General features: G+C 41.1%; 14 protein-coding genes, 1 long non-coding RNA gene, 1 other non-coding gene and 1 pseudogene across 32 annotated transcripts; 7 read left to right on the top strand and 10 right to left on the bottom strand.

The window, feature by feature from the left end:
• Nucleotides 1–3,144: 3,144 nt before the first annotated feature.
• On the top strand, nt 3,145–31,248 carry LOC113034746 (semaphorin-4G-like). Of its 5 annotated transcripts, XR_003274232.1 has the most exons (17): nt 3,145–3,461; nt 8,769–9,088; nt 15,559–15,707; nt 18,613–18,675; nt 18,808–18,906; nt 19,112–19,205; nt 19,290–19,403; nt 20,700–20,854; nt 21,768–21,943; nt 22,548–22,692; nt 23,481–23,703; nt 24,932–25,047; nt 25,160–25,314; nt 25,641–25,699; nt 26,228–28,503; nt 30,339–30,353; nt 30,476–31,248. XR_003274232.1 is itself a non-coding variant. In XM_026189724.1 (15 exons), exons 2-15 carry the CDS (start codon nt 8,956–8,958, stop codon nt 27,223–27,225), a joined length of 2,679 nt encoding a protein of 892 aa, XP_026045509.1. In that variant the 5' UTR covers nt 3,145–3,461; nt 8,769–8,955; the 3' UTR covers nt 27,226–31,248. The 5 variants fall into 5 exon arrangements, 1 of the variants encoding a protein (XP_026045509.1); XR_003274229.1 differs by having other exon boundaries at nt 30,339–31,248; XR_003274231.1 differs by having other exon boundaries at nt 26,228–28,560; nt 30,339–31,248.
• A 24,181-nt stretch (nt 31,249–55,429) lies between these two features.
• Nucleotides 55,430–99,804, top strand: LOC113034767 (leucine zipper putative tumor suppressor 2 homolog). Its single transcript, XM_026189765.1, has 9 exons — nt 55,430–55,744; nt 75,642–75,758; nt 92,725–93,390; nt 94,564–95,220; nt 95,313–95,435; nt 95,680–95,826; nt 96,066–96,581; nt 96,808–96,912; nt 97,045–99,804. Exons 3-9 carry the CDS (start codon nt 92,758–92,760, stop codon nt 97,225–97,227), a joined length of 2,364 nt encoding a protein of 787 aa, XP_026045550.1. The 5' UTR covers nt 55,430–55,744; nt 75,642–75,758; nt 92,725–92,757; the 3' UTR covers nt 97,228–99,804.
• Nucleotides 99,805–100,642: 838 nt separating this feature from the next.
• Nucleotides 100,643–128,749, bottom strand: pdzd7a (PDZ domain containing 7a). Of its 2 annotated transcripts, XM_026189763.1 has the most exons (20): nt 128,693–128,749; nt 128,610–128,611; nt 127,900–128,066; nt 119,454–119,833; nt 119,185–119,339; nt 118,630–118,875; nt 117,679–117,816; nt 117,373–117,547; nt 116,824–117,000; nt 116,371–116,518; nt 113,653–113,713; nt 112,499–113,026; nt 110,241–110,396; nt 108,828–108,988; nt 107,782–107,873; nt 107,611–107,702; nt 107,383–107,451; nt 106,020–106,688; nt 105,580–105,680; nt 100,643–102,172 (listed from the first exon to the last, which is right to left on the bottom strand). In XM_026189763.1, the coding sequence occupies exons 6-20, from the start codon at nt 118,817–118,819 to the stop codon at nt 101,996–101,998; spliced, it is 2,934 nt and encodes a 977-aa protein (XP_026045548.1). In that variant the 5' UTR covers nt 118,820–118,875; nt 119,185–119,339; nt 119,454–119,833; nt 127,900–128,066; nt 128,610–128,611; nt 128,693–128,749; the 3' UTR covers nt 100,643–101,995. The 2 variants fall into 2 exon arrangements, with proteins under 2 accessions (XP_026045548.1, XP_026045549.1); XM_026189764.1 differs by lacking the exons at nt 127,900–128,066; nt 128,610–128,611; nt 128,693–128,749 and having other exon boundaries at nt 119,454–119,909.
• A 505-nt stretch (nt 128,750–129,254) lies between these two features.
• sfxn3 (sideroflexin 3) lies at nt 129,255–138,992 on the top strand. Of its 4 annotated transcripts, XM_026189836.1 has the most exons (12): nt 129,255–129,366; nt 129,677–129,831; nt 130,611–130,828; nt 135,125–135,295; nt 136,722–136,820; nt 137,384–137,459; nt 137,572–137,657; nt 137,756–137,883; nt 138,251–138,300; nt 138,506–138,555; nt 138,677–138,724; nt 138,814–138,992. In XM_026189836.1, exons 3-12 carry the CDS (start codon nt 130,665–130,667, stop codon nt 138,908–138,910), a joined length of 969 nt encoding a protein of 322 aa, XP_026045621.1. In that variant the 5' UTR covers nt 129,255–129,366; nt 129,677–129,831; nt 130,611–130,664; the 3' UTR covers nt 138,911–138,992. The 4 variants fall into 4 exon arrangements, with proteins under 4 accessions (XP_026045621.1, XP_026045620.1, XP_026045622.1 ...); XM_026189835.1 differs by lacking the exon at nt 129,677–129,831 and having other exon boundaries at nt 129,256–129,366; XM_026189837.1 differs by lacking the exons at nt 129,255–129,366; nt 129,677–129,831 and adding an exon at nt 129,396–129,529.
• Nucleotides 138,993–142,905: 3,913 nt separating this feature from the next.
• LOC113034797 (redox-regulatory protein FAM213A-like) lies at nt 142,906–149,188 on the bottom strand. 3 transcript variants are annotated; one of them, XM_026189840.1, is made up of 7 exons: nt 149,104–149,188; nt 147,046–147,288; nt 146,102–146,287; nt 145,586–145,677; nt 145,340–145,480; nt 143,845–144,009; nt 142,906–143,765 (listed from the first exon to the last, which is right to left on the bottom strand). In XM_026189840.1, exons 2-7 carry the CDS (start codon nt 147,239–147,241, stop codon nt 143,670–143,672), a joined length of 876 nt encoding a protein of 291 aa, XP_026045625.1. In that variant the 5' UTR covers nt 147,242–147,288; nt 149,104–149,188; the 3' UTR covers nt 142,906–143,669. The 3 variants fall into 3 exon arrangements, with proteins under 3 accessions (XP_026045625.1, XP_026045626.1, XP_026045627.1); XM_026189841.1 differs by lacking the exon at nt 149,104–149,188 and adding an exon at nt 147,763–147,996; XM_026189842.1 differs by lacking the exon at nt 147,046–147,288.
• A 77-nt stretch (nt 149,189–149,265) lies between these two features.
• LOC113034798 (redox-regulatory protein FAM213A-like) lies at nt 149,266–151,303 on the bottom strand (annotated as a pseudogene).
• An 8,117-nt stretch (nt 151,304–159,420) lies between these two features.
• mat1a (methionine adenosyltransferase 1A) lies at nt 159,421–166,360 on the top strand. The gene is made up of 10 exons (XM_026189522.1): nt 159,421–159,650; nt 161,165–161,242; nt 161,498–161,620; nt 161,713–161,825; nt 162,865–163,008; nt 163,205–163,330; nt 163,429–163,521; nt 163,611–163,793; nt 163,890–164,023; nt 165,817–166,360. Exons 1-10 carry the CDS (start codon nt 159,584–159,586, stop codon nt 165,917–165,919), a joined length of 1,164 nt encoding a protein of 387 aa, XP_026045307.1. The 5' UTR covers nt 159,421–159,583; the 3' UTR covers nt 165,920–166,360.
• An 857-nt stretch (nt 166,361–167,217) lies between these two features.
• LOC113034686 (transmembrane protein 150A) lies at nt 167,218–187,747 on the bottom strand. Of its 2 annotated transcripts, XR_003274210.1 has the most exons (9): nt 187,453–187,747; nt 186,885–187,110; nt 182,248–182,295; nt 181,253–181,339; nt 180,137–180,204; nt 175,102–175,229; nt 172,795–173,446; nt 172,554–172,672; nt 170,971–171,024 (listed from the first exon to the last, which is right to left on the bottom strand). XR_003274210.1 is itself a non-coding variant. In XM_026189523.1 (8 exons), exons 2-8 carry the CDS (start codon nt 186,947–186,949, stop codon nt 169,936–169,938), a joined length of 837 nt encoding a protein of 278 aa, XP_026045308.1. In that variant the 5' UTR covers nt 186,950–187,110; nt 187,453–187,729; the 3' UTR covers nt 167,218–169,935. The 2 variants fall into 2 exon arrangements, 1 of the variants encoding a protein (XP_026045308.1); XM_026189523.1 differs by lacking the exons at nt 172,554–172,672; nt 172,795–173,446 and adding an exon at nt 167,218–170,198 and having other exon boundaries at nt 170,847–171,024; nt 187,453–187,729.
• Nucleotides 187,748–187,855: 108 nt separating this feature from the next.
• Nucleotides 187,856–189,800, top strand: LOC113034687 (uncharacterized). The gene is made up of 3 exons (XR_003274211.1): nt 187,856–187,959; nt 189,474–189,553; nt 189,652–189,800. It is a non-coding gene; the product is annotated as an uncharacterized LOC113034687 (long non-coding RNA).
• Nucleotides 189,801–189,929: 129 nt separating this feature from the next.
• ftr14l (finTRIM family, member 14-like) lies at nt 189,930–194,029 on the bottom strand. The gene is made up of 7 exons (XM_026189520.1): nt 193,444–194,029; nt 193,252–193,347; nt 192,891–193,124; nt 192,593–192,752; nt 192,367–192,483; nt 191,458–191,594; nt 189,930–191,335 (listed from the first exon to the last, which is right to left on the bottom strand). Exons 1-7 carry the CDS (start codon nt 193,840–193,842, stop codon nt 190,952–190,954), a joined length of 1,527 nt encoding a protein of 508 aa, XP_026045305.1. The 5' UTR covers nt 193,843–194,029; the 3' UTR covers nt 189,930–190,951.
• Nucleotides 194,030–196,401: 2,372 nt separating this feature from the next.
• On the top strand, nt 196,402–203,140 carry LOC113034840 (zinc finger protein 883). 5 transcript variants are annotated; one of them, XM_026189927.1, is made up of 4 exons: nt 196,974–197,311; nt 199,130–199,190; nt 199,293–199,391; nt 199,550–203,140. In XM_026189927.1, exon 4 carries the CDS (start codon nt 199,671–199,673, stop codon nt 201,324–201,326), a length of 1,656 nt encoding a protein of 551 aa, XP_026045712.1. In that variant the 5' UTR covers nt 196,974–197,311; nt 199,130–199,190; nt 199,293–199,391; nt 199,550–199,670; the 3' UTR covers nt 201,327–203,140. The 5 variants fall into 5 exon arrangements, with proteins under 5 accessions (XP_026045709.1, XP_026045714.1, XP_026045712.1 ...); XM_026189924.1 differs by lacking the exons at nt 196,974–197,311; nt 199,130–199,190 and adding an exon at nt 196,402–196,622; XM_026189929.1 differs by lacking the exons at nt 196,974–197,311; nt 199,130–199,190 and adding an exon at nt 196,668–196,942.
• Nucleotides 203,141–203,210: 70 nt separating this feature from the next.
• Nucleotides 203,211–225,574, bottom strand: stox1 (storkhead box 1). Its single transcript, XM_026189923.1, has 4 exons — nt 224,876–225,574; nt 209,166–209,318; nt 205,370–208,004; nt 203,211–204,815 (listed from the first exon to the last, which is right to left on the bottom strand). The coding sequence occupies exons 1-4, from the start codon at nt 225,204–225,206 to the stop codon at nt 204,662–204,664; spliced, it is 3,273 nt and encodes a 1,090-aa protein (XP_026045708.1). The 5' UTR covers nt 225,207–225,574; the 3' UTR covers nt 203,211–204,661.
• Nucleotides 225,575–238,906: 13,332 nt separating this feature from the next.
• On the bottom strand, nt 238,907–256,433 carry ccar1 (cell division cycle and apoptosis regulator 1). The gene is made up of 26 exons (XM_026189607.1): nt 256,354–256,433; nt 255,059–255,219; nt 254,790–254,965; nt 254,552–254,677; nt 253,986–254,018; nt 253,328–253,524; nt 252,945–253,071; nt 252,282–252,401; nt 251,506–251,698; nt 251,202–251,346; nt 250,933–251,085; nt 250,584–250,809; nt 249,837–249,950; nt 248,646–248,812; nt 247,555–247,765; nt 246,240–246,323; nt 245,965–246,153; nt 245,671–245,862; nt 245,318–245,548; nt 245,109–245,238; nt 244,904–244,992; nt 244,673–244,813; nt 244,418–244,538; nt 244,118–244,300; nt 242,807–243,012; nt 238,907–239,932 (listed from the first exon to the last, which is right to left on the bottom strand). The coding sequence occupies exons 2-26, from the start codon at nt 255,168–255,170 to the stop codon at nt 239,855–239,857; spliced, it is 3,744 nt and encodes a 1,247-aa protein (XP_026045392.1). The 5' UTR covers nt 255,171–255,219; nt 256,354–256,433; the 3' UTR covers nt 238,907–239,854.
• LOC113035581 (small nucleolar RNA SNORD98) lies at nt 249,740–249,804 on the bottom strand. The gene has a single exon (XR_003274366.1). It is a non-coding gene; the product is annotated as a small nucleolar RNA SNORD98 (small nucleolar RNA).
• Nucleotides 256,434–257,274: 841 nt separating the features above from the next.
• Nucleotides 257,275–261,385, bottom strand: LOC113034708 (NFU1 iron-sulfur cluster scaffold homolog, mitochondrial). The gene is made up of 8 exons (XM_026189608.1): nt 261,131–261,385; nt 260,608–260,708; nt 260,383–260,518; nt 259,463–259,529; nt 259,267–259,378; nt 259,119–259,182; nt 258,721–258,895; nt 257,275–257,871 (listed from the first exon to the last, which is right to left on the bottom strand). Exons 1-8 carry the CDS (start codon nt 261,193–261,195, stop codon nt 257,776–257,778), a joined length of 816 nt encoding a protein of 271 aa, XP_026045393.1. The 5' UTR covers nt 261,196–261,385; the 3' UTR covers nt 257,275–257,775.
• A 447-nt stretch (nt 261,386–261,832) lies between these two features.
• LOC113035124 (transmembrane protein 150A) lies at nt 261,833–268,457 on the top strand. Of its 2 annotated transcripts, none has more exons than XM_026190443.1 (8): nt 261,833–261,908; nt 262,193–263,218; nt 263,867–263,914; nt 264,007–264,072; nt 264,165–264,232; nt 264,323–264,453; nt 265,749–265,926; nt 267,211–268,457. In XM_026190443.1, exons 2-8 carry the CDS (start codon nt 263,154–263,156, stop codon nt 267,402–267,404), a joined length of 750 nt encoding a protein of 249 aa, XP_026046228.1. In that variant the 5' UTR covers nt 261,833–261,908; nt 262,193–263,153; the 3' UTR covers nt 267,405–268,457. The 2 variants fall into 2 exon arrangements, with proteins under 2 accessions (XP_026046228.1, XP_026046229.1); XM_026190444.1 differs by having other exon boundaries at nt 261,837–261,908; nt 263,102–263,218.
• Nucleotides 268,458–268,997: 540 nt separating this feature from the next.
• Nucleotides 268,998–279,652, bottom strand: eif4e1c (eukaryotic translation initiation factor 4E family member 1c). Its single transcript, XM_026190445.1, has 7 exons — nt 279,529–279,652; nt 278,099–278,184; nt 271,086–271,181; nt 270,815–270,878; nt 270,586–270,699; nt 270,323–270,462; nt 268,998–270,205 (listed from the first exon to the last, which is right to left on the bottom strand). Exons 1-7 carry the CDS (start codon nt 279,544–279,546, stop codon nt 270,091–270,093), a joined length of 633 nt encoding a protein of 210 aa, XP_026046230.1. The 5' UTR covers nt 279,547–279,652; the 3' UTR covers nt 268,998–270,090.
• Nucleotides 279,653–281,610: the final 1,958 nt, after the last annotated feature.

Here is a 281,610-nt window from a genome sequence, read left to right as displayed (position 1 = left end):
GGCCAGCTCCCCCGCTGACCCCAGTAGGCACCCCCATACTCCGCGACCCGCCAGGGAAAGGGGGCCCAGGCCCATCCAGACCGGGGCCCAGTGCAGCAGCGCCGCCCGGCCCCACAGAGCCCGGGACAGTCCACCCAACCCCACCACAGAGAAAACTGCACCCACCCCACCATCCACTCATCTTCCAGACTACATAAGACAATAAACACCCAGGCTGAGATCTTCCGCCACCTCTCCTGTATCTCCCCCTCCTGCAGAGGGAGCTCCTGAGGAGAGGAAAGCTCCTGCAAGATGTGACAATCTCCCCCACCAGTTGAAGAGCCCCCCAGGTGGCTCGACGCACCGGCGGCACCCTGCTCCAGGGCTGGGCCCCCATGCACCCACCCGCCCACAACCCCGGCAACACACCAACCAGGACCCAAGCCCCCGAGGCCCGGTCCGGGTCCCAGCCCAGAGACGGAGCGCCCCCAGAACCTCACGCCCATCCCGGACCCACCCAGGGGCAGCCAGGCTACCAGGTCAGTAACCCACGTCCGTCAGCACAGACCCTCCCCTAGCCCCGCTGCACGCAGCCGCGAGGAAACAGTCACCTGAGAGCCAACAGAGCCCATAACCGGACATGACCGCTACCCCGGGTTGAGCCCCCCAAGGAAGATGCCTCCGGGGAACCCCCCGACGCCCTAAGCCTGTCCCTACCCCAAGGTAGGGGTTTTTTATATATCACTTTATATGTGGCGCACTTGATGGGGGACAGATGGGCTGATCTGCTGGGATTTTCCCACTCAACCATCTTTAGGGTTTTACAGAGTGGTTAGAAAAAGAGAAAATATCCACAGCAGCAGTTATCTGGGTGAAAAGGCCTTGTTGATGTCAGATGTCAGAGAAAGGCCAAACTGCTTCAAGCTGATGGGAAGGCAAGTGACTGAAACAACCACTCCTTACAACCAAGATATGTAAAAGAGGGCTTGGGCTAGAGCAGCAGAAGACCACACAGGGTGCCACTCCTTTGAACATTTTTCCAATGTCCTGATTGGAAAAACGTTGCCTGGTCTGATGATTCTCAATTTCTGCTGAAACATTCAGATGGTCAGACTTTGGCACTTATACAGCATGGATCCACCCTGCCCTTTTCTGTTTTTTTAATTTATTTCATTTGATTCTTGAATGAGGTAATCAGTCACGTTAACCTAATCACTTTTCAGTTGAACTAATCAGTGGTTTTGCATCTTTCTTCTTAGATTATATGTTAATGTATGCAGCACTGCGTTTCTTCTACCTAACCAGGTCCATCCTCCTCACTAAAAGTTGATGGGATTCAATTAGGGTCAGTGTTCCTCCTAGTTCTGCAGTCATTATTAGAGCACAGGTCGGACTACCTGCTGATGTTTCGCTTCTTTAACCCTGAAACATCTCAGGGTGGTGGAGCAGCAGTTGAGATGTCTCCTTTCTACGCCCTGTAGCTGGCCCTGGGATCCCAGAGGTGCTGCTCTGGTATAACCTCTGCAACCAACTTTTTCTAGGAATGTTAAAAGCTCGATTTAAAGGAAGGATAAGTGATGACCGTCTTGGTCAGAGAAGGTTCCCAGAGGCGATTTTCTCTGGGAACCTGAGAGCACGGTTGAGATCCACTCCCAAGATCAGCTTTCGCCTCCCGGGAACACTAGGGACTGTGTCTACTGTGAGCTGACGTGGGCCTGATCCTCCTTCCTGATGAAATGGATCTGCCTCTGGGATGTTACTGCACTGTTGCTATTTCCCTCCAGCCTTTTACCTCCAGTATTTCCGCCAGCTTATGCAGAACCTGGATGTGTTGCTGTCTATACCGGCAGCCTCAACAGAAAGGCCCACATGGTCGTTCTGTTGAGTATCACTTCCCAGGCTGTCCATCTCCCTTGATGCTGGCCAACAGCCTTGATTTTGTATGAGTCCTCTTCCACCTGCATCACCTCAGAGGTCACCAGATCTTTTCTCTTCTTCTTGGGAGCTTTGGACCAAACCTTGGGTGTGGGTCACCATCCAAGACCCATCCTGCCTGGTTGAGGCACACCTGCAATCTCCTGGTGCTTCAATAAGCCGATGGCTTAATCAACTATCTGCGTCTCAACATATGAATGAAAGTCTCGTCAGAACATTTACATTTTTTTTTGTAGTTTTATTAAACTCTTAAAGCTTTTATTTTTTATCAGTAAAATATTATTTTTAATGAACTTTTATGGGGTTTTTTGTAGTTTTTTTCTTTTATTTGTTTATTTATTAATTTTTTTTATTATTTTTGTTTTGCATTAGTATTGAAACTAAGGACAACCTTAGTAATTTGTGACCTTACCTTATTACAACCAGGATTATCATTATAAGACTAATGTAACAGACAGTGGTAGAGTCTGTGTAAAGCTGAACGGCATCATTTTGTATTACAGAGAGTGGTTTGTTTTTCACCAGACAGTCGGGAAAACAGGAGAAAATGTGCTGCAGGGAGCGGGACTGCTGCAGTCTCTCATGAACAAACTGAAGATCGACAGGCTGTGTGTGTGTGTGTGTGTGTGTGTGTGTGTGTGTGTGTGTGTGTGTGTGTGTGTGTGTGTGAGAGAGAGAGAGAGAGAGAGAGAGAGAGAGAGAGAGAGAGTGCGTGTCTACATCTTAGAGATGAGCTACTGAAGAAACTTTATCTTTCGTACTTGTAAGCATGACAAAATCTACTCATAAAGTGAGATATAATCTCTATTTTCTCATACGATGTATTCAAAATAGAGATTAATAGATATTGTTGAATTGGTTTTCCCTCGGACTATTTTAAAAGCATTTAAGGGAGTTAACTGTATACTGATTAAATTTACAAATAGCATTAAATGCTAAATAAATAGCTTAACATAATCTTTTTCTCTTTGTCAGAAAATACCAAAAATACAAATATCTAACAAAATAACTTAAATTTTATATTAATTTTATTTACTGTGCACATCAATTAACACCAACACTTGTAAAAGTCCCAGATTCTTTTTTAAAAATCTGCTTATAAAAGTAAACTTGTAAAACTTGTCAGCTCAGCTCTGTGTAATTTTATCCATGTCCGCTAGGTGTCAGTGTGGAGCCACGGCACAACTTTAAATGAACTCTGTTGCTTTTTGTTGCCCACCTTTTTAACCTCACACTTTACCTCTGCACCGCAACTCCAAGTGGAGGTGTTTGATGGGATAGTGAAGAAGTATAACAGCAGTATAACCGGTGATAAAAAGCCAAAGATATCTCTTGATTCAACGTAAATAAAAAAATAAGTAAGCGTTGCGGGAGGGCGTGCCACCTGTGACGGCAGCTGAGTGGACGAGCTGCGAGTCTGCGCCTCTGTCAGTGCTGCGTGTCTTTCAGCGGGTGTTTGCGAGAGTGCACAGGCAGGAGTGTAAAGTCCACTTGGATTATCTGAAGCTCGAAGAAACATACATATCTTTTTCTGCGCACGAATACAGGTAAGACAGCCGACACACTACCCGATCTCTGCAGGGATACGAGATACCTACCAAATATATGATTTAGGCTCCCGTGATAATACCTTTATATCTCTTTAGTGTCAACGGCGGTGCTATAGTAAGAGTGTCTACAGCGTGATTCTCTTTAAACAAATTACTCCTTTCAGTTATTGTTATACAGATTTCCTACATTATATTTCCTGCATGTTTAAGAATACTTACCTGTCTATTTTTCTTCTTTCTTTTTCTCATTTACATTAAAAATAAATCATTTCGGTTCATTTCTGTGTTAAAATTGAGCCTTAATTGAGAGCATACTGTGTTATAACTTAAGGAGCTGGAAGAGGTTGATTGATCTGATAAAGGTGGCCATCTCCTGTCCAGCCATGGTGATCTAATCATCATTAGGCCTGCATTTAAATCTGTGTGGATCCGGTGGACCCGCTTATCTACCTGTCTATTTAAATAAAAAAAAAATAAAAAAATAAAAAAATCATGACTTGAGAGGTAAGAGGAAGAAAACTGTTGGAAGACCTGTGCAAAGAAAGGTGTTGTTAGGTATTGTTATGCAGATAGTGTCCTCGATGGTCATTTCTTGTTTAACTCAAAGGATTGGTTAGCCGTTTTTTGTTTGTTTGTTTGTTTGTTCCTGCATTATTAAAATGTTGATTTTTAGTAATTTCTTACCATGTTTTCTGTAATGCCTTCAGAAGCGGCCTAACTCAATATTTTGCTGTTATTGAGGTTTAGCTCAGTCCAAAGGGACAAACTTGATAAAGCTGTGTGAAAACAGGAAGCCCAGAATGAAGTCACCACCCTTTATTAATGAAAATTAACAGATTAGCCTCCTGGTTCTTTCTGCATCAAGGATTTTGCGTGTTTTGTACAGAATTATGGTGTTTTTAAGTCTTGTTTTGCCTTTTTACTTGCATGCCTATATGCATCCTATTTTTTTAGGGTGTCTCCTCATCAAATTTAAGTGCTCAGCGATAGAAAAGGTTGCTGGCAGAAAGATTGTTGAAGCTTTCTGATGCAAATCTGGATATTTCCCCCCCTAAATACTAGATTAAAATTAATTGCAAGGCTGCTGCTGAGTTGAAAGATTCTGACAAATAGCACAAACAAGCTGCAGGATTATCAATGATGGCAAACAAAATCTTAATAATACAAAGCATTGCTTCTGTCAGAATGACTCCAGTGTGTTAAAGGTGGGTTTAAAGGGCTCATTGTACCCCGATTGTACAAAGTGTAAATACTACAGTCCTCTGAACAAATGGAGTTCAGTTCAGCTGGCGTCCTTTTGTCACTCTGTGAAACAAGACTGTTTTAAAGCAGTCTGACTGCCAGTTGAAGCAGAGCTCAGTGGCTTTGACTATAATCTTTTCACCACTCGCACACACATCCAACTCAACAACAGAGAGTTTGGAGTCCTTTGGGACCAGTGTTGTCTGTTGATGGAGCTGTCGCCACGGAGCTCCACTATTTTCTTTTCAAGCAGGTTTATGGACGCCTCAGTTGGCTGATAAAATCCATTTCCGTGAATGGATGTCATGGGACAGAAAGCCGGCAGCGAGATCAGGAGGAAGGCAGATTAGGAAGGTCGTGAGCGGTAGAGCCTCTGTGATTTCCCCTGGATTCGGCTCATTTCGTTTTCAGCATTTCATTCTCATTTCATTCTTTCAGCGTTTCCTCAAAGTTTTGATGGTGTGCTCTGTGGCCAATTAACAGCTGAAAGCTCCTGCATTCATGGGGTCTGAGGTACTCGGAGGAAATCAGGAATAATTGATTTTAGATGACAGAGAATTGGGAATGTGACAATTATGGGATTTTTCTCTGCACTGCTGAACTTTCTGACAGTATTTTACCTCCTTCCTGACTGCTTCCTCTCCTCTCTTTCATATTTTCTTTATCTTACTGTCACCTTACGGTTTCATTTCTGCGTGAACAAACCCCTGCTCCTCTGAAGATTATTAGACCACATCAGGACCGCTGTGGCTGACTGATTGAAAGGATTTGCACCATGACAGCCCATTTGAGGGATTTTGTGTGCATGAGTCAGATGAATGACTTATTACGATCCCCTCGGCGCACCTCCTTCACCACCTTTTAGAAGGAGCTCAGACAAAAGTGGAAGCCAAGTTGACGCACCTTCAGTGTTTGACAGTTCCCACGAGGGCTAGCACATGCTCAGAGGGGACGCAACAGAAATAATCAGCTCTTGCCAAAGTAAAATTGGCATTAAGGGAGCAAGATAGAGCTGTGAAACCCTATAAGAACTTTAAGGTTGGTGGAAGTGTCGTATATCTCAAATGGATTAACTCCAGGAAATAATAAAACATGGTTTATATTATTTATATAGATTTTCCCATTTATAGTTCTTTTCCACTGGCCATTCACTCAAGTTCAGCAGAAATACTTTGAAATCTGTTGCTTTTGAAGATTTAATCGATTTTTTTTTTGTCAAAAGAATGAAGCATAAAGGACTTTGTTTCTTCTTTTCTATCACGTTGAGGGAGTTTAGGAGTTTTCACATTTAGGAATCTTTTTTTAATGCAGCCAACTTAAAAAAAAAAAAAGCAGTTTTCATCAATCAAATATAATCTAGCAATATTTGTAACAGTTTGTTTTATGTTTGAATGTTATGCACCATTGAATGCTCGTCATTATGAGTTTTAGTTGTGTAAGTCACATGGTTTTTAGTCATGAGTCTTGAGTTCATCATTGTGCAAGTCTGAGAGGCACTAAAACATCTTGGTTAGGTTAGGGAAAAATATGTTTGGTTTACTATATACTACATGCGCCTACGTGCACTTTTTCATATGATTGCCAGAAATCTCCTATAGCAACAGGGTTCCTTTATATTTATCACCAATTACAGTGAATGATAACACATCTGCTGGACTATCATAGAGCTTCCAGAAGGGCTCCCACTGGATGTTCATATCTATGGAAGTGATTACAGTGCCATTCAATGGAATGACAACAAAGTACTGCATTTAGAATGATTAAAGAAACAAGCGTGAGCAATATATCCCCCACATATGAGAACATATTCCAGAACATTTTTCATGTTTATTTATTGCTGCACCTTCTACATGCTGGTCAAACTTGTGGCTACAAAACCTTTTGGCAGCTTTCCCAACACAGATTGTGTTTCAGAAACAATCCTGACTCAGAAGTGCATTAAACAAGTGCCGAGTTGTGTATTATCTGTTTCCCCATTATTTAAAGTGTCTGTGCTTTTGTTAACTTTCTACTGTGTTATTATAGACAATTACTTTTCTTTATTTGTATGTGTGTTATATGACTGTAATGTATGTTGTGTATGGTGTGTATATATAAGTTCACTCAGGCCCTATTTAGTAAAAAAAAAAAAAAAGAGAGAGTATTTTCAGTTATACTCATTTATATTTGGAGGTATTGCTTTTTTCTGGGAATGCCTTGGCAAGATTATTCTATAGAATCACAGGACTCTGTGCAGGACAAGTTCAATTCTGACACTGACCAAAGGCTGCAAAACAAGCCCAAATCATCATCACACCACCACCGTGCTTGACAGCTGAGGTGTTTATGCTGCTATGCCGTGTTTGGACATTGTTCCAGACGTCTTGTGGTTTGCTCAGATGCAACTTTGCAAACCTAAGTCATGCTGCTATGTTCATTTTAGAAAGAAGAGGCCTTCTTCTGGTAGCCCTTCCCAACAAGTCATACTTGTTCAGTCTGTTTATAATTGGACTGTCTTAACCTTAAAATGCTAAATGAGGCGGGCAGAGTCTCACACGTTGCTCTTGGGGTTTAGGTTTTTTCCCCTGAGTTCTGATCTAGGGGGGAATTTGCTGAGAAGTCTGCATCCACCTGAATGCTTTAGACCAGCAAACTGCCAAAATTTCTGTTTTTGTGATCACACTTGCTAATGTTAAAAAGGTCAAGTGCATTTGATTTGCAGCACCTGGCTGCTACTTGCCCCCTTAATAACTATGAAAGCAGTCATTTTTCACAGGATGGCATAAGGACCTGTGCAAACTTTGTTTTTCACATGACTACATGAAAATGGGGGAGCTGGGGTGGAGGTGGGTTGCAAAGCAGCTTGTAGAGACAGAGTTTAAGCCTAATTACACAAAGTCTAATTACCTGTCTGTGTGCGTGTAGGTGTACCTACTGTTAGCCTTGCATTTCATGTAGTTTCTCTTTTGTCCGCACCTGCATGCTGCTGTGTTCATCTCTAATGTTATGCAACACCGAAGCCAGCTGTTGTCATGGTGTCAGCCTTGAGGGACTGCTGGTACTTTCTGTGAGAGCACACACACGGTTTCTCGTGCTAATGGCTTCACCTTTCTGCCCGTTTCTTGCCGCAGCCTTGTATGTGTGTGTAAATAGATTTGTGTTGTGCATGCCTATGCTCATAATGTAAGGAACAAGCAGGCTCCCTGGAGAGTCACCTGTTTGCAGCACTGGAGGCAGGTTTTGATTGAAAAGAAAGCGCTAAAGAGTGTGACTGTTTACATTTGGAATCAGGAAAGCAGTTCAAAAGGTTTTATTCGTGTGATTCTTTTTTAATGAGAAGCGGAGAAAGGGTATAAGTGAAAGAATGGCATTACCATGAAATTGGATAATGCTAGTAATGAGTGTCTGTCAGTGTTTTCTCAGTGCCTGTGTGTGCACTGGCGCTTGGTATAGACACACACATATACACCACCTCCTTCTCCTCTGCTCACCGTCACTCCTTTCCCCCTCTGTAAGAGGGTCTGGCGGAACAACATTGGCATTCATATCACAACACACACATACATATCTTTGAAATGATCATATTTCACAATCTTTCCACTCATGCATTTGACTCCTGTCAGGTATGTCTGCTGTTTTGAACTGGCTTCACACCTCATCGATCTGGATTGCTTCACGTCGCAAGTGTTTGCTCGTTATATCGGCACGTAGCTCTTGTTTGACAGTCGTTGTTTGGTTAATGATATTTTCAGCCCTATGTTTGTATCCAACAGCTGCTGCTCTCACACATCGCACTCTTTGCAACATGTAAAGCCAGACCGGTCTCGCAGGGCAGCATTGATCTGCGAAAGCCTCCAATATTTTACTGAGCAAATCCACTTTGTATCTCTTTCATATCTCTGTCGTCATCCTTGTGAAATCCTTCCACATCAGCTCATCTAATGTGTTTGAACTCTGCTGTTTAACTTTACCGGCTTTTCTTCTTTCTCAACTTCTCTGACTTTTTAAAGGTGTCACATTTTTAATCACAGACCACTGACGCTGTTCGTTTTGTGTGTTTCCTTTCTTTCTCTTTTTTTTCAGGTTCCTTCAGCGTGGCGAACAAGAGGCTGCCTGTTTTCGTCCGAGTGCGTCGGTGTGCTGTTTTGTGCGTGTGTATTTGTGTGCAGGGGTGTATGTGAGTCACAGGGTGAATATGCCAGTGTGAATGCCTGTATATACATATACATCCTGAACGGAGAGTGTTTGTCCCGTGAGGTGCTCGGTGGAGATGCAGCGAGGTGTGTCCTCTGTGGTGCAGCTGCTGCTGTTGCTGGGCTGCTTGTGTGCCGTGGCAACCGGCTACCTGTTCAGGACACCCCTGGACCTGGATGTGACTCCACGTGTCACTGTGCTAAACAGCGGTAAGGACAGACACGAACACGTGTTGCACCTTGCTTTAAAATCATCAGTACCGAAGTTTATTCCAACATTCATTAGTGAACTGTTAGAAGCTGTTTTTTTTTTTAACAAATTCAATAATCATGCAGAGTACAGGTTGGAAAATTGAACTTTTGAACTTTGTAACGTGTGGCGCCTGTTTCAACCAGCTGCTGAGACTTGGACAGCCTTCAGGAGAATTCTGGGATGTCGTAATTGACCAGCCCTGTTCAGGTCTAAATGGGGTTGAGGGCAGGGCTCTGACTTTGCCATTATAACACATGACTTTTCTGTGTTTTAAAGCATTCTGTTGTTGTTGTACTTACAGATTTTGGGTCATCTCCTTGTAGCATCACCTCAGGCCTAAGAAATCGCTTGATTTAGTTTTGAATTTGTTGTCCCATAAATTATAGCAAAGCGTCCAGCTTCTGAAATGGCAAGGGAACCCCAAACTGTGACATAGTGATGAGGTATTGGTTCTGGTGTGCAGTGCATTTCTTTTTTCCTGGTTTATGTGCAACTTTTTTTTTCCTCATCATTATCTCAGAAATATTGCGAAGCAACATTTATCCCGGTTGTCTTTTGAAATCTTTAAGCGGTTTTTTTTTTTTTTTAAGCGTTCCTGCACAGCGTTATTGACACATAAACAAAGAAAGTAGCAAGTAAAGATTTCTGCCCTTTTTTTTTTGTTTTGTTTTTACCTCTTTCAGAAATGTACATTGTGTTCTTGGTGTAATCTTTGCAAGACGCCCACTCCCAGGGAGTGTAGCAACACTCCTGGAGTTTCTTCATTTATAGACAGTTTGTGTTATTGTGGACCAGTTTTTAGAAATGAAGAAGTAAGCTTTTAAGAAACTGCTAATCTCTCTAATGCTCCTTTAACTGTCCTGTAAAAAATGTTGTTTAAAGCTACCAGTTTTTCTTAATAAGTGCAGATTTAGTCAGAAATCAAACTTTGTGTGCCCTTATTAATAGGAAAAGTGTTTTCAACAACCCAGCATAGGCTGGATATATAAAATATCCAGTCTTAATAGTAAAGGTGTTTAAGGGCTTTAACTATCTGGTTGAAAAAAAGTTTGATCAGAATCAAAATGCTTTATTAATCCCTAAGGAAGATGTGTTTACAGTTGCTCTAAGACAATAAGAACAGTAACAGACTGAACTAAATTAAATAATACAATCTATTACAAAGTTTAAGAAAAAGGGTGTAACTACTGCTCTGTGTATGATAGAGGAGTCATGCAGGCAGGAATGATATAATAATGGAATTATAATATAAATATATATTTTTGTCTCACTGTGAACACACGTGTTTCCATTTAAAGTAACAAGTTGCTACCATATTGTCAGATTCACCCCCAGCTTATCACTTATCTAATCTCCAAAAATGGCTCGAATGCTCATCTCAAGGCTTTGACTAGGAATTCCTAAACCAATGGGTGATATTTATGGAAGCCTGTTTCCGCCACTACAAAAAAAAAAAAGGATCCATAACTCAAAATTTCAAGTTATTTTCTCGAAATTTCGAGTTACTTTCTCTAAATTTCGGCATATTAACTCGAAATTTCAATTTCTTAACTCAAAATTTTGAGAAAAGTAACTCAAAATTTCGAGTAAGCACTGCCAATCAGTAATCTACGTGAATGATGTCATTTCCTTGTTACCCGGAAGCTGAAGTCCTCAGCTACAAATGCTACAGCTAAGCTACTGGTATTACATCCAGTCGTGAATGCACAGATTGCTGAGTGTTTTCAGCGTGGCTTCACAAATGATGAAATCCCTGTGTTTTTAGCTGAATCACATGGCGTTACTATCAGCAAACGTACTCGCGAAAGCGCCAATTTGTTGGGATCCGTTTTTGAGTGCGCGTTCCTCTGCGCCAAATGCTTCCGGGTAACAAGAAAGCGACTTCATTCACGTAGATTTTTGATTGGCAGAGCTAACTCGAAATTTAGAGAACATAACTCGAAATTTTGATTTATGGATACTAGGTTTTTTGTTTTTATTTAGTGGCAGAAACGAGCTTCCATAGATATTGCCTTGGCACAGGGGTTCACTTTTGTTATTCATCCTGAACTGATCACCCGTTGTAAAGATGTGAAAATGTACCACTGACTGAGATGTAAATCAGACCACATTTTAATGACTAATTGCTGCAGAAATCCTTGGATTTCCAAGCATTGCACAAACGTTTGAACTGTAGATAAATAGCTGAAGATGACTCATAACTCCGTATTTATTTCGCTCTTTACGTGCAGTCATCAGTCATCTTTTTTTATTAGAAAGCTGCTGATTGTTTTCTAAAAGTAGACTTTTACAAAAAAACTCCTCACTTGTCCCTTTTTCTTTCTCTGCCCCTTTCTCCATCTAGTTTTCTTTCTTCTCTTTCATAGCATTTTATCCCTCATTATCTCCCGAAGCAATGCTTTTCTGTTTCTCTCCACTCGCTCCTCTATACCTCAATGTGTGCACACAGAGTTTAATATACCCTCACTTTCCTCTAACACCTGCTTCTTCTGTTAACCATGAGGATTTATTTTATCCGGCTGTGATTATTATTTACTTACCTCATGAGTGATGGCATGTAGCCTGAGGTGCTGCAGAGACAGAAGCAGATGAGTGTACGGTGTACGTTGGGCTCCCTGCGGAGCATCCAGGGCGCCCGACACCGCCATAGGTAGTTGAGAAGCACCGTAACCATGACAACTGTTGTGGTATTGCACAAGTTGACGGTATAGAGCATTTTTTTCCTTTAGTTCACGTATGGCAAAGCGTGCAGTGCCGTCTGATCCCGGACTTTATTTGTCGACGCACAGATGTGTGCAAGAAATTTTCTCACGTTTCCACTTTGAATGGCGCCCACATTTCCTTCTGCTAGAAATACTCATAAAGCAGTATCACTCTTCTTCTTTTTCTAAACAGTTGTACTTCACAAAGCACGTCACCTGCTTACACTCATCCCATGCCCATCTTTTTACAATTCTTGATACGTTTATATCTCACTTTCATCATCAGTTTAATCATCGGTTTGAGCTCACTCAAGCCCACAGGTCCTCCCACACAGCTCACCCCCTCACACTTCTATCCTCTTCCCCCACCTCTCCTCATCGCTCTGCCTTTACACTTAAGCTCTTTTGCCTGATTTTTCTTCATTAGTTTGTACTTTTTCTGGTTCACTGCCCTCTTTTTCCATTTCTTTATATTGCCTCCACCTCTTTTTTTTTTTTTTCTTCGGCGTCCCTCCTACAGATGGGAAGCCTTCGATATGCAAACTTACCTCTAATCCTTTTAATCGCTGTGTTCCCTGGCAACCTAAAGTCAAAGCTACAGAAACCACAAAAGGGGCAAGAGAAGTTACACATACATCTACAGTGACTCCCAGTCTCTCATGCTTGGGCTTAAACATTCCCTTTTTTCTCTTAAGCAAGGTTAAATCATTCAGGTGTGTTTAAAGATAATTAATTTGATGTCTTTCGGCACTCAGACAGTTTGGAGCAGCTGAAAGATTAAAAGCTGGCACCACAGTGAAGGGCCATGGTGCAGAAAACACTAATAAATTGGCAGTACATGTAAATGCACTTTTATTACACCCACTGAGTTAACCTGTTGGGTATTTCGGGAATTTGCCTCCTCTTAGACGCTCGTATTTAGGAATGTTGCACACATTTTTATTTGCCTTCTCTCAGCCATAAACACGCCTGAGACTCGGTGTAAGTTTGTATGCAATTCCGTTGCCACGTCACAGTCCAGCGCCTTGATGTTCATAGAGTATGCTGGCGTCCCTGAACACAACGTGCTGTACAATCAGCTGAGATCCCTCCAAGTGTTTGCTGAGTGAATAACAGTATCTGAGTTCGCACCTTTTCTTTCCCTGTAGACTAACTCAAATGTGCCTGTTCTCACCCGATCTTGTAAGCCGAGGCTAACCTGTGACTCGGGATGTTATTTCATTGTAATAAATCCCAGATAAACCCTCCCTCTGCTGCTCTGTTTCCAGTTACCTGGCACGCCTGTCGCACAAGCTTACACACACAGTTCATTGTGTGCCCTAATGCCGGGATTACACGCTTGAAACGTAGGCACTGTCTCTGCAATAACTCATTGTATTTAGTCACAATGAGGTACTAGTATCACATAGGAAAGGTTGTTACTCTGAAAAGACCGTACGGATGATAACCTTTCTCCTCCTGCTGAGAATAGGAGAGAAAAGCAGGCGCCTGATCACCAGCTTGGGATGGCATCTGACTTTTGCTGCTGCTGAAGTGAGCAGAGTGGATTGTGTTTCGCAGCAGCTGATAGGAATCTTAATGACGGCTTACTTTGAGCTAACCATGCAATCTTCAGGGGAAAGTGAATTGGCTGAGGATCCAGGAAGTCTGGCAATTTAAAATTTGTCTCTCGTAGTCAATAGCAGTCATAAAAAGTGGCTCACTTCTACATTTATATGGCTTAATTATTGTGCTGATTGTAAAACCTGCACAGGCACGTCAGATATCTTAATTAGATGTTAAATAAAAAAGGTGCATCACAATGGTAGTCATGTACTTGGGCTCTTTGTTTCCAAGAAGTGTAGGCATGTGCAAGGGTACTCACAGTGGTGTTAGACTACTGATCAACTGCACCATGCAGCAGCGTGAGCAAAACGTCTCCTCGTCAAGATCTAACTAACTGGTGAACTGTTCCTTTAAATACTTCAGAAAGTGAGGTCCCATTTATAAACAAACAAACAAATAAATTAAAAGAATACCTCAAGTATTTCATGAACAAGTCTGTGTGGTAGTTTATGAAAACTGTGACCATGTGTAATCATAATTTGTCTAACATTCATGCTTTAAAATTGATCAGAAAACATCAACGACTGAAAAACAGACAAGAAAAATCTGTTTTGCTTTAGGAAAGACTAATTTTCAACTTCATGCTTTTAATGACACCAAAATAAAATCTGGGACAACTGGGCTTAACCTGAGGATGGAAAGTGTTTAACAAATCATTTGAGTGTAACGCGGTGACTATCACAGCTCATCTGTTTGTGTGTATGAAAGTCACAACCGTCACCTTAAACCCTTTTCTACCTCAGAGTAAAGATACAATTTAGTATTCAACGAGTGCAAGAAAACCTGCGAATTCTTACATTGATAATACTGGAACCACCAGATTTTTGGGGGTATTTGTTTTAGCAGACCTGGTGATAGGATTGTGTAGTCTGTTGATCCATTGGTTTGCCGCAAGACTTATGAAGTATTCATGGTATTAAAGTGAAAGTATTTGATGTATTTTCTTAAAATTTGTTTTCTGTTCACGGCTATTTTAAGTGTCATTCTGTTTGTGTGTGCTCTAGTGGTTTTTCTTAGTCACAGCTTGGCATAAAACTTCCCGAATAGATAAAGAGTTAACGATCACTAGCTCTAAGATATATACCACAAAACGAATTTCTTTCCACAGGCTATCACTCGATCATTAGATCACTAGATCACTCGCATATTGTCTCTGCTTAAACATTCACCATACCTGCTACACAACCAAAGCCTGATGCATGTCTTGTTGGTTGTATATACCAATATACTGTCAAGTTTAAATCTATATACTGTATCTATAGCAACAAGTTATCCATCCTTCAATTATTCCATAATTTATTCCAACATCTTTGCAGTCTGGACTATGCTGTACATGTTGGTACTGTCTGTGAAGAAGGCAAAGAAGAACATGTAGCCCAATTCCTTGTATTTGTGCACATTCCTGGCTAATAAAGCCGATTCTGATTGCAAAGAAGTTTTTTTTTTTCAGCCACGACACCAGCAGATTGAAATTTAACAGTTGTCTCTACCTCACTTTAAAAAAAAAAAAAATCAACGTTTTTCAAAGAACTCTCTCAAAAATCAAAGAAGAAGGTCTTCTTACCACTTTGCCCCAGTGTATCTGTAACCGGAAGGTCGCCGGTTCGATCCCCGGGCTCTCTGTCCTGGTCGTTGTGTCCTTGGGTAAGACACTTTACCCTACCGCCTACTGGTGTTGGCCAGAGGGGCCGATGGCGCGATATGGCAGCCTCGCTTCTGTCAGTCTGCCCCAGGGCAGCTGTGGCTACAACCGTAGCTTGCCTCCACCAGTGAGTGAATGAATAGTGGCATTGTAAAGCGCTTTGGGTGCCTTGAAAAGTGCTATATAAATCCAATCCATTATTAATATGTAGGCATACATACACGGTTATGGTTGATATCACCCAGAAAAAAAGGTGGTTAAACCTACCAGTCCTCCAATGGATGGCAAATCCATTCCAAATCCATATTCTTTGTGCCAAACTGCTGTTCATATAATAAAGAGTATGTTTGACCAATTAATGTCTCTAAAGAGTTTTTAAGGTCATTAGGAGCCGTTATACATTTAGAAAAAAAAAAGTAGTGTTAAGGAGTTACAGAAGGCCACAATCATTAACGTCCTCTCTCCTCTACTCTCCTAGGTCTCCGAGGCTGCAGGCATTTCCAGTCGTCTGCAGTCAACTACAGCACCATGTTGCTGGAGGCTGACAGTGAGCGTCTGTACGTCGGGGCCCGTGGGGCCGTATTCGCTCTCAATGCCTCTGACATCTCAGCCAGCTCTGCTCTCACTGTGAGTTTGTTTGTTTGTTTTCCATCTTGCTGCATGTTGTGTGCCTCAGCTGCCACATCCTTACCTCTGCCACAGCCTCATTTGCATTCAACATCGCAGGAACCTTTTGAGGCAACAATATTTCAGTCTGAGGCAAAAACATTCCTCTGTCACTAGTTTTGGTTCTGTATGTGTGTGTCTGTGTGTGTGTGTACTTGTATTATTTTTAACACAATAACTCACAGGACTATCTTGCTGCATAAATTAATACATTAAATAGAAAACGGTGAAGAATCAGCTGCTGGATCATCTCACTTTAAATAGATCCAGAATTTATGGCGATACCACTAGTGTATGTTGACACAGAAATAGTTTCCTAATTCATGCAGTAATTAGCATAACTTATAGATCATTTCTGCGCTGCTTTTTACACTCACAGACTTTAAAACTGTTCCAAATGCAAAATTGTGAATATCAATCTCAACTCTGGGATCTTTCGTTAGACATAAATTGCTATTACAGCCCGAACAAATGGTCTTTTTTAGACAAAGAAGCAAATTCAGATGCTAATTAATATCATGGGCTAATATAACGGTAGGGTTGGTGACTGTAAGACATTTTCCTTTTATTATCAACATCAAATTTGTAATTTTCGTTCTGCTAACCCCATTTTTTGCACCATTAACGACTGAAGTTAATTCATCTGTGAAAAAATATATCTACAGCTTTGTTAAATGGCTATTCAGAATTTTACATGCTCAGCTATGGAGCACCCCGTTGCTTTGCTGCTTTCACAAAATAATGCAATTTTGTTCATATGTTAAGCAGTCTTGAAATATTTAAAAGCAGTAGGAAGCACATACGCTTTCACACAGGTACGGCGGCTGTTGTTCATAAAGAAGGCATCAAATTTTCATCATAGTCTGTTTTGTATTTCTGACAGGGAAGCTGCAGCGAGCGTATCTCCTGCCCTCTGTGAAATTTCGAACATAACTCCGAGACCTGTATTCAATCAAATATTCTTAGCATTACCCCACCAGGACCACTAGAGTTAAAATCAGCACTCTTAAATATTGCCTTCAGTTTGTGTCGACTTTCAGCACTGTGTGCTCTAGAATAAGGTAATTAGTGTTGACTGTCTTCAGTAAGAACTGAAAACCCTGCTCCATATGTCTTTTGCGCATCTAAAAAGGAGTTTACTGTTAATCATTTCATTAAATGTAAAACCTCATTCATCACTGTTGGACATTTGCAGGGTTGGTTAGCGGAGCACGAATATGCGAATATGCACAGGCAGTAGTAATTGCCCGTGGCTAGACACTACTTGGACTTCCTTCATAGGAACTCATCTACATTACAACTTTGGAATTGCTCTTTCCACACAAAGAGGTGACTGACTGGTACGCTATGGAAAAAAATTGAAAAAAGTCAAAATATCAAGGCAACATGATTTAATAGATTTTTCTGCACTGGTGTTGACTTTACTTTGAAAGTGTTCAGGAAACTTGACTCGTCCTCTTCAGCTACTTGTTACTAATACTCCTGTGAGGTCAACAGTAAAATTCAAGCTTCAGCGCCGTGTGTTATACCTTCACAAAACACATAAATTCTTGTTGAGTAAACAGACTCAACATGAAACCTTTTCCGTGTAATTTTCGACTCCTATTTGGACCATATTTATCTAGCAGGGGTTGTGACACCCTGCATAAACCTGTCTTTATGTTTAGTCCCAGTTGTGAAAGGTGGGAATTTTGCTTCTGAGGCGAATTCGGGAAGTTTTATGCCAACCTCTACACCAGTGCAAAACATAATGTTTCAGCTGACTTTCAGCAATGTCCTCTTCAGTTTATTTATTCATTTCTTACATATTTATAGAAAATTATAGCAACATAAATGTCTTTGGAAGGTTCATTTATTTTGACAGTGTAAGAGTTAGCATGCTTGTTAACATGTGAAAGGTTCCCTCTTTGCAGCTAAGAAGAAACACAAACTAAGCCTTGTGTGTGGGAGTCATAAAATAGTGTGCTCTCACTGCAGGTATCAAACCTGGATAAATGGGAAGGTTGCGTTGGGAAGGGTGTCTGCTGTAAAAAATGAGCCAATCCCTAAAATTTATTGTTAACTTCAGAGGTATAGTGTAATTAGCTGAACAAGAAAATCCATATTTTACAGTGTACAGGGTACTAAATACCCTGGCTTAAATGACTCACCTTTACTGCTGTTTTATAAACCTTGTTTGAGGTGTTATATTGTCTGTGATCTATGCTATTGTGTGTTGTTTTTGATGTATAAAATTGATGAATGTTGTGGCCTTTATGCGGCCCTGGTGGAATATTCCACTATCACCTCAGATGGAATTTTGCCATTGGTGTGAAACCACAAGTGGAAAGTTCCTACTGGTGGAACACCAGTGAAAAAGACTCCTCGATGAGGGCTTGTATGTTGTTTCAAAAGTTTTTTTCTTCAAGTTAAACACAACCATGTTATGAGAAAAAAGGCACTTGAAATTTCATTCAAGCAAAAGTGTGCTTTGGAGTTCTTTGATGTTTTAGCTGCCATGCTACTTTGTTTTCTAGCTTGTGACAACCTGGCATTAAACTGGTTTGCTAATTATCCTAATACAGCAAAAGTTTGTGCTGTAAGGAGTGGCTGCAGTCATGTGCGTGCCACTCCTCTGTCTTGCTGTAAGAATTTACTTTCATTGTTAAAAAACAAACAAACTCGCAGCTGTCTAAGTACACAACAAATTCAGATGATGATGATAACATTCTTAATGCATGCACTGACGAAGCAAAAGTAACGTTATCAGAGTTTATCTGCTGTCATGTCTGTGGCACAGTCCAAAGGGGTTTATGTAGGTTTGTGATATAAAGCCATCCGTTTTTGGGGATCTCTGTCTTACTGTATGTTATCTGGTGTGTTATAGATTGACTGGGAGGCCTCCCCGGAGCAAAAACATCAGTGCCGGCTCAAGGGAAAAGACAATAAGGTAGGCATTTACAGCACTCGTTCTTCCACCCTCAGCCCTTTATTGTTTTGTTTTTTTTGGATATGGGTCTATTTTATGTGTTGATATTAGCTCGCTCTTTGCAATATGTTTTTTTCCATCTTCTTCTTTCAGACCGAGTGTTTTAATCACATCCGCCTTCTCCAGAGGTTCAACTCAACTCATCTCTACACGTGTGGTACTAATGCCTACAGACCCCTCTGTGCATACATAGTATGTACATATATGCATTTTTTTTACAGCAGTGAAAATACAGCATATTTAGAAATTGCATTTTTTGCTTTATAGCCGTGACCTTTACTAAAAAAGAAAGCGTGTGCTTTCTGTTATTTTCCAGTGTTTTGTTTGTAAGTTTTCTGTGATTAAAAGATACCTTTGTGCATGGAGTTTCCATATTCAAATCTTTGTTCCTATACAGGACGTGGAGAGATTTGTGATTTCATCTCAGCCTGAAGAAGGCAGAGACAAATGCCCCTATGGCCCCACAACAGGTTACACTGCCCTCATTATAGGTAAGGCAGTTAAAATAAACCAGTCTCTTCTTGAGTTCCAATAAACAGCTGTATAAGCTGGTAAACTGTTTTTTTTCCTTCCAGACCAGCAGATATACACAGCTTCCCAGTATGAGTTTAGGAGCTTTCCAGATATCCGCCGAAACTCTCCGTCTCCCACGCTGAAGACAGAAGATGCTCCCACACGCTGGCTGAATGGTGAGTTCATTGCAGGATAAAAGCTCCTTTAGTGCGTTTGGGTGGCAGGATGGTGCAAGTGGACAGGGGTCTGAGCAAACAGCCAGCTAACGTCATGTTAAACCTCCACGTGACCTTCTCTGCTGGAATATCCTTGGTGACTCACATACTCCTTCGGCTTCAGTGGATTGGTTATGTAATGGTTAACGTTACGACTGCTACTGATTGAGGTTTGTAGTCCAAGTTTGTAAATCGAACACTTTGGTTCGGGCTCAAATATCTCAGCAATCATCATGAAGTTAGCCTTCATGTCCCTGTCAGGATTAATCATTATGATAATTTATTAAAATTCTTATTAAAATACTTTGTGACAGATGCTCAACATTGCAGTGGTCTTGGACAAGATACCGTACTCCAGTTTATCCCTGATTTGTCTATCAGATTATGCATGTATGATAGTTAAAGTAGAAAAGCACTATATAAGTACTAGTTGGCATTGTGTGCCTGTTAGCATTTAACTTGACACTACATTAGCCGCACAGAGTAATTAGCAAGACTTTAAGGTTTTAAGCTGATCTCACATGCACTGCAGCCCGGAACTTTTCTAGATATTTCCTTGCACAGAGCTGCCTGCTTCAATACAAATGCCACACTCAATTAATCTGACATTAAAAGGTATTTTAACCTGCCAGCTTCCTAGTAGAAAGTCCATGTGCTGTTCACTTGCTGTAATTGTGCCCATGTGAGAAGGTAGGGCAGGTATGTTGTGTGGGTGTTGTTGGTCCCGGCCCCTGCATGCCCTACCTAACTAGTTTTCAGTAGTGATAGCAGAGTTCATACAGTCTCCTTGTTGTGTGCTGCATATCTATGAGAACAATGTTGGTTCAATATCCTGACTTGATTATTCTGACATTGTTTGGAGTTCATAGGTGAAAACTGCCAGGACCAAGATAATCCCAGATGCAGGTCAGAGACCAGGACAGGATTACAGCTGTTACATAGTGTCTTATCGATCAGGGCAGATGTAAGGCAGTGTCTTATGGTGCTTATTCCTTTCAATAATCAATGGGAATCAATGGGTAGTTATAACCTGGTTGGACACACAGGGGAAGTGGGGAGCCGAAGCCAAGGGATCCATAGCAACAGGTTGTTTAGGGTGGCCTCCAGAAGAAGTAATCACCAAGAGACTAGAGTAGCAGAGCCTACAACATGGCGTCGTGGTGGAGTTGAGAACAGAGTTGTGTTCAGTGTTGTGTAATGTTCAAAAGACTTTTGTCACATTTACAATAAGTGCATCTCCTTTTTCCCCCGTTGCAGAGGCAGACTTTGTGGGTTCGGTTCTCGTGAGGGAGAGTGTGGGCAGCAGTACTGGCGATGACGACAAGATCTATTTCTTCTTCACTGAAATAAGCCAGCAACAGACACCAACCTACAGCCACAGCCGGGTGGCACGAGTTGCTCGGGTTTGTAAGGTGAGTGCAGATTGAAAGAGATGCGTGAGATATTTTTCATGTGGGAGTGAAAGATTGCGTCAGGCCAACTTGAGTGAAGGTTTAGCTTATGATAGAAGAGAGGGCTGTAATAGATGAGGGGCTGGATAAAGAATACATTTGGAACAAGGCCTCAGTGTAATTAGAAGAGCAGACTGTGTAGCTGATGAATTGGTTAGAGAGGCAGTGTAAGTCATAGTGAGACGGGTGGATGGCTACAGGTAAGACTATTTAGCATCGTCTGCTGCCTGTATCGATAAAGTTTTAGATTTCCTGCTGCCTGGTAAAGTATCAAGAATGACATGAGCCAGCTGTACTGTTCTAACCTTGTTTTCTCCTTTGGCGCCTTAAAATTGAGTCAGCTCGCAAGTTCTCTCCTTGAAAGCAGGGCAAAGTATTCATCCTAATAGCAGTGCCTTGTGGCTACATGTGTGACGCTAGCAATTTGCCCCAGGCTGAATACATTTTAAGGTTAAAATCAAAAAGCCAAATGGTGCCATTTTTTGGATTTTCCAAAAGACCCGCAGCCTCGAGTGAAGCTTTTTATATAATGAATGGGTGTTGAGATGTCTCTGTGTACGCGTGGCTGTCACATCCAATTAGAAGCTCACTCCACTGTGAGTGCTTTCAACCTGCTGAGGATAAACACACACGCATACACACAAATCTGTAAATTAGTCTTACCTATGGGAAGCTACAACCTTATTGAATATATCGTTATTGCTTTCCCTTACCATCTGTTGTGCTCATCAGGAGCTTCATATCCTTTCGTGTGCCACCTTGAGTGGTGTTCAGTCTATTTTTCTTTTATCTCACATCAACCCCCCCCCCCCCCCCCGTTCTCCCTCCTCCACCCTCTTGTTTTTCTCCTCCCTCCTCACCTGTCATCCTACAGGAAGACCGCGGAGGCCATTTAACTCTCCAGAAACGGTGGACGTCCTTCCTCAAGACTCGGTTGACTTGTTCTCTTCCCGAGTATGATTTCCACTTCAACATGCTGCGCAGCGTGTTCGCTCTGCCTGGCCAAACGCCGCAGGACATGCTTTTCTACGGCATCTTTGGCCCTGAGTGGTGAGTGCGAATTTGTATGTTGCCAAGATGGCTGATCGACAGGGTCTTTGAGGATGCAAATGCAAATGAGTGAGATGGAGATGAAAGGCAGCAATCGATGCGCTGAGACAATCAAAGACGACGTGAAGGGACAGGATGAAAGACAGAAGGAATTTCTTTATCCAGGCGGTGTGAAAAGAAGCTGATTGCAGAAGTTTAACAGCAGTTTAAGGGAAGAGTTGTACTCAAAATTTAACAAGTGACACTAAATCTATTTGTAATACTGCACATGGTTGGGATACTGCTCCTCACCGGCTCTCCTTTCTCTTACCTCAGGTCCGACTACACTTCTCTAAAACCACTTACTTCTCTCCTCCTTCTCTTTTATTCGTCCCAGACAGATATAACTTTTAATCAGCTTCATACCATCTCTTTCAGCGTTCGTCTCCCCCTCCCTCCCTGCCCCACGCTTTCATCCCATTTATCTTTTTCTATCATTTCATCGAGGTGACTCACTGATCTACTGTACTTCTACTGCTGTCACTATGGAAACCCTGGGTTTACTGCTGTTATTGTTCGCGGCTCGCGCTCTGGTCTTTCTCATTGTGTGAGTTGATGTCTTTAGGAAAAACGTGAAGGCGTCTGCAGTGTGTCGGTTCACTCTGTCTGAAGTCCAAGAAGCCTTTCAAGGACCTTACATGGAGAACCAGGACTCTGGTTCTAAGTGGAAGGAATACACTGGAAAGATCCCTGACCCGCGACCTGGAACGGTAAATGCACACACTGGCCAATGAATCCCTTAAACATACTATGCAGCACACAAATAACGTCTCCCTAAGAGAGAGCAGATGAAACCGATGCAAAGCGAAGATTCATAAAGAGAGGACAGGAATAGATGAAGGGAAAATAATTGAGAAAATGAGTGGCGGCCTCAAGGATGAAGCTCAAAACACAACCAGCTTATGTCACTGAAAACCATTTCCATGGCGATTAACTGAAGCTCGCAGCTTGGGTGACAATGGCTTAGTGCAGCAGCCAGGGCCGTGTCATCGTTAGCAGGAGCAGACATCATCCACTGCAGTGTCACTTCAACACTTTGTGGGACTTAATTTTAACTTTGCTATTAAATGGAAAGGAGAAACGGTCAAGCGTTTTAACTTGGGAGCGTGAAAGCCTCTTAGAAGAGTTGGCTGAAATGATTTGAAAGGAACAAAGAGAGGAGGAAAGTCGTTCCCTTAGTCAGGTACAGAGGAAGCTGATTCACCCGCATGTCAGCACAAGCCAGCTGCTGAACCCATGCAGGCTCATTGTAGTCAAAGTAAAAAAGTCAAATTTTCCCCAGACACAGTGTTTCACATTCTCACATTTTCGTCTTGATCCCGATTTTCCCACTAAACCATCGCTAAGCTCTCTGACACCCTCTCTGCCTTCCAGTGTTGGCCTCTATTACAAATAAGTCAAAAATACCGCTGTTCCCTACAGCCCACATCATGCCTTCCTACTTGCTCATCATCTCTTCTCTTGTTGTGCTCTTTGTCTGTCTCTTATTTTCCTGCAGTGTATAACTGATGCTCTGAGGGCCAGGAACATGAACTTCTCCACTTCCCTGCCTGATGATGTTCTGAATTTTGTCAGGAGGCATCCTCTGATGTCCAAGCAGGTCGAGCCTAAGGACCGACGCCCCCTTTTGTTTAGGAGGACCACAGACTACACACACATGGGTGTGCACACGGCCCAGGGATTAGATGGAAAAACTTACCATGTATTGTACATGGGCACAGGTGTGTATAAATTCAGATCAGGTATTAACTTTGCAGCCAGTTAATAATTGTTTTTTCTGAATTGTTGTTGTTTCTAAATGTGTGATAACTTAAGCTTAGCTTGGTGTAAAAGCTGAAAACACAAAGCTTGCCTTGTTCCAGAGGTGATGAGGTCCTTGTGGCTTACAGGGAGGTTCAAGACCCTTGCTGTCACTGGAACCAGTCCACCTACATATAATTTTAGACTTCCTGTAGTTCTTGTTCAACCAGCTTTTCATCTGTTTCACAAGAAACAAGCAAAAATAACAAGTCATCCTGTCAGTGGCTTTTCAAGCACTGAGCAAGCAGCTCATATGGGAAATATAAGCAACATTTGAGTGGAAGGGGAAAAAAAAGCACTTAGATCTGTACTCAGCGGCTTTAAGGTTGAGCAGTGATTCTTGAACACAGTCTTGTGTCATCCTGGTCCACTGCCAACTTGATGTTGCAATTCTACTTGCATGTAACTACATTGTTTCAGTTTGCGAAACATTCTGACGTGGTCAAAAGTCCTTCTCCTGCCTCTCCCTAGCACAATGCTAGCACACTACAGCAAATTAATTTTATCTGTTCATTTTTATTTTTTTTTAGCCTTTTAGACATTAAAAACCGTATTACAGCACATAATTTTTATGCTGATGTTAATGCCAGAAGATGTTTTGAATGCTGATGCTCTTGATTCAGCAGAGCACTGACAACTGTCACCAGCTGTGCATGGCCACACTGAGCGAACCAGCTCTGTAGCTTTACATGGTCTTCCATTTCTTCGCTGAGTTGCTTTGGTTTCTAAATTACTCCACTTTGTAATAACTACTTATAGCTGATCATGGAATATCTAGGGGTAAATACATTTCACACACTGATTGTAAAGACAGACTGCATGGCTAGCTGCTTAATTTTTAATACCTGCAGCAATGGGACTCAAAACACTTGAATTCAAAGATTAAGAGCCTGTGTGACCAAATATTTTTGTCCAAAATGATTTTATTTACCCGTAGTCTAGCACTTATTAATGTATGTAAAAGGAAAGAACAATCTTCAGTGTTTGCAATACCAAATGGTGAAATACATATTAATCAATGGATAAATAATAATTCAACCTATAACCCAGTGTCTGATAGGCATGCACGTTTCATTCAGCTTGTATTACAGTGTGTTTTGTGTTATGTATAGTGCTTTATTTCTAATGATTCCCCTTTGTGTCACCCAGATGAAGGCTGGTTACACAAAGCTGTAGACATCAAAGGTCAGCTGCACATTATTGAGGAGCTTCAGCTGTTTGAAGAGCCACAGCCTGTTAACAATCTACTGATATCTGACAAACAGGTAGTGACCGATGCACAGACAGCCACATTTATTAGATCCAATTTCTGCTTTAAACAAAGTCATCTGTGTCCTATGTGTCCTATACAATATATGACTCTTGTTTCTCCCTCAGTGGAGTGTGTACGTGGGCTCTCCATCAGGCGTGGTTCAGCTGCCACTCTCTAGCTGTGGTAGATACACTTCCTGCTATGATTGCATCTTTGCCAGGGACCCGCACTGTGCCTGGAACGGAGCAGAGTGTGTGGACGTCATGATGCAAGCAGACAGGTCAGTTTGAAAGGTTGTGTGTGTGTGGTTAGATCAGGTGATTAAAGTGCCCTTTTGTACGTTTGATTTGAGTAAAGTTAAAGTATCAGCGTGCCCTGTCACACTGTCACGCTGTTGTGTAATTCAGTGCTGGCAGACAGCAGATGGTTGTGATTGTAAACATAGCATAGCCTGTGTACTTTAGGTGTCCTGATTATTCAGGAAAGATACGCTTCCTCTCTAGAAAGCAGATATCGAAGCAATAAATAGCTGACATTCTTATGTTAAGGTGCCTGTTTATTCCTTGTACTGATGTACCTATTGTTATGATTTATCTCTCTTCACAGATCCACATTAATCCAGGATATCCAGCATGGCACCAAGGGATGTGAGAACACGCAAGGCGGTACGCAGAAATCTCATCTGCTCCTCAGTGCTGCTGTTCCAAAAAAAAAGAAAAAGAAAAAAAAAACGTAACGCTTAAAAGGGAGATTAAAAATAGAGAACGCATGGAAGGACTCGAAAGATGCATAGTTGTCATCAGATGGCATGAAGGCCTCTTTGAAAGTTGATTATGCGCACTGTGTTGGCAAAATCCTCTCCTCCCTTCTTTAATCACATTTTTGCCATCTCTGGAGAGAAATCTGTTTGATATTCAAGGCAGGCGAAGTCCTTCTCTCACTCCTCAATTTCAATCTGATAAAGTGTAGCTTCTTCTACCCCCCTCACTCCCTCGCTCATTGTAAGGTAATGTGAGGGCAGGAATTAAAAGATTTGTAATTGGAGTTCATGCCTCAATAACTTTGGATGGCCTTTGATAAATGCAGTAGATGTAAAACAATGAACATATATATAAAACGTGTCTGTGGCTGATTTGTGGGTTTTCTTATGAAATCTGTGTTTCAGCACATGTGGGCTTGCTTGTGTTTTTCAGATGTTGTTCACCGGAACCGCTCGGTGCGGGTCGGTGATGACGTGCTGCTGCAGTGCGAGCTCAGCTCCAATCTGGCGACGCCCCTCTGGATGCTGGACGGCAGACAGGTGCAGGGGTACGACCTCAACTCTGGTTTTAGAACCGGCACAGATGGCCTGCTGATCATCAATGCCCGGCAGGACCAAAGTGGCTTGTACACCTGCTACGGCGTTGAAAACAGTGTAAAGGTTGCAATAGTTACCTACAATGTCACCATCCAGTTGGACCTGCACCCTCTACCGCCTGTTGATCCAACTCATAGCTCTACCACCGTCAGAGGCCCCAGTGAGCATCCCCAGACAGAGAGGGGCAAGCCACCACTGCTGAGCCCTCTTCTCCCACACTCAGATCTGCTTTCCCCCAGGAACATGAAGGCCATCTACCTCTCCCTCATCACTATCCTCGGAGGCCTGTGCGTGGTTCTCACAGTGGTTCTTATCTATGTGGGCTTCTGTTTGCGAGTAGGCCAAAGAGGAAAGTACTCAATACGGGCTGCGGCTGCGGCCCACCAGAGTGGTAAGAAGCACCACAGGAACAGGAAACAGCACAGAAACTCCACCACCATGGAGCTGAAGACCATCTCGAGTCACTGTAATGGCAACGGCATTTGTAACGGAGGTTCAAATATGCATAACGGCAACATCCAGGACGGAGGCTTACTACAGATTGTCCCTGGCGAGGGTCACACTTCACCCAGTAATGAACCTCCTCCCCCAGCACCGCCTCTCCCCCCCACACCTCAACTTACCTCGCCGGGGTGTGACTTTTCCAACGGGCTGTCGGCAACACTGCCTAGTGTCCTGAGGAGGATACATGGGAACAGCTATGTGCTCCTGAGACAGAGCGACTCTGAAAATATGTCACCACCTGGTTATTCCTTTGCTGAGGAGCTCAACAAGATCTTAGAGAAGAGGAAACACACTCAGCTGCTGCCCAGGCCGGATGAGAGCTCTGTGTAGACAGATGTAGCTTCCCCTATAATGGGCGTACTGCTAAGTGTTCTTAGCTGGTGCCTGTCACGTGACTCATTATTGTTGTGGTCTAAAGCAGTGAAAGGGTCAGAAATGAGACATTCCTATTTTTGAACTGCTTGTCAAACTGAATTCCCCAATTTCCCAATGCGCGACAAATGAGAAGATAAATTCCAGTGAAGGGGCCGAGCATGAAACAACAAAAAAGAGCAATCTACCTCACCTCAAAACTGCCCATAAGAACAAGTGCAGTCAGTCCCCAGTCTGATCTGAGTGTCATGTCTGAGCCCTCTGATCCACAGAGCACAAAGCGGGATGCACAGGCTCCACCAACAAGTCAAATTGAGCCACACTGGAATATGAATACATGTGAAGAGTCGATTCAGACCGGAGGGCAGCTAGCCAGAGTTCGTTTGAGCACAGATGGCCTATGCATTTTTAAAAACATGAAGGGAGAGAGGGGAGGGAACGTGGTGCGCAATGTTTTTGCTTTTAACTAATTGCAATAACCAACACAATATTTTACAGTAATATAGGACTGGATGGCACATAACATTTACACCAGCCATCAATTGGTGAACTAATCATTATTTAATATTAACCCTGCTTAACTAAGTATTTCTTTATTTACTGATTTATATAATTACTAAACACGTAATGCACCACTTTTAGTAGATAATTATCATATTAATCATTTATATGTATTGTTTAAATTGCAGAAAAATTTATTTGTGTTAATTTGTTGATAATCCAGGTGATGCTGTTAATGCATCATAAATGGTTAAAACATGAAGCAGTGTGTTAGCCTTTAATACTCCAGTTTAATTAATATCTACTAATTCCTTCAAGTAGCCATTAGAGTCCACATTACATGCAAAATTCATGAGGGATTAAACTTATTAAACCCTTAGATGAAAATGTATTAAATAGTGATTATTTCACCAAGTACTGATGGACATCCCAAGATAATATGTGACAGTATTATAATTATTTTAGTGCACTTTAAATGCTAGTAATTTTAAAGTCATTGTTATTAACTCTGCAACCAGCCAGCCAGAGGAAGTTTTTTTTTCTTTCCCCCCCTTGTCAGTGTGATGAGTTGCAACTGTGCAGACCTCAGCTGTGTCTGCTGGACCTTCTCTGACACAGTGGGTCAGGAGAAAAACACTGACTGAGCCTGAATCCACCGCTGAGTGACACCCTGCATGAGACCGTCACACAGAATGACAGACTGCGGGAAACAGAGTTCGCCAAGAGCGTTCCAAGGTTAATCGTCTTTATATTGCACTGATACATCTTCTACACAGGCTGTTAGCCAAACAGGTACTTAAGGCTATGGACCAGAGAGATAAACACCCCTCATTCTTTATATTTTGTTTTCAAGGAGCCAGACTTTGTTGTAATTGTTTATAAGTGGTTTTTGAGGAATAGTTATGAAGGTCTTCAAAGTTTTTCTTTGGGCATTGGCTGCTTTTTTCACTCTTTCAGTCCAGTCCTTATACATTTTCAAAGGAATGCTTTTATGTTTGGTTCGTCCCTTGAATTTGGTGTCTCTTTATCATTTATAGGTCACTGTTGTCTACACATAACAGATAACTTAGTAAAAACACATTTGTCTCCATTTCTTTACTTGAATCTATGAAAAATGCCAAAACACACAGCTGACAGGTGTAAATAGTAATTTTACACCAGCAAGGTAATTCCCAAAGAGCTATTAGCCAAAAGCTTGGTGTGCAATGTGTGCCAGGAAGGGGCACAGTGAGGCTGAGGTATACCAAAGTACGCAAGATCTGGACTGGAAATCAGTACCAACAGATTTAAAATCTTTGGTTCAGATCATTGTCAATATGTATAGAGGAGGTCAGAACAGAGGCAGTGTCTACAGCCATCTGTAAAACACCGTGGAGTGGAGGCTATGTCATGGCTTGGGGTTGCATTTCAACCCTGGTGTTGGCAAGTTATGAAGGCAGAAAAGTGCCATCAGATTTTGACCCAAAATCCAACAAAAAGGTTTGAATTTTTTTCCAAAGACCTGGAAAACTATTCTTGAAGACAACTTAAGAAAATTACAGGAAAGTTTGGCTAAGATAGTTCAGGCTTGTCTGAGAATCATGGTGGTAACACCAAATATTGACCTTCAAGCTCACTCATTGTGCAAACTCTGTTTTTGCCCTATATACTTCATTTTCATGGATTTTTGAATGTTTCAATAAACCGCTGCACCCATTTCCCTAGCAAAGTTTAAAGAAATGAGGTCTGGCTCAGGACTTTTGCACAGTAGTGGACACACAGTTTCTACCCACCTGTATGCTCTAACAGCGTATCAATTAGATCAGCTTGGTTATTAATAATTTGTGCAGGAATGTAAACTCACAGATTTCCGATTGAAAACATATGCTGTAAACTCATTCACAGCTGCATTGTCTTATCTCGAACAAATTACACTCTGACAGAATAATTCATTTATGGGAATAACCCAGCCATGCAGGAAATTAAAACAAATTTCTCTTGCATCAATGATTAATGTTTAGGCTGATTTGGCCATTATGTTGCTCAGTCTCACTCTTAGTCCTTTTTATTTTCCTAATCCATCTTCTCTTGCTGCATCTTCAGCTCCCATGCCTGAGCACAGTATTAATTAAACAGTCTACTTATGACGAGGATGGAGAAACTGAGTGAGAAGTCTCCCCGGAAATTTACATTATGTAACACTCTCAGGTTTCTAATTATTTTTCTCATACCCGCGGGCATGGGGTGTGGTTTTCCATTTAATTGCTGTACGTCAAGAGTAGAAAAGCAAAAATAACTCGAGTGTAAACAACATCATGATAAACACGAGTGACGAACATGTAAAGTCGTACGTGGGATTGAACCTAACACGGCTGTGATGTCAGGACGCCAGCGTAGCTGTGGCTTGAGCTCGGCTTTCCAGTCAGCTTAGCTTGAACACTTCACACATTAAAAGCCTTCATTAAAACCATTTGACCTCGATTCAAAGCACAACACCAGGTGAACACAACTACAGGGGTTTGATGTGATTTGCAGTTTTATTCGCTGCAGTGGAAACGCTGAATGTTTTTTGCCTTCTCTCTCGTTTGTAGGTGTGATGAGCGCAGGTCAGTTTGAAGCCCACTTAATTTCATTCCCGAGGATACCATCTCTCAACCAGTGTCAGATGGCAAAACTGGCTGCAAAGATATTCTTTAATGAGCACTGAAATCAAATTTTCTGTCGTTAGTGGACAGTGGCGCCTGAAGCGAGGCTGGATAAGGGCTACAGCATAAGAGTCTCTGCCCCAGCAGCAACAACTGGAAAGGAAATTGTTGGCTCCCGTGTCTTACCGAGCAGCATTTCTTCTTCAGAAAGCAGCTGCGTGTGTGTTTATGTGTGCGCAGAGTGCCCTTCCCTCCGTTTCATGTAATAACCTTTTTTTCCCCTCACTTGCTGCATGAATTGTTTCAACACTGTTTCTCTTTAAGTAAAGGACAAAGAAAACTCATTTTACTATTAATCGAAAGTGCCAAGTTTGTTGTTTTGTGCGCCTATTTTATCCCTCAAAGAAGCTGCATATTTATTTTGTAATTTTGTACATTGTATGTTTTGGAATTTACTGTCGATGTTTTGTGTCAAAGTGCCACTTGTTAAACAAAAGCCTAACAAAAAGGAGGATCACACTTTGCCTGTGTTGCACAAAATGTAATAAATAGAAGCACGGTAGACAAACAAAAAGCATGCAGAAGCCGTACCAGCACCACAGAAGTGAGTATTTATAACCTACTAAGGGAAATGAAAATACACCAAATTATATATAAACCTCACAATATTCCTAATGTCTTAATGAGGGATCGTTAAGCTTTTTTTGTCACTGTAATTGTTTTGTTCTCTGTTTGCATGCTTGTGCACACAGCAAATCCAATTCTTTTATTAAGCTAACACAAAGAATTAAAAGGGAAGTGGGTTCCTTCACATTTCAGTCATGATGAATTTGAATAAAACTTTCTACTTCAAAGACTTCTTCATTTTTGATTTTGCAGATACAAAGGTAGATGAAAGAAATCCTATCCTTGTCAAAGCTTTTTTTTATATGTAAGAGGAGAGAGAGAGCGAACTATGTAAGCCTGCAAATATTGCCAGTGAAGCATCTGCTTTGTAACTGGAAGCAGGCCTGAGTTCCTGCAGCAAGCGCAGACTGGTACGGAAAATTTTGCTGTGAGGTTGATGCCCGAGGACTGGTTCGGAGCCAGCAGGAGAGTGCCGTTGATCAAAACCAACTGCATAATGTCCGTCCTGTGTCCTGCAAAGGCATTAAAAGACAACGTCCAATGTTGGAGCTTGTATTGACGAGCTGCAGGCCTTACATTCATGATGCACCTTTTGAATTTACTCAATCGGAAATGCCACAGTGCAGAACTACCCTCCTCCCCTCCCAAACAGATTTCTCCATCATCCATAAGACCTTTTCCTTCATTTCTGGGATTGAGAGGACAACACCCAGTTTTCACACAATGCATTTATTGTAACACATAACTAACAGCAAAACAAGACGCCCATAAATAGGACAGCCGTGTCGTACGCTCACACAAACACACCCATGGAGGATTTGTAAGAGTGCCAGGTACCTGCAGTGTGTACAGCTTGATGTGTGATTAACAAACTGTCATGGTTAGTGTGTTACTTGCGTAATGCTATCGTGGATAATCAGTGTCAACAGGAGGAGCCTGTTCTCTCAAGTGGCACATTGGAATGAGTAGTGTAAAATTTACAGGTTAATTTCAAAGGGCCCGCTCTGAAATGTGGATATCACAAAGCGGTTTTATGTTAAACGACAGAAGTGCAGGCTTAGTGCAGCTTTTTGTGTTTGACGGAATTTACACATTATCAAGACTCCCACATGGAGACATTTAGGATAAAGGGCTGCACCAAAAGGAGCAGGAAAAAATGTGGTAATTTCATCATACCTTTCTCGGTTTTATCTTCTCTACTAGCATCTAGAGAAGACTGCTTTGATAGACAGTGTGATGTGCGCAAGCCATTACTTTTCTAGACTACACACTTTGAAGCCTAAACATTAGTGTTTTGGCTGATGTCATGCCGTGTAAACTAAAAGTTACCTTTACTGGAAAAGAGTAGTACAAATTATAATGGTTATAATGACAGAAAATTCTCAGTTAGTCCAGTTAGCAGCATGTTACAATGTTTGGCACTTTAGAAGCCACCATTCTTGTCTTTTGAAATAAACAAATGTGTGTATATCTATCTATCTATCGGTAAAATGGTAAATGGCCTGTATTTATATAGCGCTTTACTAGTCACTAAGGACCCCAAAGCGCTTTACATATCCAGTCATCCACCCATTCACACACACATTCACACACTGGTGATGGCAAGCTACATTGTAGCCACAGCCACCCTGGGGCGCACTGACAGAGGCAAGGCTGCCGGACACTGGCGCCACCGGGCCCTCTGACCACCACCAGTAGGCAACGAGTGAAGTTGCCTATATTTGAAGGAGTGGCTTATCTACGGTGGCCCTGAGAGGCCAAACGGACTGCAACTTAAGAAAACACCAGCAATAAGAAAAACGCTGCAAAAGCACACAAAACACAACGGAAACAGGAAAAACGAAAACAGAAGTAGGAAAAAAACACAAGGGAAGTGTTTCTGGGGAGACAATAACCCGACGGACCAGTTGCAGGAACCTACAAGATGGTAGGCGTGTTTTATCATGATTCATATGCTACTGGTGACGGATTTTTAGGCTAATAGTTAGGCTAGCACATTTACCGCTCATCTTTTCTTTCCTCACAAAACCGACAGATCCTCCCCTTCTTTTAAGTGTCTCCCAGCGCAATTCTAAGCATATTTTGGTTCCTGCAACTGGTCCGCCTAGTTATTGTCTCCCCAGAAACACTTTTTTCCTTTTTCTGTTTTAGTTTTTCCTATTTCCGTTGTCGTTTTTCCTACTCTGTTTTGTTTTCCCCCCCCCTCTATTTCCGTTGTGTTTTGTGTGCTTTTGCAGCGTTTTTCTTATTGCTAGTGTTTTCTAAAGTTGCAGTCAGATTGGCCTCTCAGGGCGAACGTTAATATGTTGGTACTAGCTAGAAAAGTTGGTTATCAAGCCAACACAGAAGTGCCTTAAACCTGCATTAAAAAAAAAAATGTCCTTAATGTCATTATCATCTGTGCATTTTCAGAGAAACATGAAAATATACAAAAAACAAGTTTTTCTGTAGCAAACGGGGGTTTATCACATCCAATATGACGAACAAATTGCAAGGAACATATGTATGATGTCACGAGAAACCTTGAAAGATGACTTGAACTCTGTTTATAGTTTACTCTCAATTGCTTGTTTTGGATCACACCCTATGAAAGCTGGGATAAACTCCAGCGCCCCCCTCCCCAGAGAATCTGATAAGGATAATTGGAAGACGATGGATGGATCTTCTTCCATGTTTGAATGATGAAAATTATTTAAGCCTGTGAAGTCCGACTGCCTGGTAAGGTTACATTTTGGGGAGATCCTTTGGTCAGACTTAATCCACTCAGTCCTATATGCATGTGTATAGTCCTCTCTATTGCCCTCTGTCTGTGCTACTTTTGCTAGTTTGCTGCAGCATACTTTTGCATTCCCTCTCTTTATACACTTGACAGAAACACTGAAATCGCTTTATAAGCAACATAATTAAAACAAACAGCATGGTAGACATACAGACTATGACTGACATGGCCCTTGTTGGTTAGATTTGAACTGTGTTGTTGTTCATACTCACTCATCTGTTTGTGCTCTGTGTAAAGCACTTACTCCCCTAGAAATAACCTGACAGGTGACTTAATCTGAGATTAAAACAACGATTCTATTCATAGACTCGATTTGCTTCTCAGGGGAAAATGATTTCCACAGATCTTTCTCCTTTCTGGTGAATCAAAGCTGTACATATTTGATAAATATCATCCAAGCAGAGACAGATGAAAGGGATTTCAGTGACATATGAGGATAAAAAATAGATTTTAGCTTGCAGACATCAATCTTTCAGTATATCAAGGTAACCTTCAGAGCAGAATGTGTAGAGAGGTGCATGAATTGTCTAGGTGTGGTTGATGATTCCCTCTCCTCTTGTTCTTCTCTTTTGTTTCCGGTGGCTCTGCTATCTCTGCTCCCCTTTCTCCTGTTTATTCGTCGCTTTAGACACGAGCAGCCCTGCTTTGTCTTTCTCGAAGAAGTGTGTCACTGAGCCAAGTGAGGAAAGGACAAATAGCTTTACATGACTGTCTGCTGATTATTACTCACTGTTTTGTAATGACAGTACAATATAATGAGTATAGTGGCTGACACTTTCCCCTAACAATCAGAAAATCCCTGGTTTGATCCCAGGAGGAGACACAAATGCGTTTGAAGCTGTGCCAGAAAGGGCATCCAGTGTGAAATCTGCAAAATATGCAGAGCTACCCACTATGGTGACCTCTTGTGACTATAGGAGAAGCTAAAAGTAGCTTTGGTTGAGGTGACTTTAAAGTTTTTCGTCTAAAGGTTCCCCATCAATCCTCCTCATACCTGCTCGACTGTCCATTTGAAGCCTCAGACTGTGATATTGAAAATGTCAGTCACACAGACAGAGATATGAGAGTTTTGACGGTCAGGATAAATTTAGAGAATCTAGCCTCACACACACACGCACGCACGCACGCACGCACGCACGCACACACACACACACACACACACACACACACACACACACACACTAAAACAGTACAGACTATGCTGCTGAGATTGTCGCAGAGTCATCTTTGACTCCTTCACAGTAGTCAAGATTAAATGGCTAAAGAAAAGCGAACCAAACGTTAAGTCTCTTCATTGTGATGCCGCTCAGAGCATGCTGTTGTTTCTTTGTCCAGCCACTGTATAGCAAATAATGCTCTAAATATCCAGCCTCATAAAAATGTTTCCACTCTGAAGAGGCTGTTTGGATGTCACCATTATAGGAAGCCTGTGTATTAGACTGACAAAAGGAAAAGCGTGACACACTGCACTTTTCTTCCCCAAAACAAACAGATACTGTGCTTGTTCAGGCCAACAAGCAGATCCCTTGCCTCCTCCCGGACCGGTTTGACGCCAGAAAAGCCACGCGTCTCTGCTGTCACACACGTAACACTGGCATATCAATCAGCTCTTTATCTGCTTCCTCCACATGACAGAAACAGAAAGACATGTGCCTGTCAAAAGTCAGAGAGGTTATTTTGCTCTGACTACCCCTTGAGATCTTGATAGGAGATTAAATGATTGGTTGAAATATCCAACTGGCCTTTAAAGCCTATTGGTTATGTTGTAATGGGAGGTATGCTGAATAAACCACTGCCGGTGCAATTTTCTGATTTTTCTTGACAGCAGCCAACAAAATCAATGCAAAGGCAGCTTTTTTTTCCTTTTTTCTAACAACAAATTTATCAAAAGATCCCCCAGGGTTCTCTGTTCATGCAGTGGAAATGAAGGAAGTAACATGAGACTGAAATTTGAGTTGCAGCTGCTACCAGAGAGAGTGCTAAGACACGCCCAGGTGTCCTAGTGACACATCACAATGACGTCTGACACACACACACACACACACACACACACACACACACACACACACACACACACACACACACACACACACACACACACACACACACATATATGTTGAAATGTCTTCTTAAGCTACATTTCCACTGCAGAGAGATGTTTTGATTGCAGCTCGCTCAAGTTTCACCTGAAACTCAGTGAGTAATATGAGCAACACGTGATGCTGTTTATCTTGTTTTCATTATAACAGTTTCAGATTCAAACAAACACAGAGACTTCCTCTCAGGTGTTTATGTGTGATTGTGCTCATGTAAGAGGGGATTCATACACACAGGCAGCTGATATGTCCTGGACAAACGGAAACTAAATGTCTAATCTTTGACCTTTGGACTTTTTGGACTCTGTTGACACTTGGAATTGTTGACAGAGTGTAAACCAGCTCGGCACATGTAGTTAAGGCTATCTGTCTTTGATTTGATATGTAAAGTGCAACCAGCAGGAGTGAACACGTGTTTTAAACTGGAGATACATTTTATGGATCTGTAGTCATGATGCTTGGGTCAGTAATCAGTGAGATTTCAGCGTGTGTGTGTGTGTGTGTGTGTGTGTGTGTGTGTGTGTGTGTGTGTGTGTGTGTGTGTGTGTGTGTGTGGCTTAGAGCTATGAACCATGTCAGCCTTTGGACTGTGGGCTGGGCTCACGCCATGTGGTGTTTCATTCTCACTCATGTGGCGCCATCTAGTGTTTTTCTCCTCTGTCTTATGTCAAATGCACCGAGCGCTGTTTACCACTAGAGGTCGTTGACAGCCTGCTTATAGAGCATACACCTCTGCTAGCACAAACTCTGATATTGTCTACCTTTACAAGTTTAATTGTAGTTTCTGTTTGCAGAAGACACACCTCGTACTTGTAAATCTCTAAAGAAAATGTAACAATCGGTGACGCCTTTCATTTTACTGGTTTGTAAAGACTTATGCTACTGTAGGTATCACCTCTTTCTATTTGTTTAGTTCAGCATGTAGTGAAAGTTGTAAAAGTCTTTGTTTTAACCCGACTTTATTGCTGAAGTGTGGCAGTTATGTCTGAGGCGATTTCCTCCGATTGTGCCAGGCTGTCATCGTACCAACGCAACTCCGCTGGACAGAATGAAACAGGGCTGGCATAATGAATAACAGACTGACCTTGACCTGCCATCAATCCTTCATGTGTGCAAGCGTCCAAACTCATGAATGTGTCACTGAACCAAGGTGAAGCAGAACTCCTGTCAGCTTTGAAGGTGACCATGCCCTCCAACCTTCCTGTGCAAAAACACAATTAACCTTCCCCAGAAGCGGTAAAGAATCAACACAACGTGTTACTGTCCTAGTTTTGTCTCCTGAAACGTTTACTGTTCGTTTCACATTAGGAATTAGATGTTTTTACTGCAGACAAGCAATTTTCTTTACTTATGCAAGGCAGCAGCTAAAGTTTAAACGATATGTATGTGGGCTTTTGTGTGGCCACAAGTGACGACTAGGGTATGACATTGAACATTTTATGACATTAAAACGTAATGGTTCAAACAGGTACTCAGACTCTTTGTTTATTATATAACCATCTCAATGAGGTAATACAAAAAAGTTAGGACGCTGTGTAAGATATAAATAAAAACAGAATGCAATGATTTGATCAATTAAAATCATACTTTTGTTGACAACAGAACACAGAAAACACAAGATGCTCTTTTTATACTCAATCATGTTACTGACCTGTGGAAAATTAACCGAACTAGTTGCAAAATGTTCTTCCAGCTGTTTCTTTTTAGCACCACTTACTTTTCCAGCCTTTTGTTGCCTCTGTGTTGACTTTTTTTGTTCTATTGTAAATTAAAATATGAGATTTGCAAATCATTGTATTCTGTTTTTTTTTTAAAGCTTAAATAAAAGCGTCCCAACTTTTTCTGTGCATGACTATACAATATATTGTAAAAAAAACCAAAGAACAAACAAACAATGAATTTGAATTTGTAATGAACTACAGCTAAAACTACAGTTTTCCTTTGAAACATAGTGAATCAGAAAAAATACTCAAGGAGCTAAAAATGACACCACGTAAGTAAATGTACTTTCTGTGTTTTCTCCACAAAGTAAAATTAGTGAACTAAACTAAGAAAAAAGAGGCGAGGCTGTTTAGAAGGAAGCAGTGTTGTAGACAAATGAATGTGCAGTGTTGCACAGCCACACCATGCTAAGAGGGGGCAAGTTGGACTGGTGGCTGGTTAACTAACCAGATCGCTCTCTTGTTGAACAGTGGGCGCCCTCCATTCATAAAAACAGTCTTACTGCCTGAATATAAAATCTCTTTCACGCTAGTGTGAGTGCAGCCCTAATGAGTAAGACTAGATACAGACACACATTGACACTGAAGTTGTGTCGGGGTCCTGGCTCTTGTTTCACTGAGTGTGAAACACAATCAACAGCAGGAGGGAAAAGGCAATTTCAGGCTTCAGCGACAAGAACACTTGTCTGTATTTCAGTATCATTCTCATTTAGGGTGGATGGAGAAATCAGACGCAGTGTGTGTCTGCGTGCTCACGCGCGTGCGTGTGGGTCTCATTTCTGCTGACTTACACCATTTCTTCCCTCTTTCCATCATATTGTGCGGCCATTTATTGGAAGACACATGTTGCCAGCGCTGTCTAAACACTGTCAAATTATTTCCCTGGAGCAATCTTTGCCCCTGACAGTCACTGTCTCTCTGTATAACGCTGATGGTGGGTAGCAAGCACACTGACCTAATAGTCAGTGGGTAGTCTGATAGTCACATTAAATCACAAATATTCATTCGTTTACTTTTATTCTTTGCAGCAGCCTAAATTTTTTTTATGCTAACTTGAGAATGAACATGTATTGCACCATTTAACCGATAAACAGAAAAGCTATACAAATATTTTTCACAATGCATTTCTACAATAATAATTTTGTTTCATTATTTAAGTTTCTAACAGGACATTTTGTCCACTCAGCAAATTTCTGTTTCAGTCTTATTTACCCTGAATCAAAACTGAAGCCACTCTCTCACCTTACCCCATTTACATTCCCTTGTATTCACAAAGATCACATTTTGCCACTAGGAGGAGTGCTAAAAAGTCAAAACTATTAATTTCTTCCTAAGAGCTTTATATGAAGCTGCTAAGAGAAAATCTTGGTAAAAAAATCCAAAAACTTAGAGATGGCCAGGTTTGACTCCATCAGCTTTGAATGACATGTCTTCGGATGGTGGGAGGAAGCCGCAAACTCCACACCGAAAGACCCCAGCCTGATGGTGGAATTGAACTCAGGACCTTCTTGCTGTGCGGCAACAGTGCTAACCACCGTGCCGCCTCACTTGTTCAGGCTTGTTTTTTAATTGTACTGTCATAAACTTTAACGTTTAACATGCTGACTGAGACCTCTAAAGACTCTGAGTGTTGCACGGTCTGATCTCAGGGTGCAACGTTCACTCCCGGAAGAATAGTAGCGTTGTGTCAACTCACACCTGAATGCTCCAGATGGGCAAACTGCCAAAGCTTCAGCTTTTTAAGAGGTGCTCACATTTTCTTGATGTTTAATTAATCAAATGATTTCTATTATGAGCACCTGGCTGCTACTTACCCTTTTAATTCCTATTGCACAGTCTTGATAAACACTTGTCACAGTGTTTGAATACACCTACCACACTTAAACCTGCATGTTGGTTAAACAGTCTGTGTGGGAGTGAAATATTTTCAAAAATACAGAAAAACATATATTAACTCCAAATGCATAATGACATGAGATTCATATCCTCGTGGTGCTTTAAGAAAGGAAGGACAGAGTGCACGAGGAGCAGAGTACAACTAACTGCTGGTGTAACTCAACAGGAAAGGTGGCAGACCAGTCTTGTCGGCAGGCTGGCAGGGTCAAAAACACAGAAACCATTGCTTCCTGTGAAGTAAGACCCACTGCAGACTGAACCAAGTATGCAGAAAAGACTTTAAAAGGGTCTGTTGTAAAAGGCATCCAAAAATGCACATAGGATCCAAATACTATCTAACAAAGGAGTGAGGTCTGAAAACATAACTGTGTACATGGGAGTTAGTGGGAAATTGGAACCAGGTGAGTGTGGCAGGGAGGCGCCTAATGGAAGTCTGAGGACATCTGGTGGCAGGAAGGGGTGTTACAGCGTCATCCTGTTTGTTAATAGAGCAGAAATATACTTTGAATTCTGCTGTTTGAAGTTGACTTTAACTGATAGATTTTTAAAATGAAAATGTATTTGTGATACAGTCAGTGCAGGTCTGTGAATTGTGTATTTAAAATATAACATTGAACATTTGCTGGTAAAATTCAGGTGCTGTTAAAACTGAGAAACCGAAAAAATAATGAAATGTGATACAGTCAAGTACCACATTACGAACAAATAAGTTGAAATGGATTTGAGATGATTTTAACAAGTCAAAAATAAACATTTAAACATTTTAATTACATAGAAAAATCGACAAAAACACATGTCTTGCATCCCTTACCATCACACACAGACGCCAGAATAGAAACAGTAGAGGAAGGATGATGCAGAGATATCAGTTTTAAAACCCTCACTGACTCTGTGTACTCACCTGCACACACACAATTACCTATAGAACTTATGTTATAAGGACATAGTCAAGTGTTTGGACTTGCCTCTAATTTGGGAAATGCATAAATTCATGCATAAATCACCGTACATAAAATTTTTTTACCATGAAAACATGAAAATTTATTTCAAGTCATCTGCATGTAACAGGATAAGTTGGAGCGATGGTAGCGTTAGTTTAGGCGCACGTGTGTGTGTTTGTGTGTCCTATAAGACAGAGATGTTTAATTGAGTTAGAGGATCGTGCTTCAATCCTGCATTAATGTCCCAGTGGACTGTCTGAAAGGCAATGGAAGGGTTTGACCCAGTTAGACACACGCACGCACACGCATGCACGCACACACACGCACACACACACATACAAAGAAATACACACATGCAGCACAGCAGCGCACAGACAAAAGCCACACAAAACTGCAGCTTAAAATGATGAATAAATCTGGGTGGGAGTTACTGCTCTGGTGATTGATTATCAGAAACAACAGTACCAGGTGCCCAGTCAGCGGGGAACAATTAATGACTTTGTGTGTGTGTGTGTGTGTGTGTGTGTGTGTGTGTGGTTGAGAGCCAGTATTGGTGAATCCACTTGTTACCTTCACTTTAAGCTACAGTGACTGCATGTTCCTGTGAGATCTGCATTGCAGCAGTTGCAGCCGTCTCGTCACCATCTCAATACCTGGCTCAATAACCGACGATGCAGTTAGTCAACTGGCTAATGGGAACAAGCCCTGTGCTTCACTAGAGATCCATCGATTTTTATGAGGGAGCGAAAAGCCATCAACTTTAATCACCGAGATCTGTGGGGAGGTCTCACATTAAGCTGCTCTCATAAAAAAAAAGAAGAAGAATTTGGAGAAATGTGCACAACAGCAGAGAAACTGAAGGTGCCAGCAGTTCAAGTAGTTCTGAATCTTGTGCTTACTATGTTTTACTGTTTGCTGTTTTTCTGAAAGTGAAGGTCAGAGCATCCACAAGGTTAATATTAGTGCATTTCTGGGTTTTACAGCACCATAGAAACCTTTTTTTGTTTTTCCTTTATGAATTCTCTTCTTTCCTTGCTCTCTGATTAAGGTCTGTTATGAGCCCATGGCTGACCCTGAGGCTTCAGTAAAAACACGAGTATGTTCTTTTGTACTTTCCCAGTCCTTCTCTTGTGCTCCTTGGGTGAAATACGAAGCAGGATATGAAGATGAAATGATGTAGTCATCCAGAGGAGCCATTTGGAGGCTTCACCAGAGGAAAATAGTTGCAGGGTTCAGCGGAGGACATGGGAGGAGCATGACAAGCATGCTTTCAACAAATTCTTCTTTTCTGATGGAATTAGAGGAAACATGCAACTCCACATGAAGGGAGATTTCTTTCTTTTTTTTTTTTTTGAGAAAAGCAAAGAGCAAGTGGCTGGATTCCAAGAGCTATTAAATAATCCTCGGATTTATTGAATGAGATTCAGTGATTGAGGCTGATCGGCCTTTAATTATTTCCAGATTTCCTTTCTATTGGATGAAAATGAGAAATGAATGAGGACAGATGACTATAAAACCTCCCCTCAATTCTTTCCAGTCTTTGTTTCGGCATCCAAACCCACCCCACTCTTTCCTTTGCAAACACTTATGTAATAACGGCTCACACACATAAATGTGTACATGCTTTGAATTATTTCTCAGGCCTTGACTCTAATAACAATTCAATATTTTTATAGCCTTCTGTTATTGAATAGAATTGCCCGGACTGACCCTAAAATATCAAAATACAAAGGCAGACTCGCAGTCTCCACTCGCCGTTATCCAACTCCCACGAGAGAAGCTCCTGGTCTTTGCTTTCTGATGGTGAAAAGAGGGCTGTTTAGAGCTCAGTGTGGTGTGGACACAAACAGAGAGGAAAAAAAGAAAGTACAGGCTCTGGGAAAGAGATGTTGCTTAAAAAAAAGCAGAGGGGGTTTAGAAAAGGGGAGGGTGGATGGAGGGTTTATAGACTCTAAAAACAGATGCTCCCTTGACTGGCCCTGTCTCCCCACATTAGTGCAGTGTACCCTTTTTCCTCTCCTCCTGTGCCATCCCTCCATTCTCTTGTTTTTCTTCCCTACTTCACCCATGTACCTCTTACCTCCTTCCATAAAAGCTATCTCTATGTCTCTCCTCACCTCGCTTAAACCTTAAAACTCGTCGCAGCAATGTGTTACTGTTTTCTAGCTTGTAATTCACTCACACGGAGAGAATAATGGATGTGAGTAATGAAAGTCAACTTCCTGATTCAGGAGCCCAAGTCCATCGAGAAGGGGGGTTCCAGGGGAACGCCCTGGTTTTAAAAAATACAATTAAAAACTAGATGACATGATGAGCTCTCACATTAACTACAAAAGTGGCATAAGTGCAGCACAACAAGCACCCACGAGACTGCTGGGGTGGACTGAAAATTGTGTAAGAGTCCATTGAGCAATTACCCACAGGTCGCTGTTATGGTAGTCAGTCAATCAGCTGCCTCTCTTAGTCATTCATCCGGTCAGAGAAAGTGGGCAAAACTCACCAGTAGAGCACACCACATTGCCTTGACGTTTTTGTCAAAATAACAACATTATTTCAGAGGAGACAGAGGTAAATTGTTCCCTGGAGGAATATGAGCCACGCCTGCTAATTGCCTTCTTTCAAGAAAACGATAGCTGTTGGTGCCAAAAAAAAATATTGGACCTGCAAGATAAGTGCACTGCAGGTGGAGTACTTTACACGATTGCTCAAGTTTCTCGTTATTCGGATGGGTCATCCTCTATTTGCTTATTGCCTTTTGAACACACTTAATGACAAGTGTATCAGTCGCAATTGCAACAAATGTTTAGAGAGGTTGTTTTATTGTATTATCGGAGAGAGTTGTGACTTTCTCCATCAAACTTTTTTCAAAGCAGAAGCACAAAGACGAGCAGCTCAGCAGACTGAATGGAATGTGCTTCACAAGACATGGAGACATGCCAAAGAGGTCAGTATTGACTGCAATATCTACAGGATACAGAGCAGTCACTCGAATCAAAGCTGTTTCCCCCAGAGATATGGCTCTGCCTATGCCAGCCTCTGCTGTCAGTCAAGAACCCAGTGGGGATATAATTTGCCATCATTCATTTTTACATTAAATTCACAGATAATCATGAATTAGCAATCTCAGCTCTTGTATAGAACTCTATTGATCAAAAGCTGTGCAAAATCGCAAACCAAAAGATTAATTCAGATTTGAAAGCAGAACCAAGTCAATTCAGTCTAAAGATTTTACTAAATTTGTGCAGATTTAACAGGGAAAGAGCTCAAAAAGGAGATATCATTTGGAAGAACTGAATAGGATTTGAAATATATTGTTTAATTAAAAAGCCTTTTGGAAAATAGACTCTAGTAAATCTAGATTGGACTCTAGATACTGGTGATAGTGAAGATAAAGAGAAAGATAAAGATGGAGGCTTGGGGGTGTGGATGACTAAAGTGAGGCAGAGGTGGGAAGGATGTGGGTAGCATGAAGAAGAACCTGAAAGGCAGAATGACAGAGATTTTTGATTGGCTTGCAAAAGTAAATGGCTGGACTAGAATAATGGTGTCAATATTGCGTTTGAAAGGATAGGAAAGAGAGAGTGATGTAAAGAACAGACTAGCCGCCTGAACAGTCAGGAAAGCAAACAGATGAGTAATTACAGATCTTCCCTATTGAACTTACAGATAACCACCATTTCGGTGCAGGTACCTGTAACCTGTAAATTCGGTGCAGGTAACCTGTAAATTGTAAATATTGTAAAACGTTTCTTCTGTCATTTAATGGTCGGGCATTGTACAGCTACAAGCATTTCACCCCCATGTCATACTGTGTATGGTTGTGTGTGTGTGTGACAAATAAAATTTGAATTTGAATTTGAATTTGAAGGTACGTGATAACAGCTGGCTTCTCTCTTCCAGAAACTGGATGGGACACCTACTGGAGAGGTTAGGGTTTGGCATGAGGAAGACTTGGAATTTGTGCAGGAATTAGTCTTTCATACATAGTTGTTTGTGTTGTATTTACAAGTGGTGGGGGGCATGAACAGGTCAGTCATTTCCAGGTAGCAGAGTGGTGGGAAGTGGGCAGGCAGGTAGATAAGTGCAGGTAATGCTGTGTGTGTGTGTGTGTGTGAATGAAAACCTAAACGCAGACTCTCAGGCAGATATCAAATAAGAACAAACTTTTATTATAAGCGATGAAAGAGTCCAAAACACAAAGCCCATGAAAATCCCACTGTGAAGTATCCACAAGAAAGCTGAGAACCAACAAGGAGCACATGAGGATAATTACAGGGGGAAAAAACAAAGTCTTAAAAAGGCTGGGAACCTAACACAAAACTACAATATGATGCAACAAAGAACTAAGGCAAAAAGAGGCTTTAATACACAGAAACACAAAGGGCTAAAGGGCAATGAGACACAGCTGTGGAGCTTAACACATCTAAACTAAATCAGGGAAATGAGATAGGAGTGGAAACCAAAAATACACAAGAGGCAAATGGTGCCAAAATGAAACGGGAAATGATGCACAATAGCTAACAGGGAACCTGAGACAGAACTAAACATTGGGGGAATTGACAGAGAAGGAAACGGTGATAATGTAAAGAATAAGCAAATTAAGAATCTGTTACGATACGCTGAGTGGCAGGCAGGACCCAATATGCAGGACTCCTGACACAACATAAACTTAAAGGCAACTTCGCTGCTGGAGCATACAGGGACAAATTACAAAACAAAACTTCGCTGGGGCCAGAATTTAAAAAACATCAAACTCAAAAGGAAAACCAATGAGACAAATGGATGCAAAGCCGACGACAAAGAACACGACACGAAGAGCTGGCAAAATAAGAAAAAGTAGCAGACTACAAATAATCCAAAGCAGAGTGCTCACTGAGAATAGACATGAACAAAAGCTCCAAGATTCAATAATAACCAAAGACCTACAACTCCAGCACATAATCCAAACATAATTACAAGAGCCTTGGAAATTATAAATGAGAAAACTCTTGACTGAGGACAAAGAATAACAAACTCAAAACACTGAGTCAACGACCGAGGAACCATGATAGAATCAAACTGAAGATATTTAATAATAAACAGAACTCGATAGACTAAAAACACAAAACACTAAATCAAAGATTCAGGCATGACATTAAATCCTTTAGCAGGTTTGGCCAGGGAGTGAAGGAATGAGCTGATTCTTATATGCTGCAAGTAAATGAACTGATGAAGAATAGGTGTGCCAGCTGAAATGTAGGAATGACACACACAAACACACATAAACACACAGCTCTGTCTACAGTGACAAAGAAACCGTGTATGACTCACAAGATGCTCCTCAGAGTTCAAGGATCCTGCAACAACATTTATGGCTCCCATTCTGACATACTGTAGCATATGGGATGACACTAAAGATGGATATCTGTGTGTTCATCCACATCTCCAGAGTGTCTGGGAACTGTCACACTGTTTATATCACCACAGCCAACACAAACATTTCCACAGCTGCTGTTTGAATCTAAGGCGCCACATTCTGTTTTTCACCCAGACACACATCTGTTTGCACGGACAAATAGTCACGAGACAAAGTTTTGTTTTTTCTAGGCACATTTTGTGAAGGTGTGTAGATAATTTAAGAGTAAAGTGTTTCTACTGCAAAGTCCTTGACCCTCTTTGAAACATGCTGGAAGCTGTTCTCGGGTTAGTGGCAGGAAGCAATAAGTCACCCGCCATCAATGCATCATCAACCTTCAACACATCCACTTTTGTGAACAGGCACTCTTCCTGTAAAAGTCTGAAGATAAATGCTTTTGGTTCTTGCTCAGACATTTTAAAGGTCAGTAAACTTTGAATCCACTAAGGTCACTGAGGCAAGAAATGTAATTATTCATGAAGTGCTGATGGCAATGAGCAGAAACCTATTGCAAGGCTCGCAGGATCTAAAATCGCAACTGCTCGGCTGACCGTTACATAATTTTAGTTTTCTTCACCACTCTTCTCATTCATCATTTCCCCAAATGTGCAGCTATCTCATCATTAACCTGGAGGGATAGACCATTTTCCTGCCACCGGATTTACACAACATGACAGTGCGCGGCCTGCAGCCTTCGCCTGACTAAAATAACCATCTGCACTCTGTTTTCTGGGACACGTGCATCCTAATTCACTCGCAGCCTTACTACTAACTACTAATACAGACACACGTATGCATGCTCTAATCTGGGTCAGACCGCTTACTGTGTGAGCACAACATTTCACTACTATACACTAACTACAGTTATTGTGCATGAGCTGATTTCTGCAGCAAGCACTCATGGATGTCATTGTGGATGCATGCATCTACGCTTATGTTGGGGTACTCGTGACACCGGTGACATTTATGAAGACTCCATAAGGAAGGTTAGGGCTATGTGTCTGCCATGTATGTGATGTGTGAACAAAGAAGGCTGGATCTCCCTCAGCGATGGACTGCAGTTTAGATAATGCAGTTTTATGTATCTATGAAGATGAAATGCATGTATGCAAGTGTGGAAGGAGAATAAATTTTGCATTTCAGATTAGGAAGATGTTGTGTGAGACTCAAATATCTATTTGATTAACTCTTATCGAAGAATTTAAACCTCAAACCTAAAAGCACTTCTCCTTTGCTCACACTCTGCATGTTCTCACGTGTCTGTGGCACTTCTTTTTCTAGTTACTATGACATTTACTCACTGGTTTTCCCATATCAATAATGCAGGATTATAATTGCTCCCCTTTGAAGTGGCTGTTTAAATAATCCAGGGAGGATTGCTCTTGGCATCCCATGTTTGGCTCAGTGGGGGAAAATGAAATCCTGAATTTAGAGGTTGAGGCTGAGAAGAAGTGTTAGCTACTGGAGGTAGTTAGCTTTAATCTTTCTGAGTGGAAATCTGCTCCGCTGTGATTAGTGTCTACAGTGTGTTCACATCGCAAGGAGATGCAGAAAAGGGGAGAATTCTGATGGAGCATTACATCAAAAATGAAAAAGTTAGCTCATTGATCTGTGAGGCTGTGCACTCTCTGGGAGAACACTACTTTATTGCAGTCCGAGTCATGCACCATCTCTCAGTCTTAGATTGTGGCATTTAAACCACTGCTTAAATCAAACCTGCATCGCACTTCAGTCTAAAGATGTTACTGCTTACAAAGCAAATATTGTCGTGTTGATTCTTATGCACAACAATGACAGCCAGCCCTAAGATTCTCCTCTACTTCCAGACCCCTCTGTACCATAGCTGCCCTTGAACGTCAGCATTATTTCACATCATTTATGGTTAGTCGACCACAAAAATGCACCACTGAACTGAAAAACAGATCTTTAGAAATTCAAGCTACTCCAGAAATAGCCATTTATAAAACAGATGGAATTTGAGACTGGACTTTATTAATGTATATTTGTGATAATTATATCTTATTTGTATACACTGGAGGTTTGTTGAGGTCAGAGTTCAGTGCCAGTGCAGAGGGAGATGGATGAGCTTATGGGGCAGCAATTGAAATGCATGAAAGTGCATCAGGATGGTGAATAAAGGGAACATCTAAGTGGTTGCTGCTGAGTGAATAAATTATCAATGTGGGATTTTTTTGTTGCGCAGACATGCTTCTAATGAGCGTACTGAATAGCAGAATAGTGGTATTAAATAATCATCTTCAGAGCCTGGTCTGAGCGAGCTGGTCCTGCCAAAACCCTGACTGCAGCATTTCATAGAATTAGACAGAATTTGAGCTGTCATACTGGTTTACAACACCAACCTTGACAGCAAAGAGATGAGAGGCTCCGAACAGACAGCGGTATCAAAACAGAGATGAAGCTGTTTTCTGCCCCAGTTCTTTGCTTCCCAGCCACACTGATTCGTCTTGTAGACAAAGAGTTCAATATTGGATGAGCTTTCAGACTCAGACCAGAGCAGGAATTCGAGGGAGTGTTTCATGCTATACTGCACTCTCCTGATTTGACCATTATAGAAATATGTAAATAAACCTCAGCAGAGTGCCAGCCATGCAGGAGAGTCTAATTGGGAACGTGACAGAGATGTCATAGGTCTTGATGAATTCTTCAGTGGCCAAAAACAAAGATAATGGCATCATTCAAATTCCCACGCTGTCTCTCTTTTTGTTTGGCAGATTCATCTTGGATGCACTTTGAGCCTCATTGTTTATTGAACAGCTAAAATTCATCCACTTGGCAAATGAGGCATAAACTATTCATGAGTCATTAAACTCAAAGGTTGGACAAGTAAACGGCACTTTATGTTGAAATGGAAGCAAACAGAAATGCACGTGAGGAACGTTCCCAGGTTCATGGGAATAATTTTAGCTGGGAGCTCTTTCGTATCTCTGAGTCATCTTGCAGCTGAGGGTCGAGCTTTGGTCAGGTGTCTGGTGGTGGATGAAGACCCTGAAGGGACAGAGCATGTGAGTCATATGATCCAGGCTTCACACAGACAACTACAGACAGACTAAAGCACAGTAGAAACAAAGACCCGCAGTGTAGTATTTCTGCTTTGGCATGGCAGCGAGGAGTTCTCCATTAATCTGTTTTATGAAGCTGTTTTGCTAAATTGTGCCAGTAGAGTCGTTTGTCAGAGCCCCCCCTCTGGGAGCCCTGTGCCTGTTCTCACAGTATAAGGATGCTGTGGAGGCACATGTATACTTGAGTCACACAGCATGTACACAGCATATATTACAGAACACCTACAGCTGCAGAACAATTAGACGCAAACACATTTTTGGCAGTTTGTGTAGAAACTTGAGTTTGTGTGGATTACTTGCCTGTGACACCCAAAAAACCTCAAAAAATCCATAATATCATTTTCAGCATATTGTCATCAATCACTAGAAAGAAGGGATTTCAAGTGTACTGCCTCCTCTGTCTTTAGGCTTAAGAAAATCTAGCTTGTGCTGTGTGATGTTGGCCATTCTCTCATTTAAGTGCAGCCATTTCACCCGGGAGAGTGAGGTTCAAATCCTGCATCAAGTCAAAACTGATCACTGAATCTGTAGCCATATTAATCACACATATATAGCTATTAATATCTGATGTTCTTGTGACATTTCTACACACTGCAACATTAGCAGCTAAACATACAGTTAATCATTGTTTAAAAGTGCTTAATGTCCACTTAAGCATACAGTTAGTCTTAACAAGACATGATTTTGGAGTCTACAGTCATGCTTTTGGCTTAAGTCAAACGGCATGCCAGCAGCATGTTTCAGTCTAACTCCACTCCAGCTTTCTCTGCTCACAAAAACCCCACCAGGCTGCTACTTTTCTGGGTTTATGCTATGTGTTGATATTCGATGGGGCTTTCAGATTTTTCCTGTATGATTATCATGGCTGTTTTTACATTAATGCTGTTATTGAAACTGTGACAGTTCATCCTGTTTACCATCTTACTTTAGTGCATTAGGATGTAACATTTTCTAATTAGTACTGAGACTGACTCTTGACTTTTTCCTACACAGAAAGTTCAATGTTTTTTATGGGTTTTTTTTATTTCTTTTTTTTCTTCTCCTTTTAGCTGTTCCGATCATTTGTCGTGACAGCAGATCATTCACCTCCACCCAGGCCTCAACCAGTCCAGTATGGAATTATTTGGATCCACATATTGACTGGGCAGAAATTTTACTTGGAGCTTCCAATGCAAATCTCCCCTTAAATCTCGACTTTGGGCCAGCACAAGGAACACACTAGCTTGGTTGTTTGATCCATTTCAGTCCACAAGCTGAAGTATTCTTGGGAAAGTTACTGAACCTTGAGTTTCCCACAATGTATCCATTGGAGAGTGAGTGTGTGTATGGATGAAAACACACTTAGGCATTGATAAAAGCGGTGTATGCATGTGTGTAGGATTAGGTGAATAAGACTTCTAGTAGAAAGACTTTATGTGTTCATCTGAGTAGAAAGGGGCAATGTAATTACCAGTCAATTTACACTGGCTTGTGCCCCCTCCTTTCCTTTTTCAGAGGGCCAGATATAACAGGCCTGTGCTCTGTGGAAAGTGATTGACCTTACACTATGTGTAGCCACCGCCCAAAAGGCCCATTCTTAAAAAAAAAAAAAAAAAAGAATCAAGAACATCTGTTCTCCTTTGGTGGAGCTTCATTTAAACCTATTAGGATTTATCCTCTGGGGACCAAGCACAGCAACATTAATTTCAATTTGAAAAACAAAATGTGATGCTCTTCACAGTAAGGGTGTGGATCACTTCAGTCTTGACCAGTCAACAATCATCTGGAAAACATGAATATATGAGCCAAATCTGCTTGTATCTTTCAGTCTGGACACAAACATGGATGTGGTGGACCCACCAGATTCCCTACAAGCATGCTTAAAGCAGTTTTTGTCAAAAGCATGAGAACAATAGCACGAGCGGGACTTCTTTCTGTCTTTGCACAGGCAGCAACCTCCTCGCTGTTATTATGAAATAAACAGTCTTGTCATGTACAAACCTCGCTGCCTGCCGAGGGCAAGGACTTTTTTTTAGAAAACACTCTTGGGCACACAGAGATCTGCAGAAACACACTGCTGCAGCAGGACACACACACATACTCGCACTCACACTCACACATAGTCTTTGCATACTGCAAGAGACAATAAACTAACAGGGCTTTTTGGATGCTGGAAAAATAAGAGATACTCCACCCACAAACATCAAGCCTAGAAAAATGTCCACTGTAATCCTCCGCAGTTCAAAAAAAGAAAAAAGAATAAATACAATTTTAAAAACCCCTCCACCCACTCCAGTCAAATGAAGTGGACTTAAATGGGAACCCACTGGGGAAAAGGAGAGGCTACAGCACATTTGCACGATTCATTTCAGCTAGAAATCATATTAGCATTGCAGACTGCCGAAGCCTGAAGCTGAACTGAACCATGGCGATGATTTAAAGGAAAAAAGGGGTTGAGAAAAGGAGTGTTGTGGTAAATAGGGTATGTGTATAGGTTTGACATGATGGTGGGCAGTTGTAAGAAGTTGTATTGAGCAGATGAAAAGAAACAGACGTACCTGACAGTCTGAAGACAGATGAGCAGGAGAGGTGGGGGTTATGTACTTGGCATTGGAACAGAAAATAAATTGGTATGTTGTGCGCAGAGGAGAGAGGTTAGCGGGAGTTCAGCAGTGACGGGAGTCCTCAATATCTTTGTCTTCTGGCAGGAGAGCTGGCTGGACGTCAAAGAAACAGGTTGATGCTGTTGAAGATGCAATCTAATAAAGAACTTTATTTTTAAAGATTTTCTTCATAAACTACAAATTGAAGGCTCTTGTCTTTACTTTTTCATTCAGTAAAGTTCATTTTAACCACGATAGCATAAATGACAAAATACAATCATGAGAAATCCCATAAAAAATGGAAAATGTGTCGATAACACCTACCCCGATGCAACAATCAACGTGTAAGGAAAATTAATCCTAAAGTAGATCTGTAACCTAAGATTTAAATACACAATCACAACAAAACAAATAAATAATAAAACCATTCATGCCAAGTCCAGATACAGATAAAATCTCAGATTTTAAACCATCCTCACACTAAACCATCATCACAATACTGAATAAATATGTTGTTTCTGTGCCGTTTTTTTTAAACACTTTTAGTGTGCTTCAGAGTCCAAAAGTTAAACCTCTGTTTAACAGAAATACAGTGACATTTCATATCTCTTCTAACCTTGAGTTTTTCAAAAATATAATTTCCCCGTGATTTGTATTCGTTATCCCTCGTTTAAAAGAAGTTATGATGACTGGAGTGCAGTTCCTCATTTTGGCATCTGAGTAGTATAAGGTATTTAGGACCATGGCATTAAGGTTCCAGGAATTTTTCCAGGTCACACTTTTAGAGTGGAGAAGTAAACATCGGGAAGAATTACAGCCTCAAGCAGCAGTGGTTGGGGGTCCAAGTAAACCATGAGAGCATGGTAATTTGGTAGCACTGAATGCTGAAAATGTGACACGGGCACAATTTACAATAGAAAAGGTGACGTAGTGATTTTAGAGATGTGTTTTTTTTCCTCACACCTTCTCATAAGTGACACCAAACGTGCAAAACCAGATGCAAATCTGATTTCACATATTTCCAATACTTTGCTTAAGTTTGATCAAGCAAATGTTTTGCATACAGCACTAATTACTGGATGTCACTGCACACTTACTGACCCATCTTAACAGCATCTAAAACGTGTGATTTCCAGTATGCAAAGGAAGCCTGTGCTGGTTTTGGTTCCAGTGAAACAAAGACTTAAGGGGTTATTGATGTTCATAGGTTGCAGTGAAGACAATGTTTAGCACACACCAGTGCATGTGCTGATATCTCGAAGTGATAGTGAGTTAGTCCATAATATGAATGCTCTGCTGCTTGTCCTGAATCGCTGGCAACATTTAAATAAACTGACGTAAAGAAAACTACTGAGCAAGTTAAGACAAGCAAAAGTCTGTAGATAGTGCTCAATCATTTTTGGGGTGGTGAATGGTCTAAGAACTGACATTTCTAAAGGTGAAAAGAGTGGAGCAATGATGCAGATGAATTAAATTGATTAAAATAATAAATATATTAATATTAACTCCCTGCTAAGGAGTTTTCCTGCTTTTTTCCCCCAAGTTATTGCAAAAATATTAAGTTGCTTATTACAGTGCAACATATGGTTTTAGGGTCTGAGTATTGGTGGAAGTTTCAGGTTTGCAGGTCCTTGGTTTTTGCTGTACAAACACTTTTAGCGGCACTTTAATATAATCCTGCCCTGCAGATGGATGGATGCAGATGCACACACCTTAATGAGTTATTTAATCACACCGAGTAAAAAAAAAAAAAACAACTCAGGGAAGGAGCAAAAAAACAAAACAAAAAGAAAAATCACAGACAACCTCATATAACCAAATATTTTAATGCATTTTATAGGTTCATAAGTGAATCAGCTGTAAATGAGGGTTTAAGAGAGCCAGGGTCACACTTCAGGGTTGTTACATTAATGATTATAAGAGGCTCCTTATTTTCTTGACAACTGTGTGTGGGGAAAATGGATTATGCTTGCTTTCTTTAACCTTTAATGCTGTGGACCAGATGTCCCTACTAAAGTAAACTGACCCTGCTACCTGCAGTATATCACATAACATTACACCTTGACAGCTGCTCCTTTTGACTGGCACTGATTTCTGCATCTTAAGATCTGGTGGAAACCGACCCATATGTCGACGTCTAAGAAATTAGGACAGGCTTTCCTGCAGCTCCGGTTTCATTGATGAATTAAGCAGGTGGAAGTCTATTGTGATGAGAAGAGGAGACCCTATATTGTGTTCCCAGGACATAAGAGGGGACAGAAGTAAGTAAGTGGGGGGCTCAGTGCAGACAAGCTGGCTCAGAGGTAGTATTTCAACTGTTGATGACTTTTTATGGCTAATATTCTTTTGTTTCATATATTGCCCATCACATGCTGTAAATATTAGTTGTTTAGACTGTGAAGCAATATCTGCATGGTCACATGCTAAGAAGATGGGAAGATTTTCCAAAATAAAGCACATTTTCATATTTATCTAAGTATATCTTAGAAAAAACTCACCAAACAGTTTTAAACACGCTTTAAATCACAGGAGAATAGTTACAATACTTGCAAATTACTGTAGAGTATAACCTCAGTTACTTGGACACGAGGTTACAAGTGGGTTTGTAATCTGTTTTAATGTTAAAGCCATTCTTTAAGTTTATTTTTTGACTTTTTTGTTACTGCCTTACAGTAAGGTTTCAGGTTTCAACCTCTTGGCCCTCTTGGCAGGGGCCTTTGTGCGTGGAGTTGTATGGTCTCCCTGTGCCTGAGTGGTTTTCTGACCACAGTCCAAAGACATGCATGTTAGGTTAACTGTTTTTCCCTAAATTGGACCTATGTGTGGAGGTGGAAATATGAAGTTGTCTGTTTCTCTCTGTGTTAGCCTTGTCCAGGGCCTTGCCTCCACACAGCTCCACATAAGCCCACTGTGAGCCTAAGTTAAGAAGATACTGATGTATGTTCTTTTCTCATCAGACCAAGCAATGTTTTTCCCAATCTTCCGTTGTCAAATCTTGATGTTCCCATGCTAACTGTAGCTTCAGTTTCCTGTTCTTAGCTGGCATAAGTGGCACCAGATGTGGTCTTCTGCTGCAGTAGCCTATCTGCTTCAGTGTACATGTTTTGGGTTGAAAGATGCTCTTCTACATACCTTGGTTATAATCACTTCGAAACAGTCTGGTCATTCTCTGACTTCTGATTTCAGCAAAGCATTTTCTTCCAGCTGTCACTCATTGAATATTTTCTCAATTCAATTATATATAAACTCTGGAGACAAATGTATGAGAAATATCCCAGAAAACCATCAGTTTCTGAAATACCCACACACTTCCCTTAAATCACCTTCTTCCCCATTCTAATGCTTGGTTTGAACTTGTCTTGATATCACCTGCATACCTACATGCACTGGTGGCTGATTAGACCACTGACATCTTAAGCAGTGCAACTAACAGAGAGCAGGGAATTTAAAATAACAATTAACTGTCCAATAAAGACAAAATGTACACAGTCTTTTGGTCTTTGCAGAATTTTACATGCACATTTGCATGTTGGAAAAACTGCTAATAAAACTTTCTGTCTCAAATCAATGGCATAATAAGACACAAACATAAAACTCTATTAAGGAATGTCTTTTAAAGTGATTTATATAATTTAGAACAATATTCAAGTTAGCAAAACAACAAGCTCAGTAGTTACTTTCAAACACTAAAATAAAAATGTGCAGTTTTCTGAACTGTTGATTTTTCTTCCGTTGAGCTTGAAAAAACTAGTTCGCACGTGGATAGTGTTTACAAGTTTTAAATGAGGTTTTTATATCAGTATATCAACCCCACTGGCGCAAAGGCACGAGCGTCAAGGAATGGCTTCATCGGATGTCGCGGCCCCCCCTCTCACAGCCCCTGCCTTCCCCGTCCCTGTCCTGAACCTTGACTGTTGTGGATCGTTTCTCGAGCCCCCGCTGAAGCACAGAGTGAGCCCGCCTCGCAGAGCGCTACATCGGGCTGTGCCGGTGACAGTACCAAACACCTTCAACCTGAGCAGCAGCCGTGGATCAGCAGCAGATCACAGCCGCCGTGGACTGCGCGGCTTTGGGAAAAGAAGCGGACTGTAACTACGGGGAACGGACAGCAGAGTCGATTTTTTTCTGGCGTGTTGGTGCTCTCTGAAAAAGTTGCATCTGCTTGGGACGCACAAGATACCCACTGCTGAAGGAAATATCCCCGCACGGGTTGGTTGTAAATAACATCTTTAAAGGTGAGCAGATCACGCAGTGTGCAACAGTGATTGAGTGAGTGTTGTGTTTTTGTGCTGTATTTTAACAGAAGGGTTAAGGACTTCTTGACTTTTATCAAGCGCCCTCAAAATGCTTTGTCCACGCATGAAAAAATAGAAATAGAAGTAGTTGTTGAAGTTTAGTTGTAATTTTATCGTAAAATACGAATTTTGCTTAAACCTGCGTGGATATTTATGTGAAAGTGTGCTTTGATTGTGCTGAGTTGCGTGGTTAGAGTATGTATGGCTTACGGTGTAGCTGCATGATCATTTGATTTATTGATAGTTTAATCTGAGTACTTGTGCAGTTAATCCACTTGAATGCAGTGATTTGCTTTACACGAGTTTCCTCAGTTTTTCTTCCTCAGGAGCTGGTGTGTGTGTGTGTGTGTGTGTGTGTGTGTGTGTGTGTGTGTGTGTGTGTGTGTGTGTGTGTGTGTGTGTGTGTGTGTGTGTGAGTGAGAGAGAGAGAGAGAGAGAGAGAGAGAGAGAAACAAGAGAACAAGCTTTACTGTTATCTTCATCCCGCTGTGTCAGTGAATAGGGGGGCTGCCCCTTGGAAATGGCACACATGCACACTTATTCCTGCAAACCGCGTTTCCTGTTATGGCCGTTTTCCTCTCTGAAAATGCGCAGCCAGTTTTGTTTGTATTATAAAGACAGAAGTGGATGGGAGAGGATGAAGTGAAAATGATGAAAAGGAAAGGTCAGACAAAGAGAGAGGGAGAGCTCTCATGGCCATTTCTTTATGCTCTCAAGGCCTACTTTAATTTATGGATTGGGTTTGAGTTGAATTGGAAACACCCGGGGTCTGATTGGACCATAAATAATCCCCACAGGAGTAGATATAAATGCCGAAGAAGCAGCATGCCTGAGATTCTCTCCATCTCTTTCTCATCTGCGGTGAACCCTCACAGATGATTGATGCGTTGGGTGTCCTGTTGTCACAGCTGTACGACTTTAGCTGAATGCAAACACGAGTACAACCACGCATGAATGAATGCATGCACGCTGCAAATGTGAATTTGTGAATGCTCGGCACGCACATACTCCATCCTCTCCTGCACAGACTAGTAGCATCACAGCACCATGATGTGCTCAAGCATCATGCTCCCTCTTTGGGAGAACCTATATCATACTGCTCTGTCACTGCAACATAACACAGCTAAAGAGAAGGGGGAGAGGGGGATTCGGTAGCAGTGGGAGGTAATAACCAACCTGTCAGGCCATTAGGATTGAAGTAGCTAAAGAGGTGGATGGGGGACAGGTAGGGGAGGATGCTTGTGATCATTTAAATCACATGTCCCCTTCACAGCAAGTGAAACCCTGAGGGGGTGAAATGTGAGGCAGCTAAGTGATAACATTACCAAAGTCATGGTTGTTTTTACAGCATCTTGTCCTCAAATTGTTTTCCTTGTCTCCTTTCCTCCTCCCGTTTTCCCTTTTTAACAAGGTTATGAAAATCCTTCTGCCTCTGCGGTCGAATAACGCGACCTCCCATCTTTTTTTATTACATTAACAATTAAGTGTGAAAAAAACTAGATCACAGCTGGAGGCGCAATCACAGCTGATGCACATCTGCCAGCACTCGAGAACGATGAAACATTAAAGACGCAACCCACTGTTCAAAATGTCGCTCCGGCGTTGGCAGCTTAATTTGCCCATTAGATAATCTCAGCCGAAAGTGACACTTACATGAACGTGCTCACACACACACACACACACTTACATAACATGTAAAGGAGAATCCCTCGTGAAGCAGCAAACATCGTTATCCCACAACATTAAAACCACTCGCAGGTGAAGCGAAGTGTTTGGCTCCTGGCATTCATTAATCATTACCAATCTAAACGTGGTTGTTGACTCAGAATCCCTCACAAATACCTTGTTCAACAACAGTGAGCCCGAGAAACAGCCCCAGCCTTATAAACTGTGAAAAAGCCAGAATATAACTGAGCCACAAGATGCCACACCACAACCCTGAATGTACAACCTTGTACTGAATTTCCCAGAGGAACCCACCTGAGGGATTAATAAAGTTTCATCTAATCTAATCTAATCTAACACACAGGCCCTGCCAAACCTGAAGGTGCCAGACACCACAGGGGTCCCGATGGCCCCTGATCAGTCAGAAATACTGATCGATGCCTATTAAGTATTAGGTTGGTTTTATTGTTAAGGCTAATTTGGTGTATAAATACAGCACAATCTGATCCAGAAGACTATCGCTCTGCAGTGGTGATGATGATAATGATGGTGATGTTATTAAAAAGTGTGCAAACAGTGTGTCAGCACTGTTATCTATTTAGATGTAATGCAGACTGCAAACGCCTCGTGCAGCTCAAACTATCTCACGCTGCTCTTATTTAACAAACACTGCAAGTACATTTGAAAGAAAACAGGAAGTGTCTTTCTTTCTAACTTTCTAACATGTAAACTTCTCTGTGTGGAAGCACCACAGGAGCCTTGAATTCCTCAGACAGAGTCAAACGCACTCAGAGGAGCTCAACAGATACCTTTTCTCCATCTGATATTTTGTCTTCTCCTGTGCCTCCATTTCATGTCTTCAATTGCATGTCAGAGAGAAGCTCTGTTTGATTTTTATGGAGTAGTTCAGTGTTTAATATGCTTCTTTTTTTTTTTTGAGCATGTTGGTTCCAAGATTCAGTTTCCCCTCAGCTGTGATTTTTCTAGCAGTGCGTCACTAAGATTTCCGTCACAGTTCCTCGCTGTCAGCCTATTAGAACAGGACATGAGCAGGAGCACAACAGGGGAGAGACAAGCTGTCAGTCAGACACACGCACACACACACACACACACACATGTGCGCACAAAGACTGCCCTTGTGTGTGAGACTGTAATTAGTAGCTGCCTGGGTTTGCAGTGACCTTTCTTTTCCTTTTTTAAAAATCCCCATTCAGGACCATAAATGTTGCAGCACCACTAATGACTTTACTTTACAGCATCTTCATGGAGTTTTCATTTTTAAAGTCACTTGAGGTGTTATACTGTTGATCAGGTTAGTTATTTAGACAGACTCATTATGGATCTACATATGAATCGCTCAGCATAGGCCAGCAGACTCCTGAAGTATATTTAAATGAAACATTTATACGTGAAAGGTTTTAAAAAGCCTTTCCCCAGCTTGCAGTCCTGTGTCTTTTAGAAGAGAATGCTGGATGAGATCATTCCTCCTCTGTTTGCTATTGTAATTTCCAGTGATCGATCATCAGATAACTTTCAGAGTTTAGCAATTAAAAAAAATGTATGTACTAGTAATGTCCATACTGTTAAAGGCTGATTATAGACACTTCTAAGCTTCCTGCAGACGTATCATTGCTTTACACATTTCAGACACTAAGAAAGAAATGAAAGAAAGTCACATTCATTTTAACTTTGACATTCAGTATTTAACTTGCAGAATAAAATCAACATCACAAGTCATCATTTGAGGTAGTTCTGGTTCACATAATGATGACTACATTTTTCTGCTGCTACTGAAGTGAAGTTGTTGTAAGAAGCTTGACTACAGCAAATCTATATCATTTCCTTGTTAAATATTAAAGGAAATCAGGCTTTTCACAGTTAAGTTTAATTTTATTTCATGAAATCTTGAGTTGCTGATGGCTTTAGTAAAATAAAAGGATTCTTGCAGTAGCAGTGCACTGTGAAATGTTGTAATGGGCAAGCAGAATTCTTATCAACAAGTGGCACTGGATCAGAAATCGCGTGCTGAGTGTTTCCTGTAAACACTGTTGTGAGAAGGGCCTCGTCATTTTTTTCCGAATCCTTTCTGTTGCATACTTTCAAAGCTTTTTTTGAACCCATTAGAAAAATGAAAGCTGGGCCTTTTGACTTTCTGACCCTGTAATGCTGACAAGAAATCCAGGTGGTATTTTAGGTTTATGAAGCTCTTTACTAAATGAATCGAATCTTTGAATCTCGCACTGCTGCATCTCGTCAGAGGAAAGCAAAAGAAGGAAGGAAATGGGTACACAGGAGGCGCAGTTGGTCTGCATAATCAAGTCAGATTTGATTCTTCTGACTGTGACACTCGAAATAACCCACATTTATCAAGTCATGTATACGTGCAGCAGGCTTATCCATCAAGCTGCAGGAGATCAGGTCAGATCTGCAGAGAGAGGCAAGGGTAGATGGGGGTAAATGGTACTCCAGAGATTTAGTATTATATTTCTTTTTGTTAAAGAATACAAATCAAATGTCTCTAAAGCTTCCTTCCTCCTTGCCTCTTTGCAACTCTTTTTTCTTGTAGATACCAAAGTCTAAAACTAGTTCAAGATAACCTTGATGACATTACCCAGATTAGTTTTTGGAGGTTGGAGAGCTCACTTCACAAACACAGAAGACAACTGTTTTCTCAGCTGAAGTGGATGAGTAAAGCGACCTTTGGCTCCATTAGGTTTGAAGGTATGGCTACAGTATTCCCTCGATTATCGTGGGGGTTAAGTTCCACACAATAGGTGTAAAACCCACGCTCTTATAAACCCTTTTTACACTCGTAAACACACTTTTGAGACACATCCTTACGTATTCAGCAAGTCCACCAGGTAGTTTTGCATATTAAGCGCCTTAATTGTGCGAATAACACCATGAGCCATTGGCTGGATCAGCGATGGGGTGTAGTTATTAATTTTTTAGGCAGAAAATATTTATTTTACTGCAAAAATAATTGAGATCTAAAAAATTAAAATAGGTAGCAGAAACCCGCGATTTAATTAAATTCCCACAATATAAATTTACAGGTAAATTTGGGATGTCAGCGAAAGGTGAAGTGCAATATGGTGCAGGAGTTCTGTATGTGACGCTGTAAAAGCTCACAGGGACACATGTGGCCATACAGACTACTGGACCACTACTGCTCTCTCATTGTCAAACAGCCCATAGCCTCAGCTTGCCATTACCTCCTTTGAGTTTTGTTTTTTTTTTACAAAAGAAAAGCATATATTAGATGGCCCATGAACATGCATGCAGCAGGTCAATTATCATACTCTTACAGAACCTTTCCAGCGCCAAAGGATACTCATAATGTGTTCTTTTCCCCCCTTTTTTTCTTTGCGTAAGTAGATTGCAGTTCAATTAAATTGCCATTGCAATCTGATAACTGAGATGGCAGGCGGAGATGGGCTCTGAAAGCCCTCGCAGTCTGTAAGAAGAGCCGGAATCAATGCAGGGTGGAGTAAGTCATGGTATAATGGACATTAGTGAGCAGAGCTCTGGCACAGATCACATTAGAACCAGCAGTGCTGAAGTCTGCCAAGTGCTCCAAACATCCATTAGTAGGCCAATCAAACTGTGTTTGCTCAACATTTATGCATTTGTTCACAGCACCCCAAAGATCCCGTAGAGAAGCTTCTCAGAGTGATTTTTGTCTGGAGCAACAAAAATCTGTTATTACGTGCTCAACCTTCGCAGTGCACAAATCCGTTGGCCGTCCCGTTAGGAAAGTGTCGTCATTGCACATGGAAATGGTTTTCATCTATCTGGGAACAGCAAGGCCTTTCTCCAGCTCTTTCTCTCTTTTTCTGAAGAGAAGGTAAAGTGGCATCATATGTCACTAAGCATCACTTCACTGCTGTCGGGAGGGTGATGTATGAGGACCGAAATGGCCAGTGCTGAAACAGCAGACCACACACACGCACGCAGACACACACACAAACGCAAGATTGATGGATGACACGAGTATTAGGTCCAGAATTGAGGCTCGTTGCCTGGTGGCTGATAAAAGATTTTAAGAGGTGACGACCTGCAGCTGCAACAATTAGTTCTTAATGGTAGCAGTCTTTGTTTTTATGAGAAAACTCATTCAGGAGACTCTTTTTCCTTTTAGCTAGGCAAGAAATTGCCTGTTGGTTGCATAGTTCCTAACGTGACTAACAGAGGCCTGCTTCCACTTAAGCGTGAAAGTCATTGATTAAGCTGTTGGTTGATTTGTCTTTATTGGAAACCTGATTTGTGCCAGCAAGGGAAACAAAGCATGAGTTATTGATCCAGTATAAAAGCTCATCAGCGCCTGCCGGTGTGGAGTTTTAGATAGGAAAACACTGCATATTTGTTCTTAGCCCTGCCAAACCTCAGTCGAATTGAATCAGTGAGTTTTCCAGCTTACAACTTACAGTGCGACACCCCTGAGCTAATAACATAAGCAAAGATCTCCTGACACCCAGTTGTTTGGACATGTGCTGGATTTATAGATTAGATTTCCTCCACCCTCTTGGTCAGCGTTCTTCCCCATTGTGCGCTCGACGGAGTGAAGCCAGCCCAGAGGATGCATCTGCCAGATGACCCCTCTGCAGAATGCGTACCATGCAGCGCCCCACCCTCCTCCCCCTTTCCTGCATCAGCTGACTAGCTTGGGTAAACTGTGTTTGGCTTGTCTGTGGAAGCGGAGAGGGGAAGGAGGCTGGGGGCTGGGAATTATTAACCATGAGAAAAGTGTTTACATCGTGACTCTAGAGTATCGCTGCATACTGTATCTCTCTGGCGTAACCTTGGGATCAATCCCTCCTTTTTAATTGGTGACAGATGTCGCCTCTCTCATCATCTGTGCCTCAATCGCTTTCGTTCTCATACACACATGTAAGGCCCCGATGTTCCCAGAATTCTTCCGGGAACCTCTGGGATCCCATCCCAAATCTTGATAACATAACTCCCACCGCCCTCTCGTCCGAGCCAACACTTCATCCCTCAGTTTATGAAGCTGTCCTGTCACAAGTGGATTGCCAGGACTCAGCTGGCCTGGAAGCTGTCCTGCGCTTATGAAACATTTGGCATATTTTTAAACTTACTTGCAGTTTATGGAGTGATGCTGTTACTTGGTTTCTGCTTATTTTCCAGTGAGTCTTGGGCTCAGACTGACAGAGCTGAATCCTGGAGGTGCTGTCTGCTTCTTTGTCATGGTGTCTTTGTCTGCTTGGCATTATCCTGCAGAGGATTGTGTCCATCTGGTGGATGAGATTTCTTGGAAATGAAAGGCACGGATAGGATAAAACGAAGAAAGACAGGGCTTGTCTTGTGGCTGATCGGTGGAAAAGTAAAACCAAGTCCCTCAGCATGTGTCCGTGAGTGTGTGCCCAGCTAAAATTTAGAGGAACTGTATTAAACAATGAGTTCAGTCTTTCTTTGCTTATTTCACATGCACACATCCTCAAGCGTCCCCCAGCTTCACTCTGTGATTTGACCTTCAAAAGATGTATTGTCCAAATAAACCTTTGATATTCATATTATTATTATTATTATTATTATTATTAACAGGCTTGATCAGCGTGAAGCTCGCTGCGTTTGAGGCCTTGCTGCCCCCACCTCCTCCTCCTCCTTCCAAAGCCCAGACTGATGGCAGACAGAAGTAGGTCAAAGTTCAGTGGAGCGTCCTGTCTGGGGAGGAGGATTGGAGAGCTGGAGGGGGAGTTAAAGGGCATTGTTGGTGCCAAGGACCTCCTTCCTACATGGTGGGGGCTTCTGTTTTTTTATATTAAAACTTTTAAAAAGTTTAACAAAGTTCTATAACTGCTTAAAATAACAGCCTTGGTACTCATAAAGGAGTTAATTACCTGGTACTAATACTGAACGTTAAGAAACAGCTTATAAATACTCTACTGATCACAGACTGTATAAAAATAAATATAGATTTCTTCATCACCACATCTGTATATACACAGTCTGTGCTACAGATCAGTAATGATCCAGCTGATTGCATTAAAATGGGGTTTAGCCGGTGGTGATTTCATGCAGCACTCTCATGTGCATGTATGAAATTCTGCTGTTGTAAAGGAAAAAAAAGAAACTCATTTTAGGAGGTAATAGAATTTAATTTATAAAAAGTTGACTACGTATGAATGAATGAAAATGACTTAAAATTTAATATATGTTCTTACATTTGTTTTTGGGGAACCTGTAGTAATGGATTTGCTCACCTTGCGGTGGGGATGAAGAAAAGTACCCCATTATGTGTGGCTGTGACAGTGTTGGGTGGAGTTACAGGTCTAACGGACTCTGCTCATAAGTAATGGTGGGTGCAGGGTCTCTGTGTCACAGGTACACTGTAACCACAAACTCCCCTGAAACCCTGCACCATAACCTATGCAATAACCTGACGTGCACCCCCCTAAAAATGTAACCATACACTGGTTTATCTTCTGTCATCTACTGCCTTATTTTCTGTTTCAAGGTGTTTAGAAGAGAATTGATCACCTCGAGTGGAGAAAATTCCCAGCAAACGACTCTTTTAGTGGAAAATTGCAGAACACCTTACACGAGTGTAAATGTTCACAACGGTTGCCATTTCAGTGATAAAATGTGCTAAGCAGTGTGATAATTAGCCTTAAAATGTGCTCAACACTGAACTTTTAAACCAGAGACATTTAACCTTTGAAAAGTTACACGTCCTTTGTTCATTAAGCCTGGTTGTTTGATATAGCCCGCTTGTGTAAACTAGAACTACAACTAAGACTCTTTAGCTATGCTAGTGGCCATTTGCAACTATGCTATGTGTTAACGTGTCCATATGAACACAGTCTGTATATAAAAGATAGACGTAGCCACCAGGTCTGGAGCACAGGTTCAAAAGATGTTAGGTTATAAATTCCTATGACTTTCAGGTCTTTCTCTATACAGCATGGTGTTCATTTTGCAAACGGTAGTCCCATTCTAAGTAAAATGAATGATGCAGGCAGTTTTAGGGTGTGGCTGTCTTGTGATTAATAAATTGTTTGGTGTCTCTTGTGCTTGGTTGCACTAAGAGGCTCTAAGCAGGAGAGAAATTCAGGTTTTTTTGGTTAGACATTTTTATTTTAAGCCTTTTTTACTTTAGCCAAAATTAACGTATCCCTGAAGTGCACGATCGACTCGACCCTCTTGCCTAAATTTGAGGACCTCGGGTTTCAAAATGCCCAGATCTCGATTACCAAAATGTGAAACTTAAGCTTCAAAGCAGCAGATCGTAAATCAGTCGGCGGGATTAGGTTTCTGTGTCTGACACAGTCTGAAGCAACATGCTATTGTGCTACAGAGTCATGTGGTGTAATATTGATATGTGTCTCGGCATTAATAACATGTTTAAAATGGTCATGTTGACCCTTGTGAAGCATGCCTTTGCAGATTAGGATGTCTGGATTGAGGCAGGGTCAGACTGCTGGGTTTAAATTGAGAAGGGAAAGCTGCGGAGGACAGCACTTCAAAGGATTGTATCATAATCTTTGACATGTTATCATTGGTGCTCCAAAAACATCAGGGGATCTGATGGGTTTTTTTTTTTATTCTATTCTTGCTGTCCCGCATTGGCTTGTGTTATGCAAGAAGGCTTTCAAAAATCTGATGTTATCTTTGATATCGGGGGGAAAATAAAAGAGGAGGAACGGATGCCATTTTTCTTTTCTGGGAGCATTTTCCCAATTAAAACTTCAAATATCTTGTATAACTGCTGTTGAGCTATTATACAAGATATTTATACAAGATGCTTATACAATTATACAAGCTTTCAACATAGCAGGATTTGCTGGTGTGCGGAGTTCAAAATGAAGCCCTAGACTGCTGTCAAAGATCAAACAGACAGATTAAGGTGGAGACGGAACGGTTTGGAAGGCTAGTGGCGGCAGATGCAGGGATGAACGGATGAAATGAGGCCAGTGTCATCCCGTCTCATTTATTATGCAGGGTTGGGAGGGGATTAGCTTCACTTACATAACTCCATCTCTCCCACCCACCCCCCACCCCCCTAACTAGCATATCTCCCCCTTTTCCCCACCCTCCCCAAACTCTCTCCCTCTCTTCTGAGACCATTCGATTGGTGTTGGCCTCTTTGTTATTCCAGTATTTTGTTTCTCTGTTCTTTTTTTTTTCTTCTTCAAGAGAAAAATGCATAAAGACAGGAGGCAGCTGGAGACTGAAAATGGAGGGACAACAGGGAGAGATGTTGGAGAGACATAGCGAGAGAGACAACCATCAGGAATAGAAGGAAATGGAAGACACAATCTTTATTACCAGCGACGGTTATAAAGATCTGCAGATAAAGCAAAAGGAAAAGAGGAAACAGGAAGAAAAAGGGGGAATAGGGGAGCTTTGGGGGTGGATGAGAGAGTCTATTTATAGTTTATCCCTGCTGTTGGGTTAAACCGCATGGTCCAGTGCAGCACAGCTCAGTGTCCATGTCAGCCCTCATGTCAGTCTCCATTAGCTCCACGCACAAACACGCACTATATATATAAGTTATGTATATACCCCGAGGATGTAAACACAGGCTGTCACGAGAACATGGGTACGCTGACCTGCCACTGAAGTAAAGGAAAATTACACACCAGCAGATCTGAGTGTGTGTGTGTGTGAAGCACTGACGTGCTGGAGATATTCGTTAACCGGTGTGTGACAGAAAATAGGCAAAAACTGCACACTATTCAGCTCAGCTCTTCGACAAAGGCTGCACTTCTGAGAGGATTCAAAACACACACACAGACTTTTTTTTGTGTTCCTCTGACATTTCCTCCTGCCTTCACTTCTTAATCTTGGGAATAAGTTAATCACACCATCTCTTCAAGCTCCTTTTTGTTCCCAGATCACATTTGCATATGTGTTCACTTCCTCCCTCTCACGCTCTCCTTCGTACGTACAGCTATAGGTGCACGTGCAGGTAAATGCATGTGTTTCAGAGCGAGAAGCATGTTCACTTGACCCAGTCTAACTGTGGTCTGAGTCTGATGTCATTGCTGCTGCAGGCAAACACACACACACACACACACACACACACACACACACACACACACACACACACACAGGCAAAAATGCACATTCATTTAAATTGATTGAATGCAGGAGTGCAGTATATATCTGAAATACTGCAGCTCTGTTGCAAATATATAAATATATTTATTACATTTGGTCAGTAATATATATTTTGAGCACCTGCCATGTTGCATAGGAAGTCAGTTATTACTGGTGAGCTGAATGCTGTGAGAACAGGCCAGCTACTGTACACGTTTATGGATGATTCATGCAACAGTCTTGGGGTTGCACAGGACCTTGTTTGTTTCTTTTGTTCCTTCCCCCCGGCTAACCCCGCTCCAATAACACACTTACTGTGACAGAGGGTACACATTCACGAACGCACATAAAACCAGCATTCACTACGTGCACATGTGCAGGCGTCTGCAGGAAGAGTGATCAGGTGCTTTCACTCCTGCAAAGTACGCTAGCACGTACTGGAAGAAGTTTTCAAGAGAATAATCTCTTGATTTGAGAAAAATGACAACTTTTATTGTTTCTTAATAATGCATTTTCATTGTGCAGTCAATAAAAGACGCTTAAACATGATAGATAACCAGTGTGAAGCAGCAGCCCCCATACTGAATCTGTGTGAAAATTGTGTTTGAAATAATGTAAGAAAAGCTAAAGATAGGGAGGATGGAAATAATAAGAGAGGAGAAAAAGCGTGTGAATGAAGAGAGATGATCCATATCCTCCAGACAGACAAATTGTTACAACAACAGTGGTGGGGCTGATAGAGCTGGAAACAGACAAAGCAAGACAAAGCCTTTAGCGCCGGCTGTGATTTAAGCAGTGAAAAGGAAAAGGAAAATTTTTCCTGCAGTCATTGTTTCTCATTTGTTAATCTTCCTCTGTGTGGTCACCTTTTGCTCATCCTGCCCATGTTGCATTGTTTCTGCATAGAAGACCCTCATTAGTCATCAGCTGTCGTCAAACATGCAAACTCATCATTTGTTCTGCCAAGATTTTCATAAGAGGTTGACTGTGTGCAGCTGTGGCCACACATCAGCTGCTGCTCTTGAGCTCGGTTACAGAGATAAACTTTACCCACCGCTGCTGCTGCTGCTGCGGCCATCCCCTCCAATCTCTTGTCATCTCATGTAATCTGGCCACAGAGGAGGATGACTTATGATCCTTAGAAACATTATAGGAGTGGAGATAGGGGTCAAAGAGTTGGAGTGCATCAATTAGACCTTTCACTTTACGGTGGAGAGTACTGATGAGGTCACTCCCCTCTGACATAACTAAATACTTTCATTCAAATATTGTAAATTTGTTTTTTGTTTCTTTTTTCTACTCACAGATTTTATATTTTTGGTTACACAAAAAAGAGGAGTGCATGGTTATCGTGGTAACCAAACTGGATGTCTTGTCATACACTTACTGGCCACTTTATTAGGTACACGATAGAAACATTCCTCAGTGATTTCAGTTCATACAGACATGATAGCGTCACACAGCTGCTGCGGATTTGTCATGTGCACATCCGGACTATCAATCCCCTGTTCCAACACATCCCAAAGGTGCTCTACTGCTTTGAGATCTGGTGATAGTGGAGGCCATTTGAGCAGCCATCAGAAGATGGACATGTGGTGGTCATAAAGGGTTGAACATGATCAGCAATCATATTCATGTAGGCTGTGGTGTTTAACTAATGTTCATCTGGTTCTGAGGGGGCCAAGATGTTCCAAGAAAAGATCCCCTACACCAGGGGTGGCAAACTCCAGGCCTCGAGAGCCGGTGTCCTGCAGGTTTTAGATGTGTCCTTGATCCATCACAGCTGATTTAAATTGCTAAATTACCTCCCCAACATTTCTTGAAGTTCTCCAGAAGCCCGGTAATTAACTAATCATTTGATTCAGGTGTGTTGACCCAGGGTGTTATCTAAAACCTGCAGGACATTGGCTCTCGAGGCCTGGAGTTTGCCACCCCTGCCCTACACCATTGCACCACTACCACCCTACCCATTCATACAAAGCAGGATGGATCCATGCTTTCAGGCTGTTTACATTAAGTTTAGACTCTAAGATGTGAATTTCACAGCAGAAATCAAAACCCATCAGTGAACTAGAAAAGACCCAAAATATCTGAATAAGTAGCCAAATAAAGTAAAATAACTGAATTAATTCCAGCCAGAAAAACAAATTCCCCTTTGGGTTGCATTAGGAAGGAAATCCTGCATAAGGCTCCCAAGTGGAGCTACCAACTGTGGCAACTCCTTGTGACAAGTCTCAATAATGTGGCCGTATGTACTTTTTTAAAGCAGTGTACATAGTGTACTGAATATAGAAAAGGAATCAATCTGAATGAAGGTTAAAATAATCATTTAAATAGCTAGTGCAATAGTTTTGCACAGCAGATATTAAAATAACTTTATACTATATTATCTGTTCCTTCTGTTATTTGTTGCTACGAACAAGTTTCACTCAGGACTGAACAGCCATCATTGCAGCTGCCAGATTTCACATCATTGCAGGCTGCCCTCTAGTGAACAATGCTGGATCTGCAGTGATCCTGATCTGAGCTCCTTGGACTCACACGTGAAGTGCAAACTAACAGGACTGAAGCTCGAGAGCATCACGGGCACACACAGTCCCTGCTGGGGTTTTTTTTTTTCTTAACCTGTAAGATGAATGGGCCTCATTAATCATGGCCATTTGTCTTTAGTTGTAAGTCTAGAGGTCAGTGATTAAACCTTGTTCTTTGTATCGTAGCCAGCTCTCTGTCTCCACCTCTCTCTCTCTCTCTTTTCTTCCTCACTCAGAGGATCAGAGGGAGAGCTGCATTTCGTCGCTGCTCCGCTCTGCTTTTCATGGCTCTGATGTTGTCTGCCACCAAATCCCAGCTGAATAAAAGTCAGAAATTGAAGCAGCAAATCATGTTTTATGTATGTGTGCTTACACAATGAAAGCAAGATGGAAAGTGGGCCAAGCATCACACAGGGCATATTATGGCAACAAAGCAGCTTTCCACTTTCTTGGGAAAACGGCAGCCGCAACAGCCAGAGTGCCAGACACCGAGTACAATATGGCTAATGACAGAGAAAATAGAAAGAAAGATACATAGAAACTGCATTACCCGACTGCTCTTTTCCTGGGAAGTGCTTTACGATTCTCATTGATTCTATTCTATTCTTACTCAATACGAGCATCCGAGGATGAGCAATGTGACAATGGATGCTACGAGACGCTCGACACCTGTCCCGATTTTTCACATTATGCAGAAGTAGTTTAACTTACATGTTTTCAGGTGTTTCGGGACACTTAAGTAGCAGCAGTTGTTCACTTTCATGATCAGCCAGTATTTATTTTCCTGGATATTGATGAATTAAAAATTACAGAAAATGGTGCAAAGATGAAATTTTAAAAATGTTTTTATAATAGAAATGATGATGATGATTTTTTTTTTTTTTTTAAACTCAGATTCACAACAGTCCAAACCAAGATGAAATAGTTTACAAAGACAGTGGGAGTATTATTTGGAAAGAGTTGCTGTGGTGTATCTTGATTAAAACCCTTCTGTGTGCGTGGTTGATATGAGCAGTGGCTCAAACTGATAAAATTCACTTTGTGTTATTGAACTAATGTGTAATCTGCTTGTTTAAACAAAATAGCTGGTTGCTTTTCCCCTATTCCATTAATATATGTGCGTGATATTTGTGAGTTTTGGGCATAGAAGTTGGATGCTGACATGATGAATATCACCCACTGGTTTCTTGACTCCCATTTTAAAGCCAGGAGTTCAGTATTTTTGACATCACCGTCAAGGTATTTTGAAACGTCAGTGAGGTAACTGTGAAACTGAGAACACTGAGTGCTAATAGATTAGCAAACTGTTCATCACAAGCTAATTCTAGCCTAAATTGTACCCTCATTTACTGTGTATTTTGCTCTAAATGGGAGGATAATTAACATAATTGTTATTATTATGCTGTAAAAAATAAATAGATACATATAATGGGGAGCATGGTGGTGTAGCGATTAGCACTTTTCACATCAACAAGGTCTTAGGTATGAAGTAATCAGTCTGCTGAGGACTTTCTGTATGGGCAAACTGAACATGCATGTTCTCCTGCACAGTGTAAAGACATGTTTGTTAGGTTACTCAGTGATTGTAAATTAGTGTGAATGTGAGTTATATCTGTTAGGTCTATAATAGATAGGTGATCTGTACAGTCTGTACCCTGCCTCTCACCTGATAGCTTGCATAGGCTCCAACCCACCCTGCAACCTAGAGTTGGATAAGCAGAAGAAACAGGATAAAAATAGCAACTGAAACTCACCAGGAAAGTATTTACTGCGCTATCAAGTCAGGTGAGAAGTTGGGTTATTTTCTCCTAGGCTGTGTTCACACCAGAATGAATAAGAATCTGGTCTTTGTCTGAGGTTATGCTTTCACACAAGCAGAACACAGTTGGTCACGCTGATGCTTGGTTTAGGTGAGGATGGTTTCTGAGTAGACTGTGCAGGAGGCGGGTGAGCCACTGAGTAGCTGTGAATTCAGCCGGTTATTACTTGAGATATGCAAATCAGCATGTTTGGAAAAAGGTATAAAGCACCTACAGTGGGGCAAAAAAAGTATATAGTCAGCCACCGATTGTGCAAGTTCCCCCACTTAAAATGATGACAGAGGTCAGTAATTTGCACCAGAGGTACACTTCAACTGTGAGAGACAGAATGTGAAAAAAAAAAAAGTGGAGGCTAGGCCACTCCAGGACTTTCAAATGCTTCTTACGGAGCCACTCCTTTGTTGCCCGGGCGGTGTGTTTTGGATCATTGTCGTGTTGGAAGACCCAGCCTCGTTTCATCTTCAAAGTTCTCACTGATGGAAGGAGGTTTTGGCTCAAAATCTCACGATACATGGCCCCATTCATTCTGTCCTTAACACGGATCAGTCGTCCTGTCCCCTTGGCAGAAAAACAGCCCCATAGCATGATGTTTCCACCCCCATGCTTCACAGTAGGTATGGTGTTCTTGGGATGCAACTCAGTATTCTTCTTCCTCCAAACACGACGAGTTGAGTTTATACCAAAAAGTTCTACTTTGGTTTCATCTGACCACATGACATTCTCCCAATCCTCTGCTGTATCATCCATGTGCTCTCTGGCAAACTTCAGACGAGCCTGGACATGCACTGGCTTCAGCAGCGGAACACGTCTGGCACTGCGGGATTTGATTCCCTGCCGTTGTAGTGTGTTACTGATGGTGACCTTTGTTACTTTGGTCCCAGCTCTCTGCAGGTCATTCACCAGGTCCCCCCGTGTGGTTCTGGGATCTTTGCTCACCGTTCTCATGATCATTTTGACCCCACGGGATGAGATCTTGCGTGGAGCCTCAGATCGAGGGAGATTATCAGTGGTCTTGTATGTCTTCCATTTTCTGATGATTGCTCCCACAGTTGGTTTTTCACACCAAGCTGCTTGCCTATTGTAGATTCACTCTTCCCAGTCTGGTGTAGGTCTACAATACTTTTCCTGGTGTCCTTCAAAAGCTCTTTGGTCTTGGCCATGGCGGAGTTTGGAGTCTGACTGTTTGAGGCTGTGGACAGGTGTCTTTTATACAGATGATGAGTTCAAACAGGTGCCATTCATACAGGTAACGAGTGGGGGACAGAAAAGCTTCTTACAGAAGACGTTACAGGTCTGTGAGAGCCAGAGATTTTCCTTGTTTGAGGTGACCAAATACTTATTTTCCACCCTAATTTACGAATAAATTCTTTACAAATCCTACCATGTGAATTCATGGATTTTTTTTTCACATTCTGTCTCTCACAGTTGAAGTGTACCTCTGGTGCAAATTACTGACCTCTGTCATCATTTTAAGTGGGGGAACTTGCACAATCGGTGGCTGACTAAATACTTTTTTGCCCCACTGTATAATGCTGCTTTCCATTTACCTCAGAAGTCGGATGACTGAGGTGGAAGTGATGTCACTCCTGAGTTGTGTGTGTTTCAGTAGTGAAGTCAGAAAAACAAGGAATAACAGCATTTGTTTTGCTCTTTAGCAAGATAGAGTCAGTCATGCATCATTATCATATTAGTGCAAAGCGTATTGTTTGTTTGTTTGTTTATTTTTTTAGCACTTAAAACCATCATTGCCACACGTTCGTGGATAGACCCTGACTTACTTAGCTGGTTACATGTCTTATGGTTTTACTGCTTTTTACATGCCCTGAAGCAATCTTGGATTGTCTTAGGGTTGGTGGGGCTGCTCTGACTGTCTGATTTTGGAAGTCTGGCTTGGGGGGGCGTTCCAGTTAAAAATTCTGTCCTCCAGTGAAATGCACCATAAGTTCCTTCTTTTTTTCCATCTTTTTAAAATTTTCAGATTTCCCATTTAACGCGCGAATCTGATAACGGTCAACTTTTCATGATTACCTGACTTTTTTTTTTACATTAACCAATCAAGAGAATAATTGCTGATATTGTATTATACAGTGATGTGTACAGTGACAAATTTCTCCCATTAATACACTTAGATACATCCAGTACGTGTATTAATGGACTGAACTGAACACTTCTCTGTCTCTCTTGCTTCATTGTGCAAGAGTCACCTTGGCACAAATTTAGCCACGCCTTCTGGGTGACGGCAGCGACTTTCGCCTTCACCCTCCTTCGCTCCTCCCTCAACAGCACACCATACTGCATCTCTCCAGTAACCGAAGACTACTACTAACATAAGGATTGCTTTGATTTACAAAGTGAACCTAAGGCAGCCAAGCGCACACACAAGCTGCATGACCTTAGCGCTACCCTCAGCTGAAGTTAATACTGCAGCACCGTGCAGGAGCCTCAGTCACAGTGTCATTGTCCTGACATACAGTGTCATCCCTGCAGTGAGGACATATGCTGCTATTGCGATGTAATCTATCTAGCAGTGATCTAAAGGATGAATAATCTCTATCTAATCTGCACCCATGGGTTTACATCAGCCCATCATACTGGGTGAGATCTCATCGCCTGATTAGACAGAGAGCATCGAAGCGAGATTTTATGCCTGTGCGTGTATGTGTGTGTTGAAGCCTTTAAACCACTGCGGAGATCATTATAGCATCACAGGTCATGTTTTATTGCCTTGCAGTGGGTTTTATGACAATTAAAAGACAGGCAGACCAGGGTTAGATCTATAAATCTGTGTGTATATTGATGTATTTGCACATTAGTGTTTCTAAAAAAATAAAATATTCTTGTATTTGGCTGTGAGCTGGCCTTATGGGACACTACTCTTCATTTATCTGTGAAGCTTAAAGAGGGTGAATAAATTTAACCACTCTCATGTTATCTCAACAAATCTTCCCCCGTGTCTCTGTGGAAAGGCTTTGACCCTCCTGCCACCCCACCTCCGTGTTAGAACATGCTAGATGCCCTTGACCCACCCCGTTTCTCGCACCTTCTCCCTCACAACGTTTTCTTTACTATTTGTTTCGTGGTGTTAGCGGCTACAAATCACGTGTCCATCAAATCAGGCCTGAAACACAATAATCATCTAATGGCAGAAATCCCAGACCCTGATTGCCACTTTAATCAGTCATACCTTGGCTTAAAGCCTTACTGACCTCTGTATTTCATTCAAATCTGGTTCTAAATTTGTGAGCTTTCCTGTTAACAGACACAGATGGACACCCGGTTTTGTTTCATTGTTGTTCCATGCTGATGATATTTGGGCTTCAGCTGGATGGAAGCCATATGGGAACCAAGTTAGTCAATAATTGTGTTTTATGTGGTCTTTTGATTGAATTAAATGGATCGTATTGATTTATATGAAACGTAATGCATTTGCATTTTTAAGCCAATGATGATCGCTGTTCTTTTCTGATTGTGTTTTGTTGGACACAAAATTACACAAACAATTAAGGACAAATGTTTAAAAAAAAGTGACATATATGGTTTAGATTGATGTGTAAGCTGTGTGATGCTCCGGTCCTTTTTGTTGTTTAAAGTTTGACAAGAAAAAACACCAAACTCCGGCTGGTCTCAGCAATTCTAGGAAAATCTGTCAATGTGATGGTCTGTGGTTTTACAGTCTATCTGCTGGTGGCACTGGCTGTCAGTGCCCAGTCAGCACTGGTCTGTGATTCCTGAAAGCCGCTCTATATCCTGGCCTGGAGGTCGGGTGATGTGGCATTACTGACCCCCTGGTGCACTGGGACATGGGGGCCAAAATCAATAGTCGTATCATATCGCTTCAGACTGTAACAAGCTGACTGATTACCTCATCGGCTTCCAGTGAAGATAGTGGAAAAGAAGAAAGAGGAAAAAAGGGTGCAATCAAAAGATTAGGAAAAAATTACAAATAAAAAACCCCAGCAAAGTAGCATTTTTTGGTGGGGGTGGAAATAAAATCCTCCCATGTGCATGTACTGCAAACCACAAGAAAAATGCTATAGTTAATATTATTGGACACCAGAGGGTGGTAGTACTAATGGAACTACATTTACACTTTGAAGTTATGATAAGGTATTTACACACAAGTGTATTCGGAGGAAGCAGTGTTGATATTATGGGCAAACACATATTCTTTATCTGCTCATAGATACGTTTTCTTTCTCTTTTTCATTTCATTTTTTTGCCTTAATGAGGATTTTTCCATTTCTCTTCCAAAGATTGGAACCACATTTAGTTTTAGGAAACTTGTGCAAAACTCCAGCTGTAAGAGCCGCAGTACAAGATGACAGTTTAATTTAAAATTTGTACAAATTTCATGATTCTTTTTTAGCTCTTGCACAAGAAAAGCGTGATGTATAAAGATAAATATTTGTGTATCTGCAGAAAAAACATCTACTGTCATACATGTGAGACTTAAGTTACTATGCAAGCAGCTCAAAAGTGGCTTGTTTAAAGACAGAAGGAGAAAGGAAGAGATCAAGGATTGTAGATTTTATTGATCAAAAAGTGCATTTTCAGCTTCATGTTTGGACTGTGGTCACTGTGAGGTCATCACATTTGCTATATCTGACTGTGTTTTTGTTTTCCTATGCTAACCATTTTAGATAAATTCAAATCCACACTGTAGAGTTTAGATGTTTGGCCCTTACTGTTTCAGTTCACTCGTACCTGACGGACACAACTGGTCAGATTAGTTCATCTTAACTCTTTGTTTTTCCTCAGGTCACGGTCCACCTGAAGAGAATCCCAGAAAGAAGCAAAGTCCTGGGATGAAAGCACTCTGCCATTTTCCTCTCTCCCCCAGACCACCAGGAGGAGGACGCTGGGTGACACACTGAGGTAAAGAACCACGCTAAAAAACAAAAAATAAAACACCCTCTGCAGACAAAACCCTTCTCTGATAACGCTGACCTTCAGTATTTGCTGACTCAAGCATCCCCCACTCCTCCTACTACCCACTCTTGTTCTTTCTTGCCCTCCCTTTTGTGTTCTTTCTCTCTTCTGTTTTTTTTCTTCTTCTTTCTTTTCATGAGAGCCGTCAATGCTGATCAGTGGACTGACAATGTGTGGGCTCATATTAGAGTGTCCTCATTTTGTCACACAGATGCAAGAACATTTATGGAAATAGGGGTCTTGGCCTCTTTGATGCTTCTGTTTAGGGACTAGATTTGGAGAAGGATAGCAGTTGGAGAATGTGACACAGGGGTTAGAGGGAGTAGAAGAAGAGATGAGGAGGTCAAGAGGTTAGAAATTTGCGGCTGAGCTCATGTTGTTCCATACTGTAGTCGAGTGCCTCACATGAGGCACCGAAGGTGCTGCTAATCAAATTGTCTCATTCAGAAAACACAATTTTCTTCGACTTCACTTTTTCTTTTTACACACCTAATATAGCTAATGCAGAGAATATTATGCACTTTTTTGTGTCTGTTGTTCTTCAAAAGCAGTCACACAACACTCAATCTTGACATTAAGCCCTTATCATTTCTATCAGCTAAAGAACAGTAAACGGCAGCACTTGTAAGATATTTGGGGTGATAATACTATGTTGTCAAGGCAGCAGCAGCTGTCTTCCTCTCTTCTTTCCACTGTATCCATTACAGATCTGCTATCTCTGCTGCATTTTTGTCCTCCAGTCCTCCCTGTCTCAGCCCAGCTGTCTCCTTCCTTCATTATCTGTCCCAAAACACAACTCACCACCTGTGTTAGAAGGTCGTTTTCAGAATACAAAGTCCTACTTAACATTTCATTTTTTGGTTGATACCTGTTTAGTAAATGCTAACGCTTCACTGAACTGTATTTGGCTGGGTAAAATGAGATTTAATGTGATAAACCAAAGCATACTTTGTCCTCATCTCTATAGAGTTTCAGCATCTTTAGAAATGTTTTCTGGGTTTTAAGGTACAAGTTCACAGTAAAATTGGCCAGAGTGTATTCAAGTAATCCCTGTGGTCCAAAAGCTCTGGTTTCAGACTGCTCTAAACACTTAGTTTCAAACATTTTTTCTACTCTTGGACCTGTATGATGTCACTGACAGCAGATATCCCAGGCACTCAGCTGCTCCTCCCAAGTGCTGTTCAAAGTTTCTGTTTGAGAAGGGCAGCCAATTAGAAGAAAGGAAAGAAAGTCAAACTGCTTGTTTCAGAAAGTGGATGAACTCAGGGGCTGCAAAAAGTATATTGTGTATCATTTTGTACTGTGAAAACTACATTAGTAGAGTTCAACAATGAAATATGGAGTTGAAAATGAGCATAATATGTCCACTTAAATGATTTATATTAGTTTTAGATACAAAGTCTCTCACTTTTCTTTAATACGTCACAAGTCCTGTTTTTCACTGACTCAAACTGAGCTGATGCACTGGTTTTGTGGATTTTTATTACCTATTCAAAGGCTGAAATAGAAACTCTTGCTGACTCACACACACTCGCACAGTGTCACACACATATAAAAGACTCAAAAGCTTTCTGGTGTTGTATTTTAAGCCCAGAGAGGTGGGCTGTGTTAGTGGTAGCAAAGTGCCAAGTCAGGGAGCAAAAGTGAACTCTTTCTTTTTTTCCCCCTTCTCTCACTTTACCACCGTGGGACTCAGAGGGAGGAATGGGGGAGTTCCAGTAAGGAGAGAGAAAGTGATGACACACACACACCATTATTCAGTCCTCTTATTGGTTTTCCACCACGGCAGCACACAACAACCAACCAAGAGTGCTAAGTGCTGCGTGCCACACAAGAGCCAAGTGTGTGATCTGAAAGTAAATTAGGGCTGAAACAGTCAGTGACTTAATTATTGATTAAATGATGAATTTATTTGTAAAAAAAAAAAATTACTCAACAATTGAGCTGTCCTGATCAATTAATTGCCTGTACCCACTTAACAGCTGTATGAGGCTGGACTTAGCAATAGTGATGCTAACAATGATAGTGCTTTGATAACATTAGCACTTTAGCTTAATATCATAAAACTTGAAGTAAATTTATGAGGAAAGGAGAGACTTGCATCTCTGACTCTACAGTTGGTATGTTAAATGTTAAAGGTAATGACAGTAGTACTGGCTTGGAAGGGTTGCCAGGTTTGTAAAGTTGCATCTGAACAAACCACAAGATTTCTGGAACAACCTTGAAACCAAAGTAGATGTTTGGCCATAATACCCGCCGCCATGTCTGGAGAAAACCAAACACAGTATATCAGCTCAAAGACCTTCTATCAGCTGTCAGTGTAGTAGTGAAGGGGTGATGAACTGGGCTGGTTTTGCAGCCACTGGACCTGGGCATCTTCCTAATACCTGGTGAACAATACCCACACTCACTTTCATGTGCACTGGAGAACATGAGGTGCACGCTGCCAGAAAGATGTTATATAATATACTGAGATAAATGACTCGCCCTCTTTCTTCCTCTGTAGCGACTGCTGCTCTTCATGTGGTGGATGTTGTTTGTTAATTGGGTGTAACTAGGCCTAGTATTTAGCCAAAGGGGATAGGTGCTGCAAACCGTGTTGAAAGGGGTATTCCCCCGATGCCTGGGGCCATTGTGCTCGAACACAAATCCACTAAACACAAAAAGTGGATAAGATTTCCCAAAATGTCATATCCGATGCAGCACTGTGCTGATGCAGAGAGTAAATGTGAAAGAGGAGGGGGATGATTCTAAGGCTAAAAAGAGAAGGGGGAGGAGAAAAAGGGAGTCAGAAGAGAGTAGTGTGTGTGCTAAAAGAGGGGAACTAGAGGCAGACAAAAGTGGGAGAGGGGAGGGAGGAATGAGGAGGAGGAGGAGGCGGTGGGGGAGGCGGTGCTAAGGCAGACAGCAGGGAAGGAAAGCTGAGAAGAGAAACAGTGGAGTGAAGTGAGAAGACCAAGAAGGAGGTGGTGAGGGGACAGGAAAATAAAAGGGCTTCCATTTGAAAGTCCTTGTGTCAGGATATGAAGTCTGGGAGCGGCGCAGAGGCAACGGCAGGAAGCTGGAATGCTGTAGGGGAGAGATAGTCGACAGAAGAAGGAAGGGGAGACGCGGAGAATCTGAGCCATCAGAGCACCGGACTGATTTTTTTTTTTAAACTTTTTTTTCCAAGAGAGACAAGTGAAGGCAGCGATGCAGGGCTCTCACTGGAGTGAGTATGGAGGGAAGGAGAGAGTGTGTGTGCTCTTACATGTGTCTGTATGAGAAACGTCAGTGCATATGCCTCAGATTCTCCAAACTCAGGCTCTCCTCACCCTGCTTTCCATTGCTGTTTGGCTTCGTTTAAATTTATGCAAATTTGCCTGAGAATAAACTTTGTATTCATGAGCACCTTGACTCTCTGTGTGAAGCCCCTTATGAGGGTGAGTTACATTTAACGAAAGGCGCAAGGGAGATGGACAGCGAGGCGCGTGCAACAAGGATTTTGCAACTAGAATGGAAACTAGTTTAGTAAAGAAAAAATGCTGGTGACTTCTAAAAACTGAGTAATGAATAGTTAAATGATGATTCACAAACTTCAGTCAGCTGACAGACTCAGAAGCTTGAAGTTACTGCTCTTAAGTTGTCACTTTTGTGGCTGGTCTAAATGACCCTGAAGAGTTTTTGTGCAGGGACAAACAAAACTGGTTGCCTGGATTTGTTGAGGTGGGATGATGAGGGTTTTTTGTGGTGTCTGAGCCCAGGTTTTCTAATCCTGACCCTGGCTAATCTACTCATTACACACTGTTGGGAGTATTGATTTGAAATTTCAGCCTTAAGAAAAGCTGCCCCCCTTTTTGGACAGTTGGCCTGGAGGAAGAAGGAGAAGAAGGAGGAGGGTGTTATTCAATCTGTCTTAACACACACTCACAGTGAAGATAAGAAAAGCATGAGGCAGCATGTACACTTGCACCAAAGCAGACAATTAGGCCACATCTCAAAAGTGTGACCTGCAAAAAAACATGTTTTCATCCAGAAGACTCAAAGGGAATCTTTGTGTTTCTTTTGATGACAAAGCACTGGGGGTAGAGCCCGCTGCTATTCCTCTCATGTCTTCCCTATGTGTGTAATTACAAGACTCCTCGTGTGCCTCGGGCCACATATTGTAGTTTCTCATCAAGTTTGTTTTGGCCCGAGAATGGTGCGTCAGCAGATATGTTTATAGACAGCTCGCAGTGCTGTCCATTCACTCAACTCTTTGTAGTATCTGTGTTTGATTGTATCATGTTAAGGCTTCATTTGAGGGCTTGCTAGGAGAAGACTGTAATTACCCAGAATGGGATTTGGCAGAGTTCGCAGGAGTGACGTTTTACTCTATAAATGCACAAACGCTGACGTGACGTTAACGGTAAGGTGAAGGGGAGTGAGAATGGGGGCAGAGATGGAAAAGAAGGGTTACCTCATCTTCTCTGGACAAAATAAATGAGGTAACGTGTCACATGTTGCAGCCGTGTTGACTAATGCTTCCTGTGTGCTGTGGGTGTGTATGCACAGTACTAAAAGGTAGTTAAGCAGCTTCAAAAAAAGGTATTGAGACCTTTTGTGGCTCTCTTTGTCTTTTGAAAGTCTTTTACCTTTTATCCTCTCTCTGTTTAGGCTGAGCTTAGGTGGGCTGGATTCATTTAAGATCACGTTCCAGTTTGTTAAAGTCACGTTCTCACACAGAATGCCAGCAAAAACTTTAGATCATTTGTCATTTGCCCTAAAGAAAGGATAGCCATAGCCACCATGATGTCACCCAACTGCTTCACAGTCACCATCTTCATATTTTGAAATTGGATGTGATGAGAAGACAGTGGATCTACCTGAAAAACCAAGGGACACTCATGATAGATGCTAGTCAGTCAAACTGTAAAAGATACCCTGCTTTATCCTTCTTTGTGACTGAATCAAACCAAATTCACAAAATAAATCTCACATTGTATTAAGTAAGACTTAAAAATAGTGATTGAGGCCATCATTAAACTGTGTTACTGAGGTCACAGTCAAGAGCGCCAAAAGGGTCGTTTTCTCCATGACTTCTATACCAGCGGTGCCCAACCCCTGGGCCACGTACCGGTACCGGTCCGTGACTTGTTTGGTACCAGGCCACAAGAGTTGAGGCTCGGGTGTGAAATTTATGGCTTTCAGGGTTTTTATCGTTAACTCGGTTTCCCTGGGTCTTTTCCCGTGTTGTAGTTGTAGAAATATTTACACGTTACCATAGCAACCAGAGAGCATTAAGGGCCAGAGTGGAGGATGTTGCTCTTGATGTTGTTGGCGGATTTCAGGAGGGCGCTGCTAATAAAGTTACACAATTACACAGTAAATTCGCATTTATTATTATATTTACAAAATACCACAGTTTTTGTCTTGGTTGTATCATTTTATTTTGTTGTATTTATCCGCGACATATTGTCTGACATTAAACCAGTCCGTGGCGCAAAAAAGGTTGGGGACCATGGTTCTATACAACTAGACTTCATTCCAAATTCAGTGTAGTCGCCCCCTGCTGGTCGATAAGAACGAATAGCTTTTTAATGCTCGCTGCAGTTTCTTTACTCATCAGACGTGCCTATGCTGTAGGTATGTCATAATTTCAAACCGTTTCTGAAAGACTATACCGTAACCTGACACCTCTCTATAAATGTGCACGTGGCCATTGATGCACCCACACAGGGATAAATGCTAGGAACAATCAACATCTGAGAGGTACATGACCGGCCGAAATAACACCAAAGCCCCGTGTGCGAGAGGGTTAATATAAATAAAGGGGTCCTACAACAGCATTAGCCAGTTTGACTTCAGCTGTCACACCAAAGGAAATAAATGAGCTTGTTTCTGTTTACTTGGTGGAGGATATGCTATCAGTATCAACTTGCTGTGCAAGCATTTAAAGGTAAATGTATGGTAGGCTGCACATAACCTCTGAATATAACCAACATGTGCAACAATGACTTTTTAATGGCAGTAGCCTTAAAAAAAACAAGATACACTTAAGAAAAAAAGTGTTATTCAAAACTATTCAGTCTTTCTCAGATAAAGGTTTTTATTGCTTTTCATACTGGTTTTTGACAGCACTCGCCCATGCAAAGAAACAAACTGTAGTGATTTACAATCTATGTGCTAATCGTGCACTAACATGACTTACTGAGAACGGCAAATGTTCCAAAGTCAATAAAACAACAGCAGAATGCTTTTAAAACGCTGAACTGTCATTGTTCTTGTCTCATATTAGTTTAGGAACTTGTGTTTTTGGTTACAGTAGTGTTACATCTTAGGCTTCCTAACCTTAGGGGGTTACATTGTCATGGTTCAGGTGATGATGAGTGCATCGTACCTGGAGAAAAATCTGTTATTTATATACCTTAGAATTACAGCTCTTTCCCATGTGTCATTTATTACTTTTTCATCTCCAGCAGAGCAACAAAATGCTGTTTTTGTTAAAGCAATAGGACAAATTACGTTTTGAAATACATGTACCCATTCAGCAGCGGTAGTCTCTTTGGTGTTGGGGCACCAAGTTCATCAAAAAGACCGAATTATAAGGATGGATTCAGATTCCATAAAATTTTACTAGCCCCTTTCACACTTTCTGTGCTCGGCTCCATTCTTTTGCAATGATCCCATTTAGCTACATCTCATGCCAGGTGTTTATGTAAAGCCTCTAGTTGAAGAGCAGGGTGGACGAATCCAGAAAGAGACAGACAGATATGCAGGAAGACAGAGAGACGGCAAGAGATTCGAAGTCGGCCTGGCTTGTGCTCAGTTTGCTGAATGAGTATTTTCCAAGCCAGCCTGTCCCCACTCTGTCTTTCTCGAGTTTGCAGCGGCACGGACAGTATGTCTGAATACGTCTGCACATGTGCTCCTTCGCCATGTCAGATATTTTCCCACATGAGTGGAGTTGAATTTATGCAGTGAGGCTGGCACAGTTAAAGTGAGGCGTTGTTGCTTATGTAATAGCTGCTGTGGAACTCATTTGCCTGGCTGTATTTAGTAGCACTCTGTGTTTTTTGTGTATGCGTGTGGGCGGCATTGTCTTTGTTATCTTCTGCTTCAGCTATGATTGCTGATTTCACTCTCGAGCTGTGACACTTTCTGAGAAACATAAGAAAAATTTGAGACTTTTCAGATATCGAGTCCTACTTTTCCTCATTGAAGGATGCCAGTAAAGAGAAAGTCATATCGCTCGCTACCCCGTCTTTGTTCTGCGTCGCATTATAGGTCACATTGTGTGCCAAAGTGTGGTTGCTTTCAGTGTAAGATAACAGGCCTTTTCTCTCTGCTTTCTACCCTCTTGTTAAACTGAAACAATGGCCCTCCACTGTCGTACAGCCAAAGCAGCAGGGGGGGAAGGAAGGGAAGTTTAAGAGGGAAAACTTGCTCTTCTCACTACTGTTGGGACAATGAGGCTTCAAACAGAGTTTGGATTAGCCATGTTGTTAAAGACCAGATGACATGCTTTTCCACTGATAAGATTTCATAAATTAAGTGAAATAGTTTAGTTTGAACTGGTCATTGATCCTGACAAACGGTAGTCCACTGGCCAGACTAATCCATGTGTCTCTACCACCGGCATTCTTGGTATTTCCAGTGTCTGTGGGTCTGACCGCTGACCACTGCTGGATAACTTTCAGTGGCTGGAAAACCTCCTGGAAAATCCAACATTTGGAGCAGACCAGGAATGTCAGCCATCTTCCCCTTTTTACACATACTGCTACCTCAGTTTCCTCCAGCGTCAGCTGACTGAAGCACTGTTAAAGGCTGGGTATTGAGTTCTCTGTCATTTCTAATACAAATTTAAATATGTCAGACCTAAAATTTAATGCCATGTTAAATTCATATTCATACTCATGCTGCTATTTCTGTCAGCATGTGAGATCATCAATGAGTGCTGATGACCTGGCTCCACTGGCAGGCATGCATGCCCATGACATAACATTACCTCCGCCGTGTTCGACAGATAACGTGGTATGCATTATCTGTCATGAGCTGTTTGATTCCTTATCCATGCTTTTTCTTTTTTTTAAACTATCTATCCTTTATCTTTCATCTTGGTCTCACCTTTCCAAAGAATTTTTTTTGGATCAGAACAGGTTTTTTTTTTTTAATGTTTTCTGGCAAAGTCTAACTAGTGCTTTGCTCCTTACTGTAAGCTCCCTGTGTTTTCATTCATGAGGGCATCTCTTGATTATGGACTACCTCCCAGAGAGTGGTTTTGACTTGGTTAGATTTAGTTTTTCTGAACCATGGAAATAAATCTGCGATCATGCACATTAGTTGTCTTCTTTGGGTTTTCAGACCTGTTAGTCTTTTTCACCGGGCCAGTTCATTCGATTGCTGACTTGATCACTTTTGAACTTTTTGCTGTCTCTCTGAAGCTTATTTTAGTTTTAAGCCTAATAAAGGACTGTTAACTTTCATTGACATCTCTGAGCCTAATTGAGACTTCCAGTGAACAGCTACCAAATGCAAGTTAGGTACTTGCAATCCACTCTAGATCTTTTATGCCTTTTACCCTCTTCTTACAGTGGAATAATGAAGGAACAGCTCTCACTTGGCAGTGAATCTGCTTGTCAGTCAATTGTCCAGTTACTTTTGAGCCCAAATGGCGAACTATGAATCAAAATGTCTGTAATTCCTAAACAGTTAAGTCGCTACTTTTGTAAAACTCTCTTCACATCATGTATATCATTGTATGATAAAACAAAAAATCCACTGTGTTGGTGTAACAGTGGTACACCACCACAGCCATAAACCCATCAAGGTTGAAGTGTATAAAAGGAGTAGCTGAGTAAACAAAACATGTGCATATACACACTAAAACTAGACTAGACTTGGTAATGGTAATGTAACTATTCTTCTAACTGCTCATCCATGTTGTTTGCAGCTGTCCACGTGTGCATCTGTAAGTAAGTATAATCCATTTATTAGTGACATACTGGCTGTGGAAGCTTGGTGTGTGTGTGACCACATGTATTGTCTGGTGCATCTTGACAAAATGTATGAGAAGATTCAGTTCTTAAGTCAGCTGTGGGTGTTTGTGGGGAACCTAACAGGCAGTGTGTTCCAAACTGAACTTAGAAATAATCTTCCCAAGGTCTATTCGTGGCTATATGTCAACTTAAATGTCTTTCCATTTTCCATTTTCAGTAGTTTCAACCCCCACAAGAATTTTATGATTTGCCCCTGCAGCTATATGTATGTGTGAGCGTCCCTGTGCGTGATAGGACAACAAGAGAGTCTGGGCTTCGGTAAGCCCGCTCTCAAGTTCAAATTGAGGCCAGATGCTTTGAGATGCTAAAGAACCAAACCTGTCTGCTGTCAAACTGTCACAAATGCACAAAACACACTCCTTCACTCACCTATTCACCTATTCTATCACTCTTTCCCTTCCTTTCTTTTTTTCACCACGCTTCCTGACTCTATCTCATTTCGCCATGCACATGAAAAATGTGGGCCTCAAATGCCATGGCAACGCTTCCAAACAGAGGGAGAGGCTTAGGTCTGCAACAGCAACAAGTTGGTTGTAAAAGCACAAAAGGAAAAAAATGGAGCAAAGGAGAACCTGTTGCCAGTTACTCCTGCACAGACTTGCACTTTGCTAGAAAACGTATTTCTCCAGTTTTTTGTTTGTTTGGGGTTTTTTTGACAAAGAAAATGAAAAAATGAAGTCAGAGCTCAACACGAAAAAAGTTAGCGTCAAACAAAGAGGACAATATCTCTCCTGAGTGAAAAGAGATTTGGCTCTAAGGTGATGAGTTAATGAGGACTAAGAAAGTATGCATGCATTCAGCAAAACACACACACTGAGACTGTAAAGCCTAGCCATGTGGGGGTAGGTGACAGTGAGCGCCCACTCAGACAGACAGTCATTGTGCAGGAATGATGGAATAATATAACCTCAAGTCTTCTGGCAAAACTTTAAAAGACATGTCTCATTTTACAGTGGTGTCGGCTTACTTCATTATAATACCATTTCTTGCCCGTTTGAAGTTTTATTGCGGCGTTTCAGCGAGTAGATGCGTGACAAATAAAGAGGTGAGCAGATTAGGGCTGAACTGATTGCCTTATTGTGTGCTTGTGTGTCGCTGCCTTGCCTGTACTTGTGGATCCTCTTTTGTTAGCAGCCATCGAGGATTATTGTGACTCACCTAGCCTGTTGATTTTCACTCTACCTCTGTCTCTCTCTCTGTTTCCATCCACTGCGATCACTTGTCTCAAGATTAATCAAGGCCACCCAGGATCTGTATACCAGAGTGGCATTTTTCTGCTGCGAGCATTCAATTTCATGTTATGCACTCTCTCTGTCCTGCTGGGGAAGTACTTGAGTGCCACTGATCAAAAATATACAGCTCGGCGGCCACCCCATCATAATGTGTGGTTCTTATTACCACTTGCATACTGATATTTTTGCAGCACCGACTCTGATCTGGTGATTTTTATTCTTTCCACTTGTTGCTCTGATCTATACACTGGCTTTACCTTTGGTTAGTCACACTGTGGTGCTGCAGTTAAAGAATGGGCAGTTGAAAATCTAGCTGCATAGACCAGCGAGCAGGGAGTGGTATGAAACGGTGAGGATGGAAAAGAAAGAGTGACAGGAGAGAGATGGCTCCATACTGTAGTGGTTTACACATTTTCTTGGAAAGCGCTAGGGTTAGGGTTGCTAGTTCATAGGGGACACAAATCCACCTTTGAGGTAGCATCAGGAAGGGTATCAGTGTAAAATGCCGCCAAATCAAACATGCAAACTCCTTGTGAAAAAGGGAGGAGACATAAGTACCTTTGGTAACAATGTGAAATACATAAATATTCACTTGCAACACATTCTTATATGATTAAACACAGCGATGTTTACAATCCATGCAGCATTGTCACCACAGGTGGAAAAGTCTGCAGCATCATTAAAGGGGCAAACTTTGCTGGCTGGGTGGCCAAGTCACACTAACAGGTGTTTTGAGGGTGTTCCACTTGCCTCGGAAGTCGGAGCTAGGAGTGACGTTGCTCATGAGTTGAGCTTGTTCCAGTAGTAAATTTGAAAAAGCAAGGAAAAATCGTTTTGCTCCTTAACGAGGTGGAACAATGCACTTTAAACACTGCTGCAGCAGGTTTATGCATAAAGCCTGGTCAATGCTCTGTGTATGGCTTATTTAGCCAGCTTTAACTCACAACAGTGGAAGTGGAAACAGTGGAAGTTTTTATTTCTGTTTATGTGCGATGCCACCATCTTGGATTGTGAAGTCAGGGTTGGTGGGGCTCCTCCAACTTTCTGAGGAGGCATTTCAGCTGAAAATGCAGACTGAGAACTCAGAAATTCTGACTTCCACTTTCAAATGAAATGCACATTTTTATCCTCATGCCTGAGACGTCTGCTGAGTGAAGATTTGGGGCCAAAAATAATGTGTTATTTTCAGTTTATTCATCAGAAACTGTTCAATAAATTACATTTTTCTGACATACAGATATCAGAAATGTAGAAGATATTTAGATATTTAGAAACAAGAAGATATTTGGTGGAGAATAGACCTGAGATAAAAGCAGAATGAATACTGGATGTGCTTTAATTGGTCTGATCTAATGCAGGTGTAAATAAACAGAAAGCACCCTGCAGTTTATGCATTTCCTTGTTCTACCTGCTCCAGTGTGAACATTTGCTGTTTTGCTCTATTGAAATTAGTCTAAAACAGGGACTTTTGTGTCTTTTGTCAAAACATCTTCAAATTTTAAAGGATTAATTAAGCAAATTTAGCCCTGTGTGTCAGTAATGGATACGTTTATCATGATTACGGCATACACTAGTTTTTTTTACAATGTCATCAAGCTGCATGTCCTGGATTACAAAGGAAAGCACTTTTTGCTAGTTACATTTGAGTTTAAACAGAATGCCACACTCTGCTGCTTGACCGCATGTACTCATAAACCCTCGGGTTTTACAGGACCGAAGATGCTTCAGCATGACTTGTTTTCACAGCCATAACACAGCTGTGGCCTGCCGTGCAGATTTCACTGCATGTCGTTGTCGTCTTCGGCTTGTTGGGTTGAAGGAAAATTCCTGCAAGCCGACATGAGTAACAGCATTTTTGCTCGGTCAGCAGGAGGTGGTTCAGCAAAGACAAGTTGTCTCGGTTCACATTTGATTTGAGACGTTAAGGTGCTCAGACCTCTGTGTCTCTGCACTGGCAAAATAATGATAAACAGGATTATGGATGCACGGTTCTCCCTGAAGCTCATTTCTGTTTGGCTCCTCTTTTTGGGCAACCTGATATTAGAAAATCCCCTAAAACCCCAGGCAACACTCACAGCTAGCCTTCCTTTGTGTGTTTACCCCTTATCCCCTTTCTTTTCCTTCCTTCGTGTTCTCACTTTTCTGAGTTTGTCCTGAGCCCAGCAGAGTCTCCGGAACAGCTCTGAGGTTGCGTGGGATTGCAAGGGGCGATCTACTGCTGCTCAATAATGGGGTTTCCTCTCCTGGGAAGGACTGGCATTATTAACAGACTTATCATAACGGGATTATTTCCCCGTCACAGAAATGACTTCTGGATCTTGTTAGAGAGCTACCTGGGAACTTCTTTCTTCTATCAGCCCTGCTCTTGTTCATCCTGGGCCAGTTGGTACCATGTGGACGCTAAACTCTCACATCCACTTGAAGTATTTCCAGTTCCTGTCAGAAGCAGTAATGCTGCCTTTAAGCGGTTCAGCATCATTTAATAGTTTTAGAGTGTCAGGATGTGGTGTAAAGTGCCCCTGGGTTGACCCCATCACAGCTAGCTGTAACACTATTGGAGTTTATTTTTGAACACCGAATCAAATGCCTCATGAAAGACTATCAGAATGATTTCAGGCACTTGAGATGTTTTCTATATTTAGTGGTGATGGCTGTTTTTTCTCTGCCTGTCTTGTGCTGCTGACAGCAGAGGAGGATGCGTGTAATGAGGAAGGTGGAGGAAGCAGTGAGGGCGGATGGAGCGGATTATGAAAATATTTTCACTTTCTCAGAAGAACCAAGGAGGAGAGGAGGCCTTCAATAACTTTTAAGAACCAACCAGTGAGCAACATCAGAGGGGGAAATTAGCTTTTGAGATTTGTTGCCCGAGTAGCCAGAACAAAGCCCTGCCCTCGGAGGTCACAGGGGTGGGAGGGGAGGGCAGAATCAGACCAGCCGCCCCCCACCCCATTCCTCAGGAGGAGGGGGTCACGGTTGACGGTCGCAGAGGCTTGTTAATTCTATTATCCCTGCCTGAGAGGTCCTTGTCAGGGCTGGGAGTGTAGAGGAGAAGGGTGGGGGTTAGTGGTGGCTGGATCAAAGGGGAAAGGAGGTTGTGTGAGGCGTGATTATTTTGGCATTGGAAATGATCACATACCACGCATATCTTTATCTCCTTGACTCACGAGTACTCACGAAGCCTGTCTCGTCTCTTTAACTCCCCGTCACTCTCTGCCATGTACTCACAGACGGTTTTAGTCAGTATGGAGTGAACTGGCAGGAATCGAATCGTCCTGCTTACTGATCACGAATGAATAGTTTGAGCCGTTACATATGCTTTCCTCAAACTCCTATCCAGTGAGTTGTATTTTTTCAGTGATAAAATCAAAGCAGGATATTGTAAACTTGATTGCTTGATCAGGATTCAATCATTAATGACAAATAAAATCCATTATGTCAACATACTTTCACGAACAATCAAAATATTTCAGCTTTTCTTACCCAACAGAGCTGCATGTGAAACAGCAAATGCCCAGTTAACCTCCCAGCTTCCAAGTACAAAGTCCATGTGATGTCCAATTGCACCAGTATTCAAATAGCACAGTTAATATCTGTTGCATTCACCACTAGCGAGCGGGTGTGATGTGTGAGTTGCTGCACGCTCTGCCCGTAAGGCTCTCTCATCTAAATCACACAGTATTTTCAATAATACAAACATGTCGGAGCTTGACTGTTTCCTGCTGTGTGTCATGTGTGAGGCGACCTCGAGCACACAAAATGAGGCCAACACTGAAGTGCCAAAAACCTCAGTTCCTCTAGTGACCCCTTGAAAATTTCATGCCACCATGATATAAACCTTTAATTTGTAGAGTCCCATCTTTAAGCCTTGAGATGAGCATTTTCACCATTGCCATCCTTTTGAAGCTAGATGTGACGAGAAAGGGGTGGAGGAGATAGTTTAGCTTTTCTTAATTCAGCTGTGTAGTCATTGCAGATGGTTAGCAGCTAAAAGACCGCTTTTCTTCCAAATTAAAATGAGTCGTTTGATGACCGACTTTTGTTGGAGAGTGAAATACTGAGTGTAAGAAAAAACCCACTCCAGTAGTGGTCTGTGATGGATGGAATCAATGTCACTCACCCATTTGGGCCAATCATCTAAAAATCCAATACCACTAGTCAATATCCGATATATTGGCCAGTATTTTCAATAAGATACATGAAAGAAACATTTGCCAAACAGTTTTCATATACAGTTATGTATATGTCCTTACTAAGACAAGATGATCATGCATTTTAAAAAGTAAGTTGTGTAACTCATTTACATGCTGCTGACTCTCCTCGGATCAGCTGGTTCTGGTGTTTGTTGTGTCCCAAACACCTTTTGACAACATGGAAAAGTTTCAGGGTAATCTCTGGCAGACAAACAATCCACCATCAACACTCTTAACATGGCTGATGCGTGTTTCTCCTGTGTCGTCTTTACTTGACTGTTACGAACGCTGATACCGATATACCGGCAAATGGCTACAATCGGCTGATTATATATGAACCCTGCTGGTATACTGCTCGAGCGGGTGTATGTAAGCTTAGAATAAAAAGCAAGGAAGTTTATGTTTGGTTGATAATTTCTTTGTTGTAACACTGCTTCTTGGCAATAAATCTTATACTATTGGAAAACCTGTTTACTTCCCCTTAAATGCTGCCACATTTGTACAGAAAAGCGAGCCAGTGTGGTTTTGTTCTCACTCTGCCATGAACAGCATGCCCGAGCCAATCTCACAAGTGTTCGATAGGGTTGACATCCATCCGCTCCACTCCCAAATTCTCGAGGTAGTCTCTGATAATACCAATACCATGAACGCCTTCAGTGAGACACTGTTCAAGAGTTTGCACTGTTGGCTCAATTTGTGAGATCTGAAACATGAGTTAACACACTTGCTTTAGAACAGCCAACCAAAACTGTTCTCATTCCTTTTTATTTTAATCCACAGCTGGTGTTTGTATTTATTGTATTTCCGAGAATATAGACTTCTCTTAGGGGGTGATTATTGTCACCATTTTTCAGAATGGACATGTACATAACCGTGTGCAGCCATGGCACAAAGGATTATTCCACTTGGCCAGACGGGTTTCAGATTGGCACAGCAGGCTAGGATGCGAGTCCCGTCTATGCCCCTCTGGGCAATACTGATAATGCTATCTGCAAATTGAAGACTTAATCTGCTTCCATTTATTGTGTTAATAATATCTATCCATGTTTCACTGCCTAAAAATAGTACAGCAACCGACTGAAGCTAATATTCATTTCCTTCAAAGATGTTCTTTGATGGGTGTGAGCCTTGTCATCATAAAACGGTAAAGTGAATAAATTTCAAACCACTTTAGGAATAATACCCAGATGACTGCTCGCAGGTTCAGACGAGGACACGCAGGAATATCACAGAGCAGCTGGAGCTGGAGATGATTGTGACTCACCCCCCTCACCCTTTACTAAATCCATCCTCTTTTTTTTTTTTCCCCTCCTGCCTCGTTAATGACACTGGCAATTAGCAGTAGATACAGTATGTTTAATGAGGGATGAGCCGTGACTGTGGAGGTCACGGGGGAGGGGGTTTGAAATATTTCAAACAGCTGTAAAGTGGGTGTAGTGAATCAGAAAAAATAAGTTTGCTTCATTGCTCATTGGGGCGATCGTGGCTCAAGAGTTGGGAGTTCGTCTTTTAATCGGAAGGTTGCCGGTTCGAGCCCTGGCTTGGACAATCTCGGTCGTTGTGTCCTTGGGCAAGACACTTCACCCGTTGCCTACTGGTGGTGGTCAGAGGGCCCGGTGGCGCCAGTGTCCGGCAGCCTCGCCTCTGTCAGTGCGCCCCAGGGTGGCTGTGGCTACAATGTAGCTTGCCATGACCAGTGTGTGAATGTGTGGATGACTGGATGTGTAAAGCGCTTTGGGGTCCTTAAGGACTAGTAAAGCGCTTTACTAATACAGGCCATTGATTCTTCAAGTCTCTGGAACTCTACTGTAAGAACGAAACACAATTTCTTCCAAAACATATGTCTGCATTTAAAGTTTTGTTAATAATGGCAACACATTGAAGAGAGTTCAGAGGTGATTTGTAATATGAAGATTTTTTTCATTAAGTTTTATCTCCTCCCACCCATGATGTGTGAGACAGCTGTGGACACAGGAGCCAAAGCTGCTACATGAGAAAGTGTTTCCTTCCAAAGCGTCTTACATGCTCCAAATTTTTACACCTGTCAAATCAGCTGAAATGCATGTCCACAGAATTTGATCTCTTGCAGGGCTTTAAAATAAAATAGATTGGTTTAGATTTGTTAAATTGATTGACTTACTTTATCATTAGTGGAGCGAAGCGTCAGTTCAGAGTTAAGCCCAACCCATCCGATACCCTTCTTTGCGTCCTTCTTGGCAAGTCTCATTTTAGTGTTTTACCTTCCACACGGCTACTGCTACTTTTGCTCTGCAGCTACAGCCCACGCTGATGTAGTTTGACTGATCCACCGCAGTGCAGCTTTCTGCAGTGATCTTTTCTCGTGCCTAGTGTTGTGTTTTTGAATAAAATAAAAATACAACACTAGGATAAACACCATTGAATAAAAAACCTGTGTAATAGTTGCATCTGGAGTATAAATGTAACATTTTGTGTCTGTTTTCTCTCTTATCAGAGTGTGTGGTGCGTCTGACGCCGTCGGGCTACCATGGCTCTGGTTCAGGCACTACCCCTGACCGTGAGTGACCACCCGAATCCAGGCCTCGACATCCAGCAGTGCCGGCCGCTATCATCCCATTCCCCCTCAGGTCCCTGCTCTGGCCCCTGTGGGCACTGCACCTCTGACACAGCCATGGGGTCAGTGAGTAGTCTCATATCAGGCCGGACGTACCAAGAGAGACACTGCAGGGCTGCCAGCGAATTCAACACCAAGCCACGCCGCTCCACGCCAGCTACCAGCTGCTTCCGGCTCCAGGATAATACCCTCCGCAGTGGGAGCTCCCTGGAGCAGCTGCTGGTTATCAGCAACAGAACAGAGCCTCAGGCCCAGGTTCTGCCTCCACCGCTTCCCACAAAGAAGCAGCCACGGCCTGGAAACTCTGCTGGGACAGGAGGGGGTGTAACGGTTGCTGGAACAGTAGGCGGTGTCGGTGGCAGCACTAATGGGAACTTTGGGTATGTGAGCAAGGAGGTGGTGGTTGGAGACTGGAACGACAACCTGGTGCTGACTGCTGCAAGCCCCTGCAGCGACTCAGAGGACCAAAAAGACAACAGGACTCTAAATGGGAACATTGGTGGACCTCCTCCCAAACTCATCCCAGTGTCTGGACAGCTGGAGAAGGTGAGGAGAAGTACAGGGATAATCTGGGAAGATGATGCTGATTTAATACTCTGATTTCATTTTGCTGATATTAACAAGAGGATGCAAGAATAAAAATATTCTTGCCTCTGACATTTGCAATAAATACAATAATATTGACAAAAGTCTAAAACTAACACTGAAACTAATAAAAACTAAACTGAAACTAGCAAACCCAATCTTGTGGCTAAAAGAAACTAAACAGAATTTTTAAAAAATCAAAACGAAATAAAAAATAAAAAAGTATAATAACTGTCCAAATCAATTGGCCATGCCTTTGAGTCCATATCAATCTTCAGCTTCATCTGCTAAAGAAATCTATTAAATGTAGTTGAAAGATCTTAAACCGTGTATTAATCGTTTACCATACCGTACTGTTTCGCATATCTCACATCCTTTGGGGCTGTAGGGTGGTGCAGAAAGTGGAAAGTGCCTTTCAGCATGACACTGAAACCCCAGCACCTCTGTCAGTGCCCCTGACCTCTAATCTGAAGATATTTATAGGTCAGTTTCTTCTTAAATTACATCTCAATATCACCCACCAGGACATCAAATATCATACTGAGGACTTTTTTTTAATCTGTTATCTCTGCTGCCTGCGTGAACACGTTTTACAGCAGATTACCTCAGCTGTCTAATTGGCTATTTATTCCTATCGATCCGGAGGGAAGCTTAATAACCGGCCTGACAGGCTCAGATGGATCATTTGACAGCTGCTCACCTTGCAGACACATCATGATGAGTGTCAGAGCTCGCTCGCATCCAGTGACGTCTTTAGTGAACTCTGAGAAAGATCATTAAGAAAATGCTTACAGAGGAGAGGATGCTTTCACGCTCTCAGTCTTTGTCACGACTCTCCCTTCGCTCTCGTCTGTGCCCTTTGTTTCTGTGCCCTTTAATCAGATTTTTTCCTCTCCTCCACTCTTCTCCATCTTACGTCTGTCTATCCATCTTATACGATAGGAATATCATTAAGGAAATTGCTTAATGAACCCTTTAAATATCAATTAAACCAAACCAAACTAATCAGAGCCTTGTGGGGTGGCCTGCCAGCACATCGCTCAGCCTTTACTAATGAGTTTTACTCAGTCATTACTAATTAACACAACAGTCATTAATGCTAGTTGGGGTTTTTTTAATAATCTACACTTTCAGAACATGGAGAAAGTGCTGATCCGTCCTACAGCGTTCAAGCCTGTCGTTCCCAAGAATCGGCACTCCGTACAGTATCTTTCGCCACGGCCAGGTGCCAGCACTCTGTCGGAGGCCAGCCTCAACCTTCTGCTGCCCCATGGAGGATCCAGCAGTGCCAGCGGTACAAGCGGGAATGGTGGAAGCAGCAGTTCCAACTCTGAAGGGAAGTGCAACTCCTACACCGGTGGTCGCAATGCTCGGAGCAGTCAGTCCTGCTCCATGTCAGATTCAGGGAGGAACTCGCTCTCCAGCCTCCCTACTCACAGCAGCACAGGTTACAGTTTGGCTCCCAGTGAGGGCTCCAGTGCTGGTTCTGGGTCAGGAGGCCAGCTGGAGCCTGTGTCGGGCATCAGCCGAAATACTTCTGGTGGAGGCGGGAGTCACGGTCACAGTAACTCAGACAGTGGACGTTCCTCGTCCAGCAAGAGCACAGGCTCGGGGTCACTTAGTGGGCGCGGGCAGCCCCTGTCAGACAGTGGGTCCTGTGGCCACTCTCCACCCCCCGTGGAGGGTTACGAGGCCGTGGTGCGGGAGCTCGAGGAGAAGCTGAGGGAACGGGACCTGGAGCTCCAGCAGCTCAGAGAAAATCTGGACGAGAATGAAGCTGCCATCTGCCAGGTGAGACACGGTCGCCTCAAGACACCGATCATAAACTTGATACGCTGAGGAGCTGATGTTTGACCTCTCAGCTGCGTCTTTTACTGTGACAGGTGTATGAAGAGAAGCAGCGCCGCTGTGAAAGAGAGATGGAGGAGCTGAGACAGAGCTGTGCCACGAAGATGAAGCAGGCCTCTCAGAAGGCACAGAGAGCACAGCAGGTGCTTCAATTACAGGTATGCCAAGTATTTAAAAATATTAAATGAAGAAATGTAAGCGTTAAATTAGAAAGCTCGATTAATCCATTACACAGTGAACCCAAACTCTGCCACAAATGTGTTTGTTTTTGTTCCAGTTATTTTTAATGTTGTCTTATGCTTTAGTAGTTTTCTCTCTCCACACTTGCATGTCTTATTTTAGATTAGCACATCTGTGTTTTTGTAAGAAAGCATGATCACGTGCATCTTTGTGTGTTGTCAGGTATTTCAGCTACAGCAGGAGAAAAAGAAGCTACAGGAGGACTTCTCCTCTCTGCTGCAGGACAGAGAGACACTGGAAAGGAGGTGCGCCACAATCCAGAGGGAGCAGACCCAACTAGGGCCACGTCTGGAGGAGACAAAGTGGGAGGTAGGTGAAAGCGAGATACCAGACAGTCAGTCATGAATCTGTCAGAAGCAGCGCGGTGATTAAATGTCTCAGCTGTGAATTTGTGTGATCCTATTTTTGTTTGTCAGTTGCTCTTTTCATTTTCTGTTCATCTCTTACTTTTTAGCAACTAATAAAAACATAAAATCCTGAAACGAACTTGTAAGCTTGGAAGAAATTGAGGTTTGCCTCTCTCTCACTTTCTTTCTGTTGTTCACCAGGTATGTCAAAAGTCAGGAGAGATCTCTCTCCTGAAGCAGCAGCTTAAGGAGATCCAGTCGGAGCTCAGCCAGAAGGCAGGAGACATTGTGGTCTTGAAGGCCCAGCTTAGAGAAGCTCGCTCTGAGCTGCAAGCCAGCCAGATTCGATCCCAGGAGGCCCAGACTGCTCTGCGGACGCGGTCACTGGAGCTGGAGGTCTGCGAAAATGAACTCCAGAGGCGCAAGAGTGAAGCTGAGCTGCTCCGGGAGAAAGTGAGCCGTTTGGAAGAGGAGACAGCCCGGCTACGTGACGCTCTGACCGGTCACAGCGGACCTGCTCTGCCTGGAAATGTAGCCATGAAGGGGCAATGCATGAGTCTGACGCTGCAACAGGGTAGAGCTGTGGCAGGAAGGGGAGGTCCCAGTCCCTCTGTGTACCGCAACGGAGAGGAGACTCATCTGGTCTGGGGTGGAGAGAGCGATGAAGCCAAGGCTCAGAGGCAGAATGCAGAAACAGTGTTGGGACTCAGGCAACAGGTATGTGTTTTTCGGTAACTTTTACAAGCATATGTGATGAAAGTGAATTGATGCAATTGAGGTTTTGTGTCAGCTCAGTTTTGTGGCCTTTTGATAGGAATACTTTGCATTCTGTGCTGTCATTTATTTATTATGTAGCTTATGGGCCCATGTAGAGACGAGCATTACAAATTTTTTGCTTTAAATTTCTGTAAGAAAAGGAACTAAACATGATACATCGAAACAGGTTGATAGGCTGAAGGCTGAGCTCATGTATGAGAGGAGGACTGGTGAGGAGCAGCTGTCACGTTTCGACGAAGAGAGGCGGGTGTGGCAGGAGGAAAAGGAGAAGGTAAACATTTCGTGGCGACTGACTTTAAATCTTTTTCCTTCAGCGTGACACGTGTCAAACTAGATTTTAAAGCTTATGCTAATCCTCCTTACCTATGTACTTAACTCAAATGCTGTTTTCCCATCAACTCAGGTAATCCACTACCAGAAACAGCTGCAGCAGAACTACATCCAGATGTACCGTCGCAACCGTGATCTGGAGAGAGTGATGAGGGAGCTGAGTCTGGAGCTGGAGAACAGGGATATGGAGGACTATGAAGTGCGCAGCGGCAGCAATGACATCCACTTTGAGGAAATCACTGCCACAGAGATATAAACACACACGCGCTGCGAGCAATATGTCCAAATAAAAACCATGGCAACACTCTGAAGGTGTAAACCAAACAATCAACTCTGGGCCAAATACTGCACTATCTTCAACGTGGCTTTGCCCGGATCATCGAGCAAGCACTCACCACCTGTCACTGTTAAAAGGGAGCTCTCCCAAAAGGTGCATTCTCACTTCCTGCTAACACAAATGTACTCCCAGTAAATCCTTTTAAGGTGTCTCCCACTACGCTTTTAATGGGTTTTTATTCCACTACAAAGCCAGCACAAAGACCTGTTTCCATCTGTGGGAGCGAGAGGAGGGAAAGAAGTGTTTTATTTCTCAGACCACGTTCAAATCAGGGTATTGAAAATCGATGGGAACCTTAAAGCAAAAAAACATTACTACACACAGAGAAATCTGGTTACAACTTTGTTGGTAGCACACGACGTGAAACACCCAGACACCAGCGTGCACGTACTCATGCACCACGAGAGATGACCAATCAATCACCTGGTTATTAAAGCCGACGTCATCACCCGCCCGAACCGTGCTCATCGGCGACGCAAACCCCCGCTGCACCAGTCCTCCAAATCCCAAATATTACTGTTAACTGCTGTTTGTATTTCATGGAGTTGATAGCATCAAAGTTCATTTTACCAAGTCTAAAAAAAATACCAATATTTTGTTCTTTGGCTTGTGCGTATTTGATGAGGAATGTATTGTCACTTCTGAGAAATGCAGTAACGAGAGCATCTGAGAAGCACGCTGTTATTTTGCACAACTTCCCTGCCCTCTTTTTGTTCAGGACTCAACTGTTTTCAATTCAAACAAACCAATACTGACGTGCGCCTCCTTGCTTACATGTGAACATCCTATTCAGCCGTTTCCGAAAACCTACCGGGAACGCCAAACCAAACGCTCAAAGGAAATGCTTTATTTGAACTCTGCTCAAGTTTTCAAGACCACCAACTGTTGCACACGTGTCAATTCTTTAGACAATGCACCGATCTCACATAAACGTTTTAGTATAAGTGATATTTCCAGGATGCTGCCGATTCCCCTCTTTCTCTGTTTTTTTCTTCTCTCTGTTTGCTTCTTACTCAGCTATTTTTATAACAGTGAAAGGCACCTCTGTGGTTGGTATCAGGAAACTAAAAATAGAGCATATTTACAGAATTACAGAGATTTAAGCCAGTGTTTGAACTGTTTGCATTCTTATTCAGAGTTTCCATTTATCTCCCTTCACTCCCATTAGTTCCCTTTATGTACCTCTTGGCAAAGCAAAGCCAAATAACTGTTATGAAGTCTTCCTACCCTTCCCGTTTTTCCTGCCCACTAGATTATACTCTTCACTGACTGCTATACAGGAAGTGAGACTGGCATGTCTGCATGTCTTTGTTGTATGAGATTTCAGAAGAAACTGGTTCACGCAGCAGTCAAGTGAGAGTTTGCAGATGCAGTAGCTCCAGCACTGAATGTCCTCAAGGCAGGTCAGTTTTTGAGGGGCTAAATATAAACCGGCGAGGAGCATGTTACATATAAAAACTGTGGGTTGCGCTGCTGTTTTCTCACGGTATTATGCAGGGCTGTGCATACGACTGAGCATGGCGGTAGTGGGCTGCTGAGAGCTTTTATTTTGCAGAGTCTATATCGAGGATTAATAGTTAAATGAAAATCTATATAATGGAGGAGATGTTGTATATTTTTTATATATATATAGCACCCGAAGATATTTTGTTGTAGTACTGGTATAAGTGTGTGGATTAATGTATATCTCATACCAATATTTCAAATGATGGATCAATTGCAAATGGAGGTGGCGACAAAGGAAGAGTGCACCTAATACTGTAATGCATGAAAATTTAATGTTTACATTATATAATCTGTGTGGAAAACCTTCTAATGACCAAACCTTGCAGGTGATAGAGCAGCGGGGAGCTCTTATTTTAGGCTACTTTTTGGTCTGTTGTCTCTCCGTTTTGATTGATCTTTCACTTGACTGTCTGCATCGTAATCTCACGCTCATTCACGCTGTCGTCTTCAGGTTTTCCCACGTCATTTGTTTAGAACTGCACAAGTCGTTTTTGAGGGATTCGTTATTAAGTTATGGCCAGAGAGAAGGAATGCTCATGGCTATATTTGGCTATATTTTGCATAACCACATAACTGTGGCTGAGGAGGTATTGTGGAGCATTAAAGGTCTGTGCATAAATTGTGATTGCAAAGTAAAGCCATTGGAAGTAACTTTGAACGGAAAAAGCGTAGTTTATCCAACCACTTTCACGTTGTTAACCAAGCCTAGACTGTTATTACTCACCACAGGTTCATATTAACAGCAAGCACAGGTGTTCGAAAGCAGACTCCCTCACTCCAAAGCACTGTGTGCATATCGAATTCTCATTTCCTCCCCCTCATCGTTGCATGACCATTTTTCTGTGTAAATATGTAAAACACTAAATAGTATAACTGAGTGACATTGTCTTTTATTTAGACAAAATATCTATTTCAAATGTAGCCACTGTGACTAGACCAAAGCAACGTAACACACTTTTTTTTTGTGGCGCTTTTCCCCCATCGTTTTATGTGCTTTTTTTTTTTTTTTTTTTTGAAACATTTGCTTACTGTGTGTCTTCATTCATTCATAGAGTATGTAGTTGTCCATGTATATTTTTATGTGTACATTTCTTGTACAAATGACTGTTTTTAATTAAAGAACAAGTTGTCACATCTTGAAGTGATTGCAGATTTAATTGCTTCTGAAATTTTTTTTGCTTATCTTTAGGTTGAATGAACCAACTTTGCATTACAGTGTAAAATACACTCATCTGACACTTTATTAGGTACACTTGCAGGCACTGGGCTGGACCTCCTTTGGCCTTAAGAGCGGTATTAATTCTTCGTGGTGCTAGAGAAAATTCTCAATACTGGCATGATGCATCACAAGGCTGCTGTAGATATGTCGGCTGCACATTCATAAAACAAATCTCCCATTGCACCACATCCCAAAGTGGTCAGCTGGATTGAGATTTGATGACTGTGGAGCCCATTTGAGTACGTTGAACTCATGTACAAGAAACCTGTTTGAGATTATTGGAACTTTGTGACATCAAAAAGCAGCAAGTGGCCCAAAGTCCATTTATCCATTCATTCTCTTCTGCTTATCCTTATCAGGATCGCAGGGGGGCTGGAGCCCATCCCAGCTACTATAGGACGAGAGCAAGGACAAGGTGTGCCAAGAAAATATCCTCACACCATTACACCACCCCAGCATGAGTCCTTGATGCCAGACAGGTTGGGTCCTGTCATGTTGTATCCACCTGATTCTGACCCTAACACCCGAATGTCACAGCACAAATAAAGATTCATCAACTCAGGAAATGTTTTTCCAATCTTTGAATGCTTTTTATATGAGTTACTGTTGCCTTCCTATCAGCTCAAAGCAGGCTGGCCCTTCTCCTCTGACCTTTGACGTGAACAAGGCATTTTCAGAATTTCATCTCAGAAAACTGCAGATCACTGTATGTTTTCTCTTTGTCAGGCCCTAGAGATAGTTCCTCGAGAAAATTCGAATATATCAGCAGTTTCTGAAATACTCCACCAGGCATGCCGCACTCAGTTTGAACTTCAGCAGTTCGTCTTGACCACGTTTATGTGCTTAAACACACGGATGCACCGGCATCTGATTGGATGATTAGATAGGTCCGTTAAAGAGCAGGTGAACAAGTTCATCTAACAAAGTAGCCAGTGAGTAACTCAAAGGCACAGACATGCTCACTTTCATCTTAAGAATTTAATTCCATGCAGGCATATAAACAATTCAGCTTTTCTATCACTTATTAAAATCAAGCTTGAGTAACATTTTCTCAGCGTTTTTCTGACTGCCCATCTATAGAATTAAGGCACTAAGCACACTGCTTTCTCCCATCCATATTTCTTTAACCCGACTTTTATTTGTGCCACTGGACCTGCATTTCTCATTGACATGTTTTTCCAACTCTTCCACATGTCTCCATAAGCTCCATCCACAGCATGGTGTAATTAAGCCTCTAAAGTGGCGGATGGCTCCAGAATACAGGCACCTCTGCCAGAGAAATACAACACAAAAAAAATACTGAGCAGCAATTTGCAATAATCTCCCCAGACATCCTCTAAACCCAAACTATCAGTTTTGACATAATACAGGGATTTAATCTGAGTATAAATCTATAAATCTCATAATGCTGGCTGAGGTAATCTCCCTCTGGCATGCCTGCAGGGCTGCTGGGCTGAGATGCTTCAAGTAAAAAGTGCAGACCACTGGCTCCACTATCAGACAGTGCTCAGAGGTCACGGCAAAGTTGCCACGTGTTGAATAGTGGCACTATTCTAACCAAAGATCATGAATTACACGATCCTATCACAAAAGCGTCTTTTAGAAAACGTGCAACATATGCATTTAGTAAAAGTTTTTCTAAAAACTAAGAATCATATAAAATTCATACAATTGCAACATTTGGTTTTCATCTCGCATTACATTATAGCAAAAGTGACCTTTATCTTGACAAATATGCAGCTGTATTAGTCTTCAAAACCAGCTGCAACCTTTATGCAAGACATACTTTATGGTATATTTTGTCATAACTTTGCCTTTGATTGTCTCCGCTGTGACCGGAGCGCTACCTATCCCATATTTCTTCTTCTGGGGTGAATCCTGTATTTATTAAGTCCCAGAGGAGCAGCAGGTTTTGTTGTCCTTCATGCCCGAGCAGCAACCTGGCTGTGAGGCACACAGAGTTTAGTCAGCAAGTCTGTTGGGGCTGCTGGGGTCGGTAGAGACCTTAGGGACCTTGACCACAAAAACCATCGGCTCTTTGGCCTTGTTGCTGAATGCACGCCGAATTACATCCACGGCGTGCTGATGAGTCACTCCCTCCAGACTCTCTCCATCTACGGACAACAGCTCATACCCTGCCTGCAGATTCAAACACATGCAAAAGGGTAAAAGAACATTGAAAAGCCACAGAAAAAGATTGAGTATCCTTTGTAAGCATGTTTTCCTCCATTTGTGTACCTCTTTTTTGTGTCTATTTTTTTTTTCAGAGCAACATTAAAGACAGTTTCCATAACACTGCAGAGATTGTGCCCCTCTGTGAAGAAATGTAATTTATGCCAAAGAGAGTTGGAGCTCTCCCACTTCTTTAATGCATTCACACTGAAAGCTGTCACTAGTGCACGTATAAAGTTTCCCCTTCAGCACAAGGTCTTTGGAAAAAGAATATACACTGAGACAGCCGCACAGTTAGGACTATGCTTGCTGTTTCCTGCAGGATGCGAGCAGAGAGTAGCAAATCTTTGCAGCCTCGAGGAGAGGAACTTCCTCTGATGTCATCAGCGTTTGCCAAGGATGCACCTGCCTAATGTGCTCAATCTCAGCGAAGGTTAGAAACACAGAAGCACACAAGGCCGACGGCCATTGTTGTACCTTCTTTTTTTTTCCTTTCCCTTTTCCTTTCGAGTCATTAGACACAAATAGATTATTTTCCCTTCATTCTCTAACACCCTGTTCCATCTGTTACAGCTCTAACCTATTTGGCCTGTATGGATGAGGTTAGATCCGGGCTGCTGATTTTTTTATTCTTTTTTCCAGAGAGTCCGGTGTTCACCAACAACCCTATAGCCCTCCGTGCAAACAGTATCAAAAGATTTAGCTCCATTTAACCAAAGAGGAGATTAAAAAGTGCTTTTTCATTTTTGAAAAGTAATTTATCTGAATTAAATAGATCACAACCTAATCTGCCCCATCCTCTTTACAGCCATTTATACTGAGCATTTACGAGGTTCTCTATTTTCCAGCCAACAAATAACATGGCATGTAATAATAACTACAGCTTGCATGGGAGGATCTGAGGCCAAATAGCTCATGTACTGGGCTGAGAGAAGCATAGCTCAGAGTGTTGGTTATCATAAATGTAACACCACTCATGCTCTAATTGTAGTTCGGGACAGTGGTTCGTGGCTGCTCAAATTTTGAGATAACTTTCTCTAAAATACTAAAAAAAACATTTTCTTTTTGCCTTGTGTTTAGAGAATCACTGCATTAGGATTGCATGTAAACATGCCTGCTTCTGCTAAGCAGCACTAATCAGCAGGTCCAGCTGTTGGGAATGTCATTTTGCAGGTATTAACTCAGCTGTCACGTTGACGTGACTCGCTTACGACCACGTTCCTGCCGGTGAAGGCAGATGGCAGCGTCTAATGAACAGGACAGCACGTGTCTCATGACTAATACACACACAATACAATATTCTTCACTGGTGTGATTATCATGTGGGTCTAAGGAAACAGGATGCGTGTTAACACTGAGCCCGCCTGATCTCACTTCCCTCTGCAGAATACCGGGAGATAACACTGAGCCGTGGAGCTGATATGAGCCAGCTGACATGCCTGGTTGTTAGGTGTGAGGAAGAGACCACAGATAGCACAGGAGTGCTAGGGAGTAGCCATATATCTGTGTCTAAGCCTCATAGCCAACAACCTGTCTGTTTTTAGTCATGCTGGTGAGATGGCTAAGAAAAGATCATAGTGTCATTAGGATGCAATGTTGCTTAAATCCCTTACTTTTAACCAGACTGAAACGTCGCTTTAAATATTTGATGAATTACATTTGGTATATTCTTTTATTGAGTCCTAGAGCGAAAACCTTTAATGATTCCTTGTTTTTTTTTTTTCTATCAGTGCTTGGTTTTGAGTAAATTTTATGCAGAGCATTATGTTCCTCATTAGGATAACTGGTGATCCTCAAACATTTACCACCTCAGTCATCTGTAATGTGTCGAAAACCTTACTTGAGTACTAAAATCAAAACTATTATGTAACGTGTAACCCTGTGGCTAGATGCTATGTCCTGCTGGAAAAGGAAGTCTGCATAAAGTTTTTCAGCCGGTGGAACCGTGAAGAGCTCTAAAATGTTTTGGTAGATGGCGGTGTTGACTTTGGAGTTTGATTAAAACACAGGGGACCAACCACTGCCAACATCAGCAGATGACACCTGGTGGCACCTCAGATCATCACAACCTGCAGAAACTTTACACTGGACTTGGATTCTGTATCCCTCCACTCTTCCTCCAGACTTGAAAGAGGACTTTGGACCACTGAGCAACAGTCCAGTTCTTTCCTACTTAGCTGAGCTAAGGCACTTCTCTTGTCTGTGGTTCAGAAGTGGTTTGATATTAGGACTACTACAGCTCTGGACGTAGTGAAAGATGGAAACAGCCTCAGTCAACGCCTTGTGAAGCTCTCCAAAGTTCTTGAAACAACTTTTCTTGACAATCCTCTCAAGGCTGCAGTCACCCCTGTCGCTTGTGCTCCTTTATCTACCAATCAACTTTCCATCAATATGCTTTGATACAGCTGTCTGTGAACCACCAGCCTTTTCAGCAATGACCTGTGGCTTACCCTCTTTGTGGAGGCTGTCCATGAGTTTCATGTGGACACAATGTACTAAACTAGCCTGAGAGATACACAGTATTTATACTCTTTGAAATTCAAAAAAATCAACATTTGTATTATTTTGAGATATTTTTTCTATTATTTTTTTCTGTAAGCCATAACTGTCAAAAGTAAAACGGAGTTTAATTGCACAGTAAGTCCAGGATATCCTAAATGTTCATTTTTATTAAACTGATGGAAAATATTGAATTTTTTCCACAATATTCAAATGTCTTGAGATGCACCTACAGAGATGTGGAGTTTGTATGAATGTGAATGTAGGTATCTGTACACAGAGGGCCAGGTAAAGTTAGTTAGATATGGGATTGCCCACATGTTTGACACTGATCAGGAATAACACTCAGATAGCAGTTTTCAACTGATAACTTGCAGCTAGGAAACATACGAATTTGTCAGCAAACACGAGTACATAATGTCAGCCTCCTACTGCTGGAATAAGTATGTTTCAACTTTGCACACAAACATTTCTTCCCAAGCATCTCTAATTCCACTGAGCTTTAACAATAAGTCTGTGATTAACTTTAGTGAATGAGCGCATGTGTAGCATATGTGTTTCAGTGAACCAGGCCAAGAAGACTGTTAAGTTACTTTACAGGCAATATATTACCAATACATTAGCAGACCAGCATCCATGTACCTCATTCATAATGAAAGTGATGGGCCACTTGAGATGGCTCTCATCTACTCTCCACTCCTCATTGCACACGTCTCTGTCATAGACACAATTACTTCATAGCAACAACTCATAACCTCAGGACTGAGGGCTGGCACATCTCTCTCACAATCTGCTACAGACAAGCGCTATATAAATCCAATCAATTATTATTATTATTATTATTATTATTATATGTGTTCATGCTAGACGCTGACCTTCAAAGCCTGATTTGTAGATGCAGCTCCACCTGGAAAGATTTTCTCAACCTTTATCATGGGCTGGATTCTAGACTCTACACCTCCAGAGATACTAATACCTGTAAACACACAGAAAAAGAACAATAATAAACTGAGGGCATGTTTGGCAGTACCACATGTTTTGTAACTAGTCTTACACTGTATCGATTGGTCGTTTGGTCTTTTTTTGTGTGTGAACTCTTATAAATGCATTTTAGTTTAGCAGTTAGTGATGGCCTGACCTCTACTGGTCATGTAAGAGACAGCTTAGGATGAGTCACTAAGCAGTTTGTATTGTGCTTACAAGCGCATATACGGTCACAGATTAAAAACGATTTTAGAAGCTGGCATTAAAGCAAACCCTGAAATTTCAGTTTAAAGTTAAATGAAAGTCACAACAAGTGCTGTTTTTTATTTACCCAGTGAGTGCTTGGCCTTGGAAATAGTCAAAGTGGCGATTTCACACTCCTTGGGTGGTAGAGTTTGTCTTCCTTTCACTTTTTGAACATCTTGTGAGTGTCCATTCACTTGCTGAGTACTCCCACTGGCATTGGACGGGCTCTTCTCCCTCTGGGGATCAAATACCTCAGCCAGAGGGGTTCTGCCTCTCCGCTGTGAGGGAACGTGTACGCTGACCTCCGTGTAGCCCTCTTGCCTACTCTGTCTGCCATATATACTGTCAGGACTGCCCTCTCTCCTCACTCTCCCATGGCCATTCCTCACAGGTGACCGCCCTCGTTCATAAGCCCCGTCCCCTCGGTCAGACACGGACAACAAGGAGACCTCATCGTACCACGACGCCCCATTCTCTCTTCTGATTGGGGATCGATGGGGTTGGTGGCCACGTTTAGTGCTGTGTGGGGATTCTTTGAGGAGGAAGCTGTGAGTGGGCAAGGGGCTTGGGGAACGGGAGCGCACAGAGGATACATAGTTGTCCACAGGTACATCCAGCAGAGGGGTGAAGGCACGGGATGGCGAGAGATGGCCAGACCGTTGACCTGTCACACGCAGTCTCTCCAACTCCTCGATCAACCGGCGCTCATGCAGTCTGTCGTGGACCGGCTGCAGATAAAATCCACCCTTGTAGTCTGTACAAACATATAAACAGTGAGTGACTGAGTCAGTGCATATTATAAAGCTTATGATGGAGCAGAATCAGTGCTGTGAGTTTCATCCGTGCTTTCTACTTCCATGTTAAAACTTAGCTATGCTGGCAGAAGACAGAACAACGACAGCTCAGAGACGTTTTGACAGATATCTGCTGTTTTCATAATACTGACCCTTTGACCCGGGCCTATGACCTCAGAGGCGGCTGCAATCAGTCTGAAGATGGGACTGATTGTGTCTCGCTTGCTTTTAAATGAAGTAAATGCTCAAAGCATCTTTGCATTGTTGAAGTGTCACACAGCACGTCTCTGTCTTTTCTGTATGCACCGAGATGTAAAACAACCCTCTTCAGCACGAGCACGGGAAACCTGATCTGTTCGGGGTGTGTGTGTGTGTGTGTGTGTGTGTGTGTGTGTGTGTCCTTTTTATATGAGGGTGGGGAATGTGTGCCAGGGACAGGATATGGTCTGCGTGTGAAGGTGTTTGGCTTTGACTATGAATATAAGATGAGGCAGGAATAAAGTGGCAGAAAACTAGAGACAGACAGAGAGAGGTTTGAGCCTCTGTATAAGTTATAATCCTACAGGAGCCATCAAGCAGATAGAGAGAAAGGTTGAAGAAAGGACCGAGGCCTAGATAAGGAGAGTGCGAGAGCAAGAGATACAGCCCATGTACCTGGGATTGGGGTGATGAGGTGACGACGAGGAGTTCCACTACGAGGAGAACGCAGAGCTGGGGAACGCGCTAAAAAGAAAGATTTCATTTTTTTTAATCTCACTTGAAAAATTCTTTTCTGTTTTTTATTCTGTCACAGCTTAGAATTTAATCTTGTAAAACTGGATAAATAAACAACAACAACAATAAAATATCAGGGCAGTGATGTCAGGTGCATCCTATGCTTACTTGAGCGACTCTTGAGAATATCGTACGCTTCCAGCTCAAAAGGCATGACCATGCTGTCAAAGCGACCCAACTCAGTCATTGGTATCAGCATTCTGCAGTGGATATAAAGCGGACATGTAGTTCATACAGCATGTAAACACATAAAGCAGTATTATGCCTTGTGTATCTCACCTTATTTCCCTGAGAAGCAGCAGTTTCTCTGGCCTGTCCAAGATTGCCAGAAGAGGACGCACCAAGTCCTCGATTACAGAGTCGGACAGAAACTGTAGGAAGGATTTGATTGGTGCACAAATTAAAGTAGGCAAACAAAAAGAACCAGCTGGACATGTACACTGAGGATCTGACTGAGCTCAAAAAATATTTATACCCAGACAACTGACTTTAAGTAAATTTGAGTACATGTATAACATGCTTGTAATTTTGTTACATAAGTGCACTAAAAAACATTAATTTAATGGAAATTGAAGAACAGAAATGTACTTGATTAGTGTACATTCAGTTTACATAAAGCATATTTTGCTTAATCGACAATTATTTGAATCAATAAACATTTGATTTTAAATATTTCAGTATGATTTTGCTCAAAATTATTGCTTCATCTTTATGAGAGCGAAGAATCATTTTTTGAGTGTGTGATTATAAAATTAGTTTTACAATGTCATCTCTGCGAGAAGTTTTTACACCTCTGGATACATCTCAGCTTGTCCAAGAAAAGTTTGCTTCACACACCGAGGCTCCAGTATCTCAAGATACACATTTACAGCACGAGACAAATTTGTGATAAAACATATTATAGATTAGAGATAATGGGAAGTATAGTTTTTAGAGCTCTGCACTTGCTGTGACTAAAAGCTCAGCGTGCAGAAACACTTTATGTGATGAACTGAGCACATGTTTATACCTCTGCAGCAAGTCCTAACTTTCTTGTCTTCGACCTCCCTTTTGTTTTGTCCCGTCTCTCTAAGCTCTCTTGTCAATACCCTCTGAGGTCAGACAACGGGCTAGCCAAGGAGCTGAATATTTTAGGATTAAGGTGGACTGAGAATGAATCAAATGACAGCTTATGTTCGATCCCGATCATAAAGACAGGCCAAATCCATCTTTTGTCACAGCTGTTACACGACACATCTGTGACTAAAGAACACTCGATGACTCACTGCACTCTCACAGCAGCGTGCCTCTGAGGTGGCGATGGTAATTTCAGTTTAGAAACTCACTCGCCGACAGTGTCTCATCACAGCAGCCACCTCATCCTGACTGAGCAGTTTCTTTGCCATGTCCTCCACGTGCTGCAGGACCTCGAGTCGGGGCAGTGGGCTGCCAGCTCGGGATTCCCTCGGGGAGGTCAAGAGGTGGAATGGGCGTCCCCGTTCCTTATCTAAAGAATAATGTAGATAAAAGAAATGATGTGCAAAGAAGAAACTGTCCTGATGGCATTTAAAACTCTTCCAGTTAGATGTTTGACTTCTCAACATCTATAAATAAATTGTGCAGGCTTTTTTTTACCATCAGGAGAACTTACACTAACTTTAAATTAAGATATTAAATTAAGAAATCAAGCTTATCAAGGCATCTTAACTTATGCTCTTCACCATTACATTTTTGCTTCTAACACATCTGAATAGTATTTCTGTTTGTAACTAAGTTTTCTACAACACATCAGCCGAGACCCTATTTTTATGCAATTAACTGGATATTGTCATCATGAATGTTACACTCTTACAGGACTTTACAACATTAGAGATGAATAAAACCCTAAACATAATGGAACACCTCTATAAATCAGGGAAAGCAATGCAAATTTACAAAATCTTACTTATTACTGCAAACTTGTCATCTCACGAGGCTGTTTTAACATTTGAATTCTGTATTATAGCTCTGTCATGGTAGAGCACTGGGTTTTTGTCTTCGGGTCATTTTCTCTCTCTCTCTTTGTTGTAGGATTGGTTGGGCAGGTCGGAGCGTGGGGTCCTGCTGTTCAGAAAACACACTTGTAGTTCACTGACCTTATCAGGAGCTGGTATTAAAAGGGAAGCTCCATACTGAGTCTCTATCACAGCACAGCACACCACACCACTGTGTGCCATCTCAGATTGGTAAACAGGCCTCATTCTTGGTTACTCCAGCTATTCTTGTTCTCTCCTCTATGTCTTCATGATTTTGCTGCCCTGCTGAAGAAAAGACCCACCCGAGCTTTCTCACCTGCCACCTTCAAACCAGCGCTACCCACAATGACTTCTTTTAAAGAGGCTTTCCATCTCACCTCACTTGCGTTCTCAACCTCCTTCGATCCTGAGAACAACCCAGTGCCCCTCTATCCAAGCTCACTAGTCTTAGCTTCAAGTAAGAAACTCACACACTCCTAAAGACTTTATCTACAACTGGACTGTTGGGAAACCTCCCCTCACATTCTGCTGGATATAATGTCCTCACTTATCTCCTTCAGAGAACGCTATGCCCTGATTATAATTAAAAGTGTGGCCTTAAAATGAGACACTGTGTATTATAATTAGTCAATTTAACGACCTCTGAGTCATGTTCCACAATTTGTTCAAAACCTGAAGCAACATTTCACTTTGCAGGCTGCACTATGTGAAAGAAAAACCCACACCCTGTGACCGCTCTCTCACCTTTGTTTGCACGGCGAGACGGCGACTTGGAGCGACTCCTCTCTTTGCGGTCTTTCTTAAATAAGAGGTTGACAAAGGTTTTGGAGCGTTTCAGACTAGTTTTACCCTCTTCTGAGCTTTTCTCCCTGTGTTGCCTTTTCTTCTTCTGTCTCTCCTCTAAAGGTGGGGGGGAAAAACAGACAAATATCTCTTTTTAAATTAACACACATACTGTACTTTGTGCACTAAACAAACTATAGACTACATGTCATCTTTTTTTGCAGTTATGTCTTGTACACAGGAAAATTGACTGAGCCACAGCAGGAGTAGGACATTCTGCATATCTGTGTTGGGTGCTGAAAACATAATTCATTAGGCCTTGTTGTGCTCAATGCTTAACTGTAAGCTGGTAACAGTGGCTGACACGCACTCTCCTTTATAAGCACAGACTTTTCATTTCTCTTCCAGTCAGCTTCTCTTTTCACTGCAGTAAATCTGACACTGTGGAAAGCAACAGTGTATCACTGATGAATTGCAGCCTCACCAACCTGAACACACCCCCATCTATTAGAAGCACTACAGAGAAGTGCTCCCGCTTACAATAACAAATGTCCAATCAGACCTAAGCTTTGCCCGAGCCCCCACCAGGTTCTGAAGCTACGAGTGAGCTGGAGAAATTGAAAAGGAAAGGCTAATAACTCAACAGCCCCACCAAGGCTTGGATAGATATTTCTCCATATGCTTGGTCTTATTCATTTCTCACAGAGGTACAACAAGTGAGAGTAAAGGGCAGTGATTAATCATGAGTCTGTGGCAACCTTGTGCTCATAGACAAATTCTGTATGGAGCTTAAATCAGCCGTGGAGAGTCTGAATGTTCTTGTTTACTTTCTGGAGTGATGGAGGGTTAAGGCGTTGTCTAACTGATGCGTGTCCTATAGGAAGAGCCCAGAAGCAGTGAACTGTCACAAACATCAGCTCAATATCTGATAACAGTGCCGCAATTCTGGAAAGACTGATTTCTTAGCTGGGGTTAACCCTCGTTAACACTCTGTGTATTTATGTCCACGTCTCCCTCAGTTCAGTGTCACATTGTCAATGTCTCTTCCCTGAACTTGTGTGCCTTTCTCTGTGTTCCCTCTGTGCTCAGTTTAGTTTTCCCAGTTTAGTTCTGTTTCTTTGTGAAGCCTGCAATAAAGCAGAGGTTTTGAGTTCAGCTTTTGTCTCTGTGAGTTTTGCGTTTGGGTCCTCATCTGCCTTGTATCAATGGTCAGGCTGGTGGAGCTGTAGTGCTATAAGGGAGATATTTTCTTGGCACTCTTTGCATGCATTAGTATCGACTGGGCATCGTTTAAATGCCACAACTTACCCGAGTATTGTTACTGACCACCTCCACTCCTCTATAACCACCGTGTACCCATCTCCTGATGGCTGGATAATCAACTATGTCAGAAACTTTTATTGATCTTTGAGTATATCTAGTATATATCTATGAGTAATGTGTCCAGCACCTTGAAACTATGCCATGATGAATTAAAGCAGTTCTGAAGGCATCAAGAGGGCCCAACCCGATACTAGCAAGATGTACCTAATACAGTCCATAATTAAAACCAGTGACGTAAAACATCACTTGTCTGCTTAAATTTTCGTCACATGAATAAACTGTGTTGGTTGTATGCTCACTACCAAAATACTGAGAGCTTTATTTTTTATGCCACCATCTCGGTTTAACCACTGCTGCTAAAGTTAATAAATTAAAAAGTATTGTGTTTGTGTTGTTTTCTCAGAAAACACTGCCTTAATTGTAAACACCTAGACTGTGACTAAAATATGGTAAATGGCCTGCATTTGTATAGCGCTTTTCTAGTCCATAGGAACCCAAAGCGCTTTACACTACATTCAGTCATTCACCCATTCACACACACATTCACACACTGGCGATAGCAAGCTACATTGTAGCCACAGCTGCCCTGGGGCGCACTGACAGAGGCGAGGCTGCCGGACACAGGCGCCACCGGGCCCTCTGACCACCACCAGTAGGCAAACACGGGGTTAGTATCTTGCCCAAGGATATTTGGCATGCAGCCAGGAGGCAGCCTGGGATTGAACCACCGACCTTCTGATTAGTGGCTGACCTGCTCTGCCACCTGAGCTACAGCCACCCCATATGTCCTAAATAGGCTGGAAAAAACTTGTCAGCTAATAATAATGTACATAGAGAACTACCTTGCATCCATAGTTCCCCACATTTAACAACCCCAAAGAGCCTGCAGACCTCACCTGACTCTGTGATGTGACTCTGGGAACGACTGATTGGCTTCCGCGGTCTGCTCAGGGCCATCAGAGCTGCTGTCTTTGGTGAGTGTTTCTCAACTTCCTGCTTCCCTGATGACAGCGTTTTCACCCGTCCCTGTCCACCTTCTCCAGCTCCTCCCATCTCCCTTGGCCCTTCTCCTTTCCCACGTATGACCGTGTCCTTCAACACTAATGTGGCACCAACAGTCCGGCTTGTTTCTGTCGTGGAGAGCCTTTCGGGGTGTGACCCGTTAGGTAACAGGTGGTCCTGGTAGTTTGGAGGTTGGGGTTCAGTCTGTATGGCGGAGTCAGCAGTTCGATCAGTACTGCTCGGACGTCGGGAGTGGTCCTCAGTGCAGATGCCAATGTCTACCATCTCTGAGCCAAAGACAGGAGGGAAGAGGACCTGGGAGAGACCACTGAGGGAACTGAGAGGGGTGGTGGAGGACAATGACGAGGCAGAAGAGTTGGAGTCTGAACCCTGTGATGATGGTGGAGGGCCTCCATTGGCTACTATAGAACACAATCCAAAGAATATAAGGGATTAGTGTGTGTAACAGCTGCCATATGTTACAGCAACATAAATATACATGCTAGACTGGACTGTGGATAAAGTTTTCCCATAAAAGCTTAATTTGTTTCCTTCTTATTTCTGCTTTCTTTGAATGAAAACCTGTCTGTTCTCATATCCCCATAATCCTGTGAGCTTTTGATAGACAGAAAAAAAAGCAGGACTTCTTTTTTTCTTTTTTCCTAATGAAACTCCAAAGTGACTCTGCATCTTGGCATCTCGACAGATGTCAAGTCATGCTCCATTCCAGATGACTGAGCTGCCTTTGAGTACACTGAATTAATCCCTAGCTGTGTTGAGATGGGCTCGTATCAAAGCAAAAAACAAGGAACTGGAGTGCTATTAAGAAACTGAATGACAGCTTTGTTGTTCAAGAAGGCTACACAAGGCCACTATCCCACTAATTTTTAAATGTTTCCAAGGAGACTCCACCATGTAGCTTTGAAAACCAGATAAAATCTTCATTGATTTTGTTTAGTCAAGGCAGTACTTCTCACGCCACCGTTCATTATCTCTTGTAAAACTTGTGTTAAACATTGTCCAGGGACTGTAAAAACAGTCAACATACACTTTTCCAGCCAGCCGTATTCTGCCACCATCTCCTTGTATGCGGGGTATCTGCCAGCTTCCTGTTGAAGATCAAAAAAACAAAATGTTCATCGAGAACAGCAAACAGTCAGCATGATTACTATGAAGTAGACTCTCTAGACTTTATTGACTGTTAGTGAGGTTTTTCAACATTTAAAAATGAGCCAGCATTTGTTCATTTGGATTTTTTCCTGTAGTTTTTTGTTACTTGTGAGCCACATTCACACTCTGCAAAAAAGAGTTTACAGCAACATGTTGATAATAGCAGTGTTTACATGAGGATCGTCAGCAAGTTCAGTTCGATTCAGTTTTATTTAGACAGCACCAAGTCATGACAACAGTTATATTGCTTTTATTTATTATGTTTGTATTTAAAGCTTGGTATATTACACAGTATGTAGCTGGAGAGAAACAGCAATTTTTGTTGTATGAAAATACACAAAGAACTGGCAATGGGGTGAATATGGATCCGAATCTGAATCTGATCTTAAAAGAAGGAATAGTGTCTTCTGAATCCAATTAAAGGACTTCAGAGAGGGAAAACAGTCAGCACATGAATGTAAGGTGTACAGATGTGGAGACACGGCCTTTAAGGGAAGGATGGGGCTATCTACTGTATCCATACACTTAGGGCGAGATGGGAATTAGGAAAAGGGGGGAAGTAAAACATGGGTGAAAGTCATCAGAAAATCGCAAAGAAAGGAGCAAAATTCAAAGCAAAACATAAGCGGCAACAAAATGAGTAAAATTGGATTTTTTTTAAAAACTAAACACAGAGATGAAAAAACTTGCACTAAAACATGATCTAAAGTTAGAATAAGAAGCATGGGAAAAAACTAAAACTCTTCACTAGAGGAGGAATAAAGTAAACACAGAACTCAGAGATTTATTAATATTATAAAGCATCAAACTCACTAGAGAGTAATGAGGAAATTAAAACAGGAGTGCAAAAATCAGCCTGCCAAATATAAGAACCAAAACTTCAAACTCAAGCAGATAACTAACAATTCAAAACTTAGAGGTAGAAAAAAAACAGCTGGGACCACAACAAACACGTTACTGTGTGCTCATTAGCATGTCACATACAGCTGAGAGTGATGAGAAGGTATCATTTTAGTTCTGCAGATTAATCTGACAAGATTACGACCACAGATATAAAACAATGGCTAACCGAAGTATTATCATTTGACATGAGTCCTGAATTCAATTTCAAGCTAGTCCATACACTAATCTTTAAGACATGACGCTCAAAACCAAAATGTGAACTTGGTGAAGAGGGCAAAAGGAAAGTCTTTATCCTTTGAGCACCACTTGCGATGACAATCCCTGGAATCACTGGAATATTTGGACCAATCAATAAGCTGTCCACACATTAAAGCGAGCACTGGGCTTACAGGTTGTTCTGCCTTTGATATTTTCAGTTATGCATACCAGCTTAATTTCCACCTTTTGACCTCTGTGCAGCATCTTATTGTACTTAATGTTAGTTTAGTTATGTTATATTTGCTCTAGTAATGATTAGTAATTGCTTTAATATCCAGTTCAAATGAATCCTTACTTCAAATGTAAAGCTGTAAGGATATTAAGGTGCTTGTATTTACTGTATAGGTTAGGGTAAATATTATGTGGTTCACAGAATTACAAAACACGTGGCTCTCGTAAGCACATAATACTGTATAATGCCTTCTCAACTTTTTTTTAAGGAACTGTCTCATCAGCACTCATTTTTTCCTTTAAGAGCACAGGTGTGAGGGTCTTAAATAATAAAACCTTGCTTTACTATGTGTGTGATCCATCCATACAGGACAGGACAGGAGGAAGGCATAAATTAAGGCTTTCGGTTGATTATAACCTGATCCTCGCCTGCCTTTGAATAATGAACGTCGTGCCTGGCTGTTTTTCACACGTGGAACCTGAGATCAGGGGGGTAAAATGAGCATGCAGCAATGCTAGCGAGCTGAGAGCACGCCGCACATCACACATACACCGATTCATACGCACCTACACGCGGTGCCTTTATCCAGAAATGACACAGGTTAAGTGCTGCGGCCTAGCACACATACTCAGGCACACATAAGAAATTTGAGGGCTGTAAGCCAACTGTCTGCTCAGCAGTGCAGGCTCATTGAGAAGAGCCGGTGTTGTTTACACGCTAGCATTTATTATTGTGTCGGCACTCAAGGCTCCAATCAGCTGTTAAGTTTAAACTGAAGCAAATTATTAACACTCCACTGCAATTAGAGAACTTCCTGAAATCAAACTTCAGTCTCATTTCAGACAACACTGAGTTTTTTTTTAGTTTGGTGGTTTGACAAAATGTTGCTCATGTACACCTCAGCATTTAACTGGAGGTATGTTTATGTCCAAAAGAGGAAAATAAGCCCAATATATACTCTCATGTTAGCTCTTTGTCTTGTGTTCCTCTCACTCCTTGGAATATATTTAGCTTTTTGGCTGTTAAATCCTCTACTCTCGTCACTTGCTCTGTGTGTGCTGTCTGAAACTGAGCCAAGACATTTAAGTCACAGGTTGTAAAAGGAAGAACAAAAATGTGTCCTCATGCTGTGACAGTCCTCTCATACCCTGTTGATTTGTTAATTATAAAAATGTAAAAAGAAAAAAAACCCAACCCAACAACCTGAAACTGATTAGCTCAGCTTTAAACATATTTTTTTTTCCTTTTTTTTCATTCGCTCACCCTGATGGTCAACATGACGTGGGTGTGGCTCTTCAGGACCTCCACCGCATTGCTGTGAGTGATGTCATCAAAGCTCACCCCATTAGCTGCAAGGATCTGATCCCCCATTTTGATGCCATGCTGCTCTGCAAGTCCACCTGGGTCCAACCTGATGAGCAGTATGAAAAAATCCAGACATGAAAAAAAGAAATGTAACTACTAATTGAATTTAAATGTGAGCTTCTTTGCTTTGATCTACCACAAAGACTCAGATAAACTTTGCAAATGAGATTATGATATCATCTTTAATTATTGGGGTTAATATTATTATTTGCAGCCAGGTGGGGTAAACCTGGATTCCACCAAGTGCACCAATATAACCATCCTGAGGCCTAAATGATTTTACAACAGGTACTAATTAATTTTTTTTTATCTCATGCAGAAAAAACAAAAAAACAGTGTTTGTATTCATACTTAGACACATATATCCCCAATCCAAACTCTCTTCCTCCTCTGATGTTGAAGCCCAAGCAATAATCATCTGACGTGGTGAAGAGATGTACGATCCTGCGAAGAGCGCTGTCCGAACTGGCCTCTGAAGGGGTACGACCGCTCTCCTCCACTACCATCCGCCGGTGAATCAGATCCACCCTGCACGCACACACATAAACACACACAAAAGGAGACATTGTATATGCACACATGAAAACACTCATATAAACTGCTTTCTCTCTGTCCACTGAATTCAGGTGTGTCAGTATCAGATAATCAAGTAGCCATAAAGGTCACAGCAGTAATCAATCCACTGATGCCACATGAAACCAAGATACTGTATATCCCAAAAGAAAGATAACCAGTGTGAGCTACAGTCAAGTGACAAGACTTGACAAAACAAGAGCCACACAAAGGTCAGTGATAGTAGTTCCAAAGCTGTAGTCTCTTACATATTCAGCAATAAGTATTTCATCAGTAAATGTTTGATATCTTGGTAGTTTCCAGCCCTGCTGAGTGGACTGGCCTCACCATGTGGTCTTCTCCTTAGAGTAGCGGATGCCGGGGATCTTGCCCACCCGTCTCACCACCATCCTCAGCCTGTTGTTTCCTGTCAGGACCTTCACAGCACTGCTCATGGTGATGCTCTCCAGGCTGACCCCGTTCACCTCCACCAGCTTGTCACCCACAGTCAGCCCAGCCTCCGCTGCAGACACAGGCAGAATTCAGCATGAAAAACCAGAAGACAACATTCCCACGTGTAAGCACACTGGGAAAAAAAGCTTGTCGTGACCATTTACATAGACAGTCTGATGAACACACACATTTCTTCCTAACCTGCAGGGCTGTTGTCCTGCACCTTACTGACAAATATGCCGAGTCCATGTTCAGAGCCCCCGCGGACACTGAAACCCAGACGCCCATCTGGACTCTTATCTACTGTCACTGTGTGAATGTCTTCACTGTCATCCCCTCCTGCAAACACACAAAACACCAACATGAGTCCACCATAAATATGCACAGTGTGACCCACAAGTATTCCCAGGATTGGGACACTTCCAACAAAATATGATTTGAAAATTCAAAGCTGATGGGAAAAAAACTCATTTACAAAGAACAGACAATAAATGACAAACAATAAACATTCTAACATTTAAAAGTTACTGATAACAAACCTATTGACTGTTAAACCTAAAACATATGTATCAACCTTAAATGAAAAACTTCATCCTTATGAACTTTTTCAGGTCACAGGTCGACAGACTCCTATGAAGTTAACTGACAAATGAAATGCATTTATATAGGCTCATCATTGAAAGCAACTTTATTTAACTGACAGAATTTTTGCACAACTTGGGTGGCGCCTACTGTGAATACAACTAACCATTAATTAACATTTGTGTTGATCACTCTGATGTTGTCTCAATTAAATATTGGCCGATCAGTCTTTCAAATGTCAGAAATATCCAAAGCCAAAATTCACATCTTCAATGAAAATGAAGAAGACTACCAAAATTTTACATTTCAGATACTTGAATTGTTTGCATTTCTGCTTAAAAATAGAAAAGAGGTTGACTAAAAAAGTTTTTAGTAACTCAGTTCTCATTGCCTTTTAGCTTAAAAACACATAAGATTAACTCTGTCCACAGTATTTTACATATGTATATCAGCTTGCTCTGAATTAATTTTAAACAAATATCTGTGTCACTGATTGTCCTGAATACACCTTTGCAGCCAGTTGCTGTGTTGCCATGGTAGCAGAAGACTGTTACTGGGACCAGACCTCACCATCAACAGGTGCATTGATGAGGATGACCCTGCCCATGGGTGAGGAGGACCTGCGTCTGTGGCGCTGCTTCTTCACCATGTAGCGTGTGGTGCTGTGGGAACCCCCATTCGGACCTCCGTTTTTAAAGTGGGGGTGCCCCCCTCCATTTGTCATCTCCCTCCAGGCTGGAGTTTGAAAGGAGTCAGCCATGGTAAGTGTCCAAAAACTCTTCCCTCAGTCATCCAGGCGGGAGGATATGTGGAGTCCTAGTTTAGGATGGCAGAGATGGAGCCAAGTGTTTGGGGAAAGGCAGTGAGGGACAAATAACTTGTAAAATGGACACTTTAGCACCTGCTTGTCCAAACTGAACCCCACTGGAGGAGGCAAGTAAAAAAGCTGCTGGTAGCATCTCTAATCTCAAGTGACATCAGTTTCATTCAGTAGATAAAGCTTAAAAATAGGAACCAGGTTGAAAAAAAAACCTCTGACTTCAGCTGAAGCCACACAGCTAAGTCACAAAACACAAAAGTTGGCTAAAAGAAAAGCTCCATGACTGAAGAGAGGGATTTTCTCACACTCAGATATAATCCTGGTCTTATAAGTCAAAGATGTTGGCGTGATCCAACAGTGTCCTCTGTACCTTCCGAAACCAGGGTACCCGGTGCCCGCTGTCTGCAGAGAAGTCAGCAGTGCAGGGTGATTCCCCTCTGGTCATGTTTAATTAAACGGCCTGTTGTGAAAAGAATATGTTGTGATGAGTAATGTGGCCTCAGAGCTGAAGAATAGACAATGAAATCCTTTAATTCTGACACAGTATTGACCTGTGAGGATAAGAAACACTCACTGAACTCCCGTGGCCGTCTATTAATCAGCACCATGGACAGCAACTCAGTCAGCATGCATATAACCAACAGGTCTAATTTGACAGTAAGTTATATGAGCGACAGTTTGCAGGGAGGCATAATTATAGGTGGACTTTAATTCTGTTCATATCTTCGACTTGCTGAGTCTAAAATAAAGTAAAGAATTTTAGCATTACCTGCCGTGTCCATGTTGCGCTGGCTGCGCTCGCACTGAGCTGGTCCGCCTCACTGACGCATTAAGAGACACCTCCGGAGCGTTAATGCCACCTCATTTGTTCTCCCGGTGACCATTATTGTCTTAAGAGGTGTAATCCTTTTACATAAGCCCCCACCCGCAGCTGTGCAGCCACTAGCGCTGGGGCTGGAGATGAGTAAGTACACTGATTACTCAAACAGTAAAGTAACACTCACTCAAGACTTCTCCAGCGTGTCCTCGAGTAAACTTTCTTATTAATGTGCTACTGGACTTGGGTAGAGCTGGAGAGAGATGAAGGCGGGGGAAAACGGAGCAGCTGATCCTCCTGCCACGCCGTTAAGATGGGTAAACAACCCCACCCGGTGGCTAGTTTAGTCACATCCATGTGGGTCTCCAGCTCAAAAGCAGTTTTGTAGGAGACTGTGGAGGAGTGTGGTTAACAGGGCTTTCAGAAAACAGAAGTTGTCATTTATCTTTTACAAAAGATATTTATCTTTATTTCTGGTTTGTCATTATTAATCTGACATTATTATATCTACACAACACAGATAGGCCTACATAAACACGTGCATGCCCCACTGGTTGCTGCTGTGCGCTGTAACAACGCGTCAGCGAAGCGCCATATGGAGGCAGATACCTATATTCAATTAAATATCATCATAAGTCGTTGACTTTCGAACCAATTTGGATTCAGTTTGGTTCATTAAAAATGCCAGAACGGATACAGAAGACTTAGTAACGCTTAATATGTTTCCAGGTTTCATGTCAAAATGATGTTCTGCTTCAAAAACTGAAATGTGTAAAAATCATTTTAAAACTTTGAAATCAGAGCTGCAACCTGTTTCTGCTCTCGGAGAATTATTATTTTGTATATTCATCATAAATATATTATTTTCTGCATTTAATCTTTGTGTATCTTTTTCATTCATGTCTGGTTTTTAACTGAATGCCAGCATTTAATGTGATATATTTACTGTCCATGTACTGCCACTTTTGGCCACAACAAAAGAAGAAACAAACACACAAGGGGCCATTTTTCGGTGCTGCACTATTACTGCCAATACAAAGATTCATTTACGTTTTTCTCTGAAATATCGACCTTGGACACCTTATGTAAATGCCATCCTATGAAGAAGGATTTTTATTATCAAGTGGTTGCATGCTTTGCGTTTTAATGTTGAGTGTATTTTAGTGTTGCATGCTTTTATTCCATTTATTGGGACTTCTCCCCCCTTGCTTCCCCAATTAGATACACCTGGAGGGCACAGGGGACAGAAATCAATCGGGCCTCCCATGTTGGCAGCGGCCAATAAGAGGCTCTGGCAGGTCAGAAAGACGTGTGTGGCAGCAGGAGAGCCATGGAGTAGCGTGGCGGCAGGCGCAGCCACAAGAAGAAGGACGCGGTCGGCCTGGCTCCCACTGGTGGAATAAGCATATTCTTCACAGCCAGGAAGTGTGGCATAGCCTGATCGGGAACTTTGGGGACTTAGCTCATGGACTGAGCATCATCATATTTTTAGTATGCCGAGGTTTATGGGGGGTTTTCTCTCCCCTGATCAGGGCAGTTTTAGTGTTGTAAATAAAGTTCATTTATTTTTATTGACTATTTTAACTGGGTATTACGTCTTCTGTTTCCGTGATCACGCCCTGCTACTTTCCCTGTTATAGAAGGGGTTCCCTTCTACGGAGCCCCTCTGATGTCATGGTCCAAAAAATAAATAAATTGTGGCCATAAAATACTACTTCGTGCCCTCGAAATAGTATAACGTGCCCACGAAATACTATTTCGAGGCCACGAAATGCTAATTTGTGGGCACGAATTGAGTATAACGTGGCAACGAATTACGCATTTGTGGCAATTAGATAACGTGCGCACATCATATTGATACAATTCCTGGACAGCTGCGTAGAGACACAAGCATAAGAGTAGGCTAAACCTATAAACCATGGACAGAGACCGTATGATTGCGTTTTATTTTAGGCTGGGAATGAGCTACAAATGCATTTTGAAAAGCCTGACAATGCAAGGAACCATTACGGAGAGACGTTTAAACAGGATATTGAGAGCCCAGTTGCTTTACAGACGTTAAGTACGACATGGAGCCGGGATAGATTTTATTGCTGCAAGGGCCTGGGAAGGATCACGGTTATCTGTCAAGTGTTTCGTGGCTACAAATTAGCATTTCGTGCGCACGTTATTCCCATTTCGTGGGCACAAGTAGTATTTTGTGGCCACAATTTACTTATTTTTGGACCATGTCATCAGAGGGGCTCCGTACCCTTCTAACTTACACCCGCGATATAAACACTCGGTAAGAAGGATCCTAAATATGTTGAAGAATAAGAAATTAAAACTTTATTGAAAATGGCAAAATACACCCGTGTTTTCTTTAAAATCCTATTTGATGTCACGTGATAGACGTTAGCCGAACGCCATGTCTCAGCGTAATTTGCTTATAGAACGTGTTAATGTTTGAAACAGTGAAGTAACCACAGTAACGGGCAACAAGTAAACACAGTGTTCGGTATTTTTCTTTAGTGTGTTTTCGCCGGTTAGACGTTGACATCGCCACATTTCTGAACATATTTAAACAAGTTTTGAATTCGTCTTTGCAAAGATTTTCCACTCGTCTTCAAAAAACAAGAAGAACATCAGTCTACTTGCGTTGGTTTGTTTTGCAATGTCTCAAAACATCTATCAACCGCGTTTCAGAGGACCTCCTCCTCGCTGCGGTGGGCAGTACGGTCCCCCCGGTGAATACAATGGTCTCAGAAAAGCTTTTGAGAACTGCAGGAGGGAAAACCTTCGTCTACGAGAGAGCGAGTACCAACTGCGAAGTCGCCTAAACGGTCTTCTGGTAGAGAGGAGCAATTTATGTCATAAGGATGGGCTTGTAGCTCTTAGAGAAGAAATGGAGTCCAAATACAAGCAACTGGAGAAAAGAAATGAAAAGCTAGAAGAAGAAAACAAAATACTAGAAGGGAAGCAGCTAGACTTGGATGACTTGAAGGAAAAGCTGTCAGACATGTACTCAAGAATTAAAGCAGAAAATGAGTACCAGCAATTTCTAAGGGAGAAACATTCAGAAGTCCAAAATTTGAAGGAGAAATGTCAAGACATGGAGGAAGAGAAGACAAAACTGGAGAACAAAAATAAAGAATTGGAGGAAGAGAAGACAAAACTGGAGAACAAAAATAAAGAATTGGAGGAAGAGAAGACAAAACTGGAGAACAAAAATAAAGAATTGGAGGAAGAGAAGACAAAACTGGAGAACAAAAATAAAGAATTGGAGGAAGAGAAGACAAAACTGGAGAACAAAAATAAAGAATTGGAGGAAGAGAAGACAAAACTGGAGAACAAAAATAAAGAATTGGAGGAAGAGAAGACAAAACTGGAGAACAAAAATAAAGAAATTGAGCAAGAGAAGAAAAAACTGGAGGACAGAAATAAAGAATTTGAGGAAGAGAAGGAAAAGGTAGAAGACAAATATACAGCGCTTGAGCAGAAGCATAAAGAAGTCCAGGACAGGAGCACAGAAATGCTTCAGGAGAAGATCCAACACCTGCAAAAATATGAAGAGCTTGAGAGGATTCACAAAGAACTGCAAAGCAGAAACAGTGAAATCCAGGAGGATCAGAAAAAGGCAGAAACAAGAGGAGCTTGAACAAAAGGGCAAAGAAGAGGATGAAAAATTTGACAAACTGCAGGAAGATTTTGAGAAGATTCAAGCAGACAATGAAAACCTCAAAGAAAATAACACACAGGAGATTAAAAACGATGAGTTGCAGGTGCAAGAAAAGCAAAAGAAAAAAGGATCCAGCTTTTTCAAGAGGAAGTCAAGCAAGAAAGAGGAAAAACCAAAACAAGACCAGGAAAGTGTAGAGAAAGAAGAAAAGGTAGAAAAGATAAACGGCAAAGTAGAAGAAAAAGCGAAAGGAAAGAAGAAGACAGGCTGCTGGAGCTGGTTTTTCAGGAGTAAGAAACGTTCTGGTGAGATGAGAGTGGAAGAGGCTGCTGAGTCTGGACAAGTGTAGGAGGTTCTCCATTTCATTACTATTCACATCTCCACCCGGATCCTCCCTGCACCTCCCTCTACCCTTTGTCTACCCCCTTCTTCCCTCCTTCTCCCTCTTCACATCTCCACCCCACCCATATCCTGCACCTCCTTCTACCCCCTTCTTCCCTCCTTCTCCCCCTACCCCTGCAACCTCCATTTGCCATGTCCATCGACAGGTCTTTCTATGTGAAGATCTGTTTCCTCTGTATCATAATAAAAAATAAAGTTGAACAAAATCAGAACTAAATAAGCATTTCATTTTATGAGAAAGCACAATTATACAACCTGTTTCTCTATAAACTAAAAACCAGTGGATAAACAGACTAATGAATAGGTAATAAAACTTGTTAAATATGACTGACTGTGACTCCCCTTGAAACCTGTTAAAGAAACGCTGCCACCTTTTGGGGAATTATAAGGATGGCGTACGTTGTAGACCTTTCAGCTGTGCATAAAATCACAGAAAAATATACGGTCACACCACACAAAAATGAGAGTCTTTCTTTAGCTGTGTACTTCTATCTATAAATTAGCCTTCTTGTTATTTTAATGATCATAAATTGTTTGGGATGCTGTTTAAATTACACAGACACCAGGGAGCTGATACAGCAAGACTAGTGAAAACTGAGTATAATAAATTAAACTAGAAAACGAAAATTTCAGAAGAAATTTTAAGCGTGCCTATGCTGCTGCCAATGAGTGTAGTTTGTGTTAGTAAAGAGCAACTTGTACTTCGGTCCCATTAAGCGATGGTTTAACAAATTTCACTGCACACTAAAAGGAATCTGGATTTAAATATAACATAGTACTGTTGGATTAAGTGTAGGAAACACTAGTATAAGGTGTCTATGGAACAAATCTCCTTCAACATTCATAATGACCAAAGTGAGGACAAAGTGAGGATCAGTCAGCTGATTGTGTTTAAGGTAAAAGCATCTATAGACACTGAGATTGCTCCATATTTTAGTGAGATAACTCCAGATGTCTGTGGGTTTTGTCAACTTTGGGTGAACAAAAGCAGAAAAATGGTAAAAGATTCAGACATGGAAAGTCTGGTTTATTTCATGAATACAGTGAAACATTTTACAGTCCACAGAGCAAAGTAGCATACATGATAATGGATACTACAACATAACACGGACAGCGAGAAGCAAAACCCATTGTCTTACCAGCTGTTATATTCTTTAAACTTAAAATAAACCTTTGAAATTAGAGTTTAGTCTTTTAAGTCATCTATTAAAAAAAAAAAGAATCAACACTTGTTTCTCTCAGCAGCATTACTGAAGTGACACTTTAACGATGCTTCTTATCACAGTCTTTATGATGAAAAAACACGTTCTCTCATTAGCAGATGTAGCAGAATACATTTATTGCAGTGTATGAGCTACACTTCTTGTAAAAAAAAAAAAAGAAAAAAAAAAGCTGATTGGAAATGCATTCCAGCTTTTTGGTTTTTCACTCTTTGATGGATTTAATATGAACAGCCACATAAAATTTATTCCAATTTTTTGCCTTTGCTTCAATTAAGGTCTTTAAAGCTACGATACCTTTCTTGTTCAAAAAGTTTACTGACACAGTAAAGACGTAGCTAGGGAACTCAGTAAGTATGAGCAGCAATAGCTTAGGGACACTTTCTCAAATAAAGAGGATTTCATCATCTGCAGTTCGTGAAAAAAGTGCCACATTAAAAACAAATCCGCAGATCCGCAAATTATGGATACAGACTCTTTTCAGCTATTGAGGTATACTTATGCACTTATCAGCATACAGTTTAAAGGCTTGCATTAGAGTGCATTGGTGTCCAGTTGGGCATCTTTTATGGTTATACCACTGTGAATTTTGCTATATAAATATGCTCAAGACTCTATCATATGTTTGACATCCAGCTAAAAATTCGAAAATATATATTTTTAAATCAGTAACTTTGAAAATTTAGAGGAAATTTTTTTTGGACAACAAATTAGTCACATTTTAAAAACAGTTTGAATAATCTGCGCTGACAGACAGACATTTATGAAGCGCCGGCTATAACACACATGCTTACCGTGTGAAAGGACCGCGGATGTCTTGGAGCAGAGAACCGCGTTGTATTGTTGCTTTTCCCTTAAGCAACGCCAGCCAGTCAGAAACGCTCTGTGTGGGTAGAAAATGGTCTGCACCGGCGCTGGTCCTGACGCGAAATGGCGAGGGTCTCACTCTTTGAGTAACGCTTCATATAGGACCGGGGGGCTTCCAAAAACAATAGATGGTGGGCCGATAAGTCTGGGGGCGATACACCTGCAGGGCATCACCTTGCTGTGCAAGTTTAAAACAATGAGGGTGGGGCACGCAGTTGCTGAGCTCCGGTGTAATTTGCCAAGATAGGTCTGGACTTCAGACTTCAGAAAATAGGCGATACCCTGCTCGACTGGTACATCTGCAGGGCTTTTACCTTGTCGAGGGTTAGGGTTAGGGGTTAGGGTTAGGGTCAGGGTTAAAGAGCCGACACCGGCCACCTTAAACAATAGGTCGGTCCCCGCTTTTACACCTGTCGGCTTTTACCTTTTCCTAAGGAATCCCAACAATTAAATGATACCCACGGTGGGCTTTTGCGTTCCTGAACAAATTCAAAAAATTAACCAGCTGCTGAAAGACGGATGGGGCTTGCCAGACTGGTTTTAGAAGTATCACTGCAGCATTTATTTCTAAAGGGGCTGAATGTTATTTGTGACCACCTATTGCATTAAAAACTAGCAGCCTCTGTCTCCCTCTTGGATTAACATTCCGAAATCCCGATTTTTAAATAAAATGATCGCATCAACCCGTGAAAGAAACCCCAGTGGATGCGTAAAAACTAGTTAAATTAAAACTAGCGCTTTGATTAACACTTGTGAACAGTCATGAAGGCTGAAATTACCCGTATAGAAGAAATTCCCGCTTGTGCCGTTTTTAAATAAATAAATAAAATGCTTGCATTGCCGCATGCTGTGACATCAGAATCACAAAATGAGTGTGATTAAAACTAGAGATGGACCGATCCGATATTACGTATCAGTCCGATACTGGCGCAAATTACTGGATCGGATATCGGAGAGAAATAAAAAGTGTAATCGATTCATTAAATATCAAAAAAGCACCTCACAAAACTTGCAACATGGCTCAGCTCATAACCATAGCACGTCAGAGCAGTGTGCTCACATGATAGAGCGCTGTGGCGTGCAAGACCTGTTGTCTGGTTGAGCATTCCTACCAAACCGGCATTTCATCTCAGACAAAGTTATCCCAGAGAGAAGTAAAGCAAGTGTGTAAGTTCATCTCTGAATGTTTGTTAAGCATTCCAGCGTTAAGCTTAACAACCTATATGGAGCGACTGCCTTTCTCTCCCTCCCTCTCCTGCTGCTACTTCAATCCTGAAACTGATCAATGATCAGCTGAAAGAAGAAAATAGGAAAGAAAAGTATTTCTTTGTGCCCCCCTTTCCCTGTTAATGCCCCACCTGGCAAAAACTTTGCTAGATCCGCCCCTGCACAGTTACCAGCTGTCAGCTACACAGAAAAAGATTCTGGTGTCACTTGTCTCTCAGAAACAGTTCATAACTTCCCTTCAACTCAATCATGTCAACCTAAAAGGTAAATCTGTTTGTCCATCACCTCTGATGATTCAGTAAGGACATCTCCTGGTTTCATCTTCATGTTTCCCTCTCACCAGATATCCAAACCGATATAATGACCAGCAGCTTTTACAGCTGGGGCTCCAGCAAACATCACCTGATACTAGAAATTTATATCAAATAAATTCTAACAACAGCTGATCAAGCTTAAATGTGCTGCTCGACATCCCCCAGTTTCCCCGCTCTGGCGCAAAGTGGGCGATAAACAAACATTCTAGCTGAAGTACAGGACAAACTGTGTTCTTTTTCAGCTCAATACCAAACGCTAATATTTTCTCTGAATGCCAGACGATTGCGTTTTTACTGGACGGTTGGCAATTCTACTAACTAACCTTATGAATAAAATAAAGTTCACTATGGTATCAGTAACATCAAAGCACCCACCCAGCTGTATAGAAACTCCGTCATGCTAGCTAGCAGTACCAGTTATTGTAACTGATTGTAAGTCAGCACAACGAAAATAAACTACACCTAAACTTGGTTTATATCTGATCCCAGATAGACTGCAGTTCATACCTTCTTACCTGCAATTCAGTTCACCTGATACTCTGACCGCAGCCACCTTGGGTCTGCTTCTTCTGCCTTCGGTTTCCCTCATCCACTGGCTGCTCTCTGTTTGAGCTCCGCCACCACCAAACAAATGAGTTATTTTTTCACATCGACCAGCATCTGGATAATCCACCACCTTCCACTGTTTATACCGTTACTAAAATGAATACATAAATCATCAAAAGTCCAAAACACGTAAAAAGTCCAAAACACGTAAAAACTCAGAAGCACGTAAAAACTCAGAAGAACGTAAAAACCCCAAAACACGTACAAAACACAACAGAAGTGCTCAAGAATGCTAGGCACAGTGCTGAGCTGTTGTTACCCAGTGGCTACACAAGCTAGCAAGTACCAACGACTGGATTTGGTGTGTGGTAGTAACAGGTAAATTTACTTTTTTAAAAAAAATTATTTGAATATATATGTGTGCTTGTGTATAAATACACAAACAATACACATATGCTTTCAATTGTGTAATTTAAGTGATCTAGGTAGCTCTGTTTTGGAAGTTCAGTTAATGCTAGAAATGTGTTTTGGAATTTAGTGTAGTGTAAAGCGCTTTGGGGTCCTATGGACTAGAAAAGCGCTATACAAATGCAGGCCATTTACCATTTTTGGAATTTGTACATGTTTTGTCTTTAGGTGCCACTGCATATATTTATATATAAACATATATAAATAAAACCACTTTTTTTTACATTAGTAATTCCTTTTGTGCATAATTTTATATTATTGTTAATAATAAATAAATTAAAGCAACAAAACAACCTGAAGAGCCGAAAGACCCGGGTCTTTTTAGTGAGTCGAGCTGAAAGAGCCGGTTCTCTAAAAAGAGTCGGAAATCCCATCACTTAATAAACTAAGGACTTCTGGGAAGTGGACTCCTCCCCTGTCCCGCCAGCTTTTAGCCAATCCTGCGTGATCTTCCTCCCACGCCCAGGAGTTTTTCACCATAAACACCGCCCCTCCTGTTTCGTCGCACGGCGCTGCCTTAACGGGCAGCTTAGAAACTCGTTTTTGTTTTAACCCTCAGCTTCATGCGAACAGTTTGACTACATTTAAATGATTTATTCTATATTTTACATTTTCTACTGTTGTATTTAATAAAAAACAATAGAATAGAATAGATATTCATCATACTGCAACTGAGCAAACAAATCGAAGAAGTCTTTGACCGTCCACATACCGTCTGGCACGCATTTTAATTCCCATTATTTTATCACTGTAGACATCTGTAATGAATCCTCATATGAGTAACACAGAACATAGACAGAACATTATTGATTGTTACTTGCTCCACGAATTATTTACCGACCCATCCTTTTTTTCAAAATGCTATGTTACTATATTTCAATAAGTACGCGAAGGCAGCATATGTCTTCCCGGTGGTGCTGTGATATTGAGAGGTCATACATTTTCAAAAACCAGGGAGTTAAGAGCAGGTATGTTTCCGTGATTGCTGAATTCACATCACTGATCAATAATGATCATATCTGATTAAATTAGCGCTCGCTCTATTTCCATATTTGTCTTTACAACGCTAACTGAGGTGCTAATGTGCTTGCTAGCTTGTAAACTAGCTGGTTAGGGGACGTTAGTTAGCAGGTATTTTGATGACATTAGATATCTGTTTGTTCTCCCATCTGTCCGAACATTTGATGGTTTTTGTTTTTTTTTGTTTTTTTTGGGGGGGGGTGTTTTTTTACATTTAACTCCGTTTTATTAACAACAGTGGGTATTTCTGTTCTCCAGTTCGTGATTTGCAGTGCTGCTGTCGGCTACCTTGCTAGCGTGTTCGCTAGCCATTTAGCAGCCAGCTTGGTGACAGGAACTGGGGCACCTGTCGTGACAACCCCAAACCCATCTGCCACTGTGTCTGTTGCGGTTTTCTTTAATCGGCTATTTCGGTATGACAAACATCATTCATGTGGTTGTCTCGCTAGTGAGGCGATTGGAGGCTCGTGTACTTTACACATAGTTTGAAGGAGCAAACCAATAGCCAACTCCTCTGTTATCTATTTATCCACGCTATCAGGTGTTATCTCGCTCTTTAAGGTGTTTTTTTTTTTTTTTTTTTAAATCAATTTGGTAGTTGTGACCTTCATGCCAGAAAGAACAAAAACCAAGGTCTCCACACTGCTGTGCCCCCCAGTTTCTTACTCAATTATGGCCCAAGTGCTGGATGAAGTTATCCAGTTAACACTGTGGTGAAAAGCCATAATGTGAACAGCACAGAGATAAAGAGTTGGATCTGAAAGAGGTCAATAGTTGTATTACAAGTGAGGTATTGTTTTATTTGAAATTGTACAGTCCAACTTGGATCTTTAAGTGACTGTGGGCTTTTTGGTGTGGTGTGGGCATTAAATGGATAAAAACATCATCTTAATTTTACTTTATCCTATACTCACAGACACAGCTCACATCACCAGCGTTTTTCATTACAATAATTACACTTGTAGGGCTAGGAATCAGGTCGCCATAGTTATGTTGTTTCAAACTTTGATCTCTGTTTGTGATATTTGAGCATGCATAAAATTTTAAAATAACATTCAGGGCATGTTTGTTGTTTTTTGGGGTTTATTTTTCTTGCCTATAAAATGTTTTGACAAGTCTTTTCTGTGAGAAATGCATTAGTTAATCCAACTCATACGGTTCTTTTTTTCTTCTGACTTGATGTTTTCTGCAGTGTTTTACGTTTGTGCCTGAGCACTAATCAAAATTTCTGAGTGAAGAAGCCAGGATGTCAGAAGAGGTGTCCCGCAACATAAACATCAAGGAGCCAAGATGGGACCAAGGCACGTTCACGGGCCGCGCCAAGCACTTCTTCATGGTCACGGACCCCAGGAACGTCCTGCTGTCCTCTGAGACTCTGGAGGAGGCCAGAGTGACTGTGGAGAACTACAGGTAGAGAAGGTCAAGATATAAAGAAGGGAATAGGAATGTATAACCCTTATTCCAAAAGACACTGTGTAAAAACCCATATTTTAATTACAATAGGATATAGAAAACATATCAAATGTTTAAACTGAGAAAGTGTACAATTTTAAGAAAATTATTAGCACATTTTGAATTTACTGGCAGCAAAATGTCTCAAAAACATTGTAAAAGGGCCATGTTTACCATTGTGTTGAGTCCTCTCTTCTGGGAACTGAGGAGACTAGTTATGGATTTTGGGGGAGGAATGCTGTCCTATTCTTGGCTCACGTAGGATTTGAACTGCTCTACATTTTGGGGTCATATTTGTCATATTTTTCATCTCGTGCTGTTTTCAGTTGGTGAAAGGTTAAGTATGTATACGCAGTGTGTGGTTTTGCATTGCCTTGCTGAAATATGCAAGGGTTAGGGTTAAAAGAAGTCATGTGGATGGGAGCATGCGTTGCTCTTAAACCCGTATGTATCTTTATGGTGATTTCCAGGTGTGCTACCTGGCAATTTCAGACATTGAACAAAAATATAAATGCAACACTTTTGTTTTTGCTCCCATTTTCCATGAGCTGAATTCAAAGATCTGAAACATTTTCTAGATACACAAAAGACCCATTCCTCAAATGTTGTTCATAAATCTGTGTTCATGAGCACTTCTTCCTTTGCCGAGATAATCCATCCCACCTAACAGGTGTGGCATATCAAGCTGCTGATTAGACAGCATAAATATTGAGGGAGTGTGCAATTGGCATGCCGACTGCAAGAATGTCTACCAAAGCTGTTTGTGAAATTAATGTTCATTTCTCTGCCATCTTGGAACCTGCTGTGAGGACAATTAAAGTGTGGCCAGAGGGGACAGACGCAGTGCTCCAGGACAGATTTAAAAACACAGACTGGAATATGTTCACCCACACAGACCTGGACCAGTACGCCTCATCTGTACTGGATTACATCTCCAAAACCACAGACAGTGTCACCACCCAGAAACGGATCACCATGTACCCCAACCAGAAGCCTTGGATGAACCGGGATGTTCGTCTCCTCCTGAAGGCCCGCAACACTGCCTTTAGGTCAGGAGATGCACACGCCTACAGTACAGCCAGGGCTAATCTAAAGAAGGGCATCAAAAAAGCCAAACACCATTACAAAAAGAAGGTAGAAGAACACTTCTCCAACTCCAACCCCCGACGCATGTGGCAAGGACTCCAGACCATTACAGACTACAGGACCACCAAACCCTCCCCCGCATCCTCTGATGTCTCCTTCCTCAACGAGCTCAACAACTTTTATGCTCGTTTTGAGCGAGGGAACCCCACAACCACAACCAAAGCAGACATGACGCCAGACCACCAACCTATGACTCTCTCCCCCACCGATGTAGGAGCGGTGCTGAGCAGGATCAATGTCCACAAGGCTGCAGGCCCTGATGGCATCCACGGGCGTGTTCTCAGAGCGTGTTCTGGGGAGCTTGCAGGAGTGCTCACAGACATATTCAATCTGTCCTTGGCCCACGCTGTGGTACCGGCCTGCTTCAAATCCACCTCCATCGTCCCGATACCCAAAAACTCCAACCCATCTTGCCTCAATGATTACCGCCCAGTAGCACTCACCCCCATCATCACTAAGTGCTTAGAGCGACTGGTCCTAGCACACTTCAAATCCTGTCTCCCCCCCACCCTGGACCCCCACCAATTCGCATACCGCCGGAACAGGAGCACAGAGGATGCAGTCTCCATCGCAATGCACTCTGTCCTCTCACACCTGGACAACAACAACACCTACGCCAGAATGCTGTTTATAGACTTCAGTTCAGCGTTCAATACAATCCACCCCTCACAACTCATCAGGAAACTGACAGACCTGGGTATCAGTTCCCTCATCTGCAAATGGTTACTGGACTTCCTGACCAACCGCCCCCAACATGTCCGGCTGGATAACCGCTGCTCATCTACCATCACAATGAACACCGGTGTACCACAAGGCTGCGTGATGAGCCCTTTCCTCTACTCCCTCTTCACCCACGACTGCAGACCTGCTGATGGTTCCAACACCATCATTAAGTTTGCAGATGACACCACGGTGATTGGCCTCATCAGTGACAACGATGAGGCCGCCTACAGGGAGGAGGTGGATCGTCTGGCTGAGTGGTGCGACAGAAACAACCTGCTGCTTAACACCGAGAAGACCAAGGAGCTCATCGTGGACTACAGGAGGAATGCTGACCCACATCCACCCATCCACATTAAGGGGACGGCTGTGGAGCGTGTGAGCAGCTTCAAGTTCCTGGGAGTCCACATCTCCGAGGATCTCACCTGGACGACCAACTGCTCCAAGCTGGTCAAGAAGGCTCACCAGCGCCTCTTCTTCTTGAGGACTCTGAGGAAGAACCACCTGTCCTCAGACATCCTGGTGAACTTCTATCGCTGCACCATCGAGAGCATCCTGACCAACTGTATAACAGTCTGGTACGGGAACTGCTCTGCCTCGGACCGGAAGGCGTTGCAGAGGGTCGTGAAAACTGCCCAGCGCATCGCCGGAGCACCACTTCCTGCCATAAAAGACATCTACAGGAAGCGGTGTCTGAAAAGGGCTGGGAAAATCATCAAAGACCCCAGTCACCCATCACATGGACTCTTCACCCTCCTGCCCTCTGGGAGGCGCCACAGGAGCCTCCGGACTAAGACCACCAGGTACCGGAACAGCTTCTTCCCCACAGCTGTCAGACTCCTGAACTCTGCCTCCTGACATCTGACCCACGTTAAACTCATGGACTGAACATACACACACCCACAATGGACAACTGTACCCTCAAACACAATAATAACATGGAGTGAACCACCACTCACAACCACTAGCACTTTATATAGCCTCTGTAGAAACTATCTACACCCTCACTTATCTTAACTGCACTACTGTATAGTTCTGTGTAAATAATCATTCTGTACATTCGATAATCTTTAATCCTACAACTGTTTACAACTTGCATAGTTCCCATTTCTGTATAGCTGTATATCCCAGATTCTGTAAAGTTATTTATTTCATATTCTGTATAGTTTTTCATATTTATATCCTGTTCATATCCTGTACATAGCTTGTACTCACTACAGCCTGTACATACTTATAGTTATAGAATATTCACAACATACTTCATACCGTGTACATTATAACATACCATAATAGACCCATTTCTGTAATATACTCACATATCTATATTATTGCTAATATATATTGTAATATATCTATATCACTAAAGCACTTCTGGATGGATGCAAACTGCATTTCGTTGCCCTGTACCTGTGCATGTGCAGTGACAATAAAGTTGAATTCTATTCTATTCTATTCTATAAGCTGTCGCCAAAGAGTTTGGCAGTACATCCAACCCGCCACACAACCGCAGACCATGTGTAACCACACCAGCCCAGGACCTTCACATCCAGCATGTTATCCTCCATGATCGTGTGAGACCAGCCACCCGGACAGCTGCAGCAACAATCGGTTTGCATAACCAAAGAATTTCTGCACAAATTGTCAGAAACTGTCTCAGGGAAGTTCATCCAAATGCTCGTCGTCCTCATCGAGGTCAGACAACGAGATCCTAAGGCCCATTGTTGTGCCATTCATCCAAAACCATCCCCTCATGTTGCAGCATGATGATGCACGCCCCCATATTGCAAGGATCTGTACACAACTCCTGGAAGATAAAAACATCCCAGTTCTTGGATCAACATGATCAACTCTATGCGATGGAGATATATTGCACTGTGTGAGGCAAAGATACTGAGAAACCCCATCACTTTAAGGTGCTCTTTTTATACCCAATCATGTTGCTAAAATGCTACCAATTAACCTAATATGTTAAAAATAGCAACACCAAACAGCTGGAGAACTAACTCCTCCAGTGTTTTTGTTGCCCCTACTCCAACTTTTATGAGACCCACTACTTCCATCAAATTCAAAATGAGCTAATAGTTTTCTTATAGTTGTACATTTTCTCAGTTTAAATATTTGACATGTTTTTTGTTGATGTTGTTTTTTGTAAATAGAATATCGATTTATGAGATTTGCTAATCATTGCATTCTGTTTTTATTTGCATATTACAACAATGTCCCAACCTTTTGGGAAGCGGGGTAGTATGTCTGATCTGAGTAAGGCATGGATAGGAATGAGCTTTGAACGAGATTATATGCTGACTTGTTTTCTCCGGGGTTTTTAAATTTTTTTTTTACATGTAACAAAAACTGTACTGTAGCGCTGTACTGTTATGACTTTTTCAGAGCTGGGATCGTGAAGCCTGGTCTGACGGAGGATGAGCTCTGGAGAGCCAAATACATCTATGACTCTGCCTTCCACCCCGACACAGGGGAGAAGATGTTTGTGATTGGCCGGATGTCTGCTCAGGTGCCAATGAACATGTCCATCACAGGCTGCATGCTCACCTTCTACAGGTACAGCTCAGGTTTAAACACACAATTCACTATAATCTGCTTCTAAAATGATTCCCTAAAGAGAATCTAGAAATGGAAAAATCTAATATTTAATAAATGAAAGGCTGAATTTGATACAGTTTCTGTGTGACCAAAAGTCAGCCTTAATACAGCAGCAAAAATAGAAATGTTAATCCCTGTGCAGAGGGAAAATCCTCTTAAAGAATAAAAAATGTTGCTCTTAATTCTACTGATAACTCGCTATGCTGTGACCATTTAATAAGCTGAGATCAATTCATGTTCAGAATCAGAAGACTTTATTTATCCCCAAGGGGCAATTAACAAACAACCGAGCAGCATACGTTGAAGATAAGGACAATAGGAACAGGCAGTAGGAGTGAAATAATAAATACACAGTATATACAGTTTTAAAATTACACAGTTTTAAAATTAAAGTGACCGAAGGTGAATAAATAACTGCAAGTGACTAAAAGTGAATAAAGTGTCAGTAGTGTAGTGTAGAGTGTAGTTTATGTTTATGGGTGTGGAGAAACAGTTTGATCTGCAATAAAACTATACACAGTATGATTAAAAAGTAAAGCTGAGATGACTTTTAATACTCTTTGTAATTACAGAAATAGATGGTGAAACGAAATAATAGATTATTGGCTATAGTTTTAAAAACTGATTTATTTAAAAATTTTATGTTAATAGTTCACATTTTATTTTAAGTATTTTTTCACGTTTTTGTTAATTTAATATTTAACAATTAAGTCTATCATTTTTGTCATATTATGTTTATGTTTATTACTCAGGTTCAGGTTGGATGTATCGTGCACTACCATCAACCACAATGTTGTTTTTGCATCCTACCACTTGAGGGCACCATATGGTGACATTTTAAAGTCTATATATTATAGCTTTATATAGTAAAATTGGTATAGTAAAGAAGAGAGCGAGTGCTTTGGGGGGTTTCTTAATACCAATATGAATATTTTAGGTGATTTAAGTTAAAGTTGAAATTCAGCATATATTTCTGGAGGCCTGTAAACTGTGCTAAAGGACCATTTGGTTTTTAGATCACATGAATAAAATTGTGACACATACCCTATCAAGATGATCTGTATCTTTTGCATGTGAATTTTATTCAAACTTGACTATGGGCTGATTGATTTTATATGAAGATGTTATCTGCTGGGAACACTAGTGTGAAATGAGGGTCCACACAAAGTTATCTGTATGCAGTTATGACTAAATGCATCTGTAGGTTACTTAGTAGTTTTGCTTGCATCCTCTTTTTTTTTTATTATTTTTTAAGTGTTTGTCGCTAGCAGCTACTTTCTCAAGTAGTGTCACTTCTTTGCCACAGCGCAAACGGCACCGAACACGCAGCGTGAAATCTCACTTCCTCAAACACACTGTCGCTGTTCCTTCATGTTTTTTGCAGGACTACTCCAGCAGTGGTGTTTTGGCAGTGGGTTAACCAGTCCTTTAACGCCGTCGTCAACTACACCAACCGCAGTGGAGACGCACCCATCACCGTGAAGTATGGAGGACTTCTCATTTCCCTTCCTCTCTTGATCATTCCTGTCCCACGTCTAAACTAGTCTCTGTGAGGAGGCTGTGGGAGCGGCTGTCCTCTCCCTCACAGCGGTATTACGTTCCACTGTTAAGCATGTTCGGCAGTGTCACAGTGATCTCATGCTGACTTAGATTACGTGCTCCTTGTTGACAACAGGTCAGCATATTTGCAATAAATTGCCCCTTCCAGACGCTGCAAAAATGCATTGAATGCATGCATTTATGAAGAACAGCAACATGCGAATGCATATTTATGGATCAAGCATGCAGTCAGTGAAACACATATTGTAATGTTCTGTTTTGCAATTATTTGCGAGGATGTTCTCGTTCATTCTTAAATATTCATACATGACTTCACACATTTCTTGGTCCACTTAAACTTTGCATTGATTCACCTTAGCTTCATTTGTAGACTCTGAGCTGCTGTCTTCATGTGGTGATGCATAATTGGCTCTATTTCACTTATGAAAATGCTGAAAGGGGATGTGGGTTCTCAGTGTGTGACCTGTGATAATTTTGTTCTTGCAGCCAGCTCGGTGCAGCCTACGTCAGTGCAACAACTGGAGCCGTAGTCACTGCACTGGGACTCAAGTCTCTAGCTACGGTAATACGTTTGTTTCAAGTGCAACAAACATGAAGTAAACCGAAGATAAAACAAACACACATGACCTGCTCTGAGATGTGATCCTGATTGCTTAATTTTGTTGTCTTTGCAGCGTCTCCCTCCAATCATCAGCCGGTTTGTCCCTTTTGCTGCTGTTGCTGCTGCTAACTGTATCAACATTCCCTTTATGAGGCAGAGGTGAGGTCACTAAAGTATTAACTATAATAGGCCACTGATTAATATTTTAACAGCTGGTATGACAGCTTTACATGATGTTTGTTTTTCCCCACTATCAGGGAGTTAAAGTACGGTATCCCTGTAACTGATGAGAATGGAAACCGGTTAGGAGAGTCTCCAAATGCTGCCAGACAAGCCATCGTGCAGGTGGTGGTGTCGAGGATTGGGATGGCGATGCCTGCAATGGGTAACGTCGACATTTTCTCTCCTTGGTCATTACCTTGCATGCATTAGTGACAATCTGCAAAGAAGTATCAGCTGAAACTGCAGCTCCTCTCTGCTTTATGGAGTTTTCTGGCTGGTTAGGTTCCCCGTTTTTCTGCCTGTTCTGTATAGTGTTCATCATTTAACAGCCTATGACCCAGATATTTATCTCAAGAGCCGCTAGACAGCAAACACAAAGTTAAGAGAATATATGTTGACTTTATGATCGTCACTCACCAAAAATATATTAGAAAATGTATCTTCACCTCACACATTCTGAGCCTTACTAACAGTTTCCTGTTTTGCTATTGAAGCAGAAACCCCCACCTGACTTGTTGTTCTGTTCACAGCCATTCCTCCTGTCATAATGAATGCTCTGGAGAAGAGAGCTTTCATGAAGGTAAGCGAATTGCATCCGTGTTTGCTGTACTGTTTTGTTTCTACTGAGTGGATTTACCAGACATGCTGGTATTTTATGAGGTTAAAGAGTCGCACCGCATTCCACATGTTGCACATACATTGAATGCTTGTGTCTGTGGATGCTCTGTACAGACAAACTCATCTGATATGTATGTGTCCCTGATTTTTATCTGTTTTCTCTGCAGCGGTTCCCAATTCTTAACGCTCCAGTCCAGGTGGGACTAGTCGGTTTGTGGTGAGTAAAGTAGACTTGTTATCAGTGAGAGTATCCTTTTATCAAATGATATTTTTAACTTCACCTAGAAAGTACCTGCAACAACATCTGAAACATTCCTGTTTTCATCTCATGATTTCAGCCTGGTGTTTGCAACTCCTCTGTGCTGCGCCCTATTCCCTCAGAAAAGGTACCAGTAGCCACTTTCACTCATTCAGTCTATATCTAGAGTTGTTTAACTTAGCTGCCTTTTAATGATGCTGGACCATCTCTTTGTAGCTCTATGAGTGTTAGCGGGCTGGAAGAAGATCTGCAAGAAAGGATACGAAAGACCAGTCCTCACATCACCACAGTCTACTTCAACAAAGGCCTGTAGGAGCAGCAAGCACATTTCCATGCATATGTTGAGACACACACACACAGTGCTCTGGATTCAGTTGGAAGGGTGAAATAAAATATATTTGCAGGGGTTGTTGTTTTTTTTTTTTGTTAAGGCTCTTTTTCTTTTCTCTTGAGAGAAGAGCACCATCAATTTACAGTTTATTGTTTTGTGGTGTGCTTTTTGTCTTCCGCTGGTCACAGCTGAACTTTTGGATGGCTATTCATGAAGTTACTGATTTGTCCTCAACCCGCCAATATCTTGCGTTGCATTCAGGTTCATTTCTGATTCAGTTAAAATGAAGACTCATGTGTGTAACTTCTTCTGAATGTAACAGTCTTTTCTGCCTTGTGCTCCCACTTTTTCCAGTGTATATTCCAGTGTCATATATTTCGCACTGACAGTTTTGTTAAAGCTTGAGGCCACCAACTCAGTTGCCCCAAGAAAACTGTATGTTAAGTCGCTCTAAATAGCCCGACTCCTGTTGAAGTTCCTGTTTTGTTGTACCATGCCTGTTGTTACCCAGTGCAGCTTCTTACCCTCGTCTACTCTCCTCTAAGTGTACTTATGCCCTTCATATTCTTAGTCAAAGTAATAAGGTGCTCAGTACCTGTGGCAAAGATCTTTATATAGCAAATTGCTCATCCTATATCAGTCAACACTACAAACTGTGGTTCTCATCAGCATAAGTATGTACTGTGGCAGCCTGGGTTTTTTTTTTTTTCTTTTTAAAGGTGATGGCGCTTTTAAATAGTGGCATCTGGTGGAAAGAGGATAGTGTGTTGTGTGTCCATGAGGAAGTAGAAATGCTGTTGATATCGTTGATAAGGATCTTAAATTATCTTAAATGTATTGCTGCTGTTATGTGAATACTAACTCACAGTTTGGAGGAGGGTTTTTTTTTAGTGTTTGCACCTGACCTGAAGTGGGCTGGGAGACATCAAAACAGCCAGATTGTCAAAAGCGCGAGAGCCACTGATGTCCTGTTGAACCAAAGGACAGTAATAAATGTTGTGTAATAGGTCAAAATAGTAAACTCCTGGTTATAGGTCATGGTAGCTGTGTGTGCACAGTGTTTGTAGCTGCTTTGTTAATGTGGACAGCTCGGCCGAGTTTGAGCATCTTTGATCAACAGTCATTCACATTGTTGACCAAGCTCTCCAAACGCAGTGTCTCCAGTGTGGTTAGATAGTGGTGATGGTGTCTTAGTGGTGTAAAAATAATTATATTTTTCTTGGATATATTTATTTACAAAGCACATATAATGTAGAAGCTACGAAGCACATTTTTGAGGGATTTTAGAGATTTTAATTAAAATGTATGCCTCTGTTAGTGAATGCATCAGATGGCCCCACATATGCACTTGGAAACAATGTCCTCTTCTCTTGGTACATAGTGTAACTTATTGCAAATGACTAGGAGCTTCTCCTGCTTCAAGACCAATCAGTTCTCAGATTAAAGGAGTGTTCCTATAGTTTGATTTATCACTGTTGCAAATTACCAGCTCGGATTCAGTGTTAGTATAAAGTGATGTTTTGTGTATGTTGGTTAAAAATGTGACCACAGTAAGATTGTATAGATCACCAAAATTCATCTCCATTAAGACACTTCGATGTAGTTGTGGACAGATGTTGGGCGTTAAGGGACTGTAGTAACCGCACAGCATTTGCATTTTTGTGAATGGACTTTTTGTACAGATACAAATGCACAGTGATTGTGTTAATGTGCGATTCCAACAGTCAGTAGCTTTATTCACCAAACATTAGGAGAGTGTTGCTACTTGAAACTTAAATGAAAGTGGACGTAGTGTTTTGGGGGTTTTTTTTGTTTTGTTTTGTTTTTTAACTATTGGCTCTGTTGTTTTGGAGAGAAATTGGGTTTTCATATGAACACTTCACTCCCTTTCATCTCATCCATGTGAACAGAAGGCTTCTGTTTGAGTCCCCTGCTTGAATTGGACACCAACGTGGGATCACATGCACTGCAGGACAGTGTTTCACACTTAGCATCACTACTATAGTCTATATGTAGAAATGTTTGCAGTGCCCACTGAAGACATTTTTGCTACGATGCTGACAGCAGCTACTGTGTGATGTGTTTGCTGTGCTGCTGTAGGAGTTAACTGGATTTGTGTTGCTGTTTTAAAGGAGCTTTTACAAGTGTGCATTGATGATTGTGAGTCTTCATCATGCTGGATAATGCTGATTGAATCGTGGCTTCGCGTCTGCTAATTTTTAATCATTTGTGGTCTGCTAGCTTTCGTTGCTCGTAACCAAGTTGCTTTGTTCCCATCTTTCTCCTTTTCTACTCGCGTTTTGGTGCACAAACGTTTAAGAACAAAACTGAGGGGTTTGAGTCGGCATTCAGACACGTTTGGAAACTTTCATCGTCCCAGCTTGTGACTGTGTTTTACCACCGTATCATGTCACACCTGTAGAGCCAGCCAAAGATGAAACGGGTAAAGGACTGAGGAAGTGTGTAGCTTTTTAAAAGTTTTTGTTTCAGCTTTAGCAAATGGACCTTTTGCCATACTTGTGCAAAAACAGTTTGTTTTTTGTGTATTTTAACACAAGTGGTCCTCTCCACCAAATCCATTGTCTTGAATACAAAGCTACAAGTTTGAAAATGTAAAGAAAGTCCAACACACACTTTATGTTTGGAATTCATTTTTTTGCCATTGATTTTATTGACAGTAACATTTTAGATCACAGAGTTCTTTCAGTGTTTTACAACTTTGCATACTGAAGGCATGCATGGAAAAGTCATGTCATGCTACACTCCATGAATGTTTTGGTTATTTTATATACATACAACTCACATACATGTAGACTTATAAGTATTGTGTTTTCTCCCTCTGTTTGTATTGTTTTGAAATGTATATTTCCTGGACGTGAGATGTATTTTAATCTGAGCAATAGAATAAAATGTGTAACATCAATGCCCAAGCATGCTTGTTTCATGCAGTAGTATTTAACACGGGTTATTATCACCATATAAGTGAATATTTCAGCAGAACAGTTCAGATATGAGCGTAAACATTTAACCTAACTTAAAAACCACTGAATTTTGGTGGTTGGAACATTCACAACTTTAATCTGACACCGTCAAACAAAGAAATTTCACACTCTATGACATGGTCACGTCACAGTCAGCAGAGCAGGACGAATTAGGCTGCTGTTAGATGAGTTAACTGATGAATATAAGAGAAAACAAAGTAAATGTGATCACGTCTCTCCCTGTGTCCCTGCTGACTTTGCCACTGCTGTAACTTAAAGTTTGGCAGCCCTCTGGGTCCCACCCCACTGACCTGGGGGCCCAAGCAGTTGCTTGCCTTACCTAGTGGTAAAAAGCTCCTCTGCATTACTACTGCTTCATATAGAGAGCTATAGATACACAAGTGTGTGTGTGTAAATTGTCCTTGTGGTAGCTCCTATATGTAAAGGACTTTGCCTCGAATTTATACACACTGGCCACTTTATTAAGTACACCATTCAACTGCTGTTTAATGTAAATCTTTGATCGCTCAGTGCATTTCATCATGTAGACATGGTTAAAATAACCTGCCAAATTACATGGGTTCATCCTGCTATCACTTCAATGGGGTAATATGGTTAGATTTTCATGTACCTGTAGGGATCTTGGATGTTGCATTTTGAAACAGTTGAAGTCATCATACTGATGGAGAGTCCCGCAAATGGACCATTACAATATAACCTGCTTAATAAAGCATGGACCAGTTTCTCGGTGCAAATTTGAGATAAGAATTTTCTAACCTTTGATATACTTGCAAGAGGGAGAGAGCCGTTCTGGTGACCTTACTGATGTAATTAATAATACCAAGGTTCCTGACAAGAGTATTTTTTGTGTCTAAAGGTGAAATGATAGAACATAATAAAACCAGACTCATGCAGAGGAATTCTTTTGGTTTGTTTTTGTTGTTGTGCTTTCAAGGATAAAGTTTTAAATGTTCAAAACTCAAAAAAATACTAAAGTTCTCTGAAAACTCTCATAAGAGCTGTGTAAGTTGTTTTATTAGACCAAGTTTTAACCAATATACAAATTACATTTAAAGAAAAAGAAAAGCACAGATATTGGATGAGGTCTTCTTTATTCACTGTTCTGCAGCTGGTATGCAAATGTGCAGATGCATAAAATTCTCTCTCATACGCACAGTCATACAAAAGCGAGCAACGCCTGCACCACAAACAGTCCTCAACATGACGACAGCAGCAGTGTGTGTGTGTGTGTTTAGGCATCAAACTTGCTCCCCTCGACCAAGAGTTTAGAGTGAAGTTGTCATTATCACACACAGACCGCACGCTCTTGTTATGTCAAAGGAGTGTTTGAGAGCTTGACCAGTAGAAGCAAATTAAGCTTTTACACAGAGTCAACATTTCAAATGTTTCACAGTTATATTCAGATATAAAATTCAGCCATTAGATTAAAGCATCTGATTTTCAAGTGACCTTAAATAAATGGCTGCTGCACCTAAAAGGAAGTGATGCCTTTAATTCCCTAACATTTTCATACCCGTGTCAAGAATCTAGCTTGTAGGTGGCTTGATTTTCATAACCAACAGCAAATTACATGTGCAAAAGTCAGCGGCATCTTATGATATTAAACAACACGGACTTCATAAATACCAGAACGTTACTGAAATAATAATTATATTCGATTTTGACTGAAACTCTGCATGAGGTTAAAAATATTCAATTTGCTATTCAAGTTGTGATCTAATAAAAGCATGCTACGAAAATTATTTCACTGGTACAATTTTTTTAACGGCCTCTAGAACATCGGCCGTGTCCACCTTATCGCCAAACTCCTTCTCGCGGTGTTCCAGGAGGATGCCCTGCCAAAAAACAAAACATGTGCTTAAAAATAGAGACGAATTTTGTGAAGCATCACTGAGCCAAATCTGTGGAAGCTACCTGTTCTGCTGGTCCGATGACAAACACCCCTCCGAGGACAAACCCCTCTCCATTCATGTTGCCCTGGTACCCAGACCTCCAGGCTCGCCTGAAGTTCTGCCACACTCCCAGGCGAATGAACCCCAGGCCTCCCATCCTTCTCTGCACCGGGCCATAAAAACGTTTCTGCAATGCACATTTTAGTTTCAGTCCGCCTCATTTATACACAGCGTACAGCAATTACAGTAGCATTATTTGACTGCTACTCTAAAACTGATTTATCACTGCGTTCTCATGACCCAACACTCTTACTGTCAACAAGCAATCCCTGCACTGCTGCTTGATTTGAGATTAAAGATCATACAAAAGACAGGGGTACTTGTAACTGTGGTTCTGTCAGGACATTCGGTAAAACGGCCCCTTGCAGTTAAGACAAGATGCTGGTCAGGATTAATTTATTCACAGAGCTCCCATTAGAAAAACCATTAGGAGGAAGGAGGAGGGCATTTAAGAGCTTTTTAAGCAGCAGAGGCAATGTCAGAAAGACAAAGAGGAGATATATGCTTGAAAAGCTTAATAGCAGCGAGCTAATGAAACGCGACAGATTAGATCGTGCGTGGATAATGTGTGTGGTGGATACCATTAGAGACGCACTCGTGCCGAGAATGAAAAAGATATCGCTGAGAAAAAAAACTCCAAAGAGTTCAGCGGCGATGAATTCAGCCTTTCACATGAACGATTACCTTCCTTTCAAACAGGCCTCCGCTGCTGTTGTGGGTGTAAATATTTAAAAGCCAAACAATTTATCAGCATTAATAACTGACAGATAACAGTACTCATGTTACCATCATGGCAAATAAACATAACCAAGTGATCATAACGACTATGAGCATGTTGATTTAGACGTTTGCAGTGAATCTCTGCAGAACCTACAATGTAAGTGAAGTGAGTGGCCAACGTTGTTGCCAGCGTTTAAGCTTTTTCTGGTTCATTGCGTGCCAGTGTGACCGTGTCCTGTTTCATATGCGGTGTCGGCCAATAAAAACAAAAAGATGCGACGACTTTTTCCCCTCCTGCGTCTTCACTCTTTGTTGTGGTCAGTTGGTTTTTTGATTTGTTTTTTTTCCTCGGGGGTAAACATATTTGTCCTTCAAGTTTTCCCATTTCTTTGTACATTCCTTCATTTAAATTCCGATCATTTCAGCAATCACCCTGCAGCAATGTGACATTTGTGAGTGTTTATATTGATGCTATGATTACTTTTTTTGGATGATATGGCAGTTATTATTATTCTTTCATATATTAAATTCAAAAAAGTCACCTGAAATGCACAGGAGGACTCGACATGCATTTCAGTACACCATACGGTTTCAGTTACGAGGTAGCTACGATGGTGATTTCCTGCTGAAGCCTAAACCGGAAATCTATGCTAGAGGTTTTTCAGTTCAGCCAGGAACTCTCAGATTATTCTCACAATTTTTCTGAGCATGCCCACTTGTTATCTACAGCTGCTAACCTGTTCATCAATATAGATGTCCCCAGCGAAGTGCGGTCTGAAGTCCCGGATCTCTGTGCCGATGTCCTCTTTCACAACAGCAACCAGAGGGACCCCGAGCTCTTCCAGCTGGGGCTTCAGAGAGGACAGCGCAGAGGCCTCCTGCAGCAAGACAAAAATACCAAAAAGAGAAAATCAATCTCATCACATGCACTTATAGTTGAGTGGAAACAGACAATGTTCATTCACAGAGACTTTTGGCGTCACCTCTCTGCACAAAAATCATCCAGGTCTTCTTACAGCCATGACCACAGCCCCATTCGTCTCCCACAGGCTCTTTGCTTTGATGACCTTCTCATCTGCAGACAAACCCACATTGAACTATTTCTTATCAAATCTTTGACCTCACGCGTTAGCGATTAAACGCAAGTCGCAAAGATTACGAATGCCACAGTTAAAAGAATCTAACAGAGTTTGCAAGATAGAGAAAACAACAAAATGTTCACGGTCACATGGTGCATCTCTTTCACGATGTTCATTAAATACTCAGCATAGGAATTTGACCAAAGTTTACAATGATTTAATCTGCCAGAAAATTCTAGAAAGTGGCTTCACTTTACATACTACACAAAACCTCATTCGCTGCATGTGTAATGTGTCGAAACGCGCACGAGGAAAGGAAACCACATGTGGCTGATTCTAGTGCTTATGTAACTTTATATTTGGTATATCTGGTATATCTGGTACATTCCAATATTGTACCGTATCAGAACGCTTTCTTACCACCCGTGGTGGAGTGCAGATCAGCATCTTCAAGGTACTGCAGCGTTGCATTGGCAGCTTTAGTAAGACACAGATCCGTGTTGGCCAGGAAGATCCCAGTTAGCGCAGCTCCGACGGCACCCAGACCCACAGCCCACATCCCCATTCCAAAGAGCTCGCCCTCCAGCCCAGAAGCAGAGGACAAAACTGCAACACAAAAAAGCAAAAGCATGTTGAGAAGAAGAAACATAAGCATAAGGGACATTAACTGTTCTTTATTAGAACAATATTTCACAGTGCTAGTGCAGACATCACATCTCAACTGAGATTGCATCTCAACAAGGCTCAGCATGCCCATTTTATTTGAATCTGGTGCAGACTGTAGTCTGTGAGTGTGCGTTTGTTTTTGCCACTGTACTCTTATCTAAAACTCACCCATGCGATTAAATTCCTCACACACAAAGATCTGCAGGCAAATTTCGACTAGAGCAAATGTGCTTCTCGATAAAGCACAGCTAACCGCAGAGTTTGTTTTTTGTTGACAGTGTCTTTTAGAAAATATCGCAGCATAACATCAGGCTGCAACTACTTATTTTATTGTTTTAATTATTTAAAACATAATCTATCACCATTTCCCAGAACTGAAAATCTTTAAATATGGTTTGTTTTAGGTTTTTTTTGTAATTTTATTTTCTGAGAACTGGTTTATCGATTAACTGCTGAAGGGTTGGTAAACTGTGCGTATGGGACTCCAATCTGACGTTAATTGAATTATTAAATGACTCGTTTAACTTGTTTGTTTTTGTAACATTTCAACCTGGAGTCATTCCAGTGTACGGTAAGTGGGAAGAAAGAAAAAAAAAAAAAAAAAAAAAAGAGTCGCCATGCACAGGTGAACAAACCTGAAGTCTGGGCTGTGACAGAGATTGGCTAACTGTGTAGGGAGCAATCAAATGTGTCCTTGCCTGAAAGGATCTTGTTTGGGTCTGGACTGGCTTTGGCTTTACTTTGGTGAAACGGGGCAGCCTGGGTCCTTAGAAACTGAGGCCTGGCTGTGGTGGAGGGTTGGCTGCCTGGGTTAGAGCCCCTCACGGAGAGGGCAGAACAGCGGAGGGCAAGCCTCCAGCTCAAAGCTGTGGAACATCTGGACAGAGCCAGCATAGTGGATAAAGTCTGATGATCTGACTACACACACTCTTAAGATTTCGCTGGAAGACAGAAACACAAGTCGTTTCTAAGCAGGTTAAAGCATAGTGCAGTGCAATGCCATAAACAAACAACAGCATAATCCACCTTTATCAAAAGCTAAAGTCAAGGATCGACTTGACAAGTTTAAAGGAAAAGAATTTCAAACTTTTGCTTTCATTGTGATCCAATTATCAGGTTTTACCACCTGTTAAACAAGTTCGCCAGGCTTCAGTTACGCTCACACTGCAGACGGTGCAATCAAATGTAACAAAAGCATAACGTACAAAATGTTTGATCTTCCTTACAAAGTCTACTGTGTAACTATTTTTCAAGTCCCTACTTTTGCCCCTTAAGTTCTCTTCTGTGTAGCAATAAAGACAGAAATTACACTGAAAACCAAAACACTGTTGCCAGTTTACAGCATGCTACACAGAGGGAGACAAATCTGGCTTTTCTATATAGTCAACTTTAAAGTAAGATCAGAAAATACTAACTTGTCTCCATTGCCAAAGAATGAGTGAATGCGTCCCCTCCTGTGGTTCAGCCCATCCGGTTTAAAACTCAATCACCCAAAAGCATTTGAGTTCTGACTCCTTATTACTCAGAAAATGAAGAACCAAAAAAATATAACCGCAGCAGCCAATCATCTGTGCAACGCACACAAGAGTCTGACTTTCTACATCTGCAGAGCCAGAAGTGAAAAAAAGAAAAAAAAAGCTGTCAACACTGACTGCTGATCAGAATCTAGTCTTCCACAAAACATGTAAACAATGAGCACGACCAGTAAATTACAAGTTTCCTAAAAAATAAAATGCTTCACTGGTGATAGCGCAACAAACCCTGTGGTATAAAGTAAATTAGTTGATTTATCTACACTTTATTTGAACGTTTTTTTGCTTTGCTTTTCACTTCTTTCATCTGTCATCTTGCTGTAGAGTGAGTCCTTTAACTCATTTACACCTCAAGTGCATGTCGATGAGAATACCGTGCAACTTTATACTTTTTCTAAAGTAGACGTTTGAATAAAATATTTGACAGCTACAGTAAAAAAGTAACCTGCTACGACATTAAAATAACTTTTTTATTTTATTTTTACTTGTGTTAAAGTATTCATAAGCTTTTCGTGGCTCAATCTGTGACTTTTACCTGGAGAACTAGCGTGTCACTCATTATCACAATTGATAACTCAATGTAATTATGAGCTGATTTGTATAAAGCAGCTATGAGTAGATGTATGGCATTAGTATTGTCTACTCTTTCAATAAAAAAAAAATTAAAAAAAATTCTTATTGCTGGTGGGTTTTTTTAAGTTGCAGTACGTTTGGCCTCTCAGGGCCACCGTAGAAAAGAAAAATAAAACCATTACACTGATGATGTAGAGGTCTCAAAAACCCATGTGTCAACGCATTAATAGTTCCTCTACCTTTGACATTTAGCATACATGTGAATCAGATGATGAGATGGCAAAAACTAACTAACAGTCGCCCACAGATCACACGATACAAATAATGACCTTGATACTGGTAATTGTGTAAGATGTTTGTTTACGATGACAACTGCCCAGGCAGACCAAACTTCAAAACTGTAAATGAAAAGGTGTGATTATCTGGACGATTGCAACTGCGTGAAAGATACTGTCAAAGTCCAGAGAAGTTACTGTGGTTTATCACAGCGTCGCCGCCTCATAGATAAACCGTCTCCCGTAAATTAGCATCTAAAATGAATACCGAGTCTGCAACCTGAGCCAGCCGTGCCTGCCAATGCATCCGTGCTTGCTCCGAAAATGTCACCGTGACAAAGATAATGAAGTAGTTTTTCAAAAAATACACACTTACCAAAATCAATTTAGCCACCAGTAACGCCTCTCACTAAACGGCTTGTCTTCGGACTTTTGCGCAGGCGTACTAACCGATTCTAAGCGCAGGGGAAACTAATCGAGCAAGATTTAATATCGTTTGACGTAATTGAGAAAAGTCAAAGCAAGACTGAGAAACAGGTAAATGTGCGGGCTCTCTATGAGCATCGCTGATGTATCGTTTTATTGTTAACTACTAGGGATGCAGTTTACATTAAATTTTCATCATATTAGGCCCAGATTAAGGTGTTGGTTTTGTGCGCTTTGGGATCAGAGCTGTTCTGTCTTTATTAGTTTAGAAACAACCCATCATTAAAAACACACAAAACATCATTACACAGTCGAGCTCATATAACCAGACATTGAGTCATTACACATTTAAAGTGTCACATTTTAACCACATCGCATGACATCTCAGCTTGTTCATTCTTATTTGCTAGAGGACATGCTTTTAGGAACATGTTATCTATCACTATCACACAAGCTAATAATAATTCTGGCATCTATCCTTTCATGTCTTCTCGCATTTTGCGGGCTGCTCTGAGCACTGCCAGCATATTCACTTTATCCCCAAATTCCTTCTCCCGGTGCTCCAGTAGAATACCCTGGGAGAAGAAATATAATCAATCATAACCAATGAAAATATCCAGATGCACTTGCGATAAGGTATTTTTTCAAACTTCACTTGTGCTCTACCTGATCTCCTGGCCCAATGACAAAGACTCCTCCCAGCACTAGTCCTTCACCTCTTAGGTTTCCCCAGAAGCCCCTCCTGTAGGCCCTCCAGATGTTCCTCCACACACCGATGCGCAGAAACATGGAGAGACACATCCACCTCACTTGTGGGCCATAGAAGTTTTTCTGTGAGAGTGAATATAAAGCTTATTGGCTTTAATTATGAAACCTTCCTTTTTTCTTTGAATATCCCAAAACATTGCATAGAGGAGCAACATAAGACCTTCTGATCCACGTAGACTTTCCCCAAAAAGTATTTCTTGAAGCAGTCCAGCTCCTTGCCGAGGTTTTCTTTCACCACCGCAATGAGGGGAACTTCAAGGTCCTGCAGCTGGGAGTTCAGAGAGGACAGCTCAGCAGCCTCCTAGAGGGACAAGGAAAGAAAGAATCAAAAGCATGAGTGAAAGATAAGCAGTTCTTTTTACACACATGGGTATCTCACTTCATACCTCTCTGCACAGTAATCATCCGGGTCGGCGTACGACCATGACTACAGCTCCAGTCTTCTCCCACAGGGTTTTGGCCTTGTGTCTCTCATGGACTAAAAGAGACAGCAGAGCATTTCTGAATCTAAATGCCACTGAGTTTCCCTTAAAGAAAGAGAACTCACATCCTTAAAATGAACCATATTTATGTGTCTTAAAAATCTTCTCTCCTCTAAATGTTAATGAAAGTTTGAATGGTGTTGGATAATTTTACAAATTTACAATTTTTCACATAATTTAATTACTCTCTCCGTTTATCAGTCTTGCAGACAAGTTCCTGTGTTAATACACACACACACACACACACACACACACACACACACACACACACACACACACACACACACACACACACACACACACACACACACACATATATATATATATACTTTTTCCCACCACAAATAAAAAATACAATTTGAATTTCAAATGTTCAGATCTCTAAGTTGTTATAATTTTAATACTGTTCTTTGACTTACCCCCTCCAGTTGTCTTCAGCTCTGTGTCCTCCAATATTTTTAGGTCGGCCCAGACTGGTTTGGTCTGGAACCAGTCTGTAATGGAGCTTATGACCTCTGCAACAAACAGACTCACTGCCTTCAGGACAGTGGTAACAGTCACCATGGTCCTAAACTGGCTCTATGAAGACCTGCACAGAAAGCAAGCACAAAGATTAACTTTCAGATATGTTTCCGTCTTTATTGCACGCTCATGCAAGCTGGGAATCAAGATGATCTCAAAGTCTTTTCATGGGACAGTCCCTCTGAATGTCACCAAACTAAACAACATAAAATAGTGTCATTAATAATGTATAAGCACTTAACTGAACTAGAATCTGTAAAGTAACTCTTACCAGGCTGTGCTGCACGGAGAAATGTGGAGAAATCTTATGTTTTCAAGCAGCCTGGTAATCTCTCAACCCTCAGATCAGCCCAATCACAGTCAAATCCTTACTCATATGAAGAAAACATGCAAGGAATTCCTCAAAATCTGCTGTTAAACAGGGATTACGATGAGCTGAATTCTCAGTACCAGGTTCAGCATGGTGCAGCACAGACAGCTTATCAAGCAGCAATGCAGACTCGGTGGTGCAACAGCATTTTTGGATATTTATTTAATGAGTTATGTTGTTCTAATTACAATTAAGCTGCTAACATTAATAAATAAAACTAGACATGAACTCAGAGGTTGCTTATGGATGTTGCACTTTTCTGTGATTCTTCATTACTTGCCAGCAAAACAAGCTGAAAGTAACTGGACATCTCTTGTGATCGGCTGAGACCAACACTGACACCTGCAGGAGGTTAACGACATTACAAAGTCTGCAGTAGCTGACTTCCATGATACAAATAGCATTGTTTATTATTGTTTTGCTCATTCATCAATCCCACATTTTAATCAGTTTTCCAGTTATAGCCAAGTCAAGAATTGATTAAACATGCCTCTGTGTACCACACATTAGTCTATTAGACATGTTGAGCCATCTGCAGTTGTGATATTCAGGTTTTGCTCAGTTCCACATATAACGAATTTCATTAATTCATTCTGGGTGTTAGAAAAACATTGTTAAAAAGAAATGTTTTAACTTTACTTAAACGTTTTTATTGAAAAACACTCTCTTTGAGAACTGATTTGATGATTTTTTTTTGTTCAGCTTTTTTTTTTTTTGTACTTTTTAGATTTGTTGTGAAGGACTAATGCAAAGTGTAACTGTCTGCCGTTGAGTGCAATGATCTGCTGAAATTTCTGTTTTATTTTTGTTAAATTGGAAATTTTGTGAAAGCCCAGATTTAACCTCAGATAAACTACAGGTTAAGGAGTTGGTGTCTGGTTTCAGTGTCAGATATATTTGAGTATCATGAGCATAATGGTTGTTGTTTTCCCTAAATCAGATTAATGAAATTACAAATTTTAATCTATTTAAAATGCAAAATCAGTCAAATTCTCACATTTGACCTTGATTTTGACTTATTTTTTTGTAAACTAATTTTTCTTGAAAAGCTAAATGCTGCCCATTAGTTTATTTCTAACCTTGTATCCTTTTCTGCTTGTCCCTATCTGTAGCAATAAAACAACTGATATATGCTTAAAATCAGCATTCCCATTACAATGACATTGCAATTTACTACTTTATTACCTAATAATGCAGTAAAATAGAGTGGGCCAGTAAATAAATAATCGTTTTAATGTAGTGGTTTTGCAGGTGGATATTTCCTGATATTGAGGGCATTGCTATTAATGTTAGAAAAACTGGTGGTAGTACTCTTTTTCAACAAGCCAAAGGACTGAAGATAGAAGATACTGAGGAAAGATTTAATTACACAGAGGCAAGTCAAACGAATATCATGCCTTGCTCCATGATTTCTATGTGGAAAGTGGATTGCTAGAGTGGTATTGAGGGTAATATTTCACTCATTGGTGTCAGCTTCACAGAGGAATGTGCTGAGAGTCCCAAATGGGCTGGAGTACAGATAGGGCAGGGTGACTCTCCACCAGCCCAGCTGCTGCACTCCCTCTGGCTCAGCCATGTGCTGGGTTAATCTGCCCAGAGGCGTCTTTTTGTTGCTGTAAATGATTATAGGTCATTTACTTGGTAACGTAACAGATGACCTGTTTTTGTTTTCGTTTATATTAGAAAAAACTCATCCATTTGTGATGATTTAATGTGCTTTAACCAGTGTGTAAAACTCATCTGTGAGGTTCAAGTGACGTCTTGGCTTTGTTTCCCTGCTGGTGTTCCCGTCACACTAACACACAAATGCAAACATATAAACAAATGTAGAACACTGTTGTGTGGGACCAGTGCTGCTGGGAGTGTGTGGGACAGACAGCCAATCAAAGCTGAAGAACTGCGCCCCACCTCCTGTGTGGTGTTGTTGCTCATTTGCATTGGTTGACATGTTACGTTCTTATTGCACTCGTGAAGCCAATCAGCGAGCTAAATCTGTAGTTAAAGAAGGAGAGTGAGAATGATAGCAATTGTAATCTGTGCCTGGTACCTTGATGGTGGAGATAGATTTGCTTTCTTTATTTGTTAAAATTGTGAGCAAATTGTAATAATCATATTTTTGATATGAAAGGATTTTCAAGCCAATAATTCAGATGACTACAAACAACAAGCCAGTAGGTAGTAAAAGTCTGCAAAACCACAAACTTTTGATAAGAAATCACTATGTATCTGAGCATATAGTAAATTAAATCTGGTGACAAACTGTGTGCATTATCTGCTGTTTACTGACTGCTGCTGCTTATATAACAAGTTGTAGGGCACACACTAAACCCTCTGCAATCTCTCAACTGTGCAATAAAAGTCCAAGCCAGGAGAGATCCGACTTTTCCTGCCTGCTCTCACTGCCATCCAGATGAAACTGGTTGGTGACTAGATGAGCTCAGGTTGTGGAGAGGTGAGCTGCAGAGGTAAACTGCATGTCCTTGAACCTGAGGAAAGACAAACAGGTGTTAACACCCACTCCCTCTGAGGCCCTCGGGGTTCGCTTAACATATCTTGTTCTGTCAAGTTTGAGTCTGACTGACCCTCAAGCCCCGAGGTGACCCAGAAACCATGACCCGGCTTTAAAAGACACACTTTCAGGTAGCCAATCAAACAGGAGGAGGTTACACTGTCACGTGGCTTGATCTTGTCAAAGTGCTTTCGGATTGGAGGGGCAACATTGGGAAATATTGCAGCTTAAATGACGATTAAAAAGAAATGGAACTTGGTAATTAATGTTCAAAATACGTGAAGGTTTAAATACACTGGAAAGCTCCCTTGTAGAAATACAAAGTTCATAAGTCTACTATCTTTTGTGCTTTTCATTTTCCGACAGGCTCTTAGTAGCTGAAAGTTCAAGAGGATTTGAACTTTAGACCCTATCTAGTGTGTGTGTCTTCGGTAAATTTCAAACACACAATGACTAATTAAAAGATATCAAACAATTCATGGTTACATGGCACATTTTAGTGTATACCCAAATGTTCCTCCACATCAATTAAATAGAAGAAAAATAAATAAGACAGCTCTACATGGAGTTTCTTTATAGAAACAAAATAGTAACGATAATCTTCAATGAATGGAGCTTATACTAATAATTTCTAATTAGCTTGAATTAATATGATAATCAGTTTAAGAACTCAGAGTGGTCCCCACTACAGGGATTGTAGAATTATTAGGCAAGTTGTATTTTTGAGGAATAATTTTATTATTGAACAACAACCATGTTCTCAATGAACCCAAAAAACTCATTAATATCAAAGCTGAATGTTTTTGGAAGTAGTTTTTAGTTTGTTTTTAGTTTGAGCTATTTTAGGGGGATATCTGTGTGTGCAGGTGACTATTACTGTGCATAATTATTGGGCAACTTAACAAAAACAAATATATACCCATTTCAATTATTTATTTTTACCAGTGAAACCAATATAACATCTCCACATTCACAAATATGCATTTCTGACATTCAAAAACAAAACAAAAACAAATCAGCGACCAATATAGCCACCTTTCTTTGCAAGGACACTCAAAAGCCTGCCATCCATGGATTCTGTCAGTGTTTTGATCTGTTCACCATCAACATTGCGTGCAGCAGCAACCACAGCCTCCCAGACACTGTTCAGAGAGGTGTACTGTTTTCCCTCCTCGTAAATCTCACATTTGATGATGGACCACAGGTTCTCAATGGGGTTCAGATCAGGTGAACAAGGAGGCCATGTCATTAGTTTTTCTTCTTTTATACCCTTTCTTGCCAGCCACGCTGTGGAGTACTTGGACGCGTGTGATGGAGCATTGTCCTGCATGAAAATCATGTTTTTCTTGAAGGATGCAGACTTCTTCCTGTACCACTGCTTGAAGAAGGTGTCTTCCAGAAACTGGCAGTAGGACTGGGAGTTGAGCTTGACTCCATCCTCAACCCGAAAAGGCCCCACAAGCTCATCTTTGATGATACCAGCCCAAACCAGTACTCCACCTCCACCTTGCTGGCGTCTGAGTCGGACTGGAGCTCTCTGCCCTTTACCAATCCAGCCACGGGCCCATCCATCTGGCCCATCAAGACTCACTCTCATTTCATCAGTCCATAAAACCTTAGAAAAACCAGTCTTGAGATATTTCTTGGCCCAGTCTTGACGTTTCAGCTTGTGTGTCTTGTTCAGTGGTGGTCGTCTTTCAGCCTTTCTTACCTTGGCCATGTCTCTGAGTATTGCACACCTTGTGCTTTTGGGCACTCCAGTGATGTTGCAGCTCTGAAATATGGCCAAACTGGTGGCAAGTGGCATCTTGGCAGCTGCACGCTTGACTTTTCTCAGTTCATGGGCAGTTATTTTGCGCCTTGGTTTTTCCACACGCTTCTTGCGACCCTGTTGACTATTTTGAATGAAACGCTTGATTGTTCGATGATCACGCTTCAGAAGCTTTGCAATGTTGAGACTGCTGCATCCCTCTGCAAGATATCTCACTATTTTTGACTTTTCTGAGCCTGTCAAGTCCTTCTTTTGACCCATTTTTCTCAGTCAATCATTAACAAATACTCTCTTTTTGTGAGTTCACATGTACACACAGCAACATGCGCTTGTGTTGAGCATTTTTAGACCAAAACATACAGGGGTGTATGATCCAGAGGTCAATCAGTTATGACACCAGAGTGGTTCTCCACTTTCTTTGGCATCAAACAGGACTTTCACATCTTCTCTGGTTTGATGTAGTTCACGTTTTGTTATGTTAAATCCCCTCTGACCTCTGTCTCCTATTAGATAGCTTATTATTAGATTTTGAAGGTAGCGCAGTGTCCCTGTGGTAGGACACTCAGTACACTCTAAATCTAACCAGGTTCTGACTGGTTTTATTTTTTACAGCAGGAGACATGAGTAAATAAGGCGTGTCTACTAACAATCTCCTACTATATTCTTATTGCCCAACATATTTGCTAAGTCATGCTTTAAAATCTGAGATAGCAATGTACAAAGGAAATTAGGTATTTTAGATCAATCCATAAAAATAGTTTGATTGCTGTTATTTTGCATTTCATGTATACAGTTCACTCTTTCAACTAGGAATTTAGGTTATCCAATTTTTATTTGTAATGTCAAATTAGGTTTCATTGTTTTTCATGTAATTATTACTAAAACAACACAGGTAGATAAATTATTTCTGGCTAATTTCTACAATTGAAAAATGTTTCAGTTAGCACTAAGCTAATTTATGTTTGAATATTAGGCGATTTTTTAGCTAAATATTAGCTAACTGTGCATTGCTAGTGACATTTTAACTGTTGCTTTCAGCTAAGTATATATAATTAACACGTGCCTACTATTTCAAATTAACTATTTAAGATCAGCTATTGATGCATTTGTCAACTGTTTAAGGTTTTCAGCTTATATGATGAATTAGAGTTGAAAAACAAATGATTTAGCCATAAACAAAGGGTTTTGTTTTTGTTTTGTTTTTTTACTATCTATGATTTTAGCTAAATGTCTAAATTTTTAGCTGTTTCTTAACAGTTACGATATCGTTGTTAACTGTTAGCTGTTTTCTTTGGCTATCAAGTATTTTAATAATTTCAGATTGCCTGATAATGGTTTCATCTAATTATTGTTATCACTACTAATTTTTTTTTCCTTTACATTTATATTACAACATTACTTTTAGCTAAATATCTCTAATTAGCCAGGGGTGGGAGTGGGAGGTTGTTTGACTGTTTGTTTTTTATATTTCTTGTTTTTGCTTTTACCTTTGGCTTAATATTTAACAGTACATCAGTTAAAAACAGTACTTTTATTGCTTTTAATATCTTAGCTAACAATCTTAAGCTATTAACTCTTTGTCCATTATGTTAATCTACTATTTATATTTTTCTCTATGATAACGATACAATAAATGTTTCGTAGATATTTTGTTGACTCTATTTACATATAGGGGATTTTCACATACTTCGCTGAAGACATATGTGCCACCCTGCCAAGACCTCTTGTCCCTCCTTTGCCCCCTTTGTAAAATTTTCTAGCTACACTATGCTAATTTATATTACCTTTAAATATTTTAACTATAAACTATATAATAGATAGTTCAGATATCTTAGCTAGATAGCTGTGCAGATTTCAGGTTCGGTGAGCATGCTACTTATGTGAGTGGTATTTATTTGTAAGTCAACACAGCTGTTTCTCATTTTCGCCTACCCTCCTGTATTTCCTAAAAATTCCAAATTCCTCTCTTGTGTGCATTCCTGATTATCAGTTGTTTTCACTAATTTCATCAAGCCGATTATTATTGCAAAGCTCTTGTTTTCAGCAATAAGTTCCACAATGCATAATACATACATCAAATCTGCTTTAAAAGTCCCAAAGCTGTCAGGAAGAGTGGTATTTTATTCACTACAGGAAGCTAGTTAAAATTCTCATCTCATTTCTCAAGGCCAACTCAACACTGAGTGAAATTAGAGCCAGATGATGGAAAGACGTAGAGAAAAAGGATTGGCCCACTGCACTCTTGTTGCATTTAATGGGACAAGAAACTGAGTCAGAGCCATTTTTCTGTATGTTAATGTTTCTTCAAGCATGTATTGTGTTTGTATTTCTATGATAGTGAGGATCTTTTCCTAAGCATCCCTTTATAGCTCCTAATATTTTGCAAAAACACAGACACGGTGAATCACGAGAAGGTCATTAGGTATCTAAGAGACAGATCTTCATTTATTTGATCTTCTCTCCAGACAGGGTTTGATATTTTCTGCAGTTGTATACAAAGACAAGAGCCCCAGGCTGGGACTTGGATGGAAAAGTGCATTCAGGCAACAGGTGACTGTCTTCTCTAAACCTAATTATTGGCAATGAAATAAACTAATTATATAGATCTGAACCAAAGTACAAATTTCACGTATTTATTCTTTTTAAAATGTCTTTTGCTTTTAGAGTGTTTTTTCTTTAAAGTTGTGACTTTATTGGGACTTGGAGATTTCAATTAGAGAATACAGTCATAAAAAAACAGGTATGTTTGCTCATGTAGTGGAGTGGAGTTTTGAGGCAGTATTTTTTAACCTTAATTTTCCCTTTAATTTGATTTCTATTTGAATTGCACTAATAATTAAAATCAGATGTTATAAATAGGACACTTATGATGAAGGTGACTGTTTTGTGCCCTTTAAATCAAATGTGCCTTTATATGGTACATTTTTGTGGTTGGTATTTGTAGTTATTAAACTACTGGCAAATGTCTACATGATGAAATGAATCGTAAGCTTGAAAATATTTGAGCAGTAACAATGTTTAATAGCACCGAGTAGAGTATAAAGAAGTATAAAAAAGAAGTATAAAATTCATAAGCAGCTCAAGTGTATTCGAAGAAATGTTGGTCAATTTCCAGCTGCAGTTTAATAAAATGTAAAATCAGGAAAACGTATCAAATTCAAATGAATGAATAGAAAATCATTTTGGTCAGTACACCAAATAATGAACTACACTGTAAAAGGAAACATTAAAATGTAGTACAGTGTTCTGTTTTTAATTTATTTCCATATTTTTGAAACCACAGATTGATTTTTTTCTATTTTATTTGTTGATTTAGTTTTACTGTGTAACTTTTAAAGTTTCTCTTATTCATAAGTCCTTTCTAGTAATTTTTTGTGTCTTTTCACCACAGCAGTGTAAACTGATTTACTTGAATGATGTAAACACAAGTAATTGCATCATTTTCCTGCTAACAGCAGCTACCTTTCTCTCTCTGTCCATAGGCTACCCTAACTTGGCTGTCCCACCTGTGTGTTGTGGGGGGTAGGGGAACTCCTTCTCAAAGATGTTTCTGCTTGGACACGGAAACGTCCCGCCCTGAAGCAGAGCAGTCAGAGCAGGTGGAGACTGAAAACACACTATTGAACATTACAATGTTTACAAAGGGTTAACAAGCAGTTTGAGCTGAAATTCCCTCCCATCATCCACTCCCCCTGGAATGGACTGTCCCATGGATTCGTGTGTGTGTGTGTGTGTGTGTGTGTGTGTGTGTGTGTGTGTGTGTGTGTGTGTGTGTGTGTGTGTGTGTGTGTGTGTAAATGAGTTACAGAATGCGTGTGTGTCCCCTTAGCCATATATATTGGGCCATGTGGACACAGATGTGAAGTTTGCAGGACAGATTACGCTTTGGCTGCAGGGCTGTTGGCCTCCCTTTCTTTTATCTTTCTGGTAAAGAACGCCAGTAGGAATATAAAGCCACCTTAGGATCTCTCTGCACTGGAAATTGAATAACCTTACCCCACAGAAAAAATGAGTGATCATCTGGAAGAAGGTTCTTTCATGTTCACTTCAGAGTCCGTTGGAGAGGGACATCCAGGTGAGTCTTTTTACAAAGTCTAGCCACCTCTGCTACAGTGACATTAAATTTTAATGCATTCAATTATAAGCTCAACACTTCCATTGAAAATGCAGTGTTATCTTGCAGAAATAGCATGCATATAAATAAACTTGATGCAAGCTGGACACTATGTCCAAAGTAACTCCACAGTGCTGCGTGTTTACCCGCCAGGCATGGATGGTATTCCATTCACAGCAACATGTGTTTAGTGGCCTTCACTCTCACTTGTAGGCAGCTGGAAGCAAATGTGTGTCTGACTGGTGCACAGTTACATGCTTAAAAAATGTCCAAGAAGAGGGCAGACACACACGTTTAATTTAGTGTGCAAAAGAAGAGATCTAAAGACACGCAAAATGCTCTTCAAGAACAATGTCTCAAGTACACAATAAGATAAGAAGTGACAATGTGGTAAAATTAGTTTGACTATGTTATACTTTAATCTAGTTAAATTATATCAAATACTCAGTAAAATGACTCCCAGATGTTCCACACAAACCTTGCTTAACTTGTAGTAGTACAAGTAAAGAACTCTGTCCTCCATGTTGCCTTTAAACCCCACGGTGCCCCGTCAATGTGTTTTGTAATCCTTTCACAAATATGTAACCTTTCAAAGTCCCATGTGCTAAATCGATAATGAGTAAGAGTTGTGCAGCTTCACAGACAGGGGCAGTATCACATAAATGCCGACTGTTAAAAAATTAAATAAATAAAATAATTAAAAAGTAAAACTGCTCTTTTAATCTGGATCTATATTAATGTAGTTCTGAAGTAAAAGTATGCTAATCTGACAAAGTGCTTATGAGAGGATGAAGCATACAAAAGGTAATACCAATGCGCCTGAATTCAAAATCCCTTTCAAACTGTCCTCTGAAACAGCAAGTGATGTAGATCCATGTGTCACACATCATGGTGTCCCTGTATTTATCATTTAAGGAGGTTCTTTTAAAAAAAAATAATTTCATTTTGGAAGCACGTAGCACTCCTGAAGCCAATTTTAATGATAAACTTCACAGGTTTGAAGTTTTACTTCTACTGTTTGTTCAGTAACAGAGTTGGGTGGCCTTGGCAGAACATTGCAGTACACACTTTTGAATTTGATAACACAACTCAAAGTCTGGGCTGTTCCCACAGATAGTGGCTATTTTAGTGGCTTTTCCTAAGATGCACCTGTTTCACCAGCAGAGTAGTCAGATGCTGATGGGCTTTCTGATGTAACCGGTCTCCTGCATTGCTTCAGCAGGACGACACAGACAGATGAATGGGATGTATAGTGAGGCATTGCCCTGCTGCCATGCTAAAGTAAAACATTCAACTACTGCTATGTGAAATATTAGGATGTAACCTTTCATGCTTTCATATAAATTACAAAATTGACATCTTCTATTATTAGTGTTAGGCTAAGCGTGCAATTTAAAATGCAATATGTTGTTTTTTTCAATGCATTTGTAAAAAATCTTCGGAATCTGATGTTTTTACCTGTTATGTGTCCACAGACAAGATTTGTGACCAGATCAGTGATGCTGTCCTGGATGCACATCTGAAGCAGGATCCCGATGCCAAAGTGGCCTGTGGTGAGCCAGAATTTGTCTCTTTTTCCGTAAAAAAAAATGGCAAAACCAAGAAGAGGCACAATCTAATGAATCAGTTTGTCTTAGCAAAAAAAGGGACCACATGATGAAGGCAGAGTATAAGCCAACTAACCCACTGGTCTGAATTTCACCTGGATTTTATGTCGTATGCAGTGTTGATACTGTTTATTGTATTTCAGTGTGGACAACTTGCTGGTGATGGCAAAACAGCTTTGTAATTAAAGTTTGCATTGGCAGAGACGGTGTGTAAGACTGGCATGGTGTTGCTCTGCGGAGAGATCACATCTCGGGCCGTCGTGGACTATCAGAGGGTGGTGAGGGACACCATCAAGCACATCGGCTACGACAACTCGGAGAAAGGTGAGAAAGCAAAAAAATAGACATTATTTCTGTTCTCTGTATTTAGCGTTTCCCTCTTAACCATCTCAATCCAATTCACTTCCCTTCTGAAGGTTTCGACTACAAGACATGTAATGTGCTGGTGGCCCTGGAGCAGCAGAGTCCAGACATTGCTCAGGGGGTCCATGTTGACCGGAAAGAAGAAGACATTGGAGCTGGAGACCAGGTAGGGCCACAGCAGTGTCACTGGGTCACTTTGGCTTGACAAGTGAGTGACCCTGACCGAGCACAGTTTGTTTGACTCTTTACTTCAACAGTAGAGAATACAGACGAGATCTGGTGCAATAGTGTTGGTGTGTTCAGGTTTATCAGTTCAGTAGAGGTGGAAAAAGTAGTTTTATCTAGTCCAATATTTAAAATCCTAAATGTTACAAGCTGATTGTAAGGCAGAAAAATGTGCTTCGTGACTGATATATCATTATTAGATTCGATAAGTGTTTATGTTACTTTTGCAAATAAATGTATTGTAGTATAGTAAATAGGGTCCCCAGCCAAGTGTTTGTGGCTCTTTAAAGGGTCACAAATTTGAGGATAAAACTTTGATGTGTAGAGGCGAAACTTCCTTTTCATGAAATTGCTCACAGTCTTTAAGTAATCTGAAGCATGATAAAAAATATGTCCAGTATGTCGTGGAGTAGAAGTATAATGCAGCAGAGAAAGGAAATTATTAAATTATACAATTGTATATGAGTGCAGTACTTGAGTGAATCAGTGTAGTTTAATCAGTAACACCATCATCATCCTTAATAGTTTGGGCAAAAGATAAAGAAATAACATGTTTAGATTAAATTGATGCTTTCTCTGCATTATACCTCAGTAAGAGACAAACTCACGGCTCAGGATCATTATTTCTATAACAGACTTCTGGCTGAAAAAAATTATCCCATGCTTAAGACTAACCAATGAAATATGGAGTAATTTGACTATATTATATATAAAGTCCCATAACCATACACGGTATAATCTACCTGATATTTGTTTTTATCATTTCAACATCTACTTCTATTTTGTCTTCTATAAATGCCTGTATGACCATTAGCCATTATTGTTCTTTTCATAGCTTATATTTTATGTATTTTGTGTCATATGATAATAGAAAGTGCTGAAGATATTACTGATAAAAGAGCATGCTGAATATCAGTATTTTGATATTCCTTGTTTACTTCTTTGTTTTGCCTTCACTGATTTTCTGACTCGTTCTGTAGGGTCTGATGTTCGGCTATGCCACAGACGAGACGGAGGAGTGCATGCCGCTCACCATCGTCTTAGCTCACAAACTCAATGAAAAGATGTCTGAACTTAGACGCAATGGCATCGTTCCCTGGCTGCGTCCCGACTCTAAAACACAGGTGAGGTCGTGCAACATGTGCACATTTTTTACTTACCCAAAACACAACGCCACAGCAGTTTGGGAACTTTTTCTTTCAAGCTTGGATATATTTCATTAGAAAATCTGATAACCTGTCTGAAGCTGTGTTGTCACAGGCACCATAAAACAGCTAACTACAGCTTCAGTGAGTGTACCAATTCTTGTTAATCCCACAGGTGACCGTGCATTATGACCAGAAAAATGGAGCTGTGATCCCCAAGAGAGTTCACACCATTGTGATCTCTGTCCAGCACGATGACGGCGTCACTCTGGAGGAACAACAGAGAGTCCTAATGGAAATGGTAGATCCTCATGAACACACCTGACTGGGCTCTGTGTAATGTGTCGTGTGGGAAATAAAGTCACATGTTTGGTTTTAATGCTGGCTTGTTTCTGTCAGGTGATCAAATCCGTGGTCCCTGCAAAATATTTGGACAGCAAAACCGTCTACCATCTCCAGCCAAGTGGTCGCTTCGTCATTGGAGGACCACAGGTAATCATCACACACTGGGGGAAAAATAATAAAGCAAACTAGAAAGTCATCACTGGTTTTTGCTCATCTTCTTCCTTTTTTGCAAACAGGGTGATGCTGGTGTAACAGGAAGGAAGATTATTGTAGACACATACGGTGGCTGGGGGGCTCACGGTGGCGGAGCTTTCTCTGGCAAAGATTTCTCAAAGGTTGATCGCTCTGCTGCCTATGCTGCTCGCTGGGTGGCCAAGTCTCTGGTTAAAGCCAAACTGTGCAGGAGAGTTCTGGTTCAGGTGAAGTTACAGCTTAACCCTCCAAAGCTGTGCATAGATGACAGATGACTGGAGTACAGTACAAATATGCAAACCACATCTCTGTGTGTGTTCCAGGTGTCTTATGCGATTGGAGTGGCCCAACCTCTTTCCATCTCCTTGTTCACATACGGGTCCTCTCAGAAGTCAGAGTCAGAATTGCTCAAGATTGTCAACAAGAACTTTGATCTCAGGCCAGGAGTCATTGTCAGGTAAAAACACATAAACATGACGTTTGCATAAGATTAAATATGAATATTTACTCAAACATGAAGATGTTCTGCTTGCTTTCTAAATATGAGTTAAAAAAAATTAGGAACTATTTTTGGCATTTTGAGGATTAAATAACTGATCAAAAATCAGATTCATCATATATCTTGATGAATTTAGAATAGAATAGAATAGAATAATCCTTTAATTGTCCCACAAGGGGAAATTTGGTTGTAACAGCAGCCAGAAAGACACATATACAAACAAACAGTACACAGGACACAGAACAGAAACATACACAATTTTTTTTCTTTACATATTTACATCAAGGACAATGGTTACTATAAACACGAGTACTGTACAGTTATTAAATAAAATAAAATAAACTACAGATAAGAGGAAAACCCAGGTTGTAGTGCGAATCGGTTGATTAAATTATTGCAGTTACAGCGCAGATGTAAACATCTATGATTGTTGGGAGCAGTTTTGATTGTACAGTTCAGCAACATTTACATGAATTTAATATATAAGTAAATATTTAAGTTCAAACTTCAGTTCAACTTTATTTATATAGCTCCAATTCACAACAACAGTTGCCTCAAGGTCCTTTATTCTGTAAGTTAAAGACCATACAATATTAGAAAGACCCCTAACAATGACCAAGCATTTGGCGACAGGGTGAAGGAAGAACTCCCTTTCAACAGGAAGAAACCTCCAGCAGAACCAGGCTCAGGGAGGGGCAGGGGAAGAGGGGAAAGAGAAGCAAACTAAGAGAGAATCACACCAAAAATCAAAGTTGAAATTGTTGAAGTATAGTTAGATACAGAAAATTCTTCCTCTTTTCTTTTCTTTTTTTTCAATACTATCCATTGGAGAGGGAATCGTGGTGGACACATAACCCGCCGGGTGGCTTCAAAGATATGATATCCTTTTTGCTGTCCTTTTACATTTAGATTCTTCCACTTTTAGCTGATCCTTTTAGGATAATTTCCCTCTATTTAAACCTAGCCCTAGATTTCCCTTTTCTATTATAATGTTCTTGTTGAGATGCAGCGTTATAGGTGAGCATTTCATTTTAAAGTGGATCTATTATGCTGTTTGTTTATTTTATCCATCTTCACTCTACTAATGTAGCGTTGCATGATTCACATATAAAAATAATGATTTATTTGATAATAAGCTTTGGTGCAGCCCTTTAGTTCATCCTCTTTCTTTTGATTGGCTGCCCCTCCAACAGGAACACAGCATCCACTCTAACTGATATAGTACAGAGCAAAACAAGAAGAAAGTTGTGTTTTGAGATGTTTTACTAATATGAACATTCATCATTGTAACAGTATATATATAACAGAAAGTAACTTAAAGCACAGTAACTTTAAGTAACTTAAAGCACTTAAAGTACCCAATTTAAAGTACTCAACAATAACAACTACTTTTAATTGATTTACCAAAATCTTTAATTGTTAAGAGCCGCATAACCAATGACTTCATTTTGGTTCAAGTGTTTAAGAGTTCTGTAATCGATAAATGTTGGAGGTTGGTCCAAAGTGCAGTACAAGCCATTCTGACACACAGACAAACTTTGCCACCCATGTACGCCAAATACAAACAAAAAACTCCAAGCTCACAAGAGGACATGCAAACAATCAGTGCTTACAGCTCATTGCACAACATGTTTCACCTTTATGGTTTTTTTCTGCTCTGTATAAGAATTTATGGCTTCAAATGGTTTTGATCAAAATCTTCACAGTCCTTTCTCACCAGCGATGTCTCATCCCTTGTGTGTTCTTCTTAGGGATCTGAACCTGAAGAGGCCGATTTACCAGCAGACAGCCTCTTACGGCCACTTTGGCCGACCGGAGTTTTCTTGGGAAGTGCCCAAAAAGCTTGTCTTGTAAATACTCCACCAGCCTGTCCTGATCTCCACCTGGATGCTGAACAAGACTCCTCTTCATGGACTACAACTTCCAGCTCCAATGCAACTGATTGAACACTTTTTTAACAGAAAAACAAAACAAAACAACTGAAACCACAGTTAGGGAGGGATAAGTCAGCTTTCAAGATGTGAGAAGGTAGTTATACGTGTGAGCAGTTGTAGCCAGCAGACATATGAAGGGACATCCTCCCAGTGAGGAGAGGGACATTGCAGATGGCATCTCAGTAACTAATCTTTTTTCACTGTCCTTTCCGAGGCCAAATAACCTCCAGGTATCGGTGCTTTAAAAATACACATACAATCACTAGTCAAAGTCAGTAAAGTAAAGGGACAGTACAATAGTAAAATATAAATACCTCCACATCACTAGCAGCAGTGTTTTACCTCAAAGCTGTTGGGGGGGGGGGGGGGGGGGGGGGGGGGGGCAGTATACTTACACAAGTTCAGTGCTTTATTCTTAAAAGGTGCTATTACAAAATGTGTATTCCCTCAGTGGCTGCCATATTATTGTAAGAGGTGTAGCTACTGCTCAACCAAAAACGTGGCTTAAGAAACCGTATTGTCATGACTATAAAAAACTGTTGTAAACGTGCCACAGGAAGCTGTTTGCACTACTACCATTCCCACTGTGTGAGATAACAGGTCAAGTTCGGATCTCTGGAGGCATAAATTATAAGTCAAAATGTAAAATAGCCTTGCGGCTATTTCAGCCTTTCTTTTTTTTTTTCTTTAGTACCTGCGGGCTTTCTGCTGTAAATGTGGCTCAACTTAGCAAATAATTAGAAGTCTGAATCTTAGTCTGAATCCGTTAGCATTTAGCGGACCACCGATGTCTTAAATTTGCTGTGTTTTACAACTTTAGAAGCACACGCTAGCATATATCACACTTCTTTAAAAAGTACCTTTAAGAATATTTCATTTTGGCCCAGCTTTTTGGCATTTATTAATGACAGAGTATGTAATTAGATCCTTGAGAAGCACTTCTGATGGGATTAAGAAAGTCTTAAGAGAGAAACAAAAAACAGTCTGTAGAGCTTCAGGACGTTTTGGTGGCGAGTGTACCAAACCTGTAAGTTCACCTACAGCTGACACTGTTTTGTTATAGGAGTTTTCCTCTGTTTAATGTCTTATCTATGAGTGTCACCTTCTGTCAATGAAACTGGATAATGTAAATAATTAAACAATAAAAAAAAAAGATTAGAGAACCGCTGTCTGGTTCTTTGTGCTCATGTTGTGTAATGAAGCCACTGGGATTCAACGTTTGCTGTTTTTTGTTTTTTTTTATTTGTTGAATATTAAGGCATAAATGGATACAATCATATGACTCTTCATCAAAATAGAATTTACAACTGTGACCTCTTTGGTTTCCATGATCAAAACAGCACATAAGGCACAGGGAGCTGTGTAACTGAGAGTGGGGTGCTGTGAGGAGTGTTGGGTTCTTGTTAGTCAGAAGGCTCTCACCAATGATCTCGATTGCACGAGTGAGCTCGGTTTTCTCGCACATTTAACAGAGTCTTGATTAGCAAAAATAATCTATTACATCATGGCTAATCACCAGTCTTACAGCTGCACCTATACTACACAAAGAAACAAATGTACACAAGGAATCCCATTGACAAAAATGCAATTTAAACAAAGACGGCAGAAAGCCAAAGGCCTTGAATCAAAGAACACAGCTGGTGTGGTAATGTTTTCCTGAGTGTAGAGATCAGATAGATCCATAAATGAGGAAGAATGAGGTATGAAATGAAGAGAATGATGGCGAATGTGAAGATTTAAAAGAAATGTAATGTTTCTTTTTTTTGTAGTGGTCAGCTAGAAATAGGGAATATTCACAAACCATGACGTCGGATTAAGTACTTTAAGTAAATGTGAAATGATTAGCACCATTATTTTAGTGAACGTTTCAAATGTATTGAATGTTTAATGTGGTTTCTCAGAGGAACCTCATACTGTCGCAGGCAGAAGCTCAGGCTTGAGTTGAGCCTCCACCTTTATGAAATAAAAGGATAAAAACATTAGTTGGTCTTAGTATTCTGACTGTGGGCAGAAAAAACTGACAATTTTTCAAGTAGAAAAAAAACCCCTCATGTGAGCTTAACACATGCAATAAGCAGTGTGACCAGCAGAGAGAAGCAAGTGCTCAGTGTTGCAGCTGGTGTCGCTTTCAGCTCCGTCCTCAGAGCAGCGTGCGCAGGCTTCCCCATCACTCTAGTTCAGTTAGTCTGATACATTCAGCCTGATAGTGAATAACTACTTTCAGTAACATACTGTGAATTTGCAGACAAATTACACAAACAACATCTCAGCTCGACATGTGGCCAGATGTGCTGATGGCCAATTAATTAAATTACTACTGTTGTAAAGCCTCTGCCTCCTCAAAGCTTGAGAAAATTATGCACAGATGTTAGCAAACATGGAGCATTTCTCCACGTGCTGGTGTTGCTAACCTTCTGTCCCTGCTCTCACTCTCAGAGTCACCGATTTACCTCATGTCTCTTCTTATTGCTTTGCCGTAATCACAACTGAAGTAAGGGAAAACAACAAGGTAAGGCCTATTTGTGTATTAGCACCAATGCCATAGGCAGACTTGTATTTGGCACATACTGAAAAATAACACGTTAACACTGAAGCAGGACAGTCCATCTCCACCATGTCTTACATTATACAAATCCTTTTCCCTTTATCCCACCACACCAGCTTGACGTGCTGAAACATCTCCACTTGTGCGAAGTTTCCAGCTTCACAATAAAAGGAAACAGCTAAAGCAATAAGAACATGTTCTCCTCCTCCTGCATGTGGGAATAATAAGATGCAGACCTCTGCCTACAGGACCTGAAGACACATGTAATGCCCCGTCACTAAACTCAATAAAGCCAGTGCTCTGGATTGAATTAGCTGGTACATATTTGGCCTCTCGACACTGTGTCACCTCTCCCTCATATTCTTTTACAGAGAAGGAGTTCAATCCAGCATTATTTAAGAGCTGAGCATTGATCTAGTCTATGGATCCCAAGAAGAATGGGGAAGGGTGTATTTTTTCAGTCTTAATTAGAAGATTTATGTGACTCAGAGCTCACTGAATTTTTTAACACAGTTTAAATAAAGACATATGAAACGTCACCCGAATAGTCCGGAAACAATAAGTCCATGCGGTCTGATACTTTAACAGCAATATTAGGCTTGCATATATGGCACAAACTTTAATGCTGCAATAAGCATTTTAAACAAAATGACACTCGTATCTAAATGCAAGCTCATGAGATGCACAGCAGAGCTCAGAACTACTCTGATGTCCACCAGATAATATTATTTCTGATTAGCTTTGGTCAACCAGCTCCACAGAAATATTTTAGCTTTACACGTGGCTTTGGAAGGGAGGTAATGTGCAGATGAGTATGCAGAATGAATAACCAAAACAGTAAAAAACAAAAGAAGATCTATACAGTGTAGGGTGTTAATTACAAAGACGTGACTTAACATCAAAAATATTGCTTAACAGAGGTTTACGTGATGAAAAATGCAAACTGCCGCCCTGTTCTGTTTCCAGGATTGAAACACTGTGACACCTTCCCACTGTAATACTGTCAGCTGGGCTGTCCAGCAGCCTTCACTTCTTACACACTCTGAACGCATCGCGGCAGTCATCTGAATCCGAGGCCATCGGATTCACAAGAACTCCATGATCTGATTCCCAAAACGCTCCTCTGATGGTCACGGAGCACAGCCATGAGCAGGGAGAAAATTTGGTTTTGCACGCCTGTGCAATGTGCAAAATGCAAACAAGTTCTTCGGAGACACAAAGTTTGACGTAAGTATAAACTGCAGCAGAGCTACGCCCGCTCTGAACGGCTGCTGCGCTGGCCTGGTTCATTTCAAACCTTCAGACGAACACGGCTGGAAATGAATAATTCAGACTAGAGTTGGAAAGGAATAAAATGAGGCAACTGTGTGGCATCAACGTGTGCCAGGAGGCTACAGCATGGACATGCTTTCAGGTTGGTGTGGATGTGGTTGTGAGTGCAAACCGGGCCCTCCCAGCGCATCCATCTTGTGTTCTCTCCCAGCAGGTCCCAGGGAGCCTCCTCTCGCCAGCACCACCATTGTATCTCCTGACATGCCGGAAAACTCGAAGGCAAAAGTCCCATAAAAAAGCATGATGATGATGCAGAACACCCATTCGAAGATGGCCGAGGCGTGTTGCAGGACGAAGCTCTCCTGACAGAAAAAAACACCACCTGAAACACACGGTTAAGGAAAACAGCAGCAAAGCAATGCGAGGACCTAAAGCTGAAACGCCCCAACAGGAAGCAGTCGTGGACACGGCCCCACTCACCTGCACGATGCAGATTAAACACTCAGTTTTTGTCCAGGTTAAGTAAACAAGACACAATGAGTTAATTAGCGAGCTTTACAAGTGCTCACATGTTGATTATGTTACCCATGAAGAGACAGGCCCAGGCTACAGCTACTGTATATCTGTACTGTAGGTCAGGCTAATATGTTTTTCCCACATGCACTGTAACTTCTCTAGATGGATATCAGCTGACAGAGATATTGGATCGGACTTAAGTCGGTCTTTAATCTTCCACCTCCTACTATGAAATATGCTGGAGTGCGCCAAGATTTCCTGCTGCGTGCTTCCAAAACTGTCTGAAGCAGACACGAGACTGGCGTTAATGCACTACATTAATATCTGGTAAAAAGGTCACTGTATCACGCAATTATAGAATTAAAAACTCTTGCTGCTTTATGTCATTGATGAAGAGGTGCCAGGGACTAACTGCATGAAATAATAAATAAAAATATCTGATGAAAAGAGGTCAAAGGGGATGCTTAGTCCCTTAAGCTTCAGGGCAGCCATCTGTAGAGACTGGAAAGGATACTGAGCACCAAGGCTACGAAGGCCAGCAGGGTCATGCAGAGCCGGAGGTGGGCCAAGTTGTACTCCCCTTGGGTTTTGGCCAGTCGGTACGTCAGCGCTGACTGCAGGCACACAAACAGCATACTGGTGGGAAAGGCAATGCCTGCTCCAACATAGTGGAGAATTTTAGCATTATCCACCTGTGATATAAGGACAGAAAACAGGAAGAGAAGGTAAGGGAGCCATTTAAAGGGTTGACGCAAAGATGTAACACAAAATAAAAACATCTAGTGAATGTGACGTGGGCAAATTCAGGAAGTGGTCCCATCGCCCAGTTTCAGTGGTATTTAAAACTCTGGTCGAAGCTTCTTACGATTCTTTAAGTAAAAAGGGAAAAGAAAAAAAAGAAACACAAAAGGCAAGCGTACAGGAGGCAACAGCAGCAAGAAACACGACAGAATGCCTCCTTTTCCCTGCTGGTCACAAGAACAACAAGAAACAATACACAAAAGAGCCGCTCAGGAGCATGTGACTACAGTTCCCACTGAAGGGTCCACACACACACACACACACACACACACACACACACACACACACTGAACTGAGTAGATAAGAGATCTTGTGGTACATTAACTTGAGCTAGGGACACATTAAACGACTTGACTGATTTGCTCAGATAAAAAACAATAGTTTCATGGTTAATGCCAGATGTATAAATTCTGCTATTTGTTATCATTTTCCAAGATCATTACAGCAACAGCCTCAAAGTTTGGTATCTAAGCCATTTGTCCATTGGCCTGGTCAGTACATGCTGAACATTCTTGTGTAGTAGGCTGATCCTTGAAGTGGCAATGTAAGACTTGCATAAGAAAAGTTTTGAACAGTTGAGATCTGCTGTAAAGCTCTCACACAGTAAAATAAATCCAATTTCTTCTACTCTAGTGTGGCACCTCCACCTCTGGACACACATCAACAACTTCATTTTCTTCTGACTAATCTATTTTCCACGCTAGAGCTGCAAAAGTTTAATCAGTAAATCAGTATTGATAAAGATTCTGATCCAATGTATTGTGAAGTGAAATAATGGTTTATGTTATTTAATGAGAAAATCACTTTGACTTTGTGACGGCACGTTTTTTTATCATTTGGCAGGTCGATCGATTGTTGGCTGCAGACTCAATTCATACACTGCACAGTGAGCTCTATTGATTGTGTGCATGTGTGTGAGTGAGTGTGTGCAGCCAGGAGTGCCAGATTCAATCACTAATACCTGTTTGTTTACGCTATCAACTGATCACTGCTAATCACAGCCAGGTAATGTATGCCGCTAATATATATAGGTGCAATATTAGCAGATTGTGAGCACACTGAAGTGAGCAAAGTGTGGCAGTGAAAAGCAGTGTAACATCAAACAGGGAAAGCATAAGGAAGGAAATGAGAATAAAGAGAAGACTGGGCGGCACTTAAGAGCAACAGCTCTTATTATAGCTACACATATTTATCTGAAACCACTCTGAGCTCCTGCCTTCATTAGTGAGTTTTCCGCAGCTAAATTCAGCACACTATTGAGCTGCACCTGTGATATTTCACAAAGTAGCAGTCAGGTACTGCTACTTTGTGAGGTAGATAAACGCTGTGACGATGTTTCTGTGGGAACAAGCCTAACTTTGTTTTTTTCTCTATTTTCATTTTCTGGAAACAGAACTAAATGAGATGAACTGAAACATACCGACTTTACCGACTCGCCTCCGTTGTGCGGGACATACACAATGGCTGTGAAAATCTGTAACTGAAAGTGGCACCACCACCGATTACAACGGCCCTTTCGACATCACCTGAAAACCAGAGCTTTTAGAAAAAAACAGAGAAGAATGAAACACCATCGTGTTTTAAGTGAGGAACTGGTGTGCGACTTCAGACAATGTTCCTGATTTGCGTGACATCTTCCAGCCAAATAAGATTGGAAATACCTTCAGACTGTAGGTGGTATCAGTCTTTTTCATCCAGATTAGCAGTCCAACGAACTTTTCTACTCCTTTTTCTTTTCTCTTTGTTTTCCTGACAGCTGCTTTCCATGCAGCTGTGTCACACTCAGGCACCTCTGTGTGGCAGTAATGTGCTTCTCCGTCAACAATTCATGTACTTCTCTTCCCAGATCATCAGATCGCTTGACGGGAAAAGTCCCCGTGGCTCCACCACACCACAGCTGTACTGCCAAAGGCTTATGTAACGCACAACTATGCGCTCAAGCAGTTGATGCGGCTGATTACGCTGCCATGTGTTGTGTTTCTTGCGCTTTCTTTGATCTGTTTCGATTTTGACTGTCAGAGTCCTGCTCTGCTCCCTCTTCTCTGAGTCAAACTTGTTTGTGGCATTTGCCAGTGGATCCTGAGTACACGTGTTTTCGATGCTAAAAATGCGGGTTTGTGTAATGTCCTGAACTTCATGAGAGGGCACTGTGTGAGGCGGGCTGCAGGGATCAGGCTCGTGATTGGTTATAGATGGGGCATCTGTTACACACACCCTGTCTGCCTAGCTCCTCTCCATGCATGGCCAGACTTGATGACTCACTTCCCCCTGGCTCTTCTCGTAAAATTCCTCCCTGTTCGGCAGAGCTCGAGCCTCATAGGAAAAGCGGGAAGAAGGTGAGGTTGCCGTTACTACACCCTCGCATGAACTGCCACATCTGCAAATCTGCTCCAATACGCACATACACAACTCTTGTAAGAGGAGTATGTAAAAAGAGCCGAGACTCTAACATGTCAAACAATCTAATTTAACCAAATAGTCACATCTGTAGAAATATTACACTCTAAGAAACTTCACTTTACTTCAACACAACCCAAATTTTCTTTCAAAACTTTTGCTCCTCTCTTTACTCTGAATATAGCATCAAATGCCTTCTCCGTGGCTGTCTCTCCCTCTTTATTTTCCCATGAACTATCTCGGCCTTTTTAAAGCATGGTAACAAGATTTTGCAGTGATATCCAGCCCAGCGTCAAACACCAAAATAACCTCCCCTCAGAGGACGTTAAATGATCTTACTTTTCTTACCCTAACCGTGACCACTTCCTGAATCTGACACGTACGCTGACTTTTAACCAAAAACTCAACAGTTGACATTATGCACGCTTTCTTTGAAGCGGTCGTAACAATGTTACTGTCTAAACAGAGTTCTGTCCACGCAGCAAAGGTAGTACTAATACACATACACATACACACACACACACACACACTGTCTAGGCATCCAGCCAGAGCTCTAAATATTTAAACTTCAAGAAATTCTTTCCCAGAGAACAGAAGAAGAAATTCACGTTGAGTTTCTTCACTTGAAGTTTTAGGACCAAAGAAAGAGGATTATTGTGAACAGTATTGTGCTGATGAAGGAAGAAGTTAACATTACAAACATTGAGGTGTGTTTAATCTCAAATAAAAGGATTGATGGAAAGAAGCAAAGAGAAAGACTCCTAAAAAGAGCCAGGTTAAACAAAGACATGTTAAAGATTATACAGCAGATTATTTTCTTGGCTGTGTATAAGAATTTACTAGAGATGAAGCCATGCCACACCATTTAGCAAAAAGAAATTACTCATTATATTAATGAAACAGGAACCAGAGATATTTTGGACATTTTATCATTTTATCTGAACATCAAAGCTTTTTTACAACCAGCTGGCATGTAGTTGCTGGAGGTTGTGACCAATTTCACCCAGCAAAGAGTCTGCTGCACCAAAAAAAACCTCCTTGAGATTGCGTCTGCTATTGCCCGCAACCTGCTTGGAAGATGCCGACTTGTCCTCATATATCTGCCAACTACTCTAAGACCGGTAATGAAGCTATGAAAAGTGTGACACTAACCCCACTTTTCACATGAAAAGGTGCAACACATTTTTGACTATAGCTTGACTAATAGCTGGTGAGTGTTTGAGAACAAGTTGGCAACTTTTCTTCGAACTATAAATAATTGCAGCTACATTAGCGACCCAAGTAATTACAAGGACGCTTTTGGTGCAGCAGACTCTTTGTGAGAAACTGTACCCAGCATCCAATCACCAACCAGTCAAGAAATACACATTTTTCCTGAGTGACCAGAGGTTGCAAAAGGGTTGCCAGCCAGTCTCTAGGACTACACAACAGAAGCCTCAGTCTCTGTGTGTTTAATTTCACTATTTCCCATGCTGAATACAATTTCTTTGGGTATCCATAAATCTTTGTCTTCATCAGCATTTACAGCGACCTCTCTGTGTTTTATTGTTAAAAAAACTAGAAGACCGTACCTGGAAGTTGCCCACCATGATGAGTCCAGCACCACAGATCCAGCCCGTGCAAAGACTCGCCGTGTTCAGGACACAGTTTTGATGCTTCTCAATGACGTGGGCGTAGCGAAGCAGCACAATCACCATCACTAAAAGAAGGGAGATGAAAGTCACTGCATGCAAGAAATGGAGAAAAGGCATCATCTGGCTTTTTTTGGACGACTATCATAAAAAAGTGCCTGGCTTCAATTTAACGCAAACACTCTCACACGTCACTTAGCCAAGAAATACATGAACTCCCTGAAAGCTATATTACAGGAAATCAGAGATGTTAAGCAGCTTCTCTGACTCAAAACTATGAGAAGCAGAAAATGGCGGGAAAGTGAGAAGGATATCTTGGTGGGGGGTCGATCCAAACCTACATACGATTAAAAGGTGAAGGGGAAAGAAGTACAGTATATGGGACAGATGAGTGCCGATGTGCTAACAAGCTCTGACTGGGTGCATTGTTGGAGCACTGAGGAGCTGACCCCCATTTGGGTTCTCTTTGTTGGCTCCTCACGGCTGGTGCCTGATGAAGGCTGACTGGGCTTGGAGAAAGCGGGGCATATGGGGAGAGTGAAAAGTGGAGGGTGGGAGAATTAGTGAGGACAAGGAGCCCCTCATGTCTTGACCTGACGCTTATATATTGTTCCAGGGACTAAAGTGTTATGTTAACTCTGTCACTGTGTCTGTGTAAGAGGCAGCTTTTCAGAAGGTCTGTGTCTGCCAAAAGGGAATACAAATGGAGACTGTGGTCATGGCTAGAAAAGAAAAACATTTCCACGTAGAGTCTTTACATTGATAGATTTTTCCTTCCTCTCTGAAGCTTTGTCTCCAGGGTTTGTCTATGCCGTGACGTGTCTGGCTTTAAGTAGCGTCTCAGTGAGCGGACACATTTTATAGCCCGGCCACAACCTCAGGATGAAGCAGTAGAAATTATTGATTCCAGGCCTGATCTTTTGTTTTAAAGTGACTTTTTCTTCGCAGCTGTTAAAAAATCAGCCATGCATATTTCACATCATTTTCTGATTTTGACAACAACAGCAAAGCTTCCAGATGATAGTTGTTTGGCTCATGCTGAGGATAAATTACTGAGGGGAAGTCACCACACCACAATTGCCGCAACACTAGGGTGAAAAATGAGTCACCAGCAAGCTGCAAAGATAAAAAGATGATATTAAAAGAATGTTTTTCATTTAAAAAAAACCACACAAAATAATACACTAATGCAACAGCCAAGTCACTCATGATTATAGTTATACTACATTTTATTAATGTTCTGCCCAAACGGGAAAAAAAAGATTTTTTTTGCCGATCTTTTCATAGTTACACATCCACACAGCTTAGGTATGTATATGATTTATAGAGAGAGTTCAGCATCACATGTTGAGAAATTATGTCTTGCATAATTTCCTGTTAGAACAATAGTGCAAAGTTCCCACCGTTATGTTAACCATTCTGTTTTAATGTGATGTTTGGAGGGAGAATTAATTTTAAGTCCATCTGATCTGCAAAGTTTACTATGAGCTCACTGAAATGTTGCTATTAAATCTGATAATAAAAACATTTGTTTAAACCTTAAAGGCAAACATTGGTACAAGCAAGACCAAGACATGGTTATGTAATGCTATTAAAAAAAACTAATTAATGATTTATTTATGTTTTTATATTCACTAGCTCTAACTTGTGTGTATCTGTGTTTGTGCGAGCTTTCTTCTGTTTCATCCTTCTGTACCCAAATCAACTCGGCAAAAGTGATTTCAGTTACAATCACGGAAAAACAAACAACTGTGTCTCCGGGCACGGAAACAGTCTGCTCATTGGCTCCTTTTTATAATGGAGAACATGCTGTATTGCTGAAGGGAAAGGAAAGTCGACTGCAGCTTTTTCATTAGATTAAAGCGCCTCGTTCACCCTGCTGCAGACTGGCTGCTGGTGGATTCTTTTCTGTTTCAACTAAATGTGTGTTTCATCATAACAAATGAGCGTGTTTAAACTTGTTGGCATTGTGCAGTCATCCTGGAATGATGAAAGCTACGCCTGAAGGTTAAAGACAAGGACGAGCAGCTTCTCTCTATAGGAAATCAGTGTTTCTTCTTCTATTCTGGGCACATTTGTGTGGGCATTTTTTTTTGGTATCCTTGTCAGATGATGCATGTTTAGTAAAGTCATGGCCTCCTCCAGTGTAAGGGCTTCATATCCCATGCATCAGCGCCACCTGGACTCGAAGGTCACAACAAGCTGCAGTGTGACAGCTTATTTTACCCAAGGATGCCATGCAACAGCACCTAACACTGTTCCAATACTTTGTTACCTTCCACAGAGCAGCCCTTTACAAGTTCATGCTGTTTGCTCTGAAGTCAGGAAACCCAGTGCAGGAAGTAAAGTGCTCCAACAGACACTGACTCACACACTACTTCTATCTTGCATGTATACTTGCAACAAGGTGGACAATCTCTCATGCATACATAGCCCTGCACGTGCCTTTGCATTCACATACGCAGGGCTGAGTTAACACTAAAACTGATGGGCATTAATAAAGTGCTTATTACCCAGCGGCACTCGCACCTCACAGTAGAAAAAACCTTGCCACCCATACAAGGGGCTATATTTCAACCCAAACACAACATTTCACCGTCTCCCACAGAAGGTATGCAGACAGAGAATGCATGTATTGTCTTTCAAATGTTTTGTGTGTACACTGGCAGAAAAGTGGGAACTGAACTGAAAAGGAGAAAAAACAATTACAGGGCGATATAAAATTCTCCAAGTTCATGTTACTCCTTTTGGAAGTGACACCTGCAGCCAACTATAGCAGACACAGCCTTCCAAGTAAAACATAAATCAATGAGCTACTAGCTAAGCACACAATATTTAAAATAGTGTTGTATAGCTACATACCACATCAGCTTTACATACTTATGTATAGACAAAAGAGGTAGCTTTATAAACAGTATTAACATACAGACTGATGGGATTGCAAAGGGGGAAAAAATGCAGCCAAAAATTAGAAAATTAAACCTTCCAAACCTCACAGATTCACCCGAGTGGGTGAAAGTGCAACTGAACTCAGTTAAAAGGATGTGATGGATAATTTTTAATCAAATGCAGCAGCGATACATCACTTACAATAACATCAAGGTTGAGGGTCCTTAAATCTCAATTTTTTATGTTGTTTTTAAAAAAAGAATAGAAATGCAGAGGAAATTATGAAGGAATTATGCAGAATTTCAATTCCCAACTGTCATTAGCTCTCCAAAAAACACTTTAATGGATGAAGGTGGAGTGTTTCACTGAAATTACTTATTGAGCGGTCATATTAAATTCTCTTAATTAGAAATATAATCATCTTACGGTCATGGAAAACAAAGAAAACAGCAAATATCAAAATCTGAAACATGTTGACATGCTCATTTTCCCACTTCCTTAAGTGATTCAGCTCAAGTTATGTGTTCTAATGAAAACAAAATATTAGCTGACATTTTATGTAACTGGGAGGAAAATGTGCGTCTCTAATATCTCAAAACACATTTATGACAAAGACAGAGATACAAGCTTTTATCCTTTCACAATGAAAAGGGATTTGTTTCTTTTACTCACTATGTACTTTCTAAGACATCTTTTCTTTTAGTTGCTGTCACTGATGGTTTGGTGGGTGACTAACAATGAGCGCAAGAGAAACTTCATTCACAAGGAAGAGGAACTAAGAAATTTAGATGAAAGCTGTTTAACAGTCACTGTGCGCGGAAGTAGTGCAGGATTACCTCCACCACACACCATTATTTCACACTTATACTGCATACATATTATGAAAGAGTCATTCTAGGTAAGCATGTTTCAAACAAAAGTTACAGAGCTACATCTTAACTAAGCCAGATAAAATCCATCATCGTGATGAAGCAACAGTGGTTGCAACATTTTCTCACTGCCACATAATTTACCCGTGAAATAAAACACAAAAATCAAAGGCCAGTGTTTAGCCAAGGTGTGTTTCTCTGACACCAATAATATTATGTACCGATTTTAAAGATTCTCACTGGTTTTTTATGCATATAACCTCCCTCTAAAGGAAAATCAGGTTGCAAAAGATTTTCAAAAGTGGGGTCTGATTTACTCAAGCAAACAATATACTTTTCTTTATCAGATAATAGAAATACTTCTTTGACTATGTGTGCAGCAGTTGTACTCAGGTGTGTATTCACCACCTAATGGGTCTGTTAAGAGCCTGGAAAAAGCCTGTAAGTACACAAGGGCAGCTCCTGAAATGCAACCATCTGCCTCCTTTTTCAGCATTGTGTACACATACAGTATACAATGCTGCAAAGTTCCTCCATTCTTGTCACAAGCAAAGACCAGAGCTACAATTTGCATCTCAAAAAGACAGCTTACAATGTCCAGAGTCTCACAGTCAGACAGAAAAATAGCTGCTAGAGGCTTGGATAAAAACAAAGCACAGTAACTTTTTACACACAGCTAGAAAATTAACCACAGCTGGAAAACATTATCAAGATCGGGCCAGTCGAAGCCACCAGTGAACGGAGGGCAGCAGCACATGTAGAGACTCCCAGAAAACATGCAGACCAGCAATTGAGAGCTCATTCTTTCTTTCAGACACAAGAGTTTTCTTTGCATCTGTGTTCGGACTTGTTCTGTATTACAGCTAATTTTTGCTTTCAGCTTCTCTCTTATTCACAGGGGGGGGTCGCCACATTGGGCAGCTTCACATGTTTAATCTGACTGACTTTTACACCCTTCCTGAAACAAACCCAAAGGGATTTGTGTCATCTCCAGGAATCAAACCGGGGATCTTACCATTGTTAGGCAAACAAGCCCCTTCCTTTTTCTATTTCTACAATGGGAAATACAATGTGTCTACTTCAATAAATATGCTTATGTACATTCATTTGTTGACCTGGCTGCCCTGCAGGTGTGTCTTGAAATTTTAGCTTGCTGGTTTACACAGTTAATATAAGCCAGTCTAATGTGTCCTGAGCCATGCCTTATGATGCCTTACCCATGAATGAGCCCGTGCTGCAGATAAGGCTGAAGAAGCAGCTCTCAGGAGGAAGAGTCCCACATTTACTGCAAGAAACAATTACAAGAAAACCATCAGAGCAATACCGCAAAACAATGCACCACTGCCTACACCTCCAACCATCAACACATCCAGAGGTACTCTATGGCTGTTCCTCACATCCTGAAGTCAAGTGTTTGACTTTTCACCTACTGCTTGCTGCTTTTATTCTACGAATGGGAAATGTTTGTAGGAGGGAAAACTCAGAGACAGTCAACACTGGCTGTCTGTGCCCAGACTCCCATTGAAGCCAAAGTCCTCTCAGCTGACTCAAGTCATACACACATTCTTCACTACATGGATCAAAACGCACCATTCATTAGACTAAAGCTGACATGAATACATTTTAAACAATTTTTTCATCTATGGCTTGTTCGAAGGTCCGTTTTATTTTTACCCAACAGCGCGGTATTTAACACAGATTAAGAAAAATGCTTCTTCCACCTTCCCTGCTTCGACTGCTTAGCAACAACAGCGCTGCTATATTAAAGATTAATTTTCTGTGTTAAACTGTAGCTGCACACTTGATTTGTAGAGGTGGTGGTGGTGGTGGTGGGGTCATTATCGTTGCATATTATCTTTTCTGGTTTTCCTTTTTTTTATGCTTTGTTTTTTTGTTAAATGAAAGCCACTGTGGCTATGTGGTACAACATGTCTTTGATGTTGAAAGCTGAGAGGGCCAAAAACCCAAACAAAGTAGCAGGAGTGTCTTGATTTCCTCTGGACTGTAAGCCGACTCCTCCGTGTGCGTATGTGTGTTTACATGGCTGAACGTAGGCCCGTGTTTTGCCTCCAAACTGCCACGGTGGCAGGCAGGATATTTCTACCACAAGTTATTTTCAGAATGCACACACACACACACACACACACACACACACACACACACACACACACAGAAGAAACGTCTCATTCTCCTCACTCGCTTTTTTTCTTTTTAAATCAACAATGTGCCGACAGGGGTCACGCAAAACAATGGGACAGTGTTCCTGTTCTGACTCAGCAGAAGCAAAGGGGCAGAGAAGAGACGGACATGAGGTACGACTCCATCTCACTGACCTGATGAGAGGTACATTGTCTAGTGTGCAGCACAAGGATGGCCCGCTCTGCAAATACAGCTCCTCCTCACATGACTGGTTATACAACCTGAAAGAAAAAACAACCAAACAAACACCAAACATGTGTGGCAGTGCAAAAGCAAATGTTAAAAAAAATTGAGAAAAATTGCGTTTATATTAGGCTGTGGACACACAGTGGAAAATAGCTAACAAAGCAAAGACATATTCCTGATTTTTTTTCACTGGGTCTAGTAAAAATATATGAGAAGCTGTATAATACAGTATGTTGTTAAACCACAGTACAGTAACTGTATATTAAGCACCATTTTGTGCGATCACACCCAGGATTTCTTTTGTTTTTAGGGTTGGTGTGTCAAAGAGGCAGAAAACCACTGTGTCATCAAATGCTAGCTCTGCTCGTGGAGATTAACCTCAGCTTGTCCGAAACGAGCCCAGCATCCAGAGCAGCAAAGCACACGATCTGACAGCAACGACAAATTTTTCAGCATCACAGCTTTAGATTTGTGCTGATTTTCTAGATTAATATTCATCTCTGGCTCTGCTTTACAGTGTGTCTTTCTCCTACCTCCCTCCCCTCAACCACATCCGGTTGCAGCAGGTGCCTGCCCCTCCCTGAGCCTGGTTATGCTGGAGGCTTCTTCTTATTAAAAGGGAGTTTTTTCTTCCCACGGTCATCAAGTGCTTGCTCATGGGGGTTTGTCTGATTGTTGGGGTTTTCTCTGTATTATTGTAGTGGTCTTTACTTTACAATATAAAGTGCCTTGCAGTAACTGTTGTTGTGATTTGTCGCTAAGTAAATAACATTGAACTGAACTGAACTGTGAGTGGATTTTAATGAGTCTCTCAAACGTTTTTCAGCCGACTGAGCAGGAAATTATTCTCACTGGCTCTTGTTGCAAAAGAGGTGCAAGGAAGGTTACAAAGGTCAAGACTGACTGTAGGGATCAGCAAAATACAGAATAGATGTCAACATACCAGTTTTCCACAGGGCAGACATGCTGGTTGTAAAGGGCCATGGCATAGCTAAAAAGGAAAAGGAAATGATTATCCAAAATCAAAGGGAACAGTTATTTTATATTTTTAGCATACACTGTAAATTTAAACTGACTCAATGAGCATTCATACGGCAAAAGCCATTAGAGTGGTAGTGGTAGGAAAAAAAGATACTTCTCACATGCAGCCTCAGAATAGGAAGTTTTTTTAGGTCATTGAATTCAAGTGAAAAGCAGAGGGGAGTTCAATGCAAAAGCCACAGCTAACATAATAACCTGACACTACTGTGACGCTAGACTGTCAGGAGGTGAGCAGGCCATAAAGGCAAGGAAACGTAATATCACAGTGAACATGAATCCTGAACAGATTTATGTAAAACCCACGTAGCCATCAACTGTTAAGCTCACTAAAACCCTTTTGCATATCTGTCATGTCTTTGCAGAAGCATTTCTCATGTGGTCGCTTATTTACAGTGATGATTTTATATGACTGAAAATGACCTACATATGATTTCAGGTCTTTTCATTTATTGAACTTTTAGGGTGACCCAAAATCCTGCACCTGTTTAACTTTCAGGAACAGTTGAGCTGACTTTTCACCATTTCTTACCCTTTATCTGAAACTGCTGTATAAAGCACTTTGCGTGCTTATGTAGAGTAGAAAAGCACTATTAAAGAACCTCCATTTACCTCAGATGGCTCATTTTTGTCAAAGTGGTATGACTATGGTGAGGATACTGACCAGCCGCGGCCATACAGAGGTCAACAATCTAACATAAGTAACATAATATCTGTATATGTCAGCACTAAACACAAACACCAATGTTAAATATATTGATCCATCCATTTTCTTCCGCTTGTCATCAATTCAGGGATGCAGGAGGAGATGTGAAAGGAGAAGCAGGGTAGACCCTGGCCAGACCGCCTGTCTGTTGTGGGGCAACACAGACACACAATCGTTTGAACTGACATTCACACATGTGGGCAATTTAGAATCACCAATTAACCCAACTCCACTAACTGCATGCCTCTGGACTGTATGAGGAAGTTGGAGGAGGTGTCAGAAGTACCCAAAGAGAATCTGCAAACTCCAAACAGAAAGCTTGCTTTGAACCCAGGACCTTCTTCATGTGAGGCAACAGTGCTAACCGTTTACTTTATATTATCTTCTAATTAAGATTTTAAAATATTGAGACCAGTGCTGGCCACAAAAATCCCCTTTTGCACAGGCTACAGATAAACTCTATAACTGGAACATCTTCAATCAGGCTGCAATGACCACTTGCATTATTATACCTGACATTGTGACCCTGCCTGGGAATACTTAAAAGACATATTTTTCACATAACAAACCATTTTCAGCTAATGATACAGAGGCCACATTAAAGGGCCAGATGTCCAGCGTGTGGTTTTGAATGGCTGAAGAAAATGCTATTTAACTGTGAGTCCTGTGATTAACTCCTCAACACGAACATGTGCAGCTCAACTGTGTCTGCTCTGTTGCTCAAGTCCTACACAACTGCATATGCAGATAGGACGAATATGCACATGCAGAAAGAAATCATGGGAAACTCAGGTTTCTGAGGTGTTTACATATCCCACATCATCTTTATTTTTACTTGTTTTAGCCACATTTCTATGTGGGCATTTCAGGAAGGACATGCAACAATCACATATAACATTGTTATTCACATGCAACAGTAAAAACACTATTTGTAACAGCCAGAAAACCACAGGAAGACCGAGTCATACAGACAGAGTATCTTTCCTCATTTTTGCATGCAGTCCTAGTTCAGCAAGAGGTTAAGCACCAATCAGGAATGTTTCCATGGCTGATAATATCCTACTCACAGGCCAGTCTTTACAGGACAGAGATATTTCCCAAAGACACAAGCAAGAAATCAAAAGCAAGACATATTTCATAACGTTAAAAATAGCGGTATTAAATTATTTCCACTACACAGTATCTGCTACAATTTCATGTGTCGACACAATATCAGATTCAGAAAACACGGGCTGTCCAACCTGAGCAGGTGGACAGTTTTTTCTTATGCAGGGTGTGCACAGCTATATAGAACTTGGACACGGAGTGAAACCCAGTATCATACATGGCAGTTCTGTCACCAATGTCTGTTTACATCTTTGTCTTGGAAATCGCCAGCTAGCACCTCCTATCCAATGATCACACGCAAGATAGGTGTGACTGTCCAAAAGGTCAAGATAACAGGCAAAAATATTAGTCTGAGCATAGCTATCATTACTATTAAAACAATGTGTCTATTAATTTCTACAACATTAAAAAATAATCTGAGGGCACCAGCTGGTGTTAGAAAAGAAACGCCTGGAGAATCTATTTTTAGTTAACTTTCAAGTGTGAAATTAATCCTGCTACCAGCTTTTTAACACTGCATTTGCTTAGTGAAATGCACAGCTGGTTTTGACTGCTGTAAAGGCTGTCAACACTTGGCTGGCTGGTTAGATGGGGGCAATAACCCTCTGGGATTTTTTCCATTGGTTGCATCTTACTGTTCCCATGGATCTCTCACTGTAGATGAAAGTCAGCAAGCTACAACACACAAAAACTATGTAGGTCCGACCGTTTTTTTCAAAATTGCAGGCCGAGATTTCAGCTAACAAACAAATGACTCATTTAGGTGTACTCCAGGTACACAGAACAGGAGAGACCACAAAGGGTTAAAGACACATCAATCACCGTGTAAAGAGCGCTGCTCTAGCACTGAGGAAATCCATCACTGTGAGTGAAAGAAGACTTCCAGCTTTTGATTATGATAAAGGAACAGAAACAAAAGTGCACCATGTCCTCCCTTTTATCTATTGAGTGTGTGATAAGCCTTAAAGGAAAATGTGCCAATGTGTACCTTCAGGCGTAAATGACGGTGATAGACATTTAAGCCTTTCGAGAAACACAGTAACAAACACACACCTTTCATTTTTGTCTGCTTCCTTTCCATATGTGCTGAACACTACAAATGGTACCAACAAGACAAAAACAAAAATCAAAAATCTAGAAAAAAAAATGCAGGAAAAAGAAAGCTTAGGTTGTTACATTTTTCCCTTATTTTGGGGGTGTATTTTATACATCTGGCCAGCTTCTAAAGCTAGAACAGCATCTGCAGCTCTGGGGAGCTTCTAAATAAAGTGAACTTATTTAGATGTAGCTGGAACTAAACCAGCGCTTTATGTGCTCAGCAGAGGCTAAGTAATAATAGGTTTGTTTATATAATTAGACCCCTATCAAAGCTCAGCAATGGCTGTAATTGCATGTGCCTTTAAGCAATGTTTAAGTGGAACAGACCCTGTTTTTTATTTAGGACCAAGTCCTACATAAAGAAAGACTTCGATGGAAAAATCTTTTTTTGTTGGGGATTTGTGTGTTTTTTTAACAATGAAAAGTCCCAAAAGCTCTACAAAAATAACCTCAGAAAAATGTGTGAGCCAATAAACTATAGATAAATTTGGCAAGTACTAGTTAAACTCCCATTGCTTCTACAGCATGGTTGCTGGATAACATAAAAGACACATATGCAAATACACTGACTGACTGATAAAAGTTGAGAAACAGAAGCCAAGACTTCTTGGTGGTCCAACTTGATACAGAAAACACTTGGCATGGGCGCCAGATACTGAGTGAAAATTTTGCTTACGTTCTTTCCCACCCCTTTCCAGTATTTACCTTACTCCTACCCAGTCATCCACACTGGGAAGCAGGAGTTATGCAACATGCCACATTCTGTGACATTCCCCAAGTCTGAAAAAGACCCTTGACTGCTCTTAGAAACAAGGCGCCCTTGTCAAGGTAACAGGAAGGAAATGGGTGTAAAGGGGCTGGCAATCTGCAGCTCTCAGCATCTGAACTCAGATCAGCTTTCTGCTCAGAAAAAAATGCCCAAACTAGACAGATTGGTTTTCACCTTCATGTTCTCAAATCAGCATGGAAACATTAAGCCGCTACACCTGGATACACACTACTGATTGGACTGTTGAGTAGCCACGCACATCACAACATTAATTGCCATATGGTCTCAAGTTTGGTGCTTGATTAGGCTGTTTAGTCTCCATGCAACTTATCAGTGATGCAGCACATAGCCTTGATTCAGAACTACAACAATTTAGAATTGGGCCATCTGTCTCTCTCCCCACTGGGGTTTGCATTCCTTGTCCCAACAAAATAATAGAACAGAGAGAAGAGCTGTCAGCCCAAGTATAACCAGGAGGGTTTCTCTCCAGCACATCTGCTCAGACACTGTACTACAGATAATTAAGATTTACTGCAAACCTGCATGTCTGATTTTTAGGATAATGGTGATAATCCCAGATCATTACTGGAAAGAGTTAATCCACATGCAATTGCCATGACTCCCAGGAATTCAGGGTAAATATGTAGTGCTGCACTCCTGTAGGCAGGAGAGGAGGCTGGAGTATCGAAGAGTATTTTTATTACAACATGATTCCAATTCTTAATTTGTATTTTGTCATTTTTAAAGTTATGGACAGGGTATAGATCCAGATGTCAAACCTTAGAACATTTACATAGATTTGAAACTTTTCTGATGTAAAAAAAAAAAAAGAAAGAAAGGGGAAAAAACAGACAATACTTACACAACCCATATCCCAGTGATGGTCAGGACAGGGAGGCTAACAGGTAGTATCATCCACAGAGACATCTTCCAGCACCTTTCTTCTTTTTCCTCTCCAGCCAGCTGAGCAATGTCTTCTCAAGTAGGATTAACATTTATCTGAGTGTGACTGACATGTGCACCGATTCATTTTCCTGAAGATGGAGGACGGTTGATGGGACAGCGGCAGGACAGATGTCTCTTTTCAGCTAGTGAATGAGAGGATCGATAGGGTTGTTCCGTGAGGTTGATTAGGAGCATTCACCTACTCATCATCATTAAATGATTAAGTAAACTATCAAGAACAAGCTATTAGTGACCACAGCAATTTAATTTACATCGATCAGCAGGGTGCATTACCTTACATAATCCTGCTTTCGTGAAGCTTTAGTTTTCTGCTTTTCTTAAATGTTCAACAACATTTTATAAGTTTGGGGGTGTTCGGGGTGGACACATTAACCGCTTACATTTCAAATGCGACGGTTTTTTGTCCACCTTCCTGTTTCTAGCTAGCAACAACAAGCATCAAAGGTAAATCTGTGACAACTCACCTTCTGCCTCCTTGTAAGCTAGCAAATGCAGATTGTTTTTTTCTTTTTAGGAAAATGAAAACTTTGAGTACGCCGGCGTGTCCTCCACAACTCTGGCACCCCCAACCCCCCCAAAAACTATCACGACTTAGCTTTAATTTTACTTGGGTATGTAGATTTTTCCAGAGCAGATGGGACCTCGGTTAGCCGTGTTCGCGTTGAAATGAGTGGGGGGAAGGCTGGCTTCACAGCAGCCAGTCCTTCTGTATCTCAGCCGCCACGAGTATCCAGCTGTTTGACTCCGCCCACATTTGGTTACGCACGTGTGGGCGGGATAGCGCGGAGGAAGCTCAAGAAGACAAGTTTGTCCTACCGTATTTGGACAAAGTTTTAAATTATAAAATAGCAATTACATCCACACAATGTTGTAATTTGAATATTACTGTTTTAAATCAGTTCCTTTCACCGTGAGACCCTGAGAGTAGGCCTACTACACTTGGAACCTGTACGTTTCCTTCGCTGTTAACGGTAACAACCTGGAAGCTTTCGCATTTTCTTCTTTTTTGTGTGCATGTGTGTGTTTTTCTCCCGTGCTTTCTTATCTCATTGTAAAGACACGCGTCTTCGTCTTTACGTCAGCACCGTGTAACTCTCTGTTTATATACAACATGTGTGAATGAGCGTGAGACACCGAGCCCCTTAAACAAAACTTGTTTCTGCTGCCCTCTGCAGCTTTAACGAATTAATATTTTCATTTGTCAGCTATACATAATCTGCGCTGGGTCCTTCTGTGAAAAAATCAATTACGAATCAGCATATTTAATAAACTATGCAAAACTTTTTCCCCCATTCTTTTCTCATCAGTTCCTATAACTTCATTAGTACAAAAGACAGACGCGTGGAATTTATCAGGGCCAAAAAACATATCAAAGCGCCGTTAAAAACAGCAGACAAATCCTTTTTACACCGTCTCCACGTATCTTTCCATCTAAAACAGCAATCATGTAATATATTCATATAATGTGATATCATAGTTTAGATTGCAAAAAAACTGCACCATTATAATGTCTATGACAAAGAGTAAGAGAACCAGTGCCCTAAATGTTTTATCTGTTTTCTTATAATTCACTGGAGCTTTCCAGACTTATATGACCACGTGGAATAGATGGCTGGTCAAACTTTATCACAGCCAGTGGTTCAATCAGAGGTGTACAACACATGAGCAACATGTGAGAGCATGGATAGGACCACCAGGAATGTAACATTTACTCATATACTTTACTTAGGTTTAATGTATTTGTAATATTTATTTTTGTCTGTATATATTTTTTAGTATTCTCATACTATGTTACTTTTTTATTCAACTATATTTTGAATGCGCTATAGTATTTATTTGACAGCTTTAGCTACTTATTATTGTAGATCAAGCCACAGAACACTATCGATGAAATATGTTCAAAAACATATAGACATAAAAATGTCTGAATATGTTTACTTAAGGTACTTTAATTATATTTTGATTGTTCAACCTTTTCACTGTTAAGTTATTTAAGGTAGGATTATATGTTTTAAGTGAGTTAAAAATCAAAATACTTTCTTCCATTTTGCCAATGTCCAATAGATGACTATATTTAAATTCTTGGGCAGTTCCTAATAATTTCACAAAAAATGTGTAATAGGCCTCAATTTTCATAAACCTGAAATTATGTTTTTGACATCACTTTTCTATTTCTGATTGATTTGTTTTTTTATTAATTGTTTTGGTTTTCCTGCTATATTCTTGATTCCCCTTTGGGCTCCATGTAAAAAATCCTGGAAACGGCTTCAACTGGGGATGAACAACTCAGAACAACGCCTGGTACCTTCAACGAGCAATGAAATCTGATTGGCACATTAATGCATATTGCTGTCAAATGAGTTTCTTTTGATTTTGCTACCTCCAGTGATGCTTTCTCAGTAATAAGAAAATAATGTCGCCCCACAGTCCATTTACTACACCTTTCAGCACATTGTTTTTTTCTCATCCCTTTGATGGCTTCAAGGTGCAAATGTGAGCATATTCAATATCTAGCTCACGTTACAGAAGAGGACCAACCATAAATGGAGTAATTTTTTTTTGCAGGTAATTTCAAAGTTCAACAAACATCATCACACACACAACTCAAGCAGTGCATCACAAAATGTATCTAATAGCTAATGTACAGTTGCTTTATTTCCCAGGGCGAGAAAAAACATCGGTGTGCAACACAGAGGTAGTGAAAAATGTAAGAAAGAGGACAGGAGAGGAAGATGAGAGCGTTTTTTCAAAAGTAGGTAAGTAATGCTTATTTATAAAGCACCTTTCATGTGCTCAAAAAGCATTTTACACAAATTAGAGTAAAATAAATGACAAAATGAAATGCTGTAAAAAATAAATCAAAAAAAGTTAAGATACAGAATAAATTGAAAATAAGAAAAATTTTCCAGTTTTATAAACTGGAAATTTAAATCTTGCATTAATGTCCAAATTTATTTTTAATCAGAGTTCTTCAGTCAGATGTTGGATCAGTACATGATGTGTTAAGTTACATCAAGTAAAACAGAAAACACAGTAGCAACACGGATCAGCTGATCACAGCCTGTACATTAAGAAAAATCTACTGCAGCTCACAAAAGAAATTCATATGTGACTTGTTTTTAAGTAATTCACATCCCCACATTGCACTGCAACACCTGATTTAACTACAAAACTCCACTTAGCCCCTGGTTTTAGCATATAGAAGGTCACATGTTTACCTACATTTTTATACCAAGCATACCATGAAGGACTTAATTTATACTAAAGTTATTATACATTTAAAAAAAATCAACTGGGTAGAAACTTTATTCCATTTTGGCTGCTTTGAAATGTCTTTGTTATCAGCTGATTAGATGACCCATCAATTCCTGGTTATTGCTGATGAAATTCAAAAGTGTTTAATAAGTGGCCAGTATTAGTTAAAATAGTCAGTATCAGTCAATATGACATGGTATTATGATATTACATTTTTTTAGTCACTTACTTGAACAAGAAAAGAAACTGTTGAATCTAAGTTGTTGAAGGAATAACGTATTAATAGACTGATTAACATCAGCCCTTACAGCAACGTCATTCCCAGTAATGTGAGTCACTTTCTATTTATTGTGTTTTTAATAAGATTACAGAAAATGACAAATTAATCAGTAGCAATATTTTAAAAAAAATGTATTTTACAGACATGTGCAACATGTCAGTGATGTAAATATATAATACATTAACATAATAAAGAGAAAGAAAGAAAACGTGAGAAAGCATCCTGATCAATGATTTAATGTTTTTCTACTTACTAATGGCACCCGTTATATCTTAATTTCCCTTAAAAGAGCAACCTGTAACCAAAACACTCATAAAAAGACTTATCAGGAAAAAGTTAAATAAAAGAAGATAAAACCAGCAAAAATGACTCAAACGCCACGTGCTAGATGTCACAGATTTAAGGAGAATGTAAGTCTGAAGAATATCTTACAGTCTTATACTCGTACCAAAGCCCCACACACTGAATGCAGGGTAGAGTGGCTCTTTAAATGTGGTCTGGATCTTGTGCAAAAGACGCATGCCATCAGAGACACTGTAAAATGCCAGTGTTCCTGCTGCATGGTCCAGGTACACGCCAATACGAGAAGACACCGGAGCTGTGATGTCTGTGCTTTTGTTGTTGTGCACAAAAGAGAATTTGGAGTCAGAGCAGTACAGACTCCAGGACTTGTCATTCCAGCCAAAGCTGCATTCATTGGCATTCCCTTTACGACGGATTCCTCTGTAGGTAACAGCCACATCTATCTCTGTTCCCTTCCAGTCCACCTCCCAGTAGCAACGAGTCCCAATCACACTATCCCTGCACAACACCTGGAAGAGAAAGGATGAAATGAAAGCTTAAAAGGCATGATTTCACAAACTATAGAAATTACTTTTTTCCCCTAATAATTTGATCAACTCTCTCTTTCATCCTGTTTAATGTGAAACCTCACCTGCTGCCAGTGGTCAAATCGGTCAGGGTGGTCAGGGTAGTTCTTGGGTTCATTCTTCATCGTGGCAGCTCTGTTACCCTCAGACAAGTGAAGGTTGGGGTGAACAGTGTTGACATCCAGAATCAGCTGACCAGCATCTGAACACAGCAGAAAAACAAGTCCAAAACTCTATTCTGCAAAGAAAAAATACTTGATGAACTGGAACACTCTTCTCTTCTCTGAGCCTGGATAACATCTATGCTAGCTATCTGACAAAGAGGGCCAGCAGTATATTCAAAGTCCTACCACACCCTTGACACTCCCTGTGAATAGTTCAGGACAATACATCATCACAGTAACTGACTGAGGAACAGCTTTTTTCCCTGGACTCCATCTTACTCCTCCTTGCCACGTCAAAGCACAGTTTCAAAGACCTATGAGCGGTGACACACACACACATAGCACTATTCACACCAGTTCATCAGGTATGTAACATAATATGTTGATATACTGTCCTTTGTCCCTGTTTTTTGTTATATATCAATGAGAGATATGTGCCTGAGTATGGTAACAATTGTGATTATACCTTTAAAAAAGGTTTCTAGCTCCCATGAATCAGCTCATTCAAAGGTTTTTATAGGTGCCATCAAAGCAGGAACACCTGTATTTACTTAAGTAACTTTGCTTCCTTATGTTTCACCAAACCAGTTCTGCCACCAGCATACCTCCCACTGCAAGTTTCGGTCATTTCACACACAGAGCTGCATATCCATGCATGAAACAGTAACTGGAGCTATTTAACATTAGATAAAATACAAAATGTGCTTCCCATGACAGTATGTAAGTAGGATTTTCTGTAAATGCAATGCTGGTGCTGAAGATTTACAGATAGGCTGAAGGAAGGTTACAAAAATGAATCCGGTAACTCACATCTCAAGAAATCTTCTCTTGCTCTTGGTTCTTCTCTTATCTTTGGTTCCTCCCTCAGCACGGATTCTCTTCTTGACTTTCTTTCTTCATTTTCTTCTGTGATGTGGACTTCCTTCACTGTGAAGGCAAATTAAAAATGCACATACACAACAGCAGATTAAGAAACAACAGAAAAAAGCACATATCATCTGCGCTATCTGAGATGAAAAAAGGCAAGTCTGTTCACCTGCTCCTGAGATTTTGCTCATTTCAACTTTGCTGACTTCTTCCACTTGTAATTTCAGTGCAGAGATGGCTCTCTTGGTAGCATCAAAGGAGTAATAGGGTGCGACTCTGATTTTGTTGAGATCTTCATATCCCGAGGGGCCTGACAGGGACTGCCAACTCTGGCGGGAAAAAGAAGAAGAAGAAGAAGAAGAAGAAGACACATGAGACATACTAGACAGTGAATATTTTTACTCTTTTCTCCAAAGACCCCTGACTTTCGCACCATATGTTATCTTGGTTGGGGTCGCCAGCCTCACCTGTAGGAAGTGTATGTGATCATCAGTGTGTGAAAGCAACTCCAGGTCATTGTGCTTCTTCTTCAGCAGAGTAATCTCCTCTTCTAAACGATCCAGCAGTGTTTCGGCCTGGGTCACGGTGGTCCTTTCGTGGGTGCGGATCATTTCCTTGACTTCAATATACTTTCTCTCGATGGAAAGCAGAAGCTCAGTGAATATGCGCTCGTTTTCCTCTAAGACTGTTTGAGCAGAATGCTGGTGAGATACAAAGGAGAGGAAGATTTTTTCACATCATGAGTTAAAAACGGTTACTTTTAAAAAGAATATTTTAATTGTTATAGTTAGATTAGTGTGACTTGCACGAGGCAACTTTCTGACTTACTTTAAGTGATTCGACAGCCTGTCGGAGGTCTTGCCACTTTTTAACCCTCTGATCAATCCTTTGTTGGGATTTGTGCAGCGTAACACTAAGTTGTTTCTATAGCAGCAAAGACAAGAAAGAAGCCATCACTAGTCATTAGTGGATTGTCGATAACTTATTTGCTGTGTTCACAGTGTTGCTTTCGCCACTTACTTGTTTCTCAGTCCTCTCAGTGCCAGCCGGGACGATGTCATGGTGTTTGTGTTCATCCATCATGCACAAAACGCACACAGATGTCTCATCAGTGCGACAGAAAGCCTCCAGCAGCTTGTCATGCTGTGCGCAGAGCTTCTCTCTCATCTGACCCGTAGCTTTGACCAGCTTGTGCTTCATCAGGGTAGGGTAGTTGTAGTGAGACTGGACGTGAGTCTCACAGTAGGATGCCAGGCACACCAAGCAGGACTTCTCAGCTTTCTGCTTCTTTGTTGTGCAGAAGTCGCACAGGACGTCCCCGCTCCTGGCCAGGGTCCTGGCTTGGCTGCGACTGTTGGGTCGACGAGATTTATCCAAGCTGGTGTATCTGTCCAAATCCAGGCTCCCGCTGTGTGACATTTTCTTACCAGGAGATAAAAAATATATTTAGAAAAGAAAACAATCCACAGGTGATTAAAGTTCAGCGGCTGTGTGAAGTTTTTAGGAAATCTGATGAGATGAGCAGCTAAAGAAAAGACTTGACTGAAAGTAAGCAGTGCAAGGAATCTACAAGGAGCTCCTGAAGTTGATCGCTACACTGAAACTGCGTGACAAAAGCTGTGAGTAACAGAATGTCTGCTATGTAATACGCTCTCTTTGTAAAACCAGTATTCCTAGTTGGACTTTAAATAATCAAAGAATGGGTGGTGCCTGAAATAAAGACAAGTGAGACAGAGAAAAGGAAATAAAAAAAGGACTACTTACTGATGAACTTAATAACTAAATATAAAAGTGTCAGAATTACTAGCTAGACTGTTGAAGAATTCATTTGTTATGGTTGTGTTTTATAGACCTCTATATGTAACCATACTTAATGCCACTCTCACTAACAGAACATTCATCAACAATGTGAAGGGGAAAACAGCATCATCTTGTGGGATTCCTTCTTTACTACACCAAATCTACATGTGTGCATTGTGAAAATATAATAGAAGCATCTAGACTGCTGTGCCAGTAGTTGATAATTCCCCCCAAAGCCGATGGATTTCCATAAAAAAAAAAAAAGACTAGTGTCATACAAAAAAACAAAAAGCCATTTTGATTTTTTTTAACCCTTTGTCATCTTTCTGCATTTTTTGAGTGACAGGTATACAGTGTAGTCTCACATCTCCTACAGTTTGCAAGAAGGTGTTCGCTTTGATATTTTCCCTACAGAATTTTGCGCTAATATTCAGGCTAAATTTGCCTAACAACTCCCCCACCCATCATCTTTTCACTGTGACAAACTAATTCAGTATGTTTTAAGCAAATATTTGTAAATGTAGAAGTCAGCAAATTGAACATTCAAATAAGAATTATAATCGTTTAGGAATATGTTGGCAATAACAGTTGTAATCAGTGACAGAATACATACAATCATTTCTATGTAAAAGTCCAAAGGGGGTCATTGGTGACTATTATATACAGATGACTTAAAGAACCTTGCTGACCTGATGATGATGTTTATATTATATTAACCTTTTAAACTTCTCCATTTCATTTTTGTTTGTTTGATTGATTTTATCTTTGATTTTCTAATTAATTATTATTTTCAGACATTTTTATGGGGAAAAGGATTTTGTTCTGACTCATCTCTGTAGATTCGTTTTTTTTCTTTGTCACTTTATGCATCAAATATCTGCCTGAAGTCTTGCTACTTTGTGTCTGTTCCAATGATTGGCTGCAAAAAATTACAATGAAATGTTAATAAAACCCATAAGAAAGTAATAATAATTTACTCATTTAGTTATTAGTAATTTAGTATACAGCTCTACACATCACCTGTATTGAAAATTAGTGCCACCACAGTTCTTCTCCATTCCTCAGACATCCTCTTACTCTCCAATACTGTGCAAAACAGTCTGTTTACAAAGTCCACCACCCTCTCTCATGTACACCTCCGTACCTCCACAGGTAAGTCATCTGGACCAACTGCCTTTAAACTCTTCTTTCTCTTCATAGCTGCCCACTCTTCCCCCTGTATTATGTCCTGATTATGTTTTTGAGTGAATATGATCACCTACAAAGAAGCTATTACAGCCCTAACTGGTAGACCGAGTATTATGAGCAGATATCGTCCAGACACAGATGTATCTGCATTTTCTTGCTTTCAGTCCAACACCTGCCCTCATTTTGGTCGGCTGACTGGCATAGTAGCATTCAATCAGTGCTATATTATCAGTGTAACAGTAGCCTTTTTCTTAGTAGTTTGCAGTGGTTCTTCTGACCTTGTTAGTTATGTGTCCCTTGCTTGTGCCCTGAGGGAATTTAGGATAATTGAGGATCTACTCTGGGGACCTTTACTGGATACATGCCCTGACCAGTATTTGGTCTCCAACCTGTTGTTCCAGAGACTGTAAAGCTGCCACTACACTATCCACATAATATGGTTACAAAGCAGGGACCAGGAACTGAAGGAACAACTGGAGCAGATGTGGATTTTATGGAAGGAGCTGGAAACTGGAAAAGTGGCTGCAGCAGATTCCGGCATCTGTCCAAAGGAGTGCAGTGCTAGGAACAGCTAATATACTTGGCCAATGGTAAAGGCCCTGAGCTTGAGGACCACACAAATACAGCTTTATATATTCAATTATTTATTTAGGCTTAAAAAAACTTTTTTGAATTTAGATTTATTGCACTTTTTTTTTTTTTGCCATGTTAGAGTATTTTTTTTTCACATCATATTTTATTTTATTGATCTGTATTGTCATAGCTTGCCGTTTTTGGGGGGTGGAAGAAACAGGAACATTAGCAGGTGAACTGATATAAACCTCATATTCAACTTTGTTACAATACAGTAAAATAACGTCAGAGCCACTGTTATGGATAAACACTGCAAACTAAAAACCGTAAAGGAAATCTCCAGGCTTGTGTCTGTGGTGCATTGTCGACTCCCAGCCTGTAGGGGGTGATTGTGGTTTCCGTGCTGCGTTGAACGGACAATGGTTGCTTTCGCTAAAGTGCGTCGGTTGTCCAACGTTGGCGCCAGATGAGCTGTGGCGCCAGCTACACACACAGGCATAGAGAAAGAGAGAGAGAGAGAGTGCTAGAGAGGGAGGAAGATACTGAGCAGTCTACCCAGGCTTACTACATACAGTTTGCAACGCTTCTCTCTTTTTAAAATTCTCTTTTCAGCAGTCACAAAGTAAGCGGACAGAAAGGTGGGTGCGGGCCTGCAAGAATTTACACGTTTAAACAGCCGTGATCCTTTATTCCTAATGATGTGTTATATCGTTTAAATTCAGCATACTCTGGCATCAATAGCAGCAACGGCAGAGAGGCATAGAGGATCGTTTGTGTTCAGCTTAATATATCATCGTAGTTTTTATCGTTATTTTAGTCAGCGGTGTGTCTTGTGCGCCTCGGGTTCTGAACTTTGAGATGGAAAAATACAGGCCCGGGCTGGCACTGCTTGTGACATTATGTGCTGCTAGAACAGCAGGCAAGCACAGCAACACACTGGTATAAAAGACTATTTCAGGTTCGATTCCTATCCAGGCTATTTTTTGATTGCTGTTTGCGATTGCTGCAGACTCAACTCGTCTGTATTTCTTTCTATTTGCTTGCAGTTTGTCTTTGCATGCGAAACCACACTTAAACATGGTCGGATGGGCGGTTTAGTAAAGCTTCCGCTCCAGTGTTTTACTATCTACAGGCTATATAACTAAACTGGAGTGTAGGCTCTAACTGTGTTAGCAGACTGGATTAGCTGGGGGTTAGCTTGGCATCGTGGCTATCTAGCCAGCACGCTAATAATGTCTCGGCTGGATAGCTGCTAACATCAGCAAGGCCGCCATTGGAGTCGTGCGTGCGGTTTGTCGACTGCTGCCGCAGTGAAGGAGTGCTTCGGGTTTGTAGCCAAGACTCATCGTGTCCTTTCAAGTAGCGATTAAACGGCTTTTCTTGGTTGTTTTTGTCCGTATAATTCATTTCAAGCTGCATATGGCGGCGGATTTGTGTTTCGAGAAGTTCTTGTCTGCGTAAAAGACGTCCTTTCCCGGGCTTTTCGCACACCGTTTCGGGCTTTCATGGTTAGCCATCTTTGTTTCAGCTAGCCCACTCCTGACTGGAAATCACGGTGTGGCGCTTAGCGTGCTAACCAACTCGTCGTCGGCGTTGGTGTTGTGCGATAACGTTACTAGCGCTCAAACTATGATTTATGGTTGTCTCTGTGGTTTCCTGAGCACTCTTGGTTAATCTTTGTGAGCATAGCGCTGTCGAGATCGCTCTAATTTTAATGTTTAGAATGGCGGAAGCTAGTGCAGCTACCATTAGCAAGCGGCAGCCATCTTAGGCGAGTGTGTAATCTTGGCTAGCCTGGAAGTGCTGGTGTGGCACAACAAGATGGCCTGTTAATACTCGCACAAGGAGAATTTCCGCGTCGGTCGTTGTCATAAATTGCACTTGAGCGCAAAATTCAGTGCTGGTTTGGTGTAAGTATTTCGCTGTTTATGGACTTCTCACTACAATTACTCTGGTGAGGTTTTCCTTGAAGCTAGTTAGCTGGCTAAATCGTGAACACATTAGCAGCTAACACAATGCTGTTTTATCGTTAACCAGTCTCCCATCGACCGTAGCCAGCTAACTAGCGGCTATATTGGCTATTTGTAGCTTATTTGGAAGGCTAGCAACCAGCAGTTAAATGTTTAATAACAAAACCCTGCTGTTTAGATGTCCCGTTCTTATTTCGAGATGTATTCAGTTATGACTCACAATGAACTGCGCAGATAAGCGACAAGTGTAGGCCAGCCAAGTTTTTTGCTTGCGGATTAAGATAGAATTGCGAGTCTGATTATGATGTTCAGTTGGGTTTTAACATTTGTTAGCTGAGGAAGTCTACGCTAACTTGGCTAGCAAATTGTCGGTAAACCTTTCTTAGTAGTATTTGAAATTATCAGGTTATGTGAGATGAGGAGTGCAGGCATGAAAACATTATAATACTCCTGCCCCACCACTTTATTCATGCACAGTTTCTGAGCATAATGCTAAAGATTGAGCCGTTTTAAAACCCATTACCTTAGGCCAGTGGTTGTATAGTACAATATACAAATACACTTAAATCCAATTGTGGCCCCTCTTGTCTTGCCGATCATCTGTTAAACAAACGAGTCACCATCGTTTGTTTGTGCTGCTTTTTGTGTTTGTGGAGGTCATGACTGTATATCCTGGACATACAGTGATCTTTACCTGGAGACTAGGTGGCAAAATTATGTTCACCAAGATTTGCTTTTGCTTACCTTGTCTAACTAGATTAAACCTGACTGTTGGTGTGAAAACTGTCTTATTTAACTTATAATTTGGAGAGGCTGTGTATGTTTGATTCCGTATTAAATCTTTTTTTTTTTTTTTGGTATGGCTTTAAATCCTCCCAATGATGGATCCATCAATTTTCTTCCACTTATCCAATGTAAACTGTGCAACTGTAACAGAAAACACGTTTTTGTAAAAGGGACAGAACTGAACAGTGGTCATACTTTCACACTTCCCATGTGATTGCCATGTGCTTGTAATAAATGGATGAACTATTCACTTTACTCTTGTTTTATTTGTTAAATAATAGATCTGATGTCTGCTCATAGTGTACACGTCTTGCTCAACAATTAATACTTAGAGTATACTTATTAGTGAGTGCTGATATTCTGTTTATTCAATTATCCTGTTTTTTCAGAAATGACTCGACTATGTTGGCTGAAACTGGGCTGGTGCTGTGTGATTAACTGAATTTTAGTGTCAGTTACTGTTTTGGATTTCAGTTGTTATTATGAAAACGAGGTAATCGAGGTCAAACTTCATGTTTTGATTAATAATATTGCTCTAATTTTGTCTTTCAGTCCAACTTTTGGTGCTCCCTGAAAGCCCAAAAGTTTCCAGAAAACCCACCATTTTAAGGACTCCGTTTTCAAGTTCAGCAAATCTACAATTTTACCAAAGTTAGTAAACTTTGCCATGATCTGTCACCCAGACTTAGACTCCTACTTAAAATTTCATTACATTTATAAGTGACAGTCAAGCAAAAGTTTTTCTTTACCAAATGCCTTTGGCTGTGAACAGTTATCTAAAATAAATTGTTTATTTTCTACTCTCACAGGTCTGCTTGACAAAAAGAGCAACAGCGCGGCACAACACAAGACAAAGGTCTATCCCCCCGATTCTTTAGTAGGTCATCATCCGGCAAGAAAACGGAGGTCGTGGGGTTGGAGTGTGTTCTCATGGCCGAGTCAGAGACTGAATGTGACACACCCGGCCTTGACACACTTGGGTCGGAGTGTGTCATAGCCCACAGCCATGTCGACCTTCACTATGGAGCAGAAACTGAGATTATGACAGAAGAAAAGCGTGGATTAGAGCTGGAAATCCACGGTTCAGACTTAAAGATCCAGGGACTGGGGACAGAGCTCGGAGCTGTAGCGTGTGTGGATGCAATTGTAGCCGAGACAGACCATGATTACATTAAAGTGGAACATGGTGACATGCACTGTTTCACTGGAGCTGAAATCAAGACGACGGGAAACGAGGCTCTGCTGGGAGAGGTGCTGCTTAAGACGGAAAGTGAACATGTGGTAAAAGTGGAGTCTGACCATGGCGGGGAGCTGACAGTTGAGTCTGAAAACGGTGTAATCATACATGAAGCCCATGGCCTGCAGTGCAACGAGTGCGGGGAAATTTTTGGCAGCATAGCTGATCTTCACCAGCACTTTGAGATCCACAAGGACCTCAACCCTTACATCTGTGTCCACTGTGGTGAGAGCTTTGCTGTAGAGGCCAGTCTCAAGCAGCATATGAAAATTCACATGAAAGAGAAGCCCTATGTCTCTCCAGGAGTTGAGATGATGGGCAAAGATGTTATTGATGCCTTCAGCCTTAAGTCTCATCAGATGATTCATTTGCCAGACAAGCCCCACAGATGCTCAGAGTGTGGTAAGAGCTTTGCAGCTGCAATCACCCTAAGGGAACACATGAAGATGCATTCAGAGGACAAACCCTACAAGTGCACTCAGTGTCGGAAGAGCTTTGTCCGCAGAAGGCATCTGAAAAAACACCAGGAGGTGCACGCACGTGAGAAGCCATATACCTGTGGGCAGTGTGGCAAAGGCTTTGCTACATCTTCAAACCTGAAGCAGCACCAGAAGACCCATGCTGCGGTCGTTCTTGGAGACAAACCCCACCGATGCGCACAGTGCGGGAAGTGTTTTGCTGCAGCCGCCACTCTGAGAGAGCACCAGAGGATCCACTCGGGCGAGAAACCGTACAAATGCAACATGTGCAGGAAGAGTTTTGTCCGCAAACGTCATCTGAAGAAGCACCAGCAAGTCCATGCCGGAGGCAAGCCCTACACCTGCAGACACTGCAACAAGGGCTTTAATCACTCCTCTTCACTCTCCCGCCATCACAAGACACACCTGCAGAATCCAGTGTTTTCTCCACCTCAGCCTGGGAAACCCATGACCTACGGCACTCCCCCAAAGCAGAGAGTGCACCAGCAGGGAGAGAAGCCCTACATGTGTCACCACTGTGATAAGGGCTTCAATCATTCCTCTTCCTTGTCGCGGCACCAAAGAGTCCACTCTGAGGGAAAGAGCTACACCTGTGCTCACTGTGGCAAAAGATTCAATCACTCTTCCTCGCTTGCAAGGCATCAGAGAGTTCACTTGGAGAACAAGCAACAACAGCAGCAGCCGCAACCACCGCAGGCACAACAGCAGCAGTACACCACCATCCCCACAGGGAAGGGATTCCCCAACAATACCTTCCCAAAGCAGCGCATCCTGACGGTTGAAAAGCCATACAGATGCTCCCAATGTGGAAAAGGCTTTAACCATTCTTCTTCCCTCTCCAGACATCATAGGATCCACGTAGACCAGTGAGCACCCTTTTCCCACCCTCACATGTGGTCCCATGCAACGCGGCTCCCCCCGCTCCCAAGAAACCCTCCCTTATCCTATCCTCATTTATGTTCTACCAATGTTCTCTTCATTGATATTACCACATGACAGGAAATGCCAGACCCAGCTTCTATAGACAGGAGAGGTCAGGTAAGCACATGACGCTGAAGTGGAGCAGCTGAGAATGGATGGACAGTAACACACAAGTCTTCAAAAGGACGCGGCTTGGCCTGAAAGACTGCAACCTATAATTCAGAGCTGAACCCGGGGCTTTGTGCTCAGTTTAAAGAGGGTATAATAATAGATTCTTGAAGAAGTCTCTATTCTTGTTTGTGATTATGCTTCACATGCTCCAGGACCTCTTTTTGAACACTTTTAAAGAAAACAAAATGTGATTTGAAGATCTACATGATAAATTTGTTACCTGGGGGAGCGTTGGGGGGGAAATGTGTTTCGCCCACTGGATGGTTTTTCAGTCATGCACCTTCAGGTGGGCAAATAAGCTTTTCAGCTGCAACTTTATCCAAGGTTACCGACACAATTGGTGAACGAGAACTGTTTCGATTTAAATAGCTCTTTCGTTTTCTCTCACACAACCCATGTGAAGCAAATATCAGAAATCCAATGTAAATAATATTGATTTTCTTTTATATATATGTATAGGTGACTAGTGTGATGTTTCAAAAGATTACATTTTTGATAGTAAGCTCCACTTTGTCTCCATTTTTTTTTTTTTTTTTTAAGTGCTGGAGATCAAATTGTTGCAGGTGTTCAGTTGCAGCTTGTTCTTGACATTGGGCTCCACCAGACTTGAGCCATCCTGTATATTTATAAGGTTGTTATTTTGTATGTCTATGATGAGTTGGCGTTGCTGCATAGACTGTACAGAGAGCAATACTGGCTGGCTGACACACTGTCTATTATGACCTGCGGTTTAGCCATAAAGAAATGCATAATAGAAAATAAAAACCTAATGGGTAGCATATTCCAACATGAGCCGTGTCCTAATTATTTACCGTGCGGTTTCCTCTGTACCCAAGCACCAAATGTACATTAAATGCAACATCACACTTTAATCCTTTGGAGACTAATTCAATTACCTGTGTATAGCATATAGGTAACTCTTACTCATGTTGATCTGCGAACTATCACAATTTGATCTAAATGGAGAGAGAAAAAAAGATTGTGTATACTAAAAGACTACATGAGAAAATCTCACTTTTACAAGATTTTCCAATGTCCAACGGATAGCGTTCTATTTACTGTTCTGTGTAAAATATCTTTTACAAACTGATGTATTTTTTTAGATACGGCTTGGGCTATATGAAAGGGAATGAGAGAGATACAGTTTTTATCAGAGTGAACATTTTGGTGAGCAATATTCTTTTTATTTCAATAACAGTTGTGCTTCACTGTAGCATAGGTTTCTTCCTTGTGTTAGATAGGTGCCTTATTGCATGCTATGTAGAAATGTATGCCGAGCTGTTGAGGAAAAAAAAGTTAGGGGTTCCAGGAGTCTTTTGTTCTTATTCATACTAACTTTACCCTACATTTTAATTTGATGTCACTGATACCTATTTTTTTGCTTTTTTTGCTTTTGTGTATATTACCATGTGTTTACACTGTTACTACCATATTGTCTATTTTTTTTGCCCCTTCATTTTTGTCAATGGCCTCACTGTAGAGAGAAAACATGTAAAAGATCCATATAGACTTCTCTTAAGGGCAAATCCTGTAACACCTCTTCCCAGTTTCTGAGTGGCACATATATGGATAAATAAAGGTTGTTGACTACCTTGTGGTGTTCAGTCAATGGAGTACAGAGATTTATGACAAAGTCCATTATTTTCTAGATGGATGCCGTATTGCTGACACACAACTGGTGGGTTATGTGGGTTAATGTGTTGGCATGTTTACCTCAAGACAAGGTTGCGGTTGCATTTCCACAGTGTCTCCACATGGTGTCACTCTTTCTCCTTGAAACATCTTCAAGAACAGGGAGATTCCGGCTGTGAAGCAGGTCCTGGTCTTCAGTTTAACATCTGTTTAAATAGTAGTTTTATCCTTCCTGCAGCTGAACATTTTTAACTGAAACCTCACCTAAACTTGTTTGGCCTTCAAGGCTAGGAACAGCCCTTTTGAAGCTATACAAAGAAAGCTTTTGGGAATTTCCTGTGACCTCTGTAAAAACATCCACGTAATGTCTCCCACGCTCACCACTACACTGGTTTATATTCATTCTCAACTGCAGGGTGACCTAAGTCTGCTGAGGCAGACGTTCAAGGCTGAGGACTCATTGTCACGTAACCCTCAGAAATACTGAGGTTATGCAGACACATGGATATTTGCACTGGGGTGGCTGTGGTTCAAGAGCAAGAGTAGGTTATCCGCTGTTATGAAGATTGGTGGTTTGATCATCGGCTCCTCCAACCTGCAGGTTGAACCATCCTTAGACAAGATAGTGAACCCCCGAAATTTACTTGCTTCTTAAAACCCAACAACATATTTTTTAATTCATTTATTCACAAAAATAAAATACATTAGAATCTGTCTGTTTTAAGAAATATCTACCAGTTTAATAAAAGCAGAGCTGTTCAGTGCCGTTGCCTGACAGCAAGAAGATCCCAGGGTTTGAATCCCAGGGTATTTCTGTATGAAGTTTACATGCATGCCGTCGGTCTCTCCAGCTTCCTCCCACATTTGAGGGACAAGCATGTTAGGCTAATTAGTTGTTAATTGGCCGTATGTGTGAACGTGTGTGTGAATGCTTGTCTCTCCTTTTGTGTTAGTCCTGCCACAGACTGGCAACCAGCCCAGTTTCACCCAACTCCAGCTGCCCCACGATCCTGAGTTGGAAAGGCAGAAGAAACGAATGGATGAACTGGGGCCAGTTACACTGATAGCATAGCGTAAAATAATTCTTGCAGGCACTCATATTGTGTTGGTAAAATGTTTCATATGGAGACGTCCATTTCAAGACAATGTGGGTTTATATATACAGTTTTATTTGTAGTAATTTCTACATGATGAGAAAGAAAAAGGGCAACACTAGAGCTGTAGAGAAGGAAAACTGTACATTTAAATGACACAGTGCTGCTAATACACCATGCACCATGGCATATCACAAAGTTATTTACAAAAACACAAAATATATACTGTACACCTGTACACATGCCTCTTTAGCAATGGCTATCATTATGTGAAGATATGCATAAAACTGTGATATCGGATATATTACTAACAGTCGTATATAACTACGAGGTTTGAGGCCTCTTCCAGATGAGGCCTGTGAAGGTCCAACGTGAAGTTCAAGCCTGCTACACGTTCATGACAGGAGTCAGCTGCAGCAGTGAGCTCTGTGCTCGAATGGCACTGCTCTTCGAATGCAGTTTCTCCAGGTTCTGCAAAAAGCCTCTTCTCTTGAGGCCTTCAAGAATGACAGTGTTGCTAGACGCCAAGCTGACCCGGGTCCTGTGGAGGAAAAATACACCACTTCAGTAACGTATGTGACGTGGTCGTGCACTCCCTGCCTCTACCTACACACCAGGGTGCACGGCGAGTTCAATGGCAAAAAAAAAGAAAAAAAGAACTCCTTTCTTCCTCTTTGATTATAACATGAGTGTTTAAGTACCGCACAGCAATTATACATAATTATCATAAATGACTCCCTTCTGTTCAAATACTGGATGCTATAAGTGGCCACAAGGTGTTTGTTCAGCTTTATTGCAATTTACTTTATAAGAAAAAACATCAACTTGAGAGCATGGCCAACCGCAGACACGTAACCCAGAGGTTAACTAACCTCAGTATGGTGTTTATTCTGCCCAAAACCCCTCCAGAAATATGTGGAGGATGCAGTCTGATGTGGGCTCACAATAGGAAAGACATGAGTCAGAGGTGTGAAAAGTAGTCAAAACTCTGACCACAAGAGATCGTGCATCTGGGTTGGGATCAGTGGATTTGTTAAGATTCAGTATCACCTCATTATCTTATTTATAAAAAGCGATTTAAAGAGAGAGACTCACCTTGGAGAATCTATACCGCTGTCTCCTGTGATGCTCTGATTCTCTCCCGTTTCCACAGCTTCCCTAACGTCTGGCCCTCTAGCTCCATCGGGCATGCTCAGAGCAGCCCTGTGGGCCTGAGGTACATGCTTCTCTTCCTCCTCCTTCTTCTCCACCTCAGCTGCCCAGTGAGCAGACTCACCGTCACCTTCATCAGCCGACTTCCTCACAGTCTCTGTGTCCGATTCGATCTCGCTAGTCTGGCAGTAGTCAAAGATGCTACTGTCTCCAACTTCACATGCTTCTGAACAGTCCAAATCAAGGTCATCTTTGTGCTGTCTTTCTCCCTGGATCGCTGCATCCCATTTTGGGCTGGATTTGCTTTCGGTTCTTGGTGATCTGATCTTCTGGTGTTGACGATGGAGTCTCCAGCTGGTGTCTTCAGGTCTGGACGGGCTGAGGGTATCTTCCCTCTGGACTGCCAGAGAAATTTGATCTGCTGACCCCTGCATTAAGGTGATTTCTGGCTGGTGAAAGTTGGATTTAAAATGGCGACTGTGTGGTCCCTGATACTTCAGATTAGAGTCGCGGTTTTGGTAAACCAGCTGGTGACCCTGATAGTCCGCACCACCTGCTGTGTACTTACTTGCATCCTCTGTAACCTCATCGTCATTCAGGCACAATGAGCTGCAGGCATCATCATCCTCCTGATCGGCTGCTCTCTGATAGAGTCTGCAGTCGTCTTCTGTAAAGCCATCAGTGTCTGTTACCAAGGCAGTGCTGTTAGATGTCAGTTCCAGCCTTTCTCCCAGGCTCATGGCTCTTTGCTCTCTGTTATTGACAGTGACAGGTCTGATCTCTTGCAGGTTCTGGGTCTCTGTAGTTTCAGAGAGCTCATTAGGCCTCTGTGTGCTGTCTTTTTGTGGGTTGGAGAGTCTGAGGGAATGTTTCCGCTGTAAAGAGGGCTTGGGCCATGGCAGATTTGGATCATATGCATTGTTTATTATGGCAAGCTCATAGGGATGGGTGGAGAGAGAGGCATTAGCACTGGAATACTGCTGGATGTTAGGAAGACTTCCAACTATATTTTGGCTGCGATCTGGCATACTGTCATATTCTGGGGCATCCTGAAAATGTTTGCTCTCTCTGTCCTCTCTCTGTCTGACCTTGTCATCTATGCGAAGCGTACTGCTCTGTGGGTAGACTGAGCTGTAGTTTAGTGGCAGCTCTCTGCTGGGCTTCGTGTCCGACTGGAAAAGAAGATCAGCACTAAAGTCCCTCTCAGGGTTGCAGTTGTATTGTTCTTCAGATGTAGTGAATTTCCCTTCATTCTCTCCATCTGCTGCCATCAGTCTGGCTCGGTGTGGGTCCCAAGATTTGGAGCGATGACTCGTTCGGTCCTTCCTCCCTGATCCCGAAGTCTTGTGCTCTTTCACCTCTCGTCTTCTGTGCTCTCTGGCAGCGGGAATTCTGTTCTCGGCTTCTTTCAGCGGATGTGCCTGGAAAGGGTTTTCAATGCGTTTCTTATAAAGAGACTTTCCCTCAGCAGTTCCACATTCTTCCACTTGAACTGGTTCATCAACAGCGATTTCCACTCTGAGCCGCGTAGGGATCAAATCCTCCCCCTCTGGATAATTGTCCGCACATATGGAAGCTTTGTTCTTAACCTTGTCCTTCTCCTTTTCCCTGTGCTTCTCTTTGGACGAGTGGCTCCTCCTCTTGCTGCGAGAGGCTTTCTGAGCAGATCTTTTGCCTGCTCCTGCCTTGGATGAGTGATGATGCCTCAGTTTTGAAGATGCCAATACCTCAGTAGACATTCCCTTGTCAACTCCCTTATCATCTTTATCAACACCCTTGTCCAGCACTTTTTCTATCCCTCTCTCCCTTCTCTCCTCCAGCTTCTTCATGAGGACGGTATGGCGTGTCAGATTGTCCACAGTTAGCTCAGGGTTGATGCGTTTGATGATTGCATGCTCCAGATCACGGGGTAAGTTGTTCAGGTCATCCTCGTCTCTTACAGGCCACTCTTCTGGAGGGAACTGGCCTGAAAAAGATGCATACTCCTTCTTCGGTTTCTCCTTTTTTCCTCCATTCCTCCGGAACAAACTGAGCCCAAACCTCCTCCCTGGTTTATCTTTTTCTTTGCGGCTGGTGGCGTTAGTAGTGGCTGTAGTCTTGCTGATCTCACTTGCCTGACAATCTGCTGCAGTGGAGGTGGACTGATGTTGCACGGTGGGTTTGTGATCTAAAGGTCGCGGCCACTTTAAGCTTTTCCCCGTGCATTCGCTTATGGACACGGACACGGAATGCTGATCTGGGACGGTGGAGGGAGGGACAGTTGCTGGAGCAGTCGTGACATTAGTGGAGATTTGGAGGGGGCTAAAACAGCTGCAGGACTTGCAGTGGGCGACTGGGGGCGTTTGTGTGCTCTCGACGCAGATGTCGTTACTTAGCAGGTAAGTAACGGGAGGAGGTAAAGGAGCGTCATCTGCCGAAGAAGAAGTCCACCAGTTCTTCTCTCTGACCATGTTGTTGGTGATGAAATAAGTCTGTGGAGTGACGATGAAGTAGCCCTCGCCTGTGTGGTAAATCTTGCGTTCCTTGATCAGATTGCCTAAAGCGTTATAGAGGATGTCCTGAGTGGGGATGGTTATCCCTGAGACACAAAAAGGGAATGCGATTAAGGCCAAAAGAGATGAAATGCTTATAATTCCAAATCTCTAATGCATAACTGAAAACTATGAAGCTACAGCCAGCAGCCATTTAGCTTAGCCCAGAACAAATGCTGAAAACAGTTCTGTGACTTTCTTTGCTCTGGCCAAAGTACCTTGATGATCAATAGTGCATACCCGCAGATCTGTGCACTAATTGTGCATGTGAACGTTTCACGCATAAATCAGTGGTTTATTATTATTTTTTAATTCACAAATACAAATACATTTAGTAGTGCCACTGACCATGCGTACAAACAAATGAAGGCCTCGCTGTCCAAAAGCAGCATATGTCATAAAATGCTCGATAAAATGAAAAAATTAACTGCTTGTAAAGAAAAGAAAATACTGCTCCCATATTAGTATATGAGATTTATGAAACATGCGCACTGACCTATTTCGTTCTTGAGAAAAACTAAATAAAGTAATGCTGCAGCTGAAGTAACAGAGGTTCTTAATATAATTTCCCCTTAGACACTCACTGTGGCTCAAGGACTGGCACTTATATAGTGCCTTTCTACTCAGCTGGTAAAAAAATTAAGACTATAAGTGTTGACATCTAGCAATGATATAATCCCTTTAATGAAATACAAGATCATTTAATTATGAGATAAGAAAATACTGAAATATGATTAAAAGTTAAACCCTTGATTTTTCCATTTACTTAATAATTTTTTAATTTTTGTTTTCTTGAAATAGTATTTTTTTAAATTCTATTTTTTATTTAATTGGGATTCTGTGCATTTTGTAACACAGTGTTTTTGGAAAACTGCAACTAATGACCAAAAGGCAACATTATCATTATTATTATTATTGTTGTTATTATTATTGGTAGTAGTAGTATTGCTATTGAGTTTAAAGGTGTGTTTTAACATTTTCTAAGCATTTTCTAAAGTCTTCGTTATTTCTACACACGGTCAGAGGCACTTCTAATTTTTTCATAGAGTACAAACAAACTCCGCTACAAAAATACTGATAAATCGCTCATTTGTGCATGAAATTTTTATACGCACAGATTTGTGTGTGCACTGTTAGACAACGAGGTCCAATGTTCTTGCCTAACTATTCATTTCTCAAGTAAGCTGTGGCAGTATTTCATGGATTACCTGGATGAGCTTTGCTCATGTAGTTGACAAGTGAGTCTTGACTGACGGTGATCTGGGAAGAGTTCATGTCTGAGATGACTGAGCACAACACCTCAGCCAGGGGAATGAACTGGGACTGAGGAACAGGCGACATCTGCACTGGGGACAGGTCACCTGAAAAACACACACACACACACCAGCAGATTACTGGGTGGAACAGGTGGGCCTGCTGCAGGAGATATAAACACACCTGGGACAGAGGGTCTCTCTCTGACTTGCGCTGCCAGTGAAAACAACTCAAAGTACTGAAGTTGACATTCCTGTCCCAACCACCTCCTAAATCATGACCAAGGTGGTCTATTTATGTGAGTTATATGAACCATGCCTGACTGCTTTTGGAATTCCATGGGTACTGGGACTGACCACAGAATTCCATTACTCCCACAGAAATGACCACAGCTCTGCCTGCTGGGCAGATCAGATATCCTGCCCCCATACCATAGAGACCTACACATCTAGGAGCTGCCCCTAGACAAACATGTTACTAAACCTGAGAGACACTATGAAAAGGGGTCTTGGAAACATTTGTCTCTGCAAAAATAGTATGAAATTGATTCTTTAAATGTGCACTTCATATCACAATATCCCAGCAATCTGCACAACTTTACAGACCTTCGTTTATCGTGCAAACAAACTGTGGGAGCCTATTAAAAAGCCACAAAGCTTTCAATCATAAAACCTGAAGCTAACCAGGCATTTTAGGAAACTTTAGACCAACATGAACTTTCACACACGGAGAAGCAGGGATTAGAGGGTTGGGATCATATTGAGGGGACTCTTTAACAGCATATTTATAAGAGTGGACTGAATGAAGGGGAAATGAATGGAGACTGGTTACATGAAAGTTTCTCATTTGGTTAATGTGTTACTGTGTTCAGAGACAAGAGGCAGTTACTAGTACCAGTGTCACGACACGCAATCTTCTTTTTCCTACAAAGTGAGGTAACATCATAGGGACAGACATTTGCAGCTCGATCTGGGTTCCAGGAAGGAAAGCAGCAAAATTTCTAGAAGATTTCTCCAAAGAGGGTGCAAAGGCCAGCCAAAACCAGAAGACATAGCATAATATCAGCAATGTTTACTTTTAGAGGGTGCTGAGTATTAATTACAGAGTAGAGTTCACATATATATATGTTAGGTTAACAGTAGTGGTGGGTGGATTTGATGTGGTAATGAGTACGAGGAGAATGTGGGTTTTGCTGCAGTGGATAACTTATGTCTTGCAAACTAACATAAAAGGGGGGAAAGAAATGCTTGCAATATGATCTACAATGTTGACATGCTAACAACAATGTTATCCCAGCATACAGCTTACAACCAGCCAGCTGACCAAGGGTCTCAAACCCACTGCTGATGAATGATTAGACTTACAAAGTCATGGACAGAACCTTACCCATCGGAGTGGAAAATTGGTTTTAGTTAATCATCTACACCACACCAGAGAAAGGAGTGCAAAAGATGATAAACAGGAAAAAAGAAAATGCAATCCATCAAAAATGCTACTTGAGTCCTAACATGAAAACTTGAGTGTAAAGTTAACACACACAAACACACACACACAACTAATTAAATTCAGCTACGTGACCACTTGGAACTTTTGGAGACTGCTTGTGTTGACAACAGTGTTTTGTGTATAAATGTCACACTTGTATGACTGTGAGTGATTTCCTCATCAGCCCTGGGGCATTCATTCAATAGCACTGCCAAGCTCACCACGTGATGTAAGCTAAACATTTACAACCCTCACACTTGAACCACTTTTGTCTGAGGCAGGGAAAATATACAGCTAATCAAATATCTGCTATAGTAAAGAATGAGAACACGCATACGTATCACACACATGATGACAGATGCAGGCAAGTTTACAAAAAAAACTATTCTTTCAAGAGCAACGTGTCATTAGTCAAAATCACTTATTTTTCATCATCTCAGCGCTTGCATTACGACCACAGAATGTTTTGACAGATTTTATATGGGAAAAAATGACTTAATCAGTGTGTACAATCTACCACACGACCATAAATGTAATCCAGTGTTAAAATATGTGATATGAAATTACATATTGGTACAATTAAAACATTCTGGCTTCTTTGCATATATAAACATGAAAACTAAGGTTAAGATCGGGTTAAGACTTAAACTTTTTACAAAAAGGGAAAGAAGTTGGAAAAAGACCCTGCATAACAGCTTTTAGCCACACAAATGAATAATAAGTAGCCTAAAAGCACTGTTAACATAATATTTTAATCACTACAAATGGTCCTGCATTTCAGTTAATTAAAAAAAAATGGAAGGAATATGTGAACCTAAAAAAGTAACAAAACAATTATCAGCACATGGGGTTCACTTAATGCTCGTAAGGTTCACAGGCAGAGGTCTTTCTTTGCAAAACTGATCCTATGAGGGATTGTAAAAGAAAATAAAAGCTGCCTTCCCCCAGCTGAGACAAGACATTAAGCTGTCTAAACCTCAGAGCGGATATCTCAACAGCGGTCTCCCTGGCAGTAAATTAGTGCTGCTGACTTAGCTCCTCATTGTCGTTAACTTCCTATAGGAATGTCTGGCAGGCTGTCTGCATAGAAACCACATACAAACACAGTCAACAGTGAAAATGTCAGCAAGGTTAGAGTGGGAGGCAAATAATTAACATCCTAATCAGAGGGAATCAACAAACTAATCTTCTCTTTGCACAGAGGTAATTTCAGTGGATTGATTGTTATCCTCTTCGATCGTGTCCTGGTTTAATGCATGATATCCTGTAGGACCCATGCTATTACGATTTGTTCTTCTAAAGAGGCTAAATGCAAATATATTTATGCAATAGGTTTGTTACATGCAATGAATTCCAACTACATTGAAATGCTGGTGCAAGACATGACAAAAAACACCTGTAGGAGTTCAGATGTGGGAAATATTGCTGTAATGGAAGGATGGGGCCGGCTGAGGATCCGTGTTTATTGAGTCTAACATTAGCAGGCGTGACTGTCGAAAAGGTTCAGCGTTGTAACCGCCTCCTCTCCAGGGGGAGCGGATCTCTGTGTTGCTGTAATCCAAGACCGGGCCACCGACATTAAACCCTTTGTCATACACAGCATGAATACCCGGCTGGGCACCATGGCAACCGAACCCTGTGTCATAAGGGCGAGACAGGGAAAATAGCAGCTTGAGAATCAAAACGGGGACGAGCATTGTGTTAATGCCAGTTAACAGAAGGAGTAGCAGGTCGATATAACCTTGTAAAAGGGTTATCTGCTCTCAGCTTGTATAAAATGTGGAATATTGGTTTGTGCAGCTCTCTGCAACCTTCAAGTTTAAAAACATTTTTTTGGGGGAATGAATTAAATTGAGCTAATCTGAGCTAATTCTTTTTCTGTGAAAATGAAAGTTTTCAAATACCTGCAGAGATGCCTGTGAAAAACACCCTCACTGTTTTCATATACATTAAAAGGGTAAGTAGCAGCCAGGTGCTACTAATCAAATGCACGTGATTTATGGATGGAGCACCTATACGAATGCCCTCAAAGTTTGCTAATCTGCAGCATTCAGGTGTGTGTTTGTGAAGTTTGCCAGCCTCTTCTTTCTAAAAATTAACATGGCAGCATGACTTAGGCTTGTAAAGTTGCATCTGAACAAACCACAAGACTTTAGACAGACATTTAAACAGATTAGACCAAAGTGGAGATGTTTGGCCATAATGAACTAGATCACATCTGGTGAAAATCCAAACACAGCATATCAACACAAACACGTAATACCAGTTGTCATGTGCGGAGGTGGCGGTGTGATTATTTGGGTTTGTTTTGCAGCCACAGGACCTGAGAATCTGATGTAACATAAACTCCTGTGGATATCAAAGTAATGTCTGACAGCTCAAGCTGACCTGGCAGAAACTGGGGAGCAGTTGAGCTGTTGATTGTTTAGTAGGACAATGATCCCAAGCACAGCAGGAAATCAACAACAACAACAACAAAACAAAGAATCACAATGGTCCCGTCAAAGTCCAGTTAAACTCTGGAGCTCAACTTGATTGACACCTTAAGAGAGCTTTGCATAAACAAATGCCTGCAAACATTAATGAATTGAAAGAAGAGTATGCTAAAATTCATCCATAAAAATGTAAGCCTGATAAAGTCGTACAGAAAAAAATATGTATTTATTCGAATGTTTACAGTCCTGAGAAAGCTCTTTTTTCACACGATTGTTCATGCAGATACACAATAAATATGCAGAAAGAAAAACAGTTTAAGCAATGTTATAGTTATCCTTTCCATCTTGTTCCTACAGGAATAGGAGCATGAGTTTCTTTCTCAGGGGTGCAATGCTTAAATCACATGCTGGTTTGTATTAAAATAACTTGAAATTAAAAGATCATTGTGATTTTATATAACGAGCCTGATTTTTGTTTCATGAACAGCATTACCCCAAATATTAAAATAAAGCGACAAAGTCCACACTATGATTTCTGCCCCTTGCAGACCTAAAAAACATTCTTCCAGTGTCACAAGTTTTCCATGTGAGAATAAACTGCTGCCTGGGGAACAAAATGAAAAATATCTAAAGCCGACTGTTCATATTGCAGCAATGACTGACAGAGACCTTCTCTCCTCGATCCCCACTGAGATACTTTTGGCTGCTGACACTAATCAATACCACATGTATTCACATGGCTCACATGGTGTTAGCAGACCTTAGAGCCTCTTGAGTCTCATTTCATACGTGATTGCATTACCTTAAGTCTCTTGGAGTAAAATACTGCACCACACCGTAAAGCACATGCTGCAGACCTGCCATAAATTGCACCACTGTCAAACTATCTCTAAATGATCTTTACTCAATGCAGAGAAGGCAAAAATCTTCTGTTTATGGACTTCTCAATCAGTGGACGTGCCATAAATTAATAGCAATATTCAAAGACTAGAAGCACCTAACTTTATGAAACTCACTAATATGATCAAACATGTTGGTTTCTGCACAATGCAGAAAGAAAACATCACAAGTATGCACAGACAATAGAGCCCATACATTTTCAGAAACACAGAGCAAAAATTAAAACGATTAATTAAAAAAAAAAGTCTCACAACAGCTTGTATATCATTTAACATTTCAACCGTTTAGCTGACATTTTAATATTTAATGATATTTTGCCAAGAAGTGAAACTCTAGCAAAGTCTTCCGTTCCTGATCATCACCAGCCCTCGATAACAAAAAACATGTGATGTACTGGCTTTAAGTTATGCCTTGGAACAGTACAAGATTCCTGTAAATATAAACAGACTGCGCATTAATGTGAAATATTGGTTATTATCCTGTATGCCCATTAGTCACACTGTTGTAGTGATGGAAATGTTTATTGGACTACCAATAAATATATGAAATATCTTAAAAATATTTGTATGGATTGCCATGACATTTGAGGCTAAAAGTGCATGAGAATTTTTCTCTAGTGTCATCATTTAGCAAATGTCTGAATAACAACCGGATGGTTTGTTACACAATGTCACAGCAACAATTTTTTAACTAAAACTTTAGCTTGTCCATGTCTTTATTTGCCCAAATACCCGAAAACTAACCGCAGTCCAATCACCCTCAGGTATTTTTATGTTTTCTGCTAATGTGTAGTTGTTAGCATGTAAGTTAAACTAGCTAACAGCTAGCTAACATTAACACGTTAGCTTTGTTTTCTACTGTACTACTTCTACTGATAATATTTAGCTCTGCCTCACAGAGCTGGCTCATAGGGTCTTTGTTTAACCTCAAACACAAAAATAAAATAAGACAACCTGAAATTCACTAAAACTGTAAACCCTTGAATGGCCACTTAAAGCTGTATTCAGAGCCTAGCATGTCAATTATTTTCACTGAAATTAAATGTGTTCACAACCTTGTAAAAGAAATATATTTGACCTTTAATTGAAACAATAAAATTAGTCTGAATTTCATTGCCACTTAAATAGTAAATAAACTGTTATCTGTTTCTGCGCAATGCTATCATATGCCATACAGTTATAGCTTGCTAATTGAATTTTCTGTTTCAATTAGTTGCCACATTTATTTAACAATCACAAACAGCTGGCCAGTACATTGCAATCAATTTGAGTTAGTGCAGATGAGTAGCACTCATCTGCACTAACTCAGCACGTTTGTGGAGGAATTTGTGAATTTCTCCATCAGAGATTCTGGTTGGACTTTGATTGTATGTAATGAATGTGAATTTCTTTGAATGTAGATGGAACAGAAGACAACAGATTTGTGATTTTAGCGATTTATCAAAGTCAATCACTCTGTCATGACACAACAGAGCATGTGTAATTACCAGGTTGACTCAACTGCAAACTGATAACAGACCAACTCAGTCCTATCGCTATCACAAAGTCACTTTGAAGATGGCAACTGAGTACGAGAGGTCACACACCTGATTCCTATCCCCTGTGGATGCAACCATTTCGAAGGCAACAAGACTGTAAATGTGTGCAGTGAACTTGCAATCATTTTGGTTGCACCGCAACTACCGTTTTCCTATAACCAGGCTCGAAAGCATTAGCTCTTAACTTAGCACTCCAACCTCTTAATTAAATATGGTAACTTTTGGCTCAAAAATCAAGATTTCAAAAGCCAAAAATGTCAAATTGACCAATTCACACCAATGAGTTACATAACAGTTACTACATGAATCTTTTATATACAGCCTTTAATGAATGACCCCATAGTTTGGATCATTGAAGGCTGCTCAGTGTGCATGAGTCCCTTGCTTCCTGAATGTTTTCTGTCCTTGAGCCGAGAAGCACCTGATTCAGAGCTGTGTTGTATGCAATCTACTATTGACCTTTCATCTTTGCACTGCTGCAGGTAAAATTTAACTCAAATTTTAGGTATGATTTAGACAGTCCCTCATTCAGTAGCCCTCTAGGAACACAAACTACTCAAAGACGCCCACCGTCTTATCTCATCCTGCTATCGTCTAATCTTGTAGGCTCCAGGAGGCAAACAGGATAATCTTCTCTCTCCCTCATTAAAGACACACAGCATGGCATTCAGCGAGATCTCAAAGCCTGCCCCAACAGACTAAAGTCATTCCTTATCTCTTCCTCACTAAGTCAGTTTAACTATGTGCTACAGTAAATCTGCTAACTGTACATGCAAGATTCAGTCAACCTTGGTGACACAATGTCAAACATTTTGTCAGATTTCTAATTTATGTGCTAAATTCCCACCCGTCCCTTTGTCCTTGGTATTTTGGACAAGCAGGGCTCCGTGACCCTGCCCTTGCCTTCCTTCCTATACATGTGTGTGTGCTGCACTTTTTAAAAGTGCTTTATGAGTTTGTGTCTTTAACTCACATAAGAACACAGACGTGGGCGTTGCAGTTAAATGGCCCAATAAACTGAGTGAAAAGATCCCTTCAGAAAGCAATCACAGAGCAAATATCCCAGCAATGAAACCTCTCCCAGTGTGGCGACACTGCGCTTTCACCCCAAAAGCCTAGCATTAAGCAAAAACGTCAATGAAATAAATATCTATTATAGAATTTGCCGTAAAATTACCATCCATGAGCTTCCTGTGTCTAACACATCAAGCTATAAATGCTGAGCCACTGGGCATTTTACAGCTTTATTGATTGATTCCTCCCAATAAAACCTGCATTTTAGCCCAAACATTTAGCTGCATTAGGTAAATATTTAATCTGACCTATTCATGGTTCAGAATCAGAGAGTGCAGTGCAAGAGAGGAATCAAGGTGGGAGAAAAAAGGTCAAATATGGACTGTGTTTGCTTGTTTTCTTTGGGAGGGGGGGTTGGTACATTAAAATGGAAATTTAGCCCCTTCATTGGCATACAAGCACTGCAACATCTTAAAATAAACAGCTGAATAAAAGCTGATAAAAGTCAAAACATCTCGACTAAAGAAAATTCATGAGCTAAAACCATGAGCAACGAAGAAAAACCCAGGCTGGGTTTGTGTTGTCCCACATCACCATAGAAACCTTTACTGTGGCAGCGACCTGCCACGTCCAATACGAAAACAAAGAAAAAGAAGAAACAGCAGCAAAAGTGTCGTTTCTGTAACAGCCACAGTCTCGAGACAAAGTTTGCCAAAGCGGGCCTTTGATATTTAATGTATGTTGGCAAGTAAGCACAAAGAGCCTGTGACTAAGCTTCTCAAACTGTCATTCACCGAGCTCAAAAGATCTAGTGGTTTATAGTGGGTCACCGCAAATCTTGCTTGCAAATCCCTGCAGCTGTAATGGCATAAAATAATGCTTTTACCGTCTGATTCACAAGAAGAACAATTGGAAAAGCAATCCTGCTCATAAAAGTGACCTGGCACTAAGCTAGTGAGCAGGAACCCCGTCATCACGTCCTGGTGAAATAGGAAACACACCTGACCAGGTGTTTAACAGCAGACCTCAGGTAAACAGGGCTGTATTTTATACCAAAAACATCTTAAGTGTAGCATGATTTCAATTTATGCCAATGCCATCAGACAGAGTTAAAGCACAGCTTTACCGACAATTTATTTTCTCAATCTTTCACTTCATACCTCTTCAGACTAAGTGGACCACACCGCCACGTTTCTGGTTCTCATCTGCTTTGATGAACTTGAACATTACCTCCAAGTCTGCCGGATCCATTTCTGTGCCACAGTACCTTTCCTTTGTTCTTTAATGTATAAAAACTAGTCCTCTGCAGTGTCTCTGGCCAAATTGGTCCCATTACCCTGAGAAACTATTCATCTCGGCTTTGTTCCAGCCCACATCTGAAGTGTTCAAGGCAAAACTATTATATTTCCTCTTTACAGAAAATGCACAGTTAAAGACGCATACCAGAGATTATTGTTGCACTTTCAGGGGGACTTTTTTCCATTTCAAAAGAAGGGTTACAATTATTTATACATAAGCTAACATACTCGCTGGTGCAAATGACACCACCAGAGTTGAAGAACTAGAGCAGAGCCATTTTACTTAAAAAGAAAAATACCTATACTGCATCTTGTTGCAAATTTTATTGGGTGAATGCTGAAGGCATTCAACCTATTGAGTTTGTTTCTTTATTCTTTGCTGCTTAACTATGGCCACAGTTTTGGTGCTATTTTCACCACTCAAGTCTTAAACTGCTCTGCTATTTCTGCTTATGCCAGCTATATCCTTTGGTGCTCATAACATTTATACTTTTTAAAATATTATGCTTTTTAACATTTCAACTGGTCATATCTCCTAAACCGTGGACTCCAGACACATGAGTCTTGTGCCAATATATCTTCAGACACTCCTGATGCTCATGGTGAAAGAAATTTTTTTTTAAGTTTACCATTTTCCCATTAATTATGTTTGTTTCAGAAATCTGTCCTTCTCTCAGATTTCAAACCCTGGAATTGAAGCCGTTTTTTCTCTCGTCATGTCTCTCTCTGGGAAGACTGCCCGTTTGCCTCACTGAGATGAGCAAGGTTCGAATCCTACCTATGGCTGTTACTGCATGTCTTCCCCGCTCGTGCTGCCTTTGCTTTCTTGACACTCTTTAGTGTACCCTTCCAAATAAAGCCATCTTCAGCAGACAGTTTTCTTTTTTCAGCAGATAATTACGCTTTTTCAGCTGTTTTCAGCACATATTTCCGCTACATGGCATCCAGAAAGGAAATCCTATCCTCTTTGTGTATCAGTCTGGCTTCGGATCAAGACAAACATAGCACCAGCTCAGCCATTACCTTATGTTGGACCTCTGCTGGAAAAAATCAAAGACACTGCTGTGATGTTTCCGGATACTTAACTAGCAACTGATTCAGTCACTGATTCACAGATGTTTTCAAGACTTTCAGACTGTGATCCAGCTGTGTGGGGATGGTTTCGCAACTATTTTGAATACAACTATCACTGTGAAAAGAAGTGTCCCACATGAGGTCTTTTGTGTGTTTAACAAACGGTGTACCCCAAGGTTCTTTCTTAGGATTCCTCTATATTCAGCATTTACTCTTAATGGCCCATTTTAAAGACCTGTACAGTATATTGCTTTGCATTTTTCTGACACTTTGCCAAGCTTGGAGCTCAGACAAAGACAGGAGGCCCTAAATCTCCAGCTTGTCTTCCTGAAAGATCTGGGTATTTTCACTCCTACTCCATACATGTGACATTTCCCCACTGACACCCCACCACAAAAACATATACACCCAGCATCGAGGAATATTTTCAGCAGATCCACACATTAATCATGAGTGATAGTAGTCATTGGTTGCAGATGAAACCCATTTCCTCTCCTTTAAACTGAGCTGAAGGTGCAGCAGATTCCAGTGTTTATTATCCCAGCGTTTGGAGCACAGCTCCCATCCGCTATCCACCATGTGATCCATCACTCCACAATGCCCTTAAAATCATCAGCTCTGTCGTAGTTTCTTGGAAGTATCTTCCACTCTTGAAATTCAATAACACAGCACCTTGCTATTACTGAACCAATGTTAGCATACCTTTGCATGTATTACTGCTACATGAAGCAAAGAAAACATCCTGTCAGGAAACTGAACATTAATAGTGATGCAGAGTTTAATGCAATGTAGTCTGACCCATTTGTCTGACCGGAGACTGAATAAAGATAACTCCACCAAGGGAAACCTAAGCTGTTACTGACAGGGTGCATAAGCTCAGGGATGAAGAGGAAACTCCTTAACTGTTATTGTTGGCATTGGTCCACTCAGCCGCTGCGGGTGAGCCCAGTGTTTGGGTCGATGCAGAGGCCGACATGCCTGATTCGCACCGGGGTTAGCTTCCTGCTTAATGGGAAAGGATGTGGCAAACAAATGATGTGGCAGGACTGCATGCACATGCAGAGTCCTTCATACACACACACGGAGGGTCACATCTGAGAATACAGGTCAAGGTTTTTGAATTATTTGCTAAGCTATTTTTGCAGCCACAGGAACTAAAAAAAATGTTGTAGATAAATGTAGAAAAATATCTTGCCAAAAGCAAAATCAGTAAAAGTGATTGTAAAAGGCTGCATCCTAATCATCTTACACTAATAATGCAATTTGAAAAGCAATTTGAAACTTAAATAATATGCACAAAAATCACAGAGACTCCTTTCAAGTTACAATTTAATTAATTTCCCTTTAAACTGGTTATTTATAGATATGAACGAGGCAAGAAGGCACTTCAAACATGCAAATACTACCTAAACCGTTGCCCTATTTTGCAATTTTAGGGAAAAAGATTCAGTTTAACACTAGAATTTAATGGAATTTTCCTTTCTTAACACTCCAATTCAGCACTTGTTACAGATCCTGCAAACTGCATCTACAACATGCCTCATCTCTCATCTTGGCAGTGCAATGAGATGTTTTCTGACCAACAAAGCAACATTTATGGCAGATGTTAAAACATTCACACAGCTGATTGGTATACAAATAGTTTTAAATTCATACCTTTTGACCTCTTTGAAACCACGGCCACTGTCATAAAACTGAGTGTGAAAAACAAAGATAAATGTGATTATTCGTTATAAGCTGATCAAATTTCAATAGGTGGTCAAAAGGAAGTTTGCTTTAGCCAACACTAATGGTTAACTTATGGCAATGATTGACACTGTTGCAGGAAAGGATAAAAAACTAAATAGCTGGATAGAAGTAATAATGATCACCTGACACTGAAATAGCAAGCTTAAAGTAATAGTTTTAATTTAAAAAAAAAAAGAATAAACTTAAATAAGAGGTTGAAATTGTTATCTAAAAGTAGACCGTTATAGTATATATATATAGTGAATGAATAGCAATAATGTTACCAGTAATATTGATCAATGCAGGCCTGACATGTCCATTCACAAGTGCACATTTGTAACCCGGTGGGTAAAATACTGAGACGTAAGCAGAAACGCAGTGAGCAAAGAACACCTGGATACTGTTTAAATGTATGTTTCTTTCTATAAAACCCTCTGAAACTAAATAACCCCGAGGTACCTTGTTAGCAAGAAGGCTGTAACCTTTGACCTGTGCTGCTTAGTTAGGACAGGGTGGGCCATTTAGGGGCGGGCAAGGGGGTGTCATGGTTAATAAGCTAACATCTGGAAGAGTTATGACTATTAGCGGAGCGCTTTGAGACTCTGACAAAATACCCCCATGAAAGGAGAAACCCCTGGTGTGAAAATACAACACTTTCAAGTGAAAAGTAAAGGGCAGAAATGAGACTTGCATAGCTGCAAGCTCAGGAAATGATCTCAAGAGTAAATGAAGCATTTCAGGAATGCATCACCACCTCATGGTATGGCAAGTTAAATGAAACATACCATTTAAAAAAAGAAACTTGGCTTAAAAAGAGCAGCTTAGTCATGCCTTACAGTGCTCAAAGAATGACACAGATGTGCTGAAAAGTAGCGATTTCACCGACAAAGGTGAGAAGACTTGTTTACGCCTGCGTTCAAAGGAAAGAAGGTTTGCAGAGACTGACAGTAGAAAGGATACAGAACACCTCATTACACCGGTGGCTTACTCCATATAAATGTTTAAGCCTGTGTCTCCATGCTCATCCTGCTGCGGGGGACAATAGTGGCACGCTAAATAATGCAGAACCAGCTAAAAGTCATTACCGAGCCTCTGGTTTCAAAGGGACAGCTGGAGTGGTTTACCGCTGAGAATTAAAGAATTAAATTTAAACAAAGCCAACAACGTGCTTTGAGCATTTTAATGAGCAATAAGAAGCTACAATTGGATTAAATTAAGAGTTGTACTTTTTGGGGGAGTAAAAAAAACTTTTTTACCCTCTTACTGAGAATTTCATGACACTGACTTCCTTTTAATTACGGAGAAAGAGTAAGGAGAAGCAAGCCTGCTCATCCTGAAGTTTGAAAAGATTCTTAAAAGTACCCACAAACTGATGTGCTTGTTTGTTTCATCTGGACTGTTTTAGGCTTTGTCTTTATGCAAGTCTAGATAAACCACTCTAGCTCCACAGTCAAGGTATAGAGCTAATTATCGAATGCTTTGCTCAAGCACGTTTAACCCACAACAGGCATTTTCTGTTAAGGCAACTCACTGATTGAAAATAAACCGTCCCTTTAACAAAAAACAAGCTGTTAAGGTGGTGTAAAAAATCTCCAGATCCCACAGTCTTGTTTTTTTCCCTCTTGATTACAACTCCATTTTGATGTAGTTCCAGATCACCCTTTACTGGAATAGTCTTTAAAAACTACAGCTGTGGTGCTTTATCCAGCTCCACATATTAAGCATCATAATACCTGCAGCCATTTCAATAGATGTTATCCACACAAATTGTAGTAAATATAGCACATGTCATAAATGGGTGATAATTGAGGTACTGTAACTGCGCTGCATTTCCAGTAAACTAAATCCTCACACTAGTCATAAGTGAGCTGGTTTTACAGTATAAATAAGTGTGCGTGTTAGTCCCCATAGGGAAATAGTTCCTCTGCATTTAACCCATTCACCCAGTGAAGCAGTGGGCAGCCACCAGTGCAGCGCCCGGGGAGCAGTGTGTAGGGACGGTACCTTGCTCAGGGGTACCTCAGGGTAACCGTTCAGTGGAGTCGAACCCCCGACCTTCCGATCATGGGGCCACCACTCTACCTACTGAGCTATCCCCACCTCTAACCCCACAGTGCTATTATCCTGCAGAAGGACACTGGATGAAGAATGAGAGAATGCCCTGCAGACAAGAGTTAGTTTAATCAGAGATCCTCAGTTCCACTGGGTCCATTGCCCACGTTAATAACACTCCATACCAACTTCTCACATTGATTGTTTACCTCAGTGGGAGTGGGTGAGTGTGTGATGGGACCACAAGCCAATCTCTCTACACTGAGACTATCAGCACAGATAACCAGGCAGGACCATCTATGTCACCTGCGTCTCTCTTTCTTTGTCTCTTTTTAGACAATCTTAACTAACTTTGCCTACATCTGGTTAGCTTCAGCTGAGCATCTCTTAAATTAGGCGTTCCTTACACACAAAAAACTTCCACACTGCAGTAAAGTCTGAACCTTCCTCTGACCTGAGAAAGGAAATAGGGCTATTTGAAATTCACTGTAGCTCATAACTTATAACATTTTGTGTTTTCGAGCTGACATATTTATATCAGGACAATGTCAAGGCCTTAAGTCCATGCCTGATATCAATCTAGGAGTCTGACTTCCACAGTCCCACACTGGCCATGAAACGGAGGGACATTAATCCTGGGTAACAGAAAAGCGGCTGCGGTCGGCAGGCAGTTGCTCAGTGATTCACTGCTGACCAGCTCTCAGCGAGAAGACTGTAAACCAGGCTCTGACAACCTGCCAGAGCTTATTTCCATACAAATTTCTGCGGTGTGAGGAGAAGGATTTGTTAAGGATGAGAAGGAGGTGGTATTTCCACACGCAGACGTGTTTGCATCTGCTGTGGAGAACACATTCGAACACGAGCTCACGCATGAACGTGCACACCTTTTGGACCGTGCATAACAATAGGTGCAACATCACCTTTGGCCCATGTGGTGTTTGTTTGTCAGGGCCAGGAGGGGTTGCTCAGTGGGATGGCATGTCAGCCTCCACCCTCTCCCTCTCTCAGTCAGTCCACGCCCTCCCAGGGTCTCCCTCTGTGTGGTCTCTTCCTCCCCTTCACATTCCTTCATTTGCTTGTCTGTGAACTGCTCAGTCTCGCAGAGCTGACGCAAAGTCAGCAGGTAAGACAGCAGAAGGCACACATCCAGACAAAAGGCACTACTCTGGAGACAGACCGGGAAACGTCAGTACCGCAAGCAGCCGGGAAGCTGTTGGAAGGCAGCTGCAACACTGGGACACTGCCCGAACAGCCAAGATTTGGAAAAACACCTTCTACACCCTTTGGAGATTTTAACTTTCATGTCATAATTGTGTAATTTTAAAAGTGGTCAAGTATTAGTCCCCACACATTTATTTGTAAAAACCTACAGATTAAAGTAAGGAGGGAAAAAAGGACGTATCAGTTAAGAATAAGGTCATTAGCTCTAAAATCCACACAAGGTTGTCGTTTTCTCCAGGGGTCAGTGCTGTCAGACATTTACAGCCTGTGAGATCATGCTATAGGAGGCTGCATAAAGGTTTCTGCCCCATTTCCATTGTTTCTGTGTCGCTATGTGCTGCTTTAAAGCACAGCCAGAGAAGAGGGGGGCAATTAGGAGCAATTACAGGGAGGTTTGTTAACAAGCTGGGGTAAACATATGACTGTGTCAGTAACAGACGGATTTGGGATGCAGTTCTCCCAAACACACCAGACATTCGAGGGGTTTGATGGGTGGGGTGGGGGTCTAGTTAGAAACATAGTCTTCCAAGCAAACTGAACAGATCAAAGTGATGAAGCAGGCAACACGTTGTCTCTTTAGAGATCCTACCTACAATAATAAACCTAAAATAATGTAAACTCCACTTTTACTGCTACAACTTCTACAACTTGTGGAGTTCCACTGCGCCAGCTCTGTGTCAGTCACACTTTACAGCTTTCACACATCTGTCTCAGGGTGGTAAACGTGTTGTTGGTGGTGTGATTACAATAAAGAGCCCCTTTAAAGAAAAAACACCTTGTGCCATTACATGAATAGAAGCTGTTCACTGCGCTGAATGAGTCCTATCACCTTATTTGCATTGCAAACGGGACAGTGGCGTATACACACGTTCTGCTGCTTCTTCTTTCAAGTGTGTTTTGTGGACATTTCGCTCACATACCGACAGCTTTAATGATAAATCCCTTCGGTGACCTCAAAGCCCTGCGCATCCACGCTTCCCTCAGCACCTCCAAGTTGCTGGCGTTGCCTTGAATGAAAAGCACGAAGTTTTCCATCCATCCCTGAAAGTACACCTCAGCTATAGCCTTGACCAGTCTCTTATTCCAGAAACTTCGCGAGTTTTGCGCTTTAAAGTCATCGAAAATCTCCTGACCGTTCGCACCGGTGCCGCCGAGTTTCCCTCCGCCGGCGCGCACACTCTCCTCGTCCGTGCCGAAAACTACAGCCAGCGAAGCTGCTGAGAGCTGAACAAGTCGCTGCTGGTGAGACATTTTAAAGCCTTTTTATGGGCTCCGGAGACTCTCGAAATCAAAACGCACGCGTTAAAAGGAAGTTCTCTCATCCAAAAGTCCAAATAAACACCGATTTTTGCCTCGCATTCCTCCCGTTGCGCGTCTGAATCCTGCAATGTGTGAACCGGAGGCGCAGAGGACGTCCGACTGGTTTCTCTCGGCTATGGTGACGGTGGCAGAAGGAGGACTCACCAGCCTGCCTCCGCCGCTGCTGGGACCTACAGGTGGACCTCCCACCGATTGTTCGCAGGTGTGTGCGTGTGTTTTGCTTGCCAAACAGAGTTTACCAAAATAATACGTCAGAGTGCTCCCATGATTTATGCAGGAGGAAGATTTACCTGCAGTCCTACAACGAGAAAGAAGCTCAGGGTCTCAGAGGCACCCCTGCAAAAACCCTGCGTGGGCTATTTTACATTGTACCTTTGCGTTTTTTTCTATCCTCACCTTTCCATTTGACTTTCTGGTTTTTCATTGTTAAAGTTGGTGATTCCTAAACAACCAAGATTTTTTTTTTTTAAATGTATCTTTAAAACAAGCACAAAGCCTCCCCGGAAAGCCCGAGTCGTCTCCTGCTCACAAACTTGCAAACAATTTGAACGCGTTTTGATAAATCCCGTGTGATTTCTTACTTATTGGTATTACATTACTTTCATTTCATCTTCACTGCAAGTTGGTGACACAGACAGCTCTGACGCTGATCCCAGAGCACACTGGCAGACAATCTGTGGCTCTCACTGAAAGCGGAGTTTCACAACAATGACTCCGATTAAAATGCGTGAGCCTCCGCTGCAGGGTACATTTGCCACTGAAATGAGAACCATCCCCTCCCGTGCTCTAAAAAAAAAGGGACCCCATTAGGCTCAACTTTTACTGAAGCTCTAAGACAGAGAGCCACCTCATATATCACAGTCTCAAAAGGCTTGTAGTTTAGTTTTCAGGAGCATTCAGGCCCCTGAAAGGCCGGGGGCCACTCTGCCTCAGTGTGGTATTAGAGCTCATGCAGGAACAGGATATTACACTTCCTCTGTACATGAAAAGAATACATCGCCTCAGCCAGCACAGGATGAATTATATGCAGTCTGTCAGTGAAACCGAGTTGAGTGAAGTCGGAGGCTAGAAGAGCAAATGAGCAAAGATTATGTGTGGGATTAAAGATTTATGTCGTTCAGTAAGAAACTAATAGAGCAGATGGAAATCAAGCTTAATAATCGTTTGAACATTTGTAGTTTGGATCTGGTTCTGCTGTCATTACATGCAGCAAAGGTGTGCTCAAACACACTGTCGCCTCACAGTTGGAAGGTTCATGGTTTAAATCCCCTGGTCCTGTGTGGAGTTTGCATGTGTTCCCTGTGCTTGCACTGGTTTCCTCCAGCTTCCTCCCACAGTCCAAACGCATGGGTGTATGTGGCTTGTTGTCTAAAGCACTTTGACGAGTTAATAAGACTAGAATGGCACCATGTAAACCAGTCCATTTCCAACTTCTAAATTCTAGTAGAAACCCTTACTATGCAAAATGTGTGAGGCTGATTGTTGTGGAAAAATATGAAAAACATGTACATTTAATGCCATAAAAACGTTAAATCTTTGGTTTAGATATTCCACTCATTAGACTGTATATAAAAGATAGTCACCTCACCCATTTTGAAAGCTTGAATTTCTGATTTTAGCCCTCACCATCTGAGGTTTTCTGAGCCACGTGTAACTGCGTTTAGACAAAAAGATGCAGCGCTAAAGAATTTACTGGCATTAGTTTGGTTTGTAAGATGCATCCCACAGGTACAGATGTCTGCTAAACACAACCACACAAAGACAGCTGAGTATTCAATGACTCAAATTAGCTGAGATGATGCCTAGATGTCAGTTACAGGCCTGAGTTTTAAAGCAGCAGTATAACTTTAAGCCTTAATGCAATTTGGAAGGTTGTCAACATCTTTATTTCAGACAAACATGAAAGTCTGTGAGGATTGAGTGATGTTGAAAACCACAGAGAGAAACGTTAACATTATTTTAAGGCTATGTAAAGAAACTAGACTCCCACCACACATTCAGTCTGGTTAGATTAGAGCATATACTGTGCTTCTGGAAGAGGGAAAAAGTAATTTTGCTGATTGAAGGTGTGATCAGGGATTTTGAAACCTAGTATTCTTTGGTAATGTATTAAAAAAAACTATGATGCTTTATAAAGCAAATTGAACTGAATAAAAAGGTTTAACATGGCAGGAAGCGAGCTTGGCTATTCAGCTTTTTATGTGTTTTTTCAGTCTTTGTGTTGAGCATTCAGCTGGTGGCTAAAGATAGGGCTTATCAAACTTCTCATCTAACTTTTAAGAAGTCTAAACTGAATTTGTAACTCAAGAAATGCTGTTTCCTCCTTTAACTGATCAGTTTTTTCTACAGCTTTTGCACACTTCTTATAAATTGTGCATTTCTTTTACTAAAAATACTGTGACAATCCCTGCCTTACAACACAATGCTTTTGTCATGTCCTGGAAGTCTGCAGAAATGCTATCATTGTTTGATAACATTGACTTCCTGCAGATAAAAACTTTGGCCCATACTTTGTTTAAAATCTGTGCACTGACAATAAGAAGCGACCCGCTGTCCGGACCTACATTCAAAATCTCTTTCTTCTAAATGTTTAGTCTGCTGGCCGGACTGATTATTGTGAAGCAAAGTTGCCATAATGACGTGAAATTCTGCACTCCAGCCTCTTGATTTTTAATTAGCATACATATGTCTCCCTCCTGCTGTGCACTGAAGCAATTTTAAAGTAGTATCAGGTGTCTCTGAGGGGCCAGCGACCTTGACGTGATCACAGTGTATATTTTTGAATATGATAATTTCAGATCCTGAACCCAAAGTTTGTGTGTGTACATACAAACTAAAACATCTGGTCCCGCTAAAGGAGTTTGGCTCTCAAACCATTTTCTGAGTAAAACAGCCCCAGAACGCTTTCTCTGAACCCCTGTGCCAGGAATAAATATGACCCAAAACATCAGCGGAGCTCCTGCACATGTGCCAATACGCGTATACCATCTGCATCGGGAGAGGCTCCGGTTTCATAAGGCGTCCGTGTGTTTTAGAGGGTGTGTCCTCTCTTTGTTAGGTTAGGATGACAGTGAGGCATTTGGTCATTACAGCCAAAACAGAATGGGTCAGTTCTGCATCACGTGCTGGAGGTCAAAGTTCATTCAAGGGTCAGGCGGAGACCATTTGCTTAGTGACCTGTGTGGCACTTTCGAGATCAGATAGACTGTGTTAAATTAAAAGTTGCTGGTAAATCCCAGCCAACCTCCTCAGTGCTCATGCTCAGACATGAGAGCGGCATCAGTCTGCTTATAAAATTCCAGCATGAAAGCAAAACGCATTTTCCAAATTGTCAAACTGCTCTTCAAAGAGCATCGAGGTGAAACTCGGCCGAGGACGTTTGTTAATATTTTCTTGGATCACAAATGTACTTTCTTCATCAGTCCTGCTTGTTGAGATCTTTTATTTTAAAAAGCACCTCTTTTAATCTTTATGCCTGAACGAACATGTCCCGGCATCAGTTGTGGTACTCTGTTATTACAATTTCATTATTTCAGCACTCTGCCATCACAGCGGAGATCAAAGGGGGGCCAGGCTGGTTTGTGTTCAGTCTCTACAGTGTGTATAGACATTTAAGACAGTAATGTAGGCCTGTGCACGCTCGAGAGCTTGGGAGCACAAATCAATGCACATCTTAAGTGAAACCTGCAAGACAGACTTCCTTCGTGGAGTTAGTAGTCAGCCAGACATACATAATAATAGTGGTTTTGCCATAAAACATGATTACTTAAGTCGGGACTATAATTGAGTCATGTTGTTTTAATAAGTCTAGGACAGAGAGCGAATCCAGCAAAGCACTTAGTCTGCAGGGGAGGACTGCTCTCATAGTCCTCTTAGAAGATATTTTGACTTTAAAAGACACATTTAAAGCTACTCTGACTGCTGTGTAAAGTGTTAGAAGGTGGTGAGTGATGACTTACACACATTCACACACACTCACACACACAAAGACCCCGCGGACATGCTGAAGATCACAACCATGTGAGAGACGTCTATAGCTGCACTTTGAGGTTGTGCGAGAGAAAGGGAGGCTCGGGTTGGTTTAGTCTCGTGTTTCTCGCCTGGTTTCTGCAGTGCATCCGTGTACACGCAGGTGCAACGGACTCTCATCAAACAGTGACCTTCGTAAAGCCGTAACAGTCTCCTTGAGTTCCCGTGTGAAAGATTTCTAACAGATTCGAGCGATGCTAAACAGACGATGTAACGATAAAGCAACGAGGTAAACAACGCTTCCACAAGTTTTAAGAATCATTGTTCTGATATTATTGTGGCGTAAACAACAATCCATGCAACAGGAAACCAACAAACCGACAATGCAATTTTATGTAATGAAAGACATTCCGAAACATCAACTGGTTTTAGCTGCAGGGAGCCAGGATTTGAAATATTTCTGTTTTGGTTTTTGTTGTTTTGCAGTAATAATATTTGTTGCAAGGTTCACTTAAAATTATATAACCTCTTTGCGGTTTTTTGAAAGGTTATGACAATGAATGAGTGTTTCTATACAGAGTTTATCTGTTGAATGTATTAAATGTTCAGTATTAGTACATTTTTATAGGACTTAGTGGAATGTGGTTGTCTAGAAGATTATGGCGACTACCGATGGCTTCACTTTGTGTCCTTAAACCTTTTCTTGATAGTCTAGTTTCAAACTGTAGCAAATAAATACACACCCCAGCCAATTTATTAGGTATGTTCAACTGAATGTTAAGACAAATATGTGACATTGAACGCAACAATGTAAGGCCACGGCTGGTCTGAGTATATAGGATAACTGTTGGTCTCACACAACCTCTGGGTTTACAGAGAGTGGTTGGGAAAAGAGAGAGTATGAGCGGCACTTCTCTGGGCAATAAAGCTTTATTAATAACAGAGGCCAGAGGAGAATGGCCAGACTGCTTCGAACTAATAGGAAGGCAACAAATAACCGTTCCTAATGCCACTGCTGTGGCACTGCTGTCACCTGAGAACAGGAAACCTCGCATGGGCACGCCATGATTGGACAACAGAAGACAGCTGTCACCAGATCCCAGTCCAGTAGAACGCCTTTGGGATGTGGAGGAACGGGAGATTCTCATCATGGACGTGGAGCCAAGAAATCTGCAGAAACCGTGTGATGACATTGTGTCAATATGGACATAAATCTGTGAGAAATGTTTCCAGCACCTTTTTAAATCTGTGCCAGTAATGTACTAATACTGTACGTATCTCATGAAACAGATGTGCATATTTAGTTTCATGAAACAGGAAAGTGAAAACATGTGAAATGTGAAAATGTTTTCTAATTAATAAGAAAAAAATCATAAGCAGACGTGATCACTGGGTGAGAATTAGAGGAGGTTGTTTTTTAAGTAAAGCAGTTTTTCCATTCACACCTCAGAAAGTGGTGAGATTTTGTTACTGTTTCCAGGTCACTGTTTTCATTGATGCAGTTTTCTGATTGCATCCTAAATCAGACCCCATCAGACTCCAATGACATCAATGCTTATTTTGCTCTGTGATGTGTCACCTGTCACCAAATTAACATCCAGGCAGCCACAAACTATATTAAACCGGGACCTAATTGACCGAAGCTTTGAAACGAAGAAGCAGAGCCTGAAAGGCTCCGTGGCAATCACATGACATCAAAGAGCTGTGCGGCACATGAGCTTCATTAGAGGAAGAAAATACCTACTCTCACTTAGCCAGTTAAAGACACATGAAGAAACATGTGCTCTTGTTATAACACAGTACATGCAGGAACACACGAAGGACTCTGCTGTTAGGAAGAGCAGGCGTGCATTGTTCCCAGCGACCCCTGCTTCAAGGTGATGAGAAATATGCAGGAAATGCCTCATGGTAATTTCCTGTCCAGTTTGAGAAAGGAAGGAGAGCTGGAGGATGCACAAGGCCGAGCGGAGGTCCTTTAAAGACAGCTGCTGTCACCTCTTTGCAGCATTAAGCTTCTTGCTTCAATTTATTTCACATCAAATTGCATTTAAATCTCATTTTCACTTCTCTCAACTATTTTCTGACATAAGAAGTCCTTTATTAATTTATTAGATGCAATTATTCAAGTAAAAATTAGTTCCAGTCATAATTATGATTGATTACATTGATTCAACATGCTGCTTGTATGTGAAACATGTAGATCGCACTCTCAGCTGTGATGTTCCCCTCAGTTTAGCATCTTTCAGCTCATTGTTCTTATCTGGTTTGTCCAGCAGCTCCACTGTTCTGGTTCACTCTGAGAAAGGTCAAGTTTATTTGTATAGCACTTTTAAAACAACCAGACTTGACCAAAGTGCTTCACACGCAGCCAATAATAAAACATCTGGCCGCAAATTAAAGGCCAGAGAGTACAAATGAGTCTTGAGGAAATACTTTTGGGCAGTTCTAATTCGAAATGGTAAGACATTCAGAGACTCGGGGAAACAAAAAAGCCCAGACATCTCTATTTTTAAGTCTTGGATCTTGGAATAGTGAGGATCATCTAATTAGTGGGCCTCAGTACTCTGGCAGGAGTGTGAACAAGAAAATCTTCAAATTAATCCTAACGTTGACAGGAAGCCAATGGAGCGAAGCTAAAACTGGTGTAATGTGTTCATGTTCACTCATCCCAGTTAAGAGTGGACCAGCAGTGTTTTGTAGCAGCTGAAGTCGATGAAGAGACAACTATAGTAAATCTGTTTAGAGTAAGAACTATAATGATCCAGCCTTGTCATAATACGAGCATTTATGACTATTCAAAGGTCATTATGAGAAAGAGAGGGCTTCACTGTGGCCAACAATCAGCTGCTCAGCACAAACAAACATAACAATCTCTGTTCTGCTTTCTTTAAATTGAAGAAAATTCTTTAGGTTTTAAAGCGGTTTAAAAAAAAAAAAAAGACTTTTATGCCTCACCCATAAAAGGCTGATGTCACCCCGCCGGGTGGGCACGGGCCTGGACACCCAAGTTTTCCAATGCAACAAACTGGAGAATGAGGCAGTATAGGATTTTGATTTAAACACTATTGGAGCGTGTATTTAAAATCCCTGAATGTTCAAATATCAGTGACCTGGAACTCAACGTCAAGGTCAGAGGTCAATTTTTTTGAAAATCTCCTAGGATTTTCAAAATAAAACCACAGATGCATCTAGGTTCCAGGGTAGCACCGGCAGACACAAATATTTTTCTTGTTTACTGTTACAGTGGTGGCCAACGATTCTAATAATGCTCTAAATGCTCTGTTTCAGGCATATATTTTCTACTCTTGGATTTGTATGACGTCACTGAGAGTAGACGTCCTAAATACTTTCTCACTGTGAGCACAGAAGCTCCATCCACCAGCTATTCAAACCTCATGTTTGTGAGAGACAGTGGATCAGAGGAAAGGTGGCTAAAACAGAGTGCACCATCTTCACCACAGCTAACCAGAGGTGGGGGTAAAATCAACGTTGCAGCAAAGCCTCTGGGCATTTGACTTTATTTTCCTTCCTGATAACAAATCCAATGAAAAGACCAAAACTAACAATGTTAGTCCATCTCTCAGTATTTTACATATTCCAGTCGGTCCCTCTGAAGCCAAGTTGTTCCTCTGAAGCCCTTTAAAAAACAAGAGGTCACAGACACATATTTGGAAAAGATCATTTTTAAATTAAAACTCAAGTAGCTGCATGCGTGACAGAGTAATACACTATTCCCTCATGTGGGAACTCATATCACGACCTCACAGGGTAAATGCAAGAAAATCTAGCTTTTGTGATAAAGAGGCATTTATCTGAGATTGCAAACATCACTATATGCACTCATATGTTAGCCATTTGTTCCACATATTCAAATCAGTTTGAGCTCTTGACCTGCTGACCCTGCACACCTGCAGCTTTTTGACTGACTGACTGGTAGTGACTGTACTGGCTGGACTGAATGGGAATGCTTCCTGTATTCATTACACATACAAACACTCTGAAGATGTTTGCATGCACCATGTCGAAGCCAGCTCTGCAAATTCACAATGGAAATATTTGTTTTCCAGATTGCAAGCTGGTGCTGGCAATCCAGGGTTCCCACTGTGTGATTATCTTATTGAGTGACATACTTTCCTTCAGGGCAGCATGCAGTGGCAATTAGAGAATATCTGCTTTTCCCCCCAAAGTGTAGATGCTAAGCCCGGATGAATGCTGGGCTTTGTGTGACTATTGTTGCAGCGATATGTGAAACTTGCTTCAAATTTATGTGACGAGGTGTCCAGTTGCATTAAAGGGCCACCTGATTTTGCAACGCCATCAGTCGAACCAACGCTTTGCACTGTAGCAATGGACTGTGGGCGCTCTGCTGCTCCTGATGGTGTCTTGATGGACGTCCACGCTGCGTAGAGATGTGGCGTTTGTGTGTTCCCACCAGGACATGCCCCAGGGACACGATGTCAAAAACAACTGTGGGACTTTCTCACACTGTAACCCAGTATTCCCAGGGAAAGGCCTTTGAGAGCGGGATCGTTTCCTCAACAACTACACCACTTTGCTGTGCCGCTCCGGAGGAAGCCAGCTTCCTGCAGCTCCAGCTGAACAGGGGCCTCTCTCTCGCCCCGTTCTCCAGCAGGGGCCTGTGCAGGCTGCCGGGGAGACAAGCAAAGCTGCTCAATGGAGCCTCTGAGTATCAATTACCTGAAATATCAAACAGCACATAAGAGGGCGGTTGACTTGTTTGTTTGACTTTGGTGGTCAGAAAGATTTCAAGGGAAGGAAAAAAGTATAAATGTGAAAAGAGTGAGAAAAGGTTTATTTATCCCAGAGGATTTGGGAGAGAAGCTGGATCATTTGTCGCCTGAAAGATTTATCTCAATCATAATTCATCGTCCAGGAAGTCCAATTCTTTGCTCCACAATGCTGCTAAACAATAACCAGCAAGAAAAATGTCTCCAGTTTTCAAGGTGAAAGGGAGTTCAGAGAATTAGGTTCACTTACTTTGAGGTTAAAGAAGACTTTTTGGCACAAAAAGACAAACATAGCTTTGTAAGATATAAGCTTGTTTTGTTACATTTTAGCTGCAACCTTCCTTTTTATTAAGTTTTGTGTTCTGCCAACACAGAAGGCTAACAAACAGGGACTCCGGGCTGGTTTTGAAAAGCCGGCCTTTTGGGATTACGCTGTGTGAGGCAGCTGCTTTTGTCATGATAACTACGACTCTGAACTTTTGACACGCAGACTGGAGGGTGCTGATGGAAACGGGTGATTTCACAAAATGATGATGAGAAAGGGAGGAGAATTTAAATAAAGCTACGAGGGCGAGGACATGTAGGAAGTAAACCAGAGACGTGTAACGTCATGCTACATCTGCACATGCTGCACAGCCGCACCCTCAGACTTCAGAGGACTGATCATTACAAAAAGTGAGGGATCAGAGGAGGTGGTGGGGGAGCGAGGGGGCATAGTGATCAGTTACTAAGCCAACTCTGTGTGCGCCCCATATCTGAAAACTTAGAGCATGCCTCGAAATGGCCTGATTGTCTACCTGTGAGTTCAGCAGCTCTTTAATGGCAGAGGGGGTTAAAGAGTAGGGGTGGGGAAGTGGCCACAAAAGCCTTCTGTTGCAGCCTGGGAGTGGGGTTACCTGGCCCGCTCTCTGCTGACGGGGTCTAATTTCACACATCACATGTGCATGCAGACGCATAAGCATGCACATTAAGTGCAAACACAAACACACACACAGGAGTTTGAGAGGCGAGAAAGTGTGCGCGTGTTTCCTTGGGGGACAAATGAGTTTTGTTTGTCGAGCATTCAGAGCATGACAACAGGACAAAAGCAGCTACATAACCAAAGTACCGAGTGACAGATAGTTATTGTTCTCTTGGAAATGACACAGACATGCTGCTGGAAACACTCTGAGATGTGTCCTGCTAAGTAAACCCTTTCTCTTTTTTTCCCCAGTGTGCACTAGCTCTGTTTCTTGGTGGGAACAAATTTAGCTGTCAGTTCCACAGCTGCAGCGCCTCTGATGCTTTGTGGGACAGCCGAGCAGTGGGATTACATTAAAAATTGGGGTAGAATCTCAATTAATCACACTGGATACTAATGAGGTCTAAATGGAGTATAAAATAACAGATTAGACTCCACATCTGGACAGTGTCTGCAGCTGCCTGCGACAACACAGACAGAAAAGTATGAGAGATAAAATGATTAATCACTAAAAGCACATTAAAGAGGACCTACATCTAGAGGACATGTAGAAGAGTAGCTTTGCATGTTCAAAATAAGCCTTAAAAAAGTCTCTCAAGTTGATCACACAGAGCAGCCTGAGGCCTGTTTATGTCCCTCACAGTGATAACTTGAACATATGTATGACAAAATATAAGAAAAAGCATAAAAGGCACAAAGAAAGCAACATTCTGCTTTATTAAAGAACATGAATGAATGTGTTTTAGAGTGGTGGGAGGAAAACGTTTAAAGATAAATGCTCCTCAGACAAACTCTACTCTACATGATAAACACTCCGGTCACACCCTTAACATCTTCAGTGATACCACATCTGATAAATGCGTGGCAGCCACTCTTGTGCTCTCCTCTTGAGTCCATTACGTTATCTCGCCTGTCAGTGTATGGACCTCTGCCTGCAGAAAACCTGGGTGTGCTCCACGTCCGCTTCAATGATGTCTAAGTTTTAGTTTTAGTGCACTTTTCTCCACTTAGATCCATCACCTGGTAGCACAGTCCCGGGTTGGAGGGGCAAACAAAAACCTTTTTGTCTGAAGAAACAGGATTATAGGGGGAGGGGGGTTGACCCCTTAGAGAGCAACTGATCAGATAATGGTCTTCATTCAGATAATGGGGCTGCATTTCAGACAGTGGTGTTGGAGATTTTTTTTAAAATTGCTGGAATTATGAACTCAGAAAATTAACATCAGATTTTGATCCACCATGAAATACCATCTAGAAAGCATCCGATTGGCAACAGAGTCATTTTTTTTAGCATGGCAAAAATGGCACAAATACAGTGGAACATTATCAGTCATGCACTGGCCTCTCCAGGACCCAGACCTCTACATTATTGAAGCAGTGTGGGATCATCCTGACAGAGAGCAGAACAAAGAACAGCATCCAAAAAAGAACTTTAAATGTCCTGCAAGATGCCTGGAGAACTATTCCTCAACACTACTTAAAGACAATTTAAGAAACCTGCATAAGGATGTTTGGACTGTAAAGGTCCTCCTCATACCTAATATTGACTCTCAAAGTCATTGTTTTTGCCTTGTATACTGTATTTCTAATTACGCTTGCAGATTTTTTAATAAATCGCTTCAGCTATTCACATTTCCTTGCAAATTTCCTTCCTTTTTGTGACACAAACAGATTTTCATCTAAAATGTTGTGATCCAAACGATCACCACTCTTAGACAACCTCAACACCTCTTCACCAGAGTCGAGATGTTGATGTTGGGAGCTTAGCGTTAAAGTCACATGATGTGTGATCTGACACTTCAGCCTGAGGTCAGATTGTAAAGAAGGGGGACCAAATCAGAACTTAAAAAACAGTTTTAAAAGATTTTATGTGGTTTGTGTTGTTTACACTTTAATTAAAAGTGACCTGAGTCACGTGAAAGCAAATAAGTAAATTAGTCAAATAAATGTAAATACGCACAGCTTTGCATTGAAATACAGTAAATTGTATTTCTAATAGAGGCTGATGAGCAGTTGGCTTGTGAGGTTTTCACTGGAACCAACAGACCTCCAGTAAAGGAGAAGTGTAGATCCATGATTCAATAAAAGACAGTTCAGTTTTATTTACAGAGCACCAATCCACAACAGCAGTTGCCTCAAGGTGTTTTATTCTGAGGACCTACAATATTAGAAAGATACCCCAACAATCACACAATTCCCTATGAGTAAGCATTGGCAACAGTGGAAAGGAAAAACTCCCTTTTGACAGGAAGAATCCTCCAACACAACCAGGCTCAGGGAGGGGCAGCCATCCACCGTGATTGGGTGGGAGTGAGGGGAAAACAAGAGAGCAAAGGTAAACTATAGGTGAGAGAGTCAGAGTTTAATAATCGCTAAGGCTTACTAGAGTAGTCGTGTCTCAATACAGAGTGAAAAGGGAGGAGAGAAGAAGAAACACTCAGGGCATTATGGGAACTCACCCAGCACCCAAAGCCTATTGGAGCAGATGGTTCAGGATCTTCTGATCCAACCTTAACTATAACCTTTATCAAAGTTTTAAGACGTTCTTAAAAGTGGAGGGTGTCCACGCCGAGTCCAAAGCTGGGAGCTGGTTCCATAGTAGAGAGGACTAATAGCTGAAGGCTCTGCCTCTGAAAACTCAAATCCATCATAGGGTTGTTTCAGGAAGGCCCAAATCAAATATGTGGATCCATCCACAAAAAAAGGCTTTCTATTAGAAATGAGAAAATGATGGCAGAAATAAAACCCCTTAGCTCACTCTGTGCGGAAGCAGTGAGTATAAACACATGTACTTTGTGAAGCTGTGAGAAGAAGATCGATCAGTTTTTGTTGTAATTAGCTGGGAAGGTTTATTAAACAGCCCCATTGCTGTTGGATGCTGATGTTTGTAGCCCTGCGTGCTGCATTATGCAGAGATGTTTTTACACTTGCTGATTTAAAGGATGATGAAACAGAAACACCCGTTGTGGGGGAAAAAAATGTAACACTTGGCTTGTCTCATATATATATTTGCAATTACTCTCGAGTTTTTGGATATAACATAAATTTCAATGTAATATTACTGTACTATTACTGTTACTGTTGATGCAAGAGAATTAGTTTGCTGTTATGTGGACAACACTGTAATTAAGTAGTAGTAACTTCCCATTTCAAAACCATTACCCGCTTGTTTTAACCTTATTACACCACCATTACTGCATTATTACTGAGCTTGAACAGAAACTGCTACCAAAAAACAAAATCTTTTAAACTTCATAAAATCATCACACCAGAGTAATTATCAGAGATCTTTGAAATCTGATAAGGGAATTGTATGCATTGTTTTAAAAAAAATCAGAAAGTTTAACAACCATTTGACCTGAATGAGTCAGAGTGGCAGCATCTACCTACTCGGTTGTGTTTACTCCTCCAGAAAAAGCTCTGTCTAAACAGGAAAAGCTTCCTGGTGCTGAGGATATAAATGGAACTATCACCTTGGCTCCTGCAACTAACATGTTTCTCAGCTTCTTATGGATGATGACATGGATTTCATAAAATAGTTATTTTGTAAATTATGAGTCATTTTTTTCATCTCTATCCTTTGTTGTGAGGGAACTGCGGTCAACGGGTGTATCACAGATTGTTAAAACTGCACTGCTGGCATGGTTGTATTTAATTTTATGTCTTAAAAATGCTTACAAAGTTGTCTAACATGTATCTAACTAATCTACGAGTTGGACTAAACCTGGTTTAATCCCTCAAATCAATCTAGTTTCCAGGAGCTACAACTCTACTGCCATCTGCTGGTCAGCAGTGTAACACTGCAACCCACACAGCAGCTGCTCTATTAAGTTTTCATCTCTTTCAGTGTGCTCTTATCTTTGCAAATAAACAAATAACATTTTTTTCTATAAAGACAAGTCAAAATACCTGCTGTGACACAAACAGTGGAGAAAAGAAATGCAGACACACGGTAGTGTTAAAATGGACCACTTTACTCTTGCACAAGACATCCATAGAGCGCATTTTCAATATAAAAATAAAATCGCCTGCTTTGGAGCACATTTAAAACGCAACTGTGCCTCTTGTTAAGAACCCAAACCAATGCACACAATTTAGAGATGGATCTCAAGTGTTCATTCCTTCAGCAGAACACACATTCATTAAGCTTAACTTTTGGTTCATGTGTTAGTTTCCTTTAGCAGAAAACACGACAAACGCTGGTCACAGTAAAACATGAAAGTGGCAGCGCAGAAGTTGGTGGATACAATGAGACAGGAAAAAAAAAGTCCATGACAGGCAGGAACCATGCATAGCCGTGTGTGTGTGGGGGGAAAAAAATCCTGCAGAAACCTGTTAAACCAGCCAAAGAAAAGGACTACAAACCGAGCAGTGCTGTGAGAAATAAAGAGGGGCTGGTTAAGGAAGTGCTTCTGTCTGAAGCACACGGGAACACTCCAACACTTCCTTCCATCCAAAATTAGCTTCTTTTAAATATTTTATGAATACTCTCGCACATAAATAGCATCATTATTGCTTATTAGAAAAAAAAAAAAAAAAAAAAAAAAAAACAAGATTCAAGTAACACTCACACACAGGCCTGCATTTAAATCTACAGAGTGGCACGTGAGCGGCCTTAGCAAAGCAAACGCGATGGCAAAAAGATGCTAGCAACTCAACTCACTTTGAAAATAAGCGCTTCAAAGCTTTGTCATTGTTAAAATTACTCTAAGTAAGAAAAGTAACTCCTCAGAAACAGAGGAGGTGGTCAAATTATTACAAGGGAACTAATTCATTAAATTAAACATACTTGGGAGACAACGGGTTCAAATATAACACAGTCAAATTACTCGTGTAGTGAATATTTACAGTTTAAGATGATCAGTACTGATCAGCTTCATTCCTTTGAAATCTGTCACTTATTAATCTGCGCCGTTCGTCTGGGATGTCCGACTGTGATCAGCGGCGACTTCGCTGCCAGGCTCGTCTATGTCCTGATCCTGTAAAGGAAAAAGCAGTAAAGTGAATATGAGCTCATTTCCTCCATCGAGGTAAACAAACCCTTGTGTTGTCCTTGGGTCATTTGTCCTCTAACGAAATGTGTTTTTTATTCATCAAATGGTCTGAAAATAACAGAAGTTATTCATTACTATGCTACGCATGATTGGAATAAATTTTAAGTAATTTGATTTATTTATGGGGTTTTTAATCGGATTTTATAACACCTGTGGTCCTCGTGGACAAAAATGACCTCAAAGTACAAAGTGTTGCAAGGGGCCATATTTTCACACCATACTGCTTTCAAACATCTTGGATCACTGATGTGTGGGGTCAAGCACTGGTCATAACAACCACAACAACGACAGCAGGCAGCACAATTAGGAGACAAGTGCTCTATATTCAATTAAATTGTATTTATACAGCGGAAAATCACAACAACAGTCGCATCAAGGTGCTTCATATTGTAAGGTAGACCCTACAATAATACATACACAAAGTATGCTCACTTTTTTTTTTTTAACCATGTTGTGTAAAGCAATGACCAGTAGAACAAAGCATATATTGTCCTCTAGTATAATGAGGAGGAAGAATCAATGTTCAGGAAGATCCAGGGTTAGAAGATATAGAAAATATTGTCAATATTTAGAGCACATGCCACCCTTTCTCTGAAAAAGCACATCAGCCACCTGCAGAAGTGGAAGAAGGCTATGAAGTGAAGAAAAGTGATGAAGAATCTGAACTATGTTCAAGTAGGTTCTCAGGCATCCAGGACATGGTAGTCTGAGGAGCTTGGAAAGAAAGTGACTGGGCTTCTTGAAGTTTCAGAATGTGAAACTGAAATAGAAGATGTGTCAGAGGACTGCACATCTTCCATTTCAATTATGATGAAGACAAAGAATCAAGCAAGAAAGAGGAATCAGCTGAGACAGAGGAATATTTACAGTAATGTGAGGAAACACTGATCTGGTCTTCTATCCTTCCCAGTGACAGACGATGCCTGACTCTCTCATGTGCCTCAGAGAAAGACAATCTATCACAGTCCAAGCACATGTGCCAGGTCCCATACTCCTTCAGTTGCTTTTCTACTCGAGCACTGAAAGCATTATACACAGTGTATTCTGCATGTATTCTGCTTTTTAACGTTCACATGCTGATGGATGCATCAGAGACCAAGTTGGGGTTCAGTAACTTGCCCAAGGACACCTTGGTAAGAACTCCAGACTAGAGCACACAGAGATTGAACCAACAACCATCCAATTAGCAGATGACCTGCTCTACAGCCAACTCAATGACGAACAAGGAGGGACAACGAGAGAGGAAGAAAAATGGACCGAATGCAGCTGTAGGCATATGTGGGTGTGTTGATTCTTACTGCCGTGCATCCAGTAGAGTCGCTACAGCCAGTTTATGACATCCTGAGTCTGGTAGAGAAGTTTTAAAAGTGACACAAGATTAATCCATAGAAGCACAAAAGTGATATCATTTCATGATAAAGACACAATAGATGATCGTCGTTCATGACACAAACGTGCTCCCATTTGAGGTGTATGCAACAAGTGGGTGTTCCTCCTGCTGTGATGTGAGATCCTGGTACTGATGTGACTGTATGAGCACCAAGTCCCCTTCAGAGGACTCTGTCCATTCCAACAGAACATCCCAAGTAAACCAGGGAACTATGAGATAAAAAACATGGGCAGTATATGATGCAGGTCCAGCTGTACATGGAACATGCTAGTGTGCGATGGCAAACCGTCTGTCCTGCAGTCAGGGCACGCAAGTTGTCCCTAACATTGCAGAAGGTTTCCAAAAGAAAACAATCACCTGTAACAACTTGTTTACTGTATATGACCCTTGGCCTGCAACTGCAGAAAAGAAAGCTGTCCATGATGGGACCAGTGCAGAGGAATAAACCTGAGCTTCCTCCTGCTCTTGTGTCAAATATGGACACGCCTTTGTCCTCATGAAAGTTTGCCTTCACTCAGACCCATGCGCTAGTGTTCCTACCATGCCAAAATATAGAAAACTGTCAGGCAATGAGTTGGAATAAAGTTGAATAAAACCTTGAAACACAGAGATGGATGATATTTTATACTTGTTGCTTTATAAACAGTCAAAGCAAACGGGGTCATTTTTGAGCCCAGAGGACAACAGATGTGATTATTTGCTGCCAGTAAAAAACTTGTAGTTTAAAAACAGCTTTCTAAATTAACTTTGACATAAACCCGTCTGTGATAATCTGTTAAAACAACCAACTCTGGTTGTGAAACGATAATCACGATAACTGATCATTTAATTAATTTTTTTACCCGAAAACAAAGAAACATTTCGTATAAATGAGGTTTTATCAGACATAAATTTGAAATGGAATAAAGAAATAACGTAAAAATGTTTGAATTAAGTTTTAAATAAAAGTGGGGGAAAAATCCACTTCATGTTAATTAAGTATCAATCAAACCAGATGGGGCCATTTTTGATCCCTGAGGACCACAGGTGTGACTACGTGCTGCCATTTAAAAATTTTAAGTGGTTCAAAAAAAACAAAAAACTTTCTTACTAAAGTTCAACATACAGCACTCTGTAGTTAGTCAGATAGTCAAAATTATCTAAACGTTTAAATAGTTTATTGTCTTGTTTTATTTTCGCTCAAAAACAGAGTGTACTTTATCTAACAAGGTCTGGTGGCCCTAAAATGTAGGGTCAATTTTGTGTTAGTGTTGGTCTTAAGTAAAACTAAGATGCAACACTGAAAAGATTGACAATTTATACTTTAAAAAAAAAAAAAAAAACACTCAAATGAAGTGGGGACATTTTTGACCCCTGAGGACCACAGGTGTATGGAAATCAGGAGGACATTATGATTAAACATGCTGCACCTTCTTCAGCACTTCCAGCACTCCTTTCACAGTGGACATCAGTGAGTTTGCTGATTTGCTCAGGAGCTCGCGGTAGACTTTCTTCTCTTCCTCCACGGTCTTCAGAGTCTGCTCGGTTTGGCTCAGAGTGCTTTTCACCTCCTCCAGCTCCCTCGACAAAGATTTGTTGGCTTGATCCAGCTGAGCTTTAACCTTTGCGTCTTCGTCTGCGATAAAGAATCAACACCAAGTCAGGATCACAGAGACAGCAGGTCAGTGGGCAAACGCTGGTCACAGTAAAACATGAAATCGGAACTGGAAACAGCAGCGTATCCCACTGAAGTCTGTAAAAACTAGCCACTTTATTAGGTACACCTGTCCAACTGCTCATTAACACAAATATCTAATCAGCCAGTTACATGTTAGCAACAAGGTCAAGATGACCTGCAGAAGTATTTCAGAAAGTGCTGATCTACTGGGATTGTCACACACCAAAACAACTCCTTACAGCCAACGAATGTAACCTAACATTAGCAAGGTGTACCTAATAAAACGTCCAATCATCGTAACTATACACTACATTTAACTGCCTCTCAAGTTAGTCCACCATCTTGGTGACAAAGGTCTGTGCTGTCAGTTTGTGATTAACAAACGATTGTTATACAATATGTGCACAGCTGGTCAGTAACCTCTCATTAATGTTTTATGAATGCCTGTGCTTTAGTATTTCTTCCATGTCAGTGTAATCATAAGCAACCAATGTGGCGGTATCCTCGCAACAGCAAAGAAACAGCTCAGTCGTGGACATTGTGGACTGGCAGTAAACATCAGCGTCTATAAATGCCAACATTAAACATTCACAAACATGTGGTAAGGGCAAAATATGGGGTAAGGGCAGTAGGAAGACTCCTCTCCTGTAGATTAATAATATGTTACATATGCTCTAACTTGTTTACACTCCTGCACGTATACTGTAGCGAAGCCATGTAAATCTGTCTGTTCTCTGCTAGGAAAATAAGGTTCAGTCCTACACTGCCTGCCTTTTCTTTGAAGACTGTGTTTGTGTTTATGTTACAGTCAAACTTTTAACTAATTTCCAGTTTCCAGTTTGAATTTACAATAAACTCAGTTTTGCAGACTCCTCTTTGCCATCCAACATACAATGTCCCAGTTCACGTTTCACCAGACATCACAGAAGGATGGTCCGGAGAATGAAGTGAGACTGAGCTTCTCTGTAGCAATGCTCAAATTGAGCCAGATCATTGTCCCGAGGGACTACTGACACAGAGTGTAGCTTGCAGTTTAGGACATATAATGCAATCCAAAACGTACCCATTTTAGCATCCTGCAACATAAGCTTCTGCTCTATTTCCTCTCTCGCCTTCTCACTCTTCTCTAGCTTCTGCATCATGCTGCCGATGTCAACCATAGCTCCGTTATACACGATCAGGTTACCAGACTCGCTGGCCTCTGACTGAGCACGAGTTTTAGAAGCAGGAAGCAGTCCTCGGTTACCTTAAGAAAGGAAATGTGATACAAAATAAAGTCATTTGGCATCTGTCGCTCTATCCTGCTTAAAAGAAATTTATGGAAAATTAAAGGACACACTAATAGAAATATCTTCAGGCTTACCTGTGAGATTTTCAATCTGGGCTTCATTGAAAGAAGGAATGGGTTCATCTTTTCCCCTGTCTGTCAGTTTTCGGTAGTAACACGATTCTCTGACAACAGGTTTGTTCAAAAGCTTCTTTATCTGAAAACAGAAATCAACAAGACAGATTTACTGAGCTGTAAGGCTGACGGTACGTGTCTTAAAGCAAAGTGAAAAAGAAGGTCTGACAGGGTAAGAATCACAGAACCAGAAAGACCATGTGCTTGTGTTTTCACCTGAGCACGAGAGAGATGCAGTCCCAGTGTGTACAAGATCTCCTCCAGGTCTCTCTCAAGTAAATAGCCACAGTGGCTCTGATCGAAGTAGACAAACGCCATCAGCAGCTCCCTGTTGTGCGTGATCATCTGTTTCCTTTCCTAGTGTAACGACAACCACGCTCATTAAAAAACAACTTTCTGAACAACATCTACACCTCACCAACGTGTCTATAACAACATAGAGTCAACCTTATCTTTGGAGGACCTCTCTTTCGATGATTTTCGGTCATCTTTGCGGTCTTTTCTGTCTCTGTCAGTGGAGTCGTCATCATCTTTGTCTAATAAACAATCAGAAATATTATTTCTTAAAACCATTTTGTGTCTTTGTGAAAAGAAAATATCCCAAGTAGTACACAGTTCCAAATCATTCATTTAATCAAGAAGAGTATAGTACCATCATCATCATCATCATCTGCATCTTCAGCCTCCATGGGATCATATTCTTCAGCATTGGCTGTGCTGCCATCATCTTCATTCTCCTCTTCATCTCGAGACTCCTCCTTTTTCACTGTCTTTTCTTCAGACTAATTTAAAAAAAATGACAATGACATAAAAACTCACATTTACCAGACAAACAGTAAAAACCTGAAAAGCTGCAGAAACCTTTTTCTTCTCTTCCTCATCTTCTTTGGTCTTCTTTGCTGTCGGTTCTTCGTTCTCTTCTTCTTTCTCCTTCTTCATTTCACGCTTTTCAGCCTCTTTCTTTTCAGCCTCTTTTTTGGCTTTCTTCTCCTTCTTCTCATCCTTGGTAGGAAGCGCAGCGAGGGCTTTATATATGCGGTAACCAAAATCTCTCTGCAGCATCTCATTAAAAAGCTCAGCAAACAGAGAAACCTGTACAGAAAGAAGACAGAATATTAAAAAAACCTGTAAAGAAAGCAAACACACACACACACACACATCACATGTGTGTGTTTGCAGGTCTTTGTAACAAACCCCAGAGCATTAATTCTCACTTCAAATGAGTGCTCCTTGTTGTCTTCTAGTCTGTAGTCCAGTAACACACTCAGGGACATGACACTGCAGTCAAATTTGCCGTTCTTGGCTGCCCAGTTTGGGTGTACAAGGATGGTAGGCTCATCAGGAAGGATGTAGCGCCTTTCTCTCCGCTGGCGCTCAAGCTCCTCCTGCCTCTTCTTTTCCTCCTCCTGACAGACAAAAGTATCCATCAGGTGGAATTTAAAATTAACCTTAATTACTGAAAAGATTTTGTTATATATAAAAGGCTTAAAAAAAAAATGTATCTGTACCTCTCTGTCATCCTCAGTGCGTGCTGGTTCCTCTTCCTCCACATCCTTGGTCTCTACTTTCTCGGGCTCCTTGGACTCCTCTACCTGCTCCTCCACCTTTAGCTGTTTGGTGAGGCGAGCAATCAGCTGTGACTTTAACCCCTTAGAGCTTAGAGAGCGACAATCGAGCTCCCTGCGCAGGTCATTTACCTACAAGTGGAGAAAACAGACATGAAAAAGCAAGTTGAACATTTCTCGTCCTGGTCCCTACTCATACCTGCACCAGCTTTACGCACCTTCATTGATTTCGGGTCAAGTTTAGCCCAGTGAGTGGGAGTACTAACGTCCTTCGAATCATCGTCATCCTTCTCCTCTTCCTCCTTGACAGAAAATCATTAAGATAGAGACAGGCAGAGGGAGAGAAAGAGGTGGGATAACAAACAGTCAGCATAGCACTCATGGTCCTAGTGAGCTTTAAAGTTGATCCGTGCAAGAAGCAAGGCCTCATTTGTCTTTCATTCTCTTGTCCTAGTGAGCTCTCGACTGTGTTTAAGTCCACTGCTACTGAAGCGTACACAGGGAAGCTCTCTAGCTCTTATAAAAAAATAAATAAAATTAAATAAATAATAATAAAAAAACAACAGAAATGCTCCCCCCCAGCTGCCAATCAATCAATCTGTGGAACACAAAAAAGGTAAAAATCAATGAGAGGTGTGTCCAAAAGGTGTGTAGGTACATCAGGTGAATGAAGCTGGCCTCCAAACGGAGTGAGGATAGGCTGGCCCTACCATGCTCTATGACTGGGGTATTGCCATTTATGGGTTTTATACACCTACGTCAGATAGGAGCCATGTGTCCTTCTGTCCAACCAACTGCCCTGGAAAAACCAAATTCTACATATAGTCCAAATGAAAGTGTAGAATCCAACAACAAGAACAGACAAGAAGCAGGACTTAGGGGAGGTTCTCTTTTCGAAGTCAGACGATATCAAATTGATGTGAAAAATCATATAGAAATACACATTTCTCTACAACAAACACATTATGTGAGCGCAACTGACTCCACAGATTCCAGTACGTTTGTAAATGATGGGTCCCAGTGTTAACAATTGATCACTGGTTCAAATTTAAACTCATTCTCAATCAATCTGCAAGCAGATGCCTTTTTATAATAATGCAAAACAAATGCCAACATTAACATAAAATACTGAACAAGATTAGCACCCAATTGTGTGGTGTTTAAGCAACTGGAAGCTGTTTTACCATTTGCGACCGGGGCCTACACAACACAACCTAGTCTCACTGCTTCCACTGTGTGTGTCTGCTGGATGTGAGGGAAGGTGGGAGTGCTGATGGAGGAATGGAGGAGTTGGAGCAGAGGAAAAGGGGACAGGTGGAGGAATAAACAGAAGAAACCTAGGTGAGGTTTGGTGGAGCCGTAATATGCCTGGGTTCGTATCTGTGTGCGTGCAAGGTGAGGTGTGCTTTGTATTTTGTGTGTGTGTGTGTGTGTGTGTGTCTGGGGTTTTTTGTTTTTTGTTTGTTTTTTTGTAAGTCCTGTGCCTTCCTGTGAGAAGCGGAAATGAGAAGAGAGGGATTAGCGGTTCAGTGCCTGTTCTCCATCTGCCTCCTTTCGCTCGGCCGACAGCTTCTCAGCCAGCTGCTCCCGGAGTCGCCGTGACAGCACCTCCCACTCTGAGCGGGTAGGAAGACAATGCCAAACATCCGGAAGAAACAAAACCACTGTCTCCACATGAGCAGGGACTGTCCGCCCCTTGTGTGTCTCCTCTGGCCGATGATAGCGAATCTCTGCAAAACGATACCTGTCGCAAAGGAAGAAGGTGCATTGGAAAGAAACATTCTGGTCAGGGCACAGTATAAAAGGCAAGCCTTGCTATTGGGCGAGCCTTCTACAGCTACTCCCTCCCATCAGGTCACTCAATGATCGTACAGGTCATTACAGTGACCCTTCTCCCACACAACACACAGCATAGACAAATGGACCCAGTCTGCAGCTCTCCGACTGTTGGCACAGGTTATGGCAGCCATTTTGAAAAAGTTGACAGACAATCACAGGAAAATAAAAAATTTAAAAAAATTAATAATCACACCCCCAAAATTCATCCCCATTATAGCTTCAGCCAATTATGGATGAGTACTCTGCATTTGCCCTAGGATGCACTTGACGTACTACATTAGGGTTGTGTGAAGAGAGACAGAATCAACAGGACAGTGAAAGCCAGTTAAATATGTAAGATATTTAACAGAGAGAATAGAAAAAGAAAAGAAAAGAAAAACAAAAAGTAATGGCAGTGTCTTCTGGTCCAGGCTACTGCTTCCAGCCACCAAGTCCATGCGTTTGGTTTTTCATCACAATGAAATGTGTGTATATGAATAAGAGTGTGTGACAGAAAGAGAGAGCCAAGACTACAACACACAAAAGGCCAAAAAAAACGACATTACACAACACAAAAAATTATAATAGTAAATAATAGATTGCAAATTAACAGCACAATAATCATTAATATAACAAAAATGAAAACAAAACAGAACACCACACTCTACATGTCCAGGAAAGATTTAGTATCGAGGTAGCATAAAGATGCAGTACATTACAGATAATTTAGGATTTTAGTTACAACGTTAAGAATTATAACACAACCAGTGAGAACAATAAATACTGATGAGAGTAGCGGAGCTTACCACTGAGTGCACAGACTAAGGTCTATGCCTGTGAGGGCCTTGCAACAGCGTATCGCTGTCTTAATAAGGACTGATGGATCCTTTTCTGGGTCCGCTCCATCCAGAGATGGAGACCAGTGACCACCAATGGCCATGGCCTCATCTTTACCTCTCATGCCCACCAAAAACTGAAGGAGAAAAAGACAGGTGCAAGGAGAGCCACAGAGTACAGGTTAGATGGAAATGGGGAATGGGAATATGGGAAACAAAGGTGCGGAGAGTGGAAAGAGCAAAGAGAATAGAGACAAAAACAGAAAAGCATCAGCAGTATGTCCAAATAATCACACGTCTAATAAATTTGTGCAATATTCTCATTTTCTGACCTTTCCTCTTGCAGACACAGAGGATGCTTCAAACATAACACAGAAATGTAAATGCCAGAATGAATTCCCCCTGCAGGTCGCCCCCTTTCTCACACACTCACACACACACACACACACACACACACACACACACACACACACACACACACACACACACACACACACACACACACACACACACACACACACACACACACACACACACACACACACACCTCTCTACCTCTGCAAATCTCCAGACATAAGATGCAACCCCCGTTTTACAGCATCATGGCCTGAAGTTGTCATTCATACAGTGAGCGATATTCAGGTTAGCACTGGTCTATTAATCTTTCAATATTACTGGCCCACAATAGCAACTATGTTATCAGATGCAAACCCAACAAGCTGTCAGTGTAACTGTTCTCCAGAGATGGCGGCTAATGTGCGTGACTGTAGTTCCACAAGCTTTGTAGGAATTCTGATGCTGATGATCCGCCCTCCAAAAAATGTAGCTAATTTTCCCACTGAAGCAGCCTGTTGGTTCTTGGTGGCACACTGAAAAGCCATCAAGGCAGACTTGGAGCAAGAAAAGAAACTTACTGTCAACTCTATTTGTCACTGTAAAGTGAGCTCTGACAATAAAAATCTATCTCTGATCTCACTGTTGTTTGTACTATACAGCATTAGAAATAGCTTTCAGGGAAAGGTGAAACAAATAATACACCACAGGTAAATTAACACAAGGGAGCTGACATCAGTTTATAGCTTTCCACACTGAGTATTCAGCAATGGAATAGGATTACTACATCATCGTCAGCTCCTGTGCATTCTAAAGGGTTTGACATACCTTAATCAGTCTAGCAGGATGCTGGAAGGAGTCTCTGACTTCCTGTGGGTCCTCTGCCAGAGCACAGGACTTATGATAGAGCTCCTCTATACTGGGGTTAGCCAGCAGCATCACCTGAAAAATGGAAGAGGCCACATTAAAGTTATAATCCTTTCTATACTATTTAAGTCAAATGCCATGTTTTACACAATTTATGGTCTGCATTCCCTTTGTATAAAATGTCAGAGTTCAGTCAGTAATTACGCCTCTTCATCACTGCTTTGTCTCACTAATGCGTTCCTATGAAAATACACGTCTTCATTCGGAGGCTCTTATGATGGCAGCTGTTACTATTCACACTCTTTACACTGTGTCAGAGGTGTACAAAGATACTACAAATACCAACATAACATTTCCTACTATAGAGGGTTAACAGTCACAGTCAAGGATTAGTTGAAAAGCTGTGGGTGATGGCTTGCACACCTCTAGCTGCCATTTAGCATTACCAGCTTTAACAGAATGAATGGTATATGAAGCCTTTTTGGCTGTAGGGTATGTACCTCTGTAAGCACCTAAAGATGACATATGCACAGCTCAAACATGACAACTATATACAAGCCTATCATTTTCTGATTTACTTTCACTTTAATGCTGCAGTGCTATGATATACACACTGCAGTTAAAGCTGATTACTGTTAAGTTTATTATTTGAAAAGTTTTTTTACATTACTTATATTGTTGCAACTTATTTAGCACTGGCAGTCGTACCTTAGCACTGTAGGTATGGTTGGCGTCAGGAGGGTCCAGCACAGCCGTGTTCTTGACTAGAGGATCCACCTCTTTGTGCAAAATGTGGAAGTTACAAGCGTTACTAAACTGGAAGGGTCGCGTAAAAGGGAAGGCATCCACCCAGGTGAAGACAGCATCAAAGAAGTCACTGGGAATGTAGAGGCTCTGGTAGCGCCTCCTCAGCTCCATCATGTCACAGCTGGAGCTGCAGAACACAAGAAGGCTTTCAGATTTCAAACTGGGGCGCCACATCCTGCTGTACAGTATTATGCTAACATGTGGCATATCTAGGATGATGTGTTTTTAACAAAGGAAACAATATACATACCCATCTAAGCTGAACTTGGAAAACTGGACAGTGTAGCGAGGTACAACTCTGCGAGGCCGTCTTGGGGAGCGGTCACGTCGCGGTGAACGGTCTCTGGAACGTTTGCGTGTGGGTGACCGTTCTCTTGATCGCCTGCGCTCACGGTCTCTGTCTCTGTTAAAGAATCAATTTTTTAAAAACTTAATGACTTATTACTTCTAATGAACAGGAGGATGAAATGGATGTGGAATAGGTGTATGATGTAGTAATTATATGGTCTGCCATCTCACCTGCGTTCTTCTTTAGTCCTGAGGATGAGCTCAGGGCCTCGATCGCTGCGAGTGGGGAAACGAGGCGGAGGCTCAATTCTTCGGACAGGCTGCGGCTGTGCCATCATTCTCACTGGGGGCTGGAGGAGACCCCCGGGAAACACTTCTGGCAATGACAAGAATGCAAACCACTTCCTTACTACACATACTATTCTGTGTTCAAAGGTGGTACCAAAACAGCAGCACAAATAACACTCATCATTACTAGTTGTTCAGACTGCTTTACAAGGAAACGCTAGATAAATGCCACTGACAAGTACTGTACCTTTGGGCGGAGGCTGTGGCAGCAGAGGCTGAGGAGGGTTTTGGAGAAGAGGGGCAAGAGAAGCAGCAGACAGCTGTGCCTGCAGAAGAGACGGAGGGGGAGCCTGGGCTGGAACACTGAATGTGGTCGGGGGAGGTAGTGACTGCAGCATGGTGGGGGCTGCCTTCATCATGCTCGAAGCTTGAGGCTGGTTCTACATAAAAAGTAACAAAGAAAAAGGAGGTTAAAAAAAATCTTTAAATGCAGACATGAAACGATCAATAACATGCCAGCTGTGCAACAAATAAAATCTTGGTCAGCACCTGCTTAGAAGAAGGTCTGAATATGTTTAAATCAAAGACTTGTAGAAATCTCAACAGGGGTTTCCTTAAAGGTTGTCCTAATCAAAGGAAAGCTGACGTGCAGCTTTGATCTCAAAGTTATTTCAGTTAACCTGCTAAAAGTAATACAGCAGGTTCTGACTTGTTTAAAGGAAAAACCTTTTGATAAGAAATATATGAGGCCCTGTTTACTGTCAGTTTAAGAGACATCTCTGATGTACAGCTTTATACTGTCAGAAAATCATGATGCTTTCTCACGTTAAAAGACAATGATTAGTATAATAATATTTGTCATCAAGAAGCGTATTTGTAAAGACATTTAATATACTTAGTGAGCAGCCAGGTTTGGCATTTTGCTCACCACTTTCAAAGTAAAAAAACAAAAAAAAACAAAAATGAAAAAACAAGCCGAGAGAAAGAACACAAAAAGTCTGTGATTCACATCTAAGGGGTTACATTTTGTCTGTTGTCCGCAGTGGTGTGCATGTCCGAGTAGCGCAGCTGCATCCCTGGCTCATTGTAAAGGCTGCCGAGCTGTGGGGAAGCTTGAGGTAAAGGCTGAGGCTGCTGCTGATGCTAGGAGGGATGGAAAACACAACAGTTAAAAAAAAGAAAGAAAGCAGGACTAAGATTTTTTTTTGAAAAGGAAAAATAAAATAAATAAACACTCATAGCAAGACTAGAAAGTCTGAGCACATTTGTTGTAATTGGAAGTAACCCCACCAGTTTCAGATGATGAGAACGTGTTTGCTGTGCATTAAGCGCTAAATTGCATTTAAACACTTTGCAACAGTGGGAGTTTATTCAAACATGAAAAACTGATATGATTTTTATTACAGTAAATAAGGACTTAAACACTAAAACCAGTAAAAGGTTTGTGTGCTTAACTTTATAATGAACTCCATGAAAACACTGGTGCTGATATAATTGTGATTATAATATGAAAAAAAGTAAAGTTCCTAATTCTCAGAATAAGGGACTGTATAAATACCTCTACATTTGAAATACAATGCGTTTGTGAAACTCCTTAAATTAAAGCTGAAAGTATGCATTTCAATACAATACAAAGCCACAAACTGTAATGCTGTGCTCCAAAATGCAACGTTTGAACATTCTCACCGACTGATTTGCTAGTTGAGGTAAAGTCTGGATGCGCTGGGCGTTCCACTTGAATGGCATATTCGGGTTGTACACAGCTTCCACTAGGACCCTGTCACCCACCTGGGGAGTCTTCCCCTTCACAGCACTATGAAATACAAATATATACAAAAACACATAAGAAAATCTGTTTGTAATGCTGTATCATTTTCAGATTCACAGAAGCAAACTTGTAGCTCTTTAAGTTATGGATGATAAATAAGGTCCTATGCAGGCTAACAATGGTGCAAGAAAAGGGATTGTATGTGCAATTTATACACTAAAAAAACCTCTAGTGAAAGTGTTAATTTTATTAAACCACCAAGTAACAGAATCTGAGCGATGTTAGGACCACCCTTTTTCACCTTAACTGAAAGAAGACATCTTCATCTACAAAGCCAAACGTGTCATGCAGCTTATTGACGACACCAGTGAAGACTCGCTGCTTCTGAGGCTGCGTCTGCTGTTGGTGGCTTGAACGTGGTGTGGGATAAGACACAGTAATTTGGGCTGTCTGCTGTGGGTTAGACAGGCTCAGGCTCGTGGGCAGGGCGACAGGGGGCTGAGGGTCAGGAAAAGAAAGAAGAATCAAAACACTAAAATTACATTTTAGTGGTACATCTAAAATATACCAAGGGAGATCGCTTGATAGCTAACTTTTCTATTTCTATATGCATTAAACACAAAGCTTCAAGAAAAAGAACCTTAAAAATAATAATAAATAATAAGGAAATATGCTTTGATATGGTCATCTGGAAAAAAATTCAACCTAAATGATAGTTTGATTATTCAAATGCTCTGTGCAAACGTCCACAAAAAAACTGTAGTACTTGAAAAAGTGTGACAGTATGAGAGCAGACAGGGTGTAGCTGCTGCACCTCGTCTGGAGCAGCTGCCCTTGTCTGTGTCCACAACCGAGCATAATTGCCAGCTAACATGTAAACAGATAGGGCAGATAGACACCGAGATCTGTCCTATGTAGCAGCTTGAGTTTGTTTGAATATGTTTTTGTAAACACATTACCTGAGAAATGAGTGCCTGCTGAGGCTGTGGAAGCTGAATTAAGAAGAGAAAAAAAAAAGTGAACTTGGAAAACTTTTTTTTGTTGAAATGAAACAACAGATTTACACCCAAAGCAAAGACACATCTTGTGCTGTCATAATGCTCCCAACAGCTGTTTGCTCACTAACAGATTCTTACAACATAAATAATACGATCCATCTAGCGAAAGATGTAAACATGCTGTGCAGTCGTATCAAATTACAATTACCTTATTTACATATTTACATTACATTGTCTTGGGGAAAAAAAATCAAAAAGTGGCTAAAAAAAATAGCAGAAATGGATTTTATGTTAATTTTAAAGATTTCAAAGTGATCTTACAAAACTTTAAGATTTAGCAAACTTATGGTCAGTTTCCAAACGACCGTTCAGTCTACTGTAACACATCATACGGTGATGCTATATAAAACAATCAGAGAAATCTAAATTTAAAGCACAATGTCAATAAGATTCTAAACTGAAAAGGATATTTTCCAATGTAAGGAAATAAGGTGTGACACAAATAAAAGTAAAGGCCGGCAAGATACCTGATGAGGTACATTGTACAGCTGCTGCTGGGGGGGTTGTTGGGGAGGTTGCTGCTGTTGTTGCTGCTGTTGTTGCTGCTGCTGTTGCTGTTGTTGATACTGCTGAAGCGCTGTATTGATTTGAGACTATGGACATTTAAAAAAAACAAAAGGGGGGCAGTAGCAAAGAGCGTCAAATGTGACCAGGGAAAAGACACACACGTCTTACTGTGCTTAGCATTACTCTTTTGTGACTGACCTGCTGTAATGCTGCTGCAGCGGCTGCTGCAGCTTGCTGTTGCAAAGCAGCAGTTTGCTGAGAAAGCTGATAGTTTGCAGCAGACTGGTTGCTGAGAGAGGCTGCAGCCAAGGCTGACTGCTGAGAGTAAACAGCAGGAGATGCTCCCAGAAGAGACGGCTGCTGCACTCCAAGAGCTGTGGGGGTGTGGGGTATAATGTGAAACGTGAGTGTAATTGCACCGCCGGGTAAAGTGCTAATGACATTTGATCTGATTTTGCTATACTCACAGTGCAGGCTGTTGAGGTCCAGAGACTGTCCTGTGTGGCCTGACTGGGACACTGCTGTGGCAGCAAACTGAGTCGCCCACGGTGGATTTTTCTGTCCCCCGAACTGGGCCATGACTCATTCAGATTAAGGGCAGCCTTTCTTCTCCAGGCCAATGCTATCACTATAAACATAAACCAAAAATCAGGAGTATTAGTAGCAATTTGATCACACGGTCATGACTCTAGAGGCAGAACTTGAACTTGCTTGAATGCCAGCAGCTACTCTTTAAGTGCCTATTGGAGTACCAGCTTGTGTTTTTGTGTGACACACTGCATGTGCAAGAGTAGATGTTACTTGTGGTGGATGTATAACAGTCAAAAGCCAGTCTGGCCTGGCTTTAACTTATGTCACCATTTACTTTGCAAAGCATGTTACACATAACAAGGGCAAGGCAAGGGTGCACAGAACAACAAATGAAGACTAAAACCACGTCCGGTGAAGCATTTTAACTCTGATAGGCCAATTTTTCCCTTCTATAAAAAAAAACAACTGACTTCTGTCTACAGAAAAGACATTTATCAGAACCTTACTCACAGCTCATGGTGATGATGTTGACGCTGAGTGCACTTGCCAAAATAATCTTCACATATGTAGTATACTATTTCTATGATAGTAAGGCAACACGAGGGAATCCAAAAAGAAAACTATACTAATTATTTAATGAGGTGGGAAAGAGTGTTCTCATAGTTATCTCCAGGACTCTTCAGATTAGCATATGCTGACACAGCAACCAAAACGGGCTCAAAGGCTGTCCAGCTAACGTTAGCTACTCACTGAGAGTATGCTAACGTGAGCAGCTAGGCTACTTAACGTTTCCGTTTGTCTAGTGAGCTAATGTTGTTATTGTTGAAGGTAACAACAAGCTGACTCGAGCTTTTGTAGCTACGTTAATTTTGCTTAGGCAGCACCTTTCAAAAGTCCCCAGTTTAACTGCAAATATATTAAAATGCAGCATGGCTACTGTACGACAGATACGATAGCAACACATATAGAGCTAACACGTAGCATTTTCGCATCGTTAGCTTTGTTGCCAGATTAGCCTCGTGCTAGATTTGTTGTCGAAAGCGAGGCCCGAATTAAGCTCGCAGGCTCTTGCAGTGAATAACCAGTCTTTTAAAAGCATAATAATACACAGCATAATGACGGCAGGCTCTCTCTTGCATGCAATTTAAGAGTGCACGTTACATTTACATTAAATATTTATAATTATTTAGGTAATAAAGATTTTCATTAAAACACTGTCAACAGTGCTTACCGTTGTCTCCCTGCACCGGTCTATTACGGATAGAGAACGCGCATGCGCAGAATGGAAACCCCATCCGCGCTCCACAGCCAGCAGACGGTAGACATAGTAGTTCAAATATTTACTTGTAATCGTGTGCATATGGTGGTGATAATTCCAGCACTTCCTTACTTCATGTAGGAATATAAAGAAGAACAATAGTCTGTTACCACTGATCGTAAAGGTTTGGACATGCTTAGGTCAAAATTAAAATGTAACATCTGAGCTAATTAAGATAATCCAGCTATTAGGCTACATAATTTTTTTTGTTTTGTTTTGTTTTACAGCCGGTAAAAATGTAGACGTTGTTAAACACAGCAAAAAATATAACGAACTGCTTAACAGGTATCATTATATATTATATTTCACACCATCACACCAACCCTTGCTCTTTTCCTCTAGCCACCCAGCTCCATTTTCACTATTCCTCCTCTGTGAATGTCCAAATCATGTCAGCCTTACTTCTCTACGTTTTTCTCCAAACAGCTGTCTCTGAAACTCTACTCATGTGGTCAATTCCAATGAAAATCTCGGCATCTTCAGGTCTAGCACCTCTAGCTCCATCTCCTACCGCTCTGCTACCATTTTCAAACAAGCTGCATGTCTGACTTAAACAGTATGAAGCTACTTTCATACTGTCTCAAATGTAATGGTGATTTCAAGCATCCATCATTCTGTGTCAAGTTGAGCTACACTCCAGAGGGTCCCTATTCAGTCATAATTCAAGATATTTACCCTGGAAAATGTGAAGGACTTAATCTGTTTTCCTCCCCCATGTTGCATTAAAAATTTTTCTTTGATGCATGTGTGGACAATGTTATACAAAAGCTTCCTTTCCTGAGTAGCTTTTTTTTCTAGGACATAACACCAGCGAATTAAAGGTCACAATAAACATCAGATTTCAAATAGTGAACTTTAATGTAATGAAGTTATTACATTAGACCACATAAATTCAGGATACATATAAACTGTTATCCTACCTCAGTTCAATTAATAATTGTAGCCTCAGTATCTTGCATTTCATTTACAGATTACCGTACTGGTAGATTCTTTGTCATTCGGTATGTGGTGGTGGTGGATCATTTTCTCAAAAGGTCCCTCTAAACAGTCTTAACCGATGCCACGCACGTTCAAATATCTCCAACTTTCAAAATATACAGTATTTATAATAAATAAAAACACACCACTTACAGTGTTCTGCTTATACAGAAAAACATGACTGAACCTTCTGTAAACAGACATGCAGTTAATGACCTCTACCTGGCAACTGGGTGAATACAGTATGTACAGAACTCTTAACAGTATACAGTATAGTAGGTAATTTTCTGTTCCTCAGTATTGTGATTTAGAACAGTAATATGTGGAAATACTACAGTGCTGTGTATATAACAAAGTCTATGAGTGGGTCGGCCGGGGAACTTTCTCATCTTGCAATTTGCGCTCCACTTCTGAGAAAACCTTTGCACTGATTTTATCCACTTCATCTTCCACCTGGAAAAAAAGGGAGAATGTACAAATTACTTTTATATAAAAGTGATATTTTTATTTTCTTCTTTTAAAACCAAGCTAACCGAGCTTGCAACTGAGCTTTGGAAAACCCATCAGCTGTAAAATGAATGCTTCCTGCTTCTTGCCACCTTGTATGGCAAGAATAGCTCTGAAGGTGTAGTGCAAATGTGTGTATGTAAAAGTAACATCCACATGGACCCAGGGTTTCCCTAAAATATTTCCTAATCACAATTCCTCCACTAGCTTGCCTTCTTCATATTGATATAGTGCATCCTGGTGGTATCAAGCCTGACTTAAAGGAAAACATAATTCATCAAACCACGCCATGATCCTCTCTTGGTTCCATGATTGATTTCTGATCTTCACGTGTCCTCTGTAGGCAAATGCAAGTCTGTGGATACTGTACACAGCCCACATGCAACAAGCTGCATTACCCCCTTCTTTAATACCCAGCATTAACATTTCAGTATTTATGCGCCAGTAGCTTTCAATGGGGAACAAAAAAATTAACGTTTAAAATAATGAAACCAGCAAAGGCTAAAATATTTTTCTACTTTTGAAAGAAAAATTGGATAGGAGTAATAAACAAAACAGCTCATTTGTAAAGGGACGCACTAACAATCATTTTGAACAAATGAATAATACAAAACCACTCTAGAAGAGTCCAAGACTAAAAATATGAAGCAGAAATGATCTTAATAAGTCCACTTTAAAGTGACTGCAGAATTTTCTGTATGTGATGACTTATTTATCCAAACAAGAGTTTCTCAAACTTGATATCAGAAGAGTTTACACAAAAACTTATCCCAGAACGGCTCTATAGATTATCACCTGTTCCACTTTGTCCACTTCAGGGATGTAAAACTGCATCATGTTCTGGATCCCATTTTTCAGTGTGACAGTAGAACTGGGACAACCTGTGCAGGAACCAACCAGCTTCAGCTTGACTACTCCGTTCTCAAAACCCTTAAAGATGACATCACCTCCATCCTCCTGCACTGTAGGTCTTGTGATTAAGAGCGACCGTATCAATTGGTACAGAACAGGACAGAGAAACAGTGAGATTAAGACCGTTATCTCAGCACAACTATCTCTTAGAACACTAACAACATCTTTTTTTGTGAACGTGAGTGAAGCAATAAGGTATTATGTTACCGTGCCATAAATACTTTCTGAAGCGCAACTGTGGTTTACTTAAGCAGCTCTCAACAGTACTGAGAAATCGCTACCTGATTCTGGTGTCCAGAAGCTCCTTTATCATACAAACAATATCATCATCATCTTCAGAATGACCTACAGTAAAGAGAAATGTAAAACATGAAAATATTTACACAATTTCAAGTCAAAAAGTTGCATGTTTTCACACTGTACACTCACTGCTTTCATGGTGCACTGCTCCCGTTGTTATCGGCTCACCACTCTCAAAGAACTTAGCAATGGCCTCCAGAGCATGACGCTTAATGTCCGTCCACTCAACATCCTCGTCCGTCTGATAGGAAAACAAACATCTCATGTATTATATGATTAGACTATAACTACAAAGACAAACTGTAAGAGGACATTAAATACTTACTTTAGTGACAGTAATGAAGTCGGGGCCAAAGAACACACTCTGTACTCCTTCAATTTCAAAGAGGTCTCTGAGAGAAACACATTATCATGTTCAGTAAGAAATAAAAAAAAAACATATCATGAAACAATGAAGTCCTTTTGGTCTGTTTTGTGATTACAAATCAGACTCAGGATACTAAAAGTATCAGCAAAGAAAAAAAAACATCCTGACAATGTGCAAAGGAACCCGATGTGTCTCTCCTCAGGAATCCACTGAGGACCAAAATGTTATTTTCAGGGTGTACATCTGTCACATCAGCTATACGTATTATTCAGCCAAGCAACCCCATCATGATCAGAACTGAAGACACCTCTATTTGTTTATAGAGAATGGTAAAAAAGAAAGAGAAAGAAAATAGCCAGTGAGTGACAAACTGCTTAAAGCTCACAGGAAGGCTACACAGGCTCAAAACTGCCCCCCAGGAAACTGAGGCTACGATTTGCATGAGCTCAGCAAAACTGGACAATAGTAAATAGTAATAAAATTGATCTGTTGAGTCTTGATTTCTGTGACATTCAGATGGTAGGGTCATTAACTAGTATAAACAACATGAAACCATGGATCCATCCTGCCTTATATTAATGGTTCAGGTTGTTCGAGGTATAATTTTGTGGGGGATATTCTCTTGAAACACTCCTGAGTTCCAACTGGGAATAATTTAAATACCACAGCTCACCTGAGTCTTGTGCTAAGCATGTCCATCCCTTTATGACTACAGGGATGATTCAAGGAAGCCAACAAGGTCTAACCTAGTATTAGCACAGTGTACCTTATGAAGTGAGCATACAGTATATTCTTCTTGTTTTAGTGCTAGCCCTGTTACACGTGCCTCCCAAGGCTTCAAATGTGTTTGAAGTGCAACACTAAGTCTGACACACAACCTGGCTAAAGAAGAACATCCAGTCGAGCTTGGAGAAGGAAAGTCAAGCGTTCCACTTCCTAGGACGGGTTTACCGGGAAGAAACTTCAGGCTTCTGGGGTTCGGTGTATCTTGAGTCTGGATGGACAGGTGTCTTACTGTAAGACATTACATAACCATCAGCTCAGGCATAACATAATGCAGTGAACGTATGTAAGGTATTCAAACTTCTAAAAGAGTTTCTCACTTGGGAATTGTGTGGCTCCTATCCCGAGGTGAGGCTGGACTCTTCTGAAGCTCTGAGTCGTGGACAGTGAGTGGTATGAACATCTGGTCGGCTGTGGAAACCTTGAAGCACAAAGAACACATTACACCTTATATCCCCTCAACTCATTCATTTATTGAGGCAGGATATAAACGGGTGGCGTTGTTATGCATGGAATAACCTTCTCACTAACAATGAAGTTTTACTATGCTAACTAGCTAGCGGCCGTGTGCCAGCTACCACGTGATTTTCACAGTGAAAACGACTAAACTAACTAACACTAGACTAAACTACTTTCTTCCACAGCTCCAACCACACCTAGGCGGATGAGTTAGCCTGGAGACAAAGCTTTGTCCCATTTGTTTTGCTTGCTAGCTATGTAGCTGGCTAAAAGCTAATTTCTGTCTCAAATGCAGAGACGCGTCGCAATACTGGTTTATGCTTTACACAGACTCATCATATAGGTATTACAGTACGGTGGATCAACGCTGGTGATAGTTCAAACCTAAAGTGAGCCGTATTTCTTGTCCGTAAAAGCTGCTGAAGACCCCATCTCATGCGCGCCGCCATTTTGTTTGTTTAGAAAATGAGGACCCCACGCGGCAGACAGCCAGACAGCACGTTGAGCTGCCACGTCTTTTTTTGGCACCTCCACAATAAGTATAACGCCCTAGAACTTCTCTTTCGGCCTCCCCAAACCCCGATCCTCTCCTGAAAGAGTATTGCGTTACCTCACCGTGTAACAGAGTTGAAACAACGTTACTAAGAACAAAGAATGCGCCATAAATTAAAAGAAAACTTTTCTCCGAAGAGACGAGTGATCATTTCTCCTTTGAGGATTTACATTATTCCGAAATATAAAAGAAATATCTGACACTGATTTATCATTTGCCCTGTGATCAAGTGTTGTGGATTTATTAGATCATCCATGTGTAATGCTTCAGGGAGGCTAACCAATGACTTTCAAAAGTTTAAAAACGAAACATGATTGGTTGCTTTTTCCTAAACCAGTAGGTGAAGAAAGGATCATTAAATTATTTTCACTCCAGTGATCCACAACAAAATATATTGATAATCAAATATAAATATAAGTGTTGGATTTACAATTTAAATGCATTCTAAAAGAGCAGCCTGTAATTCAGTTGTTGAGTAAATATATACTGTATTGTGCAAAAGTCTTGAGTCACCGCTCATTTTATCATTTGTTAGGAAAACAGGAAACAGGTGCAGCAATTTACTGAAACTTGTGCAAAGACGTAGAAACACAGTAAAGGAGACAAAAGGTAGTTTGTACCATTCTAACTAGCTTGAAAATCAATATTTGCTATGATTACCTTTATTTTCCAACACAGCCTGAAGACTCTCAGCCTACTTTCTTGTCACCTCTTTAAGCAGCCTTCATGAATAGTTGCCTAGAATTCTTGTAGCACATTTAAAGCTCTTCGTGTTTGTGTGTGTTTTTCCTGTTAGGCTATGCTTTTACTGTGTGTGTTTGGGATCATTGTCATGCTGACACGTGGTATTGCACAGTGGATCAAAATCTGATGGTATTTCTCTGTTTTGACAGGTTTTCTGACACCACTGGGTGAAATTTAGCTACAAACCATTACAGGGGACCCACTGTGTTTAACAGACGGCTGTAGACGCTCACTGCTGTACCTCGTTCCTGACCTCTTCCCTACATATTGATGATGATTTCAAACAAAAAGTTGGATTCATCAGTCCATAAGACCTTTTGCCACTTTCTTGTATAATTTGGCACATCTCAGCCTTTTCCCAGTGTTTGGGTTGTTCAAGATTTTTGCACAGTACTTTATGTGGGGAATGTAGAAAACAAATATTGGATATTTTCCTCCAAAATGTAGTAGAGAGTAAATGTTATGTAGTATAAAAGAGACTACAGCACAGACACACACACATGTACAGTACAAGTACCTGAAATTCATATTTATTGAAATGACTGTACAGGGTGCACGTAGCCACCTACCTGACAGGAAAGACAAGACACGGGGCTTAAAGCATTCCAAGCTTGTCTAATCTAATAATCCTACCAGCCATTCATTGGAAAATTCTCATAAATTCAAATCTGTGCACAACTCCAAACATTTACTGTTTGAGTTGATCTTTAATACGTGTCAAACAGAGCAGTAGCTGGCAAGGACTATAGAAGGGAGACCGTCGACAAAACAAATAATGTGACAAGAAGACCAACCCTGTGTTTCATAATATTTGTTGTAACACAGCAAGGTGGTGCCCTGAAGGAGTGGCAGAGACAGTCTGATTTAAAAGGGAGGTAGTCCTCCGGATGGAGGAAGACTAAACTACCAACAGCAGTGCAAACGTCTGCTCCAAGGACTTGAAGTTAGGATTTTTTTTGGGGGGTTTTCTGTTCTAGTACTGATTGTATATAATGCTGACTGCATGAGGCTTCTATAAACCCCCCAAAGAGGCTTGACATTGAGTATTTTTAAGACAGCTGGACCTCTGGAATCCGTCTCTTTGCTGCTTGTCGTCATCATCATCCAGACATGGGGTTGTGGATTATTTTCCCCATCTGTCTTTCCCTGGTGTCCTTCATTGGAACGTGGAGTGTGTAAGTTTACTACAGATTCACTGTTTGTTTTTTGACATTTACACTGTCATAAAGCTGTGGGAACGTTTTTAAACATGTCATTTTTACTCAGTCATAACAATGTTCTTTCTATGTGAAACTAGTAAACAGAGTTTATTCATATCTGAATGTTTTTCCCGATAACGTCACACCACGTACTTGATAGTCAAGCTTAGTACATGAACTGCGTTTTCCTGGCACTTTCAGAAATCAGTGGGATTTCTGCAATGCTGATAACATTTGGCCATGAAGAGGAAGTAAAGAAAATGGCATCATATTATTTCCGCTGCTTTTCACAATCTTTTATTGTACTGTTTTATCTGCACATCGTCTGTGGAAACAGTCGTCGACGTCAGAGCAGCTTCTAAATGTAAAGGCACGTCAGAACTCACCTGCTTTGGAGTTTGAAAATATGTGAGCCGGCTTGTTCTGTTTGCAGGGTGTGAACTGTGTCTGTCACTAAGTTCATAAAAGAAAATCTTGTTGAACAAACGACTTTAACGACTGAGTCACACCAAACTGAAAACGTGCTTGGCGTTGATGCTCACATGCTGTGACACTTCCTTGGAAGCATTTCTGGTTTGATGTTTGCAGATTCTTAACAGTTTTTCTTTTGTTTTATATTTCCAGATACGGGCTAGCCTTCTCCAACAATCATGTGTGCGCCCTCACTGACTGGTGACTTTTTAAATCATCCTCATTTTGTTTTAAATATGACCCAGTGTTTATTTAATAATGCAGCCTCTAAAATGGAATTAACTTGTTCGCAGGGGTAACGGCAACTACTGCAGGGCTAATCATACTGATGCTGGATGCTGCTGGGTTCCTACAATAAGGTAAAAGAAGACTAAATGCACCCGTTCATTTTTCTTCTTCCTTGGAATGAAATCTTGAGACAGAATGAAACAAACTAAATATGTTATTTCAGCTCAAGTGGAACATATCCGCCAGAAAATTCACTTTTTACAGCCACAATCAACGCCGGATCCTTCATGTGTGAGTTTACCTGTTAAATGCCTAAACCATTATACACACATATACATGTATGAGGGATGTGTGTCACACCAACTGCGATCTCTTCTTTAGTTTTCCTGTTCTGCATATTCCACCATGCCCATATAATGGAGAGGCACTCAAGTCAGTCCATGCTGAGTAAATTTGCACTGGTCTTCGGTGTGATTGCAGCCATGGGGGCATTCGCAGCCGGAAACTGCAACGTAAGTGCCGAACGTCATACTGCAGCGGTGTTTCTGCAGGGTTACATTGTTTCAGATCTAAATGAGAATTTCTGTTTGCGCTTGTGCTAAAACAGCAAATAAAGGCGGGTATCTTGTAGCTTTAGGCCATCTATAATGAGAGCCCAAGCACACTAAAGTGCCATTTATGCTTGGGTTATAGTGTTTTTTAGTGTGTTAAAGGGCAAATATGACACTCTGCTACGTGATCTGTAGTGTTGTACTGCACTTACATGTAGTGACAAAACGATTCTAGAAAAATCAGTTAGTGAAGCAGGAATGAAAGGAAACCAGTTATAATTTAAACAAAGGGTTTAAGGACATCCAAATACTTGGAAAGTGTTTCAAATCATAAACCTGTTCGGCGACATCGTATTTTTCACTGCACACTGCCTGATAGTACTCACTCACATGCAGTGTTGGTCAAGTTACTTGAAAAAAGTAATCAGTAACTAATTACTGATTACTTCGGCAAAAAAGTAATCCTGTTACTTAACTGATTACTTATTTTCAAAAGTAATTAATTACTTAGTTACTTAGTTACTTAGTTACTTTTAAAAAACACGATTTACAACCTGAAGAGGTGATAAAGTGATAGATCTTTCAGCCCAATTCTACTTTTTCTACATAATCCATCATACAAAATGTAATCAAATGGAAAAGTCTCTTTTTTTAACTTGTTTTATCAGTTTTAATCTTTTAACCGTTTACCCTGGTGCAGGTGTGCCGCGGTCAGTTGAAGAATCCGCGAGTTTCTCTGTGAATTTCCCATTAAGTCGTTGCGCAGTCGGTGCTTGCTTGGAAGTTTAGCGGTGTTTTTCGCTGTAAAAAGAAGTTTTCTTCCCACGCACAATGGACGCTAATGTTTTTGTCACTTTTTATGGAATCAAACTCAAAGTAAGGTCAGTACTTCCACACTTTAAACGCTGCACGCTCATACTCTCTCCCACAATCGATATGTGATCCATTGTTGATCTGCACACAGCTGTTGTCACCAACACAGCTGTTGTGAGACATTCTCGCAAAAAATCACGGTTTTAGTAACGCAGTAACGCAGCGTTCCTATGGGAAAGTAACTGTAATCTAATTACCGTTTTTGCAATAGTAATCCCTTACTTTACTCGTTACTTGAAAAAAGTAATCAGATTACAGTAATGCGTTACAAGTAACGCGTTACTGCCCATCTCTGCTCACATGCCAACACCTTTCGCAATCTTAGTCTTGATTTAAACAGCCTGCTATTATTCGCTGGATTTGATGGTGAATGTCCTCCACAGCCGTTTCACGTGTCACTCCTCCACTACCTCGGGGCTGCCATCAGTTTCATGTGCGCGTGCTTCTACACGGCCATTCTCACCGTGCTGACAGGGAAGTGCGCCCTCTCTGGATATGAAAAGGTTCTCTACCCACTGCGAATCATCTCCACTGTGATTCAAGTAATTGTGACCGTCATCTGTATCCTTTCACAAATCATGGAGCCAACTTTATTTTTTATTTTTATTGTTGTTGTTTCTTAAGCCATACCCATCGACCTTGTGGCTGGTTAAGCACGCAGGTTAATAGTAAACTTTTGATGGGTTAATTTGGTGTTCCTTTAAACAAGGGATTTCAGCAGCTAGCTCTAGAACTAATGCATGAGTTATAACACACTGGGACATATTTGGATCCGGTCAGCTCCTGTGTTTACCAAGTGGGACCGGCCACAGAAGTCCACATGACAGAAGCAGATACACATTAATGACCTTTTTTAGTGAATTATTAACCATAGCTTTCCTTTCCTTTTCCTTCTAGCTTTACATTTGTCCTCAACCTTGTAGATCTATGGGATCAGATGCACAGCAATGAAACATTAGACACCTCATTTAGCATTTAGCAGAGATTCGGTGATTGAGGTGGCTGTAGAGCAGGTCATCAACTGATTGGAAGGTTAGTGGTTCGATCCCTGGCTGCTCTAGCCTGCATGTCAATTACCCTTGGGCAAGATACTAAGCAAAAGCTGCCCTCTGATGCATCCATGGGAGTATGAATGTGTGTGAATGTTAGCTACAAGGCATTTAAGCATAGGAAAAAGGTGTTTGTGTGAATGGGTGAATGAGGCATGTTGCATGAAGCTCTTTGAGTACAGAAGAGCACTATTTAACATCAGGAATACAGAATCTATTGACTGTGCAGAGTAGCAGAGTTTTTCTTTCCTCACTTTTATAACTTACTTTTATGGGTTTCTTGTATATTTTTACGTATGGTTAGTTGCTGATATCAGTCTGCAGTGATTGGGGAAGTTATTCTTTCTTTTTTTATGTGACAACATTCATGAGGTTTACAATAAAACGGATTGCTGTGCTGTGTGTGTGTATGAGAACAATAGCCAAAGACGAATGGTTACTGAATGTAACTTCAGTTCTATGAGTAAAGGTCAAACGTGTCTCATTGGTTGCAAAGGGTGGCTAGATTGTTGAGCAGATTTGTTGTGGTTGCCATGACTATGTGCTAACTCTGCCCCTGATGTATGCACACAGTAGTCAGGTGTGGGAGAACTCCAGGAAGAGCTGGCCCATGCAGCTGATTCATGCTCATCCAATAAGAGTGTATTTAATCCCAAATTAGCCCACATTAATGATAGAAACACAGTTTCGCCTCATATAGCTATGTTCTTTTGTCAAAGAAATGTGTAAGCTCTATGTCCTCCATAGTTTTAACCATCAGTAGACCAGTGAAACACCCTTAACCCAGAACCTTCAGATACTGTCTTGTTCGCTCAGAGCGAGTACTTCTACATCCATCTGTCTGCTGTCTTTGAGTGGATGCTGAGTATGAACCTGGAGCTGTTTGAGCTCAGCTACGCCGTGGAATTTTTCTTCTTCTCGTCCTATATGCTCTCGAATCTGTTGAACAAACAAGATGAGGTAAAGCCTTTGATTATGACGATGTCCTGATATAAGGCTGCCAGGATCCAGCTGAACAATGCAGAAAGTGAGGATGCTGCAAGAAGGACATCTGTTACTACAGTGGCTGGATCGTGGCTGAAGGACCAATAGTGTTTTGTTTTTTCCTTTTCTTGGATGGATTGGATTGGATGGTCTTCTTTACTAATTTTTTTCCATATTTATTGAACCAAACGAACAAACATACCAGCTGGATTGTATCTCACGCAGATGCCCCATCTACAGAACAGCTTATTTTTGTTGTGCAATCATTTTTGTAATGAAAAATTTGTAAAAAAAAAAAACAAAAATTAAAAAAAAAACCGCTCACAGATCAAGTTTTGTGTTAGGTAACAGCTCTTCCATAACCCTTTGGGATGTATTACTTTCACACAAGGAAGTCATGCCACTGTGCTGATAAACATATCTGCGTTTGAAGCTAAAAGGGTGGAGGACTTTTATTTACACCCTTTTAAACAATAAAAGTCTCCATGACGCTATAAGATCCTGTTTGACTGGATGATTAACTTGAACGACAGTAAAAAAATAATAGGCGTCATCAGCCGCAGCTGGTCTAGCGATAGACCAATGGACATTACAAGCAATCTTGGCTACACACACTTAAGGTGATGTTGTCAGTACCCTTTCCATTCCAGAGATTTTCACTGTGGTCTGTTCGATGTATTTCAGTGTCTGTGTGCTTTAGAGGAAAAGCCGGAGTAGTGATTTATAAATTGTAAAGTTAAAAAGGAAAGAATAGTTTCATGCCTCTGTGTCCCACATTAATACAGTATTTTGAACAAGTTTGTTTGCTTCACATTTATGCATCTGTGGCTTCTATTGTTTTATTCCACTCTTGATCAGTTGCCAGCACATAGTTGGAAAATGTTGACCCAGACACTGATGAGCATCGAAACATTTACAGGTGTATAGTTGAATCGTCACTTTTCAAAGTTTATAAAGTAGCTAAAAGGTATTTTGAAAATTTTCTGACCAGACATGTTAACAATGCTGAGAGGTATTCTGACATTTTTCTATTCAAATTAAAAATAAAAAACTTAAAAATGTGCATTTTTCTAAACTTTCATTAGAATGTAAAAGTTAAATATACTTCCATCTCTTTTGAAAAGCTGAAATGTGTTTTTATGGCTTCGTGCACTTTTTCCCCCCCTCTTCCAGATTCTGTCATTTTAGCTGCTCTTCAGTTTGGGTGTATCTGTAGATTCTGCTCGCAAAAAAGAAAGCCAACAACTTGAATCCAGCTGTGACAAAAACACAGCATTACTTCATACATTTCTCCTCTGTGTGAAACTGAAAAATAACTTCCTCAGAATATACTGCTGCTACATTTTTTTTGTGGTAGTTTCCATCATTTTCAACAAATCTGCAAAGCTTGTGAGTTTTTGGTCACTTTTAATTTTTCCTCACGAGTATGACATTAGCCCAAGCTGCTTCTCACTATAGCACTTACTAAAAAGTCAGATTTTTGTTCCCAGGAGTTGGTAAATACCACAAATGGTAGTCAAAACGGAATTTTAAAAATCAGCTTAGTGTTTAAGAAAGCAAGTTTGCCAACTTTAAAAACCTCAAAACAAAACAACACGCTTCTGGTTTTAATGCAAAGCACTTAAACTTTACTTGAAAGAAGGTAATATACATCCTGGAATTACAGATAATAAAGATACATTATGAGCAAAATCATTTCACAATGAATATCATCTTTCTTTTGCAACAACCAAGAGAGGAGTGCGACATTATCTACAGTTTTTGTTAGGAAGAAAACAGTGAAAAGCACACCTAATTCTGTCGGCATCTTTACTGTATGGTACACTGTAAAAAATGTCATCTATATGCAGTAGTCCACATTATTAACCTTAATAACAAAAAAAGAAAAAAAAAAAAAAGAACAATTTGAAAAAACACGAGCTTCATGGTTGTCTTTCAACTAAGTAACTGCAATGCATACATTATAAATAAATGTAAAGGGAAGAGAAAAAAAGTTGAGGGGAAAAAACAAAGCAAAACCTACAAGCAATATCCCATAATTCCAGCATGGCTGAAACAACAAGTGGCCTTAATCCAAACCCTACACTTTGGAGTGTGACCACAGCTTTTACAAACCTTTAAGATACTGTAGATTATTTAAGCTGGTGCGTCTGAAAGCCCGGCTCATGCTCAACACTTGTGGATAAATCAAGTTAAAATTGCCCTTAAAATTTGTTCTGTATGAGGACGAGTTGCCTGCCTTCTTTTTCCTGTGAGGTGAGAAACACTTTTTGTAAAGAGTGAGAACTCAGCATGAGAGAAACACAAGGCCCTATAGTTAAGTCTTTCTTTTTTAATTAAACAACTCAAGCCATTAAGTATTGGAAAAAAAAGCTTGTTCTCAGCTAAGCTAGGAGAGGTCACTGATATTAATCACAGAAGTCTTCAACTCTAAAAGTAAATCATCGTGTGTTCTCTTACTCGTCGTACAACATCTCAAGCCCGATACCCTTCCTCCCCGTTTTTTCTTTTTCTTTAAACAACCGCTCCGCTGGCATCTTGAATTGGGAGAAGCTCCAGCTATACACGCTATGAACACCTCTCTTAGCAATAAAAGGAAAGGACACTACAGTAGTTGACAACTCAAAAATTAATGTGATGATGCAGATCGGCAATTGTTTAAATCTACAGCAAATTGAAATGAGGAGCTTTTTCAAACGGAGTACATGTTCTTGGTGGTGGAGCCGCTCTTACTGGACGTGTCGTCGTGCGACTGGTAGCCAATCATGGCTTTCATGGGGAGGTTGAGACGCTCTTTGTAAAGTTGCCTGTGAAGAGATGAGATGGAAGCAGTGTGAAGACTCAAGCAAGCTCAGTGTTGCCATTTAGTGGTCCACTGTAGCTCCTACTTGCGTATTATGAGTAATGTGACTTTAAAGGCTCACCCTATCGTCATGATGGCGTCCCTGTTTTGGCAGTTGCTTGTCCAGATGGATATTTTGTCACCTTTAGGTCTGACGTTGACCACAGCTCCGCAGACGTCTTCACTTGCCTCATCAAATGACTCACCGACTAAACACAACAGCTGCAAAAAGCACAAAAAAAGTCAAACTATACATATATACATTTATATTTAAATCACAACCATCAGGGGAAACATCCAATGGATACGACTCTACTGAGTGGTTTCAGAAAACAGCCGTCTTACCGTTTCCATCCAGTAGCGATCGAGGTCATTGTGCCTCTGTTGTTTGTTGAGAGTCATCAGCCATCGACCCCCCAGCTTGTTCCTGTCGTCCTCCCACATGGGCTTGATCCCATCCTGACGCACAATATGAAGCAGCTATTAAACCCTATCCATGTCTTTAGACTCTGCTGCAACTGAGATTAAGGGAAAATGTGTAAACATTTAACATAAAAAAAAAAAAGAGCCTTACCTTGAATAAGCAGTAATCGCAGCCAAAGCCGAGTTTACTTGGCTGCTGTATGTGGTTGTATAATCTGGTAGAAAGATGAAAAAGTAGATTCCCAACATGAGTGTGTCGAATTGTAGAATTTCAGAAGCTTTTATCAGAACAATGGTCATTAAACAACAATCAGTAAAGTGAAACATGCTGATCCTGATTGACATTACCATTAAGGGACATGTTGTGCACATTAATAACAAACCATCAATAACTCAGACTGACTTCAGCAGAGAAAACTTACGCCCAAAAATCTTCCACTGTGTCAAATTTAGAAATGAGACGCAAGTTCTCTGTCCAGCTTTTGCTCTTGTCATTTTTGAAATACCACAGGGCCCATCTAAAAAACAAACAAACAATAAAATAAAAATGCATCATTCATAGAATTCAGTATTCATAGACCAAGAGGTAAAGAGCGTAATTACACTGACTGTTTGAAAATCTCTCAAAACCATGTCGGAAAATGCAGATTGCTGAACATGCATAAACTGAAAATAAAAGAAAGTGCATGACTTTGCCCCAAATTGTGATTGAGCAAACCTCGTGAGTGTGAGGGGAAAACTCCCTGCTTGTTGACTTCTCCATCTTTGTGGGGATCAGAAATCAGAATTGTCATCACTTACAAATGTATCAACCTGGACATATTTCCAGTCTGTCGCAGAGCCAACACAGTACGAGCTTTTCCGATGTCAGAAGGTAAGTGGGGTAATGCCTGGGTAATACTTGGATGGGAGACAGCCGATGGGAATACCAGGTGCTGAGAGCCCAAATCCGGCCATACCAGCCTGAGTAAGTCTGTCTCTCTCTTGTTTTTCTACAGTTACATTTTTGTATTTTAGCCTGTTTTGTGTCAGAAATTAAGTGATTTCTCTGTAGAAAGACATTGGGCAGCATGGTACGTGATTTTGAAACCACTATACAGCGCTGCAGTCCACACACCTTGTGCTTTCCTTTAGTGACTTTGGACCTTTTTTCACTTTGCCAATCTTTGCTAATAGTAAAGTGCAGGGTTCTTGGAAAACACTATTTAGGGTTCCTACTTAACAGCAGCTGGGCTCAGTATAGGGTATTTGGTACTTTACATTTTCTTTTTTTTAAATAAAACCATTATTGTTAGCAATCAATTCTTCAGTACAAGCATATTCAATGTTTTGTATCTCTTTTAATTTAATAACAGCTCAATGCTGTACCATCACTGTTAAAATCAAAAACAAGGACTCAAAGTCTATTTTATGTTACAACTGCGTGAAACGTTTACCCTAACAGCAGACGTACACGCTGTTTCACAGAAGAACACAACAGCTAGTAACAAAAGCATGAATGTCAATGCAAAAAACAAGAGAAAGCCAGCCATCAACCGCACTACAAATGCACTCTTTGTTTACAGTGGCTGCTGTAATTCTTTTATGCATTACCAAGGGGCAGTGGGTGGGAGGCTAGCAGGCAGGGTTCAGGGCAGTGAGAGGACATCAGCTGAACCGTTTGCCCCCCCTCCACTTACAACTGTAACAAACCCACCCATGTGCCATAGACACAAATGAAGCAAATGGACCGAACAGAGCTAAAAGAGAGGATGAAAGTATATTTGTTTAATGCGAACATCACACTGCACATACTGACACCAGACTGCTCACAGCCGTGATTCTTCTGGTGAACCCAGAACAGTCACAAGCCAAGACTACATGCCTAGTAATGGCATATAAACAAATATGCCAGACAGCAAGTCAAGCCAGCTCTGTTCTTCACATGTACTTTAAAATCTCACGAGAGATAAAATGATCATTTCAGGCCAATGCAGCCAAACGAAACAGCAAACCTGAAGAGGACTGATTAATTTACTACTGTGACATCACCCTCTGACACAGACAGTAATATGTGATTTGTTCAGCTGTGAACTAATCAGCGTGCTCCAGTCCCCACAGTTTTCTGAATGTGTGTAAAGTAAATAAGAATGAGCCGCAGCAGAGCTAGAGAAACACTGTCATCTGAATTTTTAATAGTTCAGCTGCCAAACACAGACGAGTTGTTGTGTTTCTGACTTTAAAAAAAACACGGTCGTGATTTTAAAAATAAAAAGAGTCCATGGGCAGACAGGCATAAACTATCCACTTCACTTTCAGCTCCAGTAAACTGTATACTAAACAATTTTCCAAAGCAGAAGCTGAATGCGTTCTTCCTACTTCCCAGCAGCTGCTGGTTTCGCTTAATGACGGTGCCATATGAAAATGGTGCTGCATGACTTTGAAACTTGAAAGTGATCATCTTATGTAACAGCTGAGTAACGGATCTGCGCAGTCTGTTCAAATCCATCTCTGGACTCACCTTCAGACCGCAGCAAGATCCAAACTCTTTCCAAAAGCAAGAGAAAACCTTCATAAGCAATTATTATATTTAAATCTATGAAAGCAGATATTAAAGGGAATCTCTTAAGGATGGTAATAAAGTATCAGGGAATAATTCAATTAGATGGCACAGATATAAAACACCAAGTATGATGCACTGTTATCAGTAAAACTATCCATCATTATTCCACCTTGAACAGATGTCAAAGGGGATTTGTCTGCTAATTATTCATTTAGTATTAATTAGTGACTCTGCGTGATTCACTGTTAAAACTAATCTGTATTTACTTACACTGAACCTCTGTGCAACCCTCACATTATTCATTTAAAAAAAAAAAAAAAAAAAGTTATTTTAGCCCCTCTCAATTTAGCAGCAGTAAATATTTATGACAGACAAAAGCAAAAATCTGCAAGTACAATGAGACATGCTGTAGATTTAAAAAAAAAAAAAAAAGGGGGATAAGAACTTGTCTTCCTTTACCTAAAAACTCCGACCTCACTCTGAGAGCGCCAACCACTGATGCTAAAACTGACATAACAAAGCAGCTCAATCATTTATTAAGAAACCAATCACACCTTCGGCCGGTGAGACAGTTAAAACACATCTGTGATGAATATTTAACCACAAATTCCAAATAACTCAACAGTCCTCTACTTCCTTACAGTGAAGCCAGAGAGAAGTGACAACACCTAGCCCTCAAAATGAGAAGTCTGCAATCAAAACTGTCAAAATGGAAAACAAACCCCCCACGTCAATATGTTTAAATAAAACCAGGGTGAAAGCAGCAGAGATGGACAGCCTTGACCTCTGAGGCTGAGCTGAACAAGCAGAATGACCTAGAAGTGACTTGCCAAGAGAACCATCCAGCATTTCCAAACCGACTGTACAATGCTCCTGAATAGCTCGTCGCCACTGCAGAACTATGATAACATTTCTAAAAGGACAATAGAAAAAACAACAACTGCAATTCTAACACAGAGGAAAAAACAAAACACATGACTCCTCAATCTGCTCTTCTGATTTTAAACCTTAAAATAAGAAAACAAACAGAAAGTGCAAATATGAACCTGATGAAAATAAACTGAACATTTATCCTTACTATGATGCTCAAGCTGTAACTGCTTGAAAACACGTTTGCTGTGCACTCATCCATAATTTTCCCAAGTGACTAGATGGGTAATTTGAATATCCTGTTTACGCTGTCAAAATAAGTGCTGTGGTGAGTTTCTAATTTCACTTTCATCCAAGAGACCAGAGGGACAAAAAGAAAAATCAATCAGCACATGACTGTAAGTATGTTTGTGATGCCAAAGACCAAAAGTCAAAGTACAGCTCCCATCCTAAAACTAGATGAAGATGAAATGCCAGTTTCAACTCAATGTAAAATAACACTTTTCACACGGTGATAAATACACAACTAACCTTATTCCTAAAGGAAAACTTCTTCACTGATTTCATAATGAAACAGCTGTTTTGTCTCTATAGAGAAAGGTTATTGATCCTAAGCGATTAAGTACATTTAGCCCCACCATCTCTGTATGTTTTCAATGAGCTCAGTTTCTGTATTTGTGTGTAAATAATGATGAAAAAAAGAACCCCAACGAGTTTCGTCTGTGCCTCAAACTATTTAATTAACATGACAAAACCAACCGTAAAAATTGTTTCAGATGAGAGTCCAGTCCCGGGCCCTATTTCAGGAAGCCGGTTTAGTGCAAAGTCTGACTAAGTATACCCTGAGTTAACGAAAACTCTGGTTTTTCGGTTTCACAAAGCGAGTTCAGCTGAAGCCTGAGTGAGTCACTATGACGACACACTCCGTGAAGCTAACCTGCCCCCTAGCAGGTTTACTACAACTAACCCTGACTGTCCCCGCCTCTTTGTCGGAAACCTGACAGTAGGAAGTGTCAGATATGGCGTGTCCCTTCCTTGAAGAGCCAGTAGATCTTGAAGCCCAAATACTCCGCAGAGCTCTCCGCCGGGAGAGAGTGATCAGAGCGCGTATGGACATTTTATCATTACCTGATGATTTCCTGTGCGAACGTTACCGTTTCTCAGCACAATCAATAAGTTATTTGGATAACATCCTCAGGCCATATATTACGCATGTGACACATCGTGGACATGCGCTCAGTCCATTACATATTCTTTGTACCGCACTCCGTTTCTTTGCAAACGGGAGCTTCCTGTACAATATTGGTGACGCTGAGCACGTTTCCAAGGCTACCGTCTGTCGGGCAGTCAGGAATGTTACAGTTGCACTGAAACGTCTCCTGCACTCGTTTGTGGTGTTCCCCGGTCATAGACCCACAAGATTTATCAAAGAGGGATGCCACAAAATTGCAGGTAGCAGGATGACCAAAACTTAATGTATGATGTGGTGATGCTTGGACTACTACATAAATTTTACATTTATTTTCACGGTTCCCAGGCGTGATTGGCTGTACAGATGGCACTCACATTCCAATCATTGCTCCTTCAGTAAATGAAGGAGACTATGTGAACAGGAAGTCTTTCCACAGCATTAATGTACAGGTACATAGTTCCCTGTAGCATGTCAAACTAACAAATTATTTCATTATAGTAATGGATGCTAATTGTGTTCTCTGCACTGTGAAGATCATATGTGATGCTGCCAACATTATCACAAATGTGGAAGCCAAGTGGCCAGGCTCTGTCCATGACTCACAAATATTCCGTGAATGTACACTGAGCACAAAATTTGGACATGGTGAGTTGAAAATACTTTAAAATATATAAAGACCAATTGCTACAGGGACATTTGAACTGAAGTGTATCCTTCTGTCTTAGGAGAGTTCACTGGCTACTTGCTTGGTGATAGGGGGTATCCATGTTTACCCTATTTGCTTACCCCTTACCCTGACCCTGAACCGGGCCCACAGCAGCGATATAATCTGGCTAATTGCAGGACAAGAGCCAGAATTGAAATGACTATCGGAATGCTTAAGGCCCGGTTCCAGTGCCTGCAAAGACTCAGGGTCACCCCAGAAAGGGCATGTGACATTATTGTGGCATGTGTGATTCTTCACAACATTGCCACAATTAGAGGAGAACACTGTCCTTCTGAACCAAACATCAGCAGTGATCCAAACCATGAACATCCTGACCCTCCCACGGACATACAAGATGGAAGCGCAGTCAGAGACACCATATGTCACAATCATTTCTTTTGACCCATCACCTCAACATGTTGAAAGACGAATAAACAGATTTTCTGTTCAACTGGCTTTATTGGTCGCCTGTATTTCCTGTACACAAAGTATTAAAAGATGTAAACCTCATAAAGTGTCTCTGTTGCTTCCTCCTCTGTAACAGCTGTCAATGTTTCTTCATTATTTTCCTGCAGTAAAGAAATAAACAACATTGCTGTTCTACTGTAAACTCATATAATCTGTGGAGTATTACTCACAACTGCATGTTGGTCTGGCTCAACAGGAGGCTGCACCAGATGCAGTACACCACCACCATCAACTGATAGAATATGAGGTTTATACAGGTCACTTATAACTTACAAGGGACCAAATGGCAATTAACAAACATACCAATCACCTTACACTTCATTGTCATTATGCTCTCAAAGACAACCAAGACTGAGGGAAGGCAAAATCAGTAGGAAAATAACTTCACTACAAAATAATCCATTATGGTAAAGAGTTTATCAAATGAATGAGTAGCACTGCAAAGGTGACTGTGAAGAAAGGATGTATGCACATCATGTATTATTTTGAATTTACCCCCTATGTAGGCACTTGTGTCTTGCGGGGTTATTGACTCAGAGGATGTCCCCACAGAGATGCCTTCAGCCACAGGGCGCCCACTGTTTTGGCTGAGGGCCAACTGCTCAGCCTCTGTGAGTGGTGGTGGTGGAGGACCCCCACCTGTTTTTCGGGCCTCCGCTTTTTTTCTGTTGGCTATAACGGGCCACATTTAAGCATACAGAGTAAGCAAATATGTACTTGTAATGTGCTCAGATAATTTCAATAAGTGCTTACAGAGGGGAAATTAATGTAGCCTCTAACTGCAATCGATTTACATCGGACAAACAGACCAAGCACTATGGCTCATAATACAATTACACCTTACCTGTTTGGACTATATTTTTATATTTCATTTTTACTTGCTGCCAGGAACGTTTGGGGCCTGTTGGGTTGCACCTGCGCTCACATCACATCACAACATAAAATGTATAAAATAACAAATAAAATAACATATGATAAAATAACGTGTTAAATGGGTGGAAATCCCTAGATCAATGTTTAAATTAACACTCACGCATTGACTCTGTCGGCTATGTTTTGCCATGCATGCTCCCTTTCTTTTGCAGCTGAGGCTGTGTTACCTTTTTTTCTGCAAAATTTGCATGTTATCGGCATATGCTGCCATCAGAATTTCGGCCTCAAGCGCTGTAAAATACATTGACCGCGCCTTCTTTCCCTCCGTCTCCATGGTGACTCGCTTACTCTGTGCTCCGCTTATCAGGGCTTTATGTATCCTCGTGCGCGCGCTTCACTTGGGGTTAAAGCAACTCCGCGTTGACTGAACTAATTGTTATCAGCCTTTCTGAAACCGAATATTCCGAGTTGGACAGTTCGGGGTTACTCAACCCTGAGTATCGTTTTTCACTCTAAGTTTTCTAAACTGGCTTCCTGAAACAGGGCCCCGGTCTCTGAATCAACGAGACGGGTGTGTTTGATCTCACCACCACACCCACCTCTTAAGGCACAGATTGGCTTTTCTAAATGAAACCTCCCCTGTATCTAATTTTAGAAATGCTTACACCAGCCATTTCTGATTGTTTGGCCAGAGGATTTGCTGGTTGTTGCAAGAAGACTGCAGAGTATGGAAGCACAAGCAGCTTTCATCCAAATCAAACTCAGAACCTGGTTTGACTCTCACCTGTTTTGCAAAGGGTGTTTGATATACTGCTCAGGATTCGCAACAACCTGACCGTCAGTCTGTTGATCTTCAGTTTCAGTTGTTTTCTGAGGAGACATGCACACAAACACATCACAAAGTCAACCACACAAGTCCACTGATCACAAATGGCAAAGAAATTTGGGGTAGTTGGGTCAGATTTATATCATAATATTGCTAAAGTCCTGCCTTTACTTCAAAGTCAAAGTTAGTTCAATATCACAAATTTCAACAAAGTTAACGATAAAAACTTAATGGAATGGTCATTGCCATATACAGTTAAGGGCTTTTGTCGGGGGTAATCACACACTTAATTTCATAGTGTGTACAGTATCATAACATCACAAAGCACTGCAAGCTTTTTGTCATCATCATCATCATCATTATTATTACTACTACTACTGAGTTTCTAACAGAAGCTAATACATACTTTTACAATTTAGGGAATAATTCCAACCTTTCAAAAAAAGAAAAATAAGACAGTAAAAACATAAATTACCTAGACTGATTCACAAACTCCCAGCATAATCTAAAACATACCAATTTAATCCCTAAATCGGGGCTACTTAAAGCCCCTAATAAGAATAGTGTAACTATGTAGTCCAATGTGTGTGTGTGTGTATATATATATATATATATATATATATATAAATAACAAAAAGCTTACATGATCTATAAAATGCAATATTATTACAGTATAGCTCGCATTTAAAGTGATCTACAGAAACGTAACAAAGGTATGACCTTAAGCCCCTCTGTTTTAGGGGGCCTTAATGGGGCCTTGTCCCATTATCCAGTTCACAGCTGGGCTCTGCCTTATACTCTTGCATTTTTATAAAGATTCACTTAGCAACATCAGAGTCCACCTCAACTACATTTTTAAGGATTAGACGCAGGAGCTGATGGAAAACAGTCAGCAGGGGGTATATACAAAGAAAATCAATAAGCTAACTTTACAGATAACAGTTACTAGCATTAGTTTTAGCAGATGAGCTAGGCTAGCTGCAGGCTAGATATACACGTGTCCAGACTTTCTAAAAATGCACCAATAATATATCACCACGGGTGTTTAAAGGTAATGGCATTTCATTAAAATTGTCGTAAGATATCGACTGTAATACCCGACTAGATTAAAACAATGCGTTGACTGGAGTTTGAATGAACGACGTGCAGTCAGTCACTCCCTCCCTGCCCAACAAAGTCAGGCAGTGCCTCATACATCCCCACTGCTGAGCATGCTAGCGCTAATCCACGCCAACATCTGTCAACTCAAACGCGTTAATTTGGCCTAAACGCCAGTTCGGTTTCACAGAAGCAAAGTTATGCGATGTATGTAGTAGGTGAATTGGAGATTTATCCGATCTTCACGTGCATATTAGTCGATTTTTTGTGCTATCTCTTGTCTCTCTTACCGGCTCCGATGTCGCCATCTTGACTGTAGAAGTGATCTGCCCGTTCGGCGCTCCTGCGTCACTCCAACAGCTCGCTCTGCTACGGAAGCCGCCTCAGTCCTGTTCGAGCTGAATGACCTGAATCCGGGGAGTCGTCGCAGGAGAAAGGGCACAGGGGTTACACCCACTACCACTGAGTGGCTGCTTCTGAGGACAATAATTTAGATAAACCAATGTGAATAAACCTCCAACTAATAGTATTCATGCAGGTATATTCAAAACGGTTAAAAATATCTATCTCTGCTTTGAGTATTTTATTTTGTGGTGATTTAAAAATTGTAATTCCATCTACAATAGTTTCCAGAGTTGATTTCAGGTTAATTTTTATTGCTTAAAATATTTAGTTTGTATTAATGTTACTACTAGTGTAGTACTTGATATGAAAAATATTTCTCATGTGAATGCCTAAACCAGCTTAAGATTAAAACCATTTAACCTTTAGGAAGCCAAAGTCCTAATAAATATATGGCTTCCCATGATTATTGTACTGGGACATTTGGCCAAATTGAAATGGACTAAAATGAAAGACATTTTGTGTGTTTGTATTCTTTTTAGTAAGTATGTAAGTAAGTTTTAATAAATAAATCCTCTCCCGTAAATTTATTTCCCATACATAACCATAAAGTGGTGTCTAATAGAATAAGACAACATTAAAGCAAATAGGTTTCAGGGATTAAAGATTTGTAAAATTTATCTCGTTCTGTCTTGTGTAATTAAATTACACACATGTTAAGGACACATTTGTGTGTCTGTATTTTTTCTTTGGCAAACTACCCTCAGCCTCCCCCCTCCCACGCCTCTACTGAAACTATTATTCATGAGCCCAAAGAGAGGTTAATTTAATTACAGTTAACTGTTCATGCTGACCGGGGGAGTTTTCCCCACTTTCCCAGCTTCCATAGAGGCGAGAATGCAGTGAGAAAAAGACAACGCTCCAGGGGTGTGTACTGATTCACCTTTACTAAAGTTGTGAATTTACAGTTTGAAACTTCAGTTAACTTACTTGTGACTGAAGCGATTTGAAACGATTGTTAACAATTAAACTTGCACTCAATTTTAGTAAGGAAATGTGTGTTCTTTGTTGTAATGATGCGTCTTGGCAATAAATCTTTTATCATTGGACAGCTAGTTTATGTCCACTTAAATGGTGCCATTTATAAAGAAAATGCATTTGTGGGTTGAGCAGAAAAGTTGAGTATGTAGCTGAAGAATCACATTTTCTTTTATATAACATGGATGGCCGGGTGCATGTTCAACACTTACCCGGGGAACACCTCCACCAGGATGCACTTATGGACCGAGTTTATGGAGGCAGTGTGATGGTTTGGGCAATGTACTGCTGAAAAACTTTGGGTCCTGCCATTCATGCGGGTGTTACTTTGACACGTACCACCTACCTAAGCATTGTTGCAGACCATATACACCCTTTCATGGAAAATGCTTTATCCCTGATGGCTGTGGGCATCAACAACAAGTTTGAGGTGTTGACATGGCCTCCAAATTTCCCAGATCTCAATCTAATCAAGCATCTGTGCGATGTGCAGGACAAACGAGTCCGATCCATGGCGACGCCCCTCACAACTTACGGGACTTAAAGGATCTGTTGCAAACATGTTGGTGCTAGATACCACAGCACAACTTCAGGGGTCTAATGGAGTTCATGTTTCGAAGGGTCATGGCTGTTTTGGCAGCAAAAGGGAGATCAAGTGCATGTGTCTGATCGCTGTATATATATGTATATTATATTAATGAAACATGTTACGGTGAAGGGTTTGTTCCTATTACTTCTATATCAATCAAAGTGTGACATGTACTGGAGAGACAGATGTACTCCAGTTGACTTTGGAGTCCTGGAAAAACCATATTTTCTGTATGAATCTATCAGATACAGAAAACATGGAGGACATGACAGCAGTTTGCAGGCATGCATTTATGCACAGCTCTTAAGGTCCCACCACAGCATTTCAGGTAGGTTGAGGTCTGCACTTTGACTGGGCCACTAGAGCATCTGGATTTTTATCTTTTCAGCCAATCTCTTGATCA

The sequence above is a fragment of the Astatotilapia calliptera genome, chromosome 13, assembly GCF_900246225.1.
Source record: "Astatotilapia calliptera chromosome 13, fAstCal1.2, whole genome shotgun sequence".
NCBI lineage: Eukaryota > Metazoa > Chordata > Actinopteri > Cichliformes > Cichlidae > Astatotilapia > Astatotilapia calliptera.
Note: the sequence above shows the minus strand (reverse complement) of the source record. Positions and strands in the feature narration are given on the sequence as shown.

Coding starts and splice junctions, on each gene's coding strand:
- pdzd7a (XM_026189763.1), bottom strand. CDS start 118,819: ATGGCTGACTCCTTTCAAACTCCAGCCTGGAGGGAGATGACAAATGGA. Junction 117,817..118,629: donor CATCAATGCACCTGTTGATG/GTGAGGTCTGGT, acceptor GTGTGTTTGCAG/GAGGGGATGACAGTGAAGAC. Junction 110,397..112,498: donor GAGTCACATCACAGAGTCAG/GTGAGGTCTGCA, acceptor CCCCACCTTTAG/AGGAGAGACAGAAGAAGAAA.
- stox1 (XM_026189923.1), bottom strand. CDS start 225,206: ATGTCTCACCAGCAGCGACTTGTTCAGCTCTCAGCAGCTTCGCTGGCT. Junction 208,005..209,165: donor CATGAGCAAAGCTCATCCAG/GTAATCCATGAA, acceptor TTTGTGTCTCAG/GGATAACCATCCCCACTCAG. Junction 204,816..205,369: donor AGCGGTATAGATTCTCCAAG/GTGAGTCTCTCT, acceptor TTTCCTCCACAG/GACCCGGGTCAGCTTGGCGT.
- LOC113035124 (XM_026190443.1), top strand. CDS start 263,154: ATGGGGTTGTGGATTATTTTCCCCATCTGTCTTTCCCTGGTGTCCTTC. Junction 264,454..265,748: donor TCGCAGCCGGAAACTGCAAC/GTAAGTGCCGAA, acceptor TGTCCTCCACAG/CCGTTTCACGTGTCACTCCT. Junction 265,927..267,210: donor AGTAATTGTGACCGTCATCT/GTATCCTTTCAC, acceptor CAGAACCTTCAG/ATACTGTCTTGTTCGCTCAG.
- mat1a (XM_026189522.1), top strand. CDS start 159,584: ATGAGTGATCATCTGGAAGAAGGTTCTTTCATGTTCACTTCAGAGTCC. Junction 161,243..161,497: donor CGATGCCAAAGTGGCCTGTG/GTGAGCCAGAAT, acceptor TTGCATTGGCAG/AGACGGTGTGTAAGACTGGC. Junction 161,621..161,712: donor CTACGACAACTCGGAGAAAG/GTGAGAAAGCAA, acceptor TCCCTTCTGAAG/GTTTCGACTACAAGACATGT.
- ftr14l (XM_026189520.1), bottom strand. CDS start 193,842: ATGTCACACAGCGGGAGCCTGGATTTGGACAGATACACCAGCTTGGAT. Junction 193,125..193,251: donor AGGCTGTCGAATCACTTAAA/GTAAGTCAGAAA, acceptor GTATCTCACCAG/CATTCTGCTCAAACAGTCTT. Junction 192,753..192,890: donor ATCACATACACTTCCTACAG/GTGAGGCTGGCG, acceptor TTTTCCCGCCAG/AGTTGGCAGTCCCTGTCAGG.
- ccar1 (XM_026189607.1), bottom strand. CDS start 255,170: ATGGCCCAGTTCGGGGGACAGAAAAATCCACCGTGGGCGACTCAGTTT. Junction 250,810..250,932: donor TCCAAGTTCAGCTTAGATGG/GTATGTATATTG, acceptor TGTGTTCTGCAG/CTCCAGCTGTGACATGATGG. Junction 245,863..245,964: donor GCACTGAGGATGACAGAGAG/GTACAGATACAT, acceptor TTTGTCTGTCAG/GAGGAGGAAAAGAAGAGGCA.
- LOC113034686 (XM_026189523.1), bottom strand. CDS start 186,949: ATGTCTCTGTGGATGATACTACCTGTTAGCCTCCCTGTCCTGACCATC. Junction 175,230..180,136: donor CAGCACGGGCTCATTCATGG/GTAAGGCATCAT, acceptor CCCTTCTTTTAG/TGATGGTGATTGTGCTGCTT. Junction 170,199..170,846: donor CTTCGTAGCCTTGGTGCTCA/GTATCCTTTCCA, acceptor CGTGTGTTTCAG/GTGGTGTTTTTTTCTGTCAG.
- LOC113034708 (XM_026189608.1), bottom strand. CDS start 261,195: ATGGCGGCGCGCATGAGATGGGGTCTTCAGCAGCTTTTACGGACAAGA. Junction 260,519..260,607: donor AGGAGCCACACAATTCCCAA/GTGAGAAACTCT, acceptor AATGTCTTACAG/TAAGACACCTGTCCATCCAG. Junction 259,183..259,266: donor AGCAGTGCACCATGAAAGCA/GTGAGTGTACAG, acceptor TCTTTACTGTAG/GTCATTCTGAAGATGATGAT.
- LOC113034840 (XM_026189924.1), top strand. CDS start 199,671: ATGGCCGAGTCAGAGACTGAATGTGACACACCCGGCCTTGACACACTT.
- LOC113034767 (XM_026189765.1), top strand. CDS start 92,758: ATGGCTCTGGTTCAGGCACTACCCCTGACCGTGAGTGACCACCCGAAT. Junction 95,827..96,065: donor TGGAGGAGACAAAGTGGGAG/GTAGGTGAAAGC, acceptor GTTGTTCACCAG/GTATGTCAAAAGTCAGGAGA. Junction 96,913..97,044: donor GGCAGGAGGAAAAGGAGAAG/GTAAACATTTCG, acceptor CCATCAACTCAG/GTAATCCACTACCAGAAACA.
- LOC113034746 (XM_026189724.1), top strand. CDS start 8,956: ATGCAGCGAGGTGTGTCCTCTGTGGTGCAGCTGCTGCTGTTGCTGGGC. Junction 9,089..15,558: donor TGTCACTGTGCTAAACAGCG/GTAAGGACAGAC, acceptor CTACTCTCCTAG/GTCTCCGAGGCTGCAGGCAT. Junction 18,676..18,807: donor TCAAGGGAAAAGACAATAAG/GTAGGCATTTAC, acceptor TTCTTCTTTCAG/ACCGAGTGTTTTAATCACAT.
- eif4e1c (XM_026190445.1), bottom strand. Junction 271,182..278,098: donor AAACACCCTTTGCAAAACAG/GTGAGAGTCAAA, acceptor TTTGTTTTTTAG/ATGGGCCCTGTGGTATTTCA. Junction 270,206..270,322: donor GACGCCATCATGACGATAGG/GTGAGCCTTTAA, acceptor ATCTCTTCACAG/GCAACTTTACAAAGAGCGTC.
- sfxn3 (XM_026189836.1), top strand. CDS start 130,665: ATGTCAGAAGAGGTGTCCCGCAACATAAACATCAAGGAGCCAAGATGG. Junction 137,460..137,571: donor GACTCAAGTCTCTAGCTACG/GTAATACGTTTG, acceptor TTGTCTTTGCAG/CGTCTCCCTCCAATCATCAG. Junction 138,725..138,813: donor GCCCTATTCCCTCAGAAAAG/GTACCAGTAGCC, acceptor ATCTCTTTGTAG/CTCTATGAGTGTTAGCGGGC.